The sequence below is a fragment of the Budorcas taxicolor genome, chromosome 7 (assembly GCF_023091745.1).
Source record: "Budorcas taxicolor isolate Tak-1 chromosome 7, Takin1.1, whole genome shotgun sequence".
Taxonomy (NCBI): Eukaryota; Metazoa; Chordata; class Mammalia; order Artiodactyla; family Bovidae; genus Budorcas; species Budorcas taxicolor.
Genome location: NC_068916.1, coordinates 45579915 through 45811170, shown reverse-complemented (window position 1 = coordinate 45811170; position 231256 = coordinate 45579915). Strand labels below are relative to the sequence as shown.

Here is a 231256-nt window from a genome sequence, read left to right as displayed (position 1 = left end):
TTTAAAATTATTCTTTCCATTATAGTTTGTTATAAGATACCAAATACAGTTCCCTGTGCTATACAGTAAATCTTGGCTGTTTATCAATTTTATATATGAAAGTGTGCATCTATTAACTCCATTACTTCTGATTTATCCCTCCCCTGCCTTTTCCTCTTTGGTAACCATAAGTTTGTTTTCTTTGTTTGTTTCTAAATAAGTTCGTTTAGTTTGAATTTAAATGAGAAGGAAAATGCAGTTATAATTTATATATAATGATGAATCCAGCCTGGATGGCAGGCATTATCATACTGACACAGTCATTATCATACTGACACAGTCATCAAGTATAATTTTAAGTGTGCTTTTATAGAGGAAGGAGCCAACAAAAGCAAAGTACTGCTACAGCCCACAAAAGTTGTAATGCAGCCCTGGTGGGCAGTAATGACTAAGTGAATGAGTAAATGAGTGAACTGAATCCTTGTCAGCTCTTGAGAGATGCCATGGTCAGATCACATCTGAGGCTGCAGAGGGTGAAGCAGCCCAGTGTGTCCCCTGCAATGAAGCCTGCTACATGAGCTTGCTTCAAGTCAGGAAGCCTGTGAAATCCTGACTAGATAGAAGGTAATAAAATACTCTTTTAAACTGTTTAGTCACTTGACCCTTTCCCAGTCAGAAAAGGATTTTGAAAAAAAGTGTAAAAACAAATGGCAATCTTTTTTTTGGATTCAACAAAAAAGGAGCTCAAGTATAAACACTGAAATTGAACATTTCCTCTGTTTGGATGATAGCTGAATCTCCAGGGACATGCCCTAGTTAGTAATTTTAAAGCATCAGAAAAGGTTTCCTTGCATATCTGTACAGATATACATCTCTGAGGGCCAGACTGTGCCTTTAAAAATTCTACAATTGAAATAATTAATTCCTGGTAATAAATGTGCAGAACTTGATAAAGTCCTTATGAGTCATGGTCAATTACAATTTGGGGACTTCCCTGGCAGTCTAGTGGTTAACACTCCACTTCCACTTCAGGGGGTGTGGGTTCAATTACTAGTTGGGGAACTAAGGTCTCGTGGCAAAATAAACAAATACAATTACAGGGTAAACAGGTTTTTTTTCCACTTGTGATAGCATATAGAAACCAAGTTAATATTTTGATTTAGATAGATGTGTTGATGTATGATGCTGATGAAGTCAGGTAAGAGTTTAAAGGGTCAAGATTTCATATTACATGCTTGTTTCTGGGGAACTTTCTCTATGAGGTTTCTATAGTTATTAAATTTCCTAGTGCTTCTCAGTGGTATGATTCCTTGCTAAATGATGTGCATACTTAACAATTCATGTCTCCCTTACTACAGAACTTTACAAGGGCAAGTCCACCTCCTCTTTAATTTTTATGTGTTATATCTTGATTTCTTTTCCTTAAAAATATTTAAAATCTGTTTTTTCCCCATTAAAAAAAAATTGACCAATTTTACCCCATGCCTAGCACTGACAGCACTAGATTAAATTTACCTGCATAGGTGCACAAATTTTTCTTTTAGAGAAAGTGTCAAAACTTGGCATTTCAATGAGTTTTATGTGATTTTTATTTGACCCTGGCATTGTTCTTGCCTGGAGAATCCCAGGGACGGGGGAGCCTGGTGGGCTGCCATCTATGGGGTCGCACAGAGTCGGACACGACTGAAGCGACTTAGCAGCAGCAGCATTGTTCAGTTAGGCTAATATTAATACTTTATTGACTAACTGTAGCTACAAAGCTGAATAGATTGAGTTATAAGTAATAAAATAATTCAGATTCTGGGGTTAAAAGTTGGCAGTAAGTTCATGCTTGGACACTTCTCTACTACACACAGCAGCCAGTAACATTTAAAAACATAAAGGGAAAAAAATAGGACCTCAAAAACAAGAGAAACATTTCAACAGATATGAGTATCTGAAACATAGCACAGGTAGCTAGACAGGTGCCTGTTGGGCTACAGATCCAGAAACAGGCAGTGATGGCACAATCTATGTGTAAGAGGAACTCAAAGTGTTCCACATGAGACAAAGGGATGGACAGGACAAACTCACACTTGAGGTCTGTCTGTGCATGCTACGTCAGTCGTGTCTCACTCTTTGCAACCCTATGAACTGTATAGGCTATACCTGCAAGGCTCCTCTGTCCATGAGATTCTCCAGGCAAGGTATGAGGTCTGCCCTCTCTGAAAAATATTCAAAATATCATTTGCTATTGGATTTCAGCTTAATAAATAGAAAAGCAGAAGACAGGGCTGTTGACTTCCCACTGTTGGTGACGAGAATGGTGATATCCTCAAATCACTGCATAATAGGAGCCCTAAAACATCACCAATAGCCCTGATTTTTTGAAAATGCAACTAGAAAACCCATAGACAGGGAGAGGGAAAGCTTGGACAGAGAGAGATGTGCTAAACTGAAAAGAATAACCCTCTCAATCAAATGAGCCTAGAAATCCAAATTCTAAGAAACATGAAAAGCAAACATTCTAACGAACATTTAAATTCTGCCACCCAAATTAAAAATCAGAATTGGAATTCACTCCAGAATTTTATGTGTGTTAGTTGCTCAGTCGTGTCCGACTCTTTGTGACCCCATGGACTGTAGCCTGCCAGGATCCTCTGACCATGGGTCCTCCAGGCAAGAATACTGGAGTGGGTTGCCATTTCCTTCTCCAGGGGATCTTCCCAACCCAGGGATTGAAGGCAGGTCTCCTGCATCACAGGCGGATTCTTTACCATCTGAGTCACTAGGAAAGCCACCCCCAGAATTTTATAGAACAGTTTTAATACATTACTGAATAGGCAGAAATTAATCAGAAAGTTACACAAATATAAAATTCAATAGATGAGATTAAACTTCAGCTGGACATAGTCACAAGCAGAATTAGTAAAAACATACATCAAAAAGGAATTCTGAAGGGAAAGAATAGAGGGAATGACTGAAGCAAAAACTTAAAAAAAAAACTTTATATGTCAATTATACCTAGTTTTTAAAAATAAAATTTTAAAGTGAGAATTTTCTAGAATTGAAAGTAGACAAGGATCTCCGGATTAAAGCATGCACTGAAAAACAAGCAGGATAAACAATAAACTCAGAGTAGTGAAACTATTGGGCTTTCCAGGCAGCTCAGTGGTAAAGAATCCTCCTGCCATGCAGGAGACACAGGTTTGATTCCTGGGTCGAAAAAATCCTGTGGAGCAGGAAATGGCAACCCACTCTAGCACTCTTGCCTGGGATATCGCATGGACAGAGGGCTACAAGAGCCAGACACTACTTACTTAGCAACTAAACACAACAACAAGTAAAACTATTACAACTATAGCATATTAAGGATAAAAGAAAAATCGTTTAAGAGCTAACTGATTATCTTTCAAATAACAATTAGACTTACTGCTGCTGCCGCTGCTAAGTCGCTTCAGTCATGTCTGACTCTGTGAGACCCCATAAGACGGCAGCCCACCAGGCTCCCCCGTCCCTGGGATTCTCCAGGCAAGAACACTGGAGTGGGTTGCCATTTCCTTCTCCAAGGCATGAAAGTGAAAAGTGAAAGTGAAGTCGCTCAGTCGTGTCCGACTCTTCGAGACCCCGTGGACTGCAGCCTACCAGGCTCCCCCGTCCATGGGATTTTCCAGGCAAGAGTACTGGAGTGGGGTGCCATTGCCTTCTCCAATTAGACTTACAGTAGGCATCATATCAGTAACATAAGGGACACAAGACAATAGAGTACTAACTTGAACATATTGAGAATAAAAAAATAAAAAAATTTAAACCCTTTCAATCTAGAATTTTAAACCTAGCTGTTCTTGAAGAGTGAGCATCTAGAATTAGGATTATGAAATCCCAGACTCTGACTTAGGTTTAAAGCATCTTCAATAGTATTTTTCTACTGACTTAATTTAGATGTACAACATAGAACTACTCAGTGACTGTCAAGTTATTCAATGTCAATTTAAATACATAACCACAGTATGAAGCTCTTTCAATTAACTTTATTGAATAGCCAAATCGATAAGTTAGCACAGTTCAAACGATTATTTGCATGGGTTACAAATGACTTTTTTTTTTTTACAGGAAAAAAACAGAATTACAAACTGTAAAAAGGAAGACATCTTGTCTCTAACATTTCAGAGAAGCAAGATTTAACACAGCACATTGAATATCAGTACATATTTGAATTTGAAAACAAGAATTTAATGTTACAATATTATACACTACTTTACAAAATTAAAATTTCTACATAAGGATTATACTTGTAATAGTTAACAAAATCCTGAAATCACATTTGGTGGTCCCCTAGATAACAGCTGTTATGCATCTTTGATTAGAAGAAAAATCTTTTATTCTAATTATTGTAAAACAGTCTATTAGACTCAATACATTAAATTAAAACAATGAAATACAGGCAAACTAAATAAATGGTACAGCTTGAGTGAATTATTAATGTGCCAGACTTACAGAAATGTTATTTTAAAAATCCTAGAAATTAGAAAAATAGAGTACTTTTTATGGTAGAACTGCCACTCAGATTTAAATACCAAGATTGCCCTTGTCAATCACTTCAGTAGTTGTAGATCTGTAGAAAATTCAAGGATCTTTCATAATTTACAACTACAATAAAAAAAATACGGCAGAGTGTAAATATTAGTTGCTTTACATCAAAAAGTAATACAAGATGAGATAGCAGGTAGTGCCCTACTTAAAAAAAACTAAAGTAACACATTCAATATTGCAAAAAATAACTGATTAATATCAATATCTCCAAAAGAGTCATTCATTCCCTCATTACTGGGAGAACAAATATTGTGAATTCTTACTAAAGTTATGTTTTTTATGACCTGGCTACTATAAAATTATTCTGGATTGCACATGTTATGCAATATCTAAAATAATTTTTTTAAAGTAAATTTGTGAAATATACCAACGAAGCATGTGGTAATAACAAGAGTCATACCCACTTAGGGATGAAAGTGAGGCACAAGGAAGATTACTGTCCCTAGGAGCACAAACTTTCCCCTCTGGAAGATTCATTACTACTATTAAAAAAGGACCTACAATATCAACATTTAAAATTCACATTATGAACAGAATTTTAGTTATTTTAAGAAACATCAGTGCATAATAATGACTCTCAGTTTCTTTAGAAGAGGGGAAAATAGAAATGTATTCTAATTAGTTACAATTTGAAAATTGCCTCCTAATAAAGGAAGCAGCTTTCAAGAAAATTTCCAGTTCAGTGTATCACTTGCATACTGAAAATAAACCTTAACACTGCTTAAGAGAGATAATATTTTTATAGAACACAATTATTCTGATCTGGCTGGCAAGCAGTAGTATATACTCTAGTGGGACCTATTTCTTCCCTAACCCAAAACAATTCAGTTAAAGTCAGCTCATATTGATGTAAACCTGAAAGTTACTATTTCATTGGTGATCATGTAAGATCAAGATTGTAAACACATTTTTCTAATCCATTAAAACAAAGAAACAAAAATCTTTTCATCAAGTACTAGTCATGAACAACTTTTACTTCAAAAAGTTCATACAAGACAAGATGAATCTGTGAAAACTGGACCAAACTCTTTTTAAAGATATTCTATCACACCACTTTAAATATACAGATGTATAATTTACCTATTTGTAAACAAAATTCACTTATAGTTTTTACTATAATATTTCTCTGGCCAAATCAAAAAGCAGTATCTTGAGCATGTTCAGAAATCAAGTTTCTTTTATAATCTCCATATATCGGATTTGTGTGATCTTAATATCCACTAAACCAAACAGTGGCATTCATGCTTTATTAAGTTTTAATGTTAAGAATAAATCTTATGAGCAACTTCCAATTTAATTATAAAACTCCTTAGAAAATGTTACTGATGAATTTGAGACAGCATTTAAGAAATCTTTAATTTCTTTCATTCATACTCATTTCACCAATATAATGCTTTTATTATACATCACAGAGCAGAAATGTACAAATTAAAACCCACTTAAAGGATCAAGATAACTATGCTTCTCGTCTCCCGACTATTGCCAGTCCCAGCATATTTATGAAGACAGCTCCGATTTTTTTCACTGCAGAACAAGACAGTGTGTCCAACCAAGTCTTCTGCAGTCAAATCAGAAAACCACTTGAGAGTTTTCACTCCAGATCAGTGACTTTGTTCTTCAAGTATAGAGAATACTGACAAAGCTTGACTGTATCACTTCATATTCTTCTCAAGCTAGACTAGAGTTAATTTACTCTAGTTTTAGTTAACATGATGATCCTTTTTCTTCCTTAAAAAAAAAAAAAAAAAGGCAAAACTCTGGGGGATGGATACTAGTTTTCCAACATATGATTTACTTCAAAAATCTTTTTATTTTAAAAAGATCATTTAATCCTGTGAGGTTTTAAATGTAGCAGCCAAAAATTCAGAAAAAAATGAGAAATATACATTTGGAACACAGAAGTCTTTATTTTACAAAATGTACTTTGCCTCTGTGATGCTGTCTTACTTCAATCCATAACAACTCAAACATAATTGGCAGCAAAGAACAAAGGTCATTTGTGTGATCAATCATATGCAGACATATTTTGATTTGAAAAATACAGTATTTCAGAGTTGCATGTTTGATTCTCCACTGTGTTCCTTTATTTGCTAGTTTGTTGAAATCACAGTGAGAACATATAATCATCACATTAGTCCACAAACCTAATAGGAAAGGAAGGTATTACACACTCTCAGGTGTTCTGTGTTATTGTGACTTTCCTTTGAAATTATTAAGTCGAGTATCTTCATTTGTTCATTTATTCACTTGCTGTTGTATATGCAAGAGGAATTCATAATATGATAAAGCAGATTCTGTTCTGTCTTCTACCATGTTTTGAAGGAAGTTTGCTTTCATTGGACTCTCATCCCTTAGGAATAAAAGACAAATATTTATATATATTAGACAAAATGTAATAGTAAAATAAACAGTGGATTTGTCACAAAGCTTTGACATCTACTTTGCTAATAAATGGATATAAAGCATAACTTAATACTACTAACTTGTACTATTTATTGAAAATACAATTTTTTTTCTATATCCTTCTAGAGTTTGCAATAGGTTACACATACCTATGATTCAACTCAAAGGTTTCCTTGCAAAGCCAAGCAAACTGCTTTAGTATTGACAAATGACAAATTCAACTTACCTTATTACATAAAGTATTGGGTAAAATGGTCTCTGCTCTCTAAGCCAAGAGATGAAAGCTATTGTTCTGGCAGATTCTGGTGTATCAAGTTCTGGAAGGTCTGTCTATTAAACAAAAACCAGCAACATACAACTTATTCTAAATTATCATCTATAATACTTTTCAAACTTTATCTTGTATATGAGTCACCTGAGGATCTTACTGAACTGCAGTTGATTTAGGAGGTCTGGGGAAGAGCCTAAGATTCTACAAACCACAATTTTCTCGCTGCCCTAAACGGTAGGCAGACTTTTTAAAGGAACAGATAATAAATATTTCAGGCTTGCAGGTAATTTGGTCTCTGTTGCAACTTCTCAACTCTGCCACTGTTCCACTGAAGCAGCCATAGACTATATACTGTAAGTAAATGGACATGGCTATGCTCCACTGAAACTTTATTTACAAAACCAGGTGGCAGGCCTCCTTAGGCATAGTTTGTCAGACACTGATCTAGAAGAATATGCTACCTCTTATCTTCTGATTATGACATCTAGAATTAAGTAATCCATTCAGACAGTTATTACAAATATAACAATTTCTTATCTCCTCATTACCTAAAGAGCCTAGTCATCTAGATCAGCCATTAAGCTAGTGCTTATCCTAGATAGAACCCTTTGTCTTTTAAATACATAAATCTCCTAATGACTTCTATAAATGAAGTTAAACCCATAAATATGACCAAGACGCAGACATAAAATATAATTCCAAAGTTGGTGACAAATTGATAGTTGAAACCGAAAAGTATGACATGAAATAAGACCATGTTATAATTAATTCTAACTTTAAAATTCATAACTATCCAAATGTTACATAGATTTAATGTGTGCTTTCTCATGTGTTGTTTCAAGTATTCCTCCATAAGCAACAGCGCTCTTATTTTTACAAATGAGGCTTTTAGTGACTTATTCAAGATTACAGAGTGGGTGACAGAGTCCAATATTACATTCTCCAATAATCAATATAAATCCAACTGATCTGGTCACAAGTCGTTGGCTTGTGTGGCAGTTAGCTTAGTTCTTACTCTAAGGCAGCAGTTAAAAGGACTCTGCCAAAGAACAATGAAATCACTTGCAAAAAACACAAAACACAGAAACAGAAGAGCCCTAACACTAATGCCAACTCCTGCCAACAGCAGCACACATTTTTTGGCCATTAACTACGTTCATTACTTTCTCACTAAAATAGTATACACATATAAGAACAAGCAAGTCAAAAATGCAAAATAACCTACAGAATGCCTCTAAAATACAGCTATGATTTCAAAATAGGATGTTCATGTTTTTGCCATCATTTGAAACACCTTTTAAGCCTACCACCATCACTATAATTACACAGTCTTACCATGGTCTGTGGAATTAATGCGTAGTTTTCAACTCCTAGAACTTGGCTGAGAAAATTCTGTCCACAATTTCTTCCAATCCAAAGCATTAGTACCTGGAGACAGGAAGAAAATTATTTTGAGATATAGCTTAACAGTGAGATGTTGACTTAACCTTTAACCACTGTGTTTTAAAAGATCAAAAAGGGAAGCTAGTTTATCGAAACTGTATAGCCTCCAACTAAAGTAATGATAACTACTATTTACCACGACAGGACACTGTATGCTCCGCATGCAAGGAGACTATGGAGGAGAAGGCAGCGAATACAAAACTATATAAAGAACACATAATCCGTTAAGAGAGAAACTAAGAGGAATGAGGGTAGTAGTGTACAGAGAGAAGTCAAGACTACTCACAGAACCTGCATCCATGAGAAAGGCCCCATCCCTGCTCAGCTTCTCCACCGAAAGCTGAAGAATAGGCGGCTGAGGTATAGTGCGATCATTGATGCTGATTGCTCCCTTAAAAATTGAGCAAAAGATTAAAGCTTTTAGATATAACTATTAGGGAGCCACAATTAAATAATAAAAAGAAGTTTAATGAGTGTTACCTTTGAGACTTTGGAATTTATTTAGGTAAATCAGAATTATTCATATTTAAACATAAAGACGAGGAGGAAATATATATCGTTTATCTAAACAAAGCCATCATGATCCCAGTCAAGCCAAATTACTCTCTGATCTTAATTTATTATTTTAAAAACTAATACAATAAATGTAATCAGTACTCATGTATCCTGATTAGATACATTAGTGACATCCAAATAAAGTCTTGAATTTAGTTAATGATAACAGATGATTGTGTAGTTTAGATCATATATACATCCTGATGTAAGAGTAAATCTAATGCAAATGAATTTTCTAGTTCTCTTCAATTTAACATTTATTTAATAAGTCCAGAAATGGAAGTTCATCATTTATCACTGACTATAATACTGCTATCTTAAAATATACACCTTTAATTATTCATAACTACACCATTTTTGACCAAAATTTGATTTAAATACTAAAACTTGGTACTTAATGATTCTTATCTAAGGGAGAAAGTAAATAAAATACTGACCTATCAAGAGGTACTACCTTCAGCCGGCTTTAGCTCTACTAGGACCTATTAATCACAGTACCTTAAGACCTCTGGCCTTAGGGCATGTGGGGAACAAGAGAGACTATAGCCCAAATACAGCCAATCAGAAATTAATGTTAACTAAGAAAAGAAAGCCTTGTCCTTCCCTGGTGGTAAAGATGGGAAGCTATCAGTGGCTCTGTTTTCTAGAGCCACTGTTTTTTAAAGTGGCTCTGTTTGTTATCTAGGCTCTGTTTTTTAAAGGCTGGTCTGAAAGAGTGAAGCAATGCAGAGTCTATGAATTTGAGTTAGACCTGAGTTTAGTTTAGACCCTCGCCTTTCCTGTGGTTTCTATTTGAGTGCCACATCAGTCAGTCCCTTCTTTCCTAAGCTCACTTGCAAAAGAGAGTCCTGATTAATATACCATTGAAAATCTTAATAGTGCTTGTCTCTGAATGTATATACTATGAGTGATTTATTTTTCTCCTGCTAAGTCGCTTCAGTCGTGTCTGACTCTGTGCGACCCCAGAGATGGCAGCCCACCAGGCTCCTCCGTCCCTGGGATTCTCCAGGCAAGAACACCGGAGTGGGTTGCCACTTCCTTCTCCAATGCATGAAAGTGAAAAGTGAAAGTGAAGTCACTCAGCCATGTCCAACTCTTCTCGACCCCATGGACTGCAGCCTACCGGGCTCCTCCATCCATGGGATTTTCCAGGCAAGAGTACTGGAGTGGGTTGCCGTTGCCTTCTCCATTATTTTTCTCCTAGTGGTTTCCATATTATAGACATCTAACATACTGTGTTTGTATTTTTATGTTAATTTGCCACTTTTTAATTTGAGAAAAATACAGGTCCAGTCAGTTGAACTTGTCAAACACAGGAGTAATCTTAAGTCATTATTTTTGTAATACAAATTAATAATGTCATCAACAATTTTCATTTGCTTAGAAGTTATCTCCTTCATATATGCAAGGTACCTTAAAATATTTAAACTCAAATGTTTTTAACCAAAGTATTACTTCTAACATATATATTCTAACTTGACTACAATATATTATTATAGAAAGATTATGATTTAACATTTTCATGCTTGCAGCTTTAACTCTAGTAAATTTCCCATGAAAGGAGAATAATGTTACAACTTAGACAAATATTTTCTTTTCAATTCAAGAATATTATTACACTAAACATTGACCTGGGCATTCAAGTGTAATTTCACACTGGATACTCCTTTCAGATCAACCTGTTTAAATAAATTTTAGGTTGCTCTAGTCAATTTGACAATGTCTTCATTTACTTAGATCTCTCTAAAGATTCATCTGAAACAAACAGTAAAGTTTATTACTTTAATAACTTAAATAAAAGCACTATTTTCATGAGCTTCCCAAGTGAAAAGCTTGTAAGTAAAAGTGAATAAAAAAATGAATCAATCTTACCTCATCTGAGAGATTGTCAACTCTATACAAACTGGGATGAGTTGTGAGCATAAGGTAAACCAAGGGCTGATTTTTCACTTGACACATAGCAAAAATGCGTTCATCTAGACGTGCATTTGTCCCAGTCTGAAATGATTTCTATAACAAAAAAATATACCCATCAGAAAAAAGGTATTTAACAAATACATATAAAATTTTGCAAATATCAGCTGTTAAAAGAACATCTTCAAACAGAATTAACAAATTTACTGTTACTTGTTCTTACAAAAATATATTTAATCAGTCACACACATCTACTAAATTGTGGCTATATCCTCACCTAATGACATATTAATTATCTGACCATGGCAAAATCATTCAATCTATCTGGCGTCTGCTTCCTAATCAATGAAATAGATCTAAACATTCAATCTATCATAAAGCAATAGTAATATAAAAATCTAAACAACAGGACAAAAAGGATAAAGTTACATTGCAGATGCCAAAAAAAAAAGGCATATGAAGTATGAAGAACTAAAGATCAGCTTTCTGTAAAAGCTGAGTGATGATGATTGGTGGTTAACTATCCTCATCTCTCCCACAGCTAGAGAAATTAAATAATGTATAATAACAAAGCTCACAAATCAACCAAGAAAATTAGTAATTTGAAGACAGCTACTTAGTAGAATAGAGTTAACAAGTAATTGTAAGTTTCAACTGGAATATTAGTTCCATGAACACTAAATCAGAGATAAGGTTTGGGGCATTTCTATTGATGGAAAGGAGTAGAAAGAGGCAGAGAGATAACAGCAATGAAACTTTGCCTTAAAACAAATGCACTGACTATAAATAAGGAAGATTAGAAAACGCTGTTAAAGAAAGAATACTATAGGAAATGAAAGATGTTCCATTTATTCATTCAAAAAACTACTTACTGAGTGCCTATGGGCTTCCCTTGTGGCTCAGCTGGTAAAGAATCTGCTTGCAACGCAGGAGACCTGGGCTCGATCCCTGGGTTGGGAAAATCCCCTGGAGAAGGGAAAGGCTACCCACTCCAGTATTCTGGCCTAGAGAATTCCATGGACTATGTAGTCCATGGGGTCGCAAAGAGTTGGACGCAACTAAGTGACTTTCACTTTCTTTGGTTCTATCTGTCCTGGGGTTCTACACTTACTATTCAGAAGCAGTAATTACCCTAAACTCTGTCATCTAATATTTCACACCAGAAAGCGTGCAAATTACTAATGTTTTATTCCTTATGCATGACATTAAAGGTCACCTATCGTCAGGCTAAAATAACAGGAAGTACACCATGTGCATGCCTCTTCTTCCAAGTTTTGTTTCTCCTCACATACATCCTCCAGATCCTTTAGGTAGTTAATTTTTTGTATTTTTTCCCAGAGTTTATAAATTGTTATCTATGAGAAAGAGGTTCACAGGACAAAAATTTTGGCTGTTGACGCTTTCACTGTGTTAGTTTCTGATTTTGATTCTTTTACCTGTTTAAGGAGAGCCAGCACAAACAGTGGGAAAAGCCGGAGAGAGAAAGGAACCATGAGTCCAGACTGCTGGTTACTTAGGGCTGAAGAACGATAAGCTGACAGGGAGTCTATGACGGCATTCACTAGGGCATCACGAGCATCACTCAGACTGGCCGTCACAGACCTGTCAACAGCTAACAGAAGTTGAAGTAGGGACAAAAGAGAAAAAAAGATAGGAGTTTAGTTACCCCACTGTTAAGGATAGAAAAGCCTTTTTTTTTAATTATACAAACGTTCTCTCAAGTTATTACATACACAAGGAACTAAACACAGCAGTTAAAAGCGCATAATTTGGAGAATCAAACAAACCTACGTTGAAAAATTGTTTTGCTATTTCCTAGCAGTATGAAAATCTGGCAAGTAATTTAACCTTTATGAGCCACAGTATCCTTATCTGTAAAATGTATATATTGGAAATACAAATGGAAAATTCTATTTTGCCAAATCTAAGATGCTATTAATTGTAACCTATCATTTTATGTATCACTGAGAAAGAAAAAGACTGCAATTAAACACACATGCTTTTTTTTTGTAGCACATTCTTTCTTAATAGAGAAATTTTACATTTACTGAAAGAACTAGTTATTTAGATGATCTTCATCATCTGTTATGCCACTCTATTTTAAGCTTTTCTATATACCCCCCAATTTTTTCCAATACCAAAAACACTGTAGTTCCTTTGAACACTTCTCAAACTGTAACTAAATTCTATTCATGTGGTATCAAAAATACACTCAATGAAGTGACATTATTAACTGCTATGACCAAATTTATATATAAGCAAAAAAGAATGAAGACTACTATTACCTTAACTAAAGGATTTTGACAAAATGTGAGGGGTAAAAAGTACATATTGGGATCAACCAAATTTAGTAACAGAACTAATACTTGCTGTGAAGATTTTTTAAAATTCACAAATACTGCCTGACATATAGTTGCTGTTGTTAATAAAGATATAATAATTGTACTGTTACAAAAATGTACTAGTTCAACAAAATATAAAGGCAATGGACTCTCAAATTTCTTAGGTTGCAATTTTTAAATTTTATCACATGAGACTAAACTGAAGTTAATTATTTACCATGTTACATTAAAGAATATTTTTTTCCCAATAGGAAATTCAAGAAAATAGGTAATTATTCCTATTACAGGCATTTGAGTTTGAAGCAAATTGATGATTGAATTTGAAGCAAATGGACTCACTGGCAGTCATCCCTGAAGAAAGGGAGCAAGAATCAAGATGACATTAAGCTCCATGTTTTTGAAAAACGGATCCAAAAAGAAAACAAAAAAAAATTCAAGAAGGCAACTCTGACACGGAAGACATTAAGTAAAACATGGTATTTAAGTCCACAGCAGGTAGACTGTGACGCAGAATATAGTTTGCATGTACGTGTCTGTATGTGTGTGCATGCGCTCAGTTGCTCAAAAAACAGTTTTGTGGTAGCCTAAGGCCAGTGAGGGAAGAAGAAGAGAGTAAGCACTAACCGTTAATTAACGGGCAAGAGGTTCATCCAGGGGTGATTGAAATGTTCTAAAACTAGACTCAGGTGAGGGCCATACAAATCTGTATACATACTCATAGATGTATATATGGAGTCATATACTCAAATGGGTTAAGTGATAATTATATCACTTATATCTCAACAAACTGAAACTAATTTCAATAAAGCTGTACAATTTGAAAAAGAAAAAAAGATCAGGTTATCTGCTGCTGCTGCTAAGTCGCCTCAGTCGTGTCCGACTCTGTGCGACCCCAGAGACGGCAGCCCACCAGGCTCCCCCGTCCCTGGGATTCTCCAGGCAAGAATACTGGAGTGGGTTGCCATTTCCTTCTCCAGTGCATGAAAGTGAAAAGTAAAAGTGTAGTTGCTCAGTCATGTCCGACTCTTAGCAATCCCAGGGACTGCAGCCCAGCAGGCTCCTCTGTCCATGGGATTTCCCAGGAAAGAGCACTGGAGTGGCAGCAGACCCATTTATTCAAATAGTTACTTGGCAGGCATACACTGAATCTAAAACACTGAAATTCTAAAGCTAATTATTTAAAGGAAGATACAAGTATATAGATTTTTCAAATGCTACTACTTGTAATATGTTTACAATAGGTAATAATTCTTACCCATATTGGCCAATAACCCTGAAATTGCTTGAACATCGGCTCCAAGAAAAACTTCATTTAAAGTTGAAACTACCGGCAAACACAAAGTATGAACACGAATTCTTCTTTCGCCTTTGGAGAAAACATACAAATATTAGTGAGGGACAACAATATTAAAAAAAAAGTTTGTATTAAAGTTACTCAAAAAATCACTTCAATTTGGAACCAAACAGGATTATGTATAGTAAGTAGGAATAGTAACAAACTCTGAAGTGTTATTTTTTTACTACAAAATTTTTTTCAAAGTACCACTGAAAAGACAACAGAGATCATATCCAAATGATGATAAGATGCTAGCTTCTTAAAGATTTCTTTTCTGAATTTTTTGATTAGTTTATCCTTTTTTGTAAAAGCAATTTTGGTAAAATATATATGATGTAAGAAAACACTACTCCAGGATATGTTCTACAGTCTGTTTTGATATTCAAACTCCAGAGAAATTTTATAGTGTTCTTTTTAATCACAGGAAAAAAATTAAAAGAAATCTGCTAAAGATACTCAGCTTGTCAAATTAAAAATAAAGTTTTCATTAAAAAAAAATTCAACAGTCAGAATACTTCCTCTTTGCTAATTACCCACCCAACAAAAATCAGTAAATACAAGAAACAAAAGTGAAAACCATCTGAGAACCATAAAATATCAAATATCAAGTCAGTCTCTTAAAAATTTTTAACGAGTAAGATCTTGAACACCAAAGAACAACAAGCAAAAAACTGGAATGGATACCCACACTACAACCTGTAGGGACACATGAAGACTAACAAACCCTTACCTAGCAGGAGCTTATATAAATTATTTTTAAAGAGAAGTAATATCTATGTAAAAGGGTGACATTATTTACTGCTTCTATTCTAGATAAAAACATTGGTAACTAAAAGAAATAAGATACAATGTTTAGCCTATCATTGACAACAACTATTATATACTTAGATACAGATAAACTCACAAAATAAGAGGCTGATATTAAAAGGGCATTGAATGTGACTACAAATTGGTAAAATATTTCTGAAAAGAAACATGGCAGTATCAATATTTTTCTAAACATCTCTATATTTCTATTTTCAATTCAACAAATCCATCTTAGGGAAGTTTTTAGATGACAAAGATTTGTGGACATGGATGGAAATTATAATCACATTTTATTTAGGTTATTCCTAGAAAACATTAGGAATAACCTAAACTAATAACTGGTCCCATCACTTGATGGCAAATAGATGGGGAAGCAGTGGAAACAGTGTCAGACTTTTTTTGGCCTCCAAGATCACTGCAGATGGTGATTGTAGCCATGAAATTAGAAGACGCTTACTCCTTGGAAGAAAAGTTATGACCAACCTAAATAGCATATTCAAAAGCAGAGACATTACTTTGCCGACTAAGGTCCATCTAGTCAAGGCTATGGTTTTTCCTGTGGTCATATATGGATGTGAGAGTTGGACTGTGAAGAAGGCTGAGCGCCGAAGAATTGATGCTTTTGAACCGTGGTGTTGGAGAAAACTCCTGACAGTCCCTTGGACTGCAAGGAGATCCAACCAGTCCATTCTAAAGGAGATCAGCCCTGGGTGTTCTTTGGAAGGAATGATGCTAAAGCTGAAACTCCAGTACTTTGGCCACCTCAGGCGAAGAGTTGACTCGTTGGAAAAGACTCTGATGCTGGGAGGGATTGGGGGCAGGAGGAGAAGGGGACGACAGAGGATGAGATGGCTGGATGGCATCACTGACTCGATGGATGTGAGTTTGTGTGAACTCTGGGAGTTGGTGATGGACAGGGAGGCCTGGCGTGCTGCGATTCATGGGGTCGCAAAGAGTCGGACACGACTGAGTGACTGAACTGAAGTATAAAAAAAGATATCCAACATTATTTATTACAAAAACATGAAATAAGACTAAAAGTGATACATTATACTTTATTAAAAGGGCATAACAAGCAAAAATACCTCAAACCAAAAATAATAAGCAAAAACTAAACAGATAACAGTAAATGCTGGTGAGAATGCAGAGCAGCTGGAACTCTCATACACTGTGAGCACAAAATGGTACAGCTGCTTAGGAAACAGTTTGGCAAGTTCTTAAGAAGTTAGACATAAGCTCACCATACAACCCAGACACCCATCAAAAACACTGAGAAGTATTTACCCAAGTGAAATTATAATTTATGCTCATACAAAAATCTGTACACAAATGTTTATAAGGGCTATATTTGAAATTGCCACAAACTGGAAACAACTCAAATGTACCTAAACTAGAAAATAAATAAATAACCTGGGTAAAATGGAATACTATTTAGGAATAAAAAGAAACAAACTACTAGTAGATGAAACAACTTGGATGAATTTTAAATCCATTGTTTTAAGTGAAAGAGCCAGATATAAAAGGTTTACCTAATGTATGATTCTATTCATAAAACATTTTTGCAAAGGCAAAAGTATAGGGTCAGAAAACAGATAACACTTGCTAAGATCTGGGGATGGGAGACAGCTGACTATAAAAACACAAGGATATGTTGGGGGTAATGGAACAGATTGTGATACTTAAATAGTCAAAACTTGTGGAATTGTAACTTCCCTGGTGGCTCAGATGGTAACGAATATAGCTGGAATAGAAAGAGACACATGTACCCCAATGTTCATCACAGCACTGTTTATAATAGCCAGGACATGGAAACAACCTAGATGTCCATCAGCAGATGAATGGATAAGAAAACTGTGGTACATATACACAATGGAGTATTACTCAGCCATTAAAAAGAATACATTTGAATCAGTTCTAATGAGATGGATGAAACTGGAGCCGATTATAAAGAGTGAAGTAAGCCAGAAAGAAAAACACCAATACAGTATACTAACACATATATATGGAATTTAGAAAGATGGTAATGATGACCCTGTATGTGAGACAGCAAAAGAGACACAGATGTGTAGAGCAGACTTTTGGACTCTGAGGGAGAGGGAGAGGGTGGGATGATTTGGGAGAATGGCATTGAAACATGTATACTATCATGTAAGAAACAAATCGCCAGTCTATGTTTGATGCAGGATACAGGATGCTTGGGGCTGGTGCACGGAGAGATGGTATGGGGTGGGAGGTGGGAGGGGAGTTCATGTTTGGGAATTCATGTATACCTGTGGTGGATTCATGTCAATGTATGGCAAAACCAACACAGTATTGTAAAGTAAAATAAAGTAAAAAAAAAAAAAAAAGTAACATAAAAAAAAAAAAGAATATAGCTGGAATGGAGGACAAAGTGTACAACTTGCTCAGTTGTGTCCGACTCTTTGCAAACCCATGGACTGTAGCCCACCAGGCTCCTCTGTCCATGGAATTCACCAGGCAAGAATACTGGAGTGGGTTGCCATGCCCTTTTTAAGGGGATCCTCTGGACCCAGGGATCGAACCCAGGTCTCTCATGTTGCGGGCAGATTCTCTACCGTTTGAACTACCCAGTAAGCAGGATTTATCCGCTGGGTGGGCAAGATCCCCTGGAGAAGGGAATGGTAACCCACTCCAGTATTCTTGCCTGGAGAATCCCACGGACAGACGACTCTGACAGGCTATAGCCTAATGGGTCACAAAGTGAGCGTATCTCTTTCTATGCGTGTAATAGCTGTCATTGCCAATATGATAGGCTTAAACATCTTATTTGTTAGTTATCAATGTTTTTATATAGAATAGAAGCACTAAATAATGTTACCCTTTTAGACAGGTATTCAGTTCAGTTCAGTTGGTCACTCATGTCCAACTCTTTGGGACTCCATGGACCGCAGCACACCAGGCCTCCCTGTCCATCAACAACTCCTGGAGTTTACCCAAACTCATGCCCATTGAGCAGGTGATGCCATCCAACCATTTCATCCTCGGTTGTCCCCGTTTCCTCCTGCCCCGAATCCCTCCCAGCATCAGGGTCTTTTCTAATGAGTCAGCTCTTTGCATCAGGTGGCCAAAGTATTGGAGCTTCAGCTTCAACATCAGTCCTTCCAATGAACACCCAGGACTGATTTTCTTTAAGATGGACTGATTGGATCTACTTGCAGTCCAAGGGACTCGCAAGAGTCTTCTCCAACACCTCAATTCAAAAGCATCAACTCTTCAGCACTCAGCTTTCTTTATAGTCCAACTCCCACATTCATACATGACTACTAGAAAAACTGTAGCCCTGACTAGACGGACCTTTGTTGGCAAAGTAATGTCTCTGCTTTTTAATATGCTGTGTAGGTTGGCCATAACTTTCCTTCCAAGGAGTAAGTGTTTTTAATTTCATGGCTGCAATCATCATCTGCAGTGATTCTGGAGCCCAGAAAAATAAAGTTGGCCACTGTTTCCCCGTCTATTTGCCATGAAGTGATGAGACCAGATGCCATGATCTTAGTTTTCTGAATGTTGAGCTTTAAGCCAAGTTTATCACTCCTCTTTCACTTTCATCAAGAGGCTTTTTAGTTCTTCTTCACTTTCTGTCATAAGGGTGGTATCATCTGCATATCTCAGGTTACTGGTATTTCTCCTGGCAATCCTGATTCTAGCTTGTGCTTCATCCAGCCCAGCGTTTCTCATGATGTACTCTGCATATAAGTTAAATAAGCAGGGTGACAATATACAGCCTTGACGTACTCCTTTACCTATTTGGAACCAGTCTGTTGTTCCATGTCCAGTTCTAACTGTTGCTTCCTGACCTGCATATAGGTTTCTCAAGAGGCAGGTCAGGTGGTCTGGTATTCCCATCTCTTTCAGAATTTTCCACAGTTTATTATGATCCACACAGTCAAAGGCTTTGGCATAGTCAATAAAGCAGAAATAGATGGTCTTTTGGAACGCTCTTGCTTTTTTGATGATCCAGCAGATGTTGGCAATTTGATCTCTGGTTCCTCTGCCTTTTCTAAAATCAGTTTGAACATCAGGAAGTTCACAGTTCACATACTGTGGAAGCCTGGCTTGGAGAATTTTGAGCATTACTTTACTAGCATGTGAGATGAGCGCAATTGTGCAGTAATTTGAGCATTCTTTGGCATTGCCTTTCTTTGGGATTGTAATGAAAACTGACCTTTTCCAGTCCTGTGGCCACTGCTGAGTTTTCCAAATTTGCTGGCATACTGAGTGCACTTTCACAGCATCATCTTTCAAGATTTGAAATTGTTCAACTGGAATTCCATCACCTTCACTAGCTTCGTTCATAGTGCTGCTTCCTAAGGCCCACTTGACTTCACATTCCAGGATGTCTGGCTCTAGGTGAGTGATCACACCATTGTGAGTATCTGGGTCGTGAAGATCTTTTTGGTACAGTTCTTCTGTGTATTCTTGCCACTTCTTCTTAATATCTTCTGCTTCTGTTAGGTCCATAACTTTCTGTCCTTTATCGAGCCCATCTTTGCATGAAATGTTCCCTTGGTATTTCTAATTTTCTTAAAGAGATCTCTAGTCTTTCCCATTCTATTGTTTTCCTCTATTTCTTTGTATTGGTCACTGAAGAAGGCTTTCTTATCTCTCCTTGCTATTCTTTGGAACTCTGCACTCAGATGGGTGCATCTTTCCTTTTCTCCTTTGTTTTTCACTTCTCTTCTTTTCACAGCTATTTGTAAGGCCTCCTCAGACAGCCATTTCACTTTTGTGCATTTCTTTTTCTTGGGGATGGTCTTGATCCCTGTCTCCTGTACAGTGTCGCGATCTTCTGTCCATAGTTCATCAGGCACTCTATCTATCAGATCTAGTCCCTGAAATCTATTTCTCACTTCCATTGTATAATCATAAGGGATCTGATTTAGGTCATACATGAATGGTCTAACGGTTATCCCCATTTTCTTCAATTTAAGTCTGAATCTGGGAATAAGGAGTTCATGATCTGAGCCACAGTCAGCTCTTGGTCTTGTTTATGCTGACTGTATATCAAAAAGATAGGACACTGAAAGATGAACTCCCCAGGTCGGTAAGGTGCCCAATATGCTACTGAAGATCAGTGGAGAAGTAACTCCAGAAAGAATGAAGGGATGAAGCCAAAGCAAAAACAACACCTAGTTGTCGATGTGACTGCTGATAGAAGCAAGGTCCGATGCTGTAAAGAGCATTATTGCATAGGAACCTGGAATGTTAGGTCCATCAATCAGGCAAACTGGAAGTGCTCAAACAGGAGATGCAAAGAGTGAACGTTGATTCTAGGAATCAGTGAACTAAAATGGACTGGTTGGGTGAATTTAACTTAGATGACCATTATATCTACTACTGTGGGCAGGAATCCCTTAGAAGAAATGGAGTAGCCATCATAGTCAACGAAAGAGTTGGAAATGCAGTACTTGCATGCAATCTCAAAAACGAAAGAATGATCTCTGTTCGTTTCCAAGGCAAACCATTCAATATCACAGTAATTCAAGTCTATGCTCTGACCAGTAATGCTGAAGAAGTTGAAGTTGAATGGTTCTATGAAGAGCTACAAGACCTTCCAGAACTAACACCCAAAAAAGATGTCCTTTTCATTACAGGGGACTGGAATGCAAACGTAGGAAGTCAAGAAACACCTAGAGTAACAGGCAGATTTGGCCTTGGAGTACAGAATGAAGCAGGGCAAAGGCTAATAGAGTTTTGCCAAGAGAATACACTGGTCATAGTCAGGTATTACTTCTCTTTAAAAGTAATTTGTGGAACTATATATTAAAATGGTAGATTTTACCTAGTTCAATTATATATTAGGGGTTTTTGTTATATGTTAAGAAAAATCAATGAGAAAAAGGACCGGGAATTTTTTTGTCAAATAAAAAATAATATCTAGATTCAGAAATCTATCTATTTTACTTTTATGGTATGCAATATTATTATAATCATAGTACAAAAAGTGGACTTCTCTAATATTAATAGTTTTCATTAAAATATCTATTATATACTTTTTATAGATTTTGGCAGGGCTGTAAAAATCAGTAGACACAGCACAGTAACACTTTTCAAAACTTTTTTTAGGAGACAAAACAGAAATAAGGTGAGAGTTGTAAATCTTTAAAATAATAAAAATAAATTTAACCAGCCTTCACATCATCTTTTGGACAAAATATATTATAAATTAATTAGCACTAAACAAATTACACCCTTAAAAACTGTTTATCTTGCATTTGAACTCCTTCAAGACTTAACTCAAATGTCACCCTCTGTAAGACCTTTCCTGGAAACCCTATCTTAAAAGACCATCACCTCTCAGCACCTTTTAAACCCTTTACCAGCTTTCTGTTTCTCATTAACTAATGTCATTGTATAAGAAATTACTATTTTACTGATATATCCTTTTTATTGTTTGTCTCCCCTACTAGAATAAGGACTATGAGAAAAAGGGTTTTAACTAAGTTTGACTATTGTGTTGTCAAATTTCAGACACTAAGTAGACTCTTAATAAATATCTGTTAAATACAATGCTTGAAAAATTAAACACCAAATATCTTAGCTTTATCAAGAATAACAAAAAGCCTCTTAAGATTAAGAACACTTTTTTGGCTTAAAAGAAATGGTAATTTCTTCCAAAGAAGATGGATTTTATCACAAGCTATAGAGTACAGTGGCCAATTCAAAAATCTTACCTTTGCTCCATCATTGTGCTTATAATTAACAATACTGTATTTTAGACATAATTTTGTTAAGAGGATAGATCTCATGTTATGTGTTTTTGCCACAATAAAACAAACAGAAAAACTTACCTTTGCTGGATGTATACAAGAGTGCTGACTGAAAGGAAACCAACTGAGTGTCAGTAAGACTTTCTTCCACTGACATCTGTACTGCATAGCCAGCATCTGGGTTTACATTGGGCAAAGACAGCAAGTCTGTTGACCGAACAAAGAAGTTCCCATGGAAAGTATGAATGGAAAGACCTAGAAAAGAAAAAGATGTCAAAACAATTAAAGTTTAGATGTGATATTGTGGTTTATAAAAAAATAAATCCTCAATCTTCACCCATTTCAGGTACACAGCTCCTAAAACCTTTAGAATTCCCTAAGTGTTGAGGATTATAAATTTTTCTTTTACTATGGTAACTAGGGGACTTCTAGAAAGGAACCAGGTTACCTAATGATGGGGGCTGGCTACCAGAGGATTCAACCTTTTGATTATAGAGGATTAGAACTTTCAGTTTGACATTCCCCCTACCCCTACCCCACTCAGTACTTCCAGGGAGGAGAGAGGTGCTTGAGAGTGAATTAAGCAGTCTTGACTATGTAATGAAGCCCCATAAAACCCCAAAGGACAGGGTCCTTAAGAAAGCTTTGGGATTGTGAATGGAAATTTGGGAAGAATGAAGGTCTCAGAGAGAGGAAGCAAGCTCCAGAAACTCCAGGACCCCACACCCTTTTCCTTTCCTCATATCTTGCTCTATGCATCCTATCTCTATTTTTGTTGTTGAGCTATATCCTTTTAAAATAAACTGGTAATCTTTACTCAGCTATTAAAAAGAATGCATTTGAATCAGTTCTAATGAGGTGGATGAATCTAGAGCCTATTATACAAAGTGAAGTAAGTCAGAAAGAAAAATGCCAATACAGCATATTAATACATATATATGGAATTTAGAAAGATGGTAACGATGACCCTATTGCAAGACAGCAAAAGAGACACAGATGTAAAGAACAGTCTTTTGGACTCTGCGGGAGAAGGCAAGGGTGGGATGACTTGAGAGAATAGCACTGAAACATGTATATTACCATATGTGAAATAGATTGCCAGTCCACGTTTGATGCATGAGACAGGGTGCTCAGGGCTGGTGCACTGGGATGACCATGAGGGATGGGGTGGGGAAGGAGGTGGGAGGGGGCTTCAGGATGGGGAACACATGTACACCCATGGCTGATTCATGTCAATGTATGGCAAAAACCACTACAATATTATAAAATAATCAGCCTCCAATTAAAATAAATAAATGAATTTTTTTTAATTAAATAAAATAGACTGGTAATCTAGTAAGTACAATGTTTCTTCTGAGTTCTATAAGTCACTCTAGCCAATAATTTCAACCAAAGGAGGGATTTGCTGGAACCTCCAATCTATAGCGAGAAGCATAGGTAACAAACTGGACTCACAACTGGCTTCTGAAATGCGGTGGTGTGGTGTGTGGGGAGGCAATTTTGTGAGACTGAACCCTTAATCTGTGGAATCTGATGATATCTCTAGGTAAGCAATGTCAGAACTGAGTTAATTGCTTGGTAGTATGGGGAAAACCCACACACTGACACTGGAAACAATCATATTAAATAATACACAGTAGTTAGTAAGAATGAGGATGGGATAAAAGATAACTTCTTAAAGGAATTCAAATTTTCAAAATAACTTTTTTCAATAATAAGTTGACAATATCTTCCAAAATGCTAAATGGGTATTTACTTTAACCATAGTAATTCCATTACAAAGAATTTATTCTACAGATACAAACATTCAAGTTCCAAATTTATATATGCAAAAAAATTAAGCATTACTGTTTGTGTCATAACAAAAAGAAAAATCACAAAAATCTTTAATGCTAATCAATAGGAAAATAGTGATATTTACAACAGTTAGAACTGGACACGGAACAACAGACTGGTTCCAAATAGGATAAGTAGTATGTCAAGGCTATATATTGTCATCCTGCTTATTTAACTTATATGCAGAGTACATCATGAGAAACGCTGGGCTGGAAGAAGCACAAGCTGGAATCAAGATTGCCGGGAGAAATATCAATCACATCAGATATGCAGATGACACCACCCTTATGGCAGAAAGTGAAGAGGAACTAAAAAGCCACTTGGTGAAAGTGAAAGAGGAGAGTGAAAAAGTTGGCTTAAAGCTCAACATTCAGAAAACGAAGATCATGGCATCTGGTCCCATCACTTCATGGGAAATAGATGGGGAAACAGTGGAAACAGTGTCAGACTTTAGTTTTTTGGGCTCCAAAATCACTGAAGATGGTGATTGCAGCCATGAAATTAAAAACACTTACTCCTTGGAAGGAAAGTTATGGCCAACCTACACAGCATATTAAAAAGCAGAGACATTACTTTGTCAACAAAGGTCCATCTAGTCAGGGCTACGGTTTTTCTAGTAGTCATGTATGAATGTGGGAGTTGGACTGTGAAGAAAGCTGAGCGCCGAAGAATTGATGCTTTTGAACTGTGGTGTTGGAGAAGACTCGAGAGTCCCTTGGACTGCAAGGAGATCTAACCAGTCCATCCTAAAGGAGACCAGTCCTGGGTGTTCATTGGAAGGACTGATGCTCAGGCTGAAAACTCGAATACTTTGGCCACCTGATGCGAAGAGCTGACTCATTGGAAAAGACCCTGATGCTGGAAGGGATTGGGGGCAGGAGGAGAAGCGGACGACAGAGGATGAGAAGGCTGGATGGCATCATTGACTAAATGCACGTCAATCTGGGTGAATTCCAGGAGTTGGTGATGGACAGGGAAGCCTGGCGTGCTGCGATTCATGGGGTCGCAAAGAGTCGGACACGACTGAGCGACTGAACTGAACTGAAATACTCGTTAGAAGTTAAAATACATGAGATTTAAAAAAAAACATGATAGATCTACATAATTAATATTAATAGATCTTCAAGACTTGCTGAAAACCTGTACAATCTTATTTATGCTACTGCATTATACTATATATTTTCCATGAAGTGGTACATATGTACGTAAATGTATAGAAAAAGTAACACAGCAATGTGGTTATGATGATATAAGGCTGGAGAGAAAGTGAAATAACACACACACAGTTGATACAAAAGGACTAGCTTCATCAATAATGTTTTCATTTTTTATAATAATAGGTATATATTTTGCTTGTGAAGTAAAAACCAACTTTGCAACAGTAATTAAGAAAAAAGGAAGGATGTAGATCTGTATATATAAAAACAGAAAGCATGTACAAAAAAAGAAGCCACATGTGACCCTCACTGCTTTTACTTAAAGGTGAAAATTTATACCCAGGTTTATATATGCATGGGAAAACTTCTCAAGAGCATATGAGAAACTCTAAGGCAGACTATACTGGCTTAATTTCTCATTTTACATCTTTTTGTAGTGTACCTTTTTTTGGTAGCTTTACCAAGAGCATTTTATTTCATATGAAATGAAATTTATCATTAAAAAAAGAGAAATTTAAGCAAATTAACCACAAAGATACAATAAATTAAGCACTATAGAAAGAAGGCATAGGTTGGTTTGTATGCCCAAGCTTTTTATGCAAAGTTAGGTACATATACAACAGCTTCTGTCCTGACAAGCAGAAAAAGTCATAAAAGCACTTCTGGCATGTACATTTCCCTTAATTTAGAGCCAGTATCTGCAGAAATAATCATGTCTGAGGTCCTTCAATCTTGGATAGGATACAAGTAGGCCCTTTAAAACATAAATGCTAAAAAACTGTTAGAATTAAGAAGCAAGTTCAACAAGAGTGCTGGACATAAGATCAATATGCAAAGGATTAATTATCCTTATAGGAGAAAAAATTTTTTTTAATAATTCTATTTGAAATATAACAGAAAAAATATTTAGGAATAAATCTGACAAAAGAAACAAAACCTATATTCTAAAAACTACAACATATTGTTGAAAAAATTAAAGAAGAGACATACCATGTTTTTGGATGGGAAGACTTATTGTTAAGATGTCAATATTCCCTCCAATTTCAGTTCAATCGCTCAGTCGTGTCTGACTCTTTGAGACCCCACGAACCGCAACATGTCAGGCCTCCCTGTCCATTACCAACTCCCAGAGTTCACCCAAACCCATGTCCAATGAGTCGGTGATGCCATCCAACCATCTCATCCTCTGTTGTCCCCTTCTCCTCCTGCCCTCAATCTTTCCCAGCATCAGAGTCTTCCAATGAGTCAGCTCTTCACATCAGGTGGCCAAAGTACTGGAGTTTCAGCTTCAACATCATTCCTTCCAATAATCACCCAGGACTGATTTCCTTTAGGATGGACTGGTTTGATCTCCTTGCAGTCCAGGGGACTCGCAAGAGTCTTCTCCAACACCACAGTTCAAAAGCATCATTTCTTTGGCGCTCAGCTTTCTTCATAGTCCAATTCTCACATCCATCCATGACTACTGGAAAAATCATAGCCCTGACTAGATGGACCTTTGTTGACAAAGTAATGTCTCTGCTTTTTAATATGCTGTCTAGGTTGGTCATAACTTTCCTTCCAAGGAGTAAGCATCTTTTAAGTTCATGGCTACAATCACCATCTCCAGTGATTCTGGAGCCCCCAAAAATAAATAAGCCACTGTTTCCACTATTTCCCCATCTATTTGCCATGAAGTGATGGGACCAGATGCCATGATCTTAGTTTTCTGAATGTTGAGCTTTAAGCCAATTTTTTCCCTCTTCTCTTTCACTTTCTTCGAGAGGCTCTTTAGTTCTTCTTCCCTCCAATTTATCTACCTATTAAATGAAAGCTCTATCAAATGCCAGCTGGCTTCTTTGCAGAAACTGAGAAGATGAAACTAAGAATCATATAAAAATGTAAGGAACCTAGAATATCACAATAATTCTGGTAAAGAAGCAAAATGTGAGAGGATTCATACTTCCTAATTTCAAACTTACTACGAAGTCACAATAGTCAAGAAAGTTTGGTACTGGCATAAGACAGACATATAGATTAAAAGAATAAAATTCAGAATCCAGAAATAAACCCTCACATTTATGATCAACTAATTTTCAACAAAGGGACACAGACGACAAGACAATTCAATAGGGAGAGAACGGTATTTTTTAATAAATGGTGCTGGGACAACTATATCTACATGCAAAAGTATGAAGTCAAACACCTACCTCATCAAAAACAAAAATTAACTAAAAATAAATCAAAGACTTAAATATAAGAATTATAACTATAAAAATCTTCGAAGACAACATATGTATAAATGTTCATGACTCTAAGTCAGTGGTTTACTGTTATGATGTGAAAGTGAAAGCCTCTCAGTCATGACTGACTCTTTGTGACCCCACTGACTATAGTCCATGGAATTCTCCAGGCCAGATACTGGAGTGGGAAGCCATTCCCTTCTCCAGGGGATCTTCCCAACCCAGGCATCGAACCCAATCTCCCGATTGCAGATGGATTCTCTATCAGCTGAGCCACCAGGGAAGGCCAAGAATATTGGAGTAAGGGTAGCCTATCCCTTCTCCAACAGATCTTCCCAGCCTAGGAATCGAACCAGGGTCTCCTGCATGGTAAGTGGATTCTTTACCAACTGAGCTACCTATGATACCAAAAGTACAAATGGAAAATGAAAAAAGATGATCAATGGGACATCACCAAAATTAAAAATAATTGTGCCTCAAAGGGTACCATTAAGAAAATGAAAGAAGATGGACTTCCCTGGTAGTCCCGTGATTACCAATCCACTTGCAAATGCAGGGGATACCAGCTCAACTCCTGGGCTGGGAAGACCCCACACGCCATGGAGCAGCTACGCCCGTGAGCCCTAACTACTGAGCCCGCATTTAGAACGTGCAAGCCGCAACTACTGCAGCCCGGGGCACCTAGAGCCTATGCTCTGCAGCCCGGGGCACCTAGAGCCTATGCTCTGCAGCAAGAGAAGCCACCACAATGAGCAGCCTGTGCACTGCAGCAAGGAGTGACCCCTGCTTGCCACAAGCAGAGAAAGCCCACGTGCAGCAAGAAAGACCCAGAACAGCCAGAAATAGAGACAATTCAAAGCAAAGCTCCATTTATGCCTTCGTAAATGTTTAAAAAAAGTGCCCCCACCTTTGGTACACCGAATCCTCATGACTGCCTCAAAGCCAATCTTCCGAGTGAGGTATCTCTGTAGTTCCTTCTGCAATTTCTGTACTTGGACTGGGTTGTGTTGATGGTGGTAAGAGGGATAATAATAGACACTACCTGCTGAATACCGAGAAATACAACCTGAAAGAGAACACATAATCCTTTTAAATTCTACCATTACCTACTACTACTAACACAAAGTAACTACAAGCACTCGAACTGACCTTTCTTTACCTTCCAAGACATTGTCAAAAAAGAATTCGTTCCTTTAAATAGTAATATAGACATTTCCCTATTATAAATGTTCAGAGAAGAAGACTACCAGGTTAATTATAAACTAAACTGACTTCCCAAGGGGATAAGAATTCCTTCACTTTGTCATCTATATCATCATAAAAATTCCATTTTGACTTTCACCTGGAAAAAAAATCACAAGGAAGAACTTACCCAGAGAAGCCAAATCAGAATACTGTCCACTGAGAAGGAATAAGTCCACAGCCACCTGCTGACCAGAACAGTCCAAGGCTAATTTCTTATAGAAGTCAGTTGATGGTGTCAAGTGAATTTCCTATTAATAATTACAAAGAGAAAACATTTCAAATCATTAAATTGTCATAAAATTTATATATCGTTTCATACATGCCACTGAAGTGACACCAGAGATGGAGGTTCAACCCCTGCATCAGGAAGAGCCCCTGGAGGAAGAAATGGCAACACACTCCATTACTCCCGCTGGGAAAATCCCATGGATAAAAGAGCCTGGCAGGGTACTGTCCATGGAGTTGCAAAGAGTTGGACATGACTGAGTGACTGAGCACACACACACACACCATATATACTGAGGGTTAACAATTATCTTTAAACATTCTATAAAATCCTTTCTGTTTTGTAATATTTTCTCTTTTTTTCAGTAAGAAACATGTTCTGCTTAAGAATTTTCTAGTTTGCTTTACTTTTAAAAAGGAGTATACCTATTATACTTATTTTGATACTCTTTTAAATGCTTAATGCTGGAACTTCTAAACAATTCATATGTAATACTTTTCATCTATCATAAGAGATAAGTACAATTGATACTTTCACTTTATAAATATAAGGAAACAGAGGGGCAAAGTAATTAAGTAACTATTCAAGCTTACACATTTAAAAAGCAATGAAACTTAGGCAGACTTATTCCAAAGCTGACACCTTTAATCATTACAGTATATGACCACATTCTCATCTTTTGAGAAATATGTATCTTAAAATTAGTTTATACACACAAGGTGCTCAAAAACAATTTAGGACAGTCAATTTAACAAACCATGACTAATTTTACTCATCACACAGGGTCTACCTTGTCCCTAGCAAGCATATTCTCTTAGTTTCCCTGACTTGCTCATCAAAGGCAGGTGCCATTGCTGTTGGTACTTAGTTGCTAAATCGTGTCCAGCTCTTTGTGACCCCATGGACCATAGCCCACCAGGCCCCTCTATCCACAGGACTTCCCAGACAAGAATACTGTAGTGGGCTGCCACTCCTTCTCTAGGGGACCTCCCTGACCCACAATGAATCCACATCTCCTGCACTGGCAGGCGGACTCTTTTACTGCTGAGCCACCTGGGAAGCTACACACAAATTTGCTAGCAGTCTGCTAAAGATCTAACGTAAGGTAAGAGTGAATCAGATAGAAAATAATGAAAGAGAAACGACTACATAAAACAGAAATGATTATTCATTTCCTTATATTCCCTGTTCTTCATAACTGAAAAATAAACTTAAAATAATCTCTATAGTCGAAGGGACAAAACACCAGCATAAATCTTATCATACACTTGATGACTTTCTAACCTTAGCAGATGACCTTTGGTTGGGTTCCTCTCGAGGTTTCAGGGCTCCCACCCCAAGAGTTGGGAGTTGTGTTTGAAAAACAGACATTCGACCACCAGTTGGGGACATCAACTTAAAGGCAGCCTGAAGAGCTGGACCCAAGGCACTCTGAGTCTCCAAGGTCTTGGTGAACATTTGCGGCAAAGTTTTCAGTAAATCTTGGACGAGCTTGTAAAATAAAGCAAGAAAACTCCAGAGTGTTACAATAAAAAAAATTTTTTTCCACAATAAGTCAGTAAGTGATACAATAGACAGGACACTGAGTCATGATGATGGTCAGAGAATCTACAGACGGTACAGTAAACAATGAAGTTGGTCAAATGACAAGAAAGCCATTTTAAGTCAACATTGTAAATCGGCAAGCAAGACAAATCAAAATTGGGGCCTTACAGTTCTTGCACATGCAGTAGTCCAGCAAGACTATAAGTCCAAAATATATCCAAAAGAACCATCACAGTTTAAAGATTTGACATATTTAAATGCCATGAAATATGGCCTTCGCAATCACCTCTATACACTTTATTCTTTTCGGTTCCAAAGTGTATTTAACTCTTCCCTATTGCAAAATCTAAGATAGCCAGTAAATTTGCCAACTAATGATATTACTACAAAAGAAAAAGAAAACAAAAAAAACTGCCTCTTCAGGTTAGGTTGTACAAATAAAGAGAGTTAATGGGAAAAATACTTTGCACTATGGCAAAGTCACCATTGCCAACAGCTGAGACCATAGACTTGCTAGTTAAAAAGTTACCCCTATGGCATATATGCATGTACAGGGTAGACAACATCCCCCCTTCAGACACATTCTGTTCACCTCTCACTGTATTATGTCATGGCAATTTCCAGGCAGGTAATAAGAGTTTCTTCTGAACTGACCTCAATGACACTCTGTGAATCAGAAAAGCAAAGGGCACTGAAAGCAGCCTAAAGTGCTTCTACGTACTGACCAGAAGCTTATCTCAGCAACCCTCCCAATTTCCCAAATGGCTGGCAAGGCAGGTTTCCTGCATCTTATCCTCCTTAATGGAACAGACTTATCTTCTACCCTATCACAAACTGATATAGTAAACTTAAAAGCAATCAGTTCAAGGGCAAACTCAAAAGCTCTTCATCTGATGAATTTTAACTAATTGCAAATATAAAATGCTACACATCCTAGAAATGTCACAGAAAGAAGCAAAATTCTACATAAAGTTCATTTAAAAAATACATTCCTTCAACATTTCAATTAAACGTGTCAGATAGGAAAGTGTCCCTTACCTCTTTACTTTCATTTAAATTTACTAATAAGTTCTCCGGCATAGGTATAAAAACATCTGAAAAAATAAATAAATATTTCTTTTAAACAAAACATCTATCACAGATGTTCTAAATATATAACACTGATATAATTAACCACCCCCACACTTAGAGAAAAGCCATATTCTCTACTTTCACAGCAATGTCTACCTATGTTCAAAAAGTTACCACAAGTGCTCTGTAAGGTTTGTACAAGTACTTTGCTTCTTCGATTAAGACAATTTAGAATCCTGCCTTAGAATTCCTGCTTAGCCCCAAAAGCAGTCAAAGAACACTCTTGGCATTAAAAAAAAAACTTTATTAAGAAGACACACAAAAATTCTGTCTTGAAATAGAAGTAATACAGCCCACTAACAACTCTGTCATTCATAAAGTGGATACTTTCTCACAAAGAAGACTACTATCCTACTCAGGGCTATAAAATCAAGTAAATTGCAAGGTATGCTAAACGGCCACATCAGAGGAGTTTTCCAACATTCTAATTTATTCTTGCTTATGTATTAAATACCCTTTTCTGAAAGGAAGCAAACTGGCAGGAAAATGTAGGTGGTGATGGAATATTTAGAGGGGGGGGTCTCAATTTTTACATTTTTGTACTGTTTTTCATTACAAAATTGCAAAAATAAGGCTCATCATAATTCTTATAATACCAACAGATAATTTGAAACATCAAATGTTTAACTATCATATAAAAAAATCTATTTTTTTCTTTAAAATTAAGATTTTAATAAAAGTTTTGAAATATAATTCACACACCATGAAATTTACTCATGCAGAAGATACACTTCAGTGATCTTTTTACTATATGCAGAGTTGTACAACTGTCACCACTATCTAATTCTAGATCCTTTTCATCATTGCAAAAGGGAACCCCACAGTGATTAACAGTCACTCCTCACTTCCCTACCAACTCCCCCAGCTCTAGGTAGCCTGTAGTCTTCTGGTCTCTAAACAGATCTATTCTGGACATTTTATAATAATGGAGTCACACTATGAGGTCCTTTGTGACTGGCTTCTTCCTCCTGGCCTAACATTTTCAAGGTTCACCCATGTTGTTTTTTACTGCGGAGTAACAACATTTCATTATATGGATATCCTACATTTTGTTTATGTTGGGTTGTTTCCACTTCTTGACTGAGTTGGTAAAAAACATTCATGTACACATTTCTGGGTAGACATGTTCTGTACTGTTTTATTTTTAATAATTCATATTAACAATTTTAAAAATTGAAATATCGTTGCTTTCCTATTAAGTAAAATTGCTGGGTTATATGGTTAACTCTATGTTTAACTTCTAGAGGAACTGACAGAATGTTTTCCCTAATGGCAGCACCATCTTCCATTCCTACTACTAGTGAATGAGGGGTCCAATTTCTCTAAAAACTTGCTACTGTCCTTTAAAAAATATTTCGCTATGTGACACCCAGCAAGGGATATTCATCAGCTCTTGTATAAAATTGAGAGGCTGAACCATATCAGTAAATTCACAACTTGGCCCATTATCAGAATCACCTGATATGTGATTTTATTTTATGCCAAATAAGTAGTTGGAGAAATATGAATAGATAAGGGAAAGGGGAAAGACTGACTTGGCTGCTCTGTTATGAGATCTGGAACAACCAGGACAGAAGAGGGGCTCTATTCATCTATTGCATTTTAAAGATGTACAGCCAATTCTCATAATTCATAGATTTTATAGTTGTGAACTCACCTATTTATTAATATTTGTAATCCCCAAACCAATACTCATGGAACTTAACCAGTTATTCAGACATGCTCAGAGTATCAGAAAATTCTGGTTTTGAGATTTTTTTTAACTGCTGTGATATGGCATTTCTTTGTGGTTTTCATTTGCATTTCCCTGGTAACTCATGATATGAGCATCTTTTCAAGGGCTTATCAGCCAACTGCATAGACAGAATGTTGAATATGGTGTACCACAAAGACAAGGCTATTCAAACCCTTTGCCCACTTTTTAATTAATTAGGTTGTCTTTTTTATTAAGTTGTAGAAGTTCCTTGCATGATCTAGATATATATTTTGATCAGATATATGAGTTGCAAATATTTTTTCTCATTCTGTGGGTGTCTTCACTTTTATGATGGTATCCTTTTGAAACACAAAAAGCTTTAGTTTTTAAAAACATTTTCATTTTTTATATTATTGAAGTATAGTGGATTTACAACGTTGTCTTAATTTCTGCTGTACAGCAAAGTGACTCAGTTATACAAATATATATTCTTTTCCATTATGGTTTGCCATAGAATATTAAATACAGTTCCTTGTGCTACACAGTAGGACCTTGTTGCTTACCCAAGGTTCTAATTTTTAAGAAGCCCAACTTACCTATTTTCTCTTTTGTTGTTTGTGCTTTTGGTGTTGTATCTAAGAAATCACTGCCTAATTCAAGGTCATAAAGACACCTCTATGTTTTTTTCTAAGTTTTATAGTTTCAGTCTCATATTCAGATTTATGATCCATTTGGAGTTAATTTTTAAACTGTGATAAATACATATAATATGCAAAATTTATCACCATAACCATATAAAAAATTTTGTCATTCTTTTTAAAATTTTCATTTATTTACTTAATTTTATTTTTTGGCTGCACAGGCATTCTCTGGTTGCCGTGAGTCAGGGTTACTCTCTAGTTGTGGTGCTCAGGCTTCTCATTGCAGAGACTTTTCCTGTTGTAGAGCACAAGCTCTAGGGCACTCGAGCTTTAGTAGCAATGGCTCATGGGCTCCAGAGCGTGGGCTCAGTAGTTGTGGCACATGGGCTTAGCTGCCCCACGGCAAGTTTTAACTTCCTGGATCAATGTCCCCTGCATTAGCAGATGGATTCTTAACAACCAGACAACCAGGAAAATCCTCATCTTAACCATTTTTAAGTGTACAAATTGTTTTCCATAGCACTGAACCATTTTATATTCCCACCAGCAATATACAACAGTTCCAAAATTTCCACATCGTTACCAGCCCTTGTTATTTTCCATTTTTAAAAATAACAGCTATTCCAATGGATGTTAAGTGGTATCTCGTTGCGATTTTGATTTGTATTTCTCTAATGACTAATGATGCTGAGCATTTTTTTGTATATTTATTGACCATTTGTACATCTTCTTTGGAGAACTGTCTACTCAAGTTCTTTGTCCATTTTTGAGTTGTGGTTTATTTATTGCTGAGTTGTATGTATGTTTGTTAGTCATTCAGTCTTGTCCAACTCTTTGTGACCCCATGGATTGTAGCCCACCAGGCTCCTCTGTCCATGGAATTCTCCAGGCAAGAATACTGGAGTGGGTTGTCATTCCCTTCTTTGGGGATCTTCCCAACCAAGGGACTGAACCCGGGTCTCCTGCACTGCAGGCAGATTCTTTACGGTCTGAGCCATTAGCAGCTCTTTTATTAATCCTTCATCTTATGTGTAATTTGCATATACATGTGTTTTCTCTGTACTTCTGTACTTCTTTTTACTGTCTTGATAGTTTTCTTTCATGTACAAAAGTTTTTAACAGTGATCAAGTCCAATTTATTTATTTTTTTCTTTTGTTGCCTCTGCTCTTAGTGTCATATCCAGGAAATCACTGCCAAACCTAATGTCATGAAGATTTTCCACTGTTTTCTTATAATTTCAGTTCTTAAGTTTAGGTCTTTGATCCACTGAGTTATTTTTTTTTTTAATATGGTTGAAGATAAGGGTCTAACTTCGTTCTTTTGCACACTCAGTTTTCTCTGAACCATTTATTAAAAATCCCCATTGAATGGTCTTGGTATCTTTAACAAAAATAATTACCATATATGTGAAGGCTTATTTCTGGGCTTCTATTCTGTTCCACTGGCCTATGTCTATCCTCAAATACTTCCTGAATGAGATTTAACATTAACTTGTTTTTGTTACCTTGTTCAGAATTCACTTTACCTCCATAATTCTGTTTCCTCTTCTATAAAGTAAGAACTTTGACTGAAAAACTCTCACAAGTCCAAAAATCTTGTCACTACATACTCAAAGTTTTCCTCAATATAGTAGAATCATACCAAGTGATCTGAATTGGCTGAACAATCATGAAACATTTCTAAAACTAAAATTTCCTCAGTTCATTAATTCAAGTATATAATATATACCTTCAATATCTGAAACTATTAGCATCTGAGGTTGAGAGAGACCTTCTTGAAGACTGTAGAAGTGGATTGTACTATCAAATGTTATGAAGCCAATTTTTGTCCTGGTGTTGCCAGGAAGCCTAAAAACAAATTCAGAAGAATATTTTATAAAGTTTTATATTATACCTAAAATATCTGCAAAGAGTTACGTACAAACATTTGCTTCTATCCTGTGAAAAACATCCCAACAAAAATGTTTTTCATCCATGCAGTGTTTAATCACCATGGAAATACATACTACTCCAAAGAAAACACTACACATAACCCAAATAACCAACAAAACCAAGCAGTAATATAGCAATCCAAAACTCATTATACCTATATAAAGCTATATTAATCACTTAAGGAAATGACATATCAAAAACAACAGAAAGTATACACGAAAGTCTGTAGATGATTTTAACTTATAAAAAGACTTCAAAAAATTACCACTTACCAACTCTAAAATGTAATTTACATACTGCATCTTTTTGTTTAATTGCTTAAATTTATTTTTATACTGCTTAATGCATTCATTTCAGAAGATCAGCAAAAAGACATTTTAAAGAACTTAAATATGTACACCTTAGTTTTACAAGGGGAAAAACAAACTAGTTTTCATTCTTGGGTAAGTTAGTGAACCCTCTCATCAACAAACAATTCTTATACACAACCTACAATATTAAAAGCACAAATGCCAGTAAGAACAAAAATGCCTGCAACCAAGCTGAGAGAGTTAGTTCATTTCTGATGAGATTTGTTCCTGAACATTCTTCCTTACCATACAAGAGCACAAGAATATTTCATTACACTGAAAGGTCATGCTAGCTTTCATGGGTTATACTAAGCATGTAAGAACCATTTAAAGTACAGTTGTTTTAAGAGGCTTAAGAGAGATAACCAGCAAATGCAATGGGTAGACACTGTTTAGATTCTTTTTCCAACAAACCCACAATAAAAAACATTCTTGAGACAACCAGAAACAAAAATTGAACTGGATATTATATCATATTATGGAATTACTGCTAATTTTGTTTGATGTGATTCTCATATTTTAGTTAGGCTTAAAAATAATTCCAAGTATTTTTAGGTAAAATGATATACTGATTGAGATTTGCATTAAAATACTCTAGGGGAAAAAGCAGGGGCAGGGGTAGATGAAGCAAGAACAGCTGAATGCTAAAAATACTGAACCTGAGGCTAAGTGCCTGGAACTTCACTATATTCTTTCTATTTACCACATCCTTGAAATTTTTCCATAATAAAAGAACAAAAATAAACTAGTTATTTCGCAGAGAAAGGGAGACCTACAGTTAACTATGGATTTAAGTGGACTTTTAGAACATAATTACATAGCTTTTAAAATATATTTTGGAACTACTTATTCATTTTATTACTACAAACACTGTTTCTAAATTAACCAGTTAAGATACTTACAAATCCAGATTGTCTAACAAACTCTGGCAAACTGAATTCAAGTATCCAGTTTCAATTGCATTGTGAGACACATCAAAAACAAAGAGGTACACTGGAGGTTGAGGTGGTCGTAACTGAAGGAGAAAAAGGATCTCATTAAATACAGTTACTAGGATTTAATTTAAATTTACCATTTGTCATGTCTACATATAGCAAAACAATAAGATAAACCTTATTTACAGATCAAGTGGAGACTATAATAATAATAGATGAAGAAAATAATATAGAAAGAAGTTTTTTTCAGATGCATACTTAGAAAAAGGAAAATGAGAATATGATTGTCACCTGTCAGAAGAGTGTTTTTTCTAGGACAGGAAGGAGAATACATATAATCAGAAAGCTTTTAGGGGACCTCCCTGGTGGTCCAGTGACTATGACTCTGTGCTCTCAATGCAGGGGTCCAGGGTTCAATCTCCAGTCAGGGAACGAGATCCCACAGGCCAGAACTAAAAGAGCCTGCATGGTGCAACTAAGAGCTGGTGCAGCCAGGTATTAGGTTGGCACAAAAGTAATTACAGTTTCACATTGTTGAACTTTGCCATTTGATATCGGAAAAATTTTTAAGTAAATGTGATTATGTTACACATCATTTGCACATTTCTTGCTTTATAATTTTTGCTAATAAATTATTACTTGTTAATTGTGTATGTATTTTAGACTACGGAAATTGTTACTAGACAAAAAGCGAATTCACGCAATTTTCTTATTGGAGTTCAGAACGGGTCATAAAGCAACAGAGACAACTCACAACATCAACAATACATTTGGCCAAGGAACTGCTAATGAACAGTGCAGTAGTGGTTCAAGAAGTTCTGCAAAAGAGATGAGAGCCTTGAAGATAAGGAGCACAGTGGCCAACCACTGAAAGTTGACCACAACCAACTGAGAGCAATCATCAAACTACACGAGAAGTCGCCGAAGAGCTCAATGTCGACCATTCTACGGTCATTTGGCATTTGAAGCAAACTGGAAAGGTGAAGAAGCTCAATAAGTGGGTGCCCTCATGAGCTGACTGCAAATCAAAGAGGCTGTCATTTTGAAGTGTCATCTTCTCTTATTCCATGCAACAAACACGAACCATTTCTCAATCGGATTGTGACTTGAGACGAAAAGTGGATTGTATACAAAAACCAGCAACTATCAATTCAATGGTTGGACCTAGAAGAAGCTCCAAAGCACTTCCCAAAGCCAAACTAGCACCAAATAAATGGTCCTGGTCACTATTTGGTGGTCTGCTGCCAGTCTGGATCCACTACAGCTTTCTGAATTGCAGTAAAACCATTAGCTCTGAGAAATATGCTCAGCAAATCGATGAGATACACTGAAAACTGCAACACCTGCAGCCAGCGTTGGTCAACAGAAAGGACCTAATTCTTCACAACAATGCCCAACCACCTGTCACACAATCAACATCTCAAAAGTTGAACAAATTAGGCCACAAAGTTTTTGCCTCATCTGCCATATTCACCTGACCTCTTGCCAACCAACTACCACTCCTTCAAGTATCTTAACAACTTTTTACAGGGAAAATGCTTCCACAACCAGCAGGAGGCAGAAAATGCTTTCCAAGAGTTCGCTGAATCCTGAAGCATGGATTTTTATGCCACAGGAATAAACAAATTTATTTCTTGTTGACAAAAATGTGTTGTAGCAGTTCCTATGTTTATTAATAAAGAGCTGGTTGAGACTAATTAAAATGATTTAAAATTCAGGGTCTGGAACCATAATTACTTTTTCACCAACCTAATTAATAAATATTTTTTAAAAAGAAAATCTCTTGAGAGTATTGGCAATGTTCAATTTCTTGACCTGGGTGGTGAAACAGTGGTATTATGATTACTTGGTAACCTATATATTCATGTTTCATAGGCTTTCATCATATTTCACAATTTAGAGAAATTACAGTTCTGGAAATGACAAATAAAGTCAACTTGAGCTAGTTATTTAACCAACACATTTCAACCAGTTGCAGAAAAATGTACAAGTATATTTTAAACTTGCAGAAAAATGTACAAGTATATTTTTAAAATTGCAGAAAAATGTACAAGTATATTTTAAACTTGCAAGCTCAAATATTTGCCTTCAATTCAATAAAAAGCATCAAATAATCACACTCAGAACTTGATGTCTAGTATACTTTTATATTTTTTTGCACATATCACTTGCCAAATTCATAGAATCTGCTGTCCAAGAAGTGAGTCTGGAAGAAGCAACATCTCTTGCAGACCTAGGCAAGTTTCCAAATTTAAAGGAAGCCATTTTTACAAAAGCTAAGGGGTAAAGAAACGGAGGAAAGCCAATTCAAAAAATAAATGCTTCTGATTTTTTGGCTTTAACTCAACAAAGGCACAGCTACATAAAGAAAGCTATTAACAGCCATTTAAGTGTCACAAAAACATTTTCTATACTGAAATTTCCATGTGGTGAAAACAGACTGAGTCCTCATAATTTCTATACTAAAATGGCCCCAATTGACCAGAGAGACTATCCCATAAAAATACACTAAAACAAAAACAGGATGAACAGTGCTTAACTAAGAGTTGTTTGTGATGATCAAAAAGATATATGTGCTTTGTAAAATGGATAGGACTAATAACCATTAGGCATAATTATTATCTTTTCAAATGCAAGAACTCAGATACTCACACAAGTGTATGTATAAGTACTTACAAGAGGATACACATCACATTATTATTTATAATAGCAAAAAACTAGGAGAGACCTAAAAGTATACTAGTATGACCCCAATATTCTATTGCAGATTTCTGAATGGATACCCAAGAAACATAAACAGAACTTCACATGTACTTTTACTTTCCAAACTTACCCTTATATACAAATTAACTATGTTTATAATGAACAGGATAACTTTTATAAATTAAAAACGTAAAATTTTATTAAAGAACTATATGGTATATTTAAAACCCAGTATTATGAAAAATTTATGCTATATAAAAAGTGAAACTTTACCATGTATTCTGAAGGAGCCATAAACTCAATTGTAGCATTTTGAACTTCAGGTCTTCTGTGAGGTTCTCCATAGACTCTAGTCAAAGGGTTGTACATGAATTCTTCAGGAACTACATGAATTAACAACATACACTGTTAAAACTGAAAGGATTACGTTTAATACAACTTGCATTTGGCTGTTTTCTTAATTTAGGGATTCATATATAATTCAATATAAGCTAAATATTAAAAGCTAAATGCACTTTTTTTTTTTAACTTGGCCATGCTGTGAGGCATGTGGGATCCCAATCAGGGACTGAACCTGCACCCCTTGCAATGGAACCACAGAGTCTTAACCACTGGACTGCCAGGGAAGTCTGGGTTAAATATACTTTATTTTTGAGTTTCATTCAATTTCTCTCTATAATGAATAGCACTAAGTATGTTTTGCTTTTACAATTACAAGTACTATGACTTTTCCTATTTTCTAATACCCTTTTTCTCTTAATTCCTGGAAAGCTGCTTTCCTAAAATAGTTTAAGAGGATGATAAAAACTCATTAGATGATAATTATTTTCTTAAACCCAAGACTGAACTTTGTCTTAAATTTCACAGTGGTAAAAAGATATTAACATTTGACATCGTTTACAGACTCTGGTTGCCCCTGGAAAGCTATGGCAAAAATACTTCAAAGTATTTTTAGGGTTATCAGGGTATGGGGCATGGTGAGTTTCAAAAGTTATTAAGACCTCTATGGAATATCAGCTGCCTTCTGCTTATAAAAAAAACACTAGTACTCCAATATTTTCTAAATTATCATTGCATCTGTCTTCTCAATAACTGTTTAAAAATTCAAATCCCAATATATGCTGAAAGGTAAGCTATAGTTCATGAAATGCTCTGGGCCGCATATGAAAGTGACTTCAACTTTTATTACAATTTAATTTCATATACCAAAGCACCTATACGTAAGATTTTAAAGGTGTACTAAACACTATACATACAGGTATTTTCTGAATTATTACAGAGTAAAAAGAATGGTCTTTTTCTACCCTCATTTTCTTCTACTCTAAAAATACAAACAGTAAAAGTGGTTTTCAAAAATCTCAGAAGCTCCTCTATTTCCCAATGCTTAATGAAATCTCCTTCTAAATAGATTTTTAGAAAAATTGAAAACTTAATTTTCAATGTGGATATCAGCATGCCCTTCTTCCTTCTCTAATCCTAATAGAATGCTGTTAGTTAGGTGATATTTCTCAATATATAAATAGTGAACAGTTACTGAAGGATATCTCCTCCTCATCAATTACTGAAAAAACTACATTCAACTAACCTTCTAGCACTGCCCACCTCCCTTCATACAGCAGTGAATGAAGCTAATGGCAGCTATTCTGTGGACTTATTTTTCTTTCACCCTAGAGAAAAGGCATGGGACAATTTCTAAATAAAAATATTTCTTAAACTATAGGCTTAAATAATACCATGAAATATGCCATTTATTATATGCCCAATATAATAAATGTAAAAAAGTGGTATCAAAGTAATATTACCATATTTTTTTGCTTAAGAAATATGTAATCATTTATATATAAGTATAAATGCCTAGAAAAAAGTAAAAACAAGTTATATATGAGTGGAAGGATTACACATAAATAAGACAGGTTTTTTAAATTTTTTTTGCTTTTTCAACTTTACATTTATATTATCCAATTTCCCTACAATGAATACAATAATATTAATTAAAAAAAAAACATACCATCATTAACTCGGTAACATAAGTTACATTTCCATCTCCTTTGATCAAGAAAGCTGACAAAAGGGTTGATGTATGTCCTGCATGAACGGCATCTCACAATTGTACTAGAGGTAACCACAGGCAATTGCTGGGAAAAAAAAAACCCACAACTAATTTATTAAAGACAGCAATCATCATGTCTAAGGATAAAGCAATTAATCCATACAACTGTTGCAATACTATAATTTTCGAGGAAAAACTAGGGTAAAAAATGTGTCCAATCTGCCACACAAAATATTATGTAGTTGACATGTATTGATTTTTAAACTCTAGTGATTTTGCCCAAGACTATTCTCATTAAATTTTGCCTTTTAAACAGTATTTATTTTCTCGTTAAAAGTTTACACTGCATACACAACACTGTAAAGCAACTATACTCCAATAAAAATTGATTTGAAAAAAGTTGACACTGCAAAATCAATATAGTAAATTTACAATGTATTTCTGAGATGAATGGTGAAGGATCGATCAACATTCTAAAAAAAAAATCAATTAAATTATTAAGAAGTTTCTTCATGTTACATTAACAGGCTACTAAGTTCTCATAAAAGAACTATCACAAAGTAAGTTATGGTTTAAATCATATTTAAATGTTTTATTTGACTTGGCAATTATGCTATTTAAAGTTTATCCTACATATTAAAAGATCTAAAGTCTTAAAATCAAAAATCAATAAAGGCAATACAATCCTATTACCAAAAGGAGGTTGGTTATGGGAAAGTCACTTCACTTATGTACTGATTATCTCAAATGTACATGGTCACATGTCAAGGTCTTAAAACCTTAGGACAAAAGTAGAAGGCCTTTTTTGTTTTTCTTCCTTTTTTGAGAAGCAGTTTCTCAAAGCAACAGACTTTACTCCAAGAACAGAAGAACTGGGAGAATGGGTAAAGCATTTTAAAGGGTAAACAATTTACAACTTAAAAAAAAATACTATGGTTCACTTATTTTCTTCAGTACATATATCCTACTCAGTACCTCCTGAATTTTTCAACAATATGTCTATTTTATCTCATTGTAAAAGCGTTTGATAATAATCTTTTTAACTGAAATACGAATAAAGGAATTTGTCAATGGTCAAATTCCTAAAGACAGCTCAAACAAAATTCTTGCATTATTGTAAAAGATTCCTTATCACTAAGATAATTTTCCACATTTACTTTCACTAATAAAACATACCACAAGGTCTTTAAAAGGATGAAGCAGCAGTCCCAAAGGAAGTTTGGCTTTATTCAGTAAGGCCTGAGTCTGAGGAATGCTAGTCAGTGTGCAGCGAAATAACCTATATCAAAGTAAAAATCATGTATCAGTTATTACTATGACTAGTTTGGAACAAAAAATTTTCAGAAGATTTAAAAGGTACACATTGTAACACTGGATCAGATTATAAATGAAGTATTTCAACAGGCTCTCACAAATTTTATTCTTTTAAATATTTAAATCCTATTCAGAAAGAATACATTTTATATAACAAAACACTTTCTTCTCAGCTTGTGCATAAGACAGTCTGGACTATCAAAGGACTTTTTCTTTATATAAATCTAGATTGCACTGGAATTACACCGATTCGATGGACCTGAGTTTGAGTGAACTCCAGAAGTTGGTGATGGACAGGGAGGCCTGGCATGCTGCAGTTCATGGGGTCGCAGAGAGTCGGACACGACTGAGCGACTGAACTGAACTGAACCCAAATGTAAAGTTATGTGTATTACCTGAAAGCTCAGTTTTGTATTAGGTTCTAAAAAGACTGTTTAAAAATAACAAATTCAATTTATCAGAAAGTCTTCATATCGTAAAAACTTCATGAACTTAAACTCACAACCAAATTTAAAAGAGAAAAGCGTACTATAATTATGTTTGCTATGAAAAATAATTTAAAATAATATCAAATAAAGAATTATATAGAATCAAATCTCCACACTTCGGACTTTGAAAATATAATAGAGCCACCATAATGATAATGAATATCATAGTCCCATTACAGTTGATAAGAGCAACTATCAGATCAGGCATTACAACCTTATTTCTTTACTTAGAACATTCCAAATATCAAGTAAGCAACTAACAAAGTACTGTTTTGTGCATGGAGACTACTTTCATAAATTAATACACCTGCATAGATTGCTCAAAATACATGAAGCTCAAAAAGAATCTGGAAGCCTTTTAGAACAAGTAAAATGTCAGATTCAATAAGAAGTACTGTTTGAAGCCTTACTCTGGGTTACAGTTCAGCTTCTGGATATCTTCATGCAAATTTGGAACTGGAGGCTGCAAAGGTGTCGATGGAAGCATGTTTCTTTCTTGAAGAAGATTGATAACTCTTAGCCCCTCTGGATGTAGGCTTAATCCACTCATACTTGCAGTTAAATGATTAGCACCTAAAGGAGTCTAAAGAAATATAACTTCAGAGTAAGTAGCCTTTACAATGTCTTCCATTGAAAAGAGACGCATACATTAATAACAAAACTGTAATCTCAATTTCCTGGTCAATTTTTTTGGTTCTGGAGACATGTAACAGGACAAAAGTCTTATGAAATATTCATCACCATTCTAATTTGGTAAAAAATGTTCACTGTACCTTCGTAAAATGCTTTCAGGTGAATATAGTTTAAATCAAAAAGCAGAATACAGGTTATAAAAAAAAAGTATACCTGAGTAAAAGCCTGTGGACCACTTGGGTAATTCAAGGAAGAGAGTGGTATTCCTGTTCCTGTTGTACTAGGTGGTGTTGTGTTCTGATAACCAGGTGGTAAGGAGGGATATGAATATCCAACACTTCGGCTCATTGTGGGATTCTTATTAGTAGGCTGTGATGTTGCTAGAAACAAGGTAACTTTTAAGTTCTATTTTATACTCCAAAGTACTTTAAATCAACACATAGATCCATTAAATTTGTAACTCCAAAACCCTTCGGGTAACTTAATACTTTAACTCACCAATTTTGTAAAATAAACACTAGTAACAAAGAAAGAGCAATGATTAAAATCTAGCTAATGTGGTCTATATCTATAAACACACAAAGGTTAAGTTTAGTATACTTAATTTACTCTCATGCCATGCACTAAACATTGTATTCAGACTAAAATTTTAATTCAAAACAATTTTAATTGGAATATAATAAATGTTCAAATGGATAAATTTAAATAGATCTAACTGATAAAAGTATTCTATAGTCATAACATTATAATAATAAAGCCCATAATCCCAATTCTAAAGTGGGGGGGCAGAGGGGGAACCTAACAAAAATTCTAAATCCATAGAGACAGAAAATGCTAACAGGAGGTACCATTGCACGACCTAATTATTAAGTTTTCTTCTCTGTTTTCTATCAGGAACACATTTTAAAAAAATCTTTCATAGCATCTCACCCAAGAAGCCACCGCCTTCAATTTCATCATAATTATTGTGAACCACCATAGATCCATTATTGGTATTTGATATAATACCTAAGGAGGAAGTTTATTAACAATATTTAAATTAGGACCAGTATTACAATTTCTGCAAGATCTGATCTAGTATTTAAAATTTATGACAATGTTCCAAACGACAAATAGCTTAAATTACATCCCAGGAAATGTCACATGTTGAAATAAAAATTTCAAACAATATAAGATTCTAAATATACAAAATGCATAAAAGTTTCAAATAACTTTATAAACCTCTAAAAAGAATGGCACTTTGCGGAGTTTATAAAATTATATACAATCTGAAAGTTTTACCAGTTGCAAGAGCAGCATTAAAAACTTCTAAGGAGCAGTACACACTACACTAAGTCGCCAAAATCAATACTATTTAAGAATGAGGATAAATAAGGATGAGATACACTATCTATGAGGGTAAAAACCTTTAAAAAAATACAGAACAGAGTAGAATCTAGAATTAACTTTAAAGTGATATATAGTGATTAGAACAATTGCTTTAGTCCAGCAAACTAAACTAATAATAATAATTTATCACTAAAATTTATTAGCTCTAATTCAGCTATAGAAGAAATCAAATTAGTGAATAGCATCACCTCTAGCACCTACAAATAAATGTGTTAACTTTTAACAGTCATTTTAATACCAAATAGATAAGTTTAGTGACTTCAATAAAGTTAGTAACTCCTTTCCAATTCTCAAGACCACCACGACTTTACCCATGAGTTGATATATTAATAGAAAATCTTGGTAATCTTGTAGAAACAAACAAAAACACTGAACATATTTTTATTTTATTTATTTACTTTTGGCTGTGCTGGGTCTTAGTTACTGCACAGGTTTTTCTCTAATTGCAGCAAGCAGGGGCTACTCTCCAGGTGCTATGTGAGGGCCTCTCATTGCAGTGGCTACTCTTTTGCAGCAAATGGGCTCTAGGGTGTGTGGGCTTCAATAACTGCGGCATGTGGGCTCAGCAGTTGCAGCTCCTGTGCTCTAGAGCACAGGCTCAGTAGTTGTGGTGCTCAGGTTTGGTTGCTGCGTGGAATGTGGGATCTTTCCAGCCAAGAGATCAAACCCATGTCTGCTGCGCTGGTAGGTGGATTCTTTACCACTGAGCCACCAGGAAAGCCCTGAGCATATTTTTAGTTGGCTAAAAGTTTACATACTTATTCTAGCTTGATTTTCAAAATTATCACGTGAGACACTACTTTACCATTTTGTTACTCATTGTTAACACGATCCTTTTCAAATTATACACAGGTCAGTTTTTTTCTCTACTAACAATACTAAAAAAAGGAAATGGTAGAAGAAAGTACAAAAATGATAATATTGATTGTACTGAGTCGTAGAATATGGGCAGTGGCTCTTCCCCCCCTTCATCTGTTTTCCTATTTCCAATCTTGTTACAATGGTTATATTATACCTAAAATTCAATTTCTTACTTTATAAAACATTTTAAGTTAATAAACTTGTATTTTAAAGTTACATCTGAAGATAATGGTCTAAAACTATAAAACATGAAAATGTTTTTACATTTTACTTTTTATTTAGGCTTATAAATGTTTGTTAACAGTGGCAGTTTGTTAACAGTAACAGTGGCAATCAAAAACCTGCTTCCATGAAAAAGAGCCGATGTATTAAAAATATAGCTTCAATGTCATGTCCAGAAAAGCGAAAGACCCCCTCTCACCTCCCTCTACCAAGAGATACGTGACTTTATAGCCATGATTTTTAAAATCTGCACAGTAACAAAAAAAGTTAACAGTGATCCCAAAGGCTAGTCCACAGCTAGTCACAGAATAGAGAAAAGGAAAACTGAGTAATTTTTTTAAACCCTAAATTCCTACGGGGCATCTCAAACCAAAACAACCAGATTTTCTGAAAAAAAAAAAAAAAGGCTTGAATGCAGAGTTCAAATAATATTAATCCTTCCACCCTGAGTCAAAACTTTAGGACTTGACTTGGTTTTTGTCCTGCTTACCTTCTTGGTTGCTAGTTGAATTAAATGAGGGCTGGGGCACAGTTCTAGGTGTCAATTTCTGAGGAGTAAGGGCCCTCACTGGAGGTGGTCCTCCAGTTGGAGGGGGGCCAAGAGGAGCTCCTGGTTGAAAAGTAGTAGGCAGAGGTGGACTCGCTAAGGGCAGTGCAGACCCTATGGAAACAATGGTTTTTCACACATCACTTAAGAACTTAAGAAAAAGGCCAAAACAGCCTTTTACCACATCTAAATAACTTCCAAATTTATATTTTCATTATAAACCACAAATTACTACAAATAAGTTAACTTCCCAGATTGACTGTCTAATTTTATATGCATACTTTACACATTTCCAAATCTCTCCTACCATAATTCTTGCGTGTGTGTGTGTATGTGTATGTGCACGTGCACACTCAGTCGCTCAGTTGTGTCACTCTTTGTAATCCTATAGACTGTAGTTCATGGAATTCTCTAGGCAAGAATACTGGAATGGGTTGCCATTTCCTACTCCAGGGGATCTTCCCAACAGAGGAATCGAACCCAAGTCTCCTGTGTCTCCTTCACTGGCAGGCAAATTCTTTACCACTGAGCCACCTGGGAGGCCACCATAATTCTTACCTGCCAATTGTTAAAACAATATAAAGTCAGGATCAAATCACTTATAGAGTAGATACAATGCCCTGTTTATTGCTTAATTTTTCATTAACTGGTCACAAAGCTTCAACAGGCCATGTCAAGTATTGCAGTAGAAATTAACAGAATAAAATTTTATGGAGTACTTATCAATATAGCCCATTCGATTACCATCAATTAGGGTTAGAGTTAGCTTTCTAAAACTACAAAGTAATCTGGTTATCCTAAATTCTCCAAGTTTTATTTCATTTTGCTTCATTTTTATTGGGGGTATAGCCTGTTAATATTAGATAATAAATGTATATACTGTTTAGTGTTTACCTAGTAATAATTAAAAGCAGGTTACTTTCAATAATGACTTACATCCTATATTAAGAATACTCCCTAGGCTTAAAAATCAGGAAATGATCCAAAGTCTATGTATAAACCTTATGAAACACTGCTATCCAAGATGCTTAAAAGTATCCATCAAACTAAACTAAAAAACATCATGGCATTTGTCCTTGTACCTTGTACCAGTATCTCACTGCCTCAATTTCACCAATTTTCTATTAGGATAATAAGTTCTACTCTTGAGGAAATTCTGTGTGATTTGGAAAGTTCCAAAACCCACAACCAACTTCTCATTTGCCAAAAAGGAGCAATAGTCTACAAAGTTGATAAACTACTACTGATTAAATACATGTGATTTAATTTTTCATTATAATACTTTTTTTATCCTCTGAATTTAATATATTCTATCTGTGTTTTGTAAAATTGAAGGAATAAGGACACCAAATATGAAAATTTTCAGTGTCTCTTCAACATTGTTGAATTCTCCAGTGCTAAGTCGCTTCAGTCATGTCCAACTCTTTGTGACCCCATGGACTGGAGCCCGCCAGCCTCCTCTGTCCATGGGTTTCTCCAAGCAAGAATGCTGGAGTGGGTAGCCATTCCCTTCTCCAGGGGATGTTCCCAACTCAGGAACCGAACTGAAAAATGATCTTCCAACAAGACTAGTCAGTGCCCTGTTGTCAAAAGTGAAGATAAAGATTACTGCCATGGAACTCCCTTATCAAAGAATAGAGACCAGTCAAAGGAACAAAAGGGCAAGGTACATTTCCAACTCAGCATGAACAAGAATGTATGACATATCTGGCTACAAAGATGTAACAACCTAATGTTTAATAAAATACATGTGAGCTTATTGAGATTTTTCACAGCTTAAGAGGAATACTGTTGAATCCAGAATAAGCTACGTTTCATAAAATAGACATTATTTTTTCAAGCTGAATGACCCTTATTTAGAACACCAATAGCTAGAGTTTCAGAATCTGGCTCCTGAGATCTCTAAAACTAATTACATGGTAAAAGGTGGCCTATAAGAAAAGAAAAAGTTAGAGAATTTTAATGTGTGAACTATATATTTTACATAACTTAGATACAATTTTGACATCAGACAATCAGGCACCTACCAACAATGATGAAAAAACAGAGATAAAAATGGGGAATTTTTTGAGGTCTCGTTAAGAAAAGAGAAGAGCAGTCATATAGTTCTTTTAGCACTCATATGCTTCTTTTACATAGAAACCTTCCTAAATTTTGGCATTTCCTTACATCTCTGTCACCACATCTGTGCTATAATCAAGGTGCTCTATCTAGGGACAACTCAGGGTGGTCTTCCTTCTATTGTAGCCAAAAAAATTTCAGATTATTGATCACATGCTTTTTAATGAGAGGCTACACTTACTTCCAAATAGTTTTTATTTATTTATTTATTTTTAAATATTTATTTATTTGGCTGCATTGGGTCTTAGTTGCAGCATGTGAGATCTTTAATTGTGGTATGTGGGACGTAGTTACCTGACCAGGGATTAAATGTGGGTCCCCTGCACTAGGGACATGGAGTGTTAGCCACTAGACCACCAGGGAAGTCCCCCAAATAGTTTTTAAATAGTACTTTTTCCTAACCTATTTTCTGTGGCTTTGGGCAAATTATTCAAGCCTCACATTTCTTATCTGTAAAACATACTGCTATAAAAATTAAATAAGATAACATACATTCAAGTTTGGTAAAATGCTGAAAAATAACAAATATTCAATAAATGTTATCTACAATTCTTAATAAAGAAGTGAATGTTATTAATTTCAAATGATTAATGCTCACTCATAGTGTCAAATAAATAAGAATACAAGTAATCAGAAGGATTTTGGTTCTAACAATGAAGGGTCAGAAGATCTCTCCAAAGAAACCAAGTTTCTAGAAGCACCCTTAATCTTTACAAGACCAAAATGCATTCACCAAGGTTAGTGGCTAATCAAGAGGCTAAGAAAAATAGATTCAGCAGTTAACAAACTATAAAATGCATGAAGTACATGTAGTATCTAGATGCAGAAATACATATTAACATAAGAAGGTAACAACTGATAATACCATTTCACTTGAAAACTTTTACTAGTTCATTGCCTTGAGGATGTGTGCTGAACAGAATCAATCTGCAGATCCCAATACAGAATCTGAATTAACAGCAAAAAAGGAATAGTAAAAAAAAAAGAAAGGAATAGTGAAATAGTTAAATGAACCTATTTTTGAACCACATATGACCAAACAATGAGGTTAAAAAGATTTAATGATCAAAGTGAGTCCAAGAATACATAGCTTTCTTCCCAAATTGATGTACAGATTCAGCACAATCTCTATCAAAATCACAGTTATCTTTTTTTCCCCCAAACATTTACAAGCTGATCCTAAAATTCTTAAGGAAATGCAAGGGACTGAGGACAGATAGAACAATCTTGGGGGAAAAAAATAGTTGGAGGAGTCAATATTTCCAAACTCAAAGCTCACCATAAAGCTACAGTATAAAAATAGACACACAGATCAATGGAACAGAATTCAAAGTCCAGAAATAAATCTTACATTTATGATCAACATAACCCTTATTTTCAACAAGGGTGCCAAGATTATTCAATGGGAGGAAGAACACACTTTCCATTAAAAAGTCCTAGAACAACTATATATCCACATGCACAAGAATAAAGTTAAATCCCTACCTACTAACACCATATGGGCTTCCCCGATAGCTCAGTTGGTAAAGAATCTGCCTGCATTTCAGGAGACCCTGGTTCAATTCCTGGGTAGGGAAGATCCCCTGAAGAAGGGACAGGCTACCCATTCCAGTATTTTGGGCTTCCCATGTGGCTCAGCTGGTAAAGAATCCACCTGCAATGCAGGAGACCTGAGTCCAATCCCTGGGTTGCGAAGATACCCTGGAGAAGGGAAAGGCTACCCACTTCAGTATTCTGGCCTGGAGAATTCCAAGGACTAGACAGTCCATGGAGTCACAAGGAGTCGGACATGACTGAGCAACTTTCACTAAAAACACCATGTACAAAAATTAACTCAAAACTGATCAAACACCTAAACGTAGGAACTAAAGTTATAAAACCTTAGGAAAAAAACACAGGGATAAACCTCTGTGCACGGCTTTCTGACCACAGATGTGCTCAATAGTACTCCTCACTCCAAAAGTACGTCTGTTTTCACTGCCCCTCCAGGATTCTTGGATTTCTAGAGTCAAAAATTGTCGGGGCCTTAACAAATAGATAAGCCAACCCTCAGATTAAGTTCAAAGAGAGACCACAGGGATTGAGCTTCCCTAGAATACAAGATGGAACCTTGCTAATGTAAGTATTGGCCAGTCCTCAAGGCAGTGATTCTGCACATATACCTGAAACCCTAAAATATCACAGGTGACCCAAAGAAACTCAGATAATACCTTCAAAGGAAAGAAGCAAAGCAGAAACAATCATGATTTTAACCCAAAAGTTACAGAAATAATCTAAAGATTAACAGTCATCAAAAAAAAGTGATAAAGTCTTCCACATGATTTTAAGACTGAAATAGTAATTTAAACATTTAAAATAAGCAAAATTTTCCCATTTCTAGCACTCCTATAAGAACTCTACCTGATTTTATGAAGTTGTTTTGAAGTGAAGAATCTCCAGAAGAAACATATTGAGGGCTCATCAAATTTGTATTCCCAGTCATGGCTGGTTGGGATGACGCACGAGGACAATGGTTTGTCTGTGACAAATAGTTATACTGCCAATTCGAAGGTGATGGTACACTGGCTCCAGGAAGAAAGCTACCAGAAGGCATTGGTGTAGCAGCTGGGTTCTGAGAAGTAGGTAGTGGCATTTGGGGACTAGGACCACTACGGAGTGAAGGTGTCACTGGATGAGAAGCCACAGGTGGTCCATAAAGAGCTTGTCCAGGTCTCTGATAATTACTTAATGGGGAAACAGTCTGGGAACCACCAGAGTTAGACTGTCCAGAGACTGGATTCAAAGTCTTTGCTGGTATTAGATGAGGGTAGGATCCTGGAAGCTGAGAATTATACCCTTGGCTCACTGACACTTGTGAAGACATCACGGCATTCTGGACAGGACCTTCCAATAAGAGCAGGAAAAATTAGTCTTACAAACAAACCAAGCAATACTTTAAAAAATTTAGTAAAATATATGGTACTCTTACAACTCAACAACAAAAAGACAAATAACCTAATTAAAAATGAGCAAAAGCTTTAAATAGTACTCAAATATACTTCCAAAGACAAAAACAAATGGCAAAATGTTCAACATTATTAGTCATAAGAGAAGTGCAAATCAAAACTACAATGAGATACCACTTACACTAGGATGGTTAAAAAAAAGAAGATGGCAAATAACAAACGTTGACAAGGATGTAGAAAAACTGGAACCCTCATACTTTGCAAATGGAAATGTAAAACAGTGCAAGTGCACTGGAAAACAATCTGGCAGTTCTTCAAAACGTTAAACAGAGATATCATATAATCCAGCAATTCCACTCTTGGTCTCCATAAAAACGTGTAGACAAATGATGACAATATTATTATTTTTAACAGCCCAAAAGGAGAAACATCCAAATGTCCACTAACTGCTGAAGATAAACAAAAGGGGCATAACTATACAATGGAATATTACTTGGTCATAAAAAGGAATGAAGTACTGATGGCATGCTATAACACAGATGAACCTTGCAGACGTTATACTAAGTGAAAGGCACTACTCACAAAAGACCATACGCTGGACAAATCATTTATATAAAATGTCCAGAACAGGAAAACCCAAAGACACAGAGGTAGATTTGTGGTTACAACAGCTGGAAGAGGGAACAGGCAGTAACCGCTAATGGGTATGGGGTTTCTTTCTTGGGGTGATAAAGATATTTTATATATTTATCTATTTTTTAATTTATTTATTTTAGTTGGAGGCTAATTACTTTATAATACTGTAGTGGTTTTTGCATACATTGATATGAATCACCCATGGGTTTACATGTGTTCCCCATCCTGAACCCCCTCCCACTTTCCTCCCCATCCCATCCCTCTGGGTTTTAAAGGTGGTTGTAGCAATGGTTGCAATTTTTAGTTAAGTACACTAAAAAATCATTGAACTGTACATTTAAAAACACTTTCTTTCATTTTATTTTTGGCGGCATTGGGTCTTCACTGCTGCACACAAGCCAAGGCAACTCTCTAGCTGCAGGGTGTGGGCTTCTCACTGTGGCGGTTTCTCTTGTTGCAGAGCATGGGCTCTAGGGCACATGGGCTTCAGTTGCTTTTAGTTGCTCCAAAGATTCCACATCTTCCAGGACCAGGGATGGAACTCATGCCCCCTGTATTGGCAGGCAGATTCTTAGCCACTGGACATTATGGAAGTCCAGACTGTACATTTTAAAGCTGTTATATATTAAAAAAATTAATCTCTAGAATCACCACTTCTCAGGAATATATTGTCATTTCTGCCCATAAAACTAGAAAATGAAAGGAAATAACATGAATATTTTTTAAAAGATGGCACTCATACAAAATTAACTCCTGTGGACTCTTTACATTTATTAACAAAAAAATACTTATCTTCCAATCATGGATTGAGGGGTCAATCCATGCAACCAACGTACCAATACCATTAGTTTAATTTGAGCGTTCATTAATTACACAATACTTACACAAACATACACAAGTATATATATATAGGAGAGGTAGGATTGGGAAGCCTACAAAAGCATATACACATAAGTAATATGTATCTGGGGAACGCTAGTCTATATGCATTCAGTTCAGTTCAGTTCAGTCACGTCCGACTCTTTGTGACCCCATGAACCGCAGCACGCCAGGCCTCCCTGTCCATCACTAACTCTCGGAGTTTACCCAAACTCATGTCCATTGAGTCGGTGATGCCATCTAACCATCTCATCCTCTGTCGTCCCCTTCTCCTCCTGCCTTCAATCTTTCCCAGCATCAGTCTTTTCAAATGTGTCAGCTCTTCCCATCAGGTGGCCAAAATACTGGAGTTGCAGCCTCAACATCAGTCCTTCCAATGAACACCCAGGACTGATCTCCTTCAGAATGGACTGGCTGGATCTCCTTGCACTCCAAGGGACTCTCAAGAGTCCTCTCCAACACCACAGTTCAAAAGCATCAATTCTTCTGCACTCAGCTTTCTTTATAGACCAACTTTCACATCCATACATGACCACTGGAAAAACCATAGCCTTGACTAGATGGACCTTTGTTGACAAAGTAATGTCTCTGCTTTTTAATATGCTGTCTAGGTTGGTCATAACTTTGGTTCCAAGCAGTAAGCGTCTTTTAATTTTATGGCTCCAATCACCATCTATATGCATTACTCTGCCAAAAAATTTTTTTAAAATACAGGTATTCTTTCAGAACAAAAGAAACAGATACACATGTTAGTTGGCTAATTGTTTATAATAATGAAAAATTGGAAACAAATTAAATATTCATCAGCAGGAGACTGAATAAATTGTAGATTATTCACACAACAGACTAATTATCAATAAGATGAATAAACCAGATGTACATCTACCAATTTAGAAAAACTACAAAAAGAATACTGAGAACTTCCCTGGTGGTCCATTGATTAAGAATCTGCCTGCCAATGCAGGGGACATATGTCTGGCCTCTGGCGCAGGAAGACTCCGCGTCCTGAGGAGCAGTGAAGCCTGTGTGCCACAACTGCGGAGACCGTCATCCTGGAGCCTGAGCTTCGCAACAAGAAAAGCCAAAACCGCCCAAATGAGAAGCCCACACATCGCAACTAGAGAGTAGCCCCTGCTCACTGCAACTAGAGAGTAGCCCCTGCTCACTGCAACTAGAGAAAGCCCTCTCATAGCAACAAAGACCCAGTACAGCCCAGAATTAATAAATAAAATATTTAAGAAAAGAATGCTGAGAAGAAGGAAGTTATAAAGAAAGAAGTATGATATCTTTCTTACACAAATCTTTTGATTATGAAAATTTTCAGACATAACACAAAAGTGTAAGACCACTTTCTGCAGTCTCCCACACACAAAAAAGTGAAATATCCATAAGAAATATATTTGATTTATGTATTTATTTTGGATTGTTTGACATTTTACGACAGAAAATTTTTCTTTCAGGAATTCTCTGACAGTCCATTGGTTAGGAGTCCATGCTTTCACTGCAGAGGGCCAGGGTTTGATCCCTGGCTGAGAACTAAGCAACCCCAAGCTGTGCAACAGTCATACACACACACAAAAAAAACTTTCTTTCTCTCATAAACATGATATGTCTCTCCATTTATTCAGAACTGTTTTTTATCTTCCAATTATATTTCATGTTTTTTTTGTAAAGGTGAAATGAAGTCGCTCAGTTGTGTCCAACTCTTCACGACCCCATGGACTGTAGCCTATCAGGCTCCTCAGTCCACGGGATTTTCCAGACAAGAGTACTGGAGTGGGGTGCCATTTCCTTCTCCAGGGATCTTCCCCACCCAGGGATCGAACCTGGGTTTCCCGCATTGTAGGCAGATGCTTTTACCGTCTGAGCCACCATCTTCCTTTAAATTAAATGTAGTTAACTTGCTGCCAGGGATCCCGCAGTTTGTAAATTACTATGAACAGAACATTTACTTTCACTTCTAACTAGTAAAAGGCTATCAAGTATTCAAAATACCATAAATGCCCAATTATAAGGTGAGATTTTCCTCAAAAATTATTTCTCAAAAAAGAAGGCACCATACAAGTCTCTACAAACGTTCTCACCGTACAATAATGCTTTGTCCTAGTGGATTAACAGTGTTTCAAACAGTAGGTACGATAAATTCAAGAGTTACAAAATCAATAAGCTATAAACTATCTTTTTAGTTAAGAAATAGAAGACAGTTAAGAATGGAAAATATTGCAGGATATCACATGTAATAAAGGTTAAGTATTGTGAGGTTACATTACAAATATATACACATATGAATATGTATACTGGGTCACTATTTAAAATGTATTTCTTACTGTAGATTATAGTCAAAGTCTGAAAGCCTGTAATCAACTGATACCTTTGAATCTTCTTTTATCCCTCTATGATTTATTCCTTACACATCCTATTACCTTTTAAAACATGGATCAGATCAACTTCCTACTCAAAACTTCCAAAGTCCTTATCTTAGCTTATAAGATCCTCTATGTCCCTGGCTTCCCTTCTGGTCTCACTTCCAACTTCCTTTGTTAAAAAATACTGAACATTCATTTTATTTTAATGAAACAGTGCCAGGATAATACATATGTTGTTTCTGATCTGGAAGTAAGTATCCTGTAGTCTTCTGATTCTTTTTTTTTTTTTTTCCTGTTCTTGCAGCAAATTTTAATATAAAGTTTAATTTTCCTTTAAGATTAGGTTTCACAGATTATGCCAGCTCAGACAAGAAAATATCCACTGTCTTGAACCACAGATTCATTAGTTCTATATGTGTCATATTAATTACACATGGTTCTTTTCTTATTAGGCTGTTCCCATCCTAATTTGATTTTGCTTTCAGTTAATCATATCTGATCATCTGTATGCGCCAAGGGGTCTTTTAATCTGATATCTCTAATTCTGGAAAGATGTCTATGCAGGGCTATATTTAAGCCAAGTTGGCACAGATTTGCAGTTCTAAACAAACACACACCATTATAACTACCTTATGTCAGTGTATCATATAATCTAAAATGACTTAATAATGTCCACTAAAGACTGAAAACCCTTTTTAAATATATACATATAATAGAACCCAAAATCTTTGAGTGTAACTGCTTCTGGTAAGGTCACTATGTCAACTGACATCAATTACTCTAACAGCTAAAGGCCTTTTACTATTCAAATAATTTCCTACTGTTTCTCTATACTCAGCTCCAGTCACATTCACCTTAACGCTCCTTCAACAAGCTTAAAAATGCTTCTGCTTTAGGGTTTGTCACTATTTTCTCCACCAAGAATACTCTTCCCCTAGATATAATCTCACTCCATCTCTTCATTCAAGTCTCTCAGACACAGTCTCCTCAGAGGCATTGTCTGAACACTACATCTAAAACAGAAACTCTTTCATTCTCTTCCCCTCTGACTCTGTCTTATTTTTCTTTCTAGTGTTTACCTGACACTATGTTATTTATTTATAGTATCTACTTCACTGTAACATAAGCTCCAGGAAGGCAGGGATTTCTTTTGTTCATTACTATATTCTCAGCACCTAAAATGTGCCTATTACATAGTTGTGTTTGTTGAATGTGTGCTCAATATGTGTTTGTTGAATGACTCCAAGAATAAATATTATAGCACAGAAACTCTTGTACTTTGAATAATAAAGTACCACTTGGGAAAAAGTGAGACTCTAATAAAGGATAATTTCAATTACTATAGTGATCACATGATGGAATCTCTTAAAGGTAAAGAAAATTTTCCACAATACAGCACCATAATGTTGCATATTCTTGTAAGCAAAACTTCTAAATAAACTTAAAAAAAAAAAAAAAAAAACACAAGCCCTTTCCTGAAAAATTTAGTCCTAAAACATTAGGCGAGGTAAGCATTCGCATATGTGGAAACTGGAGTAGAGTACGGGGGCAACGCAAGCAATGACAGAATGGTGACATACCCTTGTTTTTGTTGTTCGGTTGCTAGGTCACGTCTAACTCTGCAATCCCATGAACTGCAGCATGCCAGGCTTCCCTGTCCTTCACTATCTCTCAGTTTGCTCGAACTCATGTCTACTGAGTCGATGAAGCCATCATCCTCTGCTGTCCCCTTCTTCTGTCCTCAATCTTTCCCAGCATCAGAGTCTTTTCCAATAGTCAGGTCTTTGCATACAATGGAACTGATCAAATAAATATATATGAGATAATGGGAGTAAGGTCTCTTACTCTCAGAGAAGGAAGTCACAAATATGGAAAAGGGAAAACGAGAATGAATCCAATGGTAGTGGGACTACAACAGAGACTACAATTGAAACTCATGGACTTCAATGTGTATATAGTAAAGATTCCCTAGCTCCGTCTGCTGAGACTGAGAGCAGAGACATTCTAATAGCACTGATCTCTCAGTACTTGTATTCTTGGTTTCTAAATACTATTCTCCATTAAAAGGAATCAAGGCTGATTCATGAGCTTGAAAAGTACAAGATGAGCCTGCAACACCTTACTGAGCCAGAAAGCAAGAAAGTGCCCAAGAATGATGACACATGACAAGAGGATACATGAAGACAGCCTGAAAGAGCACCCACAGGCCAAAACTGAGATAACCGAAGCATCAGTATAAACAATGATAACAGGGTATAACCCACTGAAATCACTGAAGTCATGAAATCAGAAGACACTGGCTTCTTGGCAAGAAAGCTAAAACAAACCTAGACAGTGTGTTGAAAAGCAGAGACATCACTCTGCTGACAAAAGTCCGTATAGTCAAGGCTGTCTTCCCAGTGGTCATGACGGTTGAGAGAGCTGGACTGTAAACAAGGCAGAGTGCTGAAGAACTGATGCCTTCGCACTATGGTGCTGGAGAAGACTCCTGAGAGTCCCTTAGACAGCAAGCAGATCAAACCAGTCAATCTTTAGGGAAATCAACCCTGAATACACATTGGAAGGACTGAGGCTGAAGCTGAAACTCCAGTATTTCAGTCATCTGATGTGAACAGTCCACTCATTGGAAAAGTCTAACCCTAACCCTAACCCTAATTTGGGGACAGGAAATCCCCTTGCTACTGGAAAGATTGAGGGAAAAACAAGAGGGCATCAGAGGATGAGATGGCTGGATAACATCACTGATGCAGTGGACATGAATTTGGGCAAACTTTGGGAGATGGTGAGGGACAGAGAGGCCTGGCATGCTGCAGTCCATGGGGCCACGAAGGTTGGACAACAACAACACACTGGAATAGTCCACACCAATAAAATAAATGAATAAATTAAAATTCTAATAAGAAATGAGATATTTACAAAGTCTCAAACTACATCTCCCAAAATACTTTTCAATTATAAAGGAGAAAGGAGGAACATGACTGTGAAGAAGCTTGGCAGACACCCTTCTAATCAAGTGATCAAAGTGAACATCACCAATAATGGGGGAAAATGAAATCATGTGCCACCTAATGGGATGTGATGAGAATACAACATCTTTTCTGTCCTGCTAAAGTGCACAGTCTAAACCTAATCATGATGAAATATTAATATATGACAAACCCAAACTGAAAGACATTCTGCAAAATAACTGACTTGTAATTTTCAAAAGCATCTAGGTCATGAAAGTCAGAGGAAGACTGAGAAACTGCTTCAGGTTGAAGAACACTACAGAGGCATGACACTAATGCTAAATGTGACTTCGGACAGGATTTTTTCGCTAAGGGTTTTATTGGGACAACTGGTGAAATCTGAACAGGGTCTGAGGATTAGACACTAGTAACATATTAGTGTTAATTTCCTAATTTCTTAGTTCTATTATAGTTATTTAGGACAATTTTCTAATGTGTAGGAAATAAAAAAGCATTTAAGAGTGATGGGACACCATGTCAGCAATTTACTCTCAGATAGTTCTGGGGAAAAAGTTCTTTGCAGTGTACTTACAACTTGTCTATAAAGTTGATGTGATAAAACTTTAAAGCAAAAGCAAATGAAGACTTTTTAGGTGAACTCTTTAGGAATAAATTATGTTAGGAATAAATATATTAGGACTGTCTACTTAAAAACAGTTTCTCCAAATCTTTTTGACAACTTGAAACTTAAGAGTTTTGCTAAATTAAGTTAAATGATGGAAAAAAGTTAAATCATTCCCAAGTCAAATAAGATACTGGGAATATAATTTACTGAACATAGGTTTCCTTTTATAGAGAAACTAAAGATATTTAGGACTATTAATGTTTGGTAACACACTAAAAGAATTTTCTTCCTCTAAAAGAGCATATAAGTTTGCCAATCTACAAAATGCTAATGTAGAAGACAGTTCATAATTGCTTACTTCTTGGTTTTCACTAGAAACTGAAGTTTTTAAAGGTTAAGAATCCTAATTAAACTATGTAATTTAAACTACTAAAAAATTTGAAGATATAAGGAGTAGAGATGCATTTTGTTAAGGAAAAAGACAGTAATTTTGCACAGAAGCTGGTTATTTCTAAATGGGAAAGAAAATAAGGGTCAAATTAATACAAATATAGAAACTTGTAGAGATTTAGAAGAAAAAAAATCTTTAGGACAGAATTCTATGGGGACTTCCCTGGTGGCGCAGTTGTTAAGACTGCGTGATTCCACTGCAGCAGGCATGGGTTCAATTCCTGATCAGGGAGCTAAGATCCCTTATGCTGCAACGCAAGGCTAAAAATAAACAAAAAAAAAAGGGAAGAAAAGGAAGAAAGGAATTCTATGTGTAATCAGAACTATGATTGGAATAAATTTAGTTGAGTAGATAAATTTTAATATTAATCTAAGAGGATACAAAGCCTCTTAGTTTTATTTCTTTCTCTGTTAAGAGGACCAAGTTTCTTAGAATACTGACCTGCTTTTAATACCAGATTGTAAAGTTTCTTTATCTTTTAAGTAATCTGTTATAACTTTCTACATTTGCCTCGGAAATCTAAAGTCACTTGGTTAAGTGAATAAGTATTATTTCACAGTGACCTATGGCATTGTTTTTAAAAACTTTTTTATATTTGTGACAAAATTTTCAAAGATCAAATTTATATGAAGTTCATTTGACCTCCAGTTAACTTTGAGGTTTTCCAAGAAGGCCCTTGGGGCTTCCCCAGTGGCTCAGCAGTACAGAATCGGCCTGCAATGCAGGAGACACAGGAGATGCAGGTCTGATCTCTGGGTAGAGAAGATCCCCTGGAGAGGGACATGGCAACCCACTCCAGTATTTTTGCCTGAAAAATCCCATGAACAGAGGAGCCTGGCAGGCTACAATCCATGGGGTCACAAAGAGTCAGACACGATTAAAGCGACTAAGCAGAGCATGGCACAGCAGAAGGGTCCTAGAACACCTTAAGAGAATCGTTTTATCTTGTTATCAAAGAAAGATATAAAACTAATTAGGCTCATTTGATATGCTAAATTACTTGGGAAGCACTGTCAATGAATGATAAACCTGTTTAAGTTTATATTGTATGGGTAAATTCTATTAATATAGACATTCTAGAAATAATATGGAATACCTAAAAATCTGGTATATCCTAGTAAATAAAATGCTATCAGCCATAACTCTAGTTATTATCTTAACATATTGTATGTCACAGTAATAACCAAATTCATCTGCCAATTACACTGTAATCAGATCTTTAACCACGCCTTTTAAAGTCTTCTGTCTTGGGGCTGGTGCACTGGGATGACCTAGAGAGATGGTATGGGAAGGGAGTGGGAGGGGGATTCAGGATTGGGAACACATGTACACCCATGGCGGATTCATGTTGATGTATGGCAAAACCAACACAATACTGTAAAGTAAAAAAAAAATAAAGTCTTCTGTCATCCACAGACAGTTATTGTTTTACTCTGCTGCTGCTGAAAAAAAAAAAGAAAGAAGCTTCATCTTCAAGAACACTCACAGAAAGGACTTTCTGACGAGTACAGGTTTCTGACAACTTTCAGATAATACTGCTGAACTGGTAAGAAATTAAATAGTTATAATGGGAAACCTGATGACTTCATGAAACTGTTAACAGAAGATTAAGATCAAGTACTAAGTACTAAGTGCATGATGAATATAATTGGGGGGATTTTTTTACCAAAATTATTACTGATTTTTAATCTTGTGCTTTCTAAATACAAGGAAACCCTTCCCCTCAAGCTAATTATGACTTACAGCAATTTGATAAATTACACTTTTGTAAGTACAAGTGAAACATTTACCTTTTCTCTCTACTTGATTCCCCCAGAAACTGGAAACTCTTAGGTTCTCAGCAGCCTTATCAGGTGAATAATGAAGATTACCTCCTGGCAGGTGCAGGAATCTCAAGATATTCTGGAGATCTTGAGAAGGGAAGAACCCACCCAAATCTCAGGTATCACACACTGAATCTTACAGCACACCCTTAATCTGGCTTTCTTGGCCTCGAAAGACCTTGAAGAGTTCAGTTTGAAATTCCTTATGAAAGTTCCAGCAGAGCTGAAGAACCTATATGATCACTTATGTAAATAATCAGGCCAAGTTTATTGAAACCAGATTTGCTTTGCAAACAAATTAGCTTTAATCTGGCCATATTTGATGGAAACTAGGGTAATTTTAGAGAGAAAAAAATATATTTCAGTATATGTTCTGCTGAAGAAAGCACTAGAAAAAAATATTTCAATGCATATTACGTTTTAGTGTTGTCTTTAAAGTTTTTCTATATTTACTGCCTAAAGACTCGCTTCCAAAATAACTTTGTTATTATGTTATATTATTATAGAATTTAATTACAACTTAATTGAATTTTAAGAGGACATTCTAAGTTTGTTTCTGGAGTTTATCATAGTAAATTATCTTTGGATGAAGATCAAATCCCCATAACCTGCAACCAGGATATTATGTATATTGGAAAAGACATCAGATAAAGGACTCTTAACAGCCACACTGGGAGGGGCCATATCAGGCTACCTCTCCTAAACAGACTGCAGCTCCTATTTCTGACACCCAGCTCTGACTAACTTAGGCCAGCCCTACCAGACCAGGATGAGAAGAAAACATCTTAAGTAGAGAGCTGACCCAAAATGCTGGACCAGACTTGTACACTAATTACTTTGACAACCGCTCACACTTCTGCTTACAAATCAAATATTTCTTTCTTGGGCTTAATCATATGCCAAGTTTCAAAAGTCAGTATGTTGGGTTTGTGGCCAATTACCAATGTCCAGTACACCTGGGTTACCTTTGTGAATTTCTCCTTTTAAAAGCACTAACTGGATGGCCCTTTGAAATTTTATTTTAGAAGAAAGTTGAGTACCATGCAAGCTACCATCAATATTACTAAATGGGACCCTGTTACCTGGCCAATTTATGACACTTGCTCTGAAACTGGCCACAAAATATACAACATCTCCTTTTTACCAGATGTTAAGTATCGGGTAGCTCCTGATCCCAGTGGATTTATGGAACAAGTTTACGGCCTTGGCTCTCCCTGGGCTGGTTAGGAAGATGCACAACTGGTTTCCAGTGCGCTCAAGGTCATCTACAGGCAGCCTTGGAACCAGGCCCTGCCAATCTGCCTTCAATGCCAGCATGCTGGGTTCAATGTTTTCCAATGGTATGACCATTTAGCTACAGAATTTGCTATTTCCCAGTTGGAATATAAGATATCATTACTTACATAGAGGCTTTAACAAAATTTACTGAGTAGGCTTTGAATGATATTTATTAAAGCCAGTAGCTTGCTCAATTCAAAAGTCTACATGACGAGAAAAAGTGGTGCTACAGAATTGTAATATGACCTTTGAGATTCTAATTGCTTCCCAAGGGGGAAATTGTGCTGTAACACATACTGAATGTTGTGTATCATATTCAATAGTCTTCTGATATAATTCATCTTGAAAGTCGAGTCTGACTCTTTGTGACCCCATGGACTATATACAGTCCATGGAATTTCCAGGCCAGAATACTGGAATGGGTAGCTGTTCCCTTCTCCAGGGGATCTTCCCAACCCAGGGATCGAACCCAGATCTCCCACATTGCAGGCGGATTCTTTACCAGCTAAGCCATGAGGGAAGTCCAAGAATACTGGAGTGGGTAGCCTATCCCTTTTCCAGTGGATCTTCCCGACCCAGGAATTGAACCAGGGTCTCCTGAATTGCAGGTGGCTTCTTTACCAGCTGAGCTACCAGGGAAGCCCAACTCATCTTAAGACACATGAAGAATCAGATTTCTACTCTGAATAGTCCTCTTCCCAATTTAGGGGAAATAACAGAAAAATGGATTGGTTTAGGAGGCTCTGGCTTAAAACTTTTAAACTACTGATCACATCTACAGTTCTCTATGAATTAATGAACATGCACAATGAACGTGACAAGATAAAATTGGCATATATCCTACTAGACAACTTGAAATTAACCATTAGTCCTTGCCAGATATCTTACTAGCATAACTGCCTAAAACGAAAGAAGGAACCCAGCTATTAAGACCCCAACATCAAGGAAAATGATAAACAGGGCAGGTAAGCCATCACTGTAGCATCGAGGGACCAAATATTTGATTACCTAATGCTTTCTATCAAAAGATGAATGATTAAAGAAGGGAAATTAATGAAATAAAATTCCTATTTTATGGCAAAACAAGAAAATTTTAAGTATAAATTTTTTCTGTCTGCCTGGGACTCCTCCCTTAAGTGTGTAATGTATATCTGCATTAATCACATATACTCAGGAGATAACCTTCCTTATTAATCTTGCAAAGGGTCATGATGATTCACTACTAGCTCTGTACATGCAGATCTGGATTGTGTAAACTGTCAATACGTCATTTGAAGTACAATCCTTTGTCTCAAAAAGGTATATGACTGTACTTTGACTTCTGACGGGGGAATATTCCTCAGAGCTTTCTAAAAGACTATCTCCCAGGTTATAATCCTCAGGTTGACTGGAATAAATTTTTCCGTTTCTTTCTTAGATATTAGCCTATTGAATAATTTTATTGTCAACACTATATTTTATTCCAAATGGTTAGGAACATACCATTCATTGCCTAATTGAAAAGACAGATTTTATGAAGAATCTTCTGAACACACAAGGTGAGTAAGGTCCCCTCCATCCGTGTCCTCAAGAAGCTATGCTCCAAACAGGAGAACAACCAGCTGAGGACAACAGAGAGTAAGATCTTAAGAGACAACAGGAGTTACAGGAAAAGGACTGCCAAGGGCATCTGCAGAGAAAGGAGCAACATGGGCAATACCCCATGGCCATGAAACAGCATTCTGAAAAATCAGTGGGGCACAGCAGAGTCAAGTGATTATGTCAAGCATCTGAAGCGAGGCAAGAGGTTAGGACATCAAAAAAACCTCTTGGGGATTACAGGAGAGATTGGAAGATACTAGAGCCTACAGCAGTAATCCACGTAAGAAATAACTGACTAAATAGTAGTAATGGGAATACAGAGATCTTTCAATGAAAACATTTGTAAAAAGTACAATTGTAAGCAAATTTGGGTCATCTGGATAGAAACCAACATCTCACAGCCTAGTACTGCCACAAGATTTCATGGCTCACTCTAATATTTTCATTTATTGTTTCATCACAGGCCATTATGCTAGAGGTCTTTAAGCCAAGTACAGTCAGTGAAAGCCAAGTATCATCAAAATGCACAAAATAAGCAAAAGTCTTACAGTATATCAATGAAGAAAATGAAAAGAATACGCAGTCATAAGACTATAAGGTAGAAAGACAAACACAAAAGAATCTGCTTTGGGCTTCCCTGGTGACTCAGTGGTAAAGAGTCCACCTTCCAATGCAGGTGACACAGGTTTGATGCCACATGCCTGGGAGCGATGAAGCCCACACACCACAGCCACTGAGCCCGCGCCCTAGAGCCCGGGAGCCCACACACCACAGCCACTGAGCCTGCGCCCTAGAGCCCGGGAGCCCCAGCTACTGAAGCCCACGCCCTCTAGAGCCCATGCTCCACAACAAGATAAGCCGCCACAATGAGAAGCCTGCAACCAGTGGGTAATCCGCTTGTTGCAATTAAAGAAAAGTCCACATGCAGCAACAAAGACCCAGCACAGCCTAAATTAATAAATTGTATATAAAAAACAGAAAACAAAAAACACAAGAATACTAAAAAAAAAAAAATGAACCTGCTTTGTAGTAGTCATTATCATAGATCCACTTATAGTGACTTATAATGTAAAAATTGTCTTTTTACATATGTATCAACTTGCAATAGTTTATTAGAAGTGCAGTAGTAAATATGTAATGAAGTTTCCACCAAACAATTTTAATTATATTATTTTGAAGTCATTAATTATATAATCTATCAAAATAATGGATCAGTGATTTTAAAGGGGTCCAGAATATACCACTGTGACATAAAAATTATTTTGAGTAGAGGGCATGAGTTCTGAGAATCTGCCTAAAAGCACTTACCTGCCTAAAAGCGCAGCCTCCAAAAATAACTCAAAAGAATTAAGTTGTCCCACACCTAAACATACGTTGTCACAAAATGATCAAGTCTCCCATTTATTCTACTAAGAACTCATTTATTTTTCCTAAAAATTATTTTCCATAACTGCTCTTTTCTCTCTCCTCTTCCCCTATTAAGATGGTATATAAGTCCCAAATTCTCGAGGCATATTTTTATGAACCCTCATAATGCGTGAGTAAATTCTGCCTTTTCTCTTGCTACCCTGTCTTTTGCCAGTTTAACTCACAGGCTCACAGGCACTAAAACTAAGAGGGCAGAGGAAAAATTTTTCTTCTCCAACAACCTGAAACTAGTTTCATCTTAAAAAAAAAAGAGAAAAACAATAACTATAATAGTCACCCAAATGATGTTCTAACATGTTAAAAATATGAACACCAATCAATTTTGGCTTTAGTCAAACAATCCATTGCATTATATATTAAGTTTGAATTATACTGCTTTTGTTGTAATGTTCTTAATTTGTTTTGGTTTTACAATGGTACAATAGCTAAAACATATGGAGTTTATACCTAGTTTTGTATCTGTATAAACACTTTATAGAAAGTAATTTAACACTGAGGTTGCAAAGAAATATTTAGCACCGACACATTACTTAAAAAAACTGATAAAGGAAACTGAACTGATAGGATTCGTGGAATTGAATATGGAGACATAATAAATCTGTGGAACTGATGTGGAATTGAAGAAGGGAAAGAACCAAAAATGACTCCCAGGACGGACCTGTGCAACTCAGTAGATGACAGTGCCATACATTAGGACGGGAGGGGGAGAAAAGAACTGGGGAAGGGAAGGAATAACAAAACAGAGAATGAAGAATTATTTTAAATATACTTTAAGTGTCACCAAGAAGTTCAAGCGGAACTAGAAAGACATCTATTTTCAGCGAAAGAGATAAGGTTTCAGCTTATGATATAACTTTGGAAATCACTGGCATATAGTATTTGATATCACAAGAATTAATAATATCATGCAGGGAGTATGTACAGAGTAAGAAAAGAGCCAGCCGCAGAAACCATGTGAAATAATACATGTTTACTGTTAATTTTTAAAATGCTATTTATTATGTATTTATTTTGACTGCGCTGGGTCTTCACTGCTGCACACAAGTTTTCTCTCGTTGCGACGCTTGGGCTTCTTGCTGCAGTGGCTTCTCTTGATGCAACTCGCAGGCTCGAGAGCACGGGCCCAGTAGCTGCGGCATACAAGCTCAGCTGCTCTGAGGCATGTGGACTCTTCCCCAGACCAGGGATCGAGCCCATGTTCCTTGACTGGCAGGTGGTTTCTCGACCACTGGGCCACCAAGGAAGCTCATATTGTTTTGTTTTGTTTAGAAAGGAAGAAAAAGAGGGGAACTAGGTTAGAAAGCTCCAAAGATCACCAACATTTTAGGAAAAAGAAGGCAATTAGAAGAGAGGAACGAAAAATATTTTTTGTAACTTAATAACCAATAAATTATTTGTGGCCTTATTAAGGGCAGTTTTGGTGGATGTATAAAGTAGAAGCCAAATTAGAAATTATATTAAAGAAACAAATGAGAGATTAAAATAAATGCAGGTGACTGCTTCTCAATCACCCAACCAGAAGCTTCAGAAACAAAGAGAACCTAGGTTTTACGTTTATAAATTCCTATTTTATACTTGATGGAATCCCAGAACCTAAACTAGTAAAATTTATGGTCTAAATTTTACTACTGTACATGTACTGGTGATTCTCACAGAATTACTTTATGAATTTATTCATATTACTTCAGAATAAACTTTATGAATCCACTGATACATAAAAGTGATACTCTCAGAATGGTTTCCCCCAACATTCCAAGTAAAACAAAGACTTGAGATCTTGTATTCTTAAACAACTCATTCACCAATCCATTTAGTAAATACATGCATGTGCTCAGCTGCTCAGGCATACCTGACTCTTTGTGACTTTATGGACTGAAGCCTGTCAGTATCCTCTGTCCATGGGATTTTCCAGGCAAGAATACTGGACTGGTTGCCATTTCCTCCTCCAGAGGATCTTCCAACCCAAGAATTGAACCTGTGTCTCCTTCATTGGCAGGTAGGTTCTTTACCAGTGAACCACCAGAAGCCCCAGTACTATACAATGAGCTACTACTTGCCAGGGACAGTTTACACTTTCTACCTACCATTCATGAATTCAGTGGACTAAACCAGTTCAAATTAATTCAAGGCTCTCTTGAATATGGTTCCATTAGTTATGGTGTCCTACATGAAAGTAAATAAAAGTTACAGAAAAGTAGCCAAATATTCAAAACATTGTGCTTTAGACGGCAATGTTTTACTTAACTTTTGAAAAGTTCCTTCTGTGTATGTGCTTTTAAATACAACATATTTGGAGGACAAGTCAAGTATAGAGAGGAAAAAAAAAAAGATTTAGCACCTCTCCCTGCACATCAAAAGACACTCTGATCACTTACAGCTGACCAATTGACACTATAAGTGCAACAAATGGATGCTACTGCATGAGGACAACTTGTGGATCAGTGACTAAACATAACGGCTTTAAAAAAAGCAACCAAAGGGGCAAGAGCAAATGCTAACAATCAAAGCGGGGGAACTGGCAATTTCAAGATGTACAAGATATTCATGAGATGTGATGCTGAAATAGCAAAGAAATGGACTCAAAATTAACAAAAGTGAGGGTCTGGTCATGTATGAATTATAATCCAAAGGAAACTATGCTGGGTGGCAATTTCAAAAAATATCAGCAAGTGTTTATCTAACTATATATATCAACCTACATAAAGAAACCAAAGAAAAGGTTTTGTTCCTTGATCCAGGCATAACCACCAGGCAAGCTGAATAAATAAATAAGACTGCCAAGTTTAAATCTAGGTTCCACAACGTATTAGCTGTGTAACCTCGAATGATTGCTTGACCATTCATCTTCGTATCCTGGTCAGTAAACCTAACAGTTCTCATATCACAGGGCTGTTATGAGGATTAAATGAAATGATGCTTATAATACAACCTAGCACAATGACTAGGAATAGAGTAAGTACACGATGAATGCTAATTCTTATTGTTACTATTTTATGTCTTTAGGAACTCCCAGCCTATCAGCAAAGTCCAAACAGAAGCTCAATGTAGTAAGTTCTATGCAAAGTCTTATGGGCTCCCCTGGTAGCTCAGACAGTAAAGAATTTGCCTGCAGTGCAGGAGATGCGGGTTGAATCCCTGGGTCAGGAAGATCCCCTGGTGAAGGAAATGGCTACCCACTCCAGTATTCTTGCCTGGAGAATCCCATGGCCAGAGGAGCCTGGCGGGCTATACTTCATGGAGGCTATAGTCCTTGGACATGACTGAGTGACTAAGCCTGCACACGTGCAGTCTTATAGGACTCCAAAGTTACTGTGCCCACTGAAAACATTAAAAGGAACTCAGCCACAACAATCAGTGTTAGAGATCACATGCCAATTTTAGTCTCAGCACTAAAGACTTCTTATGGGACTTCCTTCCCTGGTTGCACAGTGGATAAGAATGTCTGCCAATGCAGGGGACACCGGTTCAATCCCTCATCTGGCAAGACCCCACATGCCTTGGAGCAACTAAGCCCCTGCACCACAACTCCTGAGCCCGCGCACCCTAGAGCCGCAAACAGAGGAAAAGCCCACACAAATCAAGGAAGACCCAGAGCAGCTAAAAATAAATAATATATTTTTAAAGACTGCCTATATTAAAAATACACAATCGTAATTATGGTTTACCTCATAGAAACTAAAAGAGATTTACATTTCTGCCATGCTTAAAACAGAGATATGAGCAGAAGTCTAGCATTTAAACTGATGACTAACCCATACATCACTTTCTACTATGTTTCAGCTGACAATATCAGACACAACTTGGTGACTGAACAACAACATATATAAACATCCACAGAAAATTTCACCAGAAAGAAAACAGTTGAAAACGAGCTCAAATCTTATAATGAACAAGTCAATACATATTTAGTGACCTAAACTGCAAATACCCAATTCTAAAATCACTCAATAAAACCGGTAATTTCTTAAATGTGTTAGACACCATGTGAATCTGCTGGAGAGAAGATGATGTGCAAAAACAGATATTCTTGCCCTTACAGGACTTACAGTCTAGAGGGAAAACATATTATTTTATAAAATTATAATGTAACAGGGGAATGAATCTGGGTGGAAGAGAAAATGTAGAATATTCTTCTCACTCTTAACCAGTAAGGGGAAAAGCTGAGTATTACATAAATATTACAAAAAATAATGTTAATAAAACTACAGTTTCTAACTGCCTTGACAAATTGACTCAAATAGTCAACAAAGGAGCTAATTACAAGTGGGAGTCATGATTTGCTTTTAGTCTTTATTATATGGTAATCAGATGAAAATCTGCCAGTTTAAGTAGTCTCGCAGTTTCACTATCAACTTCTGCAAAGGAAATGAGTGCACCCAAATCTACACAGAGACTTAGAAAAACCATTCCAGACAATTTTTGGATTGTAGTGCAATGTAACAATCAACCACAGAAAGAAATGTCGAGATGTGTGAGGTATTCTGCAATATAGTAACACTATACAACACGAAAGTAAGTTACAGAAAAACCAAAGAGTTGACTACTCAAATCAACTTTTAAATTAAAAATAGAAGATCCAACTAAACTGTAATGTGTAATTTAAGCATGCTACATTAAATCTAAAGCATGAGAATTCAATAGTATTTAAGCAGCATAAGTGCCTAGAAAGTTAACCAAAAAAAAATTAGATCCAGCACTGAACTTTTTTTTCACCTTTTAGAGAAATATCCTTCCCTCCAATTCTCCACCACATCCCTACTCTCTTTATTATTAGTGGAGTGAACAATGTGAACAATAACGGAACCCAATACAGGATATTAGACATTTTACTGAGAATACTTTTACAAAAAACTTTAGAAATAGGGCTTATAAAAAGAATGTCAAAGTTTTATCTTAACAAGGGTGTATACCATATGACCCAGCTATTCTCCTTTTACACATTTATCAAAGAATACAAAAGCACTAATTCAGAAAGATCTATGTACCCCTATGCTGACTACAGCATTATTTACAGCAGCCAAGACATGGAAATAACCTATTTGTCCATCAATGGATGAATGGATAAAGATGTGATAGACACACACACAATGGAATATTAATATAATTCAGCCATAAATAGAATGAAATCCTGCCATTTGCAAGAACATGGATGGAACTTGAAGGTACTATGCTAAGCGAAATAAGCAGACAAAGATAGATAAATACCATATAATTTCACTCATATTTAGAAGCTAAAAAAACAAACTAAGTGAACAGACAAAATAAAACAAAAACTCACCAATACAGAGATCAGATTAGTGGTTACCAGAAGGGGAGGGGGTTGGGAAAATGAGTGAAGGGGTCGAGTGTATAGTGATGGATGGTAACTGGACCTGTGGTGGTGATCACTTTGTGGTGTATACTGATGTTGAATTATAATGCTGTACACTTGAAGCTTATTTTCTAGAAAGTGATGGTATATATTTGCAATCCTATGGCTCTAAGCAAGCTGTGTACATGGACTCCTTTTTTATTCTCTTTTATAATCCGAAGGACAGAACTGGAGCATGCAACAAAGGTCTGCTGGACTGGATCAAATCAACACAGTGACAACATCTGCAGTACAGCACACACAATGGCTAAACTGCTTTACCATTTCAAAATTATCAAAACTATACTTACATATAAGTTTGCAAGCATATTTGCAGGATTTACCATTTAAAGCTCGTGTAAAAGTGCAACTTAAAGAAAAAAACACAGTCATATGGCATCTTGCTTAAGAGTTTTGGCCTTAAAGTAAATGTCTTAAAATAATTTCATCTTCAGTGAAAATGTAACTAAATAGCCTAAAATAAAAAAAAATAGTTTACATCATCTGTTACCGTAAGTTTGAGAAAAAACAATTGATTCAATTTAATACCATTTCAGTGCTTACTCTCATTTATTCTTGCTACTGCCTACATACCTGCCTACTCAGAGACATTTTTTAAAGTTTTTTGGGGCCTTCTTTGTAAAGAAAACAGTAGTCTCTAAAAACAATGTAAATTAGCTATTTTAGTCAGTGGCTATTTTCTCGAATTTCACAGCAATCTTAGATTTCAATGGGAAACTGAAGCATTTTAATATTATTCTACTAGTTTTGTTTCCAAGAACTAAAGATTTATAAGTAAACTGGTAACCTGGAAAACTGTTGGGAGAACATCTGTCTTTATTATAAGTTCTTTATGATTATAAAGAACTTAGCAAATCACAACATAGGACAATTTAAAGAATCCTAGAAAGAGTATAAAATTAGAAGACATCTTCACACCGAATGACAAATTACAGTGCCACATGCACACTCTGGTCAGAGGTTCAGAGACTTTGTGTCCAACCACTTTCCAAGTGATGTAACGACCTTTGGAAATCAAGCAGGAGAGCCTCCCGTTCTAAAGTTGAAAAACTGAACAGGTGGCCTGGGTACAATTCGGGGAAGGTTCGAGGAGAGAGGAGCAGGCCCTAAAGAGGCAAAGCATAATCCTCCATTCATCTCCGCAGATTCACACTGAGTACGACCCTCACCCTAATGCAGGCCCGACGGGACCGAAATGAATCAGACCCCAAACCTTGCTCTCCAGAAGACGCGGGTGAGGTGGCGCGGAGGGAAAGGGCACATAAACAGATCCCATGAGCCTTGCATGCGAGTTCTGACATACAGACGGAGTCTGTGTTCTTTACCCATGTATACCCAGGGCGTTATATACAGCAAGTGCTCAGCAACTGTGTGCTGAACAAAAGACTAAATAAATAAATATGAAACACTAAGACGAGTCTCGGTCCCTGCCTACTGTCCCCTCAGACGCAGGCAACAACCAAAGGTTAACTCGGGCCGGGGCCCAAACTTCGCCTTACCTAACTCTCAACACCCAAAGGCACTTACCGTTCGTGTAGGGAGACCCCGAGGCAGCGGCGGCCCCGTTCTGGGCCTCGAGGCCGGTGGAGGCGCCGCCAGAGGCGGGTATCCCGGGCTGGGACATGACGACGACGTTTATAGGGGTCAGGTCGGGGTCTGCGACAGCCTCAAGCCGAGAGTTGAAAAACGACGGCTGGAAGCCAGGCAGGGGGCTAACGACTTAGGACTGGAAGCCGGATAGAGAGAGGGCGGCGCAAGGAGCCCTACGCATGGCGCCGCATTCTCCCCAGTCCGCAGGCGGTCAGAGCTCGGCCTGAGGGGCGAGGCTCGGGTGTCGGGCCGCTGGGGCCGAGAACGCCGGGATGGGAAGCAGCAGCCAAGCGGAGAGGGACCGAGGGAGGCCCCGGCCGGAACTGCCTGTCAGCCACTGTGCGCGCAGGCGCAATCGGGACACGTGGCACTTCCGGCTCCGGCCTCGCAGCGGCCGCTGCGATCGGTGAGCTCTTCTCTCCCGCGGGGCTGCCCTGAAGCCACCTGACAGCTCCGGGTGTCCCGGCCCGAAGGACCGTACTCGGCCTCTCCTGCCACGTCACTGACTCTCTCCGTCGGCCGGAAGTGGCGTGTGTCACCGACACGGAAATCCCCGCCGTCGTGAACGCGGCAAGGCCGGGATCTGAGGACAGTCGGGGTTTCAGTGGCAGCTTTGGAGGGGTGGGACTGACAGTTCTTCTCCTCCAGTTTTTGTGAAGATTACCTGAGAGGACAGACTTCATTGTCCTTTGTTGAAGCTAAACCTCAGGTAGCTGAACCGATTAATGTTCATCACGGTATTTCATTTCACATTTCATCATATTCCAGGTGTAAATTGTAAGGGATTTTTTTTAAAAGGTTAATTAGGTATAAGTGTTCAAAGTAATCAAATCGAATTGGAGGCCTTTGCTTTTTGACCTGAAGATTCAAAAGTAATTTTAATTTTGAAACTCGCTGATTCATACAGCAAGTCATGCCAAAGTGCATTAACATATTTAAATAGCAATTTTATTTCCTCTTCTAAGAGTTTACAGTAAGGTACAACATTCAGACTTCCTTTCTAGGCAAGGTGACTTTTTTTCTTGCAAGTAGACTTTTTTTTCTTTTAACTTTTGAGACTAAAGGGAGGTAGAAACTGGAATGATGAAACAACATAGTTAATTACATCAGTGATCATGGTAGCCACCTTCCTTATACTTAGGTTTTTCCAGTTCTGAGCTGATGATAAAGCCCTTCTTTATAGATTTGTATTGTTGACTAAAATGTCATGCCAAGGGTTTCAAAATCTGTGAAAGGTGAAATACATCTTAACCATTTAATATCAAATGCCTACTATGGAATGTTATATGACATACAAAAAGAGTAAGAACTAAACTGCTGTGAGAGGCCTGAAAACAGTAAGAATTCAAATAACTACCTGTTAACTTTTAGCTTTTTTTTTAACATTTGCCTCAGATGTGTAAAAATCTGTTTGCTGTGCATGAAATTGAAAAATTCAATTCCTTTGTCCAAGATACAAATACAAAGTCTTTAGGATGAAGATGATACTTTTGGTCAAAATGTTTTTAGCTTAGGGCCCCATAACAAAAATCCCAAAGCATATGTCCCAAGACCACTTGAAAAGATACACAATCACAAGCCTCTCAATGGTTTTCAGATACATAAACACAAGTCTATTTTCTGAGAAAATAGACCTCAGAAACTGAGCCTCCCTGAGCTTAGACAGAAAATCAGTGTTATCTTAAAAAGAGCAAATCCTTAAGCCTGGAGTCAAACTGGCATTAGTTTAATTCTTTTTGTTTTAATGCAACATTTTAATGATCTTGGTTTACTAACCTTGGCATTGGAATTTGATTTGGTTAAATCAAGTTTTCTTTGGACTTTGTTCTGTTTAAGCAATATCTCTGAACAGCAAAAAAAAAAAAAAAAAAAAGCAACAACTGATGAAGAATTAGCCATTTTAAAAAGCAAATAACCTCTGGTTCAATCAGGTTAAATAAACATAAATAATTTGCTAATAAGTAAACAGTGCTTTTTCTAAAATGTGTCCCACCCCTATGTATCCCTGTTGCTATTATCACCCCCACTCCAAAAACAATAACAAGAAACAAAACTATGGTTACGTCTTTCAAGTGTTTCTTACATTTTCAGAGTAATCAGCTTTAAAATATTGATGGAAAAGGCATTATTTGTCATCTGCACACCCTGAGGAATAGTAGGAAAGTAGGTTTAAGTAACTGAGATGAGAAAACATATTTAAACAGTTAAGTGCTTTTCGTATTTAAATATTATCCACACAGTGCCAAAGTGCCAAATCGTCTGGCTTCTTAAAGTGTGGCCACATAAATTTTATGGAAAAATTATTACTATTACCAGTTGTTAAAGGTATTGATATTTCTTTGATCAGTTATTATATCTACTCTATACTACCATACACTTTTCTAAACTAATGTCAATAATATATTCTACTTTGTAATCCTTGATTTCCAGAACAACAGGACCCTTCTACCACATATGCCTCTCCACATACCTATGTATCACATTTCTGTACATTATTTTCAGAGCCTTCAACCCTGTTCAAGAAAATTATAAATAAAATAAGTGACACAAAAGTGTTTCAGTAAAGAGACAGCATTATAATAAGAATATTTCATTGACTTAGATTCCTTATTTAGACCCAAAAAAGGGAGATGCATTCCTAATAAAATTTGCTGATGTGCAGAAGTGGACTTGGGCTGGCATGAGCCTGCTCATAACTACTGAACTGTCAGCTGATAAGCAGGATCAATTCTGCTTATTTTTCAGGATAATGGAAATTATTTTAGGTCTTCTAGTTATTTTTTAAAATTTGTTCTATTTCAAACAAAGAACTAGTTTCAATTACAAATATCAGGTTTCTTTTGAAACTGTCTTGTGGTTCCATTTTAGAAATAGTTCCTTTGGCCTCATTTGCCTCTCACAGGACATCTGTTTGTATCTGAAGTCAGTGGTTCTGAAGGTACAAGTTCAGTTATCCCACACCAAGACAGTAAACTGCTTTCTTTGAAAACTTCAATTTTATGTAGTTCTCACTGCCCACTCTAGTTAGTTTTCTAGTTAGTTTTCATCATCTCACACTTGAACTATTGGGATGGTCTTTCTGCTTTCAATCTCTCCCACCCATCCTTCATGTTGAACTGAGCTCCGAAGTACTGATTCCATTTTTATTTTCCTATACCTCTAAACCTGCAATTGCTCCCTTTACTTGCTCCATCAAGTTAAAGTTTCTCTGCATGCGTTTTCTCTTCTCATTCTGAGTGAAATCCAAAGTCCAACTCATAGCCTTCAAGGCTTCAGATCACTCAGCCAGCCTTGTTATTTCTCTCATTATCTTCTACACTCCCTCTCACTCACTACTCCAGACACACTATTAGTTTTTTTAGACCTAAAGAGACACTGTACAAAGAATATTTCATTGACTTTGATTCCTTATTTAGGAATAAGGAATCTCTCTAGGCATACAAGCACAAGTCTGCCTTAATTCTTATTTGCATTACCTGGGATGCTCTTCCCCAAGACACTCATCCAGCTCAATCACTCACCCTTTCTTTAGTCAAATGATACCTTATGGTGAGGCCTTTTCTGAACACCCTGTACAACAGCGTACTCTTGCTGCTGACTTTCTATCCCTCCCACCATCCTTTTTTTTTCTTCACAGCACTTACCAACATTGTTATATATTTGTGTTTATGCTTATCTTTCTTCAGTGGAATAAAATTCTATATACCTTACGACAGTTTTAAGGTAATCATATTGATTTCATGTCTGTCTGCTTGGTTAGACCATAAGAGAGCCCAGGCCCTGTGTCCTGTTCAACTCTGTATTCTCAACACATGGTTTGGGGCCTCACACTTAACAGGTGTTCAATAAACATTTTTGAATGGATAAATTTAAAGTGTCATCTCTTCCAGTCTTCTATTTGGAATATTTTGACCCTCATTTGTTCACTACTATAAGTTCCTATTGCACTTGGAGACTAAATCACACCAGAGTCGGACACGACTGAAGTGACTTAGCAGCAGCAGCTTCACTTATTTCTGAAGTATCATGTTCTCTAATTCTTTTATTTTTAACTATTATGCCACATTGTGTCCCATCTGATGCTGACCTGTAGGGTAGCTGAAATACTGTCAGCATCTGGTCAGACCTTATCTCCTCTGGGTAGCTGGTACAATGTCAAACGCCAACTCTTTCCTTATATATCTCTCTGTCCCTGCCTATCCACACGTACTCTGGCACCATGGTATCAGAAATATGAAATATAAATTCCCTTCTAAACTATCTTTTCACCATATTCTCTACTGGATGACCTCACCAGCTCCTTCATTAGTTGATTTCTTCACTCACTCAACCAATACTTATAAAATGGTTTCCATATGACAGGCACCAAGAAAAAACAGAACAGGACAGACAGGGTCTCTTCCTTCTGTGGAGTTTTCAGTGGAGGAAATGCAATAAAAATGTAAATAAATATATCTTTTTACATTTTGAACTTAATACGTGCTGTTGCTGCTGCTGCTAAGTCGTGTCAGTCGTATCCGACTCTGTGCGACCCCATAGACAGAAGCCCACCAGGCTCCTCTGTCCCTGGGATTCTCCAGGGAAGAGCACTAGAGTGGGTTGCCATTTCCTTCTCCAATGCATGAAAGTGAAAAGTGAAAGTGAAGTCGCTCAGTCGTGTCCGACTCTTAGCGACCCCATGGACTGTAGCCTATGAGGCTCCTTCGTCCATGGGATTTCCCAGGCAAGAGGACTAGAGTGGGGTGCCATTGCCTTACGTGCTGTTGAGGTCCTGGTAATAAGATAGAGACTAGGAAGCAGGGAGTTGATGTGGATAGAAAGGTTAGGACATGAGGTGACATTTAAGCTGTGATCTAAAGGACAGGAAGTTAGCTATACAAAGGGAGAATATGGGGAGAATAGGACCCTGGGCAAAGGGAACAGCAGCTACAAGAGCTCAGACACAGGAATGAGCTTGCTGTGGTGAGCGAGACAGAGTGGCACAAGCTGAGGTTGAAGAAATACAGGAAGCAGAGCAGCAGGAGCCTTATAAGGCATTGTACAGACTTTATAGACTTTGGGAAACAACTGAAGAATGGTAAACAGTAATTAAATTCATGCTTTAGAATGAATGCATCAAAAAATCAATCCAACAGCTGGGAAGATAACCAGTCAATGGGGAAAGAAGAGCCGCTGCAGTAGCCCAGGCCACGGACGATAGTGACTTGCAGTGAGGTGGTTGTAGGGGAGACAGAAGTAGACTCACTAAGCCAGGCTAAAACTTGGAGCTTTGATATTTCCTTTACTTTTGCTACCAACATGTAATCAATCGTGTGTAGGTTCTGACTTCTACAATTTCTCACAGCTGACTCTATTTCTTTGTTCCCACTGACCCAGCACTGCCCCATACTACCTCTCACTTCTGTGACTGCAGCTGTCTCATTACTAATCTCAGTTTTCAGTCCTTACCTGTTCCAATACAACCCACACACGGCTGCCAGAGCAAACTTTCAAAAATATGATTCTGACCCTGTTCCTGTTCTGCTCAGAACCTCCAAAAGACTCTATAGTTTGGGAGTCTACATCCCTGGTAGTCCAGTGGAAAGCTATTTAGTCAAAGCATAATGCTTGCCTGGTGCTTTTCCCATCCCTGTTCCTTTCTGAATGTTATTCTCACATTATATTATCCCTGCTGGATATTAATCCCCATTTTACATATGTAGTAACTGAAACTTCAAGTGGTTAATAATGTTAGAACCATAATCTGCAGCTGTACTCTATTAAAAGTCATTAAAATTAATGATTTAGAAGAATACTTGATTACATTGAAATGTTTTTAACTTTAAATGTTTTATGAAACTGTTCATAGTATGATTATAATCTTATACAACTGTTTATATCTGTGAGGTGTGACAGAGGGTGATTTTTGTTTCCATTTTTCTTGACTTTCCAAACTTTTTAACCATGACTGTGTATTACTTTTATCATGATAACAGTCATCAAAAAGCTCAAGGGTAAATATCTTACATATCCTGTAAGGCTCTCCTCAAACACTGATATCTCCTGCCTCTCCACTCCCTCACCCCTACCAGAAGTTTGTAGTTTGTTATCCTTTCTCTCCTCCTACCTTCTTTTATAGTCAGTTGTGAATTAACACATCTCCCAGCCAAATCAAAAGGTCCTTGAAGAAAGAGACTGTCTTGCTTATTGTCATTCCCCCATTCCTAATCGATTTACAATCTATTGCTGAAGTCAGCAGGAATCATAATTTAGATTTCTATCTAAAGGCTAACTCAAATGCCAAGGATATCAGGAATATCTTTTCAATTTCTGGAAAAGAGGTGTGGCGTAATCTTGAGAAGCCCGGTGAAGTGCCTCAAGCCACTTAAAAGTATTTATTGTAGGGGGAGAAAGGCTCAAGAGGGAGACGATATATGTATAATTATGGCTGATTAGCATTGTTGTGTGGCAGAAACCAACACAACACTATAAAGCAATTATCCTCCAATTTTAAAAAAGTATTTATTAAACCAAACTGAAGACTAGATCAGTGGAAAGGAGAATAAAGGGAAACCCAGACTAGAACAGCAGGCTCCTCCAACTTAGACCAATCGACTCCAGGGAAATTCTTTAACCCTCTGAGGACAAAAATGTACCAAAGAGTCCTTTATACTGAATCACTTGCTCGAATGTATTCAGCACCTATAGTATGCCAAGCACTGAAAATATGTTCAACAGGAGAAAAGGCAGATATGGTTCTTCACCTAAGGAAGCTGATAGAATGCCTGTTGGGGAAGCTATAGATAAATAATCATACATTTTAATTGTAAAATTATAAGCAAGATAATTTCAATCAATCATAAGATAAATTGCACAGTTACTGGGGAAACCTGAAATAAAGGGCTTAACTGAATCAGAGGGAGTCTGATGAGAGAGCTATTGGTGCTGAGACCTGAAGAGTGTGTAGGAGTTAGCCAGGTGGAGGGAGATATCGGCGGAAGCAGTTCTGGCAGAAGGAATGACAAGTGAGAAGCGAGGACCAATGGAGTAAGTCATTTCCTGAGGCTGGGATGAAAGAGGGGGAGAGCCTGTAATAGGCTTGTTGGGAATCTATCCAATAACTGCTTCAGTCCCCAAGCACCTCCTTGTTCTGTCTGTATCCCCGAGAAAGAATCGTAGGCTTGGGAGCAATCTTGGAAGCACTGCCGTCACATTTTCATTCAAGGCACCCAAGTATTCCTATTTGAATAAATTTAAGAAAAGTAACATCCATGAGCAAAAAACAGCGGAGTCAAGACAGTCTTAAAGATCAACATTCTTTAGTAAAGAACGTTGGAGTAAAGACAGCCTTGATGAAAGCTCAACACATTATCTGGCACATTTTGTAAATTACTTGTTGAACTCAAGAAACAGGTGCACTTTGAAAATGTAATTTATTATTATTTTTTACAGAAAGAAAGAAAAGAGGATGTCACGTATAATTTCCCCAAGCTAAGAACCGGTGTTACCTTCTCTGCCTTAAACTCCTTCAGGCCTGTGTGGGCAGCATGTCCCAGCCCAGAGCGCAGTCAGCCACGGGACTGTCCGCGGAACCGCCGGAAGGCGGAACTGCAGGCGCGCGGCACTGCTGTCCTGCGAACCTTCGGGAGTGAAGCACCCGCCGGCCCGGAAGGAGCTAACGCGAACTAAGGCCGCGGCAGCCATCGCTCTTTGCAGTTCGGTGTCGGAGTGAATAGGGCCGACTCCAAGCAAGGAATTGCGTTTTCTCCAACCGCAGGTAAGTGGCGGCCTCTCGTCCCGGGAGAACTGGCTGGCGGCAGCTGTCGATCCCGGGGAAGGAGCGCCTTTGGGGCTGGGCCCACTCAATACCCCTGCCTATAGCAGGGCGGGGAAGGGGCTCCTGTTTTTCGCCCTGGAATCTGGCGGCGGGAAAGACGACAGGTTCCTTTCGTGCTTCGCGGGGCCATTCTGACGACCATCTGGAAAGGACACCACTGCTGTCAAATGGGTTATTTCAGGAATCAAAGAGATGACTCTGAACTGCAGCCAAGCCCTTCCTTGCCCTTAGCCTCAGTTTCCTTACCAGGTAAGGTGAAGGCTGCGGGGATCATTGACAGCTCAGAGGCAGTGACGCGAGGTGTTGTTTTCAACTCTCCCACATAGTGTGGGTACAAATCGAGCTTTCCCTACTACTAGTAGTGAACGTTTTCCCATTGCCCAAGTCCCAGTTGAATGGGGAAAAGATACACTATACTCTTGGGGGAAAGCTGCAATTATTTACAGACTGTCCCAAGAGTTTCCAACAAGGTTTAAATACTTTGACAACAGCTGAAACTCTTGACATCGTTGACCAAAAGAACCAGACTCGTCAGGAATTTTAAGGTATTAGGTACGTTGGACACAATGAGCTGAAGAAATACTTTTAATTTGAAAAAGTAAACCTATTATTAGTTGCACATTTTTATCTCACACTGAAGACTGTCCTGCGTTCAGTGTTAGAACACCAATTAGAGTCGCAATGAGGCAAATGAAAAAGGGACAGGAACATTTGTTGTCTACTATGTGTAAGGCGCTAATGTACTTTTTGTTCATTACACGAACCAAAAGGTTTAGTTCCATACAGCAATCCACTGAGGAAGTAGTAGTATCTCTATTTTACAGATGAGGAATAAGGAAGGTTTACATTTTGTCAACAATTAGTGGTGCTATTTCAAAATAATCTGTATATCAAATATTTTAGTGGACTTGCATTGTCATCAAAATATTTTTAATTTTAAAAACTAGGATAGTTCTTTGATGTTTCCTGAGTTTGTGGAAGAGGAAGGTGTTGCCATCATTTTAGAAATATTAGAGAAGCAGTCATTAATTATGCAGATTAGCAGTTTATATAGGGTACATACATTTTAACTCCTTTGCCTTGCACTTTGAGCAAGAATTGAGACCAAAGAATAGGCTATCAGAAATGGAAATCAGTGCAATATATTTGAAGCTTATAAATCAGAATTCTGTAGTAATGATTATTTCTCCACCCTCTTAAGTACACTTGCTGAAAGTCATTTACCCTCTTAAGTACACTTGCTGAAAGTCATTTAAATTATTTTTCTGCAAAACGTTACTAAGCAAATAATTTTCAGATCATAGTATTAAAAAGTACTTTCCTTGTATGTAGCTTTTAGTACAATTTGAGTTAAAAGTATTTTAATGATTGAATTAGCCATTGCTTATGTCAGTTTTTATTTTAATTCATTATAGGTAAGTTAGTACTTTTAAGCTTTTTTTTGAGGTGGGCCATTGTTACAGTCTTTATTGAATTTGTTACAGTATTGCTTACATTTTTATGGTTTGGTCTTTTGGCCAGGAGGCATGTGGGATCTTAGCTCCCAGACCAGGGATCTCATCCACAACCCCTGCATTGGAAGGCCTCTAAGTCTTAACCACTGAACTGCCAGGGAAGTCCCTCACAGCTTTTAAAAATATATAGTTTTTTCTCTCTTCCTCTTAAAAAAATCCAACTTATATCTGTCATAGATTTAACCTTATTTCAGTTGAGCATCACTTTTCCTTAAAGAAAAATGGAGTATGTACTTTTTGTTCATTACATGAACCAAAAGATTTAGTTCCATTTTTATAATGGCTAAACATTCAGTCCCCAAATGTTTTCTTGAGTTTTTTATTTGCATCACTATTTCAGTACTTTAAAGGCTATAAAAAGAAAATCTAATAATTTTAGGGGTGGGTATTTAAAAGCAGTCTTATTTTTAAACATTCAACATCGTCAGTGTCCAAACTTTTAGTATGGACATTGGCCCTCCTTATCCATGGATTCTGTTTCTGAGGATTCAAGAATGGATGGAAAATATTTGGGGAAAAAAATTCCAGAGAGTTTGAAAAAGCAAAACTTCAGTTTGCCAAGTGCTGACAACTATTTACATGGCATTTACATTCCATTTACAACTATTTGCTTGTGTTAGATACTTTAAGTAATTGAGAGATTATTTAAAGTATATTAGAGGAAGTGCGAAGACTGTATGCAAATACTATGACATTTTTATATAAAGGACTTAAGGAGAGTGTGTGGGGTGTAGAGGCCTGGAAACAATCCTCTAGATCCCCGAGGGACCAAGGCCGACGGCCTTGTTGAAATTCTACAAAACATGGCCAGAATTTGGCCTTTGTATTTCTAGTACTGTTTGAAACTGAGAGAGGGGTATTTATAGTTCCTAAATTGGTTTACAGATAGTATGCTGATCTTATGGAATTTGTGCACTTTGTAAGGCTGACAAAATTGTGTAGAAAGTTGTGATCAATCTCTTCTACTGAAATTTCCTTACCTGGATTTGAAAGAAACTATTCTAGTGGTTTTCTGGTGACAGTGATGTTGTTGTTAATATTTAAAGTAAAATCAGAACATCATTAAAAATCTTTTTCTTAGTAGTAGTTATTAATATTGAAGTTGATTTCAAAATTGGCATTGAAAGTTCTGTGCTTTGATTTTCAATCAATTTAGTCTAAATTAATACCACCTTATATGGTGTATTCAAAGTATTTTCATGTATGTTATCGTATTTAATCATTCTTAACACTCTGTGAGGCAGGCGGTATTTCCCCTACATCGAAGAGCAAACTGGGGCTCATGAAGATTGGCTTTCCCAGGATGAAATTACAGTATTTCAAAAGAAGCACATTTAGGACTTCCTGGTGATCTAGTGGTTAAGACTCCATGCTTCCACCACAGAGGCACAGGTTCAATCCCTGGTGGGGGAAGTTCTGCATGCCATGTAATACGGCCGGGTAAGAGGCAGTGATGCACATTCAGTTTAGATTTTTTAAAATCTAGGACATCCATTCTACTCCATCCATTTTACCACGGCTCTACCATGCTTTGCTTCCCAAAGTTATTAATGTATTTACTCTCGAATCCTATTCTCAATAGGATTTATCTCCTTAGAATATCCTAGTTTTTATTTTCTACCAGCACTGCTTTTTGGAGTATTTGTATCTTGTCATCTTATGTTTATTTTTTCTCTTTTTTAAAAGTTCACACCTAAATGATTTTGCTAAATTACTTATATTGTTGTTGTTTAGTTGCCAGGTCATATCCGACTCTTTTGCAACCCCATGGACTAAAGCCTGTCAGGCTCTTCTGTCCATAGGATTTCCCAGGCAAGAATACTGGAGTGGGTTGCCATTTCCTTTTCCAGGGGATTGTCCTGACCCAGGGATCAAACCCATTCTCCTGAATTGGCAGGTGGATTCTCTACCACTGAGCCATCTGAGAAGCCTAAATTACTTTGTTGTTGTTCAGGCACTCAGTCCTGTCCAACTCTTTGTGACCCCATGGACTGCAGCACACTAGGCTTCCCTGCCTGTTGTCTCCCAGAGCTTGCTCAAACTCATGTCCCTTGAGTTGGTGATGCCATCCTACCATCTCATCCTCTGTCATCCCCTTCTCCTCCTGCCTTCAGTCTTTCCCAGATCAGGGTCTTTCCCAATGGGTCGGTTCTTTAATTTTTTAATAATAATTTTATTGAAAGAGAGTACATACCATAAAAGATTTGTACATACACTACTTAGCATTGTAAGTGTACAATTGAGTGTTTTTAGTTTAATCATGTTGTGCAACCATCACCAGTAACTCCAGAAACATTTTCATCGCCCCAAAAGAAACCCAGTACTCATTAGCCACTCCCAATTTCACCTTCCCCCGAGTCTGACAACCACTAATGTACTGACTCTAAAGACTTGACTATTCTGGACTATTTCATATAAATGGAATCATCTTTATAAGTTTAATGTGGCAAGGCTTTCAGAAGTTATTTGTAATCTGAGAATTTATTTTCCATTATACCTTTTGCACTGATTTTCGTTATTACTTGAGAAGATCACTTTTCTAATCTGTGGAGCGATTTTTCCTGTTTGGTGTTCATGCAATAAATAAATCTGCTGACGTGTATATGTTTCCTTGTTCTTGACCTTTGCTTTTCACATGTCTGAATAGTGTATCCATGGTGTTGTGTAACCTGTTCTCAGGGCTCAGGTATCTGATTGCGGCTAAGTAACTTTTACTCTTAGTTGGCATTTTTACCTCTACTTTAAAATGACTAATGACTCCTAGCTCGTTTTAAAGATCTCAGAAGCTATGACTTTATAGAAATATAAATATCTCATTAATTTCTGAAGAAGAGTTTCCCCATATATGTTATCAGTTATCTTGGGACAAACTTTACAAAAGCAAATCCTGACACCGTAAATGCATTTACCTGCATGGCTACCCTCTTACCCTCTTACCCTCTCTACCCTCCCTGTCTCTCACCTACCAGCAGTCTTCTCCAGTGAGGACTTTGCCACTTGACTCACGGTCCTGCTTTCTGTAATGCTCCCCTCCAATCTTCTGGTGATTCCACTGCCTGTCAGTGTGGACAGTACTCTGGAGCTTGCCACCACTCAGACCTCCCTTAAATTCTGAGCCCACATGTTCCTCCACTTTGCTGGCACAGTTCTGACCACCTTTCACTTCTTGCATCCTTTCACTACGTCTGCATCTGCCATTTTTAGCTGAAGACTCTCCCTCTGTCCTTCCAGTTTTATTCTGTGAGAAGCCTGCTTTTGATCCCCACCCATTCCCCCACTTTGTCTACCTTTGTAACTTTATCCACGCAGCCTGAACTTCTGATCAGACCACTTCAGCCTCTGACACTAGTGCTCTCAGATTCTTGTTCCCCTTTTCTGATTTGCTCTTCTGAAGTCCCTAATACACATTTGCTCCTTATTCTCTAAAGCTGAGCACTGCTGGGGCGGGGCTGGGGAAGCAGCGGGAGGGATAGAAGTCCGTGCAGACTGGCACTGCTGTGAATGTTTCAGTCTTAGCAATTGGCTCTTTTTAGTCATCTTTTAACTTGATCTTTCCCCCACAGTAGCTATTCTAATCCTCAATCTGCTCCTCAGAATTTCTCTACACTACTTCACCTTTCCTGGCCTTCCTTCCTTTTCATCTTAGAGAAAGAGAGCATGCTCTCTGCCCGGGCTCCTCTTGAGACCTTGCCCCTTTTGGTCAATTCCTTCTTTCTCATCTTTAACTTATTCCTTGCCACAAGCTCCTTCCTTTCAGTTTATCAACATTATCAAGCCTCACCCTCCCCTAAGAAGAAAATCTCACTTCCCTCACCCAAATTATTTCAAATTTTTTGCCAGAAGAATTTCCTCACTCCACCTGCTAACTTCCATCTCATTCTGTTCTCAATAATATTAATAACAGAGGCCACATTTTAAATACTTACTTTGTGCATTTTGTCTTGTTTGCTCATAAAACACCCTGAGAGATGGTAATTTGCTCAAAGGCACACAGCTCTGCTAGACCCCTGGCTGGAAGCTGCTCATGCTCCCAGCAGCTGCCTCCGTCAGCAAAGCAAGCAGTGACACCTGTGCATATCCTGTGACTGGCCGCTTTTCTTGCCTGTCTCTTCTAGTTCTTTTACCCTTCCTGGGTTCTGTTGGTTCTTCCACCCGTATCTGTACCTTGAAGACTATCTCAAGTGAGAATTAGTTTCTTCCATAGCATTTGGCAAGGAGACTTTAGGCAGAGATGATGGGAAAACATTCTGATGCCTGGAAGGATAATGGGCAGATGTTTTAAGGTAAAGCACAGGTCGCCAGCAAGCAGTTTACTTTAGCCCAGGGAAAGCTACAAGTAGGGAAGTAATACGTATTATAAGCTTGGAAAGGTAGCTACAAGTAGGATGTGGAACACTAGACCAAGGAGTTTGACTGTATCATTTCTCAGCTCACAAACCTCCAGTGGCTCTCCATCCACAAGCAGAACGGCCATATAATTTAACACTTCAATCAGGACCCTTTTGAGAAGGGAAGCACTATTAATGATTACACTGAAATAACTTTACTGAGACTGTCCCCAGCCAACTGGGAGTTACAGTCACCCTGACTATGCAACAAGTCTGAGATGACAGTTTGGTGAATCTACTCTGGAGGGCATGTACAACTGGGTAGAAACACATTTTGATGTTAAGATGGTAGTTTAGGGAACTGACACAAGGATTTTAACCAGGTGGCTCCTGTGAGAATCAAAGAAAATGCAGAAATTGATAGAACTAAGGAATGACTGGCCGTGGGATGTGAGGCAGAAGAAGGAATTACATGTCAGAGTCATGAGCTGGAGTAATTTTAAAATGTTATATAATGATTTAAATAACTTTAAACCTTTAAAACTATTTTTATAAAGCTTTAGAGAGCCAATGCAATGTAAGGAAAAGGGGATGGATGTGGAAGTCAAACTCATGTTTGAAACGTAGATGTGCCAATCACTAGAAGTTGAATTTTACTTACTAGTAGCTTCAGCTTCTGCAAAATGCAGTCAATAATGTATTTATTCTGAAAGGTTGTTGAGGTGTTTAGTGATGATATCTGTAAAGTGCCTAGTACTGTAGGCCATGTAGTGGAAGAAATAATAGTAATAGCAGCTAAAATTGAGTGCTTCCTCCATGCTCAATTCTAAATGCTTTGTGTGTAGTAATTAATCTTAACAACCATCTCAGATAGGTATTGCTATCCCCATTTTACAGATGAGGAAAGTGAAATAAGTTACTTAAAATATTAGTAAAGTCTCAGCTCCAGAGCTGCTGCTCTTAACCTCTAGACCATACTGCTCACAGAGGTTTAACAAATGGTAGCTGGTATTTTTTTGTTTTGCTCCGTTTTATTAAATTGAAATGCAGATTCAGCAATTTCTTATGGTCACATATTAAAAGTAGCCAGCATGAAAACCAAATGTCTAAATTTAATCTCAGATTTGTTTATCAATCTGGCTTCTGCATCACTAATTAGCACCCATTGATTTTAACTCTGGTCTCTATCCCCTAATCCCAGTTACATCATCTAACAGTTCCTGACATTTTGCTGTACCCATTCAGGCTATGGGTACCCAATCACCATCCAAGAAACCTTTCCTTAGCTGTACCCTGCGGTCACCACTCCAGTGTTCTTGCCTGGAGAATCCCAGGGATGGGGGAGCCTGGTGGGCTGCCGTCTCTGGAGTCGCACAGAGTCAAGACACGACTGAAGCGACTGAGCAGTTGTCACCACAGAGCTGTGAAAATAGGATTCTGAATGTTGAGACAAGCAGGACTGGTTTTCTCTTGTTTTCATACATAATATAAAGTGTTACTTGTGAGCATAATATACCTCTTTCAGGATTCCCTTGTGGCTCAGCTGGTAAAGAATCTGCCTGCAATGCGGGAGACCCCAGTTCGATCCCAGGGTTGGGAAGATCCCCTGGAGAAGGGAAAGGCTCCCCACTCCAGTATTCTGGCCTAGAGTATCCCATGGACTGTATAGTCCACGGAGTCGCAAAGAGTCAGACATGACTGAGGGACTTTCATTTCACTGTACCTCTTTCTGTTAGTATGCACACACATACCTCATGTCTTTTTTTCATTTGTAATTTATTTTTGGCTGTGGTGAGTCTTTGTTGCTCCATGGGCTTTGATCTAGTTGCAGTAAGCACGGGAAACTCTCTAGTTGAGGTACACGGGCTTTTATTGTGGGGGCTCCTCTTGTTGGGGAACATGGGCTCTAGGGTTCACAAGCTTCAGTAGCTATGGCCTGTGGTCTCAATAGTTGTGGCTCCCGGCTCTAGAGCACAGACTCAATAGCCGTGGTGCACAGGCGGGCTTAGTTCCTCAGCAGTTTGTGGGATCGTCCCAGCTCAGGGATCAAACCCGTGTCTCCTGCACAGGCAGGAGACATAGGATTCTTTACCACTGAGCTACCAGGGAAGCCCACCTCATCTCTCTGTTATTTATTTTTATTGTTTTGTTTCTATGCTCTTATGATCATTACTCCCCTAGTAGCTTAGGATTTACAATATGGGCATTTCCCCCCCTCCCCTTGTGCTTGAATAATTCTTGAAACTCTACAGGGTGAGTTATTACCATTTTAGATAATATCCTATTCAGTTTTAACATTTTTTAGTTGTACTTGTGTAGCTAATTTATCACTCTATAACCTTTTTGAGAGAATGAGCCATGTTTGTCATCAGTATTTGTATTCCCCATAATGTCTAACTTAGGACCCTGGATGTAATATGAGCTAGGTGAGTATGTATTGAATTAGAAAGAAAAAAAACTCAGCACACCACTGCTTTATCTGATTCTCTACAGTGAAAATTATTATAATATATAATATATTATACACCATAACATATATTAAATTTTATATTAAATATACTTATATTTAATATAAAATTAAAATATATTTTAAATTATTAAAATTTTCCTTCAAAAAGCATATACCTAAAAATCTTCAGAAAAGATAAGCCACTTGTATATATTTTCTCTTAAGTCTCAATTTCTCCATGACCTAAAATGGTAATAGTAGAAGAAGTTGCAATTTTCAACTTATAAAATAATAACTTCTAAGAAATTAGAGATGCCAAGGGAACATTTCATGCAAAGATGGGCTCAATAAAGGACAGAAATGGTATGGACCTAACAGAAGTAGAGGATATTAAGAATAGGTGGCAAGAATACACAGAAGAACTGTACAAAAAAGATCTTCACGACCAAGATAATCACGAAGGTGTGATCACTCACCTACAGCCAGACATCCTGGAATGTGAAGTCAAGCGGGCCTTAGAAAGCATCACTACGAACAAAGGTAGTGGAGATGATAGAATTGCAGTTGAGCTATTTCAAATCCTGAAAGATGATGCTGTGAAAGTGCTGCACTCAATATGCCAGCAGATTTGGAAAACTCAGCAGTGGCCACAGGACTGGAAAAGGTCAGTTTTCATTCCAATCCCAAAGAAAGGCAATGCCAAAGAAGGCTCAAACTACTGCACAATTGGACTCATCTCACACACTAGTAAAGTAATGCTCAAAATTCTCCAAGCCAGGCTTCAGCAATACGTGAACTGTGAACTTCCAGATGTTCAATCTGGTTTTAGAAAAGGCAGAGGAACCAGAGATCAAATTGCCAATATCTGCTGGATCATGGAAAAAGCAAGAGAGTTCCAGGAAAACATCTATTTCTGCTTTATTGACTATCCCAAAGCCTTTGACTGTGTGGATCATAATAAACTGTGGAAAATTCTGAGAGAGATGGGAATACCAGACCACCTGACCTGCCTCTTGAGAAATCTGTATGCAGGTCAGGAAGCAACAGTTAGAACTGGACATGGAACAACACACTGGTTCCAAATAGGAAAGGGAGTACGTCAAGGCTGTATATTGTCACCCTGCTTATTTAACTTAGATGCAGAGTACATCATGGGAAACGCTGGGCTGGAAGAAGCACAAGCTGGAATCAAGATTGCTGGGAGAAATATCAATAACCTCAGATATGCAGATGACACCACCCTCATGGCAGAAAGTGAAGAGGAGCTAAAAAGCCTCTTGATGAAAGTGAAAGTGGAGAGTGAAAAAGTTGGCTTAAAGCTCAACATTCAGAAAACTAAGATCATGGCATCTGGTCCCATCACTTCATGGAAAATAGATGGGGAAACAGTGGAAACAGTGTCAGACTTTATTTTTGGGGGCTCCAAAATCACTGCAGATGGTGACTGCAGCCATGAAATTAAAAGACGCTTACTCCTTGGAAGAAAAATTATGACCAACCTAGATAGTACATTCAAAAGCAGAGACATTACTTTGCCAACAAAGGTCTGTCTAGTCAAGGCTGTGATTTTTCCAGTGGTCATGTATGGATGTGAGAGTTGGACTGTGAAGAAAGCTGAGTGCCAAAGAACTCATGCTTTTGAACTGTGGTGTTGGAGAAGACTCTTGAGAGTCCCTTGGACTGCAAGGAGATCCAACCAGTCCATTCTGAAGGAGATCAGCCCTGGGATTTCTTTGGAGGGAATGATGCTAAAGCTGAAACTCCAGTATTTTGGCCACCTCATGCAAAGAGTTGACTCATTGGAAAAGACTCTGATGCTGGGAGGGATTGGGGGCAGGAGGAGAAGGGGATGACAGAGGATGAGATGGCTGGATGGCATCACTGACTCGATGGACGTGAGTCTGAGTGAACTCCGGGAGTTGGTGATGGTCAGGGTGGCCTGGTGTGCTGCGATTCATGGGGTCACAAAGAGTCGGACATGACTAAGCGACAGAACTGAACTGATACGACTTAGCAGCAGCAGCATACACCAGGTTAGACTGGCCTGGAAGAGTATTTAACTCTTTGTAGTAAGGTTGCTGTAGAATTAGTTACTCACAGTTGATGTTTAATGTCATTGCTATTTAATATTGACTACGAAATCCCACTTTCTTTTCCAGACCCTATCAGATTTGGCTATGTCCTTCATATTTGACTGGATTTACAGTGGTTTCAGCAGTGTGCTACAGTTTCTAGGTAATGTTGGCCCTTTGTTCCCTTTTGTTATCCCATTTAATCCTACTTATATAAAAGTGTCTTTTATTTGTCTAGAGTCGCTTTCTATGTAACCCAGGAGTTACGGACGTGGGCTTTGGAATCATACAACACATTCAACTACTCACTATACCTGTTATGAAGTAATCTTAGATAAACTGCTTTCTCCACTTTAGCCTTAATTTCCTTATGTGTAAAATGATTAACAATTCCTTCCTCCTAAGGTTGTTGGTCAGAGAAGGCGATGGCACCCCACTCCAGTACTCTTGCCTGGACCTGGAAAATCCCATGGACGGAGGAGCCTGGTGGGCTGCAGTCCATGGGGTCGCTAAGAGTCGGACACAACTGAGCAACATCACTTTAACTTTTCACTTTCATGCATTGGAGAAGGAAATGGCAACCCACTCCAGTGTTCTTGCCTGGAGAATCCCAGGGACGGAGGAGCCTGGTGGGCTGCCGTCTATGGGGTCACACAGAGTTGGACACAACTGAAGCAGCTTAGCAAGCAAGCAAGCAAGCAAGGTTGTTGATAAGCATATTACTAGCAGGAACAGCTACCATTTATTAGCCAGTTTCTATAAGAGCTTTACATCTTTTATCTCAGGTAATCCTCACAGGAATCCAAGACATTATTATTTTTGCTTTTTTAATAAAAATTCATGTTCCATCAAGTACCTCATATATTATAAATGGCATTTTTTAACCTACTAAATGAGACTTGTTCACCCAGAGATTCTGACTAGTGATTTTCTTCTCTTTATAGATTTTACGGATAGGAAAAACCTTCTTTTATTGACACCCTTGACTTCTCACATTTTTCAGTGAAACAGGCTTTTTTTCCCCCCAAGGACAGACTTTTCATTAACTTTTATGTTGGGATATACACAACTTTACCATTGCAATAATTAACGAAAATATTTCTAGTCCCGTTTTCAAATTTTGCTTTAATTTGAATTGGCAGAAAGAGAAGCATTTCATGTAATTAAAGATTGATAAACGTAGTTCAAACTGGCCACAACTGTACTTATGGGATGATATCTTCTATATAAATATTTCTTTCTCCACAAACATAATCTTAACTGAGGAAGTAAAATTTTGCTTGGGAAATATAAATTTTGACTACTATATATTAAAAGGATAAAAGTATAAGATCAAGTTTTGTTACTGTACTTTTATTTCTTAGTTGAACCTTAATATTTGCAAATTTTAAAAAAACTCAGGATGTTTTTATGTTTTAAAAATAAAATTCCTCACATTATTTTTATACTGTTGCTCTACCACAAGTCAAATGTCAGATCTCGCTATACTACCTCCAAGAGAATTCTTAAGTATTTTGTCACATATTTGTAAGAACTGGGTCCGAAATAGGGGTTTTTAAAGTTTATTTTGCTGATGTTTTGGATTATAACAGGTTGGAATCTGTATCTTATTTTACAGAACAATGAATCTATCCTGAATTATGTTGAAAAGGCAAAAGGATTGCATCACAGTCAGGAACAAGAAAGTTAATAGTGCTAATATCAGGAGGCAGTGTAGAGAAATGGAAATGAACCAAAGGTCTGGCATCAGACATGGGTTCAAATCTCAGACCTGACTTCAGCATTTGAGTAAATAAGTTAATTGAGTCTTCATTTCTCCTCTGTAAAAAAGACAATAATGATGCCCCTGTACAGAGTTGAGGATTAAGTGAAATAATGTATGCAAATATTTAACAGTGCCTACCACAGAACAGAAACTTAGTTCAATCCAGTTGAAAGATTAAATGCTCTAGCTGTTCCCCTTTGGAATCTTATCCATTACACCTTTACTATTTAAAAGCTAGGGTGGTAAGACTGAGTACATTGGTTAGAAGCAATCTATGTAGAAACCTTTTAAGAAATAGAAATGTTTAAAGAGATTATTAGTCAGTATTCATAATTAAAGGAGAGCTGTAGTATCCCAGCTCAAATGACTGTGGAAGATAATTTTCTCCTTAGGATCCAGGTTGTTGGTCAGTAGGTGATTAGGACTTAAAAAAAAATTTACTTCTTAAACTTAAATGTGGGTATATAACTAAATGTTATTTTGGCATGAACTTAGTAGAAAATGGATAGCCCAATCTGTAATTGCCTAATATCTTAAAATTTTCACTTACTGATTAAATTTTTTGAGTTGCTACTGTGTTCCCTGTCCTCATATACTCCTATGAAATAGAGTTCAATACTACTACACACCTATTAGATGCCCCAAATTCAGATGCTGACAATACCAAATGTTGTCAATACCAAATGTTGGTGGGGATGTGAAACAACAGGGATTCTTATTCTTTACTGGTGGTAATACAAAATGGTATAACCACTTCGGAAGACAGTTTGTTGTTCTCTTATGAAACTAAACATACTCTTACGATTCAGTCCAGCAGTTGTGCTCCTTGGTATTTACCCAAAAGAGCTGAAAACTTACATCCATCCAGAAACCCGCACAGAGATATTTGCAGCAGCTTTAGCCATAATTGCCAAAACACGGAAGCAACCAAGATGTCCTTTAGTGGGTGGATGGATAAATGAACTGTGGTACAGCCAGATAATGGAATACTATATAGCATGAGAAAGAAAATGGGCTTTCAAGCCATGAAAATACATGGAGAAACCTTACGTGCATATTACTGAGTGGAAGAAGCCAATCTGAAAAACTATATATTGTGTGATTCCAACTACATGACATTCAAGAGAAGGCAAAAATATGGAGACCATAAAAAGATGAGTGGTTGCTGGGCAGTGGGTAGAGTGGATATATAGGCAGAGTACAGAGACTTTTAAGGGCAGTGAAAATATTCTGTATAATGATGGACATAAGTCATTAAACTTCTATCCTCTTTTAGGGGAGAGTCTATATATGTGGGGACAGAGGTATATGGGAAATATCTGTACCTTCCTTTGAGTTTTGTTGTAAACCTAGAAGTGCTTTAAGAAAAGTCTTTAAAATATATATATATAAAGCTCAATATGGAATTCTGCAATAAATGTCAGTCTACTGTAAACTAATCGGTGCTGTCTTTCTCTCTCTATCACTTTAGCTATCAGTGCTTGATTGATATATTTAAAATCATGTGCTTGGATATTTTTGTTGTTGCTTAGTTTTACACAGTCATGTGAATAGTTTAACCTTATTCTCAGGTAAATTTGACAGTGAACTAAATTTTTTTACTGAAAAAAACTCACTGTAGTTTTGATTGTCAAAAATAATTTATTTTTACCTGTGAAAAAAATGAAAAGAACTAATTTTTCTTTTGGTCTAGCTTCATAAATATATAATCTCAAGTATTTTATGTTTCTGTAGTAGAGGGCACAGATATTTGTCAAGGGACAAATTAAAACAGGATTTAAGTTAAATCATCAAGGGAATTGGCATTTTGGTATTGCAAGATAAGTTTAGGTCACACACATTCATTGATTGGGGCAAAGTTTAGTTTTATAATGATCTGACGTCCCAAATCATAATAGATTTAAAATAGCTCTTCAAAACTAAATATAGCTTAGAAATCCAAGCTTTTTCAGGCCAATTTATAAAATCTTAGAAGTTCAAAAGGTTAATAAGTGTCTCTTTATCAAAAATCTGGGGTAATTGGGAAAAGTATCCAAATAACTAAACTGTGAAGATTATATTATACTTTTATTTAAAGTCATTTTATTTCTATAATCTGTGTCGGATATCACTGACTAATCATAGCTCTTACTCTGCAGGATTATATAAGAAAACTGGTAAACTGGTATTTCTTGGATTGGATAATGCAGGAAAAACAACATTGCTACACATGCTAAAAGATGACAGACTTGGACAACATGTGCCCACGTTACATCCCAGTAAGTATATTCTCCCATACAGTGTATTACCTGATGAAGTGATTCCAATTCATAGGCCCTAACCAAAAGGTTTTGTTTGTTTTTTGGTGGATAAATTATGATCATGTCATTTCACTTATTCTTATTATAGTAAATGATAAGTGACCCAACTCCAGGGAGTATATTTAGATCTTGAAATAATACTCATATCGTCTTATAGTTAGTATACCTTTATCCAACTAGAGGAGTTAAAAAGTTATTGTCTCAGGGATTATGATAGTATATTCAACCACATATTGTTTAGGTTATAAATAGTCAGCATTACCTTTCTTATATAACCTAAATTTCTTTCACATTTTAGAACTGTACTATTTTAATCATTTTTCAGTGGACAGATTATAATCTTACACTTTGCTGTAGCTCTTAACTTATTAACCAGTTATTTTTCTAGGTCTAACAACCTGAACTGTTTCTAACATAAAGACCATAGACTTTTTATTCCAAAAACCGGGCATATATTGATACACTTACAGAAAGTTTTCTTTTATTTTGTGTTTGGCCAGGCCCCATGGCTTGCAGGATCTTAGTCCCTCAACCAGGGATTGAACCTGAGCCCACAGCAGTGAAAGTGCCAAGTCTTAACCACTGGACCACCAGGGAATTCCCTAGAAATGTTAAAGTAATTAAAAAATAATTTACTGTGCTTTCTTTTAGAAAGCCAACTGAAAGACATTAATAGTGATTCTGTAAATCACTTAATATGTATCATTCTTAAGAAGATTATGTAGTAGGTACTGTTGAGAGAGTCAAGTTAAAGTGACAAAATTAGTCACTTTAAAATTAGAAACAGAAGTCTAATTTTAAAATACCTGTGGGGGACTTCCCTGGAAGTCCAGTGGTTTAGAGTCTGAGCTTCCAGTATGGGGGCACATAGATTCAGTCCTTGGTTGGGGAACTAATATCCCACATGTTGCATGGCACAACAACAACAAAAACTTATGAACTTGTTTTACTGTTAAAAAGACTATGAATCAACTACACAGACAGTTTAAGACAAGCTAATCCACAGATTTTGAAATAATGAGTGTCGGCCTTAAAAATGAGTATAAAGTTGAGAATTGGGCTAAAAATTAAATAATACAACAGTTAATTTAATTCCGTAAATATACTAAGAACAAGGAAGGAAAACAGAACAAAACAAACTACCATTTTATCTTTAAAACTGTTAGTCAAGTTGGAAAAGAAGATTTCATAAAATTGATACTTTTTTTTTACATTTAAAAAAATGTACTTTTTACATTAGGGGAAGAAAGTGGGGCTTGACAAATAAGATTCTGATACAAGAACAATACTGTTAAAGAAAAATCATGGTGAAATTGAGTATATAAAATTATCTGCAAAAGTAGCAGAATTGGAAGAGATTACACAGTGGTCTTATATTAGGTATAAGTCATTTTTAAAATTTTATGTTCTTTTTAATATATTCAACAAATATCTTTTGAGCACTTGCTTTATGTCAGACATTGTTCTAAGTACTAGGAGTAAAAACAGTGGCACAAAACAGATGTTATCTCAACCTTCCTGCATCTCATATTCATCTTAGCTTATATTTTTCAGTTACTCAAAAGCATTATGTATACTCTCTTCATCAGCACATATACTAAAATTAGAAAGACACAGAGAAGATAAGCATGGCCCCTGCAGAAGGATGACACACAAATTTGTGAAGCGTTCCATATTTTTAAGAATGAAATTAAAAATACTCTCTAACACCATACCAAAAATAAACTCAAAATGGATTAAAGATCTAAATATAAGACTGGATACTATAAAACTCTTAGAGGAAAATGTAGGCAGAACGCTCTCTGACGTAAATCTCAGCAGTATCTTTTTTGATCGACTTCTAGAGTAATGAAAATAAAAATAAACAAATAGGGTCTAATTAAGCTTAAAAGCTTTTGTATAGCAAAGAAACCATAAACAAAATAAAAAACAAGCCACAGAATAGGAGAAAATATTTGCAAAGAGACTGACAAGGGATTAATCTCCAAAATATACAAACAGCTCATGCAGCTCAATGTCAAGAAAACAAACCACCCAATAAAAAAATGGGCAGAAGATCTAAATAGACATTTCTTCAAAGAAGATGGATGGCCAAAAGGCACATGAACAGGCATTCAACATCACTAATTATTAGAGAAATGCAAATCAAAACTACAGTGAGGTATCACCTCACATCAGTCATAATGGCCTTCATCAGAAAAATCTACAAACAGTAAAGGCTGGAGAGGGTTTGGAGAAAAGGTAACCCTCTTACACTGTTGGTGGGAATGTAAACTGGTACAACTATTTTGGAGAAGAGTGTGACAGTTCCTTAAAAAACTAAATATAGAATTAACATGGTTCAAGAATCCCACTCCTGGGCATATACCTGGAGAAAAACCATAATTAAAAAGATACATGCTCCCCAGTGTTCACTGCAGCACTGTTTACAATAGTCAGGACATGGAAGCAACCCAAATGTCCATCAACAGAGGAATGGGTAAAGAAGATGCAGTACATATATACAATGGAATGTTGCTGTTGTTGCTGTTTAGTCAACTCAGTTGTGTCCAACTGTTTGTGACCCCATGGACTGTAGCCTGCCACGCTCCTCTATCCGTGGCAAGAAAACTGGAGTGGGTTGCCATTTCCCTCTCCAGGGTCTCTTTCTAACCCAGGGATTGATTACTTAGCCATAAAAAAGAATGAAACAATGCCATTTGCAGCAACAGGGATGGACCTAGAGATTATCATATTAAGTGAAGCAAGTCAGACCGAGACAAATATCATATGATATCAGCCATATATGGACTCTAGTAAAAAATGATACAAATGTACTTATTTACAAAACAGACTCACAGATCTTGAAATCAAATTTATGGTTTATCAAAGGGGAAACAAGTAATAAATTAGAAGATACGGATTAACATACACACCAATACATATAAAATAGATAACTAACGAGCCTACTGTATAGTACAGGGAACTCTACTCAATATTCTGTAATAACCTGTATGGGAAGAGAATCTGAAAAAGAATGGATAAATATATATGATTCACTTTGCTGTACACCTGAAACTAACACAATATTATAAATCAACCATACTCCAATAAAAAAATTTTCTTAAGAGTATGGGAGAAAGGTAACATGTATCTACCCTATGATCTGGCAGTTCCACTGCTAGATATTTATCTAGGAAAAATGAAAAAATATTTTCACCAAAATCCTCATACAGGAATATTTGTTATACCAGCTTTACCTGTATTAATTCCAAACTGGAAGCAGTTCAGATGTCTTTCATAAAAAGATGCATAGACAATGGAATTCTATTCAACAAAAAGAGGAATAAAGTCCAGATCCACACAATGCATATTATATTGCATGGAAGAGGCTGGTCACAAAAGTTATATACTATATGATGCCATTTATATAAAATTCTAAAACAGGCAAAACAAACCTGTGATGACAGAATCCAGATCAGTGCTTGCTTCTGGGAGTGGAGGTGTGGACTGACTCGGCAGGGGCCAGAGGGGACTTGCTGGGATGTTAACAGTGTTCTGTATCACAGTCAAGTTGGGACTCATTTTATAAAGCAGGGAGTATACCAGAGATTGTAACCACAGAGATAGTTTGCCAGCCATGTCCAAGCATTATCTTTTCCTAATGGAAATGATCATGCTTTGAACACAAATTGTATTAATTATTCAGCTGGCAGTCTTCCTACAGAATTTTTTAGCAAGATAAACTACTCTGGGGTCTCAGCTATACTGAATAGTTAACAATTGTACTGAACCTTTCACCATAATTGTAGCGGCCTTCTGCTTTTGTCCGTGAGGGAATAACGGAGGCTGGAATTACCCTCTCACTAAAAATGACTAGAAAAGTGGACAAAAATATACACTACAACTGTTTTCAGATATTGGGCAATAGCTAGCACAGGGCTATGATTCCTGAGAAAAGAAAAACAAACCCTTGTCTGTTGTAAGTTTTATCACAGGGGTTAATTTTAAGACCATGGTGTAGGGAAAAGAAACCCAAATGTAACCCAGTAGTCTCACTGAATTGAGGAGACAAGAGACCAGAATTTGGGGGGGGGGCTGAGGTGACTAGAATTTGCTGGGCAGATTACCACAGAGCAGACAGCTCTGTAGAGTAAGAACTCGAGAAATGTTCATGGCTGAATACCAATCTGTGCATACATACGGTAAAACTACACATAGCCCATCAAAAGAACAGTTATAGTGAAGCGGTTAGCCAGTTCATTCCCAGAGCTCACACGGAGCTATGAATCCATGTACCCACCAGCCAGAAAGAAGAGACCTTGCAGACTACTCCGAAAAAGCACCTCTTAGCAATGAGGCTAACGCAGCTCCAAAGTGAAGGCTGCTTCAGATCTGCTGCAACAAGACTTGAAAACTGATCTGCAAGCAGCTTAACTGCCTGCCAGAGCAAAGGAACAAAGTCCAGCTTATTTTGGGGGTTTTTCAGGGGTTTTTTTGACCATGCGCTGGAGCTTGCAGGATCTTAGTTCCCTGACCAGGGTCCCCACAATGAGATGGCTGAGTCTTCACCCCTGGACCACCAGAGAGTTCCCAAAGTCCAACTTTCTTGAAAATGATAAAACAAAATCCAGCATCCAATAAAAAATTACTAGACATGCAAAGCAGCAGGAAAGTGTGATCCCTAAATAGAAGAAAAGTCAATCAGTAAAACCAGACTGATGGCACAAGTCAAAAAGATGATGGAGTTTGGAAATATGAACACTAAAACAGCTGTTATGAATATGCTCAAGGATTTAAGGGAAACACAAACATAAGGAGGAGAGAAAGGTTCAAACCTATCACTAAAGTCCCAGAAGGGAAAGTAAGGTAGCAGAAAAAATATCTTAAGAAGTAATAGCCACATTTTTTTTATTATAATTATGTTTGCCATTAAAGACTGTGTGTGTGTGTGTTTAGTCACTCAGTTGTGTCTGACTCTTTGCCAACCCCATGGACTGTAGCCCGCCAGGCTCCTCTGTCTGTGGGGATTCTCCAGGCAAGAATACTGGAGTGGGTTGCTATGCCCTCCTCCAGGGAATCTTCCCAACCCAGGGAATCTTCCCAACCCAGGGATCGAACCCAGGTCTCCCACATTACAGACAGATTCTTCATGGTCTGAGCCACTAGGAAGCCCCAAAACCATCACCTGTGAAATATAACAGCCATGAGAAAATACTGTTTTTCCACCTTTATCATTTAAGATGAATTACAGGAAAAATTAGGTTAGACCAGTCACTTGAATTCACTTTAAATAACTGTCAGTTTCAGCTGGATAGAGGAGAAAAAATAAGTTGGATTTGTGGTGGGCACTGAATACTAGAAGTGAATATTACCAATTACTTGCATTATACTGGCGATATGAAATGGAATATAGTAGTTGTAACAAAGAATTCCTTTTTGATTTGACCTTCTTTGCAATTAAAGTAATCAAACTTTAAATGGCAGTATATGCCAGAAATGGACTTCTAATTTTCATGTTTTTAAAACATTTTGTATTATTATTTAGCTTCAGAAGAACTAACCATTGCTGGCATGACCTTTACAACTTTTGATTTGGGTGGACATGTTCAAGGTGAGATTCTACTACTCTTACAGTTGTTTTATTTAATAACAATGTGACCATTATGTTACAGTGCATGAAATCTCATTTTATTCAAGGAAAGCCAGAGTAGACTTAAAATTTAGGAATTATCACCCCTAGATAAATGCTTTAAATGCAAAGGATGATTTTATGATACTCCAGTTTAAGTCTGAATTGCTTTTGGTGATAAAGCATATGAGTAAAATTTCACCTCCATTTTTTCTCTTCCTCAGCCCACCTCTCTCTTACTGTCATAATCATGTTATAAGTATGTTATTGCTTCTATTGCTCCATATGAAAAGCCTTCATTGGCTAACTCATTACCTACAAAATAAAGGCCATATTCACTGACCTGGTACTCAGGATTTCTAAGACCTGATCGCACTTTACTTTTTGAGTCTTTATTTCCCACTCTTCCTTTGTCATTTTCTTGACTCCAGCCAGACCAGACGGTCTTGGTGTTTGTTCTTCCACCTCGGTGCTCGTGTGGTCTCCATCAGCACACAGGTAGCCCACTTTCAGGGCTCAGTGCGAAGTGTGGCTGCCTCCCCTGAGAAGCCACTCCCAGCTGGGAGTGCTCTCAACTATACTTAGCTAGCAATTAGTACATTTGTATACATGTCTAAAGATTGGAATGACTTCTTATTTCAGACTCTACCTAACTTTCTGGGATTGAAATGCTAGTTACTTTTTAATATCCCCACAAGGACTTAGCAGTACCCACTGCATAGTAATTCATAAATAATGACTACTACAAAGGTTGTGGCTGCCGAAAGCACATTTGAGATATACATCTATGTTTAAAATATACATAAACTAATTCCTAGAATATAGTGATTAGATTTAGAACCTAATGGAGGTTGAGGCTTCATCTCTATATGAAGGTGTATTATAAAGCTGAAGTCCGGAGAGAAAAGTTACCTTCCTCTAGCGCACCCTCAAAAATATTTTCTTTTCTAAAAGAGAATGTCATGGAAAAAATTACCCTAATGGTTTCATAAACTTGTGCTATGAGTAGAACAATTTGCTTTATTTTTTAACAAGTCTGAACCTGATACTAATTTCCTTCTGTCACTTACTCCAGACTTGATCACTAGCAACTAGAAATGTCAAAAAGAAACGAATACTGCATGTAACAAATAGTAGTGGTCCCGCTGATGAACTTAATGTGCATCCTTGTCCATTAGTAAGCAAATATTAATTCTTCTTCTGACATGGGTAAACTGGGGCAGACTGAAATATTTGACTTGCCCAAACTAAGGAAAACCTGTAATTTCTTCTTTGGTCATCTGGAAAGATTTTGGCATTACTGGGTAAAAGATTAACAAGTACATAGTGATGTAGCAGCAGCTAAGGGCTGATTACACTTGATATCTTGTTGGACTCTTCGGTCAAACCATCTGCTAGGTTTGACCAGCAAATAAAATCTAACTCCTGATTGTTTTTGTTAGCTCGAAGAGTGTGGAAAAACTACCTTCCTGCTATCAATGGCATTGTATTTCTGGTGGATTGTGCAGACCATGAAAGGCTGTTAGAATCAAAAGAAGAACTTGATGTAAGTTAAATAATTAAAACTAAACAGTTGAATCACTCTGGTAAGCCTGAGAAAATAGGTTAGAGATGTAGGTATGAGAGTGTAGCTTTTCTGCAGCCTCTGATGTAACTCCTGACAATTTGTGGAGTTCAGAGATTACTTAGAATGCAGAGGGAGTACCTTGGAGTAACTGTGGCTATTGAGGAGTACTAACAAGATTTCCTTCCTGAAGGCTTAGGCTCATTCTATGCAGTGTGTGCCCTTACAGTTTATTTCATATCTGCTGCATTCCTGTAGTGGCTTGGTCTTAAGCCCCTGGTCCTCCAGGTGGTTTCTCCAGGAGTTGGCCAGAACCTGGAAATGGTGTAACATGCTGTCTTTGTCACCATTCCCAGGAGTGATCAAGGCCATGTGTAGCCACCTCCTCTCCCATCTCTCAGGTTACATGCTTCATAAAGGGGCTCAGGAGCGGTAGGCAAGGCCAGTGCTAGACCTGGGCCCAGAGAAGGGAGGTCCATGACTTGATGGAAAGTTGACCCGACCATGCTTCTACCAAGAGCAAGCAAACAAGTACTTATTCATGTGGAAAAGTCCTGGTAAGTTTTATGGTCATGGAACAGAGCCAGAGAATTCCTTTGTTACTACTTTGTGCCAGGCACTATGCATATTGCCTTATTTAATTCTCAGATTAACTCTGTAAGGTAGGTGCTACTATTGCAGATTCTCTTTAAAACTTCAGCAAGCCTTATTTGTCTAAGATCTCACAACTCAAAAGAAGCAGAATTAGAAATGAAACCAGGTCTGCACACCTTCAAAGTGTTGAGTCTAGTCACAGTGAGCATTTACAGAAGGAGACAGAGAGGCAGAAGAATTGAGCTACGGGATCATTGAGCTCACTTTAAAATGTAGGGAAAGTTCACCAAAGAAAGCCAAACTGCCAGGATATGATGGAGAGTGAGCCCTTGATGCCCATTTGCTGTATTGTCACAGTGAGCCCTTTAGATGGTTTTATATCAACATCTTAACTTTCATTTTGCCTTGTTTTTTTTTCAGTCACTAATGACAGATGAAACTGTTGCTAATGTGCCTATACTGATTCTTGGGAATAAGATTGACAGGCCTGAAGCCATCAGTGAAGAGAGGTTGCGAGAGATGTTTGGTTTATATGGTCAGACAACAGGAAAGGTAAAAAAAAAAAAAATTGACAGGTGTGAATACTTCATTCAGTAGTACAAATATCTTTTTATTTTATTTACTTTTAACCTTCTGAAAAGGTCTGTTCCCATACTACCCTTAACAGTAATCATGCTTACCAGTCTAATTGGTAGTCTGGCTTCTTTTTTTTAATTGGGATATAATTGACATACTAGTTTCAGGTGTCCAACCAGTTGGCTTTAAATTACTATTGTCCAACCTCACAAGCCCAGTTTCATTTTCTTCTTAAAAACTGTCATTGGTACATTTGGGTCTTTTTTGAGTGTCCTCATTTATTTTCTTCCTACCACTGAATGAAATGAAACCTTTTCTTCAGTTCAGTCTCTCAGTCGTGTCCGACTCTTTGCAACTTCATGGGCTGCAGCACACCAGGCTTCCCTGTCCATCACCAACTCTTGGAGCTTGCTCAGACTCCTGTCCATCGAGTCGGTGATGGCATACAACCATCTCATCCTCTGTTGTCCCCTTCTCTTCCTGCTTTCAGTCTTTCCCAGCATCATTTTCCAATGAGTCAGTTCTTCACATCAGGTGGCCAAAGTATTGGAAAGTATCACCAACCTTTACTTGGTGATATTAAAAATGTCACAGCCTGTGCATATGGGAAACTTAATGAAAGCTTTCAAAGTTTTGTCATAATTTTTCAGAATTAGCCACTAAATAATATATTTGAATGTTTAAGCATACCAATAGTGTGTTTAGGCCCCCGGTTCAGTGTTTAAGTCCAGAGTTCCCCACAGATAAAAATGAAATGTATACTTGGCTATAGCAGAGTTATGGGGTTTTCAGAACATACACTTCATAATTCAGCTTTAACACACATTATTTTTGCAATCATTTTTACTGGGATTTGTTTTGGGGAAGGACCTGAGTATTGAAAAATCCCAGAGTAGAGCAATATGGTAGCCTGTGGAAGGAGACTGTTATGTTAAATAAGGTGGACTTTAGTCTGTTTTCTGTGTCTTCTTTTTATTAAGTCAACTCCACATTAATTTTAAGAATGGCCTTGTTAGGTCATAAATCTACTCACAGAATGTTTGTTTTTAATATTAGCGAAGCCAGTTGTCCCAGGTAATTTTGAAGTCACAGATTATTTTCATTCTTGTGCACCTCACAGGCTCACTTCTGTCCCACCGAATGGACATCTGTCCTACAGCAGAGTGAGAGGAGGTGCCCTATGTGTTTAGGGGAAGGGACTTGGGTGACAAACAGCCATGGCTTTATCACAGTCACCCTTTGTTCTAAGATGTACGAACTGCAGCTCTCCTAGGGAGTAGGGCTTTTATTTCATTAAGAGGTCACCCAACATAATGCCCATCTTCTCTCCTAGGGCAATGTATCTCTGAAAGAACTGAATGCCCGGCCCTTAGAAGTTTTCATGTGCAGTGTGCTCAAAAGACAAGGCTACGGAGAAGGCTTCCGCTGGATGGCACAGTACATTGATTAACACCAGCCCACATAAGTTCCAGGTCTCACCATTCAGGCCTACTGAGAGATTTGATCACTCAACATGCATAACTTGAATTCAATAGACTTTTATTGTTGGTTAGAAAACAGATGTTTTTTAGATTATTAATATTTTATCAACTTAATTTGAGTGAGAATTGAAAACTGATTCAAATAAGTTTGAATATCACATATTAGCTTTCTAATTCCATAAAAATACTTAGTTTTTACAGTTTATAATGTGACATTACCCCCAGCACCATTTTTGAACAGCAACTTTCCAGGCAACATTTGAAGCACTTTTTAATAACATGAAACTACAACTATCAACCATATTTAAAAGCTCATCATGTTAAATTTTTTATGTACTTTTTGGAACTAGTTTTTAAATTTTAGATTATACGTCCACCTATCTTTAGTAAGCAGTTAATAATACGCTTTTATGACTGCATGATGCCTTACAGTTTCAATTGTTTTTTTCTCATGCAAACATCATGCAATAAAACAAACCCTAGTGTTTGGCATCTTTGTTGGGCAAATGTTTCATTTTAATGTGTCTTATCTGGCTAGTATGCTCTGAACTTTTGCATATTTAATATGTTGTGGGGAAAGGAGATTGCTTTAGAATATTTAGGATAATGTTTAAGTCCCTACAGGCTTTTGCATTTATCTAGAGACAAATTGTGTTTGGTTGCACCTTATACCACATTTATCTCTGAATCATGTATATTTTCATCTGTAACACTACCATGACCAGGGCTGATGGGGTCCACGTCCTACTCCCTGTGGGATCGGCCTTCTGAAGAGAAAGCACATGTTCTGGTACAACCCAAGGTTAATTTTTGGTTTGATGAGCCAATCCCAGTTGTCTAATTCTGACGTGCTCCAATCTTAATGGCACCCAGTTTGGTAATCTGCCTTTTCACCAAAAACAATGACAAGCACCAGTCTCCCCACACCTAGAGGTACTCCCCAGTCTTACTTAATGGTACTTAATGGGACTCAGCAGGGCAAGTGACACGTAGGGTGTTGTGCAGTTGCATGGTGGATCCTGCATCTGAGGATAAAGAAAGCGTGTTCTGCTTCAGCTGTCACTGAGATATTTGAAGACTTTTTTCCTGTCCTATGGCTCTTTTGCATTTTGGGCATATTTTATTTCTTGGTGGAAAGAAAATGAATCCATGTATTTAATTTTCTTTTTTCTTAGTTATTCTCAACCAGCTCTTAACTTTACAACACAAAGGCTTTTGTTTTTTGAACCATGCTTGCCACATGATAGCGTCTACAAGCCTCACTGATAAGATTTTCTAATCAGATTTTGGTTAGCTTTTTAAAGCATTTTAATTTTCTAAGAAATTGAATTCTTTTTTCCCATATGTCTGAGATTCCCATAATTAGCTGAAAGACAAGTGCCAAATATTTATTTTTAAAGACTCTCAAGCTTAAGATTTCCTCTCTTAGTCATAAACCGAGGTTTTATAGCATATTCAACCAACTCTATTGAGAATAGATTGCTCCAGTTCCATCAAGAGTAATTTTAATATTAGAATTACTATTTCCTCTAGCTCTTGTCCAGATCAGAGGTAACTATAGTCCTTTCTGTCATCAATAATATAATATTGTATATGAAGCAAATAAGGACTGAAAGATATGCCTGGAAGGAATTACTAGTTAGCTAAACCAACAAGGTCATTTCATTATGACATTTGGTTTTAGGAATCTTGCTGTTCTGTTTCATTTTCCAGCTTCCTTCTAAAGGAAAATAAAAAAGCTTTCTCCCTGCCTAAAAACATCAGTAACACCAGGGAAAAGTAGGAAATGACATTCAGCCTCTTGGTTATTCTGCCAGATATGTTTAAAGTTCTCATTTCTAACATCTTGACTGAACAGAATTAAGCCTTATTCAAAGTAATTGCCTCTTGTTGATGGTATCTGTTTTCAGTATTTACAGGGACATGCTTTTCTCCAAGTATTTCCTAGTATCGATTGTGATGATTGAGAAGTTAATTATCTGTGTTACAAAATCGTTTAAAAGAAAAAGCTTACTGGTTTCTCTAGAGGGATTTGCTTTCTGGCACAAACTCTTTTGTTCCAGAACTCTCATTCCAGGTCGGTCACTGGGATCAAAGGAACAGAGTCACTTTGTGGACCACAGCTAAACTGTGGATATTTTCCCAATGATGTAAGAGTCTTCCAGAGTCTGAACCTCTGGAAATGAAGCTGCACTTTCCTGCCATCTCCAGGGAGATGGGCCTCAGAGTTCGCCAGCCATTGGGCTTATCATCCAGCTCTGAGAGCTCCTCAGACAGTGTACAGAGTCACTGCTTCCATCAGGAGAAGCAATTTAAGAGAATGCCAAGAAATGGCAAAGGCACGTGGGAAAAACATATACTCTGTATGTGCCTGTGCAACTGTGTACATTTGTGGAGTATTTGGGGGGTAAATGTAGTTAATTTTGTTCTTCCCTCTACAAAGTGTGAAAATGTAATTAACACTATTATATCCAAGTTAAGACTGGATTCCATGTACATCAGGAAGTGTTCAAAAGATGTTTTAAAATCTTAAGTCCAAAACTAAAAACAGATAGCCTCAGCTGGCTTATGTATTTTTAAAAAGATTCTTAACCTCGCACCTGTTTCAATGACTGCTATTAATTATACTTTTCTGTAACTGGTTAAATTGATGGATTCCAGTTTACCTTGATGAATTTTTAGATTGGAGATTATAATAGCATTTTTAAAAATTGGGCACAGATATTCCCTGAAGAATATGAAAAATATTCTTCACTATTGACTTGGTTAACCCAGAATCCTTGAGTGCCAAAGAAGTATGAATTCAGATATTGCCTGCATAGATCTAAATTTTGGTTTAGTGTGCCTGTGTACATATACAACTTTACTGTGGTTTACAGCATAAACACAGAATGTTGTTTCTCTTCTTTAGTTTTCAACTGGCTCACACTACATGTAGTGCTTTCCAGCCCATAAACTACTTGTAAATCACTGAAATAGAGTAATAACTGTGATAAAAGTGTTTCTTCTGCAAAATGATTTGATTAACCACATTCAAAATCCAGCATTTTCACAAGTTCCATCATTAAAAACAGAATACCTCTAGTTGATGATTTGAGCTTCAGCAGACAGGTTTACATTTTCTGAACCTGTATTTAGTATGTGACTCAATGTGGCGTTTCAGTCTTGTTAGTCACTTACATGACTGAAGTTTGCAAGGCTTCTATTGCCAAATAAATTTTGATCAGAGTACACTGACAAAGCTAATATAAAAGAAAGTCTCTCAGAATATCATGTGTTGATTTAGAGTACATTGTTTGAATCATTTTAAATATATGTAAAAGTTGGTGAAGTTTCAAAAAAATCTCCACACAACATGAAAAATTGAGATTAGCAAATATATATTTCTGAATAAAATTAATAACTAGAGGTTTTCTATAAACCATTAATGTTTTTGTTATAAATAGTAAGAGTTCAGACAACGTATTTTAAATTAAGGACTAAATTCTCAGAGCCCAATATTAATGTTTCTGGTCTTTCCAATCATTGTCCTTTTGAAATGCACATTAGTGCTTTTTAACCAGAAAAGAAAAAAAGAACAAATTCTTAAAACTATGGGGCTGTGCCTCTGTGTAAAGTGATTGGGATTCTGTTAAAACCATGTTTCTACTCTTGAACCCTATAGCCATTCCCCCTCACATACTCCAGCTCATACCTGGAAATCCCTGAGTATAAACGGAATTGCCCTCTCTTGATTTGACCAACTACTGACCATCTATTGACGATGCAGTTTGAATCAACTAATTTTTGTCTTCACAATTTAAAACATTAAATAGATAATATATTTAATACCTCTGATTATTCTGGGCTTTGACCACACCTTTAAACAGAATCCAAATTAATCACAGTAGAGGAAGCAAATTTATTCAAAGTAAGCTTTGTTTCAGGAGTACCCCCACTCCAAATGGATTTTAAGACAGAAATGGGAAAGGCTTTTGGGTGATTTCATGGAGAATTATTATTTTTGGAAAAGATTCACGTCAGAATGGCCAACTTCCCCTGGGTTTCTGGATTCCCTGGTGCTGCTCCTAACCTGAACTCATAATCTATTGCCATACTGAGGCAAGAGCACTCAGGGTGAATGTAGTCAGGTAACTTTCAAAGTGATCAAAGTGTTTTCTGTGGTGAGGCCTTTAGTATTTGGCTGGATGCAGAGTATGTTGAAGTGGTAAGTCGGTGATAAGTTTTTCATCACTAACCTTGTTTGCACTTTTGTACACCACTGCTTGCACTAGTATCTTAGTGTGAATTTTAACAATTGTTTTAGTGTATACAGATTGTTAAGCATTAATTTATATAAAGATGTTTCTGTTTACCTTTATGTATTTTACAAAGAACAGCTATAATAGATGGTTAAATGTTCTTGAATTGTGTTTGTGTGTTATTTTGATTATGTTCTATTATCTTTTTACCCCCTATGCTTTGAGTGTCAGAAATAGAAAAATAAAATAATTACCTGGTCTTTGAAACACTCTGGTGTCAGGTCCTGTTTTTATCATCTAGTAGTTTTTATTGTGCTTATTAGAAATTTCTTGAACTTTGAAATTACTAAGGTTATAGAACGTGAACTAAAGCATAATTTGCTTAGACTAGAAAAAGCTTATAAGCACACTGTAGTAGGACTTACACAATGCTGACTCAGTTGAAATGTGAAAAATAAGCAGTTGGTTGGTTTTATCTACATCAAGGTTTTCAAGCTCTAGTATGCATCAGAATCTCCTAGGGGTGGAGGAAACTTTAAAAAAAAAAAAACACTACAGAAAAAAAAATCCCACAAAAACTGATTCAGCAAATCTGGGGTGGAGTGGAAGGCAGGCATACAACTCAGCAAATCTGGGGTGGAGTGGAAGGCAAGCATACAACTCTTCAACAAGTTTCTCGGGTTTTTCTGATGCCAGAATGTGTCGATTTTCATTTAGGAGAAACAGTAATATACCACTAAATACTAACAACACTAAATGATCATTGGCTAATCAGTGAAGAAAAAAATTTTTTTTTTTCCTGAGAATTCATTTACTAGGAAATCCTGCATCAATGTCGGGCTTCCCTGGTGGCTCGGTGGTTAAGAACCTGCCAGCCAATGAGGAGACACAGGTTCAGTCCCTGGGTCAGGAAGATCCCGTGGAACAGGAAACCGCAACCCACTCCAGTATTCTCCCCTGGGAAATCCCATGGACAGAGGAGCCTGGTTGGCTACAGTCCATGAGGTGGCAAAGAGTCACATACAAATTAGCAACTGAGCATGCACGCACATCACTGTAACCTGTAGCTGGTGGTTTTCAACTTTGGCTACAATTCAGAATCACTGAAAGCCCAGGTAGCAAAATTTTTTCAACTCAGGTGATGCAAATGAAAAAATATCATTCTGGTAAGGATTATCAAGCTACTTTTGAGACTTAAATCCAACTATAAGACCTTTCTAAGGACTTCCGTGGTGGTCCAGGGGTTAAGAATATACCTTGCAACACAGAGGATGCAGGTTTGACCCCAACTGGAGAACTGAGATTCCCACATGTGGCGGAGCAACTAAGCCCAAGCCCCTCAACTACTGAGCCCACACACCAGAGCTAGACAGTCCACGCGCAGCAACAAAAGATCCTGCAGGTCGCAACTAAGACCTGATGCAGCCAAATAAATAAATATTAACAAATAAAATTTTATATAGCCATTCCTTTAACCTTTCCACTAACAATGTGCAGGATAACATAAGGCTTTGTGCTAACTCTTTTAACATAGCCAGTCATGATTCTATTACTGTTGAAGTGAAGTGAAGTCGCTCAGTCGTGTCCAACTCTTTGCAACCCCCATGGACTGTATAGCCTACCAGGATCCTCCATCCATGGGATTTTCCAGGCAAGAATACTGGAGTGGGTTGCCATTTCCTTCTCCAAGAGATCTTCCCAACCCAGGGATTGAACCTGGGTCTCCTGCATTGTAGGCAGACGCCTTACCATCTGAGCCACCAGGGAAGTCCAATTACCATTGAGTCCATCAAATAGAGATTTAGCATGCACTCAAAACTATTTGTTGAACTGAAACTAACAAAGTAGACAGTGAATGTACTGAAGGCATAAATGCTAAGAAAATAAAATCCAGTTTATTCAGACATTTCTCCAAATAAGACATACAGATGGCTAATAAACATGAAAAGATACTCAACATCACTCATTATTTAAAAAAATGCAGATCAAAACTACAATGAGGTGTCACCTCACATTTATCAAAATGACCATCATCAAAAAGTCTACAAACAATAAATGGTGGAGAGCGTATGGAGAAAAGGGAACTCTCTTGTACTGTTGGTGGGAATGTAAACTGACACAGCCACTATGGAGAACAGTATGGAGATTCCTTAAAAAACCAAGAATAAAACCACTATATGACCCAACAATCCCACTACTGAGCACATACCCTGACAAAACCATAACTGAAACATGTACCCCAATGTTCATTGCAGCACTACTTACAAGAGCTAGAATGTGGAAGCAACCTATTAACAGATGTCCATCAACAGATGAATGGATAAAGAAGTTGTGGTACATATATACAATGGAATATACTCAACTCAGTCATAAAAAAGAAAACATTCAAGTCAGTTCTAATGAGGTAGTGAACCAAGAGCCTATTATACAGAATGAAATAAGTCAGAAAAACAAATATTGTATATTAACGCACACACATGGAATAGACGGTACTGAAGCCTACTGCAGAGCAGCAATGGAGATGGAGACACAGAACAGACTCGTGGACCCAGTGGGAGGAAGAGAGGGGACAAACTGCAACGTGCGACGGGAACTTGGAAACACACATCACCATAAGCAAGACAGTCAGTGGGAATTTGCTATATGATACAGGGAGTGCAAACTGGTGCTCTGTGACAGCCTAGAGGGGTCGGATGAGGCGGGGAGGCGGGAGGGAGGTTTAAGAGGGAAGGGACATATGTATACCTATGGCTGATTCATGCTGATGTATGGCAGAAACCAACACAATACTGTAAAAGCAATTATCCTTCAATTAAAAACAAGCTTTTAAAATGGGAAAAAATCCAGTTTATTTACCTCATTTTCTTGAATTTAGTTACATAATATCCCACCAGATTATCTGATGGGCTTCCCAGGTGGTGTGAGTGGTAAAGAACCCACCTGCCAATACAGGAGATGTAAGGGACACGGGTTCGATCCCTGGGTCGGGAGGATCCCCTGGAGAAGGGCATGGCAACCCACTCCAGTATTCTTGCCTGGAGAGTCCCATGAACAGAGCAGTCTGGGGGAGCTACAGTCCATAGAGGCTCACAGAGTTGGACATGACCGACGCGACTTAGCAAAGCACACAGCACAAACTATCTGATATCTGTACTAAAGGTACAGCAATGCCAACATCACAGCCCTCAAAAGAGTGTGAAAAGCACCTTGTGGGGAACAGGAGAACTAGGAAACGATAAAAGAAGCCCTTTGGGTGGTGGCCACCATCCTCCTAATTGAAAGGTGAGAACAACTTAGAAACCTGATGATTAAAAACAAAGGTCCCAAAAACAGGCCCTTATAAAGGATTTGGCTGGGTATTAAGTTAGTTGACAAAGGTCAAAGCCTGTGTTTACAAAGCCTCTTAACTTGATTTATTTAAAATTAGACACCAAAACTCAATAATTTTCTGGCTGTTATGTGGTAAACAAAGGAAGCCTCGCTTTGGAATGTGGATTTCGATTGGAGGCAGCACGGTGAACCATTTAACATGCTTATTAAAGTCACTGAGTTCAGTGATGGCACCGTGTCACTACAAACAAGCTGGTAATGTTGCAAAAAGAAACTGAAGAGCTTTCTTACCCGATCATATTGAAAGGACCTGGGTTAATGGGTAACAGTCCTCCAGTCAAAATCTTCAGAGGTGTCGTGTTTCATGGCTGTTAAAAGTAAACAAGGGGAAGAAATAATTGGAGGTGAGGTACAGGTGAAGAGAGAGAGAACACTTGGGGGTCAAAATGAAGATATTTGTTTACTCCTTTCTTGAGCTAAAAGGAATTGAATGTGAACCTCATCGGTGGAGTTGTAGTCTTATTTCATCTGGGATTAGGAAAATCCAAGAAACTAGAGAGATTATAAACATTACCATTACAGCATCATTTAGGGTTCTCTCCTAGTCCTTGGGTTTGTCTTGAGGTCTCTAGACCCACCTCGTGACTGGGAAGCCACACCAGATTGATTGCAGTCTGGAGAAAAGCACATTGACTTCCCTCCATTCTATGGACTTCTCTTTCGAGACCCAAATGGGCAAGAGACTTTCTTTGAGTAAAACACAGAATAGGCGAGTTCCAGCCCTGTTCTGGGCCCCAGAGCTGATGTGCAACTAGGGGGTCCACTGCAAGGGGAAACAAGTCTGACAGTTCCTGAAGGAAACCATGCAACGCTACTTTCTTTTCTGACTTCAGGGTAGTAGATGGCGGGGGAGAAAGCTATTTTGAGACCAGTCTGAAATTTTCTCCACATCAGCTTCTATTTGGGACCAGGTTCAGAATCCACAATCCTCTGGCAGTCTGATGGCAGGGGGACCCCTTTTGGATTTTGAAGCCTCACTCTGCCTTCCTGTTTGGAGAAGCAGTTTCTGATTACTTGACATGTTGGCGGCCTTGCTCACTGCTCCATGTGCAAGGCTGGGCTGGGCAAAATACGAGGGAGGGTTTTACCTAATCACCTACTCACTGGATTCATTTTCTCTCTTTTACACATAAAGCCTTATGTGTGGAAAACTATTAGTTATCACCAGGTCTTTTGCAAGTACTGTGCAGGTGTTGGGTTCAGGTTGGGACAGGTGGCCACACTTTCTGTCTGCCCGTCCACGAGCCAGTCAGTCAGTCAGCTGGCATTTCCACACCTCCTTGCTGGGGACTTATATGGAACGATGAAAAATGGGCAGCCATTTGCCCAAGGGACCACGGAAGGCAAAAGGGAAAGGCCCTCAAACACCGAGGTTTCTAAAAACGGGGCATCAGAGCTGAATCTTGAAGGCATATATACTGTTTAGTAAACAAGGGGTGAGCAAGGCGAGTGTAAGCAGACAGAACAGCAAAGACAAAGGCACAGCAGAAAACGGCATGCTGTGATTTCGGGCTGGTAGAGCTCAGAGCCTGAAGAGGTGCTGTGTAGGCAGCGTATTAAACAGATGTCAGTGGAGGAAAAGACAAGAACGTGAGGCCTAAACTGAGAAGGCAGGAGAGCAGGGCTGCCCTTTCCCATCTTTCAGCCCGTTTTTCACCTGTCAAAGTAGGCTACTTCTAACACTGATTCCAAATCCAACGGTTTATGATATATGATCACATTTTTCAACCCAAGGCAGGAGCCAGCAATCCACCAGGAGAGCCTGCTCATGGGGCCATGAGATCAGCAATAGGCTATTTGAAGTTGGGAACAACTGTACAGACGTGTGTCCCCAAAATGCCACACTGAGCATGCACAGCAGAATGTGTGCTAGTGACAACAAGGAAGACACAGGTTTGGGGTCAAATTAAAAATTACCCAGGGTGGATGTTGCCCAGGGAACTCTGCTGAATGTTATATGGCAGCCTGGATGCGAGGGGTTTGGGGGAGAATGGATACATGCATACCTATGGCTGAGTCCCTTTGCTGTCCACCTGAAACTATCACAACACTGTTAACTGGCTATAATTCAATATAAAATTAAAAGTTAAAAAAAAAAAAAAAGCTGGAACTGTTGACACAGCCAGTATTGCCAACCTATTCAATAAAAGACATCAGGCTAAGGGGGTGGAGGGTTGGGACTCTCTGAGGGTACTGCTGGGAGCCAGGAGCTGAGACTCCAACTGTCCCTCTCTGATCCCCCTTCTCCACGAACCTCTTACCTGGGGGCTGGCTTTGCCTGCACAGTGTGGGGATCTGATGGTTCCATCCATCAAGCAGGAGAGGCATTAACAGAAGTAGCTGAGGAGAATACCGTGCCTTCAAATCCCCTAGTAAAGTCCTGAAGTTGAAAAGTCAAGTGGGCAAGGCATCCTAACTCCTCACACAGCCCAAGGACTGTCCAGTGAACACTGACTGGACCGTACTTGATCTCTGTGGCTCCAGGGCTCAGAACAGCCTGTGAATAGAAACATCACGTTTCAAGGCAACAGTTACAGTTGAATTTAAGTAAGACGTTTTAAACTTAATATGGATGGCTTAGCAATTGGTTGCTTACAAAATGACAGGTTCTCAGTCACTAGAATTCAGAGGCTGTCCTAGAGAAGGTGGTGGGCAAGACGAGCTTTCATGCCCCCAAAACCACCTAAACCCTGAGGTATCACCCAGATGAGGCTCCTTGGCTGAGGCCTGGGCAGGAACCAGAATTGATAACGCTGGTCGGTACTGGTCCCGTACCCCTTCCTGACCAGAAGGGAAGTGCTCCTGGAGGGCAGAGGGGTCCCTAAGACTTGAGCATCCCCTCTGGTTCTTGATGGCCCTTCAGGGCACACTCTTCCCTTTGCCAAAAATTCATTTAGGAGTCTAACAGTGGACGACGCAGCTATCGGGGACCGCCCACGGCAGCTCCTTCCGTAAGCTGAGGAACATAAATAATTACGGCGGGCATGTGGGAAACAAGGTTTTGTATACCAAGCACCTGTCACCATAGCCAGGCAGTCACCCAGGATCCCAAAATAGCAGTTCAGAATATCCACAGGTGACGGTTTATTTTGCTGAGTCACTCTTCCTTTTCGGCTTTTCCTACAAACCCTGCTGCTCTTCTGAGTTTCAGGTTAATCCCAACATTCAGTCCCTAGCAAGGCAACGTTCCTTCTCTGCAACACGGGGTTGGGTGAGGCGGTGGGGAGCAGGAGACTTCAGCCACCTGCCGCCTCCTGGGTTATACCGTTTTAGAATGGCCGCGGAGGAACCCAGAATGCTGGGAAGGTGGGTGTGTTTCAGGCACAGGCAGCTGATTGGCTCAGATGTCACGTGAGCGGTGTCCCGGATGACCGCCAGGTGCTTCCAACCCGCCCTCGGCCGGCCCGGCTACCCAGCCATCACGTGACCTTCCCCTGCCCTGCCCCCAGAACACAGGTTCCCTGGTTGGGAATGGGGCGGCCCGTGAGAACAACGGAGCTAAAGCGAACAAATCCCTCTGGGCGCCTGGCCTCTCTAGTCAGCCTGCCGGCGTCAGGGCGCCCTCTGCCTTAACCTCCGTCCCCCTCCTCTCACAGTGGTTCCTCATTCTAATCACCGCACACCTAGGCCCGCTTTGATCCACTCTCAGCCACCATGCGTGGGGGGCGCGCAGCAGGAACTCTCATCCTCACTTAACAGATAAGGAAACTGAGGCCCAGAAAGGGCCAAACACAGTCCTTAATTCTCCTTTACCCCAAGGCCCACACGAATCCATTTCTAGTCACCTCCTCATGTGTGGTGCATTCCTGGAGGAATTTTCTGGACTTGAATGGCCACGAATAGCTAACGGTAACCAAAGATGGGGGTGGAATAAGGCGGATTGCCCACTGAACACAAACCCCTAGACCTGGGCAAGCCACCCTCAACTGCTGTTACCCAAATCACAAAGCCTGCCCCACATCCCCAGCCCTCCCAGAGAGGCGTGGGCCCCACTTCCAAGCCCGCAGGACAGATAATGTACCTTCCTTCCATTGCCCACAGGTCCTGCTCAGCACTTTGCCCTGTCACCATCCGGGCTGGATCTGGTGCTTCACTTCCATGTTCACACCCATGGCTACTGCTTTGCTCCTAATGACCCCTCTCCTGGTGACGAATCTGTGGCCACCGTGGCATTCTGACAATGTGATGACCCTAAGCTGCTTCCTGCTCTGGCTCTGCCCAAGTCCAGCCTGGAGGCTCTCGGTAGCCCCAGTCAGTCCCACCTACCCAGTTGGCCTTAAGGTAAAAGGGAGGGCCCTGTCAGGCTCTCACCTCACCCTCACTGACCACATCCTCCGACCATGGGCTTTCCCACCAGAACCTAAAGAAATTGGTATCCCCAACGTCTTCTATTTGACAGATGGAAAAACTGAGGTACATGAAGTCAACGACAGAAGACTAGAACCTCGGTTTCCTGATCCTGAGTTAGACATACTTTCCTAAGGCGTTGTACAAAAATCACTATGGGGATGGGGTTAACAATAATAAAAAGAAGCCTCCTTGAGTTTGAGTTGGGGGACCCAGGGGAGTCATGGATATTCTAGGAAAGGAATTTTTGCCATGCTGTTCGGCTTGTGAGATCTTAGTTCTGTAACCAGGGAATGCAACCCCAACAGCGAAAGCGCCAAGTCCTAATCACTAGACCACCAGGGAATCCACTTTTTTAATGTTTTAGAATGGTTTCTTTTGCCTTAACATGGGCTTCCCTGGTGGCTCAGATGGTAAAGCGTCTGCCTGCAGTGCGGGAGACCCGGGTTCGATCCCTGGGTTGGGAAGATCCTCTGGAGAAGGAAATGGCAACCCACTCCAGTACCCTTGCCTGGAAAATTCCATGGACTGAGGAGCCCAGTGGGCTACGGTCCATGGTGTCGCAAAGAGTCGGACACGACTGAGCGACTTCATCTTCACCTTCACTTCCTTAACATCGCGTTTGTTGTTACAACAAAGCAGTTGCACATTATTAAATGTAGCAGGTTCCGCCCCCCCCCCCCCCCCCCCCCCCCCCCCCCCGCCCTCATATAGGATTCTTTTTTTAAATTGTGGAGAAAAAGAAAAAACAAAAACACGTATAGTCAGGCGTCAAGGCTGGGCAGCAGATGGCGCCCCAGATCCTACCTTCCTTGCAGGAGTTTCATCAGAACAAGGGAAGTTCAGGGCGGGCAGAGGAAGAGTCCCTCCCCTCTGCCACACAGTCTGTGTGTAACTGCACCTGGCTTTGGGACTGTGGGATTAAAGTCTGTCTCCCCCACTGGCCTGATCTCTGCATAGGGCATTTGGTCATCCCAGTGTCCTCAGGGCCCAGCAACTGATGCGCCGTGAATGCTAAATCAATACGTGCAGGAACGAAGTGGCAGGGGAGTAGACACTCCTGGCCTCCCGTTGGATTCTTGTACATTGGCTCATTAGCGATTATTTTATATTGATTACAGGTTCAAGTGATCATATTTTGGATATAATGGATTAACTAAAATATATTAAAATTCATTTTACCTGTTCCTTTTTACTTGTTAAAAATGTGGCTACTAGAATTACCTCTGTGCCTCATGCTTCATTTCTATTGCACATTGCTGCTTCGGGCCCACCGGTGTTTTGCCCTTTCCTGCCCCACGGTTATCAGCTGGGTCAGCTCTGCAGCTGCAGGCCTGGCAGCAGGCCCCCTGCATCACTCTTCTGGAGCACTGGGTAGTGGGCCTGGCTCTGGGAGGAGGGAAAATCTAGGGTGTCGAGCCCAGGGCAGCTGGCCCATAGAACCAACAGCCCCAAATCACAGGCAGGGGAGCTGGCCACACAGGAGCCCCCTCAGCCTGGGGACTGATCTACCAGCACCTCATGCCGCCTGCAGTTGATGCTAAGTGAGCCCTTCTCACTCTCAGCTGAGCACCCTGAGAGAACACATACGTCTCAGTCAGACAAGGTTCCCTGATCCCCAGGCATGGGGCCCCTCAGTGAGGAACACCTTCCTCCACAGTTGTTCAAAGTACGCCAGGTTTATTTCCACTACCTTCTGCATTGTGGAATCACAGAACTTTGGATCTGGAGGTGCCCTTGGGGACTCACTGTCTACTCCATCAGTGAGGAAATGGGGCACTTCTCTGTGGTTCACAACCAAGTCAGTAGCCCCAGAAGCTATATTCCTTGAGTCTCAGTTCAAGCTCCTTTCCACGCTCCTCCCCTTGGACTCTCAGAGGAGGCTCAAGACCCTTCCACGCATAGCTGAATCCAACTTTGTTCTTGTGGACCCCTCTGTCCAGAGTGCTTGTTGTCCTTTCCTCCCAGCCAGCTCCCCTTGGGCAAGCAACTAGTTATCCTTCGAGCCTATGTTACCTGGAAGCTCTAGGAGGGCAGGGTCCTGGTGCCACTCACAGCATACAACCCAGCATACTGGCAGAATGAGATGCATGCTCAGTAGACAATTGTGAATGAATGAATGCATGAATGATGTTGCTTCCTGTGCCCTCCCCACCTCATCCATACAGGCCTCCACAGTACCTCCCAGTTCCCTCATTGCCTCTCTGCTGGACTGTGAGCTCCCCGACGGCAGAGACGTTGGCTTTATTCTGCATACTTTAGAGTCTGGTCCAAAGCAAGTACTCAGGAAATAACAAGTGAAAAACAAGCCTGGATTAAAACCTTTCCTGATCTAGGGACAAATACCAGACTGGAAGCAGTGAGATTCTATTTCTTAGGCTCCAAAATCACCGCGGATGATGATTGTAGCCGTGAAATTAAAAGATGCTTGATCCTTGGAACAAAAGCTATGATAAACCTAGGCAGTATATTAAAAAGCAGAGATATCACTATGTGACAAAGGTCCATATTGCCAAAGCTATGTTTTTTTCAGTAGTCATGTATGGATGTGAGAGTTGGACTATAAAGGCAGCTGAACATTGAAGAATAGATGCTTTAGAATTGTGGTGCTTGAGAAGACGCTTGGAAGTCCTCTGGACTGCATGGAAGATCAAACCAGTCAATCCTAAATGAAATCAACCCTGAATATTCATTGGAAGGACAGATACTAAAGCTGAAGCTTCAAAACTTTGGCCATCTGATGTGAAGAGCCGATTCCTTAGAAAAGACACTGATGCTGGGAAAGACTGAAGGCAAAACAAAGGGGCAGCAGAGGATGAAATGGTTAGATAGCATCACCAACTCAGTGGACATAAATCTGAGCAAACCCCAGGAGATAGGGAAGGACAGAGGAGCCTGGCATGCAAATCCATCCCATGGGGTCGCAGAGTCGAACACGACTTAGCAACTGAACAACATCAACCAGAGTTTCCTCTCAAACCTTCCCACTGTAGGTGGCTCAAGGGGTTCTGACTTTGATGCTGAATTTCACCTCTGGTAGTTTTGGGAAGCTCCATCATCCACTCTGAACCCCAGGGAATGACAGCTGTGAGAAGCAAATCAAGTAAGCCCAGCCCCAGTGCATCCTGAGCACTCACTATATTCCTTGGGACACCTTGGGACACCCAGGGACCACTCACTATTTCACTGACCCACCCTCTCCCACTCCCCAATGCAACAGAGCCTCACACCAGCCAGCACAGAAAACATTGCTTTATTAACTGCGTTTGCCAACACACGAGGATTGCAGAGGGGGTCCTGAAGCCACAGGCTCCAGTGAGGGTTAGGCTCTGGAAACCCCCATGAGTGAGCAGGACAGGATGGGACTGGGAGCTACATGGGGGCAGGACCACAGAATCATGCAGGGCACGCGGGCACTGGCCACCCCGAGGCAGCCATACATTCTATTGCTCGTTAAGGGTAGCGAACATGGACAATGTACAAAAAGGAGAAATAGGTTTTTGCGTTAATGAAAAATACATTTTTTTTCTACAAAGGAATCTTTCCTAATACAAGAAAATAAATATTGCAACATAAGCCAAAAATAATTTAAAATTGCTCTTTTCAATATATTTTCAATATTTCTCTTGTATATTAACAAATGGCACATCAACTTTCTTTGAAACAAAGACAGAAGGTGTCTCCTCCTGTGACATTCATATCCTCCTCCCACCCCGAGCCGATGTGGAGCACAGAGTGTTGTGCGTCTGAGGGACAAGGTGGCAGGAAGTGCCTTAAAGAACAACCAAAGGTCCTGGACTCCAGCCCTGGCTCTTTGGCCAATGTGGCCAGCTGGGCCGGGGCCATGGGAAGTGGCCTCCCCAAGGGCCTTGTTACAGGCATCCAGACCATTCTGCAGAGCTTGGGGTATGGGCAGAGAGGTTGGCCACATCTGGCAGTAAGCAAGGAATGCCAAGTCCAGCTGCTGCCAATGTCTGTCAGAACTGGGCATGTGATTCTCTAGAAACTGCCCTGGCAAGTCCCACTGTGTGCCCATACGTGACACACAGACACACATGCACATGGACACACAAGACGTGCCCTGGCACAAACTCACACATCCACAGCCCAACACCCACGTTTGGAAACCTGGGTGGCTTCTCCAAGGAACCTGAGACCTTCACACTGCAAATGTTCACACACTGTCACCAAGTCAGAGCTCATTTAATAAAATAAACCCTTCTAACCTTTCTTCTCTGCGTTTGTTCTAAAATACATTTATGATCCATAAAAATACTTTCCTTGCACATTATCCTTTCTCACTGTGAGAAGGGGGAAGGAGGTGGGCAGCAGGGACCAGGAGAGTGGTAAAGACCGCCGGGCTAACTTCCAGAGCAGCTTATGCCTCCAGTAAGTGTCTGCAGATACGGTTGCGTGAAAGACGCACCTCAGCCTCTAGGCTGGAAAAGGCCTCCTGCCACCTCCCCAGCTTCCCATCCTGACCTCAAAGGCAGCAAAGCCACCTGTACGGTGGATGGGAAGCTGCAGAGTGAAGGGGCTGTGCTGGCAGCAGGAAGGCCAGCGGTGAGGGCCAGTGTCCTTGTCTTCTTTGCAGCCTGGCGGGCGTCCCAGTAGCGGACAGCTGGCTGGCAGACAAAGCTCTTGGGTCTGGCCTGACAGGCCCTGGGCAGCCAGCCTTAGAGGCACCCAGACTCCGTGCAGGACACGGGACCCCAGGGATAATTCAATTCAAAGCAAGAGCCAACTGAGAAGTGGGTTGAAATCTAGAGGCCAGCTTGAGTAGAGGCCCTCTGCTGGTCTCCTGGCCTAGCCCACCCAGTCCAGACTCTGACCAGACCTACCACCTGCCTGCCCTGGTCCTACGCCCTACCTCGCCCCCAGAGAGCCCAGACCCTGCCTCAGGATGGATGAAGGGTAAGCAGGCTAGTGCTGAGTCTACTGGACCTGAGCACCCCACCTCCCGGCAGAGTTTGGTTGTTCTTTAAAGCTGGTCCCTTTGCTTCCTGTGAGGTCAGACCAGGCAATCCAGCACAGACAAGGTTGTTACCCGAGGTGACCCGAAGCACGGGGAAGGAAGAAGATCTGTTCAAAGGCAGTAAACAGAGAATGGGGTTAGGACGCTGCTGCTGACGCTGCACTGGCCACTACTACCAAGGCGCCAGGCAGACCAAACTCTACACAGTAGCTCATGCCATCCCAACGCCCAGAGTCCTCAAAGCCCACTCTGAGTCTGCTCCGACTGGACACATCTGTCCAGCCCTTTAAACTTAGTCATTATCTTTGTTTCCTGTTTTGATAAAACTCACATGAAACTCAGTGTCCATGACCACGCCACTGCCGTACCTTGAAAGTCTTGAGTCGGGGATGGGTGCTCAGCCTGCTCCCCATCCCACTGATTTGCGCTTCGTGTTATGTGAAGGGGATCCCCATGGTGAGACTTTTGCCACGCTGGTTTCACCGTCAGTCTCCTCGTGTGGAGTTTTAGGGTTCAGGAGAGCTCACAGTGGGCCCAGGATCCAAAATCCAACACCAGCAGCAGCAGAACAGCATCCTTGTCTGAGAGCTTGGGCTCACCTCCTTGGGTGTGTGCAACGAACATGCTTCTACACTTGGTTGCTAAAGAACTCCATTTTTAAAAAAAGTCCAAGTGACAAGTTGTCAGGTCCTGGCTGTGCTGTATTATGGTCAAAATATTCTTTGGCATCCACAGAATGATTCGACTGATTCACTGGACTTTTGCAAGGTTCTTGTTGGAGAAGTTCTGGCTTTACCAGTGGCAGAAGTGACCCAGGAGTAAGTCATAAAAGAAAAAAAAAAAATGTTTTCACTGAATTCCTTTTTGTTTTTCATTTGTTCCCTGAGCTATCACCCTGGGGCCACTCCACTGAAACTCTTCAGAGCTACTACCTGGGACTTAGAGGGTGGAGCGGAGAAGGCAGGATGGTGACGGTGGGGAGGGAGGGGCTGGAAGGGCACAGTTGGGGAAGGGGGTTAAGGCTCAGAGGGGAAGAGGAACCAGGAAGATCCAGCAAGACTTCAAACAGCCCCGGAAGGCCATCACTAACCCATCCTGGGCCCCGGGATCCCACTGCTTGTTGGAAGGAGTTGTTTCCAAAAGGAAACCAAGGAAGAAGCTCATCACTTAGCAGGAAACTTGAAAAGGCAAACGGTCTGGTCTGGTCAGCTGTCTGGGAGTGATCAGACCTCGGCCGAGACTGGCCCCGAAGGAAGGAAAGAAGGAAGTTGGAGTCCCAGAGCGATTCTCTGTAGTGGGCAAGGCTGAGCCCCACGCCCCTGACCGGGCACTGGCCCTCCCTCGCAGCCCTCCGCCGGCACTGGCGGCTGGCTGGCTGGGAGTCCCCTGAGAAAATGGCACAGCTCAGGAAGGGCTCTGGGAAACCCTCCCCAGAGCCGCCGAGCTGGGCGCTGGCAGGGGCAGAGCAGCAGGGGAGTGGAGGGTCGCAGGGTGGGCGGGCAGGCCTCAGATGATGTGGGTTGACCAGGAACAGCTGTGGTTCCCTTGGAACCAGCAGGCCCTCTTCGCCCCCTCAGTGCTTTCTCGTATAAGCTCATTGTGCTTGTGACAGTGAGTAGACTCTGGCTGGGTATCACTTATTATACTTCCTTGGGGATCAGTGAAGTGCAGCAGGACCCCCCCGCCCCCCGATTGACCCCAGTGGGATTTGGGAGCAAGGCGGGGCAGGCCCTGGGCTGGCCCATCTGCCATAATAATGCCCAAACGACAGTCTGTGTCACCCAGTGGCAGCGGGCGGGAGTCCTGAGCTCTTCATCACCTTGCCTACATGTAGCCAGGAGCCCAGCAGTACTGTGTGGCCCAGGTGGGGACGCTGCCATGGCCGTGATGGTGAACAGGACCAGGGCTGGTCCTTGTGGCCAGAGCCGTGGAAGGAATCCTAACGTCCTAGGCCAGCACAGAGAAAAGACAATAGTGTGGAATTCGAAACTCTTTTTATATTAAAAATAAAACCACATCAGAGTGGCAGCCTCAAGGGTCTGAGACACTCAGCGGAGATTGGAAATGGCAGTTGTCACTGGGCTGAGGCCTCATGGGGGGACCAGGACAGGGGAAGGGGTGACTTAGGAGGCCAGTACCCCCATGCGGACCACCTCCTCAGCCCCTGCTTCCCGGGGACCCCGCTGCACCCCACTGTCCTCAGCCTCCACATCTGAGTCGCTCATCTCCCCATCAGAGAAGTAGCCATCAGTCTCAGTGTCAAAGTGTAGGCTGACCTTTGGCCTCTCGGCCACAGCAGAAGGCGGTCCCGTCCCGGCATCAGGCCTGGCACCTGGCGATCTCCGGTTTCCCTTGCTCTCACGGGGCAGCCGGAGCCGGCCTGAGGGCTTGGGACTTGCTGTAGGGCCAGGCACTTGGACATTAGAGTCGGCAGCCGTTGGGGCTGCCTCCTCCGGGGTCTCGGGGGCCAGTGGTGGGGGGCTCTCAGGAGCTGCTGGGATGGGACAGTCCCCAGCTGTAGGACTGGACGGCAGGTGAGAAGGTGTTCGCCGTGGTGGCTTCCTGGCAGGTGGCCCCTGACCCCCTTTGCTGCTGCCAGTATCCTGGCCCCAGGGCTTCTTGGGGGGTTTGTCTGGAGTCGTCCGTGAACCGGGCCCATCCTGTGGTGGTTTCTTCTTAGCAGGCAGGCGGGTGCGGCCACGGGCCTTCCTGGCAGGGTCGCCAGGTCGCAGCGAGGGGTCCCGCATGAAGCTCAGCAGTGTCTCCTCATCCTGCAACAGCTCCTCGGACAGCAACCCCGGGGCGGGGTCTTCGCGGTGCCCATTGTTGAGCGACCACTCACTCATGGCCATGTTCTCTGCGGTGATCTGCACTGACTGCGCCAGCCAGCTGTTGAAGAAGGTGCCATCGATGGGGAACGAGGTAGACAGGCCTGACCAAGGGGAGGAAAGAGGCAGGTGAGATGCCAGCAGGTGTGTGTCCCACCGTCCTTCCAGAAGCCCTCTCCCACCCTGCCCTGCACACCATCGCGGACCTTCCTCCCTCTTTCCCTCTATGCTAGACCCGGCCGAGTTAACCTGTTCTGTCCATCCCACCTGCAAACACGGAACACCCTTCTCCCCAGATAGATGTCCTGCTCCTGGGGACTGTCTTCATTGTTTGAGGAGCAGAGTACAAAGTGAAAATGTGGGCTCCCTATTCAAAAATTATTAAGAATTTCAAAGTGGCTACAGTAGAGCATTAAACCAAGCGAGGGCCCACCCAGCCCTGCTCACCACCCTGCACAGCATCATCCTGGGAGCATAAGGAATAAGGGGCCCCCTGGTCACCAGGGGGCGCTGGGTTTTCATAAGTGTCACTTTCCACAGCTTCCAAAGCAAGGACTTGGATAAGGGTGTCTGTCAGGGCCAGCTCCAGTTATGGGCTCTCCTTCCTTTACTGAGATCTTGGGAGGCGGCCGCTGACGTTCCCATTAGATACCAAGTTGAATCCTTCCTGAGACCGAGGCAAATAAAAGATGACCTGGGGCTTCGGTGCTAGAGGTGAGGTGGGGCTTCCATGCTAGAGGTGACCTGGGGCTTCCTTGCTAGAGACGAGGTGGGGCTTCCATGCTAGTGGTGAGGTGCTCCTCTAGAGCACGCCCCTTCCCTGAGGAGTGCTCTGGAGGAAGCATGTGACATCCTGGGAGACAAAGCCCAAGTCCAGGAGCACCTCTAGGGACACCAGGCTTAATGGGGCAGCAGTCAAGAGGTCTGTGACAGACAGCTGTGACAGTGAGATGGGCTGGGCAAAGACCACTCCTGTGGGGGTCTCTGGTGGCTCCCAGAAAGTTTGCAGGGGATGAAGGGAGGGCCTACTTGAGGACATTCTGGCAGAGGGGGACAGGGACAGAGAATTATGGCAGGCCCTCACCCCACAGCATGACACAGGGTTCCTTGAAGGGCCAGGATGTCTAGAGGCTCCTGAGTTCTTGGGCCTAGCCTCTAGTCTACGAGAGGAACCCTTGGGAGGTCAGCTAGGGCTCCAAAACCCCAGTCTCCTCTATACCTGGAAGGTGGGAGTGCCTGGGCATGGAAGGGCCTGCCGACCCCTCCTGGCCTCCCACTCTGCAGCAAGGATGCTGGTGGTTCCCATGGCCTTTTGCGGGGAGCTGCAAGTGCAGTGATGGTATGAGTCTGGCTGTGTGCACCAGGCCACTCACCAAGCTGCCCCAGGACTGAGTCGGACCCTGCCTTCACTTTCTCTTTCTTCTCGGGGCTGCCCTTGGGGCCCTCTCGGCCTTTTCTTTTTGAGTCGCTCTTCTTGCCCTTTGTTTTCCTCCCAGACCGCTCTGCATCAGGGAAAGAGAGAGCAGGAGGAAGATGGTTATCCCAAGCAGGCCAGACAGAACCAAGACCCCTGTGTGGAATCCCAGGAGAGCCCCATCACTTAGTGTCTCGCCTTCTGGGTCACCTCCCCTGCACCTCTGCGGCCCCAGTCCAGAGCCATGTGGGACCCGGGATAACTGTGGCTCCAGTGAGTCAGGGAATAGCTGATGTGGGAAAGGGGATAAGAGTCCCTGAGGGGCTTGGTGCGGGGCTCAGCGACACGACGAGGGGGAAGACCACTCTATAGGACCTGCACTGCAGTTTGACCTCTACGGACTACAGATCCCAGGACAGAGTCCTGGTGGGCAGGAAGGCTGGCTGGAGGTGAGTGGATAGGACAGGGCCTCATGGGCTAGGCCACAGAGGTGAAGGTGGATAGGTCACTGAGGGGCCAACAGCCTAGGGTTCCCTTCCTGACACAGAGGTCAGCCCCCTGCCTTGCTCTCATGGTCTGCTCTGAGGTCAGACAGTTGACGGAAGACTCGGGGTACACACCTGCCCCTCATACCCTTCTAGTCCAGGACCACACGGGTCTGCGGAGTCACAGAACAAAACACAGCAGGGGAGAGACATGCTGTGGTGGGGAGCTGCCAGGAGTCTCCTCCTAACGTCTCAGCCAGAGGCTGGCGGGCTTCCTGAGTAAGCACCTAAGAGAAGGTTGAGGAGTATGGGCTCAACTCCAGGACTCTGTCTAGCTCTGCTGTTCTCTCCAGGTGTAACCTCGGGCCAGGCCTCAGTCTTCTCACCTATCACATGGGACAGCGCCTAGATACTTGGAGGGAGGCTTCCCAAGTCCCCCACCACACTCGCTGTGGCCTGAGCTCCTCCCAAGGGCATAGACCTTACACAGCTCATTTGCTGACTCTGGTGGTGGTCCAGCCACTCTCCTCTCTCTGTTCCAGGCCTAGCCTGACCCACAGGCTCTACCTGCAGTGGCAGCCTCTGGCTTAAAAATCTCTCCATCCACCTATTTTTACTGCATGGAATTCAACATCAGAGCACCATCTTCTGCACTAAGCATTGCCCTCCTGAATATGTTAACACTCCACAAAGGGCCCTGTTGTTTGGCAACACCCACAACTAACAAGACAGACCACTCTCAGAGCTCCTTTAACCTTTGATTTCCAGATCTGTTAAACGCATGTGATGGTAAAAGCCTAAGAAAGAGGAAGAAAAAAACCTATTGGCACAGGGCCTCAGTCCTATCAGATGGGGTCAGAGAGGAGGAGCACATAGGTCCTCTTCCACCCCTGGGGCAGTTGCCTTCTTCAGAACCAACACACAGGCACACAGGGGTTCAGGGAAGCTTGCCAGCTTGGTCCCTTCCTGCCCTGGAACCAGCACAGAGCTGCTGAGACTTCTGGTTTGCACCTGTTCACATGCAATTCACTCCTAAACCACAATGGGCCCCACACTGCCTGAGAGTCCCGTGAACCAGAAAGCTCCCTGAGGGTAGGCCTGATGCCCACATCACATCTTTGCTCCTTGCCTGCCAACACACACCTATGACCCTGGGAGGCCCCTGCCTTGGCCCACTACCTAGGTACACAGGGTAAGGGTGAGGTCAGTGGCCCCTGACCCCATACACATGCCCCACCAGGCTCTGAAGACACACAGCTCCCTGGAACCCAGCCCCCTCGAGGGTGTGCTTACGAGAGGTGGCCAGCGGCAGGCAGGGGAAGCGCCTACCTCGACACAGATCCTGTTCGATAAGTTTCATCTGCAGGTGGAATATCTGCTCCTGGAGCTTGCAGATGGCATGTTTCGTTCTCTCGCGCCTTGTCACCATGTAGCACAGATTTCTAACCTGAGGAAACACAAGAGAGATTTTCCACCTTACTCATGGGTAATCACCTCAACCTCCCAACTCTGGGGGGCCATTCTGCCTAACCTGCCCAGGACACCTGGGAATCAATACCCAGGCCCCGAATGCATGCTCAGTCCTGAGCTGAAATTCTCTGATCTAAAACACAGGGCCAAGCACAGTCTTGGCCCCAGGGCCTGCAGTGAAGCCAGTGTGGGCAGGGAGTGCATTTGCAGAGGTCAGGCTGGCAGCTCTGCCTTCCTTCCCCAGGCCTGCACTTCCTGGCTGAGTCATGCCATCGCCCAAGGCCCTTCCAACATGACTGCTCTCCCTTGTATGTAAATCCCCCAAGGCTTGTCACGGCCTGACAAGGTCACCAAGTCCATCCTTCAGCCTCCTGTCCAAGGCTTCTTGTACATCAACGAAACTCTTCAGCCACTAGCACCTGGGCAAAAACCACCTCCTATCCTTAGCCACAAATGACCAGTACATGAGAGCGCCCCAGCAGAAGAGCTCTGAGTAGAGAGGCGGTCCTGATGCACTGGAGTCCAGCCTGCAGCTGGCCCTTGTCCACTTGCTGCACTGGCCCTGAGCCAGGTCCACAGCTGCTCTGCTCCAGGCCCCATGTGCACTCAACCGTGTTCACTCTGCCAGAGACAGAACCCCTTCTGGGGAAGGGCAGGGCCGCTCAGACTACTTTAGGCCAGCTAGGAAGAGCCTCTTGGGGCCTGGGACACTATCTTGCTTGGCCCATGGGACAGGGCCCACCCTGCAGCCGGCCTGGAAGCACCTGAAGAATGTTGCTTCCTGTCCACCTGGCACCTTGACCCCGTGCGCCATCCCTCATTGGCTGTTCTCAGTGTACACCATCTCTCTGGGACCGAGTCCAGGCCTCCTTCCCATCAGGACACCACCTTGCTCTGGCACTGTCTTCAGATCGGGTCACAACCTCCAGCAAAAGTGACAGCTGGCCACCGGAATCCTGGGTGCCACCAGGTTCTACCTCCTGCTGGGTTCCGTGTTCAAGGCTGGGTTCAGTGTTCATAGCCTTAAGCTGCCTGGGCATGACCTGAGGGTTCCAGAGCCCCTGCCTCTTGTTGTGACCATGACTTCTCCCACCCTGGAGTAGCCATGATCAGACCTCCCTGCTGGTACAGGCCTCCTCCTCCTCTGCTCCCTGAGCCTAGCTGTGAAAGAGATGCCAGAACACCTGCGCCAGGCTAGCAGGCTCTGGCTGGGTTCTCACCATCACCACAGCCCAGACTGAATACCAGGCTCTCCTGTGGTCAGCACCTCCCCAAGGAGCAGCCACCTGGCCCCGCCTGTGAGCCCTTGCTCCAGCACACTGGCACCATCTGACTTCTTCACAAATCCTGGACTCCCTAGGACCTCCCTCCAGCCAACCTCCTCCTACACGTCCCTAGGCACAGGCTTGTGCTGGTCCCTGGGGTCAGCTGCGAGAGGTGCCATCAGAGTCCCCTTCTTCTGAGGGCTTGCTGCTCAGCAGGGCAGAGAGATGCTGACCAAGTACTGACACAGGCAACCCTGATCCAGACTTGCGGGTGATGAGAAGGCTCCCTGGAGAAAGGGGAAGACAGGCAGGACCTCATCCTTCAGGTCCTGGCTCCAGGGTCACCTCCAGGAGGCTTCCTGTCCATCACATCTAAGCAACTCAATCTCATTCTCCTCATATTCTGGTCTATTTCCTTCCCAGCAGTCATGTGGCTGAGCACGCACAGGGACAGTGGGGATAAAGGCAGCTGGGTGGATGCATGGCTACTTTGTGGGCCTGAAAACAAACTAGTCAATATATCTAGCCTAAAACCAGATCAGGACTACTTCCTATTTAAATACAGATGTAGTTTTCTTTCTTTTTCTTGACTTCTAGAAACATTAGAGCGAGGTTTCTCAAGGCAGGCCGGAATGAATTCCTGGAGAAGATTACCCCCCAAATCCCTGGGGTGGCTGGTTAAAAGCACAGATTCCCAGGCTTGGGGGAGTATCAAATTCTCTGGGGGTGGGGCCCTCAAATATATATTTTTCATAGCACCACAGCATCTGAGAACTATTGCCAAGCTCCAAAGCAAGCTGCATGGGCTACTGAGTTTGACAGCTTAGCATGTATAGGAAGATAATATTCTAGTGGGTTTTGTTTTTTTTTTTGGTCCTATTAGAAATTTTGATTATGTATGCTTTACAATCGGAGAAGGCACTGGCACCCCACTCCAGTACTCTTGCCTGGAAAATCCCATGGACGGCGGAGCCTGGTAGGCTGCAGTCCATGGAGTTGCTGAGAGTTGGACACGACTCAGTGACTTCACTTTCACTTTTCACTTTCATGCATTGGAGAAGGAAATGGCAACCAGTGTTCTTGCCTGGAGAATCCGAGGGACGGCGGAGCCTGGTGGGCTGCCGTCTCTGGGGTTGCACAGAGTTGGACATGACTGAAGCGACTTAGCAGCAGCATGCTTTACAATATAGCATGGTAGATGTGAATGAGATATTAAACATACAATATATTGGAGGTAAATGCTCAATTTTTTTCATGATAAGGGTACATACACTACATAATCAGTAATGTCTGGAGACTTTTGCTATAGAAGATTCTGTGAGAATCCGAACACATTGCTACCCCTTACTCCCAGTTCACTATGGAATCATCAACTCCTCTAATTTTTCCTGAGACTCTCGATAATATGGCTACATGTAACTAAATGCTGTAAAATTCCTCTTCCGTGATGGCTTTTGGGGAAAAGTACTGCAACCATCTTAGAAGCCAACCCAGGCTATTAGACTCCTTACATTGTCTTTTTCTGATTATAAATATAAAACAAAAAACAAACAACCTAATCAATAAGTGGGCAGAACTAAACAGATGTTTCTCCAAAGAAGACATACAGACGGCCAACAAACACACGAAAAGACACTCATCATCACGAATCAGTACAGAAACACACATCACAACTACAGTGAGATGTCACTTTACACCAGTCAGAATGGCCACCATCAGAAAATCTACAGACTATAAGTGCTGGCGAGGGTGTGCAGAAAAGGGAACTCTCTTATACTGTCGGTGGGAATGTGAATTGGTGTAGCCACTATGGAGAAAAGAGTATGGAGGTTTCTTAGAAAACTAAAAATGGAACTACCATGTGATCCAACAATCCCACTCCTGGGCATACCCAGAGAAAACCATAATTCAAAAGACACACGCACCCCAGTATTCACTGCAGCACTATTTACAACGGCCAGGACATGGCAACAACCTAAATGTCCATCAGCAGAGGAATGGGTAAAGAAGATGTGATGCATATACACAGTGGAATACTACTCAACCATGAAAAGGAACAAAACTGTGTCATTTGCCAAGATGTGGACGGGCCCAAAGACTGTCACACAGAGTGCAGTAAATCAGGAAAAGAAAAACAAATATTGTATATTAAAGCAGATATGTGGAATCTAGAAAAATGACAGAGATGTTCTTAGAGACACAGACGTAGAGAGCAAACGTATGGACACCAGAGGGGAAAGTTGGGAGAGTGCAATGAACGGGGAGATTGGGACTGACCTACATATACCAGTATGCATAAAGAAGATAGTGAGAAGCTACTGTACGGTGCAGAGAGCTCTGCTTGGTGCTCTGTGGTGACCTAAATGAGAAGGAAATCCAAACAAGAGGGGATACAGGTATATGCATGGCCGATTCACTCTGCTGTACTGCAGAAATTGACACAGCAGTATAAAGCAACTACACACCAATTTTTAAAGAAAATGATAAACATCAAAGAGCCTAAAAGTGAATCAAGTAGAAAAGTCCTCCAAAACTAGAGCAGGGATCAGTAATAAAAGTAGGTTTTATGATAGTTTTTTTTTTTTCCTCCTTGGCCATGCCATGCAATCTTAGTTCCCCAACCAGGGATCAAACATGTGCCCTCCGCAGTGGAAGTGCAGAGTCCTAACTGCTGGACCACCAGGGAATCCCCTTGATAAAGTTGTTTTGATAACAGCAGATTTGACAGAGAGAGTCTGGACGTGGGCTAAGGAGGGCAGGAGGCAGGGAGGACTCTCAGCCGGTTACCTTAAGCTAGGACGGACCAGTGTAGGGGCATTCATGGAGCCTAGGGAGGCTACAGGAGGAGCGGAGCATACTGGGCATGAGCTGCTGGAGCTTGGGAGGCAGGTGCGGGATGAACCCAGCCTCCTGATGGGGCGGAAAGCTGCAGAGCAGAGGCACAATGAGAGGAAAAGCCTGGTGCAGTGAATGATCGCAGGGATCAAGGAACACTCAGAGAGGGGCAGCAGGGCTGGATTATCGGGGATGGGGAGTCTGGTCAGAGCATCCACAGGAGAAGTATCTCAGACCAAGGGCGTGTTTACCTGTGGCGACCACTGCTGAGAAGGCTGGAGGATAAGGGTGGAGAAGTGGGAGAGATGGAGGCTGCTGGCAGCCCTGGTGGAAGGTTTTAGAATATGGTAGTGGCAGGGGTCTGGCCTGCCACTACGGTAGATATAAATGAGGTATTAAAAATACAATATATTGGAAGTAAATTGCTTCAAGGAAGCTCCAAGAGTGAGAAGCAAAGAAGTAAGAACAGTGAGGGATGGCAGAAAAGGAAAGATGGGGACGAGGGTAGAGAAACCGATGATTAGAGGGATGCGGGGGAGGGAGGACTCGCTTTTGAAGATGGGAGAAAGTAAAATGGATTCAAACACTGGTGCAATCCTGGAGACAGAAGGGGATGAAGAAAAAATAGAAACTCCTGTACTGTGCAGTGTGGGCTGGAAAGAGATTCCAGTGTGGGGCAGGAAGAGGAGGACATGAGAGGAAAGGGCAGAGAACGGGTCCAGAGGGCACTAGTGGGCAAAGGTTCTGGTCTGAGGAACAGAGGATGAGGTCTGCTAAGAGAAGGGGGAGTCCTGAGGGAGTAGGGGCAAGGGTGGGAACAGGTGGTGGAAGGAGAGCCCAGAATGCTGCTAGCTAATGCTTTCATCAAGGCTGGCTGGCAGGCACCTTGGGGTGCTCACCCACTCACTGCTATAAGATCCCTGCTGGTTGGCAGAGTGGCTCCTACTGGGTGAGGCTCTGCCCAGCATGTGGCCTTTGCACAGGCACAAGGGACTGGCAGTGAGCTACTGCCACAGGGCAGGAGTGAGGAAAGCAGGAGACAGTGGAGAAGGAACTGAGTAGGGAGAACAGGGGGCTTGGAGATCTGGGGCTACAGATCAGAAGCAGGTGGAGCAGGTGAGAGGGCTTGAGTGGGTAGAGGGGGTAATGGGGTGGGAAAGTCCCAGAACTGGGAGCCGTGGGCTTGAGAAGCTAGAGGCTGGAGGCTACAGCTGCCCACTCAGCTTTAGTAGGAGGTCAAAGAGACACAACCCAGGCACTGAAGATAGTAATGGTGTGTGACAATTGACAAGGAAACACACAGAGTGTGGGGGAGGCAGGACCAAGTCTCCTGGGGAGAGCTATGGACACGGAAGCCAGGGGGAGTTCCTACATGTCTATCCTCTGGGGCCAGTGTCTGAGAGCTGCTCCTGCCCTCTCGACTCTCCTCAGGCCAGGTAAAACCTTTAATAAGCTCCTGGTAATCAGGTCCAGAGCCACGGGCAGGAAGTGAGCCCTGTGTAGCCCACACTGCCAGCCTGGTTGCTAGGGGACACCAGCCAGTGTTTGTCAGGTTGATCGCTGCTCATCAGTGCTGCGATTTTTTTTTTTCTGTCAGCTGTGAACAACTCTGAGAGGCTGCGGTAGCCAGGCCTTCCTGTGCTGCCTGCCAGGGCCGAGGCCTAAGGCTGAAATTTGAGGAAAGCACATCGTCTAGGCTAAGCATAAAATGGGATTTCATGCTGGTGGCACCATGACCCCGGCTCCTGCTTCTCTCAGCAAAAGTCTTGCCTGGCCTTGGGAGGCAAATCAGTTGAGGAGGACCCAGGATTCCTGGGCCATAGCCCTGGGCCTGCCCTTTCAGTCCTCCCTGGAGCCCACCTTCCGAGCAGCCCATCAGCTAGGAGTCAGAATGCAACAATAATCACCACTGACAAGGGAGGGTGGTGTGCTAAGCCCTGTCCCTGCCAAATTTCCCATGATTCAGGGTCAGCTATTCCCATTTCACAGACAAGGAAACTGAAACTTGGAGAAGCAGAAAGTGAAACTCAGAAGGCACAGAGCTGGGCAGTGCTGGAACTGGATGCAAACCCAGGCTCCCCACAGTCTCAGTCTCAACTCCTCCCCTGAATCCCTGATGGGTCCAGCCCAAGCTGGCTCGGTGCCCAGGGACAGGCTGGATACTCTTGACTGTTGGCACGGGGCCACGGTCAGAGACGGAGCCTGCTGGACAGGCCACCGACGGTCATGGGTCTTTGCAGAAAGCCTCCCCCGTGGCACAGTTCTCGGCCTGCTTCACTCACTCAAGTCACCAACGCGTGGCCGTGAAAGGTTCTGAGGCTGGATCGGAGTGGGGGTCAACGGAGCACACGGCTGCCTAACTTCCTCTCCTCAGCCTGCCAGGGCTGTGTACTCAGCTGCTTCCCTTCAGCCTGGCTTGGAGGCTGCTGGAGAAGCAGGGGCCCTCCCAAGCCCTCAGAAGCTGAACAGACCGCAAGGCTGGCCCTGCCTCCTCCTCCTGGGGGCAGAGTGGACTGACTCACACCTGACCTGGGAGGGCTCTGTGCCCCAACCAGAGAGGTCTGTGAGGTGGGTGTCCCACAGCTGCCTCAGCATTCTAGCCGGTGACACCCTTAGCCCCTGGCCTCACCTGCACCAGCTCACAATGGGCCCGAGAGGCTGGGGGGCTGAGGAGGGAATACTTTTGCCCAAGAGGAGTACAGAACAGAGAATAAGCCAACAACTCTCTGATGAGCCCCTCCCCTCTTCAGCTCCAAATTCAGCTCAACTCTAGAAAACACATGTTCCTCCAAGGCTCTCTATAGCCCCACTGCTCATCAGGGATGGCACCACAAACTTCTCAGCTCCTCCAGAATGATGGTTCAATAGGTGGGCCCGTCCCCTGACCTCCTCACGCAGTCCAGCCAGGGTCAGACACATGCTGAGCAGCAGAGATCAGGGAGGTCAGACATGATGTGTCGTTTGGAAACAGGAGGACTAAAAGCAGGGTGTGTGTACTACAGACCCTGGGGGTGGAGACCCTGGGGGTGGCCTGAGGCCAAGTGTGGAAGCAGCTTTGGTCTCAGAAGGATCTGTCCCTGAGGGCCTGCCGCATGGGGCAGGAGGCTGGGCGGCCCGGAAGTGGTGACTGCAATGTAGGTGGCCTTGCTCTCTGTCCCGGTTGACACTGTGGACAGGTGATCATTTCCCTGCCCCCTACCTTCTGGTTGCAGGCTGGCTTCCAGGCAGTAAGCTTCCTCCCTTCCAGGCCAAAAGGGCCATTTCCGTTTGACCAGGCCTCAGAGCAGATGCATATGGGGGTGAAGGAAGGTAGAGAAGCTGGGTCTAGATTCAGAGCCTCCACCTCACTGCCCCTTACCCCAGTACTCAGCAAATGCTGAGTAGCTCTAACCATTTTACGGCCTTGCCAACTGAGACACATCTGAGCAAAGTAGCTGCCTTAAGTCACACGAAGCCCCCAGAATGCTTCCACCCCTACTGCTTCCTAGTATGGAAGTGTGTGTGTGTGTGTGTGTGTGTGTGTGTGTCTGTGTGTGTGTGTGTATGTGTCTGTGTGTCTGTGTGTGTGTGTGTTTGTGTGTGTGTGTGTGTGTGTGTGTGTCCATGGAGGACGCCCTGACATGACCCCTCATGCTCCAGAACCCTAGAAATGAATGTCCCAGAGAGGAGAGGAGAGGCCAGAACAGCACCTGGGGTTCAGAGGACTCGATCAGGGACCTGAAACACCCTGCTTTATGCTCAGGTTGCCTCCACCTCAGGGGTGGGACTCAATCTGGAGGGACTTTAGCTGGAGGAGTTGGGGAGGGGTGTCAAACAGCCAAGTTTGAGGGCACACAACACAGAAGGCAGGACCCTCTCCCGGTTCTCTGGGAGGAGGAGGAGGGATTAGAGGCTTTGCGGGGGCCTCTGTGCTCTAGGAAAGCAAGTCTCACTGGCCCCGGGTCTCCACAGCCCAGCCTAAAACCATGAAGTCTGCACACCTGCCTTGTCTCACTCAGCCCCCAAAGCTGTGTGCCTGGACCAAGGCAAGATCCCTGCCACCCTGCGCACAGCTGAGGGGTTCTGGCCAACCCACTCACTCTATCTGGGCCCCATGATGCCACCTCCAGGGTGAGTGTTTGGAATCTGCACCCGCAGCAGGACAGTCCCTGCTTAAAATCTTTCTGCAACTTCGTCCAGAAACACCCATCCCCACAGGCTGTTGCCTCATGCCCTGGGCCTCTGCTCACATGGCTCCCTCAGTCCAGCACCCCAGGAGCTGCATTCACAGCTGTCTTCCCTGCTTTGGCAGCACACACTGATTATACTGATTTATCTCTCTTGTGATGCCCCATGCCTCCCTGGCCTGACTCTAAGCAAAGCTCCTGTGTTGGGACCAGGCCGGGCCCACAGAGACAGCTAGGAGTCAGATGCCTAGATCCTCTCCCAGCTCTGGAGTCTCCCAGCCTCACAGTTGTGGCAGGCCCTCACCCTTGATCAGACATGCAAAAGGGTTGGGACAAGAGGGACTTAGAGAGCCCAGAGCTGGATCCTCCCCTGTTCTGCAAACTCTCAGTTATCCCAACCTGTCCAAGATCCGGAGGCCCTCAGCGCCTTGGCCAGAGCTCACGGTTTGAAAGCTGGTGAGCCACAGCTGCTCCAGGGCAGCGAGGGAGGGGCGGAAAGGCCTCCTGGGACACCCACCAGGCAGGCGGGCGGGCGGGGAGCGGCAGGGGGACTCACTCTCTCCAGGTCCTGCCGCAGGTGCGTGAAGAGCTTCAGTCGGCGGTAGAGGACGTCCTGCTCCTGCTGGGCCAGGTTGTCCACCTCGTCCGTCTTGGGCGTCAGCAGCGGCTGGTTGGAGTTGGCTTTCCTCTTCAGCTTCCAGTACTGGTAGATGAAGTCCACCAGTGCCTCGGCCAGGTCCAGGCGCTCGGCCACCTCGGCTGGCTCTACCAGCTCATAGAAGTCTTCCTCTAGCTGCTGCAGCCGCTGCTTGCGAAGGGTCACCTTTTCCAGGTCCTCGCTAGCTGGGCTGGGCTCCACAGGCTCGGATGGAGCCTCACTCCGTGGGCCCCCATCACTGTGCTCCTGGCAAAACGACTTGAACTTGACCTCATCGTTGTCTGCTAAGATAGTCCTCATTTCCAGGCTGTGGTCAAAGGCGCATGTGACGTGGAATGCCGTGACGCAGGAAGGCATGGAACACTGGAGGGAGACGAAGGGCAGCGTGAGGTATGAAGGGAGCCACGGTGGGAGGGAAGAAGGATGAAGGGGCTTCCCTCAGGGTGACGCTGGGAAGGTAGCATGCTGGTGAGACCCTAAACAAAACGGCTGCCAACATCCTGCAGGGTGTCGGGGGGAGCCATGCAAGAGGGCAGGGGAGCTCTGGGGGGGCTGAAAAGGCAATGGGGCACAGCGTCTTAAGCCCTAGGGAAATCAACAGTCAGGGGACTGACAGCCTCTCTGGGGATGAGCTGCACTTCTGTGTGGACAAATGACTTCGGAATCTGAGACGTCAAGAGAGAGAGGCTGTTGATGGGTCCCTACCGCCACTACTCCTGCAGCGTTATCTAAGATGGGGAGTTGTGCCCCTCCTTTGTCCTCTGGGAAGCGGGGCTAGAGTTGGGCCCCTTCCTTCCTCTCTCGTCCAGGCAAGTATGGCCAACTCACGGCCTTAGTTGCCTGGGATGATGGCTGTGGGCAGCTGACAAGTGTCTCAGCGACAGCCCACCAAAATATTAGTGGGGCCCTTTATGCCGCACTCACAAGCCATTCTCAGAATCTTACAAACGGTCGAGGCACGTTCAGTATTTGCAGTGAGCACTGTTCCTGGAGACATGAGAGAAAGAAAGGCTGGCCCTTCCACCTCCCAGCCTATAGACCAGAAGCATCAGTATCACACAAGAACTTGCTAGAAATAGGCAAATGCTCAGCCCCACCTCCGATCTACAGATTCAGAACCTCTGAGGGTAGGAACAGCAGTCTGTGTTTTAACAAGTCCTCTGGGTCATACTGAGGCACCCTAGAACTTGGGAGCGGTTACTGTTAACAAACTAGCGCAGCCCTGCCCTGTGTAGGGAGAGCCAGTCAGCTTAGCTAAAAGTAAAGTTTAATTTCTATTCCTCTCACATGTCCAGCTGACACAGGAAGTAAGGTCAACGTCTTTATGAAGCCCCAAAACATTTGCTGTTGGGAAAGCCAGAGTCCCTGGTACTATAATGGGGTGGTGAGCCTGGCTCCTCAGGCCTTTACCCCATGCCCAGTGATACTATGGATAGAGGAAGGTCCAGCAGATGGGGAGCTGACTGTGGTCCCCATCGCAGGCCCAACAGTGGTTGTGCCTGCAGCCTCGCGGGGCAGGCGGAGGGTGGCGGCAGTGGCCTGCTGTACAGGCTGTCCCGGACACGCCCCGTGGCGTAGCTGTAGCAGGCTCCTGAGTGGGTTCCCAGGCAGCAGCGCGGTGGAGGGGCCGTGTACCTGGATGCACGTGCCCGTGCACTCCTTGCAGAGGCTGCAGGACAGAGCCCAGCGGCTGGCTGGGATATGCGAGATCTTGGTGATGGGCTCCATCTTCTCGGGGCACCCGATGCTGACCTGGGCAGGACACAGGGAGCTGCGTCAGGCCTCTCAGACTTAGCCGGCCTCCAGGGCTTACCCAAAGAGAGGACTGTCTGCTGAAACAGGCGGTGGGCCGACAGGGCAGTGGGAGAGTCCCAAGTCCTATCTCCTGTCCCAAGGGGACCACTGACAAGCGTTAGTGTGTGCTCTCTGGTGGCTAGGCTTAAACAGTGACTGGGAGAGCATACGTCAGTGTGTGTGAGGCTGACTGAGTATACGAGTGCCCGTGACTGTGTGGGTCTCAAGACAGAGATGCTTCATGTGCAGGTGAGTATGTGTGCAAGGTCCCCTTCTCTTTTGTACCTCAGGCCTTTGTTAACAGCATCTTCAGAGTTATTAGAACTGGTACTCATTTTACTTATGTTTCTGGGTGGCAACTATAGGTCCCCACAGCAGAATCTCTTCTTGGGGACTTCCAGGGCTTTCCTGGCCACGGGGGATGTGCCTTTGTTCAGCCCCTCCCAGGGGGACAGGCCTATAACCACTCCCATCTCCTGGGCACAGCCCACCCCTCAGCCCCAGAGGCAGAGCCATGCCTGAGGATAGGAAAAGGGTCCCTGCCCAGAGATCCTGAACCAAAGAACCCCAAAGGTAGGTCCTGGTTGCTTCTCTGTGTCTCTGCTGTGCCTCACCCAGGATATACTCAGAGGTCGTCCCAGCCTTCCAGCTGCTGATGTGGGAGCAAGTGACTGCTGCTGACATAACCACTAAGATCACAGAAGCCTGCAAGGTGGGACCCAGCAAGGACTTTCAGACTGCAAGCCCAGGAAAGAGAGGGGCCACCTGCTGACCGGGCCACCTGGCTTGCTTCTGGGCACAGGCAGCATTGGAGTGGGGCCTCATTCTGGCTCAGGGCACACAGCAGGGGAAGGGCTGAAACGTCAGCAAATGTCAGCATTTCACACGTCAAATAAGATGGGAGCCCAAGGCCTCTGCTAACTCACTGTGGGCCCAGCCCATCACCCGCGGCCCCTCCCCTCCATCCCAGCCAGTCTTACTACTCAGTTTTAACCAGGCTCCCCATCTGATTTCCTTTTGGGTCATTTGGCTCACTTTTAAACAAGTGCTTGACTTTGCTTGGGACCACTGTCTAGATCTGGGTAAACCTACAACCTGCTCTCCCCTAGAATCAGCTGCCTGACTTCTGTCCAGCTCGCACACCTACCACCTGCATTCCCCAGTGGCTCAAAATCCCATTTTCCCATGTAAACCACGACCAAGTTCTGCCTAAGTCCAAGGGTAAAGTTCCCTGTGGGCTGCTGCCTGAATTCTTCCCAGGCTGGACGTCTGAGATCTGCCATTTCATGTAGCCCATCACCTTCTGTTCCCAGTGCTCTGCCATCTGGGCTCTGAGTTCTGTTCAGACCCACTTTCCCATGGCTGGGCCCCAGGGCCACCCCACCCCCACCTCTGCCCACCTCAGGAATCCACAGGGCGCAGCTGACGTGCACCCACTTGGTCCCACTTCTAGTGGGCTTCAAGGCTCCTCCTCGCTTCGGGCAGAGCAGGCACTTTGGCTGGACACCCAGAGCACATGTCCGGCATAGCCAGCTGCCCGTGGGCACCTTGAGGATCCCATAGCATGCCTGGGGAGAGAGCAGGGAGGACACAGGTCAGAGGTAGTGGCCAAGGAGCGTCTGCAATGTGCATTCAGCTGCAAACAGTCCTAGCCCCAGCCCATACTGGGAGCTACAGAGTGACACTGCTACTCAGCCCCACCGAAGACCTGAGGGACTGTAACGCAAAGGCTCCAAGGAAGCTCTGTGCAGGCACTGTGCACTGAAATTTCACCATTTCACAGTCCTCTGTGAAAGGGCTCAGCTCTGCCCTCTGCTGGGAGGACAGTCACTTCAGCAGAGGTTTCTAATCCAGGATGGATTTCAGGGGCATCCATGAACTCCCTTAAACTGAATACAAATTTGGGTATGTATGCTGCCCTCGGACAAGGCCCAGAGCTTTCGTCTTTTTTCACAGGGATCTGTGGTCAGGGATCCTTCTGGTCATGCCTAGGGATTATGGACCTAAGAGCTGCCGGGTATAAGGGATGTGAACAGGGTGAATGGGGAAAGTGGTGTACCACCTACCCACCTGCCACCCAGGAGAAGCCCCTCTGAACTCCCCAGGCACTATTCCAGCAAAAGTGGCTGAGGGAAGGCCTCAAAGTCAGGGCGAGAGTGGGTCCACTGAGTTCTAGTCAATTCTTCTACATCTTCCATGAACTAGGCCCAGAGATGCCCCAGACCTACAGCCTTGGGGCTCAAGATCAACAGGGCAGCCTAGTCAGGCCGTACCTGGCTCATAATACTAATAATGTTAACAAATATGAACAGCCCTTACTGTACGATTCTAAACCAAATGACTCAGAGTAAGGAACTTAATCCTCAAAACGACTTACTTTTATTTATACTTGAGGAAACAGCAGCACAGAGAGGTCAAGAAACCGACCCCAAATCACACAGCTTGCAAAGGGCAGAGCCATGATTTGAAACCAGGTGGCCTGGCTCCAGGCTGTGCTCTCCATCACTACACTGTGCTGCCTCGTTGTAAGCTGAGGAGCAGAGGAGGACGGGGTAGGACGGTCCGTGGGCAGAGTCTGAGGGAGGCTGGCGGCAAAGGACAGGAAGACCATCCAACAGGCATTACTCAAATCTGGCTGAGGGGGCTAAACCCTGGCACCGTGGGCACTCGCACCCTTCCCTTCTCCCCACTTGCCCTCCTTAGGGGCCTGTGCCCACAGCGCTGCAACACCCCCACAGCCAGGGTGAGCGGTCAGGCGGGGGCCTGCCAGCACCACACAGCAGCGGCTGTGGGGGCCGCCCACCTGGTGCACGCAGACATTGCACTTGTCGCAGAAGACCATCTCGTTGCCATCTTCGCCCTCGGGAGAGCGGCACACGTCACAGACGACATCCTCGTCGTACTCGATGCCCAGCCCCTCCTGCGTCTCGATGGCCCGCGCCATGTTCTGGTGGCACAGCGTCTCCAGCTCCTCCAGCACGCGCTCGAGTGTCAGTTCGTCCAGCCCCGGCCTCTCTGTGAGGAGAGCAGGGTGGGGCGTCAGAGCCCAGCCTCTCGGGGCAGGTGTACAGGAGCGTTTCTACCTACACACCGTGTTTACTGCCTCCGGCCCCAGTTCCATCATCTGAAAACCGACTGAGTTGGACCATGCAAAGGCCCAGGGACCTGGTATGGTACTGAACTTCAGACCCTGCTTGTGACCACACACACACGCTTGTGTACACACAGATGCTATGGGGGTGTCTGTCTCTGGGATGCAGCCGCCACCATGGGGAACCCACTGCCTGAGCTGTGTGTATGGGGGGCACCTGAGAAGGTGGCTGAATGCAGCAGAGCTGGCTTTTCCTGGGACGTGGTGGGCCTTCAGCCAGAAGGCCCATACCTGCTGACCCCAGCCCCAGGCGTCACATACCTGCTGACCCCAGCCCCAGGCGTCACATACCTGCTGACCCCAGCCCCAGGCGTCACATACCTGCTGACCCCAGCCCCATGCGCCACATACCTGCTGACCCCAGCCCCAGGCGTCACATACCTGCTGACCCCAGCCCCAGGCGCCACACTAGACTTCTAGGTGCTCACTCACTCTTCATGAAACAGTCAGACTTATTAAGTGTGTGGGTGCATGCTCAGTCATATAATGCTCCCCCAAACCCTGCAAATGACATGCTATTACGGCCTCCATCTGACAACTAAAGAAACTGAACCACAGTAATCAGCATAGCAGGGACTTTCCCTCAGATCTGTGCAGTGCCAAAGCCCAGCAGTGGCCACTGCCATTCTGAGAGCGAGGATGGTTTAGAAGAAAACCCTGTGGCCTGCCCCCGTCCCATTCTCACCTGGCAGGTCACCTACCCATCTCCTTGAGCTCCGAGTTGATGAGTTCCAGCCAGTAGGCGTCAATCTCGTCCAAGTCATAGCGGCTGCCCCCTGGCCAATCAGGCTGGGAGCCCTCACCAAGTTCAGAGCCACTAGGGGAAACCTGGGTAGGGGGGCCTTCCAACGGCGGAAGAATCCTAAGAATTCAAGAGAAGGTATGAGGGGAGTGAGCCCTCAGCCTGCTACTCTTGCTGGATCTGAGGGCCACCCCCAGGGAGTTGGCCAACTTGGATGAGGGGCTAGCAGTAAAGTGAGGTGTGAGACTTTGATGCCAAGCAGAGCCTGCCTCCTTCCAGTCCCTCCTCCCATCTGCCCACCCAGCAGAGGCTGTAGGAGGTCATTCCCCTTGCCATCCTGGGCAATGCCCACTTTGGCACAAGTTGGATAGGGCTGGCTGGCCCCCAGGTCCTTCTGCATACCCTTTCAAAGCTGGGGAAAGGCCCCCAGAAGCCCCAGCCCTTCCTCCACCAGTAGGCTCAGGGACCCGAGGCCAGGGCTCCTCTGGGGTGAAGAGGACGCACCTGCTACAGTCCCAGGGTCACACTTCAAGTCAGCCCTCTCTCAGGCCATGGCTCTGCCTTGGAGACAGCTTGCAAGGGTCCTGGCTACAGGGCAAGGTCTCCAAGCCCAGCTCCACCACTTAATGTGTGACTCTGGGTAAGCCACTTAGCTCCTCTGCGCCCCAGAAAATGGACCAATGATAACAGCACCTAGCTTCCACAGCTGGCATGAGGATTAAATGGATGAACACGTGTGGAGCTCTTAGAACTGTGCATGGCATGTAGTAAGCACTACACTAGAGTGAGCGTGTATTTTAAGACCTCTGGATATCACTTCGCTCCTTCTGAAATGGAATATGAGGGTTTTCTGCCTTGGGAGGGCACGGCTTCCTCTCTTGGCTCAGCTGTGTGCTGCCCCTCAGTTCCTAGTGCCAGTTCAGAATGCCAGCTCTTCCCACCCCCTACCAGTTGCCATGGTTATTGCTGTGGAGCCTGGCTTCCATCTGGCCAGGCTTGCCAGCACTGCGAGGCCCCTTACTTGCCCGAGAGGCCTCCTGGGGTCGAAGGCAGGGCTGCCAGGGGCTGTGACTCAGCGCAGACTGGGGAGGGGAAGGCAGAGACATGGCACAGCTATGGGGAGGGCACTGGGGCTTCAGGAAGAACCCCGGGTGTCGGCAAGAGAGCAGGTAGGATGAAGGGCGGGGGGGGGTGCAGAATAGCCTCCAGGCAGGAGGGAGGTCCAGAGGAGACTGAGGGAGGCAAGGATACAAGGGAGGGGGCTTAGAGTCACCTTCTGCCACACAAGATGCCCAGATTAAGGAAGGCCCTGCTGCTGCTGCTAGGTCGCTTCAGTCGTGTCCGACTCTGCGTGACCCCATGGACTGCAGCCCACCAGGCTCCCCCGTCCCGGGGTTCTCCAGGCAAGAACACTGGAGTGGGTTACCATTTCCTTCTCCAATGCATGAAAGTGAAAAGTGAGACTGAATTCACTCAGTCGTGTCCGAATCTTAGCAACCCCATAGACTGCAGCCTACCAGGCTCCTCCGTCCATGGGATTTTCCAGGCAAGAGTACTGGAGTGGGGTGCCATTGCCTTCTCCAAGGAAGGCCCTAGGCAACAATAATGACATGATGCCCACCCCCAACCCCTAGACCATTTCAACTAGAAGCAATAGTATTTGCTTTGCAGGACTCTGAGTCCTACAAAGTTCTGCCTTTCCTTGGGAGGCTCTTACTTAAATTAACACATTCTTTCAAAAACACTGTAATTTTGCCACGACCCTGCTTTGTTTGTGTCCCCAGCCTATGCTCAGCTGGGGTTTGGGATAGCCCGAGAGCCCACCACCTAATGGCATAACTACCCACACTGTGTGCTCAGGATATACCTGGCTAGACCTCTTGGGGCCAAGATCACATTCCTTTCTCCGGGAAGCTGGGTTAAAAGGCTATCAACAGAAAAGGCATTTCCTGTGCTTTCTGGGGTGCTCATCTTCACCTGTCTGGCCTCTTCTGGCTCTGACTATGGAGGAAGCTCTCTATCAAGGGTGGTTTGACGTCACCCTCAGTCAAGGCCTCAGTCTTGGCTGCAGCCAGTAGAACCGAAGTCAGCAGGGAGGAGACAGGTGGCTGGGCTGGGATCTGGGGGAGGAGGTGGCGGGGGGTATCGTGGGAGGCTCTCACTCCAGAAGACCAGATAGAAAACAGAGGCTGGTTTTGCCCTGGGCTGTCTCTTTCAGCCACCCCGAAGAACAGTGCAGGCCCTCCTTCAGTTCATGATCTGACAGTGAGGGGTTCTCATTATCCAGAGAAGTTTAGGACCATGAGGCGGGTAGACCTGCTCAGGGCCAGGGAGGACTGGGCAAGAAGAAAGGGACGGAGGGGACCAGGGAGGCAGTGGGGGAGGGCAGAGTCAGCAAGCCAGGGTGACTAGGGCACGAGACTCTCTCTGGGCCACACAGAGGCAACCCAGGGCCTGTTCCTGTGGCCTGTGACTTCCTGGCCCAGCCCACAAGGCCCTGGCGGTCATGCAGGGAATTCCCCAGAATTTCCCAACTTCCTCCTCTATAAAATGGGGACAGCAGTGTGCCTTTTAGAGAGCTGATATGATAATTAGATGAGAAGATGAGCTTAAGGCTTAGTACAGCAAGTTCTCAGGAACAGAGCTCCTGTAACAGTTCTGACCACGGCGCCTGCTGTGTTGGCTTCCAGGTGAGAGCTGTGCAGGGAAAGGTGGCCCGGCAGGTGGAGGTGCCAGGCTGCAAGAAGAAAGGGAGAGATGGGGCCCAGAGATATCTCCGTGGGAGCATCCCTCCCCTTCCAGTCTTATTCTCTCCAAAGAGCAGGGACAGGCCAGGAGCGCCTGGCTCTTGTCAGCCTAGACCTGTGTGTATGTAGGGAATGTACCTAGTAGGGCCAGAGCTGTGTGAACACATGCTTCCGTCGTGATGTCAACAGATAAGACACCGACTGAAGCCAAGTTACTTGTGTGGCGGCATCTACAATTAATTACCCAGGCCAGCAGATGTTTCTGAACCACCTGACATCGACATGAGGACAGAGGACAAACCGCTGGGCCAAGCCTAATCAGGACTCGCCCTTCTCCGCCCAGCTGATGGCCTACCCCTCTGCCTTGTTACATGTGAATTCTCAACTAATCCTCACCACTACACTATCAGGCATATACTGTTATTAGATCGATTTTATGGAGAAGGAAACAGGTTCAAAGAGGTCAGTTACAGTTCTTTGGTCCGTAGAGCGGACAGGGTGAAGCTGGCTGGGAGACTGACCCACGTTTTTGGCCCTGGGCAGAGGACATGTAGAATAAAGTCTTTCTCCAAACTCCATATATACTCTCGTCTAGAGAGGCCTGGAGCGTCCCTGATTCTCAGAGGGCCGAAGATAAGAGCCCTTGCGAGCCCAGGACAATAAGCACTGCCCAATTCCCAATCCTCACTGGGCACCAAGTGAGGCTTAGTGTGTGCTTCGCCTCTGTAATCCCATGCCTAGCACAGGCCTGGCACCAGGCAGGCACTGGGTGTCTGTGAGCCCATCATAGGTGTGGCTGCCAGGGAAGCATCAGTGCCAATGTCAAGGGAGTTGACAGTTGAAATCTTTCCCTTAGACCCTGGCAAACTGGACCTAAGCGAGAGCCCCGGGGCTGCCAAGGCTGGGAATGGATTGTCAATTAACACAAGTCTGCCCAACCCCAGGCAGGCTGGTGTGTGTGGGGGAGGGGAGGCCAGAACAGCAGGCCCCTATAGCCCAAGACACGACTTGGAGGGTTTCCCAAGGTGCAGGAAGAAGCACTTGGCTGAATTCTGTCACTGGAAGCAAGCCCCATGGCCACGAGGCCACCTCCTTACATGAGCACAGGAGTCTCTCTGACCTACAAGACCACAAGGCTCCCGAGCCCAGAGAGGACTCAGCCCTGATCCAATCCTGATCCTAGGAGGCAGTAGGCCCTCCTCAGAATCTGATCATAGCAACCATTTTGTGGACATCTGGTGTGTGCCAGGCACTGGATTTCTTGCTCCCAAGAACTCTTCAAAAAGGTTTTAAGAAGCCAAGAGCATGGTTTGTCCCTATTTTAAGGACTAGTTAGAGGTCTGAAGATAGCCCCAAGACGATCTTCTGGCGGGACCCAGTTTGGAATGACATCAAGCTAATGTCGGCCAGTTTTCACTGAGTGTTCGTGTGGGCCAGGTCCTGTGTCCAGGGCCTTCCAAGCATCATTTCTCTACATCATCTCGACCACTGCATAGGGCAGGTGCTGTTGTTATCATTCCCATTTTATAGACAAGAAAACTGATGCCCAGGGAGATTACATTCCCTGCCCAAGGTCCCACTGAACTTGACAGGCAATTTGAACCCAGGCTGTCTGGCTCCAGAGCTGAGCCCAAGCTCAAAACCTTGGCCTCAGAGGTAAAACTGCAGTATTTCTGGAACATGCAATGTTTTTTTAAGAACAAAAGAAACTAAGAATAGAGACAGACTAGAAAGGAATCGCTTGACTCGTCCTAGCCTCCCCTTCCTACGGCCCCCTGGCCTGGGCTGCCCGGCTCACCTCACCACGGGCTCTGGAATGGCCTCTGCCCCGGCGGGCACCTGCACACCTTTCTCCCATTCTTGTCGCCATGGGTCTGCCAAGATATAGTAGTCATCCGGGCTGAGCTGGTATGAGTCTGGGATCTTCATGGCTGTGATCAAGTCTGTCCGGAAAACCTGTAGGGAGACAAGGTGGAGGGAGAATGGTTTCAGATCGTCTCCAGGTGATCTGCTTCACAGGCCAGGGCAGGAAAAGGCAAATGCTGAAAGCCCACTCACTCAAAAATGAGAATACAACACAGAAGCAATAAGTACAATAACCCATCTTCTCTGAACCCATCTCCAATAAACGTTGAATTGAACTTACATGCTCTGATCTGCTCAAGGACAGAGTCTGAGTGATGGATAGGAATGGACCTTAGAGGGAAGAGGAAAGACATGTGGGAAAGGCAAAAATACTGAGGAAAAAAATCAGTTGGCAGAAAGGCTTGTGTGAATGCAATACTGCCATGAAGTGTCTGTTTAGGGAATTTTTGTTGAAGATTCAAAATTATGTTTGTTGTTGTAACTGCAGTTACAAGTGCAAAAGAAGCCAGGCAACTACACGCCAGGGCCTCAGGCAAATGGCTGAGAGAGAGGTCAGCTCTGGGGGAGCCTAGAGGGCAGCCGCCCGTGGGGCAGGGCCCCACGGTCCCCAGGAACAACGCCACCATATGCCCTGTTCAGTGGGCGCTCCGTTGTGCCATGCTCTATGAGGAGAAAGGAGAAGCGTGTGGAATTCCTTCTCAATCAAGCCCTTCCAAACCCCTCGGGGCCAGGCCACGAGTGGACACACCCTCGTGCTTTGGTTTCCTTGTGAGCACTTGCTCACTAAGGGGGAAACTTCTTTTCCCAACGTTCTATCTGTGACTCCCCACCCCAAAGCCACCTCCAAGCCCAGCCCCAGGCGCACTGGCAGTGCCTCATCTGTTCCAGTTGCTTGGCCTCACCACAAAGGGCTGCTGGAGGACTTGGTGGCAGCCCTAGACACTATGTGACTTGCTCTGGTACCAACTTTCCCAGTGAACATCACAAGTTAAAGGAGCGTTCATATCACAGAGAGAAAAGAAACCACTTTAGGGAGTCCTCCAGGTTTCAGACCCAACTCCAAGCCCACGCCCCTCCCTAGAAGACACAGCATCCACCAGCCTTCCAGGGGTGGTGGCCAGTCAGTGGTGACTTCTGCCTGCAGGAGGCCCCACCTGCTGGCCGTCTGCCTCACTTCAATCTAGGAGACAGCTGAAAGGGGGCACCAAGGGGGCTCAAGGCAGCGTCTTGCAGAAATCTAATCAATGTCTGCTTCTAACCAGAGAGGGCCCTTGCTTGCAAAAGGTCAAGTTTCTTGAAGACTCTATTTGCCAATATAATTTAATTGTTAAGACTAACACCCTAACATTTAATTAGGGTGTCAGTGTGAAAAAATTAAAATGAGATTACGATTAAATGCTAATTACACAGAAGATGAAATGTGGCAAAGATTTCACAACCCGGATAATTTGCATATCTTATTAGCAAGTAGCAAGACAACTAATATAAGAACATAAACTCAGGTAGTGGGTGCTTCTGTGCTGTCCTTCAGCACTCTCCCCACCTCTGCTAGCTGGGGTCAGGTTATTTCCCTCCGGGGCCCCCTGTTCAGGACCCAGCAGGGGTAAACTGGACCCACAGCAGACTGGTGACTGTCTCAAAGTTCTCCCAACCCTGGCAAGCCCTACGTGGTGCAACATCTAATGCCCTGTTACTCTGAATGCCATGAGGAACCAGCCTCCAGGGAAAGCCTGTCATCTTGCCCCTTCCAGAGCCCAGTGCCACTGTGTGCCCCTCCAAAAAGGCACTGGTGAGTCTGAAATCTCTTGCTGTTCCCTTTTCCTGAGCTATAGTTCAAATGCTGCCTTGTGGGATCACCCTGATCACTGCAAATCAGGGTGGCCAACCAGCCAACAGAGCCACTTTCCAGCCCATGGCCCTGTCTCACTTCTGAGTATGTATACTCCCCAAAATTAACTGGTGGATGCATGTTCCTTGCTTCTTGTCATCTCTCCTGCCACACCTGTCCTGTTCTCTGCAACATTCTCAGGGCTTGGCAGGGTGACTGGCACATAGTAGGTGCTTGATAAATAGTAACTGAGAGAATGATTAAATGGATGAGTGAATAAAAGGGCCCCTCTGGGAAGTTACCTGAGAAGTCTGATGACCCCAGCTGGCTCCTTGGCAGTGCTTTTTGAACCCCCATGAACTGGAGAAACACCTCATGGATACATCCAGAGCTGAACCAACCCAAGTACCTGGACCAAATGGAGCAAGAGGCAGCCCTGGTCTGTATGTGCAGACAGAGTGCCAAGCCACACCAGCAGGGGAGAGGTGGCTCTGTCCTAGGAACAGGCTTGGTGCTGAGAACTCAAGAGCAGGAAAGGATCCCATGCTCAACTCAGGTAAGGAGATTCAGGAGAGAAAAAGAGTCTGGTCCCAAGAGAGCTGCAAGCTTCATCTGGTGTGACTGGATGCCACTGGCCCCTTTGGGCAGAGGACTGACGGAAGCACAGGAAGGGCAGCACTATCTTACAGGTACTAGTCAACACTTAAAAGAACACAGTGTGCCCAGCATCAATCCAATGGCTGTCCTTGAATTAACTGTTAGCCCCTATTCCAACTCTGTGAGGTGGATGGTGTTACCATCCCTATTCTACATTAGAGAAACCTGGGACTCAGGTTAGTTTAATAACCTACACAAGGTCCTACACATTAGAAGTGGCAAAGGAACCCAGACAGACAACTCTGGAGCCATCCAGCACTCCTCTGCAACCTCGCCCCTCTTGGCCACTGGCTCACTGCCAATGCCCTTGAATTAACCCAAAGCCAAATCAAGGGGCTTCCCCAAAGGCTGGAATATGCAAATCAGATGGTGACCTCTGCAAGTTCCAAGTTCTCCAGCGGCTTTCCACTGTCTTCTCCCTGCCCTCAGGACAAGCCATGACTGCATTAGTAGCCAGTCTCCCTCCCGAGCACGTCTCACACTTGGCACAGGGGAGGACCCCACTGGGACACTTCTCCCTGCCAAAATGGGGGCAGTCTGTTTCACTCTCAGGGTGTTACTTCAGCCCACAACTTCTCTAGGAAGGCTTCTCTGATGCCAGGCTGGGTTCTGGGCTTCCTCTGGACTCCCACAGCCCCTCTACTGGTATCCCTTGGTTTCCTGCCAGGCCTTCCCCACTAGAAGGTAAGCTCAGTGAGGTCTGGCCAGGCTACAGGCTGCAACAGTGCACGCAGGGCCTGACACATGCTAGGTGCTAACTAAGGCTGAATGATTGAAGAGCCTCCCGTGGATCTGCCACCATCTTTCTGGGTAGCTGCCCGAGGATACAGCTGGGGACTGTACCTTCCAAAGGAACCCCTGAATACTCATATAAAACCTGTCCACAAACAGGGCAACCCAAACATCTTTCTGTCTTAAATCGCCAAAGGTTAGGCTTCCAAAAAAAGGCTCAATTATTCTCCTAAAATGCCTCTGAATTATTTACGAAAACTAAATAAATAATAAAATGGACACTGATGAACTGGAGGCCTTGCCATGGCAAGGAAGTTGGAAGCTGGAAAACAAGCAATTTTCTAAGAATGTGAATGTTTACTATTTTTCTCTTTTGGCAGAAGGTGACAAATTGTCTTTAAAGGTCTGCTGCCTAGCAACCAAGTTCTGCTGAGCTGCTTGGGAGACGTTAATTGTAGCTTCTTCAAACAGTATGAAGAATGTTTAAAGGTCTAAAACTCTAACCTAGTAACCAATGTGAGTGCAAGAGGTGTCAATGCAGCTCTGAAGATAGCTGGAGACCCTGCTCTGCCCAGACATGGGGAAGCTGCATGGGGCTTGCCTTCTAGTTCCTCTTCCCAAGACTGAGACCACAAGCACCGAAAAGCCTGTCTATCTCTCCGAGCCTATTTTCCCACGGAGAACCAAAAATGCGCTATGCCAGAAAGCACGTCATGTCTGAAGTCTGACGTGATCTCCAAAAGCAGATGAAGACGGTGACAACAGACAACTTTCAACTCTGCTATCCTCAGCATTCCTGTACATGATCGTGAGATTTATGAATAGTATTTGAACATTTCATCCTGGGACCTTGGTTTCTGCTTCCTTTTCTCAAGAGTAAAGTATTATATATCAGTGTATTTCAGACCAAGAGGCACCAAAGGGAAGTTCCGTTACTTAAGGAAAAGCTCCAGTACTCATCATAATTACAGAATACAATTATCTGTGTAATTATTTGTTTAACGTCCATCTCCTCTAATAATCAAGCTGAGAGAGGCAGAGACTATGTGTCCTGCTTATCATTGTGCCTATTTGTGGCACAGTGCCTGGCACACAGCAGGTATTCAAGAAATGTTTGTGAAATTAGTGAGTGAGTGAATGAATGCATGAACCACAGGATTTGCCTAAATCCTATATGACTAAACTCTGAAACTTCCTCTCTTGCCTAGCAGGGAGAGTGAAGGCAGAGGGCTGGCCCAAAGGATTCTTCCAGGCAGAACTCAGCAACTGGTCTTGGTGGTTGTCCCAAAGCCAGTGAAAATGGCTTTGGCCAGGACAGCCTCTCCTTGCCTTCTATCCACATCAAAAGGCCCCGTGCAAAGCTAGGGGCCTAACTCTCTAATCTCCCAAAGGATGTACGACAGTCTGTCTTGGAAGAGCCATGTAAAATCACTACCAAATGCTCATTTGAAATTTGTGTTATTCTGAGCACCTCATCTCATTAGAAGGGACAGCTAACAGTGAAAAGTAATTGCCCTGCTGTAGCATGCTAGGTGCTACGCTAAACACTTTATATATACAATCTCACCTATTTCATATTCCTCCCACTTTACAGACGTGGGGACCAAGCCTCAGAGAGGTTAAACCACTTGCCTGAGGTCTGCCCTGTGCTTTAACCAATGCAATCCTGCCTGCAAACCAGTCTGCTATTTCTTCTCTTAAAAAAAAAAAAATCTCTTTCTTGGGCTGGAAATTGATAAAGTATCTCAGCCAAGAGCATACTCAGATACTTAAAATTAAGCATAAAACACCAGAGAAGGGCTCTGGAAATAGCTTCCCAGTCCTATTCAAGCCACCACTAGGCTAATCTGGTCAGACACTTACACACACACACACACACACACACACACACACACACACACACACACACACTCAACATCTCTTTCTCTTTCACAAGGATAACAGCACTTCCTGCTCTTAAACAGGATTTATTACACACATTTCTTTTGCAAGACAAGTCCCAGAGGCCGGGAGGCCTTTCCAGCTGGCGGGAGCAGCAGTGTTTCTGACTATATGAGAAGCGGATTCTGCCCCCCACCCCAGAGCAGTGGGAGGCCCAGTGGAAGGGCCCCCCTCACCGCCCGCCTGCCTGCCAGGGTAGCAGAAGAGTTGTTGGCTAGAAGCATGGCTCACAGCCACAGGGTCAAGCAAAAAAAAACCCTTTTCTGGGGAATCTCCTATTTACTCTCAAGTTTGGGAGCACTCTGCCTTTCACTATAACATATGCCATCACTGTTTTAATATATATATTGTGTCATTTCAAACATTTGGATAATACCTCTGCTCCTCCAGGAAAGCACCTTATTTATCCCATGGCTTTGCACCCCAACACCCATCTGGCCACCCTTGCATTCACCCAGGGGGGAAGGGACCCATCTTCAAAAGCAATGGGTCAAGCAGAAACGCAGCATTCTCACCCTCCACTTTCCTAGGGAGGGCCTTTCCTAGGGAGGGCCATCCTTATATAGGAACTTTCACAGACACTGGATCTGGAAGACCTCCACTGGGGGCAGAGGCTGTTCACAGGGTCACCTGTTTCTCCCAGGCCCTGTTCCAGGGATGAGGCTAAGGACTGGTGAAGGGCCCCTGCGGAACCCACAGAGAAGCCCCCCATTCTCTCATCTCGAGGTATGTACAGTTTGTCACCAGGGCCTAAAAAGGAGCCCAACACTTGCCCACCCGTTCTGAGACCATCCAGGCTTCCATCCCAGGCACGGCAGCTCCATCTTCACTCACGTCTGGGCTCTCCCCAACCCTAGACTCCACGGGCCTCAGGACAGGACAGTCACACCTACAGAACAGACACTGCAGGACAGCACTCTACAGACAACCACCCTGAGGTGCACAAAGACTATACTTGCCCAAAGTCTCACAGGTCCTCAGTGGCAAGCTGGCTACATCTCTCATAACGGACACCTTCCTGTGCAGCACCTGCATCCTGCTAACGGTCAGAAGACAAGCTCCCCAGGGACAGGGCCTGCGCTTTCTAAGTCCCTGGCACTAGGCTGGGCCTCAGAGGTGCTCTCGAGTGTTTGCTGAGTTTATTTATTTATTTTTTTAACTTTTTATTTTTACTTTATTTTACTTTATAATGCTGTATTGGTTTTGCCATACATCGACATGAATCCACCACGGGTGTACATGCGATCCCAAACATGAACCCCCCTCCCACCTCCCTCCCCACAACATCCCTCTGGGTCATGGGTTTGCTGGGTCATGGGTTTGCTGGTTTGCTGAGTTTAATCACTAAAGTCCTAAAGACCTATCTCCCTGCCTGTTGGCTGACTTCTGGGGACTCTGAATTCCTGAAAACACAGCCTTCTACCTCAAGAGAGCCTGTCTGGGGAAATCCTCACTTCTCAGCCTGCTCCTCTATCTGCCTCTCTGCCCCAGGCCTGAGGAAGACATGGCTTCAAAACAGCACTCTCCCAACCACAGTCTCCCAACCACCTGGCTTCCAGGTCTCTACTCAAACTGCCCTTCCCACCCATGCCAGGCCGAGGGCTTAGCAGAAACCTGTCAGTCCCCTGGCCACTGTGGGAGAAGGGAGGAGCTGTGGGTGATGCCACACCCACACGGCCAGCATTTGTTTAGGTCACTGAACCAGGCTAGAAGGCCTTCCCTTCTTCCCTCAACTTTCAGTGAGGACCAAGCCAGAAACTCCCATCTTAGCAGATCAGGGAAAAAGGTAGTTCTTAACCCTGGCTTCCAGCAGGAGGGCTTTGAAAAAGTACAGGTGCCTGGGGCCCTACTCCAAAGCATTCAAGTCAGAATTCTTGAAAATGGTATGGGATAGGGGTCTGATATTGGTATTTTATAAAATAATCCCTGGTCTGTGATCTCTGTCAGGCTCTCAGAGGTATGACCCACAAAGTTACATTCACAGTATTTAGTGAGACAGGCCAGGTCAGAAACACAAGGCCTCAGTGCAGTTTATGATACCAGCTCTCCCAGGCTAGGATAATCCCCATCCTCTCCTTCAGGACGGGGCCTGGCCAACTTAAGCACACAAGGTACAGAGCTCAGCTTTGTTGGGATCCCACTGGCAGGCAGAGTAGAGGAAGGCAGCAGCCTGTGTTCCTGGGGTCAGCCCCACCTTTTCCCTCCACTGCCAAACGGATCCTGCAGCCAACTTCAGACTAAGTGTACTGCCACCAAAAATCCTAAACCAGCCTCTCAGGAATCCCAGGGCCTGTTCTTTCAGCCCCGAGTACTAAGGCCTGCAGTCCCCTCTCAATCAGGCTGAGGGAAGCCGCCCACTGGTTAAGGGCCAGAATGAGAAGCTGGGCCTCAAGGCCTCGGCCCTGTCCAGGGTCCTGACTCCTGGTCAGAGCATTCTGTTCCAGCCTGGGGCCTCTCCCTCTTATGTGCAGGGCGCCCCTTGATTTGCACCCTCAAAGTGCACATATCATCTCAGGGGCTGCCCTGCCAGTCCCGTCTAAACCCATTCCCTGCCCTTTTCATAACTGGCGGCTTCTCTACGGGCCAGTGCTGCTGTCACGCTAAATACTCCTGATGCTCAAATCCCCATTCATCACTGTCCATCTTCAAAGATGAGGAGACGAAGAGAATTCTGAGTCCCATGGCTCTGCGTGCAGCCACCGGGAAGGGACTCCTGCACCACACACCATCAACTTGCATGTATTGAAGCTGGGAACTTGAACCAGACTGGGAGCAGACCGTGTGCACAGCCTGAAAACCAGCTCCCAGGCTTTTTATTCTGGGACTGAGTGGGAGAGACTCCAGAAGCCCTTTCACCAGGGTGTCGGAAGCCCTTAGCCCCCAGCACCAGGAGATTAGGAAGGCCTTTCTCTCCAGCCCGTGCATAGAAAGAGAAGGGACAGCCCAATGAAGAGATTTAGTGTGAGCATTATCTTCCGCCAAATCCTCGCTTTCATCTCCGCCTTCTCTAGAGCCAAATAATTTGGAAGCTTTCATCGATGGTTTCCTCTCTGCCCCACGAAAACTTGGAATTTATGCCGGCTTATGGCTCAGCCTCCTCGCTTAGGGGACGAGGGAAACCTCGCAGGCTGCTCTCCCGCCTGCTGTGGGAGGAAAAGCTTGTCCTTGGCGACAGTTCAAGACAGGGAAGACTTCCTCAGCCCTCCAGGAGCCTAGGACTTGAGGGCGTCAGAGGCCCTCCCTGCCCCTGCAGAGACTTCTGGGCTTGAACCCAGGGCTGTGCACAGCCAGTCCCCATTCAGCACCCGCGCAATGGTTCAATTCTATTTTTAGGTGGAGAAAGGTTCAAAGGCCCTGCGCAGGAAAATCCAAGAGGGAGGGGAATTCTCAGCGTCATGCAAATCACACTTTCCCCTCAGCCTCTGCCTGACACCTGTTTCCCCCTAGCCAGCTGGCCTATCCTGGTATCGATAGCAGCCTGGTCCCCAGGATCTCCGCCCAGAGCAGAGGCCCCTCCTCCTCCTGCTGCTTAAAGTGAGAGCTAGGGGAAAGAACTAAGCCAGCCCCAGGGGCTCCCCGGAACTTCCCCTCCATTCTCCAATCTGAATAGCCCATGAAGGCAGTGAGGAGGTGAGATTCTCAGAGGCAGGTTCCTCAGCTTCAAAACAGCAGGATGACTACTGCCTTTCAGGACCAGGGAGAGACAGAAGGTGGCTAGGGTTTTACTAATCCAGCCCAAGTAGTAACTGCGAGCCGCTGTAGCTCTCAAGATGAGGGTCAGGGTAGAGAGGTGGTCCCAGGGCCCTAGCACACTCTTCTCCTACTTCCCAATGCACAAGAACACAGTCTGTCCACCCACTGAGCAGGGTACTGTTAGTCGCTCAGATGGGTCGACTCCTTGCGACCCCATACACTGAAGCCCCCCAGGCTCCTCTGTCCATGGAATTCCCCAGGCAAGAATACTGGAGTGGGTCGCCATTTCCCTCTCCAGGGGATCTTCCCGACCCAGGAATGGAACCCTATTAAGAGCCTCAAGAACAACATCTTCCCATGCCCACCTCACTCCCAGTTTTTATTCCAGTCCTTACTGCATTCCTGGAGATATCTCCTTCTGTCTCCACCCCTCCACTGTAGGGCCAAGGGAAGACAGTTGGTTAAGGGATGGGAACAGGATGCTTCAGAACTCAAATCGGTGTCCCCACCTCCAATCCCCACAAAAGATGAGTCCCAGGGTAGGCCAACTCCGTGGGGAGTCCTTTTTCAAATGCAAGGTTCTGTGGAAGACACCCCTAGGGACTGGCTAAGGACAGCAGCTGCTGGATCACCACTGCTGCGAGGAGAGGAAAAGAGGTTGCCAGGCTCAGAACAAAGATATCCTCCTTCAGTCCCGGGCAGGGCCAAGTGCTTTGCCCTAAAACTCTGAGCCTTCCCACACTGGTGCTGTTGGCCCCAATAACTTCACATCTTGACTATATATATAACCTTAGGACCTTCAGTTTCCTTACTATAACAGGAGGGTTAACAAAAACTAAAGCGTCCAGCCCGTGTGTGCGTACTAAGTCACTCAGTCGTGTCCGACTCTTTGTGACCCTGTGGACTGTAGCCCGCCAGGCTCCTCTATCCATGGAATTCTCCAGGCAAGAATACTGGAGGGGGTTGCCATGCCCTCCTCCAGGGGATCTTCCTGACCAGGGGATCGAACCTGTGTCTCTTGCGTTACAGGTAGATTCTTTACCACTGAGCCATCGGGGAAGCTCTGTGGCCTGCAGAACAATGTCTCCCTTAAAGGTCAGACTTAAAACCACCCCACTGGGGACTCAGGGCTCTTGCAGCCTCATCTGTTCTAAAGGTCTCTTCTGTGCCCACTGTAATGCACTGCAGACCTAAGAGGGAGCAATGAGGCTCTAGCATGTGATTTTTCAGGGGCTACAGGAGGCAGGGCCCCATGTCCATTTGTCTACCCACTTCCAAAACTCTCTACAGCCCCAGATGTCATAGACATCCCTACCTGTCCCAAAAGACAGGGTCAAAGCAGGGAGGAGTAAAGTGCAGGTGCAGGTGGAATGGGCATAATAAGGAGCGGATGACCTGACTGGATGACTCTGAAGACGCCATCCTTCATCCCTACATCAGCGAATCCTATCACTCTTGCTTGGCTCAGCCTCCAAAATGTCCCATATATCCTACTGCTTCTTACTCCACTGCACTCACCCAGCTCTAAGGCCACCATAATTTCTCTCCTGGACAACTGCTAAAGAAGCCTCCCTGCTCCCACTCTTGCCCATCACATTCCCTCCCCCTCACAGCAGTCAGCGGGACCTTTAATTAAAACATCAGACTATGTCATTACCCTGCTTAGAATCTTTGAAAGGCTCCTCCCCTCACTCAGATCAATAGGAACATCTTTACAACGACCTACAACGTTATGAGAACTGGCACTCCCAGCCTTTCCTCTCAATCACTTCACTCGGCCACACTGGTCTTGTTTCGCAATGGCTACGTCCTCTTCCGGGAGACCCCTCTCCCCGTACACCTGCACTCCCCTGCACGGTCCTTCCTCTCCACAGGTCTCTGCTCCTCCACTCTGCTCCTCCACTCTGCTCCACTCCTCCACACCTCTCCCCTTGTTTCATCTTTCTCCAGGATACTTGTCATTACCCACCTCGGAGGGCTTCTTTTCGTTCTGCCGGGGCCAACCCGATTTGGTGCTGCTGGGCAGTTTGGAGCATCTTGATGCAGATGTCGCATGACCTGCAGAGAGAGCACAGCCCATGAGGGGCCCCTGGCAGGCCAGGAACACCACCCACCCATGTCCAGGGAAAGGAAACCTGTAAGGCAAGCTCTGGCTTGAATGTTCGGGAGGTGGAGACCTCTGTGAGCATCTGGTAGACTGTCCCTGCTCTGGGCCTCTCCAACGATGAATGGGGACATGACGCCTCCTCCACTCACCAACCAGCAGAGACTTGGGAGGTGAAAGGTAGCTGGACAAGGACTCAGTATTAGCTTTCTATGTGACCCAAGAGGGTTGCTCTAAAGTAGACACTTAAGCCTGAGCCCTGGCTCAGTCAATTAGCTCCTCATGATGGGCAAATGAGTTAGTCTGAGCCTCAGCTTGCTTTTGTATAAAATGGGAGCAGAGAGTAACTATCCTCAGAGTTTTTGTGAGAATTAAATGAGACCATGCCTGTAAAGTCTTAGTACAGTCCCTTGCACAAGGCAATGCTTTGATAAACACTACCATTATCACTCGGGTTGTAAAGGCCCTTGTGGGACCATTTACATGAGTGCATGTCACTCTGTGGGTCACTCCACTCCAATGGGTCAAAGGAGCAGAGCACAGCCTAGATGGGCAGTGCGGGGACTGGTGAGAAGGGAGTGTGCCACAGCCCAGCCCAACTCCAATGCAGATACAGGGCTCGGCTGCCAGGTACTCTCCCTTGCAGGTGCCAGAGGCTTCAAGGGTTCCTTTGCCTGAAATAAAGTTAGAAGCAGAGGACAGACACAGGCCACAGGCAGCGTGACTGCAGTCACAGGGGGCCAAATGCTGTGATCTACTGCCATGGGGAGGAAGAGCCAGCCAGGTCAGACTCCAGGGCCAAGCTGGAGTCTGAGCAAACAGACCCCAAAGGACAGTGAAGGAAACCCGGAGGGAGAGAGCAGGCGAGGACTAGCTTCTCACCCTTAGTGCATGTGTTCCTGAACCCTCAGGTTCCTGGGGGCAGGAGAACTCCAGGGACTCTAAGGGGGCCTTGAGGCTCTCCCCAATCCCAGCTGCTCACCATATATGTGAACAAGCTAAGGTCTACAGCTGCAGGGCTCCAGGCCCAGCCTCTGTGGCAGTGCAGCCTCTTTCTCAGCCTGGGCTTTCACCTGAGGGCACCACTAGGTGGGAATCTTCTGGCAGCACATCTCTCCTACACAGGGCAGAATGGCACTCTTTACTCTGACTGGCTCATGCAGGCCCGGGTTCCTGCGGCATCTGAGAAGAGCTGCCTTCTGGTACCAGGGACAAACGCTCACCTAATGCAAACTTTCTTGCCTCCACATTTCAGGAGAGGTTCCCTAAGCCCCATTTTCTGTGTAAGAGTGTCCCCCTCTGTCCAGCTGACACACCCAGCTCCCACACAAGTCTATCTCCGAGATTCTATTGCCAAGATCCCATGAAGGTCAGGATCCTTCATTAATTTCTTCAGCAAACATTTACTGATCACCTATTATGTACTCCATCTAGCCGGATATGGCAGTCAGCAAGTCATGACCTCTCTTACCAAGGAGCTTACTTTGATAAGGAAATGGCACTTAGTTAGGAAATAACACTGATCAGGCAATTATAATGAAGAGTGACAGGGTTTTTTGCCTGTTGTGTGGACACTTCCACAGGGCCCTGACTCAACAGCAGGGCCAGAGGGAGTGAGGTGTGTTCCTAGCAGCCCGGAAGAGCACAGGCCAAAAAAGGCCTAGAGGGGAGTTGATCTGTTCCAACAAGAGCAAAACACATGGGGTTGAGAGCTAGAGGTAAAGGGGAGCAGAGCTGAGGAGGACAGCAAGGCCCTGAAGGCCATGTTGGTGTGGGGATCTCAAAGGGAGCAGAGGGGCCCGGCCTGCTTTATGCTTCCATCAACATGGAGACCCTGGAGCAATGTCCCACCCCCCTAGTCTGGGCCTGTGGTCCTGATAATTATTCAAACACTTTCCCTACAGAAGCCCCACAGGGAAGGCCTTACTGTCAGTGGTATCAGAGTTGTCGCTGCTGATGGAGTACTTTCGCCTCTTCTCTTCCATCTGCAACGAAAATAAGCCCCATTATACTCACAGGCGGCTTGGGAAATCCTCAACCTCTCAGAAAACTGCCCATCAATCTGCCTCCCCACACTCAGCCCGCTGCAGCGGAACAGTGAGAACAAGGCCATGCCCTAGCCTTCTCCTCAGGCAGTCTCCCCCTTCTCTCACCCACCTACATGGGCCCTGGGGCTGGGGCAGGGGGCAGCATCTCTCAGCTCCTGAGCCCAGAGCCTCACACAACAGAGAATCTAGTCAAAGATGACAACGAGGGAGGACAAGGCGGGTCAGCAGCCCCAGAATGAGCAGTGACTTGGACCTGCCTCTGCCCCGCTCCCTCACCCGCCACGGAGTCCACTCTCACCTGCAAGCTGCAACTGGCGCCCTGCTGGAGGCAGAGGAGGGAAAACAGAAACAAGACAGGCTCTCCCAGGAGGACCAGGCTACGGGAGTTGAGGGGCAAGCCAGCCTGCAAGCACTGGGCGCACATTCTGCACATCCTGAGAGCGGCAGCCAGAGCGGCGTGGAACTGGGGTGGGGCAGGGAGGCTCCAAGCTGGCTTCCCGAGCCACACCAGGGCCAGAGCGAATGGGCTGCGCCGCCCACCCTCCCTCCCCTCATTGTCCATCTCCAGGTAAAAACACAAACTCACTTTCCCTCCACTACAATGTTTAGCTTCAAGGTAGAAGGGCGGCTCTCCCACACTGAGTTCTTTCCCCTACCCATGCCAACTCAGCTATCTCATGTTCCTAACAACCTGCGGAGTTGTGAGCTATTAGCTTCATTTACTGAGGAGGCTCAGTGCCTTGTCCTGCTAGTGACTTGGCTGAACTGGGATTTGAATCCACGTGGTCTGATCCCTGAGCCCACACTGAGCTGCCTTTGTGCCCTTGTCAGCTCCTGCCTGTTGGAAGTGCTTTCCTCCCCACTATTTCCTCTAATCCTGCAGAGTCCTGGGTGGCAGAGCCTGCCCTGGTCCCCTCTTGGAGGGGAGCACACTGAGAGACTTGTTAACCTGCCTTAGGTCTCACAGCTAGTCAGTGGCTGAGTCCCAATTCAGAGAACAGACCCAGGGCTCGGAGCCCACGGTGCTTTTCACCATGTTTCTGTCAGCCTAGACCCTGGGCTGCCTCACTGTACACAGCAAAGGACAAGGATCCAGTGTCAGTAGGGAGAAAGCCCAGCTGCCGACCAACAGGGCTGCCCAGCCCCACTGTGAATCCCATTTGCCACCTGCTGTCACCCCAAGTCTGTTCATGCGGAGCCCTGGGAGGGGTCACCTTATTTTACTGTGGCCTTGCAGAGGCCTTAGGAGCATTGGCTCTCTAAGGTGGGTTGCAATTACCCAGAACTCTGAGCTACTCAGAAGGACCCTCTGGCCTCAAACTTGACCTTAGACAGGAGCTTTTCTCCACCCCCATGTCTCCCGAGAGTAGGGTTAGGATGGAAGGTTCATTGGGGCTGCTTGCTGCCCAGCCGCAAAGGTGGAAGCCAAGTGCTCTTCAGAGGGTGTGGAGGTCTGGAGGCATGCCTGGTGGGGAGGAGCACGGATGCCAAGGAGGCAGGAACCAGAGTTGAAATGGCTAAGTACCCACTGCTTGGGGAGGGGCGCATCCTGGCACACAGGGACCCCAATGAGGCCTCAGAACCGGCCCTTGGTGCTGGCAGGCATGATGGCTGCTTCCCTTTCGCAGGTGAGGAAAATGAAGCTCAGAGGTTAAGTGACTTGCCCAAGATCACAGTTCTTGTAAGAGGTTTCTCTGACTCAGGAGACCATGCTCTTGACCTTGAGACTACTCTGTCTCTGTGCAGCCCAGTGGCTCAGGTCATAGACTGAATGACTGAATGGGGCAATAATACTCCACCCCCCAGATCCTTGCCCATCCTTGATGTCCTCTGGGGTCTGCATGCGACAGAGGTGACTGTAACACAACTCTGACTCCAGCCTGAATCTTGCCAACCCAGCTGTCGCAGGTAGGGTAGGAGAAGGGGGAGGAGTGCTCTTAGAGCACCCATCTGTTTTCTTCTGAGATCCTCTACATGAACGGCATTTTTCTTCATTTCCAGCAAACAGGCACTTGCAAGCCAGGCTGTCCCATAATATAAAAGCAGCAGCACTGGACTCAGGGAGGCCAAGTTCAAATCCTATCTCCACCCCTCACTAGACCAGGGACATTGGGAAAGACACACCTCCCCAAAGACACAAATTGGATCTAGAATTTTACATAAATCTCCTGAACTTAAAATGCTGGCAACTGATTTAGATATTTAAAACACTTCGAGAGGGCCAAACTAAACACATCTGTGGGCCAGAATCAGCTGGTGAGTGAAGGAGAGCAGCATAAAGCCCTTAGCACAGTGGCTGGCATTCCATATGGGTGCTGGTTATTAATACCACAGCAGACTTGGGCCAGGTGAACAGTTCTACCAGCTGCCACCCAAAGGCCTCCTCAGCAAGGCAGTGAGCTGTGCAGTAAGGAAGGTTCCTGCCAACAGGACCCCTTGACTGCCAGGACCTCCTCCTACTGCTGTTTCCTGCTCCCCAAGACCAGTGTGACCTGTCAGCACACAGACCTGCACCCCACCCTCAGCCAGCTCCTCCATGAAACACCCCAGAGTCCTCCTGGACAGCGTGTTATTATGGAAGCAGATTTTGCGGCGGCTTAATTGGAATAATAACTAGGCTTCAGAGGGAAACCACTGCTTTGCTTCTTCTCTTTGAACCAAGTCTGTTCGAAAGGTCTCCTTGCCTTAGGTAAGCCTCTTCTCAGTGGGCAATGAAGCCTCAAATGAGGCCTGGCCTCCACTGCGGGACAAGGCTTTGCCCCATGACGTCCCCCTCCAACCCAGCACAGAGGACACGGAGGATTCTTACCAAAGCTGAAATCCTGGGCTACACGTGCAGGTGGGGGATGGGGGTGCCAAGACGTGATCTTGGCCTCTCGTTTTTCCTCTCTGCTGGCTCCCCTAACCTCTCCCAAAGCAAGGTCTGCCCTAGGAAAATATTCAGGGTCACGAGGCACTTACTTTTAGGGACAGAAAGTACCACAAAGGAGACTCTGGGAAAGAAGTGTCCCCTTTTCCTGCCATTGCTACCAGTCTGCTTGCACTCCCACACCTTCCCCAGCTATGAAGACACACACAGCTCTCCTCTGGGAGTGTGGATGTCCTAGAGTCCCCTCAGGGAGCCGCCTTGCTGTGGCTCCTCCACCCCACTGCTGACCCTCGGCAAGTGCAGTGCGCGCTCCCTCCAGGACACACAGAGAATCCAGCCGCCTTCCCCATCTTTACTGCTTCTACGCTGGTCCAGGCCAGTCTCATCTCTCGCAGGACTCCTCATTCATCTCCCAACTTTCCCTACTGCTCCCTCATAATCCAGGATCCACACAGTAGCCAGAATGACCTTCAAAAAACACACATCAGATCATGTCATATCGCCTATTTCAAATCTTTCACAGGCTCCCTGTTGATCAAGGGCAAAACTCAAGCTTCTAACCATAAGACTTTATATGATCTGGTACCTGCCTACTGCATATTGACCACCAGCCCGTTTCCCACCACTTCCCAGTCGAACCAGCCTCCTTTCGTTTCCTGAAACAGACAGTGTGCACCTCCAGACCTGTGCACAGGTGTGCTCTGTGCCTGTAATGGTCTACACAATCTAGGCACCTTGGACTTTTCATCCTTCAGGTTTCGGCTTAAACATCACAGAGGTCTACGCCAGCTGCCTTATCTACAGAAAGCCCACCACCCAGTTACTCAGCTTCTTTAGAAATGCTTCTTAAGCTACTTGTTGAATGTCCTTCTCCTTCAGAGTATATGTTCTACAACAAGAAAAAGTGTCACTGTTTGGATCCTTGCTTGTCCCCAGTACCCCTTCGAGTTGTACCTAGCACATAACAGGGGTTTGGTACACATGAAGTGCTGAGTGTGTTCTTGTCTCCTCCCTCCAGAAGTGTGGGGCCACACAGCCCAGCCAGCCTGCTCGCAGCCTGTGGGAGCAAACACCCCAGCCCAAGATTTAGACCTGTTTGCACAGCCCGCCTTCCCCGTCTTAACCTCACACGTTTTCCAAGAGGCTTTATTTGGTTGGGCTCCTGGCTAATGATCAATGTCAACTCAGTAATAGGGCAGCAGTTTGGTGGCAGATGTTTTCTTGGCAGCAACTAGCCACTGGTCTTAGTGGGGACCTCAGGTCTGGACTTGAAACACCAATGCCCAATGCCAGCCCCCTTTAAAGACCCCTCCGCAAATAAACTCAAATAAACACCCTGGGCCTCTATTAACGCCCCTCCAGCTGACCCTGGAAACAGTGGGTCTTTCAGGCCTGCTACTGCAGCAGCTCCCTGGGCAGTTAAAACACCCCAACCTGGCCTCCGGCCTCTCCTCTCTGGGGGCCACCAGGCGTGCCCAGCGTGCCACCACACACAGCAGGATTTCGTCTTCCTCCTTTAAAAAGGGGAGGAAAAGGCTTTCAAGCAGGCAATTTACCATTCCAGACACAATCTTTCGAAGAGAAACAAAAACTCTCCCTGTCTGAGGCAGACCGCTAAGGCGTGTGTGTAATAAGATGCTAATACAATTTAATGATATTTCGGCTGGAAAACCTGTCCTCAGAGCCTGCTTGTGTCGGGAAGGCCAGACATTCAGAAAACAAGAGCTGCACACTCTTAAACCGTTTTAAATGGGGGTCAGAGCCCCACTCTTTCCTATCTCTCATTAACTTTAATGCCTTCTCAGGGACAGTAACTGCTGTGACAACAGTGATTTTGTACACATAGATCCTCAGACTTGCTTCTCCAATCACAGGGAATCCTAACCCTCCTCCAACACCCATCATTGCTCGCCTGTCCCGGGGGCACCCAGCTCCCCTAGAACACACTCTCCACCCCCACCCTCCAGACCCAGTTCTGAGGACATGCCAAGGGGATCCTGGGAGACAGAAAGGGGCTTTGTCTACTCTGTCCTTCAGCACTTTCACACCCTACCCTCCACCTCAGAGTGGGCAAAGTTCAGCCCACTCACTCCACGGATGACTGCCCATTGGCAACTGCAGGGTCCTTCTGGTTCCTTCTTCAGAGAAGGGAGCTGGCTCTCTGGCCTACCTTAAAGGGGAGAGGTCAAAGGTCAGCTGCATTTGGGTCCTATCCAGGTTATTAATAGTAAGAATAGCTAATACCAATCAAGTGCTTATCCCATGCCCGGCTTTGTGCTTAGTCTTCTTTATGCAACATATCACTTAATCCACACACCCACCATGAGGCAGGTACTGTCAGTAACACAGCTGCAGATGAAGAAACTGAGGCATGGAGCAATTGCCACAGCTGGTGACTGCAAAGCCAGCACTCAAACCTCGGCTGTCGGACCTTAAAGAGAGCACCTTGCCCCCAGCACACAGTGCACACACCTACAACTCGGAGTATGGTTGGGGTGCTCCAGATTCCTGTGGGTTTCCTGAGAATCTTCCTGGGTTCCTCACCTTTGAGACACAGTAAGGATCTTACATGGATATTCCCCTCTTCACAAGTCCAACTTGGCCTCCCCTTAGAGACCCCAAAGGGAAAACTGTGAGTCCCAAAAAGAGCCTGCTGGATGAGCTGTGAAGAATTTGGACTGGAAGCCTCTGATTGGGTCTTGGGTGTAAGATAAGTACCTCCCTGATAACTGGAACAATGCTTAATCAGAATACCCTGCCCCCAACCTCAAGGATGTGGAAATCAGTGCCAAAAGCCTCACCTCAAGATTGTGGAAGGACTTGGGGGCTGGGGATCAGAGTCCCACCTCACCTGTCAACAAAAGCTAAGTGGAGATTTCCCACTGCCTCTTGGATCAGTGTTATTGGCCATTCAGCCAGGCCATTTAGGGAAAGGAAAAGCACGCTGGATGGGAAATGTTCTGGAAACATTTGCTGCATCCTGAGCCCAAACAACTCTACCCTTAAACACTTCAACTCCAAAAGTACCGGGGAGACCCTTGGCTAAACAGTTTCAAAACCAACACTCACTGCAAGTCTTGCTGCCTGGGGCGAGGACTTCCCTCAGTGAGGCATTTGCTGTGGAACCAAATGCTTTTCCACTCTAGACAACAGCCAACAGCACTTGGGACAACTGAGAGGCCTCCAGATCAAACAAACATCCCTTTTTCCCCTACCATGCAAACTTTCTCAATAAATTATTCGCCCACTTCGGATCAAAGCCTGTTTTTGCAGCCTGTGACCTAAAAAGCAAATAGCATCTCTTAAACATGAAAGCCCTCCTCCCTGCCTGGGTCGGCTTTATTACTCATTCCTTCCTCTTACAGTTATTCTGTTGTTATTTTCCTTCTCTGCTTGTTAGATCGTTCTGCGAGTCCCAACCCGCCTGAGGAAGATGGGGCAGGAGAGATGGTGCCTTCACTTGGGGCCCTAAGGTGGAAAAGGAAGTCAGGGTAGGGGAGAAGCCAGCACCCTGGGAACCCAGGAAACAGGGCCAGGCCCGGTTGGCAGCTCCCTGCCCAGCTCTTCTGCCAAATGTCCTACTGGGAATTTTACCAGTGAAGGGAGGGAGTTAATGTCACCCTGGGAGGAGAGGCCAGGAGGCCCTACCACCACCCAGGCCCAAGACTAAGTCAGCAAACACAAACGTTAAAGGGACATCCTGACAGCTTGTCTGGCCTCAAAGCTCAGGGTTCCGCCCCCTTGCAACAAAGGCAAGGTAGCAGTCAGTTGGGTCCTCTCAGCTCCTCGGCTAGGAGTGCAAACGCGATGCCTCCTGACGACCCCTGCAAACTTAAGACCGTGTATAAAAACTTCGTGTCTTGGAATTCCAAAGTGGGGGACGACAAGAGAGAATGCTAAGCGCGAGGGCAAGATTTGGGAATTTGCAGAGACCAGAGGCGCCGGATGCATCCTGCCCTTGGCACTGAGCAAAGGGAAACACAACCCTTCCCGTCCCACCAGCCCAAGGCATGAAACCAGAAGACAAGATGCTAAGGAAAAACGTCCCGGCCGGCAGCAAAGGCTAAGGGGATTGGGATGGGGGTGGCGCGCGCCTCCAGCCTGCCCCTAAAGGTAGTCCGCGGGACAGCAGGCTGGAGGCGCGCCGGCGTGATTCTGACCGCGGGAGCCGGGAGGAGGAGCCGGAGGTGGCTGCGGGGGGCTCCAGCCCTGGCTGGAAGCGGTTCAGGCAGGGGGTGGCGCCGGGAGGTGGCCTTAACCCGGGAGCGGAAGGAGGAGCTTAGGTGTAACGGGTGAGAGTAGTCGAACCCCTTGGGGGTGGCAACTGTGTGTGGTGGGGGACACAGAGTGTGTGTGGGGAGGGTGGGTGTCCTGGGCCTCTAGAAGCTACAGTGAAGCCTTCCTGCTTGTCTCGCAGACATCCTCCTTTTCTGACATTAAAGCTACGAACCACCAAGCTGACCCCCTCTCTCCTTGGCCTGAAGTACAGGGTATCTCAGGGGCCAGGGATAAGCGGGAAGGGACCGGAGGGAGCCACAAGTCTGCACCCAGGCGGAGAGGAGGCGGGCAGAAGCCGCTCCGCAGGCGCAGGCGAGTGGGTGGGAAGGAGGGAGGGAGAGAGGGAGGAAGGAGGTGAGGCCGGGAAGATGCCACTGCCGGGGGCGGGGCGGGGCCGCGGATCCGGGAGAGGGACTGCAGCGGTGCTTGGTGGGGGCGGGGGCTGCAATGTCACTCATTTGGGGGTCAGGTGTGTAAGTCCCAAGCTCAGGGCGCCACTTGCCTACATCTTCCCAGTACCACCCAGGGATCGGGGCGGAGGCGGAGGGCAGGGGACTGCAGAACCGTCCCCTGAGCGGGACGCGAACCGGTAGAGTTGGGAGAAGGTAAACAAGGGCCACGCCCCCTGCCGTCGCCCCGCGGGCGCGCACCCGCCGCTCCGGCGGCCGCCGGTACATTTCCACTCCCAGCAGCGTCTCTCCCCCGCTGGACTCGCGCGCAGCCCTGGACGGTGGGGGGTGGGGGGGTTGCCCCCGACCCCAGCCCGCGCCCCCCGCGCTGGAGCTGTGAACCCTCCATACTCACCTGGAAAGGGTATCCCCCGCCCCTCCAAAAAACTGCTTAATTTGTGCAGAGCCTCCGCGCCCGGGAGCCGAGCATGCTGCCCCCGCGTGCATAGCCCGCGTGCACCCAGCCGGGAGAGGGGGCAACAGGGCGGAGGCGGTGGCCCCCGGAAGGTGTCTGGGACCGGACCGGCTGCACGTGAGCCCAGCGCGGGGTCATGTGCACCGGCTCGACCCGGTTCGGCGCCCGGACGTGCTGCGTATCAACAAAATGAAACTCGGGGAGACAGGAGGGCAGATACCCCCGGGTCCTCCGAACCTACGTCCCCGGCCGCGCGACCTCCTCTCCGCACAGGTCTCCAGCCGCAGCCCCTCCGCCCAGCCAGAGCCCGCGGGGCAAGTTGCAGCCCAGGCGCGCCCCCGCCCGCCCGCGCCCCCTCCCCGGCCCAGGGGCGCTTTGCCGCAGTCATTAATAAAGAAGGTCGCCAAGCTCACCCTTCCAAAAGTTGCTGTTGCATGCGCCCCTCTCAGCCTCCCCGCAATGTACTCTTTAAAACACGACTGACCAACATGCGCAATCTCCCCTGTGCTGTGCATCGGCACCCCCCCCCCCAACCCCGCGCGCGCGCTGGCTTCCTAGAACAGGCAGCCAGCAGGAGAGAGAGGGAGCGAGCGAGCAAGAGAGAGAGAGAGAGGGAGCGAGAAGCGCTGGCAGATCTGTTGCAAAAACACAAAATAACGCCGTGGAGATGCGCAGGGCCAGTCGCCGGGGGCTGGATCTTACCTTGCTCCGCGGTGCCCTTCCGAGGGGCGCTACCCACGGTTACGCGCCGCGGCTGGGGCCGGCGTGGGAAGGATGCTCCTGAAACCCGGAGCTCCTGGGGCCGGCGCGGGCGGGCGGGGGGCGCGCATCCATCCGGGGTCGTGGCGAAGGAGGTGGCCGGGGCCGTGGGGTCCCCGGCACCGCACCCTGGCCGGGGACGGTCAGCCCGCTGGACCTAAGCCCTTGACGCTAGGAGTGGGCGCAAAGTAACTCCATGAACGCCTCTCACCCACCCCCCCAAATAGCCTCCAACTGCGATGGCCGCGGTCGGCACCATTCACCAACCCCCCTGTGTATGTTTCTGTTTCTTTTTAAACCAAGACTTCCTTGTGATCTCTTTAGAAAAAAAAAAATGTGTTGGGGTGGGGGTGGGGTGGGGGCAGGCGGGAGGAGCGAGGGAGGGGGAGTAGCCACTTTTTTCTTATTCACTCGGATCTCCACTCCTGACCCCCCCCGTCCACCCCCCCGCCCAGTTGTTTGGCTCCAGCAGCGGGTTCAGGTAGCGTTGCAGGCCTCCGGGTGGAGGGCACCCTGCTGGGCCGCCCTCTTGCCTGCACCTCGGGCCTGTACTCCCCACGGGCTCCGGGGCGCCCCCAGCCCGCCCTGTCCCCAGGGCCGGGCCCAAGCGGCGGCTGCGCCCGTGCAAGTCCCATCAGGTCTGCTCACACTTCACACACTCACACACATACTCCGCCCCTCCACTCTCACTCACACTTTCTGCTCACACCCCGCCCCCTTCGCGCCCCAGACCGGGGCGGCGCCCCCCGCAACCTTTAAAAAAAAAAAAAGCAAGCTTATACTTAAAAAAATCTTTTGGCGCCATATTAATGACGTACTTAAAATTTGCCATTTCTCCCTGCGTCAAAAAGACGTTTCTTTGCAAATAACAGCCTGAAGGCGACACTCGCGGAGGGAACGAGGTTTGCACAGAGCACCCCGCCTCCCGGGGTTCCAGCGCTGGAAGACCCTCGCTCTAGGCCCTGCTGGTTAAATCGCTGGTTTAAAAATGCGAAACGAATAAATCGCGTGGCGTTGTGCAGCGCCAGAAGTGAGCAGAAAGTGCTGGCAGGAGCGGAGGGGAGGGGCGCGCGCGAGTCTGGGGGAGGGGGCGCGGCTCTCCTCCCCCACCCAGAGCAGATGGAAACTAACATCTCGGGCTGGGGAAACTTGAAATTGTGGGCCACCTCAAGAAGGAGGGGCGGTCCGTAGAGAGGGTCCCTCTCGGGTTCATCGCCCCCTCCCCCCGCCCGAGTGCCTCCGGGCACCCGGCTCAGCCCCGCATTTCCGGGGGGTAAAGAACGCAGTGATGGGTGAGTGGGTGGGTGGCTGCACGTCCTGGTTCCAGTAGGAGTTTGCCCGAGGGTATCCACTTCCCCCTTGCTCCTTCCCACTCCCCTTAAAGGGTTAAAAACCAAGGGGCAACTTCCAAGGATTGGCACTTGGCGAGGAAGCGGGGCGCCCCTCTCCCCACCCTTCGCCTCCTCGCCCCTCCTCCTCCGGCTCCACTTCCCGACTTGACCTTGTGGTGCACAAACAGTTCGCTGGGATCCTCGCAGTTTCTGGAAGAAGGGCTTGCGCTCGCCAGGCAGGCGGGCTGTCGGGCGGCTCTCGGGCGCTGGCGGGGCCTTGGGTCCGTTCCCGGAGCCGCGGGCCACACCCACCCAGCCCGCTGCGCCCGCCGCACTCACCTTCTCTCGAGGAAGGAGCCTGGCTGGCCTTCTGGATGGGGAGAAGTGGGGGGCAAACTGCAGCCTTCTCAGATGCTCCCAGCTAGGGAGGGGGTGGTCTGGACTCAGGCGGGGTTTGGGGGAGGGGGAGACCTGGGAGCCAGGCCCAATATCCTCAAAGCATCATTGCCAACTTTTTCTAACCCCTCCTTTTTGGCTATCCCTCAAACATGATCCAATAATTTCTTCAACCTCACCTTTGACTTTGAAGGCACGTGGGTGGGTTGTGAACTGAAACAGGAACCGCCTCCCCTCTCCAAGACTGAAGGTTGTTTATCCTTTCTTTTCTCTCCACCCCTTCTGTGGAAAGATAAATATTCAATTTACATAAGATGACATTTATGGGACAATTAAGAAGATTCCCTGATGGAATGTTGTGAACACATTTGCTTATAGGAGAAATAAATCCAATAATAAACAAATTCATAATAACAGCACAAATCCTCAGACAGGGCGGATTGTCTACACAACAAAGAGGGAGATGATGGATGCTGAAATAAGCACTTTTTGCCACAGGAAAGAAATACGAGCTCCAAGGGAGTCACTGCAACATTTCTCTTCCTTGGCCTTCATTCACAAAGTCTAGGGAAGTTTGCCAGCAAGATTGAGGGGCTGGGTGTCACCTCCCAATTAGATCTGCTCCAGCGTTCAGTAGTCAGTTGGTAGGTTTTCTGAACCTCAAGCTCAGCGCCCAGAAACAGGTGTCCCAGACTGTGAGCATGTAACAAAATGGTTAAATAGGGAGGCTCTAATTCTGGCTCTGCAGTTCCAAGGCTGCTTCATATGGGCAGGTGAATTCATCTCTGGGTCTCTCTCTCCTCTTCTGTAGAATGGGGTGGTTGGAGGCTTCCTGAGGCCATATATATATATATATATATATATGGACTATAACTGTATAGCAGGGTCTGACTCAGTGTATACGGTGCACATTAGCACTTTTCCTGGTGCCTACATTTTGGAAGGGTGCGAATACACTCCCTGAGAGCTGTTAGCACTAAGAAACTGAGGGACATATACAAGATTTCCCACTGTGGGCCAAAGGGAAGGCCAGGAGAAAAAAATGAATGATTGTGGACTTCATGGTCAAGGTCCAGATCGTAGCTGCCTATCTGAGGTGAGAGTGGAGGTACCAAGATACAGTGGCACAGTTGAAGGGAACTGCTCTTGTTAGAGCTAGTTGTAGAGGGTTTACATGTAGGAGAGGACTGGACAGGCTCCTCCTCTTAGCCATCCTGATCCCATGGCAAGCAGTTATTAAATGACCTAGAGGAAGAAGAGGGAGTGAATGACCATTTATAGGGCACCTGATCTGGGCTGTGGACTGTTAGTCATCCTCCTTCATCCTCAGGAAAACCGCATGTTACCTATTCAAAAGATTTAGCAACTTGCCAACAGTAGAACAGCTAGCAAGTGGCAGCAGAACGGGCACCTAGTCCAGCAGACCCCAGGACCCATGTGCTTTCCATTTTACCACACTGCCAAAAATAAAAAGTACTAGCATGACTGGTTTGACTGGGGATGGGAGCCTGATTGCTATATTGGCAAGAAATAACTGTATGAGCTGCACTGTTTCTCTGAGGTGGTTTCCCTGACTTTCGGTGAGATCCAGGTCACCTAAATAGTCCTTGGAAGGTACTTCTTGTTTAGGATGGGGTACTCCATTAGAATCCTTGACTTTGCGCAGTTCTGTGCTACTATTTAAGGCTAACCTTGGAAATGTAAATAGAATGATTTCATGAAAGCTAATTATAACTCCTCAATTCTTGTTAAAACTTTCACAAATCATTCATTAACTTTTTACAGAAAAAAAAAAAGAGAAACTTGGCATCCTTGGAGATGTAATCATTAATTATTTTCAACAAATATTTATTGAGTGCCTTCTGTATGTTAAGCATCATTCTAGGTGCTGGGAATACAGCACAAACATGATAGAAAAAATGCGTATTCTCTAAAGGCGGAGCCAAGATGGTGGAGAGGGAAGACACAGAGTCAGTGTCTCCTCACACAGGATACTCACCACACTGCTGGTGAGGGACCTCCGACAACCAGGCAGACAGGAGGAATCCAGAAGCAACCAAAAACCAACACAATATTGCAAAGAAATTATCCTCCAATTAAAAAAAAAGCCTATTCTGACTTCCTAGTAAAAGGAAATACATAATTTTTTAAAGTTGTAAAAAAGCTTATATTTGAAGGTTAGTAGGTGCCATGGAGAAGAATTAAGTAGAAAGGGGGATAGAGAATGTGAGGATGCAGTTTAAATGGAGTCCTCAGGGAAAAGCTTGCTGAGAAGATAGCTTTTGAGTAAAAGGAGATGAAGGAATGAGTTGTGAGGGATTATGGAGGAAGAGCATTCTGAGATAGGGATTCTTTTTTTTTTTCTTCTTTCTTTTTTATTTTTTAACTTATGAAAGTATGATAACACATTTACAGGAGACTTGGAAAATCTCCAAGACGGACGGGTCATAGTGGAGAAGTCTGACAGAATGTGGTCCACTGGAGAAGGGAATGGCAAACCACTTCAGTATTCTTGCCTTGAGAACCCCATGAACAGCATGAAAAGGCAAAATGATAGGATACTGAAAGAGGAATTCCCCAGGGCGGTAAGTACCCAATATGCTACTGGAGATCAGTGGAGAAATAACTCCAGAAAGAATGAAGGGATGGAGCCAAAGCAAAAATAATACCCAGTTGTGGATGTGACGTGATAGAAGCAAGGTCTGATGCTGTAAAGAGCAATATAGGAACCTGGAATGTTAGGTCCATCAATCAAGGCAAATTGGAAGTGGTCAAACAGGAGATGGCAAGAGTGAATGTCGACATTCTAGGAATCAGCTAACTAAAATGGACTGGAATGGGTGAATTTAACTCAGATGACCATTCTAATACTGTAGGCAAGAATCCCTTAGAAGAAATGGAGTAGCCATCATGGTCAACAAAAGAGTCCAAAATGCAGTACTTGGATGCAATCTCAAAAACAACAGAATGATCTCTGTTCGTTTCCAAGGCAAACCATTCAATATCACAGTTATCCAAGCCTATGCCCCAACCAGTAACACAGAAGAAGCTGAAATTGAATGGGTCTATGAAGACCTACAAGACCTTTTAGAACTAACAACGCCCCAAAAAAGATGTCCTTTTCATTATAGGGGACTGGAATGCAAAAGTAGGAAGTCAGGAACACCTGGAGTAACAGGCAACTTTGGCCTTGGAGTATGGAATGAAGCAGGGCAAAGGCTAATAGAGTTTTCCCAAGAGAACACACTGGTCATAGCAAACACCCTCTTCCAACAACACAAGAGAAGACGCTACACATGGACATTGACAGATGGTCAACACCAAAATCAGCTTGATTATATTCTTTGCAGCCAAAGATGGAGAAGCTCTATACAGTCAGCAAAAACAAGACTGGGAGCTGACTGTGGCTCAGATCATGAATGCCTCACTGCCAAATTCAGACTTAAATTGAAGAAAGTAGGGAAAACCACTAGACCATTGAGATATGACCTAAATCAAATCCCTTATGATTATACAGTGGAAGTGAGAAATAGATTTAAGGGACTAGATCTGATAGACAAAGTGCCTGATGAACTATGGATGGAGGTTCGTGACATTGTACAGGAGACATTGTACAAAGCCTTCCTCAGCGATCAATGCAAAGAAACAGAGGAAAACAACAGAATGGGAAAGACTAGAGATCTCTTCAAGAAATCAGAGATACCAAGGGAACATTTCATGCAAAGATGGGCTCGATAAAGGACAGAAATGGTATGGACCTAACAGAAGCAGAAGATATTAAGAAGATGTGGCAAGAATACACAGAAGAACTGTACAAAAATCTTCACAACTCAGATAATCACGATGGTGTGATCAGTTATCTAGAGTCAAACATCCTGGAATGTGAAGTCAAGTGGGCCTTAGAAAGCATCACTATGAACAAAGTGGAGGTGATGGAATTCCAGTTGAACTATTTCAAATCCTGAAACATGATGCTGTGAAAGTGCTGGACTCAATATGCCAGCAGATTTGGAAAACTCAGCAGTGGCCATAGGACTGGAAAATGTCAGTTTTCATTCCAGTCCCAAAGAAAGGCAATGCCAAAGAATGCTCAAACTACCGCACAATTGCACTCATCTCACACACTAGTAAAGTAATGCTCAAAATTCTCCAAGCCAGGCTTCAGCAATATGTGAAGCGTGAACTTCCAGATATTCAAGCTGGTTTTAGAAAAGGCAGAGGAACCAGAGATCAAATTGCCAACATCCGCTGGATCATGGAAAAAGCAAGAGAGTTCCAGAAAAACATCTATTTCTGCTTTATTGACTATGCCAAAGCCTTTGACTGTGTGGATCATAATAAACTGTGGAAATTCTGAAAGAGATGGGAATGCCAGACCACCTGACCTGCCTCTTGAGAAACCTGTATACAGGTCAGGAAGCAACAGTTAGACCTGGACATGGAACAACAGACTGGTTCCAAATAGGGAAAGCAGTACGTCAAGGCTGTATATTGTCACCCTGCTTATTTAACTTACATGCAGAGTACATCATGAGAAATGCTGGGCTGGAAGAAGCACAAGCTGGAATCAAGACTGCCGGGAGAAACATCAGTAACCTCAGATATGCAGATGACACCACCCTTATGGCAGAAAGTGAAGAGGAACTAAAAAGCCTCTTAATGAAAGTGAAAGAGGAGAGTGAGAAAGTTGACTTAAAGCTTTACATTCAGAAAGCTAAGATTATGGCATCTGGTCCCATCACTTCATGGGAAATAGATGGGGAAACAGTGGAAACAGTGTCAGACTTTATTTTTTTGGGCTCCAAGATCACTGCAGATGGTGACTGCAGCCATGAAATTAAAAGACGTTTACTCCTTGGAAGGAAAGTTATGACCAACCTAGATAGCATATTGAAAAGCAGAGCGATTACTTTGCCAACAAAGGTCCATCTAGTCAAGGCTATGGTTTTTCCAGTGGTCATGTATGGATGTGAGAGTTGGACTGTGAAGAAAGCTGAGTGCCGAAGAACTCATGCTTTTGAACTATGGTGTTGGAGAAGACTCTTGAGAGTCCCTTGGACTGCAAGGAGATCCAACCAGTCCATTCTAAAGGAGATCAGCCCTGGGTGTTCATTGGAAGGACTGATGCTGAAGCTGAAACTCCAATATTTTGGCCACCTCATGCGAAGAGTTGACCCATGGTAAAGACCCTGATGCTGGGAGGGATTGGGGGCAGGAGGAGAAGGGGATGACAGAGGTTGAGATGGCTGGATGGCATCACCGACTCGATGGACACGAGTTTGGGTGAACTCTGGGAGTTGGTGATGGACAGGGAGGCCTGGCGTGCTGTGATTCATGGGGTCGCAAAGAGTTGGACATGACTGAGCGACTGAACTGAACTAAACTGGAAAATATACAACGAAGTTACATATAGTTCCACTATATATTACAATTCTTTTTTAACTAGATAAATTAAGATATTTAGTTGGAGTTTCAATATCAAACTCTCAAAAATTAATAAAATGAATAGACAGAAAAGTAGAAGGATATAGTAGATCTGAAAAGCACTATGAACCAATTCAACACAGTTAAGATTTATACAATGTTCACATGACAGCAGGATACACATTCAAGTTCGCATAGACTGTAAACCAGGACACACTGGAACACATCCAGGGACATAAAATAAGGTGCAAAAATTCCATGGTCTACAGGTATTGAAATTATAGAGTCTATTCTTCTGTCACTGTGGAATTATGTTGGAATCAATATCAAAAGATATTTGAAAATAACCCACATATTTTCAAGTTCAATGTGACATTTACCAAGAGAGATTTTTGACTTTAAGCTTGGAATTCTTCATGTGAAGTCATAGACACCTCCCCTCCAGAGGTCTGAGTATAGAATTCAGGGAGTCTTCACTTTAGATGGAAAACAAATCTTATATTTTAATTTTCACTAGTTAAAATTTGGCATGTTCTTTGATTATGAAAGCAGATAGAAAATCACAGCACCTATGATATTGTTGCCAATAGAAATCACAGATATTGTTATATCACATTACAGTTGTTGCAAATACCTTAGAATATCATAACACTCATCACTATTTCAAAATTATGCTCTTAGCTCTTGTCATTTAATGGATTCATATGAAACATATATATTACTATATTACACATTTTAAAAATATTTTGAGGGTCTTTTCTTTGGGGGTGGGGAGGAGGAGATTCCATAGACTGTAGCCTACCAGGCTCGTCTCTCCATGAGATTTCCCAGGGAAGAATACTAGAGTGGGTAGCCATTCCCTTCTCTGAAGGATCTTCCTGACCCAGGGATCGAATCTGCATCTCCTGCATTGGCAGGCAGATTCTTTACCACCGAGCCCAGGGGAGCCTGCCACGGCAGGAGATGCAGGCTTGATCCCTGGGTTGGGAAGATCCCTCAGAGAAGGAAACGGCTACTCATTTCAGTATTCTTGCCTGAAGAATCCCATGGACAGAGAAGTGTGGCGGGCTACAGTCCATGGGTTTGAGAAAGTCAGACATGACCTAGCAACTAAACAACAACAACAACATTTCATTATAGTTGGTCTTTATAATTTATGAAGCTTATCCTATGGATTTAAAGATATTCAGAGTCTACAGGCATCATAGGCTGCCAAAGGGGTCCATGGCATGAAATAAAGATTAAGGACCACTTTCTCTACACAGAGACAAACATTACAAAAACCTTCAGGCAGGAATGTGCTTAATATGTACACATACAAGAAAGAGATTATCTATGGCATTGTTAGGAATTTGGCTTTTGCTAGAAATAATATGGAGGATTATGAGAAGAAAAAGGGTGTATTCTGACACTCGATTGCACAGGTCACCCTTCTGCCAGATGAAGGACAAACTGAAGGGGAAAAGTTGAAGCAGGAAGATCAGTTAGAAGTTCACCATAATAAAACTGGTGGGGGATGATGCTTTAACTTGGACTAGAGTGTTATATCAGTGGAAGGGGTCAGATTCTGTATATAGTTCGAAGAGAGCTCTGACAGGGATTTTTTGATGGGGTGCGAGAAAACAAGAAGTCAAAGATGACAAGAGTTTTGCCTTGAACCAATGCAAAGAGGGAGTTACGATTAACCTAGATAGGGGAAACTGTGAAAGGAGTAGGTTTGAAGGAAGTATAAGGAGCTCACCAGAAGACATGCTAAGCTTGAGGTGCATATTAGATATCTAAGTGCAGCCTTCCTGTAAGCAGCTTGAAATGCAACCTCAGCCCAGGGGCGAGGTCTGGGGAAGATATCACTTGAGAGTCATCACCAGGTAGATAGTATTTAAAGCTACAGTGATGTTTGCCATTACTTCATGGCAAATAAAAAGGAAAAGGTGGAAGTAGTGACAGATTTCCTCTTCTTGGGCTCTAAAATCACTGCGGATGGTGGCTGCAGCCATGAAATCAGAAGATGATTGCTTCTTGGCAGGAAAGCTATGACAAATCTAGACAGTGTGTTGAAAAGCAGAGACATTACTCTGCCCACAAAGGTTTGTATAGTCAAGGCTATGGTCTTCCCAGGGGTCATGTAGAGTTGTGAGAGCTGGACCGTAAAGAAGGCAGAACACCAAAGAATTGATGCCTTTGAACTGTGGTGCTGGAGAGGACCCCTGAAAATCCTTGGACAGCAAGGAGATGAAACCAGTCAATCTTAAGGGAAATCAACCCTGAATATTCGTTGGTCATTTGATGCGAACAGCCAACTCAATGGTAAAGTCCCTGATGTTGGGAAAGATTGAGAGCAAAAGAAGAGGGCATCTGAGGATGAGATGGCTGAACGGCATCACCAATGCAATGGATATGAACTTGGGCAAACTTCATGAGATGGTGAGGGACAGGGCGGCCTGGTGTGCTGCAGTCCGTGGGGTCACAAAGAGTCAGACACAACTTAGTAACTCAATAACAACAACAAGTGATGTCTGAATCACCAAGAAGGTAGGTGTAGAAAGAGAAGAGATCCAAGGATGGCATCCTTGGGCACTGCAAGGTTAAGCGGTCTAGAAGATGAAGAAGCAAGCTGTTGTTAAAAAAAAAAGTATTCCAGTGTTTCTCCAAAGAAGAAATACAAATGACCAATAAGCACATGAAAAGATCCTCAGCATTACTCATCATTAGGGAAATACTACACTGAGGTACTGCCTCACATTCATTAGAATAGCTACTGCTACGTTGCTTCAGTCGTGTCTGACTCTGTGAGACCCCATAGACGGCAGCCCACCAGGCTCCCTTGTCCCTGGGATTCTCTAGGCAAGAACAATGGAGTGGGTTGCCATTTCCTTCTCCAGTGCAGGAAAGTGAAAAGTGAAAGTGAAGTCGCTCAGTCATGTCCAACTCTTAGAGACTCCATGGATTGCAGCCTACCAGGCTCCTCAGCCCATGGGATTTTCCAGGCAAGAGTACTGGAGTGGGGTGCCATTGCCTTCTCCGAGGATAGCTACTATTAAAAAAAAAAGAAAAAACAAGTGTTGACAAGCATGTGGAGAAATTAGAACACTTGTGTATTGTTGATAGGAATGTAAAACAGTACAACCAGTGTGGAAAACAGTACGGCCATTTCTCAAAAAATTAAAGACAGAATTACCATATGATCCAGCAATTCCATTTTTGATGTGTACTCAAAGAATTGAAAGCAAGATCTTGAACAGGTATTTTTACACTTATGTTCACAACAGCATTATTCAGAATAGCTAAAATGTGGAAGAAACCCAATGTCCATTGATGGATGAATGGATAAGCAAAATGTGGTATGTATGTGTGTGTGTGTGTGTATGTGTGTGTGTGTGTATCAGTTCAGTTCAGTCGCTCAGTCATGTCCACCTCCTTGCGACCCCATGAATCACAGCACGCCAGGCCTCCCTGTCTATCACCAACTCCCGGAGTTCACTCAAACTCACGTCCATCAAGTCAATGATGCCATCCAGCCATCTCAACCTCTGTCATCCCCTTCTCCTCCTGCTCCCAATCCCTCCCAGCATCAGAGTCTTTTCCAATGGGTCAACTCTTGGCATGAGGTGGCCAGAATATTGGAGTTTCAGCTTCAGCATCAGTCCTTCCAATGAACACCCAGGGCTGATCTCCTTTAGAATGGACTGGTTGGATCTCCTTGCAGTCCAAGGGACTCTCAAGAGTCTTCTCCAACACCACAGTTCAAAAGCATGAGTTCTTCGGCACTCAGCTTTCTTCACAGTCCAACTCTCACATCCATACATGACCACTGGAAAAACCATAGCCTTGACTAGATGGACCTTTGTTGGCAAAGTAATCTCTCTGCTTTTCAATATGCTATCTAGGTTGGTCATAACTTTCCTTCCAAGGAGTAAGCGTCTTTTAATTTCATGGCTGCAATCAACATCTGCAGTGATTTTGGAGCTCCAAAAAATAAAGTCTGACACTGTTTCCACTGTTTCCCCATCTATTTCCCATGAAGTGTGTGTGTATACATATACATACATATATACATATACATATATATATATATAAAATGGAATATTTTTCAAATTTAAAAAGGAAGGAAATTCTGCAATATGCTACCACATGGATGAACCTTGAGGTTCCTATGCTACTGAAATAAGCCAGTTACAAAAAGATAAATGTTGCATGATTCCACTTGTATGAGATACCTAGAGTGGTAAAATTCATAGAGACAAAAAATAGAATGGTGGCCGCCAGGGGCTGGGGAAAATGGGGAGTTATTGTCTAATGGATTTAGAGTTTCAATTTTACAAAATGAAAGTGTTCTGAAGATGGATTGTGGTGATGGTTGCACAACAATGTGAATGTACTTAATATCACTGAACTGTATACTTCAAAAAGGTTAAGACAGTAAAATTTATGTTATGTATATTTTCTCACACTAAAAATAAAAAAGAATTGGAAAAAAATAGGAGCAATAGCATTCAGAGATAGAAAGAATGTCCTGGAAGCCAAGTGAAGAGAATTTTAGGACGGGGGAAAGCCCAATGTCCAAAGCTGCCAAGGGGTCAGGTATGGTAAGGACTGACGAGCGATCATCAGGCTCAGCTACATGCAGGCCACTGGAGCTCCTGACAAAAGCCATGCCAATGGAGGGCCCAGGCACAAGGTAAACACGTAAAGAGTCGGGACATTCATGGTTGTTACAGCTGATTTCAAGGTACGGCCTGAAAATGAGAGGTGATCTGTATACACATGATTGTAGAAATGGGTAATCATGTGTGTGTAGAAATTCAATTGAAACTACTTTTGTTGAGAATATTCCAGATGCCATGCATGATAGTGGATGCTACAGATACTGAGAGAAATGAAACACATTCACCATCTCCAAGATCTCCTAAGAGTTCACAGTCTAGCAAATTTTTGTGAATACATGAAATACACACAAAATCATATAGGTGGCTAACTACACACAGCCAGCCTGGGCATTCACTTTTCCAGTATAACAAATATACGGTTAAAACTGTGGATTCCAGACTCAGGTAGTCATGGGTTTGAGTCCTATCCACCAGTTCTGTGAATCTGCACAAATTTGTTTCCTTAATTTCCTTCTCTAAAATTAAGGATGTGATAATAATTCCCAAACTTTAGAGTGCCTGGGATGCTTGTTAAAAATATAGATTTAAGGGCCTCATCCTCAAAGGTTCTCAATGGCAGGTCTGGGGCAGGGCCTGGGGATCTGCATTTTTAACAAGCAGCAGGTCATGCTTCAGGCCCTTGGCCTTGAACCACACTTCTAAAAACACTGAGAATTTTCCACATGGTACGAAGCTTTGGTCTGGCATTCACTAGTTGCTCACTCTATAACAGCCATTCTTCCTGGAGCTCTTATTGGGGACAAAAAAATCTTTCTAATAACTTGCAATTTATGTCCAGAAGCAGAGGTCCAGCATACTGTAGGCACCCTAAATTGAGAAAATAGCATGATAATCATTCAATATTTACTTATTGAATTTTTATCGAGTGCCTACTATGATCTAGACAGTATTCACAGACTGCAGAGAAAAAAATATCTGACTTGATAATTTGTCTGAGTCATCAAGTTAGGCAGAAGCACAGATGTAGCTCTCTAGCAGCCAACCTCTGTGCCAGGTGAGAAGTCACTAGCTGCTTAAGGCAGTACTTAAAGTATGCACACATAAAACACCTGGGATCTTGTTCAAGAGCAGATTCTGACTCATTAGGTCTGGGGTGGGGCCTGATATTCTGCATTTCTAACAAGTTCCCAGATGCTGCTGCTGCTGCTGGTTCACAGATCATGCCTGCAGTAGCACAGGTATGGAGGCTTAGGAAAAGTGGGTCACAACACTTAACCTAACAATAGAGTTCCTGAGGAATTCCTGGGAATCCTGAAGGGAAAAATGAAACCTGGGAAGATCACGTAGATGGAAGTGAGGTTTGTTCACACTGTCTTCTGTCCCCTCTGTTTCGGGAATCCATCTCTCACCCTCCCGCACACAGTGGCACTAGGTGGCCACCCCTAAGGGAGGGTGAACATTCATTCTGTTGGCCATTCAATAAATATTTCCTGGCTGCCTCCTCTGAGTCAAGCCCTGTGCACAGCACACAGTTTGGCATTCAAGGGAGAGCAAATTCAGCAGCTTCTGCCTCCCAGACTCTAAGCAGGGGCTGCAGTTGGGATCTGGAACAGAGAGAAAAGCTGCCTAAGGCTGTGTCCATGGCTGAAGACACTGACCTGGCAGGATCCAGCCTTGGCTTCTTCTGTGGTGCCACAAATACATACTGGGGAGAGGGACCCCTCTGGAGCCCTCGCCAGCTGGTTTCAAGATGGTACTGACCAGCCCCAGGAGACGTCTAGATGATGTGCCAGCCAGGCCACCTGTCCCTTCGCAGACTCCAGCTCCAGTCCAGTGGCTACAGATGGCAGAGGGCAAATAAGACCCCTGGGGCCTCGAAACACCTCCCCAGAAACTGGCAGCAGGCAGTAACTCCAGACAAGTCAGGGGCCAGCTTGACCAGAGTCAAAGTGTGAGACACTCCACTCAGAGCTGACAAGCCTGGCCCAATTCAAGAACCAAAGGCACTGGGTCCCAATCAAGTTGAATAGTGTGAGAAAAACTCCGTTTTTTTCAGGGTTTCTCATGGGGTTGTGAAGAGTCGGACACGACTGAGCGACTTCACTTTCACTTTTCACTTTCCTGCATTGGAGAAGGAAATAGCAACCCACTCCATTGTTCTTGCCTGGAGAATCCCAGGGACAAGGGAGACTGGTGGGCTGCCGTCTATGGGGTCGCACAGAGTCGGACATGACTGGAGCGACGCAGCAGCAGCAGCAGCAGCGTAAATCAAAGTCCCATCCGACCTTCCACCCCCAGTCAGTGTGACAGTCTTACAAAGACCCTTCCCATGCATTTACAGATGAGTTCATAGCCACACTGAAGGTAACTTGGTTTTATTAGAAATAACACGCAATGCACTTTACAGGCACCCATATAAACAAGGCTCTATCTTAGGGTAGTGAGTTCCAGGTCAAGATTCAGTCTCCTAGGGATTTAGTCCCATTTAGGAAAATAACTCCTTAAGCATAGATGGGAAGGTCAAGGTAAAAACAAGCTCTCTTGGAGCCTGTGAGTTGGTCAAGAAAGTTTCTTTAAAACAGCCTGGAGATAGACCTACATATAGACGAAAATTCACATGAGATGGGAGGATGGAGGATATTCTAGAGAGATGGGTGGTGTCTACCTGGACTATAGACCTCCCTTTGTACAGGAAAATATACTAGTATGCTTCTTGAGGATGAAAGGTGAGGCCCTATAGTTGCCCCAGATTGGAAGGAGAAGACGAGAATGTGAAGTTAATTTCCAGGAATCTCCCTCAGAAAGACCTTCTGATGTGGGCACAAGAGGATCTGTTTAAGAGCATCATTACAGCATTGTTTGTAACACTGAAAAACTTGAAATAGCTTGAATGTTTGTCACTAGAGAACTCACTAAATAAACCAAGAGCAAAAAGAAGACAGCATACTAAAAAACACTGTGTGGTTTTGTGCGTCTGATGTAGAAAGAGCCCCTAGAAAAGTGTTAAACGAAAAGAAAGTTTCAGGGTAATATGTACAGTATGATCTCATTTACTTAAAAAAAAATACCTACAGAAGTCTACATTTTAAACTGAACACAGACACACAGATATACGTAGCTTCATATAAAAAAAATGTAGTGTCTGGTGATTACCAGTTGCCTATGTTGGAGCAAAAGGAGTAAGGTTGGGGAGGGGGTCAGGGGCTGGGGTAGGGCTGTGGAGCTGGAGAGGAAGAGGTGACTCTGTGGTTGTCAGGGGAGTCTCAAGGAGCCCTTTGCATTTGGGCAGTGCTGGTTGCCCCACAGGAGCTCAGAATTCTCCAAGAGCAGAAGCATCAATGGGGTGGAAGGATGGACTCCTCCAGCCCAACCAAGGTTAGACCATGGTCCTGGCAAGCAGGAACAAGATATCTGCTCTCTAGTCTAGCCCCCGTGCTGACCCCTAGGTGGCCTGGATCCTGTTTGGACTTCTCCAGCTGGCCAGCCTGGGGTTCTAGGTCTATTCCAGACGCACCCCCCATGGAGGCTGAACTCCAGGAAGGGCACAGGAAAGCGCTACTTGGCCTTTGGCTGGCTGAGGTTAGGGCATGAGTCAGGCTGCGCCTGGGAACCAGGGTGGGAAGAGAGACGTTTCTGAGCAACATGGCTTCTGGGAGGAACCCCCTCCTCTAACAGGTAGAGTACTTTTTCTTTTCAACACATCTGGCTTGAGGGTATCTGGTCCAGCCTGGTTCCTTAGGGAACAAGTGTAGGGGTAAATTCAATACCTGCTGGGCCCTACACAGTTAATGAAACCCCCTGAGTGAGGGCTGTAGCTTGGGTGAGAGAAGCAGACGGTGCTTGAGGCCAGGGCTTGGGCTCTGGGCCTGTGGGACGCATATGTGTGCAGGTGCAGACCTGTTCTGTATACAGTTCCTATAGTTGGTCTGGCCTGGCTTCAGGCTATAGGGATGTGTTACACGAGGTCCCAGCCCTGAGATTACCACAGATGTAAAGGGACATACACTGGATTTGCATGGGAGTGTGTGTCAAATATGTAAATAGGATCAGGTCTCAGTGTGGAGTCAGAAGCAGTAGGGTCAACTGACTCTGACATGCCACACCACAGTCAAGGATTCATTAATGGTGTTCAGACCTTGACCAGCCTCCCATAGCCAGGAAGTGTTCCAGGGTGCAAGGTGGCTGCCTTGGGAGCCTCCTGCAGGCACAAGTGAATAAACTATCCCGCCTTTAGGACTGTAGACAAAGAGACTTGTGAGCCTGAGGTGACCTTGGGCACTATCACTGCTGGACATCTAGGACCTGCAGCTCTAACAGGTCGCAAGTTGCTTCCAAATGTACTGGATCCCCTGCCAGGGCCCTGGGGAGAGGCTTGGACAGGAATTGGTGCTGGATGCCTGTGCAACAGAGATGCTTGGAAACAAGGGTATTCTTAAACTGCTCTCCAGCTAGGCCACATCCAGGCAGCTTATCCACCTAACACAGCTCCTCTAGGAAAGTTCTATGGAAGAAGGAAATCTTGCATTACCCTGACATCCAGCTAGGGCAGGAAAGTCAGTTTCCTAGGGTGCAGGGGGAACTATACTTGGCAATGGGGACTCCCCTGGAGAGCTTCTGCCACTGGGCATCTAGTTCCTTATCTCCTTGATCTCCAACTGCTTTCAGAGTTCAAGGAGAGGCGAGCAGCTCTTAAGTGTCCAGTCCTTTGGCTGGACACTTAAGGGTAGGCCCAAGGAAGAGCAGGCACCATTCTTGCCCCAGAAGACCTCAAAACCCAGGTAGGGAGATAAGATTCCTAGACCGGAAACAAGATGAGGCAGGACATGAGTCAGTGCAGAAGTGCCTGCTTTGGCCCTGTGTGTGTTTGGGAGAAAGGAAGGAGCCACTATGCGTGGAGAGAGGGGAGAGGGAGGGTACACATGTGCTTGTGTGTGCATTTGTGTGTACCCACATCTGTACATATGTATGTGTGTGTTGTGTCATTGTGTCTGCATGTGCCCACATATGCCTGATGCCACATCTCTGGAGTTCCCATCTCTTGTGCTATTGCCCAGACAACCTAAAAACAAGTTCCATATAACTTAAGGATTTGTTATTTGATGCATAAGATGCTTGCCCAGCAGATATACTTTTCTACCCACACTTTATCTAAGACCAAGTTAAAATGAGTCTGCATTATTTATGCAAACATAGGATGGCTAGTGAGCAAAAGTCAGACTAGGGAACCTTGGATTTATCTGGAAAGTTCATATAAAAATGGTTCCTGGGACTTCCGTGGTGATCCAGCGGTTAAGAATACAGCGGCCGATGCTGGGGACATGGATTCGATCTCTGGCCGGGGAAGCTCCCAGATGCCACAGGGCAACTAAATCCGCTTGCCACAACTACTGAGCCCACACTCTAGAGCCTGTGCTTTGCAGCAAGAGGAGCCACTGCAAGGAGAAGCCCGCGCACCACAGGCAAGAGTAGCCTCCCTCGCCACAACTAGAGAAAGCCCATGTGCAGCAACAAAGACCCAGCACAGCCAAGAGTAAATATAAACACATCAAAATGGTCTCTATGTGGATAAAAGATTTGAACAGTGTACATGGATTGGGCAATGATGGCATTAATAGTGATGATGATGATGATAAAGAGATCCAAATGTAACTACCGGGGTTGCCATCAGCCCTTTATCTCACTGATGCACAACGTAAAATTGGGCAAATGACAAGCACTCAGCGAATACTAATTGAATTTATTTGCAGGCATTGAGAAAGCATTTCCACATATGTGACATGTGCAAATATGGAGCTAGATGACTGATAATTCATCATGGACAGAGGGCACTGAATGATAGATTGAGTTTAAAAGTCAGTTTATTAGATTGACGGCTGAGGGGTGATGAAATTATTAGATTGAAAGATTAAAGCCATGGAGGAATGATAGGTTGATAAATAACTTGCTGATACTGATTAGAGGGTAGGAAGAGAGATAAATTGTGGCTAGGTGACAGGTCAAGAAATCCATGGCCAGATCCACATAGGGAGGGAGAAAGGTAAACAGAAATGAAGTGAAAGAGTGAAAGAGACAGACAGGAGGCTGAGAGAGATAACTGTCAGGCAGGATGATGCCCCCTAAAGATGGCTATGTTGTGTTCCCCAGAACCTGCAACATGTTACTTATATAGCAATAGAGACTTTGAGGATATGATTAAATTAAGAACCTGAGATGGAGGGATTATCCTGGATTATCCACATGGGCCCAGTCCAATCACATGTCCTCTCACTGACCTCTCTTTCGCTACGCTTCAGCCTCCACTGCCTTCTGTTCAGTCTCTCATCATGCCAACCTCATTCCTACCTCAGGGCCTTTGAACTCACTGTTTTCTCTTTGGGCTCCTTTTTGTCACTCAGGTCTCAGTTCAAATGAGAGTTGATTCCCTGCTTCCAAATTTTTGTCCTGAAGCCTTGAGAACACTCCGTTCCTGGGACTGGGCTGGGGCAACAGGACGCCCAAGCTCCTAGGCTGTGCTGGCTGGCATGATCCCCAGCCCTGGGTCCCGCCCAATGCTGCGGGATGGATCACCGTGCATGAGTCATCGAGCCACAGACACAGTCCCCTTGTTGGAGGGACCTGAGTGGTTTTACGTTGTGGCAAACTCCTAGGGCCAGTGGCCCGACTGGAAGAGAAGGTTAGGAATTTCCCCAAGTTCTAAAGACTTACGTGGGACCAGGAGGGAACTGGAAAGTGGAGGAGCTGAAAGCGGTCTGCATGGATGATGCTGTAACCTCTCTGGGCAGCTCTGTGCCCACTTGAGCTGGGCTAGGCTGTGGAGGAACAGATGGCATGTGCCAGTGTCGATGACCCCTCCATTTACCTCACACTGACTGAGCACCTACTGTGTACCAAGCCCCATGCTGCCAGCCCTGTCCTGAAGGAGCTAACAGTCTAGTCTGGGAGCTAGGCTGGCTATCAAACTTTACAGGTCTTCTGGACGAGGGCTCGGCATCAGGTGACTCAGAAACTCACATTAGACTCTGCAGGTGGTAGCACGCAAAGGCAGAGAGCAGGCTAGCTGGAAGGGACTAGATAGGAAGGAAAGGCGATCCAGGCAGCAGGGTCAGCCTGGTGCTTTAGCCTTCTGGGGCTGCCATAACCAAGTGCCACAAACTTGGTGGCTTAAAACAACGGAAATTTGTTCTCTCGCGGTTCTGGAGGCTAGAAGTTTGAAATCAAGGTGTTGGCAGGGCTGGGCTCCCTGGGCTCCCTCCTTCCTGCTCTCTGTTCCTTGGTTTCTGGCTGCACAGCTGCAATCTCTGCCTTCGTCTCCACAAGTGTGTCTTCCTTCTGTGTCTGTGTCTCTGTCCGAATTTCCCTCTTCTTACAAGCATCCACATCGTATTGGATTAGGGCCCACCCTAATGACGTCATCCTAACTATATCTGCAGAGACCTTATTTCCAAATAAGGTCACGTTCACAGGTAGAGGGGTGGGTTACGGCATCAGTATATCTTTTTGTGGGGACACAATTCACCCCCTAACAGTGGTCAAAGGCTTGGAAGGGCACGGAGCTCAGGGCCAGAGTGTTCTACTGTTTGCCATCTCCTCACCCACAACCTTTGTACACATTTCCCCTGGGCTTCTCATGGGTCCTAACACCTGTCTGGTATGTTCCCACCTCCAGACTCTTGCTCCCACAGCCCCCCAGTCCGAGTAGCTTTACTTTCTTTATTGGCACACCCACGTCTTCGGGAAGTGCTCTCAGGAAGTGACCTGCAGGTGCTGGCTCCTTCCTCTGATCTCCGGGAGGTGCACGGTCTAACTGCATGGTGTTTAGTCTTCAGCACAGTGCCCAGGTGAAGGCCTGGAGGCCAGCCCCTCGGCCGTTCCCAAACTCTCGCCTCACCATCCCTCACTGTCCCAAGACAGGGCTCCGCACCTCTGAGCAGAACCACCCCACGCCGACAGCCCCAATTGCCATGGTCTCCCTTACTCTGGACACACTGCATCTTCCAGGAGCTTCCTTGGAGTGCTGAGGTTGGCCCCCACTCCTACCACTTGGATCCCATGGAGCCCACTCGGCCCCACCAGTGACCAAGGTGACAGTGGAGCACTGGCTACCTGAGGCAAGTTGAGGGGCTTCAAAAGGGCTCTCTGACCCAATCCCCATTTCCTTCATGGACTGCCCTGGGTAATAAATTCCAGAACTGGCAAGTCTGACAGTACTTATCCCTGATGGGGACACATGCTTTGCAGGGTAGCGACTGTCTGATAGGAGTACCTGGGCATGACTTGGCCTCTGGAGCCTGGCAGCCTGGTGTTATCCCACTCAAGTCCTACAGGAGACTGCCACCCAGGAGCAGGAAGAGCTGAAGATGGGCTATTCTTCAGAGCTTTGTCCAGGCTGGGGGGTGGGGGAAACCAGAGGGAAGCCCTGTGGCTCAGCTGGCCCAGGCAGAGATGCACTCGAGACCTGAGATATGCACTAAGCTCAGCCTCTTCCTTCTCTGCAGCCCGCCCTCCTTTGTCCTGCACCTCCCGGGCTGAAGAACAGCCCCCTCCACACGCAGCCCCTGGGCTGTTAGTGACCTTTGGACGGGGAAGGACTAGGGCCTCCCGGGCTCCACACCCAGGCTGACACTTGCAGGAAGCACGGAGAGGCCCAGAGCTGTCTCTCCTCAGGCACAGTCCCACAGTGTCCTCAACCGGCCAATCCTGTTCTGCCCTTTCTTCTGTGGGGGAGGAGCTGGGGCAGGGAAGAGGGCAGAGCTAAGATCTGGCTAGAAGTACTGTTGCTGCCCCTGGCCCTCAGCCCCACATGTGCCCATGGAACTCAGATTCTGTGCAGAGGCCATGGACGAGACTGGACTGCTATTCCATTCATGCCAGAAGGACTGGAGGGTAGGATGAGGGCCATTCTCACCACAAGATCCCAAGGGTCCTAAAAAGCCTCTCTTGGAAGGATAAGCCAGCCACATCTAGTAAGGAACTATTTCAGTTTTGCCATAATCAAGTCTAGCTCAGCAGGGCTGCCTAAAATAGCCAGGTAATAGAAGTCAAACATCTGCAAAGAGAGGTTGGCTCCTGAGGCCTAGGCGGCGGGAGAGGCGGCGGGGAGCAGCGGTCCAAGTGTCAGGAGGGTAGCCTCAGTCCCTGCACCCAGGTTCCACACCCCTTCCCTCCACCCCAAGACATTGGTCCAGGCCTGGCCCCTAGTAGGTCCTTAAGCTAATGAAGCTTCTAAAATCCCTACTCTTACTAATCCAGTCACTGCTTACACAGTGAGTGTGTGTGTGTGTGTGTGTTAGTTGCACAGTTGTGTCCTACTCTTTGTGACCCCCGTGGACTGTAGCCCACCAGGCTCCTCTGTTCATGGACTTCTCCAGGTAAGAATACTGGAGTGGGTTGCCATGCCCTCTTCCAGGGGATCTTCCCAACCCAGGGATCGAACCCAGGTTTTGTGCATTGCAGGTGTATTCTTTACCATCTGGGGACAGTGGACATCAATAAACCCTTTTTAGATTAAGGGCTTTGTAGAGAATTTCATGGTGCCCCAAAGAGGGTAAGGTATGCTCAGGGGTTTAGCTGAGGCTGGCCTGGAACCTGGTTGCTGATCAAAGAAGGCATCTCTAGGCCTAGCTTAAGCCCATGTAGGGGGTCCAGTTAGTGGCCAGAACACTTGGGTTGTGTCTTTCCCCAGGACTGTCTACCTGATGGGTAACTGAGGACACCTTTGGTGGGGCTGCCTCCACTCCAGGAAGCACATCCTGTCAGTGGCCCTACTGACCCATCTTGGGCTTGGTCCTCTCTAAGCCTGGTTTGACCTGCCCATTTCCCACTGTCTCTTTTCTTACAGAGAAACAGGGAGACCAAGCAAGGCATGGCCTGGGCCCTGAGGCCCATGGTCTGAGCCCTGAGTATGGCACCTCATGCACATGGCCAGGAGGAGTGTGCAGACCATCTGGGGGTACATTTGGAGCATGGCCAGCTATCTTTGTTCTTTGCTCTTGTTCTGCAGCAAACCCTGCCATGCATCGTTTCCTTACCAGGCCCGGGGAGACCATCTGGAGAATCTGTGGGGTATCATCTCCCTCCTCCAGGAGCATGATCCTCTAGCCCAGCACACCCCAGACTTCTAAGTGTTCTCTGGAGGTCTTTGAGCAATATTAGGGAGGAAGAACACTTACTTCCCCCTCCCTACCCTAGACTCCTCTGGGAAGCTCATCCTTCCCCACTGCCATCTGTGGGCTTCCTGAGTTCAGCCCACAGCCCCTGAACCTCAAAGCTTCAGTCTAACAAAGCGGTTAATGCCTACTCCACCATTTGGTAGCTGTTTGAACATGGACAAGGTACTTGACCGCTCTGTACCTTATTTACTTCACTTATAAAATGGAAATAATGAGGACTTTCCTGGTGGCCCAGTGGTTAGGACTCTGAACCTCCACTGCCAGAGGCCCGGGTTAAATCCTTGGTGGAGGAACTAAGATCCCACAAGCCATGCGGTATGGCCAAAAAGAATAATAAATAAATAAAATGGAAATAATGACAGTCCTTATCTTGAAGGGTCATTGTGAGGATCAAATGAGACCACCCAGGGGCTGGCATTAATAAAGAGCGGGTAGTAGCGAGTATCACTGTGATTACCTGTGGGGCTCCCCAGGTGGCACAGGGTTGAAGAATCTACCTGCTAATGCAAGAGATGGTGGGTTCAGTCCCTGGGTCAGGAAGGGTCCCTGGAGGAAATGGCAACATGCGCCATTATTCTTTCTGGAAAATTCCATGGACAGAGGAGCCTGGTGGGCTACTTTGCCCCTCTCTTTCAGCTCCTTAAGTCCCGTCTTGACACATTCCTAAAGTCTGAACCGGGGTGAGCTGGTCAGGTCCTGCTTCCAGGTGAATGGGAGACAAGGATGTGTGTCTGAGTATCCTGCATCCCCGGTCCTAAAGCTAGAATAACTCTTCCAGAAAACTAGGATGCTGTCTCTTTGGTCACCACACTCCTAATTCAAGGGGATTTCAAGAATCAGCATTTCTGTGTTAGAAGCCAAAGCCAAGGAACAGAGAGGGTGAGAAAATAACTGAAGGTCACACAGCAAGCTCAGGCCAAAGCTGAGTGAGAGCCCCAATGGACCTGCCACCCAGCTCTCCTCCCTACCTGATGTAAGCTTTCTTTCCTTCAGAAATCTCAACAGAAGCCTCCTTTTGGAGCTTCACTTTCAGAAAAAGCAGCAAAGTGTGGAGTCAGTCCCCCTGGGCCTGGACCCACAGGATGACGGAGACGTTACCAGAGCTGATGATTCAACTTCCTGCCTTTTGAGAGCACCCAGACCACAGACGTCTTCTTGCTTGGAGGAGGGGGCGTCTCACTGCTGAGGGCCAAGCAGGGTGGGACAAGGCCCCACCACAAACCACAAGACAAGGCAGTGCATGGGCAGGTTCTAAGGGGCCATTCTGGACCCCTGGCCAGCTGCTTCCTGGACCATCTCTTCGGGTGACTGATTACTACCTAGGGTGACCAACTGTCCTGGTTTTAGCACCCAAAATCCCACATCCTGGGAAACCCCTCAGTTCTGGGTAAACCAGAAGGGTTGGTCACTTTATTACCACCCATATTTCTACAGGACGTGACTGCCTCAGTGACTCTGGGAGTCTGGGCCCCAGGACAGGGCATTCTAGAACAGGGAATTAGCGAACTACGACTGGAGGGATCTGGCCCTCTGGCTATTTTGAATAGCCCATCAGCTAAGAATAGTTTTTACATTTTTTAATGGTTCAAAACAAAATTAGAGGAGAATAATATTTCATGACAAGTAGAAATTATATGAAATTCAAATTTCAGTGTTCATATAGGAACACAGCCAAGCCCATTAATTTACATATTGTTTCTGGCTATTTTCACATTACAAGGCAGAGCTGAGCAGCTGCAAGAGACCATATGGACCTATGGACCACAATGTCTAAAATATTCAGTCTGACCCTGTACACAAATAGTTTACAGACCCCTGTTCTAGAGACAGCTAAAAGGTATGGTGCCTGATCTGGGCTGCATGTGAGCAGTGTGTCAGTGGGCAGTGAGGCTTGTGTGCAGAAACTCAGAACTGGAGGAGAGAGAGATTCAAGGCAATGTCCCCACTTATTTCTTAGACTGCAAATACTTGCCAACCCAATTCCAAAAGTGATTCAGGAATGACATCCCCATCCATTGCTAACAATTCTGCTGAGCTTGGGTTTGTAGGAGGCACCAGGGTCTGCAAGGCACATGCAATACCAGATCCTTGGCCCTACAGGCAACAGAGTCTTGCCCAGGCATCAGTGGGCCCTACTATCTCAGAAACCCAAATGTGAACATGGAGTCTGACAACTGGACAGCATATTTGAAGCTGGGACCATACTAGGAAACCCATTGTTCTGAATGTGGGTAAAAATAGTGAGACTCCATGTAGCGTGAGGCATCCCACAGTTGTCGTATGGTGCCATAAATACAACAGGGGCTCCATGTGCCTGAACAAGTCTCTCCACTTGTGCCATGGTTATCCCCCTGTGTAGCTGACTTAGCAGCTCAGGACTGATAGAGGGCTGGCCGGCTGTTCTCAGAGTCTATTGGGGAAAGTTCCCATCTGCTCTGTCTCTGAGCAGTTTCTAATTCTCGTGACCCTGAGTCATTGTTACTGTTAACACCTTCAAGTAGGATTTCTCAGAATTGGATCCTGCCCTCAAGTCAGTCTCTCTGGTCCAGGTCTCCAGTCCTTGGAATGACAGAACAGACTGCATCTCTGAAAGAAGCCCCCCTCCATATCTTGAGAAAGAAGGTAGCTCCATTTAAGTTTGAGTCTTGCTTTCTACACTTTGAAGGCTAGTCATTAAGAGCAAGGACCATCATTAGGATGCCAAGAAGAATTTTATAATAGACCGAGGTTAGTTTCTTGATCAGTTTGTTTCTAGCTATACATCCTCAGACTGGCTTCTATGGACTTAAGACTGAGATTTGGGGAGATTAGGGAGTCCCCTCACAATAGGTCTCTAGGTCTGTGCTGTGTATTCTGAGCTGTTGGTTAGTTGTCCCTCTGGGTCACCATCTGTAAAATGAATGATTTGGGAGACTTGCCTTCTCATGGGACTCTGAAGAACTGTTGTACCAGAGAGGAGGCCCTCTGTTGATTTCATTGTGGATATTCCTAAGGAGTTGCCTCAAGGCTGGTGCTTTAGCAGAGTGTGTGTGTGTGTGTGTGTGTGTGTGTGTGCGCGCGCGCGCGCGCGCGTTGTGGTGGGGGGTGGGGGTGGGGATCAATTAGAACTCTTTTAGCTTTAAAAAGGTTTAAGCAAACCTGCTTAAGCAAAAGGGATCTATTTATTTGTTTGGTGGGTTTACATAATGGAAAAGTTCAGGGGCTTCAGGTACAGCTTGGTCCAGAGCCTCAAAAATGTCAACAGGATCAGGTTATTCTTTTTTTTTTTTTTAAAGCATAGTTGATTTACAATGTTGTATTAGTTAGGTGTACAGAAGAGTTATTCAGTTTTATATATATGTGCTGTGCTGTGCTTAGTTGCTCAGTCATGTCCAACTCTTTGCAATCTCAAAATCTGCAGCTCACCAGACTCCTCTGTCCATGGGGATTCTCCAGGCAAGAATACTGGAATGGGTTACCATGCATTCCTTCAGGGGATCTTCCCAACCCAGGGATCGAACTTAGGTCTCCTGCATTGCAGGTGGATTCTTTACCATCTGAGCCACCAGGGAAGCCATATATATATATTCTTTTTAGAATTCTGTCTCCTTATAGGTTATTACAAAATATTGAGTATAGTTCCCTGTGCTGTACAGTAGGTTCTTGCTGAGGACCAAGCTAGTCTTCATTTCTGCTTTCTTTATCATTGACTCTGTTCTTAGGCTGTGATGTTAAGACAGCTGGAAACAGCTCCAAGATGACACCCTCACATCTCCAAATGCAGATGAAAGGACAACATATTTTTCTAGGCCACTCAAACACCTGGTATTCGTTCCAATAGACATCATGGCTTGGCTTATGTCACATGCCCATCCCTAAACCAACCATTATGCAGCTGTGAATAGCATACAATGCATTATGCTACTCTGATTGGCCAGGCCTGATTCACATGTGACTCTCAAGACAAGGAATCAACCACCTGAAGTACCCGTGCTGAAAATGACAAGAGGAGTAGTTCCTAGGTGAAAGTTAGGTGGCTGTTACCAGAAGAGTAGGGATGGACACTAAACAGGAAACTACAACAATTCTCAGCAGGGAACAGACATGTAGAGGCAGGAATCCTTGGGCACGGGTCTGTACAAGACATCAGTGGATGGATGCATAGCTCTAGGATACAAAATGACAATATGAGATACCTCCCACCTCCAAGAAAATGTTGAACTGCCTCAGAAACCCCAAAATATTGCCCACTCCACTGGACTTTGTGCCTCATAGTGAATCAGAGTATAACTGGGGCACCCTGAAATCCACAAGAGTTACCAGCCCCTGCCTGGAGCAGGGGTCATCAGGCCCATGCCTGCTTAATTTCCTGATTGTATTGTGCTCTCTGTGAGGGCAGGGGCCACAAATTTCTTCCTTCTGTATCTGCAGAAGTATTTTTAGAATGAATAATCATCTTCAGCAGGTGTGTGGAGCTTGGTAACTTTTCAAACCCCTTTGACATCTACTATCATATTTGATTCTTTGTTCTTCTTTTTGGCTACCCAGGATCAGAACCCTCTTCCTGTGATGGGGAATTCCCCTCATTCTGAGGCTGAGCCTACTTCCCACCAGAGAGGCTGAAAGTACCACGTGCATGTTTCCCAGCCTGCCCGCGACTGGGCAAGGGCCCCTGACTTATGCTCTGACAATCAGATATACAGGCTCCAGATTGCGACCCAGGAGCTACTGGCCTGAAGAAGCACTTGGTGGTTATCACGGGTGCAGCAGACCCATGTTCTGGGGCGGTGGAGACTGTGATACCCGAGGCGAGGGCAGGAGGCTACAGGCCAGCCGGCACAGCCTGGTGCACACTGGTGGGTGCTGCAGCGACAGCCGCAAGGCTCTGCCTGAGTTCTGCATGTGACTGGGGGCCTTGTGCGAAGCTGTGGAGTCTTTGGGGCTGCTTCTCTGCCCAGAGATTCTCTGAGCTGCTCAATATTCTTATTCTTTCTCAGCTTAAATCAATTTAACTTAAGTCAACTAAGTCAATCTGCTTAAGAATCGACTTCTGTTGCTTGCAGCTAAAAACTCTGTTATAAATCCTTGAGACAAGATAACCACATAATTCCCTTTCCCCAGATGGATAAATTGAGGCTGAGACTGGCCCAAGCTCATGCAACAGTTTCTATGGTGAGACCAGAACCCTGGACTAGGTGAGACAGACGTACAACTGGCAGATGGGAGCCCAGGCAAGGAAGAAATTTCTCACAAGTAGAGCTGCCTCACCTGGTAGGAAGCCCCCTGTTACTGGAGGCACACAAGCAGATCTGAGAGTGAGGGAGAGGCCAAACAAAGTAACTCCAGTTCACTGATTCCTCACATGTTATTATCTGCCCAACTCAGATTCCTCTTTGTGAACACAAATGTATTAAAGTAAAAACACAACTCCTGGTGCTACAGTTTCAAATCCCCACAATCTCTTTACCAGCTTGCCTGTTTCTGGCCCAAAATACAACAGCTGCTAGTCCCATATCCCAGAGCAAAGTCATGGTGTTTATTGGCCTCCGTCACTTTAATGAAAAAGCCTCTACACCAAACAAATACAAGCACAGACATTTGCAACTAATTATGGTATTGCTGATCAGTCAAATTTCATTGCAAATTGCATGTTGAAATTGATAGTGGGCGAGTCATGAATAAACTGGTTGTCTGGAAAAGTGACATGGGCACACTGGACTAGATTAATAATTCAATTTAGACTCAGCCAGACACTCTGAAGAAAAGGAAAAAGCAGATTAGCATTGCCCCAAGATTGCTTGTTTACCCGTGTACCTCCTGCCAATGTGCCTTCTAAGGGAAGCTGATCCTCCTTTAGGATCCTCCCACTTTGGGAGACCGCAGGGCGTTGAGTATTCCAGCCTTTAATTCTTGGTTTGCAAAATTGCAGCCTTGAGTGGTGTGGGGAGGGGAAGATGGCCCTACGTCTCATCTGCTGTTAAGAAGCCCACTTAGGAGGCTTCTTGGAGGATGGATGCTTCCTGCTGCAGTGAACAGCTCTCTCAGTCTTCCATCTGCAGGTACTGGGCTAGAGGAACATAACCCACCTTGGAAGTCCAGGTGGGTTTCCCAGGTTAGGTATGGATCCAGAGGAGTAAGCCCAGAGAAGGTAGGAAAGGAGCCAGAGGGGCATTACAAAGCTCCCCACTTGCCCTGGGCACTGTAGGGTCCCAGAGAGCTAAGGAGTCCAAAGGAGAGACAATGCATCAAGACCACAAGATGGAAAGGCAGTGTCCTCAGGATTGGGTCTTCCTGGAAAGTCACTATGTCCCTGCACTTGGGGAGGAAGCAGGAAGGAGACGCAAAGCAGGCAGAGTGCACAGGTGTGGAGGGGTAGGCTCCTGTATGCATGTAAGATGCAGCCACAGGAATGCTTAACCCACCCAGGAGTGCTTCCCCCTGAGCTTCTCAGCTATTCCAGATGCCCTGGCTCCAAAGACCCGTGTAGAAGGAAAGTCTTAATTTTTATCTTCTAATTGGGGTTTAAAACTCAAATGTCTCTATGGAAGTGGGCGAGCTCTGGACTGGGCAGACTTGGTAAGATTGGGCCTGACTGGGGGGGAGCCATGATTCAGCTTCAGGAGACTGCCTGGAGACAATATGAGTGGGAATACAGAAAAAGATTTAGGCCAGGGATATAAATTTGGAAGTCGTCAACAACTGAATTATATTTAAAGCCAGGACACTGGGGAAGATTAGCAACGGAGTGAGTGGAGATTAGAGGTCCGGGGACTGAGTATTAGAGATGAGGAAATGTCAGCAAAGGGGCACTTAGTGAAGGAGCAGCCAGAGAGACAGGAGTGAAACCAGGAGAGGGGGTGATGATCCAGGCCCAAGGAAGGAAAGATGAACTCTCATGTTCTATGAAGAGGCAAGGAAAGTGAGGCTTGAGATTTAGCAACATGGAGAGTCCTTGACAGAGGCAGTCTTGCCGTAGTGATGAGGGCTGATGGGAGTGGATGGGAGAAAGCAAGGGAAGAAAGGACTTGAAGGTGGCAAGAAGAGTCAATTCCTTTCAGGAGTTGTGCCATAAATAGGAGTAGAGAAATAGGGTGACAGTTTGAAGGGGATATAAAGCCAAGAGAAGGTTTTCCTTTAAGATGGAAAAATTACAGTATTTTTGTGTGTTGTTGGGAATAATTCTGGAGAGAGGGGAATTTTGATGATGCAGGTGAGAAGCGGATAAATGTTGGACTGAAGTCCTTGAATAAACAGGTGGAGATGGCATCTGCTGCACAAAAAAAGGGGCCTGTCCTTAAAAAGGAGCATGGGAAGGTTCACGCATATTAGCGAAAGGAAAGGCAGAGTTGACGAGCACAGATGCAGGTGGGTGGAGGAAGTAGTGGTGGCGCCCATGGAACTTCTCTTCTATTTTCTTAAACTAGAAAGAGGTTGTTAGCTGTGAGTGAGGTGGAGGAGGTGTGAAGCAATCGGCTGGAAGAGAGTGTGTGAGTAGACCTGGGGATGAAGTATGAATCCTGGGCAAGCCTTTAGGGCTCACTTAGGAAGGGTTGTGGTCATCGATTTAAAGTGAGGCTGTGTAACAAAAAAAGAAGGAGACTCACAAATACAGAGGACAAACTAGTGGTTACCAATGGTGGGGAAGGGCAACATAGGGGTGGGGAGGTACAAACTATTGAACATAAGGTAGGCTCAAGGATGTATAGTACAACATGGGGAATAAAAAAGCGTGATATTAGTGTAAAGATAGAAACAGACGCACACAATACCCGATCAAGTGGTTTTCAACAGTACCAAGGCAACTCAGTAGGGAATAATCTTTCCCCTGGAATTACTGGCAACCCACTCCAGTATCCTTGCTTGGAGAATCCCATGGACAGAGGAGCCTGGTGGGCTGCAGTCCATAGGGTCGCAAAGAGTTGGACACGACTGAAGTGACCTAGCACACATGCAAGATAATGAATTTTGACCCTTACTCACATCATAGACCACATACAAAAATTAACTTGATGTGAATTAAAGGTCTATAAGTATGAGCCATATACAAAATTACACATACAAATATAATACAAAAATGAGCAAAAGACCAACTGAAGAAGACTTTAGCCAAACTGATATTTAGATAACAAACACATGAGAAGATGCTCAACATCATTTGTCATTAGGGAAATACTAATTAAAACTACATGCTAAAAAGACTAGAATTTTTAAGACTGCCCATATTAAGTATTGGCAAGGATAGGATCATTCATTGTCCTGGAACAGATGGGTCTCAGAGGTACATGAAGAAACACTGGGGAATTATGGGTATGTTGTAAGAACACAGCAGAGTTTAACATCTCTGCAGTTGACAGACATTTAGGTTGTTGCCAGTTTGGCCTTTGGCAGTTGCAATGATTGCCACTTAGATTCTTCCTCAAGAAAGAATTTGCTCTCCAGTTGCAGGGAGTGTGATCAGCAGAAACCTGCAAGCTTCTTCGGGGTTCACTGGAGCTGCAGATGGTGCCTGTCTCTTCCCAGAGCAGCTTGTATTGTGTGAATGAACAAAGAAAGGATATGAAGGCTGGGCCATTTTTATCTGCTATAGGAATGTTCAGATGAAGAATATTTGCTTCAGAGTTCCCTACCGAGATGGCCCAGACTTTGTTTGACTTCTTCCACTCAATTCCGCTTTTCTCCCTTCCTTTCACAGATGCTGATCCCTAATATTCTTAATAAATTTCTTGTACCCTAAACTCCATCTCAGCATCTGTTTCCTGGGAACCTGACAGGGTGATTACAACAAAGCTTTTGTGATCATTCTTATCCATGTTTCCTGTCCTATAAACACTTTCTGTAGGATATTAGCATAAGCGTGGAATTGCTGGGTCACTGCTGCTGCTAAGTCGCTTCAGTCCTGTCCAACTCTGTGCGACGCCATAGACGGCAGCCCACCAGGCTCCCCCGTCCCTGGGATTCTCCAGGCAAGAACACTGGAGTGGGTTGCCATTTCCTTCTCCAATGGATGAAAGTGAAAAGTGAAAGTGAAGCCGCTAAGTCGTGTCCGACTCTTGAGTATGCAATTTTCAGCCTAATTGAATAAAGCTGAACTGTTTTCCAAAGTGAGTGTACAGGTTTATGTAGACTGACGTGGATGAATATTTTTGCTAATCCTTGGTATTGTGACTTTTAAATTTTATTCAACTTGATTAGTGTGTAATATCTCATCATGATTTTAATTTGTATTTCCCTGATTACCAAAGAAGTTGAGCACTTTTTAAAATGTTACTGGCCTTTGTGTTTCTCATTTTTCGAAGTGCCTATCTTTTGCCCATTTTTCCTTTTCTTTCTGCCAAGTTATTTTTAAATTATTACTTATTCATTTCTTTTAAGACCACTTTTTTTGAGGTATGATTGACATTTTAAAAAGCTTTACATGTTTCACCTATACAACAGGATGAATTCGAATTGCACATTTTTTTATTTGGTTGTCTTTTGTCATTAATTCTAATGAGCCTGTATATATTTTAGATAAAAGCCCTTTGTTAATCTTATCTCTTGCAATAATCTCTGCTATTCTATAGCTTGCCTTTTAACTATTAGTGTCTTTGATGAAGAGTGATTCATTTTATTAGTATTTCTCTTATAGTATTGCTTTTGCTACTTTGTTTAAGAAAATCTTCCTTACCCAAGATTATGAAGATATCCTTCTACATTATTATTTTAAAATTAAAGTTTTGTCTTTTATACTTATATGCCCCTGGAGTCGATTTTGGTATATGGTGTGAGATAGAGATCCAATTTAATTCTTTTTTTTCCCTCCTATTTTTTGGCCATGCTGTGAAGCATGCAGGATCCTAGTTCACTCACCAGGGATAGAAGCCCTGCCTCCTGCAGTGTAAGCCTGGTGTCTCAACCACTGGACCACTATGGAAGTCCCAATTTAATTCTTTTTTGATATGGATATCTAGTTGTTCCAGCCAAGTCTGTTTGAGAGTCCATCCTTTTGCCACTGCTGCACATGCCATCTCTGTTACAAATCAAGCATCTGGATTGGTGCAGGTCTGTTTTCACAATGTCCTCTCTATCCCACGGAATTGTGTGTGTGTGTGTGTGCTCAGTTGTATCTGACTCTTTGCCACCCCATGGACTGTAGTCCGTAGCCCACCAGGTTCCTCTATCCATGTAATTTCTCAGGCAAGAATACTGGAGCAGGTTGCCATTTCCTTTTCCAGGGGATCTTCCCGACCCAGGAATCGAACGCACTTCTCCTGCATCTCCTACACTGGAAGAAGGATTCTTTACCACTGCACCACCTGGGAAGCATTCCATTAAAACTGTCTACACCTGGGGCTTCCCAGGTGGCTCAGTGGTAAAGAATTTGCCTGCCAATGCAGGAGACACAGCAGACTTGGGTTTGATTTTTAAAGTCCAGGACACTGGCTGAGCTCTCTTAATAATTCTAATTACTGATAGATTATTTTTTAATTCCTCTGTACACTATCCTATAATCTATAAATAATGGCAGTTTTGTTTCTTTTTCCAGTCTTTATTCCTTTTCTTTCTTCACTGTGCTGGCCATAACCTCCAATATAACGTTGAAAAAAAGTGGTAGTAATGGATATCTTTGTTTTGTTCCAAATTTCAAAAGGAAAAACTTTCACTGTTTCACCACTAAGTACGATGCTTGCTTTAGTTATTTTTCAAAAGACAGCTTTTAGAAAATTAAGGGATTTTCTTTCCAGTTCCAATTTGGCAAACTTTTTTTAACTATTCTCATCCGTTTGATTTAATGGATGTTGAGTTTTATCAAATACTTTTTCTTTATCTACTGAGATAACCATAAAACTTTTCCCTTTAATCTGTTAATATGATAAATTATATTGTTAATATTAAACAAAACTTATATTCATAGAATTAATTATAACTTGGTCATATGATCCTAATTTTTTAATAATACTTTTTTTATGATTTTTTTTTCTTTTTTTCTTTATGGCCATGCCACATAGCATGTAGAATCTTAGTTCCCTGACCAGGGATTGAACCCATGCCCCCTGCATTGAAAGCTCAGAGTGTTCACCTCCAGACTGCCAGGGAAGTCCAATAATAATTTTTATATGATCCTAAATTTTGTTCAATAATACTTTGGTTAGCATTTTTATATCTATGTCATAAGTGAACATAAGTTAATAAATGCACGCATTCATGCCCAATTGTGTCCAACTCTTTGTGACCTCATGGACTGCAGCCTACCAGCCTCCTCTGCCCATGGAATTTTCCAGGCAAGAATACTGGAGTGGGTTGTCATTTCCGCCTCCAGGGGATTTTCACGATGCAGGAGTTGAACCTGCATCTCCTGTTTCCTGCATTGCAAGCAGATTCTTTACCACTGAGCTATTGCCCTTTAGTTTCCCTATATTGATCCTGTCAGATTTGGGGGTTAGGGTCATATTAGTTCCATGAAATGAGTTGAGGAGTGTAACTTTGGTTTTAGGGGAATAGAAACTTCTAAACTTCTAGAAGTTTTTGTATGAATGAAATTTTATTTTCCTTGAATGTTCACTATAATTCACAGGTAAAGCTATCTGGATTTGAAGTTTTCTCTGGGGAAGATTTTAATTACTGATTCAATAAAATATATCAGAATACATGCCTAAGGAGGTTAAAAAACTTGTACTTGGAAACCTATAAACTACTGATGAAAGAAACTGAAGACAATACACAGCAGATGAAGAGATAGACTATGTTCATGGATTGGAAAAATTAATATTTAATATGGTTAAAACGATAATATTATCAAAGGCAATCTATAGATTCAATGCAATTTCTATCAGAATACTGAGGACAAAAATAAAATACCAAGGGCATTTTTCATAGAACTAGAAAAAATAATGTTAAAATTTGTATGGAAACACAGAAGACTCTAAAGAGCCAAAATAATTTTGAGGAAGAACAGAGAAGGAAGACTCACGCTCCCTGACTTCAGACTATACTACAAAGCAATAGTAATCAAACAGTATGTAACTGGCATAAAAACAGACACATAGATCAATGGGAGAGAGTAGAGTCCAGAAACAAAGCCATGCTCTTATGATCAACTAATCTATGACACAGGATGAAAGAATATACAATGGAGAAAACAGTCTCTAGTGAGTGGTGCTGGGGAAAGTGAACACCTACATACAAAACAATGAAATAAAACATTCTCTAATATCATATAGAAAAATAAACTCAAAATGGATTAGAGACCTAAATATAAGACCAGAAACCATAAAACTCCTAGAAAAAAAACATAGGCAGAACACTTTTTGATATAAATTATAGCAATAATTCTTTTGATCAGTCTCCTAAAGCAAAGGAAATGAAAACAAAATTAAACTGATGGGACCTAATTAAACTTAAACGTTTTTGCACAGTAAAGGAAACCATTGACAAAACAAGAAGATAAGCTACTGATATGACCAATAAGGGGTTAATATTTAAAATATATAAATAGCTTATACAACTTCACACCAAAAAACAAACAACTTGATCAAAAAAATGGACAGAAGACATGAATAGACATTTTTTCCATAGAGGACATGCAGATGGTCAACCGGCACATGAAAAGATGCTCAACATTATCAATCATCACAGACACGCTAATTAAAACTACCATGAGAGATCACCTTACATATGTCAGAAGGGCTATCATCAAAAAGAACACAAATAACAATACTGGTGAAGATGTGGAGAAAAAGGAACTCTTTTAACTGTTGGGGATGCAAATTAGTGCAGCCACTGTGGAAAACAGTACAGAGGTTTCTCAAAAGACTAAAAATAGAACTATCATATGACCCAGCAATTCCACTCCTGAGTGGAATCCACAAAAAACCACAAGAACACTATAAAAAAGATACACGCACCTCCCCCAATGTTCATAGCGCATTATTTACAATTGTCAAGACATAAGAGCAACCTAAGTGCCCATCAACAGAATGGATAAAGATGTGATATATGTGTGTGTGTGTGTATATGTATACATATACACACATGCATGTAACACACTGGAGAAGGAAATGGCAACCCACTCCAGTACTCTTGCCTGGAAAATTCCATGTACGGAGGAGTCTGGGAGGCTACAGTCCATGGGGTTGCGAAGAGTCAGACACGACTGAGCGACTTCATTTTCACTTCACTTTCACTGTCATGTAACACATATATATACATACAGACAAATGTCTAAATGTACATATACAGTGAAATACCAGTCATTAAGAAGAATGAAATTTTTCCATTTGCAATAACATGATGGACTTGGAGAATATTATGCTAAGTGAAATGTCAGAGAAAGACAAACATTGTATGATATTGAATTGGCCAAAAAACTCATTTGGAGTTTTCCATCATATCTGTGGTAAAAACTGAAAAACCCAAATAGATTTTTGGCCAACACAATATTTCTTATATGTGGAATCTAAAAAATAAAACAAGCTAGGGAATATAACAAAAAAGAAACACATTCACAGACATAGAGAATAAGCTAGTGGTTACCACAGGGAAGCCTGGTTGCGATGCAATCCATGGGACAGGAAAGAGCCGGACACAATTTAGCGACTGAAAAACAACCACCACCAGGGGGAAGAGGGAACAAGGTCGGGGCAAGATAGGGGTAGTGGATTAAGACCTACAAAGTATTATGTATAAAATAAATAAGCTACAAGGTTATATTGTACAATACAGGGAATATAGTCTGTATTTTGTAGTAACTATAAATGGAATATAACCTTTAAAATTGTGACTCATGTAAGATGTAAAATTGTGTGTCAACTATACTTCAATTTTAAATAAATAAATATATAAATAGATACTGATTCAATGTCTTTAATATTTAGGGGACTATTCAGATTTTCCATTTCTTCATGAGTCATTTTTACTAAACTGTTATTTCTAGAGATTTTTTCCATTTTAACTTTTTACATTTATTGGCATTAAGTTGTTCTTTAATATCTTCCCAGTATCTTCTAAATGTGTATGGTTCTCTAGTAAAATCCTCTTCTTCATTCTATTATTTGTTTATTCTCTCCTTTGTCTTTATTAGTCTCATAATAAAGAGTTATTTAAATTTTCTTATTTTTTTGAAAAACAAAGTTTAGTATTAAAATATTCTATTGTATGTTTGGTTTCTATTTCACTGATTTCTCATCTTCTGTTTATTATTTCATTCTTCTACTTTCTTTGAATATAACTTCCTGAAATACATCTTTGGTTGATATTTTCAACAATTCTTTTCAAATATATATATTTAATGCTATAGATTCTCCTCTAAATACTACTTTAGGCACACTCAAAAATTTTTATACAGAATATTTTTGCAATTACTTAGTTATTTTTCTTTTATGAATTTATAGGAGGTCTTCATAAAATCTGGATACAAACCATTTACTAGTTATATGATTTGTCAGCATTTTCTCTGAATCTGTATCTTTCTAGCTAACTTGTAATAATATTTCAATGAACAAGAAACTTTAATTTGAGAATAATTCAATTTACATATTAATTTTATGTTTCTTTGAGTGAGTCTAGCTAAAGAAATTTTTCTCTCTTCTGTAATTGTAAAGATATTCTCCTACAGTATCTTATAAAACTTTATTTTTTTGCTCTTTTCAGCAAAGATTTATTTAAAATATAATAATTGCTGAAGTTGTGTAAAAAAATTGGCAGTGAATTTAAAGAATCTTATAAATGTTGATTCCTCCCTTTTGACCCATTCACTTGACAGGATTCAATCCCAAGTAAATGATAATTTGTTTAGGAAATAATAACTTGGGAAATAATTCACTTCTAAGAAACAGTGTTATGGCTACAGCATGATACATGACAATAATTTTAAAAGAGTTATATATATAACAAAATAAAGTATATCTCTAATGAAATATTCTATAGTTGCTAAGAAATTATTATGAGATTCTGAGATTTGCACATAAACCTCAACTATTACTGTACTTCATAACAAAATATGCACATATTGTAATTTTTTAATCTAATAAAATATTTTAAAATCATACTTTTAAAGAGTTTTATCACATACACTAAAGCTCAAAAATATATTTTTGTATTGAGATAAAATTCACTTAACATAAAGATAATCATTTTAAAATGAACAATTCAGTGGCATTTAGTACATTCACAACATTGTGCAACCGGCACCTCTGAATAGTTCCAAACATTATCCTCACCTCAAAAAGAAACCCTGTATCACTGAGCATTCCATACTCTCCATTCCACAGTCCTCCCACCTCCCAGACACACACAGTCTCTAGCCCCTGGCAACCACCAATCTGCTTTCTGTTTCTATGGATTTACCTTAATTTATGGCTATCTTACAGAAATGGAACCATACAATATATGACTTTTGTGTCTGACTTTTTCACATAGCATTGTATTTCTAAAGTTCATCCATGTTGTAGAATGTGTCGGTACTTCATCACTTTTTATGGGTGAATAACACTGGGCTTCCCCAGTGGCTCAGTGGTAAAGAATCCACCCGCCAATGCAGGAGCCATGGATTCGATCCCTGGGTAGGGAAGATGCCCTGGAGAAGGAAAAGAAAATCCAGGGGAAGGAGCCTAGCGGGCTATAGTTCCATGAGGTCACAAAGAGTCAGACATGACTTAGCAACTAAACAATAACAAGAACAACATTCCACTGTAGCTCACAAATGTAATTTTAACATTAAAAAAAAGCAAAACAGCATTCCAAACTGCCTACAGAGCATGATGCTAATTTCTTATTTTAATATGTATAAGCATAGGAAAAATGGGAAGGAAATACTTTTAAATATTAACAATGGTTCTCTACTTAGTGAGATTAAGAGTAATTTTAATTTTAGTTATACTTTTCTGTATTTTCTTGTTTTTGCAATATGAAAACCAAGTCATTTAAAAATATAAACAGTAGGAGGTCAGCATTACTCTGGTATCAAAATCAGAAAACTACAGACCAATATGTTTTATGAATATATCAATATCTATCTATATCTATCTATCTATCTATCTATATATATATATATATAAATCCTCAACAAAATATTAGAAAGCCAAATCCAACAACATACAAAAAAGTTTATAAACCATGACCAAGTGTGATTTATTTCAGGAACACAAGTTGTTTTTTTAACATCTGAAACTAATATATATATATGTATATATCATAGCAACAGAATAAAAAAGAAAAAACACATGATAATATCAACAGCTTTTGACAAAATTCAACAGCTCTTCATGCTAAAAACACTCACAAACTAGGAATAGATAGGAACTTCCTCAGCCTGATAAAGAACATCTACCAAAAAACTAAGAAATGAGGAGAGGCTGAATGGTTTCCCCTGAAGATCAGAAATAAGAACGTCCACTCTTGTCACTTCTATTTAATACTGTAATGAAATTTCTAGTCAGGGTAATTAGGCAAGTAAAAGAAATAAATGGCATCTGGACCAGAAAGAAAGAAAGAAGAAAAACCATCTTTATTCACAGACGACACGGTCTGGTGTATAGAAAATCCCAAGAAATCCACTAAACAACTATTAGAATTAATAAATAAGATCAGCAAGTTTGCAGAGTACAAAATCAATACACAAACATCCACTATATTTCTATACGCTAGCAATATAATCCAAAAATGAATTAAGAAAAATTCACAAAGAATAAAATACTTAGGAATAAATTTGACAAGGTACTGTAAGATACATACTGAAAACTTCAAAGTATTTTTTTATTTTTTAATTTTTTTTTGAAAACTACAAAGTATTTTTTAAAGAAATTAATAAATGGAAAGACATCCCATGACCATGGATCAGAAGACTTAATATTGTTGAGATGGTAATTTATAGATTGAATGCAATCTCCATGAAATTCCAATGGGCTTCTTTGCAGAAAGTGACAAGCTTATCCTAAAATTCATGTGGCAATGCAAGGGAGCAAGAACAACCAAAACAGCCTGGGGGGAAGAAAGAACTCACTCACACATTCTGCTTTCAAAACTTATTACACAAAGCTACAGGAATCAAGACTGTGATTCTGGCATAAGGATCAGACATACAGATCAACAGTATAGAACTGAAAATTCAGAAATAAACCCTTCCTTACATTTAAGGTCAACTGTTTTTTTGTTTTTTTTTTTCTTTGCCCACAGTGTCACATGGCTTGCAGGATCTTAGTTCTCCATACTGGGATTGAACCTGTATCCTCAAGAGCAAAAGCACAGAGTCCCAACCTCAGGACTGCCAGGAAATTTCCTAATGTCAACAGATATTTTTACAAGGGTAGCAGGACAATTCAACACAGGAAGAATAGTCTTCAACAAATGGTGCTGGAACAACTAAATATTCACACATGAAAGTCAGACCCCTATCTCACTCCATCTGGAAAAATTAATTCAAAACAGATCAAAGACCTACATGTCACATGTAAAACTCTAAAATTCTTAAGAAAAACCATAGGAATAAATATTTGTTACTTGGATTAGGCTTCATAGCTATGAAATCAAAAGCACAAGCAATCAAAGAAAAAAGAGATAAATTGGACTATGTCAAAATTTAAAAAGATGTGTGCTGCAGACAGCATCATCAAGAAAGTAAAAAGAACAACCCAGATGATGGAAGAAACTTTTTACAAATCATGTATCTGACAAGAGACTTGTATATAGAATATATAAATGACTCTTACAATTCAATAATAGAAAGACAAATAGTTCAAATAAATGGGTAAAGGATCTGAATATACATTTCTTCAAAGAACACATAGTGCAAATGGCCAATAAGCACATGAAAAAACATTCAACATCATTAGCCATCAGGGAAAAGCAAAGCAAACTATACTGAGATACTATGTCATATTACTATCGTAACTTGTAATCAAAAGGACATACACAGAATGGGAGTTTGGGGTTAGCAGATGAAAACTATTATATATAGAATAGATAAATAATAACGCCCTATTATATAACACAGGGAACTATATTCAATATCCTGTGATAAACCATGATGGAAAAGAATATAAAAAAGAATGTGTATATATATATATCTTTAACTGAATCAGTTTGCTATACTGCAGAAGTTAACACAATACTGTAAATCGACTATACTTCTATCTTTAAAAAAAGAAAGGACAGATAATAATAAATGCTGGGAAGAATGTGGAAAAATTGGAACCCCCACACACTGCTGATGGGAACATTAAACAATACAGCTGCTTTGGAAAAACAATCTGACAGTTCCTCAAAACATTAAACATAGACTCACCATATAACCTAGCAATTACTCCCAGCAATATACCCAAGGAAATGAAAATATATTTCCACACAAAAACTCATATGTGAATGTCCATAGTAGCATTATTCACATATCAAAAATGTAGAAACCACCTAAATGTCCATGGTCAGATGAATGGATAAATCAAATGAAGTACATCCATACAATGGAATATTATCCAGCCATAAAAAGTAATGAAATTCTAATACATGATACAACATGGGTGAACCTTGAAAACATTATGTAAGTGAAAGAAGCCACATATTATATATGAGTCAATTTAAATGAAATATCCAGAACAGGCAAATCCATAAAGACAGAAAGTAGACTAGTGGTAATCTAGGTCTAGAAGTGGAGCATGAGGGGACAAGTGAAATGATTCCTAATGGGCACAGTTTTTGGAGGAGGGTGATGAAGTGTTCTGAAATTGATTGTGGTGATCATTGGACTACTCTGAATATCCTAAAAACCACTGAATTGTACACTTTAAATAGGTGAATTGTATGGTGTGTGAATTAGATCCCAATCAAGTTGTTTATTTTTTAAAACATCAATGGGCCTGACAGTTAGGACTCTGGTAATACGCAGCCAAAGCCATTGCAGTGCCATGTCGGGGTATTGGAAAGCAACAGGCTAGGGAGTAACGTCGGAGAAGGCAATGGCACCCCACTCCAGTACTCTTGCCTGGAAAATTGCACGGAGGGAGGAGCCTGGAAGGCTGCAGTCCATGGGGTCGCTGAGGGTTGGACACGACTGAGCAACTTCCCTTTCACTTTTCACTTTCATGCATTGGAGAAGGAAATGGCAACCCACTCCAGTGTTCTTGCCTGGAGAATCCCAGGGACGAGCAAGCCTGGTGGGCTGCTGTCTATAGGGTCACACAGAGTCGGACACGACTGAAGTGACTTAGCAGCAGCAGCAGCAGCAGCAGGGAGTAATGTGAGCAAGGAAGAAAGGAAAATACATGGAGAAGACTTGGGAGGTGCATTGACTCATGAGGAGCAGGAGTGAGGTCCAGTGCAGGGGAGGGCTTGAGGATTTCCAAGCCCTCATGAGACACACTATATTTCTAAGCCTAAGATCCATCTCCTCAAAGAAGTTGGTTATGATGACTCTCTGGGCCTCTCCAGCCTTCTATCCTGATGCTGGCTGGAGTGGCCAAGCGAGTCCTCTCTTTTCCATGCCACTGTAATTTAGCCATCTGAAAAGACTTGCCACACCCTTGCTTCATCAGACTTGCTTCATCTTGGAGCTCCCTTCCCTGGAGGTGCTAGCTCCCACGGATCTCTTGCTTCTCAGCATGCTCTCCCACTACACATAAGATGTCACCACCATACTATATCTTAACAGTTATCAGAGCAACTTGCAGGTATGGCAAGGATACAGGTACACACACACTGCTTCCCCAGCCTGTGAGGACAAAGGGGACCCAGGCGTGGTTCCAGCTTACATATCCCTGATTCTCACCTGCTCAATCAAGGTTTCTGCGGCCCTCTACTTGATACCCCAAGGATTTCTGGGAGCCCCAAGAAATGCTCTGAAATGTCCAGGAAGGTCTCATGCAGGGTCCACTATCTCTTCTAGTCACCCTCTACCTTCCAATGAGGATGTAGATCTTGGTGTTGGTTCAGTTCAGTTCATTTCAGTTGCTCAGTCGTGTCCGATTCTTTGCGACCCCATGAATCGCAGCACGCCAGGCATCCCTGTCCATCACCATCTCCCGGAGTTCACTCAGACTCACATCCATTGAGTCAGTGATGCCATCCAGCCATCTCATCCTCTGTCGTCCCCTTCTCCTCCTGCCCCCAATCCTTCCCAGCATCAGGGTCTTTTCCAATGAGTCAACTCTTCGCATGAGGTGGCCAAAATATTGGAATTTCAGCTTTAGCATCATTCCTTCCAAAGAAATCCCAGGGCTGATCTCCTTCAGAATGGACTGGTTGGATCTCCTTGCAGTCCAAGGGACTCTCAAGAGTCTTCTCCAACACCACAGTTCAAAAGCATCAATTCTTCGGCGCTCAGCCTTCTTCACAGTCCGACTCTCACATCCATACATGACCATAGGAAAAACCATAGCCTTGACTAGACGGACCTTAGTCGGCAAAGTAATGTCTCTGCTCTTGAATATGCTGTCTAGGTTGGTCATAACTTTTCTTCCAAGGAATAAGCGTCTTGTAATTTCATGGCTGCAGTCACCGTCTGCAGTGATTTTGGTTACACTTTGTCAAATGGGTCCCTGAGCAGCATAGCTTAGATGCCACTGCTTTACTAAAGCAGTGAGAATGCCTAATTTTTTAGGACTTCCTTTGCTCCTTTGCTTTATGTGGAGTCAGACAGTTGGCCATATAATGCTCAGCTCAGGATATGTCTTAATGGAGGAACTACAATGAATGCAGCCTCAGTCAGCCTTAAGGCCACAACCTATAACCTCTAGTCAGTACGTTTTCTGCATAGGCCATGGGGTTCCCTAACCATGACCAGGTATCCCTGATTCACCGAAGTTAACCTGGGGACCTGATTTTGGTAATAGGATATTGCCTGGAGCCTGTAACCCAGATTTGTGAGTCTGCTAGACTCAAAAATTTCTCTTATGACCTCAGGCCCTTGCCTGGGGCCTCCCTACAGGCTCACCTCCCTTTGAGGAAATGGTCATTGAATCTGGGTTTCTAGGAAAACCAGGATTTCCTTGGTGATTACATGTGCCATCCATTTCACCTGGGCTAGAGCCACAAGGAAGATACACTTGTTAACCCAGTGTGTATCAGAAGAGCACCAAGTCCCATGGGGCTGGGTTTAAGGTGGCAGAGGGTCTTCTGTATACTTTGTCCCTTTCTTGGAGAACAAAGATGCTCATTAACTAGTATATGAAAAAAAAGGCTCTGGTAAAGTCTGCAGTGAATGGTGTTTCAGTTCAGTTCAGTTCAGTCGCTCAGTCGTGTCTGACTCTTTGCGACCCCATGAATCGGTGTTTAGGTTTTCTGAAAATGCTGCTTCCTAAACATACTTGCCCATGGGACTCATTTTTTGACCACTCCACTCATTATCATCCAGGGACACATCGCCCTAACGATAAAGTCCAGAACTTATGACTGGCATTTGGAGCCTGCCCTACAGATTTCTTTGGTCAACCTCTCTCCTCTCCTGCCATCAGGACTCCTCTTCACATCTTGTGTGTTCTTCTCCTCCAAGGCACAGCCCACAACTGTCTCCACCTGTTGGGGTGCCAGCATCCCTCAGCCAGTGTTTCCTTAAACACTCGAAGACCACCCCCCCCCTTCCCACAAATCCACTGCTGGCTATTACTTCCATCCTTGAGTATGCCTACCCCTGGACGCCTGTCCTTTCCCTCTCCTCCTTTCCAGGCCATTTCTTGCTGCTCTCTGGGTGCTCTTGTGAGATCAAAGGCATGGGAGACTACATTTGACAACAAGGCAAGGGGGCAGGACTGGGTCTTGAAGCATTCTCAGAACCTGAGCCTCCTCTCTCAGCCTCCTAACAGAGATTCTGCTTCAGGCAGTAGAATTTTGCGGCGTAGGATCAGAGGTGGAGAGGGTGGGTGGAGGAAAACCCAGTGCCAGCTTCTTCCCTGGGCAGGGACCGGAAGCTGCCTCCATGCCTCAGTATGGCACTTGGTGAATGAACAATCAGTGACAGTTCTCAGAGAGAAGCCCCTACCCACAGTTCAGGACACATTTCCCAAGTGGGAATTTGCCAACTTCCCCAAACTCGACACATCCTGGCTGGAGCTGCCTGTAGGCCAGGCACCTCCGGGGCAGCCGGGCAGGGCGGGGTGGCCTGCAGAGCCGCGGATGGGCCTCACACCCAGCAAGGGCCAGGACACCCAGTCCTTGGCGGAGGCCCAAACCGGCTCTGTTTACAGAATCTGTCAGCTCTATTTCCCCCTCCCCCTCCCACCACTTCCCCTTGAGTCCTGGGGGCTGGGAGCTCGGCAGGCGGGGCCTGAGGGAGCCTAGGAGGCAGCCAAATCCCAGGCGGGCCCCTCAGTACCCCTCCCCTCCTTGGCTCCTAGGGTCCAGGCGTCCCGCTGTTCCAGTCTTCCGGTTTTCCCTTTAAAGCACTGAGTGGGAATGCGCATTTTAAAAAGAGAAGCCTGAAGTAGTCAATGCTTACAATCCCAAGGAAAGTTTAGCCAACGGTGGAAAGATAGGCGCTGTGCCAGGAGCCACAGGGAGATTTTTCTAAGCCGGGGGCCTCCTGGATACCTCCAGGCAGTCCGAAAGGAGGGTCCCTCTTTCCTAAGAACCCCAAACCGATGGGCCCCGGGGAACTTTTCCAGAAGTGCCGGAGGGACTTGGCGCAAATTAGCTGTAGCCGGGCGGGCCGGCCGGGGGCTTTCAGGGGGTAGACAAGTCTAGAGATAAGGCCAACGGCCAGCTAGGCCGCGGTGACTCAGCTGCGGCGGCAGCAAGGAGGCTCCGCGGGCCCCGAGGAACGGGACAGGGGAGGCGGGGCCCAACCTGCGACGCCCCGCCCCGCCCCGGGGCTCCGGGAAGACCGGCCCACCGCCCCCAGCTTCCCAGATGCGCCCGGATTTCCCACGGGTTTCCCCGTCTGCTGCAAATAGTAACAAAAGCTGGCACTCTCAGAGCGCTCACTATATGTTCGGCACTTCGCCGGCATCCTGTCCTGTTATCTCCATCAAAGCTCTGAAGCAGGCGGTATTATTACCTCCATTCAAAGACAAGGAATCTGAGGCTCAGAGATGCCAAGAGATTTGCTCAAGGTCACACAGCTACTGAATGGTAAGCGCCAGTTTCCAACCCCCCAGACACCTTTTGCCCCTTCCCAGCTCCTATGTCTACCATGTCCTGCCCTTCCAGGTGCTAGCAGGTTCCCTAAGGGTGCTTTCCTAGGCAAAACCAGAAACCTGGACACCCCCTAGCCTGGGGGCTAACTCAATACAAATATTTATCGTTTTTGAGGCAAATGCAGCGGTCTTGATTATGCATCTGCTGAACTCCCAGCTTGGTTTCAGGTAGCAGCAAAGTTCCCCAGCGCTAAGTTTCCTTTTGACCTCCATTCTGAGGGGAAACTCCTAGGCACAGAGCTAGGTCCCCAGGGAACACTGGGCTGCCAGCACCCAGCCCTTTCCTCTGGAGAGATGTGGTCTCCGGAAAGGCCCTGCCTTGCTCACAGATTAGCTCCCCAAACATCAGGCCTTGCCAAGTAAGAAGCAGGCGACTCACAGCACCACACTGCTGCTGGCCTGCCCCTGCCTGTGTGGGGTCAGGGCCAGGGCTGTGCCGCAGAAAGCCAAGTGAGAGCCCCACAAGGGGTGGAGGAGCACAAAGCACCCCAGGGCTGGCCCTGGGAGGAAGTGAGCTCCCTGTTATCTAGGGTGGGGGAACACCTGTGGAAGACATGATTCAAAAAGAGGGTGGGATAAGATGACCTTTAAAACTCCGAACTCCTCTATTCTGTGAGTCAGGCAGTGTCCAAGTGAATGGCTTGTTCTGACAGCTGCTCAAATGGAATCTTTCCCAGACTCTCCCACTTCCTTCCCCTTTGACCTCTTTCTGCTGGGGCCTGTGATCTTCCTCCTGGAGACTCAGAGAATATTGGAAAGAAAATGACTCCCACGTATCCCTGCCTCAGTTTTCCACTCTGCCTCAGTGGCCATTGTGTGGGCTCTGGGAGACAATGATTCATGGGGAAAAGGAAGGAAGGGAAGGAAGGAAAGATGAATTTTAAGATGAATATGCCTAGTCCTCTGTGGTTGAACTGGTTTGACGTGGGCCCCAGTCCCAGCTCCAACCTCTTTTCCCAGATTTGTGACCTTGAACAATCTCACTTTACCTCCCAGAGCCTTTGCCAAATGAGAGAATTTTAATACCAACCAACCTTCCTGTGAGGGTAGTTAGTAGCAACAATGAATGACCACTCGTAGGTAAAGTGTTCCCAAGCACGACGTATGATAGTGCCTAGCAGGTGGCCCAGCTTTATAGGCAAACATCGTTCTTCGTGCTTCTGTTTGAGGAGGTAAGTCCTCAGGGACCCTGGAGAAGAAAATGGCAACCTACTCCAGTATTCTTGCTCGAAGAATCCCATGAACAGAGGAACTTGGCAGGCTACAGTCCATGGGGTCGCAGAGTTGGATATGACTGAGCGACTAGCACGTCCTTAGGGACAGGCAAGGTTTGGTGGGAGAGAAGGGAGAAGGGGGCCTAAGTAAAGGGCTGCAGAAGATGGATTTCCTGCAGTGGGAAAGACTGTCCTAAAAATACTACTAATCCTAAGTATCCCTGCTGTGTGCCAAGCATGGTGCTAGCAGCTTCACACACATTGTCACATTTAGTTCTATCTATAAAGTAGGTTGGAGAAGGCAATGGCACCCCACTCCAGTACTCTTGCCTGGAAAATCCCACGGGTAGAGGAGCCTGGTAGGCTGCAGTCCATGGGGTCGCTAAGAGTCGGACACGACTGAGCAACATCACTTTCACTTTTCACTTTCATGCATTGGAGAAGGAAATGGCAACCCACTCCAGTGTTCTTGCCTAGAGAATCCCAGGGATGGGGGAGCCTGGTGGGCTGCCGTCTATGGGCTCGCACAGAGTCAGACACGACTGAAGCGACTTAGCAGCAGCAGCAGCATAAAGTAGGTACTAGTATTACCCCATTTTACAGGTACCAAAATCAAGGCATAGAGAGGTTAAAAGACTTTCCAGTGGAGGAGCCAGAATTCACAGCCGGGCAGACTGACTTTGAAGCCCTGTCCTGCCCAAGTCCTGACTCTCCGATCCCTTGCCCCTCACCCATAGGTGCTTGGAGGCTGGCACCCCATGGCCTGTCTGATTGTGCCTAGTCCTCCAAGATCCCTGCCCTTTCCTGGCACCCTCCTCTGCCAGCTGCCTTGTCCAGCCAGAGTGGCTCTGGCCAACCAGAGACAGTCTGGCATCTTGACTGTATTGGATTTTGTGTAGAGAGATCAGGGTTTGACGGGGGCTAGGATCAAAGCGCCCAATTACAGGAGATAAATAAGATAGGGGGGTGGGGTCCTGGTTTGTGCTTACTCTAGCACAGCAAAGGAGAAAAGGAAGATGGGGAGGCAGGTAGCCACCTCTGCCCGGCCTGCACCCAGAACTAAGAATTGACCTTGGATCCTACTGTACAGCACATGGAACTCTGCTCAGTGTTATGTGGCAGCCTGAATGGGAGGGCAGTCTGGGGGAGAATGGATACGTGTATATGTGTGACTGAGTCCCTTTGCTGTTCACCTGAACCTATCACTGCTGCTGCTGCTGCTGCTAAGTCGCTTCAGTCGTGTCCGACTCTGTGTGACCCCATAGACGGCAGCCCATGAGGCTCCCCCGTCCCTGAGATTCTCCAGGCAAGAACACTGGAGTGGGTTCCATTTCCTTCTCCAATGCGTGAAAGTGAAGTTGCATTGTTAATTGGCTATACTCCAATATAAAATTAAAAAGTTAAAAAAAAAAGTGACCTTGGGCACTTGAAACCTGCTTTGGTTCCATAAGGGTTGAGGACAGTTTTAGACAGTTATTTAGGAAAGCCGTAAGACTGAGGTTGCCCCAACTATAAGATGATATTGGAGGACCCCAGGAGCTTCCCCAAACACCCCCCCACCCATAAACACAGACTCTCCTGTCAGAGTCATGTCTGGCCTGGCCATGCCCTGGTCAAGCCCTATACTGCAGTCCTCCTGGCCATTATGAATAATCTCTGTCCAGTGGCATGGAACCCCCAAAGGGCCTCCCTTCCTTTTTAGTAAAAGACCCCCCTCTTTGCCCTCTCACCTCCACTCCCAGCTGACTCTTAATCTTTTCTTGGAAACAAATCACTCCCAACTTCAAAGTATCATAATTCCCCCCAAAGAGCAATCTCGAGAATGTCAAGGGGAAATTATTGAATTATCCTGGTTGGCAGAAAAATCTAATTTATAGCAAAGCATTTCTCCTGAAGTTTTAATAGATTTTTTTTTCCCTTTCAATGGATTTTAATGCACAATTGTTTCCTGGGCTTGGAAATTTAGTTTGAAGCACTGACATTGCTTTTCAGTTCTTGATTTATTGCCAGCTCTCTGCTTTTGGGCCTGATAGCATACACAACATCCTATTTTCCCTTAAATGTGAGAGGACTGCTCTCTCTGTTCAGCCTGCTGTACCAGATGCCTGATGGCACTGCCACCTCATTAAGAGTGTGAGGGGGCCTGGAGACCTGGCTGAACCCTCCCTGCCCTCCTTGACTGGCTCTCCAGGGAAAGTTCCTTACTTGAGGATTTTGCTAGTGTGGAACCTCAATGCCGTGTGTATGAGGATACTGCTGGTCTCTGGGGACCCATCGAAGCATGGCTAACCTTCCTTTCTGCCCACTCCCTGCCTTCTAGCCTATCAAGTTGCCTGGTGCAAAATAGGAGCTCAGCCAACAGGTGTCAGTGACATCGAGCATGGCATGGCTGAGAGTCAGAGTTCTGCTTGGGCCAGTGAAAGCTTAAGCTCCCATTAGCAGAGGAATGTTGTGTTGACATCTTTGCCCAGGCTGCAGTCCCTTGGATTGGAATCATCTGGGCATAGCATAGGGACAGCAGGCGAGGGTGCTGCCTACAGGTCTTAACTTATGGGGGCATGGCCAGTCTGGGGAAGGGGGCTGGAGGGCCCAGTGGCACCAGAAAAATGCATCCTCCCCAAAAGATGAGAAGCTCATTATGTCCCCAGTCACCTTTCAAGAGTATCTGACTAAGGCAGTGTTTAACCAAAACTTGCTAAGGAGAGTAGGGTTTTGGAATGAATGGCAGGCAGAAAAGGGAAATATTTAAAAATATATTTAAAAAAAATCAACTTCTTTTGAGCCCTTGGAATGGGGATACCCATTTTACAGATGCATAAACTGAGGCTCAGAGAGGGGCAGAAACACAGGAAGCTTTGGCAAATAGCCAAAGTGACACTGAGACCCAGATGTTCAACTCCCTGAGGGCTCATCTAAAAGCGTGGGAGGCTGTACCTGGCTTACTAACCTGACCCTGCAGGACCTAGCAAAAATCAGCCTCCTTTGGGAGGGTGAGGGTCCCTCAGACCCTAAGGAGGCTGCCCACCATGCAGTTTTAGAGCAAGCTGATAGGCCCATGAGGAATCCTTCCTAGGTCACAGCTGTTCCCCGGGGGTTTCTTCTAGCAATCCTCCTATCCCTGACCCCAACTTCCAAATATCCAGAGTCCCTAGAGATTTCAGCCTCTTTTTTTTCCAAGAGGTTGCTGTGGTAGCAAGTGGGAGAATCACCTGGCCAGAGAGGAGTGGTAAACAAGGGGCAAAGGGGAGAGGGTCTTCACCTTCCCATCACTCCTCTTCACAGAACATGCCCTTCTCCATCTCTCGTCACTGCCTGACATTTCATCCTCAGGCAACTGGGGTTTCCTGTCTCAGGGCATTGCCAGGAACAGAGAAACAAATGGCCTGACTGCTGAAAATTCCTGATGGGTTCCCCAAGCATGGAGGGCACACTGGCCAGGGTCCCTGTATGGGCATGGAAATAGAGGGAGCACTAACCTTCCCCAGGAAAGTCACAGGACACAATATTATGAGCAGCAGGGCCTGGCATGTGGGTTGCCTTGTTTACTACACAGAGTAAGATGGCATGCAGGGATGGGCACTTCTATCCTATGCCTAGAACCTGGGGCAGAAGGATGGCAGGAAAGGAGGGCACAGTCCTGACTTTTCAAGCTCACCCGCTTGCTCACCCTCGAGGGTCTAGTGCTCTTGGCAGTGGCTGAGGCAGGAGATGAAAGCGAGTAGGATTTGGGGGAGCCCTTGGAGCCATCAGAGGTGGCTGCTGGGAGAACACAGTGTGGCTGAGTCTCCCCCAGGTGGCCCAACCTTGTAGCCATCAGCCCTTCTCTTAGCACCCTCGCTGGTCCCTGGCAAGCTGCAGTCCCTACAACACTTCTGCACATGGCCAGGGCCAGCCCCTGCCGGAAGTGGACCCTGGACACTTTGTGGGCCCCTTTTACCCCCATGCAGCCCTCTGGAGCAAATCAAGGAGCCCAGCCAGGAGCAGAGTAATTTGAAGGTGCTCACAGGATTGTGGAGAGGTGGTCAGAGACAGGCGTTTCTGTATGACTTAAGGGCGGAACCAGGCCTGGGGCTGGAGATCCTGGAGACCCTGCTTCTACAAGGAAGGTGTCCTCACCACTCAAGCCATGAAAGCATGGAACAGGAGGCGTCGGGGGGAAGGAGCCCCCTGTTACAGGGCTAGTCCCCTAGAGACCTGCCTCTCAAGGCTGCATCACACACACTTCGGCAGGAGAAGCCACGGAGTCCACCCTGCTCCTCCACAGGTCATGACTCCCACCATGTCATCTCTCCTGGGACAACTCCCTGGCTCGGCCCCAGCCAGCTGGAACCCAGGTCACCTCGTCCCTCCCCAGTGCTCATCCCTTCCCAGTGCTCATCCCTTTACCCTTTGGCAGGCCTGTGACTACACCAGACATGGCCTGGGGCCCAGGAGAGCTAAGCGGTGGGTGGGTGGACAGGAGAAGGAAACCTGAGTGGGCTGGTCATCTGATCCCAGCTTCTGGGAATGGGAGACTCATGCAAGGCCAGGACTGGGACCCTTCCCTGTGGGTGTCAGGGAGCAGGCTTCCAGGATGGGGGCCATTGCAGCACTGATGAACACTTTCCAGAAGGGCATGATAGGGATTAGGGATGAGGAAGCTGCTAATGAGACCCCAAATACATGGCAAGTCAGTCTGGGTTAGGTCTGTGGGTTTTGAGGGTCCCAGTTGGCCAGCTGGGGGGCAGATCCAAGGGGGCTTCTGCCCATGGCTCCCTAGTCCCCAGTTGAAGTTTGATAAGATGAGGTGCAGGGCAGCCCAGCTCTGGAAGAAGTTATGCCTGGCACAGCCCTGAGAGCCCCCAGTGCCACAGCCCATGTATACTAGCTATTCAGATCAGACCACAGGGCAGGGCCCCTTGCCCGAGTTTCTGAAGCTTTGCCCTCTGGTGAATAATTTCTTGGAGTTTGTGTCTGGCATCAAGATCAGAGGTTTTGTTCTCCACCTCCTACCTCTGAAGGAATCATGAAGAAGAACCTTTCTCGAGGGCCCTGGGGGATGCTTCTGATCTGAGAGAGGACTCCAGAGGCAGGATGAAGGGCATGTGTGGACCTGAAGTGCTTGGGGCAAGAGGCTCTTGTACTGGGTCCTCCAGCCTACGCACCCTGGCCGGGCTCCCTGGGTCTGAGTCTGATGGGCACCGCAGGTTGGCATGCTTGTTAGTGGTCATGCAAGAGGCATGCCTGCCACCCAAGGCCTTGGCTGCCAGCCCATGCCTCAGCCCCACTCAGCTCCAAGCAGACTCACCAAGGGCAGCCTGGAATGGCTGGAGCTTCAATTGCAACTGGAAGGTCAGGGTTAGAACTTTCTGAGTATAAGAGTTGTGATGTTTAATCAGCAAAGGTGAACTGATCCCTCAACTCTAAGCAACCAGGTGCCAGCCTTGTCCCTTCAACCTGTCCTTAAAACTGGTTAGATCTCAGTAAGTGGTATTACCATCCACCTAGCCACCCAAGTCCCAGGGGCAGCAAGCCCCTGAGCCAATCTAGCTGCAGGTCTTTGCATCTCATCCTCCTGACACTGTCCAGAATCTGTCCATAGCCCTCCACCTCCACTGGCACCACCCAGGCCAAGCCACCACCATCTCTCTTCTGAATTCCTGCAGCAGCTTCTCACTCTGCCTTCTCCCACCCATGCCCCCTGCTGTTCATTCTTCACCCAGTAGCCAGAGTGAGCTTCTCAGAATGTAAGTCAAATGGATCTCTCTCCTACTATAGACCTTCCAGGGGGCTGTGGTCCTCTTGGGTAAATGTCTTGCCCAATATGACTCCAGCCTCACCTCCTGCTATCTTGACCACAGAATTCTGTTGCCAGGGGACTTATTCTGTGTGCCCCTAACTTGGCTATGACTCTACTATCTCTCTGGCCTCTTGACTGTCACTTACTCATCTTCTAAGACTAGGAAGACTTTTTGATCTGCCAACCACCTCCAAGGCTTTGAGAATCTCTGCTGAACCTGAATCTACCTTCCCAACACCTGTCACCTCTTACTAACACACTTCTTTATTCTTAAGTCTACCTACTTCAGAATGACAATCACAATCGAGACAACACATACATAACAGACATACAAAATGACCACAAATTAGAGAGGTAGAAATAAAGGGTGGTTGGGGTGGAGGTGGGGAATAGACAGCCCCCTTCCTTTGCCCCCACCCCTCCCACTATCTCCTAGGGTCAGAAGTAAGCTCTCAAAAAAAGACACTTACAGATTTAGGTGCCTGACTCCCATTCAACTTTTTCTTTTTTTATTGTGGCAAAATATATGTAACATAAAATTTACCATTTTAACTATTTTAAAGTATAGTTTAATGGCACAGAACTATTGGAAAAGACCCTGATGCTGGGAAAGATTGGAGGCAAAAGGAGAATTGGGTGGCAGAGGATGAGATGGTTAGACAGCATCACTGACTCAATGAGCATGAATTTGAGCAAACCATGGGCAATAGTGAAGGACAGCCTGCCATGCTGCAGTCCATGGGGTCGCAAAGATTTGGACATGATTTAGGGACTGAACAACAATGGTTTAGTGACATTAAGTAAATATACATTACTGTACAACAATCACCACCATCCATCTCCAGGACTTTTCATCATCCCAAAATGAAACTGTTTACCCATTAAATAACAATTCCGCATACCTTAGCCTCATCCACTAGCCCACAACCACCATTCTACTTTTGTCTCTATGAATTTGACTACTCCAGGTACCTTATACAAGCGGAATCATACAATATTTGTCTTCTTGTGTCTGGTTTATTTCACCTAGCATATCTTCACAGTCCATCCATATGGTCATATATGTCAGAATTCCCTTCCTTTTTAAGAATGAATAATATTCCATTTTATGCATATACCTCATTTTGTTTACTGATTCGTCTATTGATGTGCATTGAGTTGTTACCACTTTTTTGCCTATTGTGAATTATGCTGCTGTGAACACAAGTGTACAAACATCTGTTCAAGTCTCTGCTTTCAGTTATTTTAGGAGTATACCCATAATGGAATCACTGGATCATATGGTAATTCTTTGAGGAACTGCCATATCATTTCCCATAGTAGCTGCACTATTTTACATTCTCACTGGCAATGCACAGCGGTTCCAATTTCTCCACATCCTTACCAACACATGCTATTTTCTGTTCTGTTTAGTTTTTTTTTTTAGTAGTAGTCATCCAAATGGGTGTGAAGTAGTATCTCACAATGATTTAATTTTTTTAAATTTCCTAATAATTAGTGATACAGACTTACCTTTTTCATGTGTTTCTCTTCTTTGGAGAAATGTCTGTTCAAGTCCTTTGCCAATTTTTAAATTTGGTTGTATGTTTGTTTTTTGTTGTTGAGTTGTGGGAGTTCATTATATATTCTGAATATTAACCCTTTATATGATTTGCAAATATTTCTCGCATTCTGTGGGTTGCCTTTTCACTATATTGGTATTGGTATTGTCCTTTGATGCACAAAAGTTTTTTAACTTTGATGAAACCCAATTTATCTATTTTTCCTTTTGCTGTCTGTGCTCTCTGTGTCATTTGCAAGAAATCATTGCCAAATCCAAATGATATGGAGCTTTTCCCTTATGTTTTCTTTTAAGAGTTTTATAGTTTAATGTGGTCTCCAGGTCTGAGGTGGGTGCTGCCTGTGTGTGCATGTAGGTGAGAGTGTTGAAGACAGGCGAGTGTAGCACATAGGAGCTCATAGAAGAGCAACTTCCTAAGTCTTGGCAAAAAAAATAAGCTGACAATAGAGACCTATTTTTATATTTTTAAGAAAGGGGCAGAAGGCATGTCAGATGAGTTTGATCAACTTTTTTGTCCCTGCTTTGCCCCTATAGATTCAGCAGTAAGTGAAACTCATAGTGAAAAAGAGGGGCACCCTTTGCTAGGAGTCCCGGTAAGCATAAACTATAATTCTTTGTATATAGAAACAAATTACTGTAAAGTTTAATTTTACTCTTAAGAAAAAGAGTTTTATTGTTTAGCTCTATGTTTAGGTCTTTGATCCACTATGAGTTAATATTTGTATATGGTGTAAAGTAAGGATCCAACTTCATTCTTTTAAAATGTAGATATCCAGTTTTCCCAAAACTATTTGTTGAAAAGACTGTCCTTTCCTTTCAAGGGTGTCTTGGCACCCTTGTCAAAAACCATCTGACTATACATGCAAAGATTTATTTCTAGGCTCTCTATTATATTTCATTAGTCTATGTGTCTGGAGAAGGCGATGGCACCCCACTCCAGTGCTCTTGCCTGGAAAATCCCACGGGTGCCTGGTGGGCTGCAATCCATGGGGTCGCTAAGAATCGGACACCACTGAGCGACTTCACTTTCACTTTTCACTTTCATGCGCTGGAGAAGGAAATGGCAACCACTCCAGTGTTCTTGCCAGGAGAATCCCAGGGACGGGAGCCTGGTGGGCTGCTGTCTATGGGGTCGCACAGTCGGACACGACTGATGCGCCTTAGCAGCAGCAGCAGCAGTCCATGTGTCTGTCTCTATGCCAATGACACACTCTTTTGATTACTATAGCTTTGAAGTAAGTTTTGAGATTAAGTGATATGAGGCATCCAAGTTTGTTCTTTTTCAAGATTGTTTTGGCAATTCAGGGTCCCTTGAGATTCCATATGAATTTTAGGGTGGATTTTTCTATATCTGAAAAAAAAACAGTGTCAGGGTTTTGACAGTGATTATTTTGACCCTTGTAACTTTAAGTAGGGCCTAGGCTAGCTGGAGGCATCCTGGTGTGACCAGGAACCTGAAGTGCAGTAAGAATGAATGGTGGTCTGAGCAGAAGGAGAAGGCACAGACTTAGTATATTGAAGAGTGGGGGCAAGAGGCTACCCCCTCTAAAATATCAAAATTTCTGGCTCCTCCTAGGCCTCTATCAGAGGCAGGTCTTCATGGCAGCAGTTTACCCATCTGTATAATGGGCTTTGCATTCCTAAGCCACTGAAATGGCTCCTCTAGAGTCAAATGGCTCCTCCCTTTCCTCCTTTAGGTTTTTCAGCTCCTGAAAAACCTTGTTAATCTATTAGGACCTGGAACTCCCTATCCTGGCTCTTGGGGATATTAGCGCTAATTTTGACGTAGCTGGGTCACTCTGACCCCGGACCAGTTCATTCTTCTAGTCCAGCTAGCTACCCCTTCCAAGAGGAGCACGTGTCCTCAAGACTGGGGGGAATAAGAATGGGTAGTTCTGAGCCTCTGGGGAGAGGATGGTTGGGCAGAATACCTTTGTGAAGATTATAGAGATGTCTCCCCATCCTGGTGCATCTTATAAGCAGATCTAGACCTCAGCAGGTGAGGTCCACCTGCAGCAGTGAAAGCAATGGTGGATGCAGGCAGCCTTCCTGTGCAGCCTAGACGCTTGAGAGATGACTCACTGGGCCCTAAGCCTTAAATCTGGCTCTGCCTCAGAAAAACTCCTACACTCAGTCCATCGCTGAAGACAAACAGATGGATAAATGAGTAGGGAGCACTCTGAACCCATAATGGGGTTCAATTCCCAGTTCTGAGTTGTGACACTCACTCACCCTGCCTGCCTGGCCATCAGCACATAGGAAAGCCATTACTGCCCTACCTCTAGGAGGCATGGTTGGGGCTTCTAGCAACTCATCCCTTCTGGAAGGGGCTGTGTAACTCCAACTCTGACAGAGGGCTCTGTGGTTTCTGGCACAGCCTGAATTTCTGTCTCAGGGTTCATATATGTATGACTAGGGGTCAGAAAATAAGGTCCTTGAGCCAAATGGGAACCTTTATCCTGGTTGTTTTTAAAGCATCCCAAACTTTATCAGGCTATCTGGAGTCATTTTATATACAGAAGTAAAGCAGCAAGCAGGAAACGGTCTTCCTGTTTCAGAGATGAAATGATAGAGGCCTAGAAGATTGTGTCAGTGCTAGGAAGGGTCTCACCCAATTCAGCTTTTCTTTTGCCAAGTGAAATCTATCCATCTCTTCATTCATGCATTCATGCCTACCACTGGACAGGTCCCTCGCCAGGGGCCGGGGATACAACAATGAGTAAGACAGAGCCTCTCTCTCTCGGAAGGCACAGTCTGCTGGGGGAGGCAGATGGTAGCAAACAACCAAATAAACAAAAATCCCTCATGAAAGAAGTAATAAAACATGACTCCAGGGAAATATTTAACTAAAGAATATGACCTGGATCGAGAAATCAGTGAGATCTTCCCTGAGAAAGCAGAGACCTGAAGGATGAGTCAAACAGACAAAGGGGAAAGGAAGCGTATTTCAGCCAGAGGGAATAGCATGTGCAAAGGCCTGGGGACTGCAGGGATAGACCCGAAGAGGAAGGGTCACCTTGGGGAGCTGGAGACCATAACCAGTGGTTTGGGATTCCTACTTATATTCTTCCTCTATTCCCTACAGCCCAGTAGGTTGGGCTGCTCTCCAAGTGCCCAGGAGAACTTAAAGACAGACCACAGAGTAGAATATCAGAACTGTGCAAAGAACATATAAGATGTATCCAACTTTGTTGAAGCCTCTTCAGGTCCCTATGGTTGGTGAAAGCCTCTGGTTAAGTCTAGTTAAGACTAGAGGCCAAAGATTGAGTGCCAAATAGAAGAGTTTTACTGCCAGAGACACTGTGCCAGCAGTTTAGGTTGGAGACGGGGGAGAAATGGAGTTGTTTATGAACTATCTCTGTTCTTTATTCAAAGAAAGATTTCTGAGTGTTGCTGATTGATGGGGATATCTAGCTTATAGGTCAGGTAGGAGTGGGTTGGCTGGGAGTGACCATCTGTGGACCTGGGGTATCTTCCTCAGGATTATGGTGTCTACAAGCTTCTGTGTGTACACGATATGCCCGAATCAAGATTTGGGGGCCCAATCAGGTCTGCACTGATGTCAGCAGGCTAGATGGCCCGATTGGAGCTTATCACTGGCCACTGGCCATCAATCCTTACATGTGTGTGGGGAGCTCCAGATTCCTTCCTCTCTCTCAGCCCCACATGCTGTGTTGAATTCTACTTCCTCTCATCTTCCCCTGTGCCTGCCCTAGTCTAGGCTACCATTATTGCTCACCCAAAGGCATTCATTTCCTCCAAACTTATTACCTCCAACTCATGGTCCATGAGTCATCTCCCTAAAATGTCACTTATCTTCTTAAAACCCTTCCTTGACTTCCTGTGGCCACTGGAACAAAGCCCTGAGGTTTGCACACCCAAGCAGTTGACTTCTCCAACCACATCCCTCTCACACACTAGGCTCAGCCACAGTGAATTTCTAGTTTCTCGAAAGTCATGCTCCCTCTCACTGGTAGGCCTTGGCTAGCAGTGTTCCTTCTGTGTGGAATGCTCTTCTCAACTTCACCTGACCACCTCCCGCCTATTTTCAGTTTATATGCCAATACCTTGGAGCTTTCCTGACATCCTTAAATTGAAGTTAGGTAGTCACACCTTAGGGTTTCCCAGGTGGCTCAGTGGTAAAGAAACTGCCTGCCAATGCAGGAGATTCAAAAGACTCAGGTTCAATCCCTGGGTTGGGAAGATCCTCTAGAGGAAGAAATGGCAACCCATTCCAGTATTCTTGCCTGGAGAACCCCATGGACAGAGGAGCCTGGCAGGCTACAGTCCATAGGATCACGAAGAGTTGTACACAACTGAAGCGACTTAGCAAGCACACATACATAGTCCTACTTTGGTGAGCCCCAGTCCCTTCTCTTTTTAAAATATTTATTTGAATTGGAGTGTGTTGGGGGGAAATGTGATACCTAGGGTCATTCAGGGAAGACATCTACCCCCTGTTCCTCAAACTGCCTGGAAACATAGGCGGGAACCCCTGGAGAAGGAGATGCCAGCACAGTCCTGCTTCTTCTAGTTCCTACTCTAAGGAGGACCGAATAGTCCCTTTGGTGGTTTCTTATCCTGAGCCATGCTGTCAGGAGAAGCACTGCTTTGTGAGCAGGCCCCAGGGTAGGTGGAGGGTTCCAGGCTGACCAGCCAGAACATTAGATGTACAGGGCTCAGGCAAGGGCCCAGGCTGGAGAAAAGAAGGCCAGCGTTCAAACTCAGCCTCTCTATCTAACCAAGTAACCATGCCATTAAAATTGCCTGACTTCCTGCTCAGTTCAGTCTGGCCTTGTAGTGGGGTTGTACTAGGTCAAGAGGATTCTCCAACAGCCTGTTTGCTTCTGAACTTGAGTTTCTGGCTCTTGGGTGAACAGAATGAATATCTACCAGTGAATGAGAAATGCTTCCCTGGGGCTCTGTTCTTTTAAAGAAATCAAGGAGTCCCATAGTCAGACCTTGAGGATTTTTTTCCAAAGCCAACACAAGTCACTACTCTCTGAAAACTTCCACCACCTCTGCTCCTCCCTACCACCACCCGCCACCACCATGTCAAGTGGTGATGGAAGGTTCTCAAAGGCTCCATCTCCTATTGCGCCTGCCCGACTGTTGACTGGGGTGAGTTCTAGAGAGAGGAGAGTTGGTAGGACATATACACTGTACTGTGTATGCTGCTTCAATGTGGGAATGTTTTTACAAGCATGGATGACTCCTATAATTAAAGATACAAATCTAGTAAAAAGTTTCATCCAATAGGCTATAGGCTTAGAGGGTGAAAAGGAAGACTTGATAGGTGAGACACCACTGGAGCTGGGCCTGGTCAGGAGGGCAGCAGCAGCAATGGGGCCTTTGGACTAGGGAAAGGCAGGATGCAATGCTCAAAAATGAGAGAGCTTTAGGAGCCGAGGACAAAAAATGATGGGCATACACTGGGCTGGAGGAGGATTTATAGAAGACTTCTGAGAGGTGAATTAGCACTGTAGGATGTAAGGCCTTGGATGCCAGACCAAGAATTTATATTAAGGGGCTTCTGAAACAGAAAGATGTGACCTGAGCTAGACCTTGGGCCTGGAAATGGCAATAATGAGAGAAAGACCAGGCCTGTCAGGAGGCTACTTGCTCTTCCCAGTGAGAAGAGCAACAATCAGGGGAAAGACGTTCCTGGATGAATAAGCTGGGCTGGCCAGAACCTCAGCACTGAGGACCCACACTCTACCTGCACTGCAAATCTTCCCAAAGCCTTGCTGGGCACTTGCAGCTCTGCCTGAAGTTCCTGGTTCACATGTGGCTAGAGACAAGGTGACATCTCAGTGCACTTTTGGTTCACTCTCCCTTGCCCACCCTGACCCAGAAAGAAGGTGGTGCCAACTACACCTCTGGGGGCCTCCAGTTCCTTTTCCCTCCGTAGAACAAATCCACAGCAGCTGTTTGTTTTTGGGTCACCTCGTGATTCATTTGCATATCATATTTCCCTGGTTCCCAGAGGAAAAGCAAGCCTGTACACCACCAAAAAAGTTATTAGTACGTGCCAACTTGAGCCAGATGATGATTCTCACACTGGAGAGCCACCTGCAAGAGGCAGGTCAGGTACTTTGGCAATGCTGGGGGTTCCCAAGGGTTCCAGAGAGGCACAGACACCTCAAGGGACTGGGCCTTGACAGCAGGATGGGTAGGCTAGCATCCCCCATTCTGCGAACCTCCCAGCCCTGCCTCCCGCCCCATCAGAGGCTGCTGGGGACAGTTATGCCTAAGGGGCCATCCAGGGGCACTTACAGACCTACACAGAATGAACTGGGCCTTGGGCGGGTTCTTCAAGATCAAAGAACCCTCACTTCTCCTCTTCATAATTATAGTTCTCCCACTTTTATGACCAGGTACCAAAGATTCAAAGTTCAAAGAAAGCCCAATGAGCAGAGAGAGAGCACTTTCTCCCTTCTCTGACACCTCCAAGGTGCTTAATGAAAAGAGATCAAGGCCACTGCAACCTGAAAGGGCCCAGACCCTTCAGAGTCTAATGAACACATTAGGCTAGGAAAACTTCTTCCTCTACCCCCGGTGGTCTCTCAGCTAAGAGCTCTGGGGCCCGCTCTTCCCTTTGCCGGGAGGCCTGTTCTCAGCTGGCCCCACGGAGGCTGAGGAACTCCTGCTCTCTCAGGAAGGTATCACCTCTTCTGTGAAGTGAAGCGTTCCATTACCACTCCACTAGCACGCTCCCCTCCTCCACTGTTTCCATGTCTTGTATTTAGCCTATCACTGCATATCGCACCCTCTGCTGTTTTGCTTTCTTTATGGTCTGGTGTGATGTCATGTGAGCCCTAGTGGGTAGCCTAGTGTCTGCCTCATTGAGCAGGAACTTAGCAAGCATTGGTGCAATAGAGCCATGAAGCACAGTCCTAGATTTCCCAAGCCAATTCCAGGCCATTTGGGGATGCTTTACCCTTCTTCACCACCCCCTACCAGTTACCCTTAGCCTCCAACAGCTCTCTACCCCAACCTAAGTTTGGAACCGGATATCAGTCAGTCACACCTAGAGATGTCTTTCTTGAAAAAGTCCTCAGACCAGCAGCCTGTAGAGGTCCCCCAAGTTCTCAGTGAACTTTGCACACGGACCAAGGCAGAATGGGGAAGGCTGGAGCTGTGGAGGTTGACCCTTATGCAGTAGCAGTGTGGTGATGATTGACAGTCCATGTATAATAAGGGATGGGCTGTGACCCAGGGGAAGTGAGTCTACTCAGGGTGTCCTGACACTCCATCTGGAAGTGGACTCTGGACCCAGGACAGTATCCAGCTTGGGAAATAGGCAGGGCACTCGAAACTCGCCAGGCAGGTCGAAGACCACAGCCACCCTCCGTGAAACAAAATCCCCGATCCATCTCTTCCACCCTGAAGATAAAGATCCAAGGTGCAGGCAAGCCTTGACAGTGAGGAGAGAGTCAGCCTTGGCCACAGGGGCCTTGGCAGTACTAGCTGCCCCCTTGGATGTCCCAGCTCTAGGCTTCTTGGTCCAGACTTTGCATTCCTCTAGAATGCCAGTGCCCTCTGTTACTGGTCACTTGGCCAAGTCAGAGCTTGCTCTCCTTCTGCCAGGGCAGCTTTTTGTGGGCTTCTCAAGCCTTAGAATTCTCTGGCTGGCTGACGGCTCATCTTCTGCTTAGCCAGGCTCCAATGCTGGGCTCACCCCCAACTTGAGTCAGCACCCAGCTGGCTGCTCAAGCCCTGGCTCTGGTCTCTAAGAGGTCTCTGGGCAAATCTGCAGCTCAGCACTAAACACATTTGCATTTGGTCTCTTCGGTTCATTGATCAGGAATCATATGATCTTTTAAAAACACAGCTGGTAGAGTTGCCCATCTGTGCTTCTGCATTTGGATCATAAATTGGGCTGCCTAGAATTTATTTAAACCTGCAGGTCTGGGTGCAGAGTAAGGTGGCTCTCACAGTGTTTCCTGTGATGATCTCCTCATTTTC

General features: G+C 43.5%; 3 protein-coding genes, 1 long non-coding RNA gene and 2 other non-coding genes across 11 annotated transcripts; 2 read left to right on the top strand and 4 right to left on the bottom strand.

Annotated features, from left to right (window-relative positions):
- Window positions 1–4050: 4050 nt before the first annotated feature.
- On the bottom strand, window positions 4051–73662 carry SEC24A (SEC24 homolog A, COPII coat complex component). Its single transcript, XM_052642462.1, has 23 exons — window positions 73453–73662; window positions 51995–52477; window positions 47417–47587; window positions 45385–45462; window positions 44668–44834; window positions 44232–44404; window positions 43196–43298; window positions 41978–42104; window positions 40243–40352; window positions 37234–37346; window positions 35779–35897; window positions 31620–31675; window positions 30321–30527; window positions 28938–29058; window positions 28473–28631; window positions 22432–22605; window positions 14735–14845; window positions 12574–12749; window positions 11096–11233; window positions 8955–9059; window positions 8561–8653; window positions 7181–7284; window positions 4051–6901 (listed from the first exon to the last, which is right to left on the bottom strand). The coding sequence occupies exons 1-23, from the start codon at window positions 73547–73549 to the stop codon at window positions 6787–6789; spliced, it is 3300 nt and encodes a 1099-aa protein (XP_052498422.1). The 5' UTR covers window positions 73550–73662; the 3' UTR covers window positions 4051–6786.
- A 7313-nt stretch (window positions 73663–80975) lies between these two features.
- LOC128050283 (uncharacterized) lies at window positions 80976–116116 on the bottom strand. The gene is made up of 4 exons (XR_008199670.1): window positions 115813–116116; window positions 115478–115713; window positions 113448–113524; window positions 80976–81473 (listed from the first exon to the last, which is right to left on the bottom strand). It is a non-coding gene; the product is annotated as an uncharacterized LOC128050283 (long non-coding RNA).
- Window positions 81174–110084, top strand: SAR1B (secretion associated Ras related GTPase 1B). Its single transcript, XM_052642463.1, has 7 exons — window positions 81174–81271; window positions 91782–91857; window positions 95598–95717; window positions 101287–101352; window positions 102813–102916; window positions 103949–104080; window positions 105438–110084. The coding sequence occupies exons 2-7, from the start codon at window positions 91800–91802 to the stop codon at window positions 105552–105554; spliced, it is 597 nt and encodes a 198-aa protein (XP_052498423.1). The 5' UTR covers window positions 81174–81271; window positions 91782–91799; the 3' UTR covers window positions 105555–110084.
- On the top strand, window positions 97333–97439 carry LOC128051863 (U6 spliceosomal RNA). The gene has a single exon (XR_008199782.1). It is a non-coding gene; the product is annotated as a U6 spliceosomal RNA (small nuclear RNA).
- Window positions 111522–111593, bottom strand: TRNAC-ACA (transfer RNA cysteine (anticodon ACA)). Its single transcript has one exon. It is a non-coding gene; the product is annotated as a tRNA-Cys (tRNA).
- Window positions 116117–120861: 4745 nt separating the features above from the next.
- Window positions 120862–171303, bottom strand: JADE2 (jade family PHD finger 2). Of its 6 annotated transcripts, XR_008199688.1 has the most exons (16): window positions 171234–171298; window positions 170551–170694; window positions 169676–169903; window positions 160842–160899; window positions 158780–158868; window positions 147892–148049; window positions 143306–143466; window positions 142257–142468; window positions 140854–141021; window positions 139295–139411; window positions 137558–138022; window positions 128595–128712; window positions 126740–126868; window positions 124815–125470; window positions 122907–123328; window positions 120862–122645 (listed from the first exon to the last, which is right to left on the bottom strand). XR_008199688.1 is itself a non-coding variant. In XM_052643062.1 (15 exons), the coding sequence occupies exons 4-15, from the start codon at window positions 160897–160899 to the stop codon at window positions 123167–123169; spliced, it is 2493 nt and encodes an 830-aa protein (XP_052499022.1). In that variant the 5' UTR covers window positions 169676–169903; window positions 170551–170694; window positions 171234–171298; the 3' UTR covers window positions 120862–123166. The 6 variants fall into 6 exon arrangements, 5 of the variants coding, with proteins under 5 accessions (XP_052499022.1, XP_052499023.1, XP_052499025.1 ...); XM_052643062.1 differs by having other exon boundaries at window positions 120862–123328; XM_052643065.1 differs by lacking the exon at window positions 120862–122645 and having other exon boundaries at window positions 123194–123324.
- Window positions 171304–231256: the final 59953 nt, after the last annotated feature.

What these genes read in the sequence shown, in the direction of transcription:
- SEC24A (XM_052642462.1), bottom strand. Translation starts at nt 73,549, where the DNA reads ATGTCCCAGCCCGGGATACCCGCCTCTGGCGGCGCCTCCACCGGCCTC. An exon ending in AAGCTGAACTGTAACCCAGA is followed by an intron (nt 43,299 to 44,231) that starts GTAAGGCTTCAA and finishes ACTTTGATATAG; the next exon opens with GTTATTTCGCTGCACACTGA. An exon ending in AATAGTTTCAGATATTGAAG is followed by an intron (nt 31,676 to 35,778) that starts GTATATATTATA and finishes TTATTTTTTCAG; the next exon opens with ATGTTTTTATACCTATGCCG.
- JADE2 (XM_052643063.1), bottom strand. Translation starts at nt 160,899, where the DNA reads ATGGAAGAGAAGAGGCGAAAGTACTCCATCAGCAGCGACAACTCTGAT. An exon ending in TGCGGCAGGACCTGGAGAGA is followed by an intron (nt 128,713 to 137,557) that starts GTGAGTCCCCCT and finishes GTGTTTCCTCAG; the next exon opens with GTTAGAAATCTGTGCTACAT. An exon ending in CTGTGGCCGAGAGGCCAAAG is followed by an intron (nt 123,329 to 124,814) that starts GTCAGCCTACAC and finishes CCACTGGTAAAG; the next exon opens with CCAGAACTTCTCCAACAAGA.
- SAR1B (XM_052642463.1), top strand. Translation starts at nt 91,800, where the DNA reads ATGTCCTTCATATTTGACTGGATTTACAGTGGTTTCAGCAGTGTGCTA. An exon ending in CAGTGTGCTACAGTTTCTAG is followed by an intron (nt 91,858 to 95,597) that starts GTAATGTTGGCC and finishes CTTACTCTGCAG; the next exon opens with GATTATATAAGAAAACTGGT. An exon ending in TGTGCCCACGTTACATCCCA is followed by an intron (nt 95,718 to 101,286) that starts GTAAGTATATTC and finishes ATTATTATTTAG; the next exon opens with CTTCAGAAGAACTAACCATT.